Source organism: Tursiops truncatus, chromosome 13 (assembly GCF_011762595.2).
Source record: "Tursiops truncatus isolate mTurTru1 chromosome 13, mTurTru1.mat.Y, whole genome shotgun sequence".
NCBI classification, from domain to species: Eukaryota; Metazoa; Chordata; class Mammalia; order Artiodactyla; family Delphinidae; genus Tursiops; species Tursiops truncatus.
The window spans coordinates 23687918-23909406 of NC_047046.1; the positions used below are offsets into that span (position 1 = coordinate 23687918).

Genomic DNA, 221489 nt, shown 5'->3' on the forward strand with positions numbered 1-221489 from the left:
GCAAGGAAGAGTAGCCCCCGCTCACAGCAACTAGAGAAAGCCCACGCGCAGCAACAGAGACCCAATGCGGCCAAAAATAAATAATAAAATAAAATAAATAAATTTATTTTAAAAAAAGATGTAGGTTCAAGAATGTTCACTGGAGCACTGTTTCTAATCATGAAAACTGGAAATCATCAGTTGGTTGCATGAAAGGTGATGGTGCTTGGGTTGAGTTAAGCTTTTAGCTGGAGATTCCATGGTAACATGTGGCCCAACCACCAGCTCCTTTTGAGCACTCTGTGTCAGCACAACCAGACTATAAGGCAGGATGGTCCCTGGGTCACTCTCGTTCCCCAGCCCTTGGCACAGGACACAGATCCTGGCGCACCCTCGGTGCTCAAAACAAAACATGGTTGTTGAACTGAACTGACCTCAATGGAGAGACCACAGGGTGACTTCCCATGGATCTCCATGCTGGGTCTCTATCTCGGGCTCTTCCCACATCACTGACCTCCTCTGAGCCTCAGTTTCCTCACCAACAAGCTGGCTCAAAAAAGGTAACTCATTATTATGGCTCACCATGGTGGTGGTCAACCTGGCTTGGATGCAGCCAAATTCTACACAAACGGAATCTTGAACTAGTACTGATTCTTGGGTGAAGTAAGATGAAGAAAGAGAAAAGATGCAATCTATCATTTTTATTTTTATTGTTAATTTTTCCCAAAAAGGATTATTTGGAAAACGAAGAAAAGCAGAAAGAAAAACAAATTACCCACAGCCCCATCACCCAAACAAAGGTACTAAAATGTTGTTGTATTTTTGTCTAGCCTTTTTTCCCCCATTTTTTTCTTATCGTGGTAAAATACACATAACATGAAATTCGCCATCCTAACCATTTTTAAGTGTACGGTTCAGTGGTTTTAAATACATTCATAATGTTGTGCAAGCATCACTGCCATCCATCTCTGTAGCTCTTTTCATCTTGTAAAGCTGAAACTCTGTACTCATTAAACAATAACTCCCCATTCCCTCCTCTTCCCAGCCCCTGGCGACCACCAATCTACTGTCTGTCTCTATGATTTTGACTCCTCTAAGTGCCTCATATAAGTGGAATCATACTGTATTTGTCTTTTTGTGAGTGGCTTCTTTCACTTAGCATAGTGTCCTTAGGGTTCATCCATGTTGTAGCGTATGTCAGAATTTCCTTCCTTTTTGAGGCTGACTCATATTCCATTGTATGGATAGACCATATTTTACTTATCTATTTATCCACTGATGGACACATGGGTTACTTCCACATTTAGCTATTGTGAATAATGCTGCTATGAACATGGGTGTATAAATACGCTTTTTTTCTATTCCAGTGCATAGGTTTTTAAAAAAGTGATACTAATGAATATATACAATTTTATTCTGATTCTTAAAGTACCAGTATATCATGAATGCACTGCATGTTACCACTGGGGCTGGAGGTAGGTATGTTTGTGGGGCAGCTTCACCTCTTACCTTAAACGTTTCGGGAGTGTTTTATTTTATTTTTATAGTGAAAAGGGATTACTTTTGTAATTTGAAAAGCAATGAGGAATCCATAATATCATGAGTACTTTTCAAGTCATTACATAAACATTAAAAAATAAAATAAGTACATATTTTCACTCCCTGCAGAGTTTCCTACTGCGTGGATGTATAGTACCTTGACTCTTTAATCAGTTTCCATGTTGGAAATTTAGGTTGTGTTCTTTTTCTTTGCTGTTAAGAGTCAGCACTCAGATGAACATCTATGCACATCAAACATAGCAGAAGTTTTTAAATGATCAACTGATTTTATACGTTAGGCTGGAAATAGAGGGAGACAGTTTGTCGGGCTAATGTGCTTTCAAAAGGTGTTTTTTATTGGGGGGGAGGGGTGGGATATAAATAGAATTTGGGCAGGGGGCTTACAACAACAGAAATTTATTCAGAAATCCAAAACTTAGATTTTAAAATATTTATTTATTTTGACTGCACCAGGACTTAGTTGCAGCACGTGGGATCTTAGTTGCGGCATGTGAACTCTTAGTTGAAGCATGCATGCAGGATCTAGTTCCCTGACCAGGGATCGAACCCAGGCCTCCTGCATTGGGAGCATGGAGTCCTACCCACTGGACCACGAGGGCAGTCCCCTAGAACTTAGATTTTAAAATAAGAATTATCATGTAAATTACCAGAGTTTAGCTAAATGAGCCTTACCTCCACTCTGGCTCAGAAATTTGGGGTGTCAATCCAAACTGCTTAGTGGTGACTCACCTCAGTCCTGAGCTGGGGTGAGGGGTTGGGGGCGGGGGGGGGGCGGTGGACGGGACACATGCAGAAGCTTGCAGTCCGCCGTCCACATTTACAAAACCCCTGCCAAGCCCCTTGCGGTTCCCTCCTAGGGCGACTCCCAAGCTCCCCATCTGTGCAGCCTGACATTGTAAGATTCATGTGCAGAACCCGGAAAGTTGAGCTGATGGGGTAAACCCACAACCTCAGGGCTTCAGGTCTCCCTTGATTCTGAAAACCCCTTTCTAGCAACTGAGGTACAGAAAATAGGAAGAGCATCAGCTTCTTGTCAGGCAAGGAGGCCTGAATCCCCTTCCAGCTGTGAGGTTTGGGGTCAATTTACTTTACTTCCCGGAGCCTAGGGGGTTCTTACAGAGATGAGTGAGAGTATTGTTATGCACATTGTAAATGTCTAATCAAATGATATCTATTTTGTTGATGTCTTTGTTGTTGTTGTTGTTACCTGCAATTCAGTATTAAATGCCCTGATGAGGGAAGCACAAGAATTAAAACTCATATCAGGCATGATGGTACTCAGCCTTGGGGTGCTAGGGCAGGCTTCCTACAGGGAGCCATGGCCAAATGCTGAGCGGTAAAGAAGGAAGGGCCCAGGGTATTTCTCTTCTGACAGCTGGACCTTTCTGAGTGAGAATATAGCAGGGATTCCCAAACCTGTTGGGATGGAGGTGGGGGTGGGGGGTTACTTGAGACTCTGGGGACAGCAGCCCGGCGGGAACTGCCACTTCGTTCTGCGAGAGGCACCTGGCATACAGTACGCCCTCAACCTTCACGACAGGCACAGGGATTGCTGGTTTTCTCGTTCCTGGCTTGCGCTCTAAAAGAAACACAGGATTGGAAGTCGGACCTTGGAAACTAGCTGGAGTCTCCAGTCTCTGTGACCTTAGTTAAATCCCTTCCCCTCTCAAGGATTCAGTTTCTTCACCTATAAAACCAGAGAGTTGACCTAGATCAAGGGTCTCAAACTCACGTGCCTCCAGGGGCCAGGCTGACTTGGTGAGGTGTGTGAGGCGAGTGGGGACTCCAGGGTGAGGCAGGCGCCACCACACAGGGGCAGCCAGGGTCCAGCGGGTCGTGGGAATAAGGGCCCAGTGTTGTCAGGTCTTTCCATTTTTCATGAGAATCTAGAAATCTGGAAATCTCCCATTTCTAAATGTGTGTCAAGTAGTCCAAAGTTTTTAGTGAACATGGTGCTGCTGAAACAGGCCAGAGGGCCCGAGTGGGCCCTCAGTCCCCAGTTTATCATCCCTGGAGTGGGTCCTTTCAGAGGAATACTGTTACTCACAGTTTGCCATTGGATGTGCCTGGAAATGGCTCTTGGAATTCCCTGGTGGGCATTTCTCCCCCAATGGGATGTAATATATGATCTTGGGCCAGGAGGTCAAGTACTTTGAGCCTGCAGGCTGTACTCCCATCTCAAACGCGTTCTGAGATGGGGCCTGGGCCTCGAAACAAGTCCCTGGTTGCCTCTGAGAAACTTAGAGCTTTCTTAGAAATTCCTAGAAACCCTGCAGAATCTCCTATCCTTGAAAGGCTCATCTGATCCACCAGATCCAGGATGGCCGGCAAACAAAATGTGGTCAGTTGGAACTTAGATTCACAGGATGTAAGCCTAGACTGAGCCTTAGGTATCATCTACTTCAATCCTCCTTTAACAGACCCCCAGTGGGAAGCAATCTGCCCCAAATCCGAAGGGACCCAGATCCCTGCAAAAGGGGCAGTGGTCACTCATGAGCACGTAGGAGCCAGACAGGCCCGGGTTTAAATCTTGACTTTGTCACTTGCCAACTCCTTTTCTTTTTTTTTTATTTTAATTTTTTTTAAAGTAGGACTTTATTTGGATGACCAGTATACCTTAACATTTGGGACTGTTAGTCTAATGCAGATTCAAATTTAGAGATGCCAGCTCCTTTTTCTAGATAAAAAAGTCTGTTCCATAATCCACTTCTGTTTCTTGCCTCTACATCTTTGCTTTTGCTGTCCCTCTATTAGGAATTCCCCTTTCCCTACATTTTTCTCTTCTAGAAAAACATCCTGCTTGTTGTTCAACAGTCAACACAGATTTCAGCTCCGTTGTGAAGACTTTCATGCATCTATTCATTTGCATAGGTAATACATTCAAAGTTCATATGGAATGAAATCTTTTTTCCTTTCTTTTTTTTTTAAAAGATTTTCTTTTTTTTTTTTGATGTGGACCATTTTTAAGGTCTTTATTGAATTTGCTACAACATTGCTTCTGTTTTATATTTGGTGTTTTGGCTGCAAGGTATATGGGATCTTAGCTCCCCAACCAGGGATCGAACCCGTACCCCTTGAATTGGAAGGCGAAGTCTTAACCACTGGACCGCCAGGGAAGTCCCCATCTGTCTTTCTTTTTTAATTGAAGTGTAGTTAATTTACAATGTTGTGTTAGTTTCAAGTGTACAGCAAAGTGATTTAGTATATGTTCGGTATGCATATATTCTTTTTTCAGAGTTTTTTCCATTATAGATTATTACAAGATATTGAGTGTAGTTCACTGTGCTGTACAGTAAGTCCTTGTTATCTATTTTATACATAGTAGTGTGTATATGTTAAGAATGAAGTCTTTCTTGATCTCTAGCCTTTATTCCAGTATCTTTTTTTTTTTTTTTTTTTGTCCATGTTGGGTGTTTGTTGCTGCCTGCAGGCTTTCTCTAGTTGTGGAGAGCGGGGGCTACTCTTTGTTGCGGTGCGCAGGCTTCTCATTGCGGTGGCTTCTCTTGTTGCAGAGCACGGACGGGCTCTCGGCATGTGGCTCGCAGGGTCTAGAGCACAGGCTCAGTAGTTGTCGCGCAAGGATTTAGTTGCTCTGTGGCATGTGGGATCTTCGGGGACCAGGGCTCGAACCCATGTCCCCTGCCTTGGCAGGCAGATTCTTAACTACTGCGCCACCAGGGAAACCCTATTCTAGTATCTATGAATTCTACTATCATTAAACTACCACAGTTCCCAGTATGGGGTCTTGCAATGAAGGGGGAATGGTTGTGAAAATTAAGATTTCTCTCTGGGATGAAATACTATGCAGCATTTAAAATGAAGTGGAAGGGACTCTGGAAGTGGAAGCTCTTTTGGAAACAAACAGCAAAGACGTATTCAAACTAGCTTAAGTGACGAGAATATGAATTTACCAGAAGGGCACTGTCACATCTCACCGAATCCAAAAGTAATGGGTGCTTCAGGAGGCTTGGCACAAGGCATGGGAGTCCTGAGAATCAGTTAGAACTCTTTTGGTTGCAGGGGACAAAGTCAACTCAAGCTCCTTAAATAAAAAAGGACTTCACGGGGCTTCCCTCGTGGCTCATTGGTTAAAAATCCACCTGCCAGTGCAGGGGACGTGGGTTCAAGCCCTGGTCAGGGAAGATCCCACATGCCACGGAGCTACTAAGCCCGCGAGCCACAACTACTGAGCCCATGTGCCACAACTACTGAAACCCACGCACCACAACTACTGAAGCCCACAGGCCTAGAGCCCATGCTCCTCAACAAGAGAAGCCACCACAGTGAGAAGCCCGTGCAGTGCAACGAAGAGCAGCCTCCACTCGCTGCAACTAGAGAAAACCCATGTGCAGCAACGAAGACCCAATGCAGCCAAAAATAAAATAAATACATTTATTAAAAAAAAAAAAAGGAATTCACTTGAAAGACCCCACTGTGTCTCCTGGAACCCACAAGCAGGAATGCCAGCGGGCCCAGAAGGAGGGAGAAGAGCACTCTGAGGACCAACGAAAGCCTTTCTCGCCATCATTTGTCACAGACATGCTTTTCCCAGGCTGCATGCAGACCAGATTCTCTGTTTCTTTGGTCTAGAACATGTCTGCTCCCTAGTTTCCAAATGCCACATGTGTAGTTCCAGCCATGGAGAAATTCCTGGGGGAAGGTCTCACTGGCCAGACTTGGATCTGCTGCCACGTGGGTCCAGTCAGCTGTGGTCAAAGGCAAGATCACATGGTGCAAACATGGCTGCCTGGAGCCAGCCCTCATCTCTTCTTTCTCCCAAGCAATCTTGCCCTCTACAGATTGGTTTTCTCTATCTATACAGGCACATGGCACAAGAGGGCTACAGTATGGATCCCAAATTTTGTTATTTTCCTCATCCCAGTCACACTAGAAACCAAGCAGAACTGCTGAACCCCAATGCTTAGTCCCTTGGAAAGACAATTGGATGAGCCCAATTCAGGTGTCTTATTCACCCTGGTACCATGCCCTGTGGCCAGGAGAAAGGAAGGGGTCCTGTCCTAACAAATGGCTCCCCACTGTGGGGAGAGGGCAGTTCTCAGAAAATGTGGATTGTTATGAACTGGTCAGATACCTTACAAGATGAAGGGTCTTCCTGGTGCAATTACATCGTGTCATAGCTGCTAAGCTGCTAAGCTTGAAAGCATCTTCACAAATGAGGGACTAGCTTTGCTATGTTGCATTGAAACACCAGAAAAACTGGGGCATCTTTTCCTTTTAAGGACATAAGGATGAGAAACCTTTGTGCACACTGACTAATTCAGTCTGGCCAACATATTGAGTATTTACCTCGAGCTAGACACTCTACTGGGCCCTGACCATCCAAAGACGATCAGATATCATCTCCACTCAGTAGAGCCTGCCCTTGCCCCCAATACTGTGTTTATATTAGTCAAGTTCATTTAGAAATCTGTTATGTCCGACACAGCCTGCTTTGCAACTTCCATCTGACTGCATTAGGAGGCACTAAATTGCATGAATTCATCTGAGAGTTGAGATCACAGGAACTTATAATGTACTTGATCTTCTTACTTGGAATCATAATTTTTTAAAACAAAAATATTATGAAGGCCATTGACGGTGGTGAAATTAATATCCGGTTAGGATTTCCCAGGCAGCCGCGGAGGCCTGTCATTATAGAGCAGAATCTGGGCCAGACACACTCGTGATCCTCTCCAGTGTCTGCCTTGGCTCCTCGTATTACTAATGGTTCTGCTGAAGGCATGAGGGGAACACACTCAATGCAGGACGCAGACCCATGTGGATACCAGTCCAGATCCTTCCATTTATGAGCTGGGCACTGTGGGTGGCTCATCTCCCCTCTCTGAGCCTCAGAGAAAAGGGCGCAGAACAAGGGACTCACTGCCACAAGTTCTGGGTGGAGCCAGGGATTTCAGTGAGCAGCAAAAGGAAATTTGCACATATTGCTTTGTTAGATAGTTTCTGAATTAACTACGGAGAGCTTATGTATATCTTATGATTTTTAAAACAAATTTTAAAGATTCCGAGTAGAATGGACAAAGACAAATTAAAAAAAAAAATTGATGGGACTTTCCTGGCAGTCCAATGGTTGAGACTTCGCCTTCCAATGCAGGGGGTATGGGTTCGATCCCTGGTCGGGGAGCTAAGATCCCACATGGCTTGTGGCCAAAAAACCAAAACATAAAAAAACAAAACAAACAAACAAAAAAAACAGAAGCAATGTTGTAACAAATTCAATAAAGACTTTTTAAAAAATGGTCCACATCAAAAAAAAAAAAGTTGAGCATCAGCTTTTAACATATGTAGGTACATGTTGCTGCTAATATCATTTTGAATTAAAGCTAAATAAACTGTGCTGCTGTCTCAGCCAGGTTTTTTTCTCTTCTTTTATCTCATGTGCCTCACTCAGAAGCCGAGATCCCAGGGTTTTTCTCTAGGCTGCCCCCAGGGCCAGCTCTCTAATCTGCAGGAGCCCGTGCAAAATGAAAATTCAGGGCCCCTTGTACAAAAGACAGGAAGAAAAGTGCTGTTGAAAGTAATAGCATGTAAGGCTTTCTCCTTTCTTCTGTGGTCTCTCTATTATCTCAACTTGTCATGGTGTTTTTCATTTGCTATTTAATGTTGTTCTAAGGAAAGAAAAAATAAAATTGTAAATTATCAGCACGAATTTTACCATTTGTGTTCACATTGTGCAATGCCAGTTTTATTTTATTTTATTTTTTTATATAAATTTATTTATTTGTTTTTTTAGCTGCACTGGGTCTTCGTTGCTGCACGCGGGCTTTCTCTAGTTGCGGCGAGTGGGGATTACTCTTCATTGCAGTGCATGGGCTTCTCATTGCGGTGGCTTCTCTTGTTGCAGAGTTTTAGGTGCACAGGCTTCAGCAGTTGTAGCATGCGGGCTCAGCAGTAGTGACTCACGGGCTCTAGAGCGCAGGCTCAGTAGTTGCGGTGCACAGGCTTAGTTGCTCCGCGGCATGTGGGATCTTCCAGGACCAGAGCTCGAACCCATGTCCCCTGCTTTAGCAGGCAGATTCTTAACCACTGTGCCACCAGGGAAGTCCCTCAATGCCAGTTTTAAATGCAAACATCTATGAGAGTTTAACTCACGTGTGGAATCACTGAATTACACAGTTTGCATTTTGTAACTTGTCCACGCGTTTGTATTTTGTGCTTGCCACAGTAGTGGAAGTGCTGCACAGAATATACTCAACTGTTTTTATTTCACTTCTTGAGACATGCACGTTCCAGCCACAGCTTACTGATGAGTCAGGGAAGACTGGAAGGAAAAGGAACTCTGGGTTGCTCTGTCTTTTCTTTTCCTTCTGCTGTCATCTTCAGCATAAATAGTTGGCTAACACAAAGGCACATGAGTAAGAGAGAATATGATAGGGTTCTTTGGTCATTCATCTTTCTTAGAACATTGGCGCCTTCTTTCTGCATTCAAGCAAGTCCCAACTCAAATGGAAGGCATGGCCTCTCAGGGCTCTGTCCCCACTTATTCTCAGAGTAACCCTTTTACCTTGTGCTTGCCTTGAGTCTCGCTGAATTCCCATGCAGCGTGGGTCCACTGGAATCTGTGCTCACCGGGCATCGAGAATGCTGGGACAATTCTCAAAGTTATCAGTATACATCCTTATACATAAGCAAACCCATGCTGTACTTCTCTCCTCTGCTCACTGTCCATGGGCCTTCACTTACAAAACACCAGTTCAAAGATAAATTTTTAAGAATTTCAAGACAGTGACAGCAGAGCATTAAACTCCAAGGGCGAGGCCCTTATGGGGGAGGGCCCCTGGGGCTATATAGGTCGCACATCCGTGATGCCAGTGTGGCTGTTCCCCACCTCAGCACAGTGGAGCCCACACTAGCCACAGCAGTCAAGTGCAGAGAGCTTTGGATGGAGAGCTAGGAGTCGTGTTCTGGCTCCAGTGATGCTGCTAGTTTGGGCAGGACCTCACGAGTTTCCAGATACACCTATAAGATTATTTTCTGCCAGCACCAAAGCCCACCCCAGCTTCCTCTCGGTCTCAGGTCTCAGCTTAAACACCACCTCCTTACAGAGGCCTCCCCTGACCACCCCAACAAATCCCACCCTCAATATTGTTTCTATCACTATATCCTCTGTATTTCTATCATAACACTTCTTCAAATTGTGATTATATATTGATTCGTGTGTTTGGGTTTTTTCCTGCCTCCGCCACCAGAGTGTCAGCTCTTCCAGGCCAGGCAATATGTTGGTTGTAGCACAGAGCAGGTGCTCGGAAAACACCTGTTTGAAGGAGAGGTGAGCTCCAGGAGTATTTCCCCACAGGGATTCTGATGAACCACGATTGTTAATGAAGAGAAAAGGTGCTCATGATATATATTGAGTTCAAAGAAACAGGGGAAACAAAACTGGCTATAAAGAATGATTCCCGGGACTTCTCTGGTGGTACAGTGGTTAAGAATCTGCCTGCCAATGCAGGGAACACGGGTTCAAGCCCTGGTTCGGGAAGATCCCACATGCCGCGGAGCAACTAAGCCCATGAGCCACAACTACTGAGCCTGCGCTCTAAAGCCCTCGAGCCACAACTACTGAGCCTACGTGCCACAACTACTGAGCCCACGTGCCACAACTACTGAAGCCTGCCCACCTAGAGCCTGTGCTCCACAGCGAGAGAAGCCACCACAGTGAGAAGCCCGCGCACCACAACGAAGAATAGCCCCTGGTCACAGCAACTAGAGAAAGCCCACGCGCAGCAAGACCCAACGCAAAATAAATAAAACAATTTATATATTTTTAAAAATCATTATTTAATTATTAAAAAAAAAAGAAACAGACTCACAGACATAGAAAACAAACTTATGGTTACCAGAGGGGAAAGGGCGGGGAGGGATAACTTAGGAATTTGGGGTTAACAGATACACACTACTATAAATAAAATAGGTAAACAACATAGCACAGGGAACTATATTCAATATCTTATAATAACCTATAATGGAAAAAGATCTGGAAAAGAATATGTATATATATGTATAACTGAAACACATTGTTGTACCGTGAAACATTGTAAATCAACTATACTCCAATTAAAAGAAAAGAATGAGGGCTTCCCTGGTGGCGCAGTGGTTGAGCGTCCGCCTGCCGATGCAGGGGACACGGGTTCTTGCCCCGGCTTGGGAAGATCCCACATGCCGCGGAGTGGCTGGGCCCGTGAGCCATGGCCGCTGAGCCTGCGCGTCATGAGCCTGTGCTCCGCAACGGGAGAGGCCACAACAGTGAGAGGCCCGTGTACCGCAAAAAAAAAAAAAAAAAAAAAAGGAATGAGTCCCAATTTTGTCTAGAGAAAAGTAAATGCAGAGAAAAATGTCTGCAGGATACATGGATAAATGCTAAGTGGTGGGATTATATGTGATTTTCATTTTCTTCTTTTTGTATATCCGTGTTTTCTGTTTTGAAGATTTGTTTCTGTATTGAATATTTATTATTTTTGTAATGAGAAAAAAATCAAACTACTCCATGTGTGCATTGAAAGAAGCCCTAGAAGGAAATTTAAAAATAATCAAAAAATAATGATAGTGGATACTGGAGCTGTAGGTGTTTGATATTGTTTTCCTTATACATTTTTGTATATTCCAAACTGTCTACAAGAAGACTTTTTTTTTTTTGACCCTGCCGTACAGCTTGTGGGATCTTAGTTCCCTGACCAGTGATTGAACCCGGGGCCCGGCTGTGAAAGGGCCGAGTCCTAATCACTGGACAACCAGGGAATTCCCAAGAAGACATTTTTAAAAATCATAATTAAAAAAATTAAAATCAATCAATCAATTAATTAAAAAGCAAACAAAGAACTGAAGAATCCTACCTTTTCCAGGGATGCATTCCATTTCATTGGTCTAGGTTCAATGTAGTAGTGTGTTCCTATTGAGATAGATTTGGGAAAGAGAATGGTCAGGCGATGGTCATAGGATTTTACACTTTTGACACAGAAGGGCAACATGGGATCATCCATAGAGGCATAGAGTCAAAATCCCTCATTTCAACTGACTCCTTAAGATGTGTACAATTACACATCCATTGGTATTTCTGTTACTATTTTTAATATATAATTTTAAATTTCAGAAGCAATATTCTGTACATACTTGTTTTAACAGGTGAAACTATCTTTTTAAAAAAATATTTATTTATTTGGCTGTGCCAGGTCTTAGTTGCGGCACTCGGGATCTGCGGCATGCAGGATCTAGTTCCCCAACCAGGGATCGAATCTGGGCCCTCTGCATTGGGAGCAAGGAGCTTTAACCACTGGACCACCAGGGAAGTCCCCAGAGGTGAAATGATCTTAATCATCTCTTCCCACTGGCCTCTCTTTCCACCCCATGAATATAACCAGGTTTTGCAGCCCAGTGTGTGTCCTTCTACCTCTTTCTCCACATCCATACATATATCTGTGGATAAATATAACTACATGTATGTATAGGATTTTTGAAAAACAGACTTTAACTTTTAGGACCGTTTTAGATTTACAGAAAATCTCAGGAGAGAGTATGGAGAGTTCCCATATACCCCACACCCAGTTTCCCCTATTATGAATGTCTTATATTAGTAAGGTACATTTATTACAATGAATGAACATTATTGATACATTATCCTTAACTAACGTCCATGGTTTAAGATTTCCTTCATTTTTACCTAATGTCCTAGATCCCATCCAGGACACCACATTATATTGAATTGTCATGTCTCCTTAGGCTCCTCTTGGCTGTGACAGCTTCCCAGACTTTCCTTGTTTTTGATGACCTTGACAGTTTTGAGGAGTATCTGCCAGGTATTTTGTAGAATGTCCCTCTACTGGGATTTGTCTGATGTTTTTCTCATAATTAGACTGAGGTTATGGCTTTGGAGGAGGAAGACCACCATTCATCACATCATATCCAGGGTACATACCATCTACATGACTTATCACTGTTGAGGTTGACCTTGATCACCTGGTTGAGACAGTGTTTTCAGGGTTTTCCAGGGTCAAGTTACCACCTCCCTCCATATATGCTATACTCTTTAGAAAGAAGTCACTATGTAGAGCCCACACCTAAGTAGTGGGGACTTCTCATGGACAGAGTACCTACATAAATCATTTGGAATTCTGCACAGATTTGTCACTTCTCCCCATGTATTTATTAACCAATAATTTATACCAGTATGGACTCATGGATATTTATTATTTATACTTTGGCTGTATGCTTCTTTTCTTTTTTTTAATAAATAAATAAATTTATTTATTTTTGGCTGAGTTGGGTCTTTGTTGCTGCACACAGGCTTTCTCTAGTTGTGGCAAGTGGGGGCTACTACTCATTGCAGTGCGTGGGTTTCTCATTGCAGTGGCTTCTCTTGCTGTGGAGCATAGGCTCTAGGCATGCAGACTTCAGTAGTTGTGGCTCGTGGGCTCTAGAGCACAGGCTCAGTAGTTGTGGCGCACAGGCTTAGTTGCTCCGTGGCATGTGGTATCATCCTGGGCCAGGGCTCGAACCCGTGTCCCCTGCATTGGCAGGTGGATTCTTAACCACTGCACCATCAGGGAAGCCCTATGCTTCTTTATTTATCTTATTGCTCAAATTGTTCTAGCTTTGGCCATTGGGAGCTTGTATCTGCAGGACTTTATCTGAGGTTTTTTGTTTGTATTTTCATAAAAATTAGGTAAACTGTACCTATTACTCTATAAATTAATTTTCCACCTAAAAATAAAAGTATCATGTATATCCCACCTAGTTAAAAAAAATAAAGATCTTAAAAAAAATAAAGATTTTACTCATTCCTTTTTAGTATCTATGTATAATTCTATATTGTTCATATACAGAATGGATTCTACTGTTTTCTTACTGATGGACTTTGGATTGTTTCAGGTTTTTGTTGTTTTTTGAGGGGGGGAACTGCAAACAATACTGCCATAAACATTCTTGTACTTATTCAGGAATTATATGATAGATTCCCCAAAGTGGGAATACAGGGTCAAAGGACATGTATGTTTTAAATTTTAGTAAATACTGTCATCTTATTTCCCAAAAGGATTATAACAATTCACCTTTCTGGTAGCAAGGAATGAGAATGCTCCTTTTTTCCACATTCTCACTAGCACTGGATGTCATTTCTCTATTTTTATCAATATACTGGGGACAAAATGTTATCTCATTGTTTCTTTAATTGGAATTCCCCTAGTCAGTAGACAGGGTAAGCAGTTTTTCCTATATTTACTATTTGGGTTTTCTCTTCTTGGAATTGCATGTTCATATCCTTTGCTCTCTCCTCTGTTGGATTGTTCATCTTTTTTTCACAACAATTTGTAGAGGCTTTTTTTGTATAGTAAGAATGATAAACCTTTGTCTTTCATATGTGTTGTAAATATTTTTTACCAGTTGGTTATTTATATTTGATGTTGTTTTGAGTGTATCCTGCAGTCCAGGAGACATGCAAAAAAATATGTTGTTTTGTAGTTAAATTTGCCAGTCATTTCCTTTAAGGCCCCTGGGTTTGTCTTATTTTAGGAGGCTTCGCTCACCTAAGGTTTTATAAATGTTTTCCTAAAGTTTCTTCGAATACTTTTGATTATAGTCCTTTTAAAAAGATTTAATATTGTACCATTTCGTGTAAAACGTGACACTCTTACAATAATATAATGCCATTTACACCCCCAATATTGTCCTTTATGCTGAGAGTCTTATATTTCATGAGCATATACAAAACTCACAATACAATATTACTGTTTTTGCTTTAAATAGTTGTCTTTTTAAGAAAATGCAAAAGACAAAATTTTCCAGTTTTACTAAGACATAATTAATATGTAATTTAAGACAATTTAAAAAATATTGATCTACATATTTGTTATTTCCAGTGCTCTTCATTCCTTTTTGCTCATCTGAGTCCCATCTGGAGAATTTCCTTGAGCATTTCTTGTGGCTGGCAGTGAACTCTCTTCAACCTTCGTTTATCTGAGCACTTCTTTATTTCACCCTCATTTTCTTAGAATTTTTTTTTTTTTTGGCCTCACCACTTGGCTTGCGAGATCTTAGTTCCCTGACCAGGGATTGAACCCAGGCTCTTGGTAGTGTAAGTGTGGAGTCCTAACCACTGGACAGCCAGGGAATTCACTCCTAGAATATTTTTACTGGATAGAATTCTATTGTGTATTCTAGAGAACACTTTCTCTATTTCAGCACTTTGAAGACCTTGCTCTGGTGTCTTCTTGCATCTGTTTCTGATGAGAAGTGAGTTGTCATTTGTATTGTTTTCCCCCATATGTCTTTTTTCCTCTGGCTGCTGCTTAGACTTTCTCTTTATCCATGGTTTTCAGCCCTTTGGATATTATATTCCTAGGTGTGTGTTTGTATTTATTCTACTTGAGGTTTGCTGAGCTTCTTGGATCTGTAGGATGATGTTTTCTGCCAAATTTGGGAAATTTTGGCCCTTATTTCTTTGCATGGTTTTTCTACCGTATTATCTCCCCTTCCCTTCTGGGCTCCTGATACAGGTATGTTACAGTTTGATATTGTCCCATGGGACACTAAGACTATGTTCATTTTTTTCCCCCAATTTTTTTCTCTTTGTTTTTCAATTTAGATAATTTCTATTGATTCTTCAAGTTTAAAGTTTTCTCTGCACTTTTTAATCTTCTGTTGACTTTATAAGGTGAAATTTTCATTTCAGATATTGTACTTATCTGTTTTATAAATCCCATTTTTAAAATATTTTCCATGTCTCTGCTAAGATGTTCCCTCATTATGTCCACTTCTTCCTTTAAATCCTCAAACATGTTTATAATAGTTGTGTTAAATCCTTTTCTGCTCATTCCAACATCTAGGTCCTCTTGGGGTCTTTTTCTATTGATTTTTTTCTCTAGACTATGTATCTCACTTTCCTTCAACTTTGCACAGGTAATAATTTTTTATTGTATGGAAGACATGAATGATACATTGTAGGCAGTCTGGATTTTCCTGCATTCTTTTCAAGGGTTTTGAGTTTTGGTCTGGCAGGTAGTTAAGTTAGTGATGGAGCCTCTTGTTCCTTTCACGTTTGGTTTTAAGTTGTGTTTGGGAGAGTCTCTTTTGGTTTTGTCTTTGGTCCTTGGGCATGGCCTTTACTCTAGGACTTAGTTCTTACTCCTAAATCATGGCCTTTTGGGAGTCTCAACTGAATGCCCCAAATGTTCAGCACGTCCACTATGCCCGGGCTTGAACTCCATGTTCCAGTATTGAGCAAACTTTGGTATCTCTGTTCAGCTCTCAGCCCTGAGCAGTTGCTCTCTGCTGAGCCTCACAGAGTCTCACTCTGTACACACAGAGCCCACAGCCCAGCCTTCTTTGGCCAAAGAATCAAGAGGAATTCCCATGTAGACTTTTGCCTCCTCCCACCCACTGTTGTGCTGCTCCTGTACCCTGACCTGCAAATTCCTGCTGCTTCAGCAGCCCCAAATACTGATTTCTGCCTTTTCGGCTCAGGGAGACCACTCCTTTGCTTGGGATCCACTGCAGTTGGGAAATTGTCACCAGGCAGAAAGCCAGGACAAACATGGGGCTCATCTTGTCTATTTCCCTTTTCTCAAGGATCACAGTCTGTGTTGCCTGTTTTACAAAGCCTGAAAGCAATCACCTCTGATTTTGTCCAGTCTTACAGTTGTTTAGAATTAAAGGATTAGTTCCTCATCATTGGAAGTGGAAGTCCTACTTTCTCTGTCTTTTCGTAAACATATTTTTGGAGGTATAATTGACATACAGTACATATGTAAAGTGTACAGCTGATGAGTTTTGATTTATGAACATCCCTATGGAACCATCACCATAATAAAGACATGAAGATAATGAACATATCTATAACCCCCAAGTTTCCTCTTGCTTTTTAAAATTGAAGACGTCTCAGCTGTAAAACCATCTGAACCTGGTGCCTTCTAAAATGATTGATTACTTTTCCAAACTCTTTTAGAGTTACATACTAGTCTATTTAGGTCTTCTTTCTCTGCTGGGGGAATTGTAGTATTTTATTTTTTTGCCAGGAATGACAATATTTCCTTAGATTTTCTAATCCTTTGGTATAGAGTTATACAGAATAGCCTTTTGTAATCATTTTAATTGCTATTATTAGTGGTTATATGTCCTTTCTGACTCATGGTTACTGTTTATTATTTTTTTTCTATCCTTTACCCATGTTTCAGGCTTGCCAGGATATTTTTCCTTCCTATTTTATTGGGCCTTTCAAATCCTTTCAACTGTTTTGACAAACTGTTATTTTATTAATTTTCTATTTTAATTTTTTTTAGAATTTTCTTTCTACTTTACATGGTTCTTGTACTAATTTAAAATTTTGAATATGTAACTCATTTATCTTTTTTTTTTTTTTTTTTTCTTTTTTTTTTGTGGTACGCGGGCCTCTCACTGCTGTGGCCTCTCCCGTTGCGGAGCACAGGCTCCGGACGCGCAGGCTCAGCAGCCATGGCTCATGGGCCCAGCCGCTCCGCGGCATGTGGGATCTTCCCGGACCGGGGCACGAACCCGTGTCCCCTGCATCGGCAGGCGGACCCTCAACCACTGCGCCACCAGGGAAGCCCTATCTTATTAAAAATAATTAAAACCTTTAAGACTACACAATTTCCTCTGAATACAACTTTAGCAGTATTCCTATGGTTTTGTATGAAACGTTTTATTCATAAGATTATAGATAATTTGAAATTTCACTTTTTATTATTTATTTATTTATGTATAGTTGAGTTACAATATTATATTAGTTTCAGGTATACAACATAGTGATTCAATTTTTTAATAGAGTATACTCCATTTATTTATTTGTTTTATTTTTATTTTTTAATTTTTTGGCCACGCTGTGTGGCTTGCAGAATCTTAGTTCCCCGACCAGGGACTGAACCCAGGCCCCCAGCAGTGGAAGCATGAAGTCCTAACCACTGTACCACCACGGAATTCCCAATACCTATTTAAATTTATTACAAAATAATGGCTCTATTTCCCTGTGCTGTACAATATATTTTTGTTGCTTACTTATTTTATACATAGTAGTTTGTATCTCTTAATACTATACCTCTATCTTGCCCCTGAAATTTCACTTTTTAAAATTTATTTAGGAGAGTGTTTTTTAATTTCCAAGTGGTTACATTTTCCTCATATTTTTGTTGCTGATATTTAGTTTAATTGGATTCTGTTCAGAGAAAACAGCCTATATAATCTCTACTATTTGGACTATTTAGAAAATTTAAAAAATACAATTCAATGGTTTTTAGTATATTCACAATGTTGTGCAGCTATCTCCACAATCAAGTTTATAACGTTTTCATCGCCTCTAAAAGAACCCCCTTCCCTTTAGCAGTCATCAACTCACCATTCCCACCCTACCCCCAAGTCCTAGGCAGTCACTAATCTACTTTCTGTCTCCATAGATTTTCCTGTCCTGGACATTTCATATAAAATAAATCTTACAATATATGGTCTTTTGAGACTGGCTTCTTTCACTCAATATAATGTTTTTAAGGTTTTGTGTATTGTAGCATGCATCAGTACTTCATTCCTTTTTATTACTGAATAATATTCCATTTTATTGATATACCACATTTTATTTATCCATCATCAGTTGATAGATATGTGGATTATTTCCACTTTTTACCTATTATGAATAATGCTCTTTTTCTTCTTGTTTGCATTTATCTGGCACATCTTTAACCATCTATGTATCAGTCTATTTTCATTCTTTTATTTTTAACCTTTCTTTGTCAATTGTTTAGGTGTTTTTTTCATATTTAAGAACCAGCTAGATTTTTTAAAAATCCAAATTTCTGTTTTTTTTAATTAAGTAATTAAGTAATTAATTAATTTTTTGGCTGTGTTGGGTCTTCGTTTCTGTGCGAGGGCTTTCTCTAGTTGCAGCAAGTGGGGGCCAGTCTTCATCGCGGTGCGCGGGCCTCTCACTGTCGCGGCCTCTCTTGTGGAGCCACAGGCTCCAGACGCGCAGGCTCAGTAGTTGTGGCTCACGAGCCTAGTTGCTCTGCAGCATGTGGGATCTTCCCAGACCAGGGCTCGAACCTGTGTCCCCTGCATTGGCAGGCAGATTCTCAACCACTGCGCCACCAGGGAAGCCCCCAAATTTCTGTTTTTGAAAGGGGAATTCGGTCTCTTTATCATATGATAACAGATATATTGGATGTTATTCCTTTCATTCTATTTTATGCTTACTATTATTATTTTATTACTATTATTTATTACTATTACTATTTACTATTTACTATCTACCTTATTATTTTCTCTTTTCTTTTTCCTTACTTTTGCTGCCTTAATCATATTCCTTATCCCTCCCGTTATTTTAGAAGATCTCCTATACTTTTCAACTCTACCACTGTTACCTTCCCATCGCTTGCTAACATCAGAATTGAATGTCTATTTCTTTATTAACATACCACAATTAAATATGAGTAAGCCTTTGGAGGCACAGTTATTTCTCTATTCTACATCCATTTTGCTAAACTAGGTTGACATTTCTTAATAAGATTTCTCATTAGTTCATTTATTCGGTTCTGAGCATACTTAGAACAAACAATACACGTTTTGGGATATTTTTACAATTTTCTCAGAAGAAGGTTAAGGAAAGAAAGTGAATTATCTTTTAGCAAAGTACTGTTTGCTCTTTACCCAAAAAATGACTGCCCATGCTGACCGTATTCACAATCTCAGGTGAGCAGGCCGTCTGTTGATGTTTAGGAATGATTTCCTGTTTTGGGACACCCTTAGCACACACACTCGCTCCAGCCCAGTGGCACTTGTGAAGCACAGATGCTGTGCTTCCCTCTTCCCTGCCTTTGCTCATCTGCCTGGAATGTTCCCTTTTTTTCATCTCCATCTTCCCGGGCACATCTCGTGCGGAGCCATTTTCTGACCCAAACCAGATGTAAGCACTTCCTTCTTTGAACCCCACAAGGTACCTTGTTTATATCTCTTCTGACACTTGCCTCACTCACTGGGCTTTGTATTACTGAGTTTTGGGTATCTTCATACCTTTACTCCTCTCCTGGGGGTTAAAAGGCATCTTACCTTTGTATTCCCAGTGCCTAGCACAGTCCCTCGCACATAACATGTACTGAACTGAAATGACTAGACTATTATATGGGTCAAGGAATCACCCACTTGAATGGCAGAAGAGGCAGACTTTTACTTAGTGAAGACTTTTGTGTATTTTCATTTTTTTGCATCTAAGAGACAAAGTGTTTGTAGAGAATTGTCTTCATCGTGCCCTAGATGTGCACATTCTTGAGAATCCCCCATCTAAAAGCAAAACATACATCACTCACTACCGGTATTAATACCTATCCTTCACGGAGGGCTTCCTACCCTCTACTGTTAGGGTATCTGGGAATTTTGATCTGTTTAGAAGCTAAGCTTAAAAAAGTGGTAACATGGATTTTTCATGTATCATTATCCTGTTATTTCTCCTGCCACCAACCAGACACAGTTGTTTAGCTCTCAATTACTATGCCGTCTGTAATAAGGTATAAATGCTCATTTAGGAAAGAAAAAATCTTTCCTGCTTCTTAAAAATTCTTTTTTCCTGTCCCCTTGTTTTTGTTTCCATTTGTTTAATAAGTATGTTTCAAGGGCTTGCTGTAGCTGCCCCAATGCTGGTGTTGGAGATTTATGCTGCTCCTCCCTCGTGGGCTCAGGGGTTGGTGGGAAGTCAGAGGAGTAACCAAGCAGGGTGACTGTGCTCTGATGGGGTAAGAACCTGGGGCAGCCATCGGTGGGCCTCTACCCAAGCTTGAGTTCCAAGGAAAGCATCTGTGTGGATCAGAAAAGATGTGGGTGGTAGAAGGAAAGGGTGGGAGAAAAGCATACTGAGCAGAACACGCAAGTGCAGAGAACACCTGCCCATTTGAAGAACCAGTTATTTCAGAATGATTGGAGTGTCCTGGCAAGAGACAAAGCTTTTCTGTCTGTCCTTCCTCTGTTTCATTAATTTTTTTTTTTTTTTTTTAAGAAATACAATGCCAAGGCATTAGTGGTTTAGCCCTATGGCAAACAGGCCCTCTGTTGTGGTTAGTGCCCAGCAGACCTGGGCTGGCTCTGGCTCTTAGGAGCTGAGCTTAAAGGCCTGGCCTTGGCTTCCCAACCTAGATACTTCTTAAGTGCAGGGACAGTATCTGATTCACTCTCTGCTCTGTCCTCAGACCTGGTACGGTGCTAAACAGCAGAAGGAGCTCAGTTAATATATGTTGGATGAATAAGATGGCCACCCATGGGCCAGTGGTTGAGAGTCTGCCTGCCGATGCAGGGGACACGGGTTCGTGCCCCGGTCCGGGAAGATCCCACATGACGCGGAGCGGCTGGGCCCGTGAGCCATGGCCGCTGAGCCTGTGCGTCCGGAGCCTGTGCTCCGCAACAGGAGAGGCCACAACAGTGAGAAGCCCGCGTACCACAAAAAAAAAAAAAAAAAAAAAAAAAAAAAAAAGATGGCCACCCAGTACCCTGGGGGAGGTCAATATTACCCTTTGGCACAATCCTGACAGTTTGGGCCCCTAAGGTGGGTCCTGGGGTGTCTTTGAGCAATGAAGTGGTTAACTTAGCTGCAGGCTTCCTGTGACAGATTTGCTAAGTAGAACCTACTCACAGAGCATCATACCCTTGATATTGTCAGCCAATTAATTCCTTAAGTACTCTAAGTTAGTAAAGTCTTGCTGATTTGATTTTATCTGTCTTTTAAGACTGATCTTTGATCATATCCCATTCCAGCTGGACTTCCTCTCCTCTCCTTCCCTCCTCCATTACTGACAGTGTGGGATCTAATTACCTCATCACCCCTTAATTTATTTATGAAAAGGCTGAGGTTAAAGAAGAGAAAGAAACTCCTGAGCCCTTCGGGACCTTCTGTAAAAGCTTGCCTTTTCCCATTCCCTCCTTTGTGCCGGATATAACCTCCTTTTGCGTCTCTGGCAAGTTGGAATTGGTCTTACTTACAATTTTAGATAAATAAACTTCCCTCCCAGGGCTGAGTGGAGGCCAGCCCTGCAGGTTAAGCCTGGCCTGCGGACTCCCGATGGATCAATCTATCAACAAGAATTCATTGATCCCACAGGAAGCAGCTTTCAAAATCAGCACACAGCTCCTGGGCGTCCTGGCATCCTCTTCACAAGACACTTGGGGAAGAGGCGTCTTTTGAAATTTTAAATTCTATTATAATTATTACACAAATAATACATGGATATGTTAATCTTTTAAAAAAATTGAACGACACAGTAATATATGGAATAACAAGTGAAAGGCTTTCTCTGCCTTTCCTTGCATCCTATCCCACTGTTAACAGTTTGAGATTGTATCCTTTTATTCAGACCATTTAACAATGCGCTTTCCGACATGTACACCTATATAAATAAACATCTAATTTTAAACTAACATAAATGGGATCACAACCTAGTGAAGTTCTGCTACCATTTTTTTTTTTTAAACAATATGTCCTGGACATCCTTCCAGTTAGACCACACAGATCTATGTTTTAACGGCTGAAATAATATTTCACAGCACAGAGGTACCACTATTTATTTATCCTTCACATAGTTTCTAATTTTTCAGTATTTCAAGGACCGGTTCTCTGGGAATTATCCAGTCAATCATGCATTTATTGTGGGCTCACTATGTGCTGCGCACTCTACTCGGGGTTGGGGGTAAACAAAACAAACACCTAAAAATAGTTTTGAGTGATGGAAAGGGGGCATTTTCTTTTCCCAAGAAGACAGGCTGAAAATCGGTCTCTACATCGACCCTGGAGGCCGAGGAGTCCCCCGCCGTGTCTTCCCAGCAGTGAAAGGGGCCCCAGGACCCGTCGGTGCCGGCGAAGACGGGTGGACGCCGCGAGCGCGCTTTTCAGGAAGAGGGTCTGAGAGCTGCGGGCCTGCAGCGAAGAGTCACTCATCACACACTACGTGCCTGGGGCTGGGCGCGGAGCAGGACGCGGGGCGCAAGTCCGACGGGGCGTGGCCGAGCGGCGCGCGACCCTCGGCGCGCTCGGGGAGGTAAGGACCGGGGTGGCCTCTCTGGCCCCCATTCCCGCGGGCTCTATGACACCGCGCTGGCTCGCGGGACGGGGCGCGGTTGGCTGAGGAGGAGGAGACCACTTCACGCTGTACCTCTCTCAGTAAGTCTCGCGCGGAACTCTCGCGAGAAATAGGAACTACCGCGCTTGCGCACTGCTGTAGCGCCTGGTGGCTGTGGAAGGTCCGCTGGCGGGTGTCCGAAGGGAGACTGTCCGTGTGGAGGCCACTGCGCCCCCCGCGACTCACCAACATGAGCAGCACTTTAGCTAAGATCGCGGAGATCGAAGCCGAGGTAATGGGCGCTCGAACACTTCGTCCGAGCGTTCCTCTTCGGCGGCGTCTCTCCTGCCTGAACTTCCCTCAGCCTCCTCAGGACCGGGCCCGCGTTCCCCGACTCCCCTCATCCCGGGCCCGCGGTCTACACCTGTGCAACTTAGTCAGTGCCCCCTTCCAGCGTTCTGCTCCTGTCTGAACATTGTTTCCCTCAGTCTTCTCTTCTTTTTATGTGAGCAACACTGAATCCTATCCCCCCACTTCTGCCCTGACCTCGCGTACTTAAGTATCTTTCTTTATCGCCCCTCGAACCGCCCTCCCCTTCCCCAGTCTCTACTTTGATGACCCCCTTTCCCAGAGTATTGCTCCCGGGAATATGATCTGGATGTAAATTGTCATCTGCGGTGGCTGTTGATTCCACCTGGATTGTTGTGTGATTGTATGGTCTGAAGTGCTCAGAGCTCTTTAAAATCGGTTGGGGCACACCAGGTACAAGCAGTTGAAAAGGAATCAGCAGCTGAGTTTTAGTCTAATCTGTGAATGCTGATTGTAATGACCTTGGTCATGTTTCTTCTGTTTGGGCCTCAGCTGTTTGCTCTGTAATGCGGGGAATAGTCTGCGTGATGGAGAGAATGGATTTTTACTCTTTTAAGTCTGAGTTAAAATGGGTGTATTGAAGTTAGTGGGACCTAGATAAAAAACATCATTCTCTCAGAGCTGGGGGCGCATTCATTCTGGATGTTTTAACTTGTAGGAACTGCTTCTGATTTATGGCTGTGACTCCTCCCTTATAGATGGCTCGGACGCAAAAGAACAAGGCCACAGCACATCATCTAGGGCTGCTTAAGGCTCGCCTTGCTAAGCTTCGCAGGGAACTCATTACTCCAAAAGGTGGTGGTGGTGGTGGACCAGGAGAAGGTTTGTGTTTTGCTTCGACTTTCTTTTTCTTGGTATAATTTTTATTAAAGTAATAAAGGAATATGGTTTAAAAATAATTTTAAATTTTATATCAAAGTCGATTTGTGTTTCCTAAGCCTAAATTCTTGAATTGTGTTTATTTTATTCTACTGATTTCTTTCTTTTTCTTTTTTTTTTTTGGCCATGCCATGCGACTTGTGGGATCTTAGTTTCCTGAGCAGGGATCGAACCTGGGCCCTGGCAGCGAAAGCACCGAGTCCTAACCACTGGACTGCCAGGGAATTCCCAATTTTACTGATTTCAAAGGCAAACGAATATTCTCTAAGTGAACTAGGGTTTTATTTATGTATGTCCTGTACTGATCCAAAATAGTTTTACATTGGCTCACTGAAATATGTAAATAAATAGTCAACAAGATAAAGGAAATTAATACAAAGGGAAATGAAGGTAGAATAAGTTGAAGCCGAGAGATAAAGTTAGGATGAAAAGTAATGTCATAAAGTCTGTACACTTCTTAGAGAAGGGCCACAAATTTGGCTTTGAATTTGTTTGCAATGCACTGTAAGAAAAGAAAACTCTGTCAGTGACACGGTCCCCAGAGTTTATAAGAAAAAAAAAAGAAACCGATTTTTTAGATCAGTGGTTATATAATATTTGGGCCCTAAATACTGTGGGTACTAGAAAGGTATATAACATGTAGAGGTGTAAAGTTTTTACATCAAACACTCCATTTAATTTAAGAAAAAAAAAATGTCATGAAGAACCTAGGGGTAAAACAGGAATAAAGACACAGACTTACTAGAGAATGGACTTGAGGATATGGGGAGGGGAAGGGTAAGCTGTGACGAAGCGAGAGAGAGGCATGGACATATATACACTACCAAACGTAAGGTAGATAGCTACTGGGAAGCAGCCACATAGCACAGGGAGATCAGCTCAGTGCTTTGCGACTGCCTGGAGGGGTGGGATAGGGAGGGTGGGAGGGAGGGAGACGCAAGAGGGAAGAGATATGGGAATATGTGTGTATATATAACTGATTCATTTTGTTGTGAAGCAGAAACTAACACACCATTGTAAAGCAATTATACGCCAATAAAAAAATAAAAAATAAAATAAAATAAAATAAACAAAACCCATTCCATTAAATATTTTGAATTGCTATGGGGGAATTTTGTGTGCTTAAGCTCTACCCTAGAGATAAACTGTAAAAAGTTGGAGAAATAGGTTCTAGAGGGATAGGCAACCAGAATGTAAAAGGAATTACATTAGTCTCAACACTCCCAGGGATAACTTTCCTCCTCCTTTTTATATTTGTTGATGTTTTAGGATTTGACGTTGCCAAGACAGGTGATGCTCGAATTGGGTTTGTGGGTTTTCCATCTGTGGGGAAGTCAACACTGCTCAGTAACCTGGCAGGGGTATATTCCGAGGTGGCAGCCTATGAGTTCACTACTCTGACCACTGTACCTGGTGTCATCAGATACAAAGGTGCCAAGATCCAGGTGAGTCAGGCCTGCAGGCCAAGGAAGGGAAGCAATCAATTCTTTCATTTAAAAAACACTTACTTGGATCTCTGTATATGCCAGGCCTGATCTTTGATCTACCAGGCCCTCAGTGTCTAGTAGAGGAGATAGCGCAGTACATAAAAACAATAATACAGTGGGATATCGTTTGTGAAAACACAGAGAAAGGAAGGACTACTTTTTCCACCTGAGGATGGAGGTGGGGGAAGGTCTGGTAAGACAGAAAAAGCTGCATGTAGAAAGTGACAATGGGGTGGGTTTTGAAGTTCAAATAGAATTTCACCAACTGGAGAATGTAAAGGACAGTTTTAAGGAGCCATAACAGTGAACAGCCTGCTGTGGTGTGAGCTTAGCTGTGGGACAGTGAGTGGTAGAAACTGAATCTGGAAAGGTAGGTTGGAGCTGAATTATGAAGGATCTTATGTGCCTGCTTAGGAAGTTGAATTTTATCTTGTACATAGCTAGGAGCCGTCAGAAACTTTAATAAATACCATGATCGGACCCTTTTTATTTATTTATTTATTTTTAATTAATTTATTTATTTTTGCGGTACGCGGGCCTCTCACTGTTGTGGCCTCTCCCGTTGCGGAGCACAGGCTCCAGACGCGCAGGCTCAGCGGCCATGGCTCACGGGCCCAGCCGCTCCGCGGCATGTGGGATCTTCCCAGACCGGGGCACGAACCCGTGTCCCCTGCATCGGCAGGTGGACTCTCAACCACTGCGCCACCAGGGAAGCCCGATCAGACCCTTTTTAGAAAATAATTCTTATCTGTGAGACTTAATGAAGTTGTCATCTTCAGAAGTTCTCAGATAGATGATAGATTTAGGGCTCCCAAATGAGGAGTCCACTTGGGTATGAAAGAAGGAATGTGTAAAATGTAATGGAACACATTCTTTTTTGCTCCACAGCTAAGAAGGTAAGGTTCTGAATTTCATGGCATTTGAATCTAGACTAGAGGTTCCCAAACTTTCTAGTTCACAGCATCCTTAGTGTCTCAGCAATTATTTCCTGATAGTTTTCTGGTCCCAGTAATTTTTTATGGTGCTCCAGGCTAAAAGAAATAACCTAATGGTTCTGTTTGTTAAATAGTTAGATCCAAACAATTATTTATGTCCTTACAGCTACAGTTATTTACTAATGGGATATGGGCACTGTTGAGTACCATATAACTTCTCAAATTTTGGAATCAGATTGGATACTGCCACATTTGTTTCCTTTTCGACACCGATTTTTGTGTGGTGCTTATTTTTTACCATAGTAATCGCTGAAAAATCCAACTTCCCAAAGATTCGGATCTGATGTGGTTGAAAGCAGTGTACTAGGATCTAATGGTGAAATTGTGAGCTTCTTGGATTTAGTAGTTCCCTCAGTGCCTGACAGATATTAAGAACTGCTGTTTCTTTTGAAAATTTAGAACGCCCTGAGTGCCTTGGCACATCGTTTGGAAACTCTTGGTGTAGGTATTTGTTTTCCCTCTTGCTGAGCTACACAGTGAGTTGTGAAGTACATTCATGCTTCTTTATTATAGAATCTGAAGTAGTGAGGGACCAGTGTCCTGGTAGTATTTTCAGTGGCTTTTTTTCTTTCTGGTTAGGTATCCATGCAGATACTGTTAGGACATGTACCTTTCTAGGACTCCATGTCCAAATGTATATAGTAACAAGAATGAGGACACTTGGGCATATCTGGACCATTGCTTAATTTCATCTGGTTTCAGAGTCTTTGGCAGCTCAGAGAGTAACCTCTTTCCTGATGAGATGTTATGGCACCTCTCTCAGGGCTTCTGGGTATATCAGAATAAATAGCCACTTAACCCCTCTCTTTCCTTGTCTTTTCCTCAAAACCTTCATTTATTTCAGTCTCTTGATCTTTTCAGGTTTTTTTCTTCCTTTTTTCCATGGTACTTTCTTTTCCGTCTGTGCCCTCTGCCTCTGTTTTTCCTTCTGACTTTCTCCAGAAACCAAGTTAAGTAAGCATACTAGTAGGTGTGTTTAACTGCATTAAAAGGCCCTCAAATGTTCTTTTAAAAGGCTGTTTTGTGGCAGAGGACTCATTATCTGTGACTTGGTGGGGAATGGTGTACAAAATTAGAACCACCTAATAAGAATTATAAAGAGGTAGAGTTCTGTTTTTTTTGTTGTTGTTAGGAAAGAAGATCTTTTTAACAAGAAAGGTGCCTAAAGATGGAATGGTACCTCTTGAGGTAATTAATTACTATGTCTGGAGGTGTTCAAGTAATGGCTGAACCACCACTTAACCAGGGATGTACATATGTATACATATATATGTGTATACGTATATGTGTGTGTGTGTATATATATATATATATATGTATATATATAGACTTGTACCTGCTTTAATCTCTGAAGGCATTTGAGTTTGAAGTAGGTTAACATTCCAATTCTTAAAATCCTACAGTTACATGATTTGAAGAAATATTTTTTATTTTCTCATCTCTTAGTTGGTTGTAATCTGAAATTCAGAATTGTAAAGCATAGACTGTTTTTATTGGATGAAATATAGTTGCCACATTCAAATAGTTCAATGTAATTTTAAATATTTAAATAGTTTAATGTAATTTTAAATATTTCCCTCTCAAGAAAAGCTAAAGTTAACTTGCTTTTACATTTGTAGGGGCTTCAATAAATTTCTCCGCCATGTTCAGCTGCCATGGCTCTTGCTCTCTTGTCTCAGTATAAAGCCTTTTGCTGATGGAATACTTTTTTTTTTTTTTTTAAAGCAGGCAGGGATTTACAAAGTGGTGGAAGTAGATTACAGAATCTTTGGGAGGGCTGAAGAAATACACTTTAGACTTAACTTCTTAGGAACAACTGATGATAGACGTTTTGTTTTTTCAGACATCTTTATTGAAATGTAATTCACATACAGTTAACTGCACAGGAAGTATACAATTTGATAAGTTTTGACATATCTATAAACTGGTGAAAATATCACCACAATCAAGATTGTGAGCATATCATCCCCAAAGTTTCCTCATGCCCCTTTCATCCTGTAGTTTACATGTTAAGAGTTTTATATAAATAAGACCATGTGTAAATATAAATGAACTCTTTTTTTGGCTGGCTTCTTTCACTTAGCATAATTATTTTGAGGTTCTCTTATATCACCCTGCTTCCCCTAATATTAGCACCTTACATAAACATAGAATAATTATCAGTAATAGATTAACTCTGGTGCAGTACTAGTCACTAAACTATAGAACTTGTTCGAATTTTTACCAGTTTCCCGACCAGTGTTCTTTTTCAAGATTCTATTTGTGATCATCCCATGTTATGTTCGGTTCTTTCTCCTATTCTCCTGCCACCTGTAATAGTTCCTCAGTCCTGTCCTTCATGATCCTGACACTCTTGAAAGAGTGCTGATTAGTTATTTTGTAGACTGTTCCTCAATTTGGATTTCTCTGATGTTTTCTTACGATTAAACTGAGGTATTATATTTTTTTGGCAAGCATACTACAGAAATGGTGGTATGTCCTTCTCAGTGCATCTTAGGGATTCATGATGTTAGTATATATTATTGGTAATATTGACCCCCATCAGTTGGTTAAAGTGGTGTCTGTGGGGTTTCTCTACTGTAAAGCTATTATCTTTCTTTTTGTAGTTAATAAATATCTTGGGGGAGATACTTTGAGAAGATACAAATCCTGTTTCACAAACTTGCCCACTCATTTTAGCATTCATCTGGATCTCATATGCAACAGTTATTGCTGTGCTTCTTGCTTAATGGTGATTCTCTATTTGTCTCTTTCCTACTACATTTGTTAATTGGAATTCTATTATATGGAGGAGCTATTCCTTCTCTCCCATTTATTTATTGAATTTGTGTCATTGTGGGCTCATGGATATTTATCTTATTTTATGGATTATAATCCAGTACTACCATTATTTTATTACTCACATTGTTCCAGGTGTGACTATTAGGAACTTCTTCAGGTTGGCTCCTTTGTTCTTTCCAGAAGCCCCCATCTTTTTGTGTGTAATGCCTTATTTTTTGGTACCACATGATGTTCCAGGCTAATCTTATATTTTCCCTGCCCCAGCCCTGGAATCTGCCACTTCTGAAGGAGTGCGCGTTCCTTTTATTGGAGACAGATGTTTAGAAATCAAGATCTGGTGTGCTCATTAGCCCCCATGTAGCCTTTTAAATCAGTGTAACTAAAGTTTCCAAGTCAAGGCAGGTGTATTGAATATAAATTACGTTTTTTGAAAGAGAAAGGGTAGCTCAATTTAACTGGTGCCTAGCTCAATTTAACTGGTGCGTTGTATCAGTTTTAGAGGAGGTAATGTTATTTATTATGTAGTGAGGAATAGGAAGGACATTTTGAGCAGGTTCTTGAATGGAAAAGTTGAACTCTCTAAGCACCTCCTGAGTTTGTTCTTTTTCCTTGTGGTTTATTTAATGTGAAGTTTATTTCTATAATATCAGATATGCTTATAGCAAAGACTAGTTATTGTTGTTGTTGCTGTTTTTTGCCTTGCCGCGAGGCTTGTGGGATCTTAGTTCCCAGACCAGGGATCGAACCCGGGCCCTCGGCAGTGAAAGCGTGGAGTCTTAACCACTGCACCGCCAGGGAATTCCCCAGCAAAAGCTAGTTTTAAATGATGTTTTGATAAGCTGCAGCTATATACCTGTCTGTTCATATGGATAATTCAGTATTGGCCATACAGTAGTATGGCCCTTCATATTTTCAGATTTTACATGTGCTCTTAACAGACTCTCAAGGGCTTATAACTATAGTTTGTGAATTTGAATCATCGGTGCTATGGATTTGGTTTTGATGTTCTCATCATTAAGTACATACACTGTGACTTCTGTGAAGTTTTACTTTATTGCATTTCCTGGGCAATTGAGTGGTCATTTTCAACTGGGGACACCTATCAGAGTCACCCATGGAGCCTTCTGAAATACAGATCAATATCTGAATCCTACTTTGGCCCTTCCAAATCAGAATATACAGGGATGAAGCTCAGATATCTGCTTTTTTTTTTTTTTTTTTTGGCGATATGCGGGCCTCTCACTGTTGTAGCCTCTCCTGTTGCGGAGCACAGGCTCCGGACGCGCAGGCTCAGCGGCCATGGCTCATGGGCCCAGCCGCTCCGCGGCATGTGGAATCCTCCCGGACCGGGGCATGAACCTGTGTCCCCTGCATCGGCAGGTGGACTCTCAACCACTGCACCACCAGAGAAGCCCCTGCATTTTTAATTGTTTTATAGGTGATTTTTATGTGCTTGCCTGATTAAGAATGGCTGCAGAAATTTTTGTGAACTGGAGGATTCACAAAGGTCTCAGGATTTATTGCTTGTGAATGTTATGATCCACTTATTATCTATAGTAAGGAATTTGTATGGAGGATCAGCCTTCTGAAAAGTGGGGGAATATTGAAAAATATTAGTGTAGAATAATGGATTAAGGCCCCCAAAATGTGGATTATAATCTTGTTTATTAAGACTGTGACTTTGGGCAAACTACTTAACCTCTATGAATCTCAACCAATATCCTTATTCACAGACTTACTAGGCATTTTGAACTAGATAAAGTATGTAAGAATCTTGCAGCTGACATTTAGTAGATGCTTAGTAAAAGTAAGATTTACACATTCACTTATAAGGAAGATTGGATTTGGATCTCCTAAATTTTGACTACTTGAGAAATAAATCATTCTATTTGATCTGTTCAGATTTATAATCAGTTTTTCCTTTTCTCTCCGTAATCTTCCAGCTTCTGGATCTCCCAGGTATCATTGAGGGTGCCAAGGATGGGAAAGGTAGAGGCCGTCAAGTCATTGCAGGTGAGTGTTCCAGGGCCACCATCCCAGGATATCATCCCTTTACTGGGTACTGTTCCTTTAGATGGGACTGTTGGGCTTGGAGTTGGTACCACAATGAAGGGCATAGTTTTAACTGACTTCTCACTGGAGTAGAATGTCGGAACTTAAAGGGACCTCAGAGAGTATCAGTCCAGATCCCCATTTGCAGAGAAACACTAAGGACAGGAGAAGTGAAGTGCGTTGGTGCAGTGTTGCACTGTTGTGGCAGATTCAGAGCTAGAACTCAGGTTTCCTGACTCCCACCCATGCCTTTTCTTCTTCTTTCCTTTTTATTTGAGGTAAAATACTATAAAAGGATAATCATAGGGGAATTCCCTGGCAGTCCAGTGGTTAGGACTCTGCACTCTCACTGCCGAGGGCCCGGGTTCAATCCCTGGTCGGGGAACTAAAATCCCACAGGCTGCAAGGCACGGCCAAAAATAAATAAATAAATAAATAAATAAATAAAGGCTAATCATAAATGGCAATAATCTGCTACCCCAGATAGCAGATAATCTGACACCTTTAGTGTCATTCCCCATTGGCAGGTACTGACAAGTCTTCAACTGTTTCTTCTATTTCATATTTTAAAATGTTATGCTTATATTGCTATTTCATGACTAATTAATTTTAGATACCATCTGTTGGTTTCATGTTATGGTAGGAAATTAGCTCTCTCATACTCCATGTCTCTTTTCCTATTCTTTCAAAGAAGTTGTATCATAATTTTCAGTTAACTCACTAGTCGTGGTATATATTATTATGTAATGACTGTCTGACTTTTGTTGTGCTGAGATAAGTAGTGTGTTATGACTTGGTTTCTTTTCTGTTGAGATCTGTTTTTGAAGTTTGTTTTTCATGGAGTTAATAATTGGTTCTTGTTTTATTTTTTTATTTATTTATTTTTTTTTCTCTTGTTTTATTTTGTTTACTTTTCTGTTTGTTAATATTTTTCAAATGTTCCAATAGATCAAATGCCTATTAATCAGTAGTTTTCTAGATACTTGAATACAGTTCCAAATACAGTCTTACTGATTTCATTATCTCCCCTCAACCCTGACACTACCTTCCTTTACCCTTTGTCTTTATGCCTCAATCTGGATTGATTGCTTTCTGGACCAACACTGTCCAGTAATGGAAATGTTCTACAGTAATGGAAATGTTTTGAATTTGTGCTGTCCAATATGGTAGTTGTAGGTGTCTGTGGCTGTTGATCACTTAAAGTGTGCCTGGTGCAATTGAGTAACTGAATTTTAAATTTTATTGAATTTTAATTAATTTAAATTTGAATAGCCCCAGGTAGCTAGTGGATGCTGTATTGGATAATGCAGCTCTAGGCTTTTTGCATGGCTGTCATCCTGAGATTTTCTTTTGTGTTCTTGTGTGGGATCCCCTATTTCTTAGAGTCAGCGTCTTACCTTTTTTGGGTTATTTTCATGTTTTGCTGAAGCACATTCTTTAGAAACTTACTGAAAAAGAGTGAATGATAGGTACATTGTTCTGGTTTTTCTTTTCATGTTTGAAAGTATTTTTATTTTACCCTTAATTATTAATTTAGCTATTTATGGAATTATAGGTTTGAAGTCATTCATGGATGACTATCAGAAATATGCTAAATTAAAAGAGCCAGGCACAAAAGACTAGATTTTGTATAATTCTATTTATATGCAATTCTAAAACATGCAACTTAATCTATGGTGACAGAAAAGCAGATCAGTGGACTTCCCTGGTGGCACAGTGGTTCAGAATCTGCCTGCCAATGCAGGGGACACAGGTTCGAGCCCTGCTCTGGGAAGATCCCACATGCTGCAGAGCAACTAAGCCCGTGTGCCACAACTACTGAGCCTGTGCTCTAGAGCCCATGAGCCACAACTACTGAGCCCACGTGTTGCAACTACTGAAGCCTGTGCGCCTAGAGCTCGTGCTCTGCAACAAGAGAAGCCACTGCAATGAGAAGCCTGCATACTGCAACAAGAGAAAGCCTGTGCTCAGCAGCAATGAAGACCCAACGCAGCCAAAAATAAATAAATAAATAAAAAAAAGAAGAAAAGCAGATTAGTGGTTGACTGGGAATTGAGGGGAAGATTCATTGCAAAGGGGTATAAGGGAGCTTTTGGAGGTGATGGAAATCCTCTGAATCTCAGTTGCTGTGGTGGTTAGACAGGTATATACATTTGTCATCAAACCATGTGCTTAACACTATTTTTTATAAATTATATCTCAAAAAAGTCGACAAAAAATATGCTAACTGGATAATCTTATTCTTTTAGAATTCTTACTGTTTTAAATCTTTCTGAACTTTTTCAGGAATTCAGGTTATTGCCTGGTTTGTATCTTCATCCCAAATTATTTTTCTACTAGTGTATCTAGAAGTTGACACATCCTCTAGATACACTAATAGAAAACAAAGAATACATTGCAGATTGACTTCTGGCATAAATTTTTGGAAAGCTTAAGAACTTCATGTGTGTCTGTGTATTTATAAAAAAAAAAAAAAAAATTCCTTTGTCTCTTAAGTGTAGGAACTCTAGACCACCCCCTCCCCCTTTTGGAGTATTTGAATTATGTTACCACCCCCTCCCCCTTTTGGAGTATTTGAATTATGTTCTACCCCCTCCCCCTTTTGGAGTATTTGAATTATGTTAAGTCTTTAATGAGCTTTGAAAAAAATTTTATTTTCAATTCTTCAGTGGCCAGAACGTGTAACTTGATCTTGATTGTTCTGGATGTCCTGAAACCCTTGGGACATAAGAAGATAATAGAAAATGAGCTGGAAGGCTTTGGCATTCGCTTGAACAGCAAACCCCCCAACATTGGCTTTAAGAAGAAGGATAAAGGAGGCATTAATCTCACGGCCACTGTAAGTGGAAAAGGTGATATGGGGCAGGTTGCTGAAGGGACTGGGGTGGAGAGTGGATTGTGGTACATAGACATTGACATTTGGAAATTGCCTGGCTTCTCCCAGCACTAATTGAGGTAACACAATGATGTCGTAATGACTGAGAGAGTAGGACAAGAGTTGGTCTCAGACTTACTTAACCTTTGTGACTTTATTTCTTCCTTTGGGTTATTTGGGGTGATATGGGACTAAAGACCAATCTTATGTTTGCATGAAGTAGATGGCTGCTGATATCATCTATTTTCATTCATTCAACACAGATTTATAGAGCACCTACCATGGGCCACACATTGTTTTCGGCTTTCAGGGGGAATGGAAGAGGGAGCAAAATAGACAAAAATTCCGGCCCTTAGATTCTAATGGGGAAAGTAGCAAACAAAATTAATGAGTGATTATAGTATATTAGATAATGATAAACTAAGGACAAAAGTAAACTAGGGAAAGAGGATGGAGAGTGTTGGTGGGAGGGTTGCAGTTTTTTTTTTTTACATCTTTATTGGAGTATAATTGCTTTACAATTGTGTGTTAGTTTCTGCTTTATAACAAAGTGAATCAGTTATACATATGTTCCCATACCTCTTCCTTCTTGCGTCTCCTGGGTTGCAGTTTTAAGTAGGTTGATCAGAGAAATCTTCACTGGGGTGACATGAAGGAGTGAACCAAGTGAATATCTTGAGGAAGAGCGTTTCATGTTGAGGGAACATCCCAAGTGCAAGGCCCTGAGGTAGAGGGTTCCTTTGCACGTTTGAGGAACAGAAGAGTGAGCAGGCAGGAGAGTGGTAAGAAACAAAGTCATAGTATAGGGCCAAACATGCTTTTACTTTGCAGGAGATGGGTAACTTTTGGTTGGGTTCCAGTCTGTGGAGTAAAATTGATTCAGGTTTTAATGGAATCAATCTGGTTGTTGAGAACAGACTGAAATGGGTTAAGTACAGACGCACAGAACCCATTTAAGAGGTTATTGCAATAATCTAGTCAAGAAGTGATGGCTTCTTAGACCAGAGTTGTAACAGTGGAGGAGATGTGGAGTGGTTGATTGTGGAAAGATTTTGGAAATAGTTGGTAGGAATTACAGCTGGACTGGATATGGGTTGTGAGAGAAGGAGGTGATGGTGAGTTTTTGTTCTGAGCTAGAAAAATGGACTCTCATGACTAAAATAGTAGGACTTTGTGTAGAATAGGTTTGGAGAGGAGGGGAAGATCAGATGTTCAGTTTGAGATGCCAGTGACACTCAAATTAGACCTCCAAGTGTTACTGTCAAATAGGCATGTGAGGAATGATCTGGGTTGGAGCTATACATTTAGTGGTTATCAATTTTAAAGCCATGAGCTTAGCTGAGGAAGCAAATATAAATAGAAAAGAGGTTCAAGGATTGAGCTTTGTGACACCACCCTCCGTCCCCCACAACGATTAGACGCTGGGAGATGGGAAGAATCAGCAAATAAGACATCTCAGACAAAGAAGAAGGAAAACTGGAAGAGTTTGGAATCCTGGAAGCCAATTAAAGAAAGTGTTGCAGATTGGTAGAACGATCAATTCTGTCAAATGCTGCTTCTAAGTCATATAATTGAGGAATGAGAATTTCCTACAACATTTAACATTCTGGAGGTCCAGATTATTTGACTGTCATAGGTTTAAGCTGTCCTGCCCAAAAGATCTTTTCTATTATCCTGTCATAATGTTTGAACATTCTTTCTGTATTTTTGCTAAGGCTGCCATAATAAAGTACTATATAGACTGGGTGGCTTGAACAACAGAAATTTAATTCTCTTAATTTTGGAGACTGGATATCTGACATCAAGGTGTGAGCAGGACTGGTTTCTTCTGAGGCCTCTCTCCTTGGCTTGTAGATGGCTGTCTTCTCCTCTGTCTTCATATGACCTTCCCCTCTGTGTCTGTGTCCTAATCTCCTTTTCTTGTAAGGATGTGAGTCACATTGGATTAGGGCCCACCCATATGACCTCATTTTAATTTAATTACCTCTTTAAAGACCCTAGCTCCAGTCACATTCCGAGATACTGGGATTAGTTCTTCAACATATGAATTTGGGTGGGGATGGGGACACAATTCACGCCATAGCACATTCCTTTGAGTTTGGAAAGATTTTTAGTTTTTGAGTATTTCCTACTAAAAGTCAGGTACTCTGATCCAGGATAATGGTCTTTAGAAATAAGTTTGCACCTTATCTAGGATTATCCAGGTACATCGGTAGATACTCTTAGGAGGTTTTTTTTTGCTCTCTGACCAGTCATTGTCTTCTATGCCCATTCAGTGCCCTCAGAGTGAACTGGATGCTGAAACTGTGAAGAGCATTCTGGCTGAATACAAAATCCATAATGCTGATGTGACTCTGCGTAGTGATGCCACAGCAGATGACCTCATTGACGTGGTGGAAGGAAACAGGTACTGACTAAATGTGCCTGAGTTTGAATTTGAAGCCTTGTAATGGCAACAACATTGGATTATGAATCTGGCAGACATTGATTCTAACTCCAGTTGTGCTGTTATCTTAAATAATAGTGGGCCTTGCTTTCTTTAGCTGTAAAATGAAGGGTTGGTCTTGATTGCTGACATCCTTCTTTGCTCTGCAATTTGATCATGATAATCTAATTGCTTGTTTCAGTTACTTGCTGTGAACTAGGCTATCCCCTAAGCTCTGTGTCATATGATGGTTGAAGAGGGTAGGTTCTCAATCTGCTCTCACAGAATTAATCCATCTGAGAAATCCTGTAGGCTGTTCTGAAGAACTGAGAGCAGACTGGCTGTGTCTATTTTCTCTAAGGGAACAGAGCTGAAACCCTATTCCATGAGACATTACTATTACTAGTATTTGAAATTAAATTATAATTGAAACTACTGTTAAAATTATTTCTGGCATTTTAAAATAAACTATTTATTTATTTATTTATTTATAGCTGCATTGGGTCTTCGTTGCTGCACGCAGGCTTTCTCTAGTTGCGGCAAGCGGGGGCTACTCTTTGTTGCGGTGCGCGGGCTTCTCATTGCGGTGGCTTCTCTTGTTGTGGAGCATGTACTCTAGGCGCACAGGCTCAGTAGCTGTGGCTTGCAAGCTCTAGAGCACAGGCTCAGTAGTTGTGGCACCTGGGCTTAGTTGCTCCACGGCATGTGGGATCTTCCTGGACCAGGGTTCGAACCCATGTCCCCTGCATTGGCAGACAGATTCTTAACCACTGCGCCACCACGAAAGTCCATTTCTGGCATTTTGAAAACAAATAAAAGCTAGTGCTTTGAGTTACGTGTTTTGGAAGTGAGGTAATTGAAGCCTGAGAAGTTGTGGCTTGCCTAATTATTAGTAACTTAGCTGCCCTATTGATTGAACATTAGGATTATGACTTTGCTAGATGTATTAAAAATTTTTTTTTATTCTTTAAAAGTTATATTATTAGAAATATATTTACATTCTTACAGTTCATAAAAGAACTCTGGGAACTGGACTCTGAGACTTGCCCAGGGATACATGTATAGAAAGCGACAGAGCTGGGAATAAATTCATTCTTTGTGACTCCAAAGCTTGTGTTCTTTTCCACTGCAGGATGCTTTCTCAGTAATTAGTTGCATGACTAGGGACTACGGCTTGAGTTTTGTTACTTCTCAACCCATAGTTCACTTTTTGGATGTTCTACCTGATTTTGGTAGGAAGCTTTTTCTTTTTTTTGGCTGACTTTCTTATGACCCCATTTAAGAGTCTCTGATTTGGGGTCCTGGGTGAGAGGGTGCTGATAATCAGACTGACAGTCTTGTCCACAGCTCCAGACTCACGTACTGTTTTTGTTCTACAGAGTCTATATCCCCTGTATCTATGTGTTAAATAAGATTGATCAGATCTCCATTGAGGAATTGGATATCATCTATAAGGTGCCTCACTGTGTACCCATCTCTGCGCATCACCGCTGGAATTTTGATGACCTGTTGGAAAAGATCTGGGACTATCTGAAACTAGTGAGGATGTAAGTCTTAGTGGATAGGGTAATATTACTGTAGGATTTAAACCAGACTGTCCTAAAATGATACCCTCTAGAGCTCATTAACATAATCTATTTTTGGAGATATAAATAAGTTAATTCCTCTCATCTGCGAGGCTATATTGAGGGCACTTTCTTCCTCAAGATAGAGGTTATCTGGGTCTGATCTCCGGGGTGATGGAGGGTTGATTTGCATTCACACATGAAACATTCCAAGAAGTAGGCAACCTCTATTCCCTCTGTGTTCTAGTTACACCAAACCCAAAGGCCAGTTGCCAGATTACACATCACCAGTGGTGCTGCCTTACTCCAGGACCACGGTGGAGGATTTCTGCATGAAGATTCACAAAAATCTTATCAAAGAATTTAAATAGTAAGTATCGTGGGCCCATGGTGCCTTCTTTTCCCTGTGAGCTACTGGTTCTACTAATAATTCTTAGGATAGTATTATAGAAATTAGGCATCAGGAGATGCTTGCTTGGTTAGAACTTTGCAGTGTCTTCTTAAAACCATGCCAGCTTGGAGCAGGAAGAACCCTAAAAGCCTTTTCAGGTTGGGAGGGCTGACAGTACAAAGTGCTCTGACTTTCTCTTTTTAATTCGTCTTCCTCTTGGCAAACACAAAATGTTAATTCTTCCTGCCAGCATCACACTGGGCTTCACTGGGTACTGAGGGCCTCTCTAAACCTTTTGCATGAGTAAGTCCCCCTGATCTTTCTCATACTCCTCACTGCTGATACAGGTGGAATTTTTTTTTTTTTTTTTTTCCTCAATGTGTGGCACGTGGGATCTTAGTTCCCTGACCAGGGATTGAACCCATGCCCCCTGCATTGGAAGCGCGGAGTCTTAACCACTAGACCACCAGGGAAGTCCCGAAATATACTTCTTTTAACATCTTATTTTGAACTAATTTTAGACTTACAGAATAGTTGCAAAAATAGTAATAGAGTTTCCTTACATCCTTAACCCTACTTTCCCTAACATTATCAGCTCACATAAGCATAATACAATCATCAAGAACAGAGGTTAGTATTGGTACAATATTATTAACTAAACTATAGACCTGATTTGAATTTTAATACCTTTGCTACCAGCATCCTCTTTGTGTTTCAGGAATCTACATGGGATTTTAGCTGTTACTTCTCCCTAGTCTTCCAGTCTGCCAGTAATATTTCCTTAAGTCTTTTAGTGTCTTTGATCTTGGCCTTTTTGAAGAGTACTGATCAGTTATTTTGTAGAATGTCCCTCACTTTGGGTTTGTCTAATGTTCTCTCATGATTGAAGTGGGATTATGCATTTTTGGTAAGAATACCACAAAAATGATGATGTGTCCTCAGTTTGCATCATATCACCGGATTCGTGATGTTGATGTATCTTATTATTATTATTATTTATTTTATTTATTTTTTTTTGCGGTACGCGGGCCTCTCACTGTTGTGGCCTCTCCCGTCGCGGAGCACAGGCTCCGGACGTGCAGGCTCAGCAGCCATGGCTCACGGGCCTAGCCGCTCTGCGGCATGTGGGATCTTCCCGGACCGGGGCACGAACCCGTGGCCCCTGCATCAGCAGGCGGACTCTCAACCACTGCACCACCAGGGAAGCCCTGATTATTATTATTTTTAAATTTATTTTATTTATTTATTTTTGGCTGTGTTGGGTCTTAGTTGCTGCACGCAGCCTTTCTCTAGTTGCGGGGAGTGGGGGCTACTTTTCATTGCAGTGTGCGGGCTTCTCATTGTGGTGGCTTCTCGTTGTGGAGCACAGGCTCTAGGCATGCAGGCTTCCGTAGTTGTGGCTTGTGGACTCTAGAGCGCAGGCTCAGTAGTTGTGGTGCATGGGCTTAGTTGCTGCGCGGCATGTGGGATCTTTCTGGACCACGGCTCGAACCCATGTCGCCTGCATTGGCAGGCAGATTCTTAACCACTGCGCCACTAGGGAAGCCTGATGTTGATATATCTTATTGATGGTAATATTTACTTTGATAACTTGGTTATGTTGGTGTTGGCTGGGTTTCTCTACTGTAAAGATACTGTTCTCTCTTATTTGATAAATGTCTTGGGGAGGTACTTTGAGACTATGAAGATCTGTTTCTCTTCAGATGTTTACCTGCTGATTTTAACATCTATGGTGGAGCTTGTCTGCAACATTTATTGCTGTGTTGTTTGCTTAATGGTAATTCTTTATTTCCCTCTTTCATTTTACATTTATTTATTGGAATTCTATTGTGAGTTACAGCTAGCTCTTCTCCCCTGTTTATTAAGTTAATTCATAATTTATTTTTATTAGTATGAGCTCTTGGATATTTATTCAATGGTGTTATAATCCAATCCTGTCATTATTTTGTCACTCAAGTTGTTCCAGCTTTTGCCGTTAGGAGCTCCTTCAGGTTGGCTCCTATGTTCTTTTGATAGGCTGCCATCTTTTTTTTTTTTTTTTTTTTAAACATTTCCTTACCTTTTGGCACTACTAGATGTTCCTGATTCATAGTGATATTTCCTACACCAGCCCTGGAATCAGTCACTTATCCAAGAAGCCTGGGTTTACAAGATCTGTGTGCTAGGCATCCTCATTGTTAGTGGACTGTTGTTGCTTGTAAGGCCCTCTTAGCAGACAGAGTTAGGAAATGTATATAAGGATACTAACCTGTACTTACAAGTCCATCTGTATTTCTTTATCTCTCTTGTCTTATGTATGTATCTATTTAATTTACCCATCCATCCTTATCTATCTATATTAAGAACCATCAGTTTATTTATTGTTACCTCTGATTCCAGTTCAACAACACAGGGTTCATTTTAGCCTTCTCCTTTTTATTTTAACTTCTCTCTCCAGCAGTGAGAAACGTGGCTGTCATTATCTATAATCTACTTATTTAATTCTAGTATATATAAAAAGTAGTTCAGACCTGCAACCTATAATTCTGTGAGAAATATTTTAACTAACTGAATTACAGTATTTATAAATAATTCTTTTTATCTTTACAGGCTGAAATTTTAAAAATTGTTTTAAAAACAAGAGAAAAAACAAAAATAACAAAAAAATATAAAAACAAGAGAAAATAGAAAGTAATTGTAGAAAATTAGGAAAGCATAGAAATAGTTTTTATTTTATTTAATTAATTAATTTATTTATTTTTGGCTGCGTGGCATGAGGGATCTTAGTTCCCTGACAGAGATCGAACCCATGCCCCCTGTAGTGGAAGCGTGGAGTCTTAGCCACTGGACTGCAGGGGAAGTCCAGAAATAGTTTTTAAAATATTCATACTTGTTTCTGACCATAAGAATACTGAAAGAGTGAAGTCCTTTATTAAGCTTCACATTCCTTTTATCAAAAGTAACTATCCACACACAGGTGCTAATTTCTACTGCCCTCAAATCATTATATTTTGACACATACTTGAATCAGTGAAGGAGAATCTTGGGAGAAGTTAGACATTTTCTTTTTTCAAAATTTATAGATTTCTGGATAGTTCCTGCCTTCCATGGTAACAGAACACTGTTCAAAGCCTCTGAATTGTAGCTTAACCAAGGAATTAAATGAAAGGGGAGAAAAATATTTTGGAGAAGAGACATATGAAGGCAAATAGAATTTTATTTGGTCACTATTTTCCTGTTTTTGATTTTAAATTATTGCACAAATAGCATTTTAACTGTCTTAATAATAAAAAAAAATTCAGCTTTAGGCCTACTAATTATGACGTGTCCCTGTTGCATTCCCTTTGTGTCCTTGACCACATGCACACATCCTTTGATAATTTACTATATAAATGTTTTCTCTGTGTTATAAGATTTATATATATAATTTTTATAACCATAGTTTTCCTATCTTTTGCTACTTTATGTAAGTTTCTAGTCTTAATGCACAGACCTTTCCCTTTTTATTTCTTTAATCCAAAAGTAGGATTAATGATTATATGGCTTATGATATGTTTTGCTGCATTGCTTTCCAAAAGGGCTGAACCTGTTTACATTTTGCCATCAGCAAAATACAAGGCACTGACTCTATTGCAGGCATTGAATTTGACTGCTAAAAATTAGTTTTCTAACTTAAGATAGTAAAATGGTTACGCTGCATTTATCTTGCTTGTTAGTACATTTGAAAGATTTTATATGTATTTGTTTTACTAACGGTGATGTATCAGTTCTTGTTATTTGTTTATCTGTTTTTATTTAAAAAAGTGAAATCTTGCTTATGATTATTTTTTGGGGGGGAATAAAGATTTTTAAAGCAAAGACAATATAAAAATAATATGGCCAATGTTTTCTACCCCTTGGTACATAGTTCTTAGTCTCTGTGAGGCTGGTATCAGTGTCTTGTTCACTCATTTCCATCAGTAGCACATCATACTGTTAGTATTGGAAGCCCATGGATAAAAATTACCTTCCTATATTCTAAGAAATCAGGAGACCTATCAGTTATGGCTTCTTGATAGGGAAGGAGAGTTTTCCTAGTTTGACTGAGGAAGGAGGTCCTACATTTCTTATTAGTACCCACTGATGGTTTCAGTAGACCCCATAAAAACTGGTATTCTCTAACAGTCTGTAAATAACTGACATTGCATTTGTAGGAATCAATTTCCAATCAGTTATTTCAGGGTTTTTCTCTATTAAAAACCTATGCTTTCTCCTTTTAATTTTAAATTAGTCTTGTCATACTTCTCATTTGTATTTTTTCTCTTTGACTTTCATAAGTTGGCTTTGGAGCAAGAGGAACCACACAACTTCTGAAAATCTTTGCCACTTTTTATGTGAAGGTTTCAGTGTGCCACACTGCTTGGGAAGCTAAAGCCTTTGGGCTTTGACTGGGGACAGGGGACCTTGGATATTGCAGGCCTTTGGCTCTTAAGAGCTGGAATGCTAAATCTGAGCAGAAAGTGGCACCTAGGTAGATAGAAGCTAGGTGATTATTTACGCTAACTGTTCTTTTTTTCCTTCCATACAGCGCTCTGGTGTGGGGTCTCTCTGTGAAACACAATCCTCAAAAAGTGGGTAAAGACCATACGTTGGAGGACGAGGATGTCATTCAGATTGTGAAGAAGTGACACCATCCCCTTCACCATCTGCCAGGCCATGGCAGCTTTCTCCATGATCAAACACCTGACTCCAAGCCCCTCCTGGCTTTGGCAGCCACTGGACCAGGATACAGGGGAGGGAGATGGAGGCACCCAAATTGGAACTTCACTTGTCTTAACTTGGTGTCACCTTGTATGTTGAGCTGCATAAAGGACCTGGTAGGCCAGCGAACTATGTACAGTTCATGTGTCATTGTCAGAATTTGTTTTGAGGAGGACTGAATGAGGATGGGTATGTGTAGTGAGGCAGCTGCAGAAGGAGTACTTGGGAGCTTGGTCTTGTATGTGAAATGGGTAAAAATGTGACTGCAACATCTCACTTGATGGTTAGTTGTGAGAAACCCTTCCAACTCAGTGTGGGTTTTGGTCTTTTCAGGTGGTCTTTCCCAGATGATACTGGAGAAAGGAAGGACTTGATGTAAGTTAACTGATTATTCCCTGCAACGCTAGCCATTTTGGGAGATGGTGTAGTGTGGCGGTTGAGTAAAATACTCTGACCAGGCACATCAGGCTTTGAATGGCAGGCCCACCTCTAATTAACTGTGGAATCCTGCATAAATTACTCAATCTCTATAAGCTTCAGTTTTCTCATGTAACATGGAGATGGTAATAACACTTACCTTCTAGAGTGGAGATTCTTAGTATTAAGAGAGATGGTACTTGTAAAATGCTTACTAGCACAGTATCTGGCATATAAGTACTTGGTGAATGTTGGCTCTTGTTTTCACTGGTTCCTTTCCTTTAGTTAGAGCACAGCTGTGTATCAGTGTTGGGCTGAAAGTTGAGCTGAACCATGCTGCCAGCTGGGCGCCACTGAGTGTCTCCTTTCCCATAGCCCAGCCCTTCTCCTGAACTCCCATGGCAGCCCTGGCCCCAGCCACATAACCCGAGTGAAAGCATGGAGGCAGAACATTGCAAGTGAGGCAACCAGTGTGATCAGAGCAGGTTTGTGGGTACACATATGTATGGAGGTGGGAGGTTAGGTTATAAGGAGGGGTGGGGTCAAGACTACTTGAGAGGGTACTAAGGGCATAAGTAGAGGTTTTAGACTAGAAATAAGGGATTTCCTTGATAATGCAAAATTGGCAGAAATCTTTGTGTGCTGGACTGGACTAGTGAGAATATGGGGAGAGGGAGGGAGTGGACATATAGCTATAGAGGAGAAATCTAAACTCGGTAATTGACTGACTTGCTCTTTGGAAGAGAAGTCAAAGATTATTTCAGTATGGATTACAGGGATGATAGAGAAGGGGAGTCCCTGAGAAAATCGAGAAGGGAAACATTTACAGGAAGACAGAGTTTGATTTTAGGTGAAGTGAGCTAGAGCTTCTAGCAGGTTGTGAGGAATGAGGATATGGGATTTTCCACATACTCAGCCTTTTCCAGTACTTGTTACTCCTGTTACCTTAATGACAGTTATTTCCCTCTCATAGTCTTCCTAGAGCCTGGGTTTAGCACTGTCCCCACAGCCAGGAGATAAGCCTCTCAGGCCTGGTATCCTAGTCACTTTGCAGGGTGTAGACCTTGATATCACTGGTACATTCATGATAGAGGCCATAATTTAGAACCTACCCCAGCTCTTCAGAGAGACATTGGCTTCCTGAGCTATGGGATTTCCAGCAAGGTTTACTTTCCAGCCAGGGCATATGGGTTTTGGGGGAATCCTCAGACTCACTTTCATTGGGCAATGAAATGCCAGGATGTTGGGGAGAGGAGGATGCTGAAACCCAAGTTCATCCAAGGCCTCAGGATGTACTTTGAACAGGCCTTGCTTCCATCATTCAACACCCTCCCCTTCCCCCATCGGTGGCCCCTGGTGTTTGAGGAGAGCATTACCCTACCCCTCCTTTCTCTCCCTTTTGGGCTCAGACTTGGGAGTTCTGGGAGAGAGGTACAGTCTTGTATTAGGAATGCTGCCTGGGGTAGGGCCACCAACGAGGGTTATTCCTATAGCGCAAAGCTTTCTCTTCATGAACTCCCAAGACTAGAGTTGTTTGGCTGTCATAGCATGGCTTGAATTTCCTGTGAATTTCCATTTTTCTTTCCTAATCTTTTATAGCACAGCTAAGCAGACTCACTGTCCTGTGCCATTAACTAGTTAGAATGCTTTTAGCTGTGTTTCATAGCAGACGCTAACTTAACCAGCTGAAATGGAAGAAAACTTGGTCTCTCACATAAGTTTTCTGGAGCTCAGATGGGCTTATGGTAGCTGGTATGTCATTGAGGATCCAGATTCTTTCCATCAAGCTACTCTTGTCCACTGCAGTTTGTTGGCTTTGCTGGGCAGTTGGCTCCCCTCACTGTCAAAGAATGTCTGCTCAGTCCCAGGCTTTGTATCAGTATCCAGAGGATACTAAAGAGCGCTGAGTCTTTATCTTTTGGGGAAGCCATTTCCTAGAAGCTGCCCAGCCAATTTGTCTCTGCATCTCATTCCCATTCTTGAACCAGTTGTTGATAAAGGGAATAGAACTATTGAATCAGTTTACTCCAATAAGTTATCGTCATTCCTGGAGTTTGTCTCTTTCATTCAGGCCAGTGTACCTGACCTCCCTTCCATCTTAAGAGCCTGGCTTATAAGATACTTAACAGCTGTCTCCTGGAAGAAGGCCTGGCTGTACTTTCCCATTTTTCCCCCTACTTTTGATTACTACTAACTTTCCAAGTACTGGCTGCTCAACTGCTTCCTTGGGGGTGGGGGCACTATTCTTTCCTACCTGACCCCCCTCCTTAACTTCCACGAGGTTCTCTGTGGCCCTCTGCCTTTTTACTTTGAGGAGGCCTTGCACATCCTTCCAGTCTTGATTGCTTCTAAACTCATTTCATGCCTGCTAGACTTTCCAAAGTTGCTCCACGTAAGATACCTTGTTAGCTGAGACATCATGTCATCAAGTCCTCCTGCCCTTACTCTATATCTGGCTTTTAACTCTTGAAGACTGCATTAACTTCCTCTTTTGCCTCTACTCTTCCATTGCCCTTACTCTATATCTGGCTTTCAGCTCCTGAAGACTGCATTAACTTCCTCTTTTGCCTCTACTCTTCCATTCACCAAAATAGTTTTTGTGCCGTTTAGCTTCTGCTGTGCTATTCTTAGCAACACTCCTTTATTTCCTTCTGGCTCCATCTCACCAGTTATTGGCTAATGGCTTTGCCCTCTGCTTGGTGCCTGCATTTGTTCATTTCTGTCATACCAGCTTCTAAGTCTGAAAAGGAGGCACTCACAGGCAGCTTCAAACCAATCCTCCCCACTCTACACCTATTAACTATTGGTTCAACATGAAAGGGAAGGTGAAAGGACACACAGGAAAGATGGAATTAGATTCAGGTGTCTATGTTCTGCCACTGTTACTTGAGATTGTTTTCCAGCTTTTGTTTATAGAAACAAAGCATTTGTGAGAATTCTAAACAGGGCTTATTTCTGAAGTTGAAGAATCACTCAGCAAATCCTACTGCAGGGAGGGAGGGCTAATGAAGTTGAAGTACTAGGAAGAGACAGACCTCATGCTCAGTCCACAAAGCCAGGTTTGGTTGAAAAGCAACCTGCTTTCTTGTGTTCCTGGAAGAATATAGGGCAGGGTGGGCAGCTCCAGGTTTATAGGCTGCACCCTTAACACTGAGGCTGTTTTTCACCCTTGTACTCAAAATCCACCCATCTTGCTCATTTCACCTGTGAATCAGAGAATGGCTTCATTTTTTGACCCTCTAGTATGAAGTCAAAGTAGCTTTGATCCCTAAATAGACAAGTATCGAGATACTGGGTGAGTTATCGAGATACTGGGTGACAAATCAAGAAGATCTGTCACCTCAGATTGGTGGGACTAAAAAACCTTAAGTGAGGAAAGGGGACTTGAGGCCATAGTTAGAGTATTATAGTAGAATCCTTTTCTCCAATGTTGTGCATGTAGTTAAGATGAATAATTAAAATAATTGTGAGTTGAGGAATGAGGTAGAGCACACAAGAAATCAGTTAACACAGGCACCAGAGTCTTGAGGGAAGTTTTATATGGAAAAAATTTATGGATTGAATCAGAACTCTAAGGCCCCATTTTTCCCTATAGGGGACTTTGACCTGGAGAACAGGAAGGCAACAAACCGCTGACTTTTACCCCAATAAACAAATAGTTTTCACTAGGTGGGTTTAATTTTAGAAATTGCACACCATCATCTGGTATTAGCCACAATCAATACTACCTGTAAGGTCAGCCCAGCCTGAACTGGCCCATTGGGGTCTTTAAGGCTCAAGAAAGAGGGCCATAGTTTCCTTCTCCCAAATCAGAGTTCAATTCCATGAGTTCTAAAGAAAAAACTTAAGATAATTTCCCTCAAAGAACCTAGTGAAGAGGAAGGGATTCAGGAAGAAATAAACACAACAGTGCCATTCACTTCATTCATACACTTAGCATATGCAACTTTAATCAACCAAAAGAAAAAGTCCCAAATGTACAAGTGAAAAAAAATCCAAACTGTTGACACAGGCTTAACTAATATCAGCTACTTTTATGTACAGCTGTATAAGTTCAAAAAAGCTATCCTATATGTATGTACAAAAGTTGTTTATACACAGGTCTGTACATAAGGGTCTATACATTTATTTCCTCAGAACCCTTAAGGTGCCACCTTTTGGTGAAGACACCAACACTTCATTCACATATCTTACAAAAAAAGACTGTTTCCTGTATTCAGGACTGACAACACTGCATCCTGTATTCAGACCATGTAGGCTCCACTCGATTGGTTAGTAAGTTCCTTCCATCATAATGCAGACAACACCAGGTGCCTAGGTGCCCTTAAACAGCTTCGCACAGAGTGCTACAAAGTAAAAGCCCATAAACCAACATGAGATGAGGAAGCAGAGTCCTGACCAGGGTGCCACCAAAAGGTCCAGGCTTAGACAAGCCTGCTGCCCTGCTCATTGTCGGTACTCCAGTTCATCTACACTGATGACTTTGGCGGGCATGGAGGGCAGGGGCTGCTGTAGCACATCTGAGCCAAACCATTTGGCAAGGCCCACGGGGGAGCTGCTCCTCTGGCTGGGGCGGTGCTCTAGTTGGGAGTGCACATGAGGCAGGCCTGACCGGCTGGGCACATTCTGAGGCGTCGTCTGAACGCTGACAGCAGCTGCCTGGGAACCAGACCCTGGAGGATGAAGAACTGTGGCGATAAGAACGTTATCATTCAGAGCACAAGGAGGGGAGGTAGTTCTCTAGCAGGCCCTGCTTCACTCAAATCCTATCCATGAAACTCCAAACAGAATTCTTTACCACGTGATTGATTCTAGGCTTCTTTAGGAAATTCCTTTGCAAAATGCCAGAAGACAGTACCTTAGAAAGCTGAGCTATTCAGAAGCAATCGATATTGAGAGCCCATCCTAGATGACATGCCCACTACTTCCCAAGACAAGCAGAAGCAATGACATAAGCTGGCGAGAGAGCATCTACTCTCGGCAGTCCCTATGCTGAATCTGTCAGAAGGATTCTCAGCCTCCTCTCCTAAGAGGCAAAGGGACAAAAGAAAAAAAAAAAAGCCAGAGCACACCTCGCTCTCCCACTGTCTTCACAGGAATTCCAAATCCCACAGAGGTCGGTTTACTTCATCCTATTCTCTGATTACACCCTTCTCCCAGTCTTGCTAGGGTGAATGGTCAGTGTCATTTTATCCCCTTCACTGGAAACTGGTTCAAAAACTTTAAGCCTGAGCCCATCCTCAGCTCACCTGGCCCATTTCTGAACTTACCTGAGCGCTGTAGCTGCTGTTGCATCATTGCCAGATGCAGAGGTGTCCCAGGACGAGGGTTTAGGAGAGGGTGACTAGTGGCAGGTAAAGGGTAAAAGGGTTGACCCAGGATTGGGCCAGATAGTCCCTGTAAATGAGTCAGGTCCATCCCAGGAGGAAGCACACCTATTGGGCAGAAAGAAGAAACTGGTGAGAAATAATCTACCTGGAAATTTTCAAGCCTGACTATACAGTTTTGCTAATCAGAAAGTTTATTAAGAATGAAGAATCCTCAATGCTAGGTTCCTAATCTTTTAATCGACTAAGGGATAGATCAGATTGGACCCACTGGTTAAAATGGAAAAAACCTAGTAACATCTTTTTAGGGATGAAAACCATCAGTTCTAGCAACTGTCATCATGCCAGGTCAGAAACTCACCAGCTTGGAGCAAACTTGGAAGATGCTGTGGATGTACTCCCTGGGCCAGCATCCTTTGGACCAACCCTGGGTGAAGCTGGTGAGCAGGCCGAACGATGGGGACAAGGGGGACTTGGTGCACAGGGCGGAGAAAAGGTGTTCCTGGAACTGGGGATGCCAAGGTGGGTGTTTTTCTCCCAGTTGCTTTAGGTCGGTAATCTTGTTCTTTGGTGTAACGACTGGTCTGTGATAGTGGGGTGGAACATGAAAACCGCTGTAGGGTTGATAGTTTGGGATTTGTAGTGGGAGAAGAGTCTCGATCAGCAGTGGGCACAGAGCTGGATGACAGGAGGTTCTCTGTAAGGATCCAGAAAGAGAATATTTTGGTATTGGCAAACTTTTCTCAAACACATTGTCCTCCCAATGATCCAGTAACTCATTTCTTAGAAAGCTCACAATCCTTATTTGATCCCCTCAACAGATTTAGAGGATTGCATCGTAGGGACCATCGTTTGGCCTTATGAACAGGCCTAGTCAAGGTCATGGGTAGTTAAGGACAGACCTGGGAGTAGACCCGAAGTTTTCCAGTCTTCCAACACCTTGCCGCAAGAGTTTATTTTTGCTACACTCTAAAAAACCAAAGACTATGAAGTTGTAAATGAGATAACTTTTAAGAAGCCCACATCTTTGTTCTTATAACCTTCCCAATCCAGGAATAGCTATGGGCAAGCAAGCCTGGCATATCAGGTCTGGTGGTCTAACTCAGTTGGGCACCCTGGTCTGCCCATATGCCTGTGGTCTGCATCTGTGTGGGAGCTAGTCCTATCCTAGTCAGCTGCTTGGGATTAACATGCTTTTTAGTCTAAGGGGAAAATCAAGTGAGTAAAATTATGCAAATCCATCACAACAGAAAGCTTAAAGAGTAATTATAGTCTGGTGAAGGAATCTGAACTGCCTTTTAGTAGGACCAACAGGATTTCTTTTTTCTTTTTTTCTCAGAAGCTTTCTCACAGGCAAAAAGCTCTCAGACCAATACTCTAGACCTATGTAAACCTCACTCATTAGAATCTGTTTCACTATGTCCTTAAAATCCCAACTGTGCAACCCCTAAAAACCTCTTACATTTTCTACATATTTATAAAAGGCTCTCACACACCTCCTATATGCTTCACCCACTGCAGATTTTATTAGATGATTAGTCTCCACACACTGGAGAGAACCTTTCAGAAATAAACCTGGTTGAACTTTTATTAATTTGCCAAATAAATGTACTAATAATTCAAGCCAAAATAAGGATCCTAAACTAATGCTTGTTCTTCCTAATACCAGCACTCATGCCTGCCACGGTTAGATTGGTCAGAATTTCAAGTGGCTTAAGTAACTGTGAGCTGGTCCAACCCTTCTCACTGTTAAGACACAGAACTGTGGTCCAAAGCAACCAGGGGTCTTGCCCAGGGCTTTGCAGGCTGATGCTCTGTCACATACTTTATTGGGCAGTACATCCTCAACAGCTCTGCAGTACCTTCACTGGGCTTCTGAGTGTCCTCTTTACTGTCACCAAGAGCTGCTTTTCCAGATGCTGGCTCCTCCTTGCTTTTCTCTTTGCTCTCGTACATCTTACGAATCACTGAGGTAGGAGTGAAGGAAGGAGAAAGCTGCAGAGAAAAACAGTATTAACACATTCTTTAAATGCCTTTCCTAATCAACTGGCCAAACTACTGAAGCTGAAGAGTCCCCTTCTGGCTACATGTGGCAGAGGCCAACTCCAACGTTCTGGTCTCTAGCTGCTGGAAGAAAAGCAACAGGATGGGCCAAATAGGCGGTGGCCCAAGTGCACCATCCCATGCTCACAATTTCATCAAAACGTAGATTTAGCTCTAGCATAAAGGTAGTTGAAGCACAGAAGCTTCAATCTACCTGTCTGCGGTGATGGGGATCTGCCTATGGCAGCCTCTGCTTCAGGATTAGGCTGGGAAGGGGGAAAGAACATGGCCAGAAGTATACCCTGCAACAGCAGCCCTCCCAGCTAGGAAAGGACATTTCAGCGACAACCACAGAACCTAAATTTCTCTATACTCGTAGTGTTTCCCATCTTAACCTGGCTACCAGAAAATCCACAATTATGTTCTTAAAGGTCTCCTCAGCCACCAGTACTCACTATTTGGGGTCATTTGTTCCCACCTCTTTATTGCCTACTTTTACATTGATGATTTTATTATGCATGCAACTTTTCTCATTAAACAATCCCAAATCCTTGATGACAGGAGACAGGGCATGAATTATGAACAGAAAAGCTCTTAGATCCTGCCTTCAGGGTGCTTAGTGCAAAGACCCACTTGAGGTCCTGAAGTACAGAGCAATAGTCTTTTCCCCTTATCAGCTTTGACTAGGTGATAAAGGTCTGTGGGGGGATGAAACCTAAAAAAGGTAAATAATGCTGGTACACGAGTCGGCTGTAAAACTTGACTTGTCACCACAAGTAAGCAAACCTCTCTATCCCAGCCTTAACTTGTATTGAGACCTGAATCTGAATTCGTGAACTCCCACCATGTTTCTCTGGACTTCCCATGCTCCAAGCCCAGTCACCTCACCTCCTATCCTTACCCCTGTCCTCCCCTGCTCCCCACTCCAATTCATTTGTTTGAACATATCACACCACGCTGTATGCTCTGGCCCTTACTGGTCTATCTGCTGGAACACACTTTCCCCAAGGTAGGGGCTTCACTAGAACTTACAATCCTGAGTTAGACTGTATCCTGAGAGGGGAGGGCCTAATAAATAGGCAGGCATAAAAGTCTATTAAACCACTGACTCCTGTGGAAGGCACTCAAGGACATTTTGGGGTACACAGTGATCCAACATAGGCACAACCGAACAGGGAGAAGCCTAGGAGTCATTCACAAAGGCAAAGGTCACTGACCATGCTTGTGATGGAGGCGGCTGGGGCAGGGGAAGAGGAATTCCCTCCGTGCACAGGTGCTGGTGACTTGGTCACTCGCGGTTGCCTGTGAACAAACCAATTATCAGTGTGAGCCCCAAGCTGCTCAAACTCCAAGTTCTAAAACCACATAAAACTCAAGGCCAGCCTAGGAAGCATCCCATTTCCTTTCTTCAATTCAATTTCCCAAGCATTTAATAAGTGTCTAACATATGCAAAACCATGTGCTAAGTTCTGAGGAAAGACAAAAGCTTAATGATACATGGTCCCGGGCCTTGCAAGAACTCTCATCTAGGGGAGATACTTACTAACCTAGGGCAAACAAGGAATGTCAATATTAGGGTACCAACAAAGTACAATGGGAAAATGAGGGGTAGAAGGAATGAGAGGATACCCCTACGATGCAGGGACTTTGCAAAAGCTTCTCTTGGAAGGAGCTGCATTGAGTGTGCCAATGATAAACTACAGACGGAGAACAATGATTCAGGTAGAAGGAACAGGTACAGGGACTCGGGAAGGCCTTGGGAATGTAGGGTTATCCAGCGCTAGTGTGTAGTTTACTTGCTGACTATTCCAGTGAGGTAGGCTAGGGAGGGCCTTTATTCTGTAGGGCAGGCTGTGCTCCAGAAGGTAGGGAGCAACACTGAGTAGTACAGTGCCTGGCATAGAACTGAGGCTCTGTGAGACACTGATTCAAGTCAAATAGAGCACCAAGACTTTGAGCTATTTTAGGACCCAGTTACATGAAGCATTCCCCGCTACTCCTGGTCTACACACAGGGTTGGTCCCAGGCTTCCCTTATCAAGTTTAAAAGAGCAGACTTCCCTTCTCTCCCCAGACATCCTACTTATTCTCTCTTAACTTGGAAGAAAACAGGAAACAGTTGATGACATAAACAGGCTGAGAGAAGAATGAACTATGTGAGCTCACTGGCTAATCAAAGCTTCACTGCATTTCAGCCATGTCAGACCTTGTTCTGCAAAGGCCAAAGCTCCAAGTACAGTCAATGATTCTGGAAGTTCTCTGACTCATAAGCAGATGGGAATCCTAAACTCATGGCTTCTTTCCAGTCTGTACCAGGTAAGCCCCAGTGCTGCCACCCTGAGACTCTATGAGTATGATGACAAGGGGAGAGAGAGACAGTAGTACTCTGGGTGACTAAGAGGTAACCTCCAATCTGGTGGTTCTGCACGACCTATCATTTATTCCTTCTGATAAACATATTTAAGCACCTACTATGTGCTAGACACTGTTCTAGGTGCTGGGGATACAGCAGTAAACAAAACAAAAATCTCTGGCTTCATTACATTCTTGTGTTTGCAGGATAGAAGGGTTACTATGGGCAGGGAGACAGAAAAAAAAATATGCTAGAAGGTGATAGGTTCAATAAAAAAATAAAGCAAGGCAAGGAGAAACCATATCTGTTGGGGGACACAATTGTGTACACGGTATTCAGGGAAGGCCTGCCATTTGATCTAAAAATTGAAGGCTCCACTGACAGTGACTTGGATCTACCTGCTAGCTTCAAGTAAGTCACATTTTAAAAACCTAAGTTTCTGTATCTGTAAAATGCAGTTCTTTACCTCATCTACCTCACAGAGTTGTTGCCAAGAGCAAATTAAATTGTGGATATCAAAAGTGCTTTGAAGGTCAACAAATCGTTACATTGTAGACAGAAGTCCAGTGAAGGGGCTTGGCAGACCAGTCCTGAGCTCTCTGTTTAGGCTGAGGGCTATAGATCAGACCCATTTATGCAACGGAATGGGGTACTTACTGGTCCCAATGTTTTCTGAAAGTTTCAACATACAAAACCAGCTAAAGGAAGACACTGAGACAGCAATTTTAATAATCACATCAAAACAAATACGGCTTAAGTACCAAATACTATATGGGGCAGGAGTACAGTGTTCAAGGATGCATATTTTGGTGATAAAACTAAAAATACGAAGGTGGTGATTACTTTTAAAGACTGGACAATGGTCACTTCTGGAGAAAAGGGGTATTATCGGGATAAGGCAGAAGGAGGGCTTCTGGGTAGCTAACGAGAGTTTACCTTACAATAAGCCATACATTTGCTTCATGCAGTTTTCTGCTTATTTTATTTTACAATAAAAAAGAACAATATTGCTACCCTTTCCTCCCCAACTTATGGTTCATTTCATTTCACTACTTGTTGAAACTAGTGGAGAGAATGGGAGGAGAGTGAAGTCAGTAATCATTTGTTAACAGTTCTGACCAACAAACCTGAATCAAGGCACAGTTTGATACTCAACAAGGAATCTGAGGGGGAGGAAGCTAGGTGTAGTTTTACTTTTCATCATTTCATAAGCATAACTGCAAATAAGTAGCTATGCTAGCTACATGTGTAAAAACGAATCTGCTAAATGAAAAATATAAATAAAATTATATAGGATGAAAAGCCTATGCCCCTGCACTAGAATTCAATCATACGATTTCCTCTACTGAACATTCAGGAGATGGAACTGTCACCATATATTGTATAATATATCAGTGTGTAAAACAGAAGTTATACTATGGATAACTAATTTGCAAATCTCCACAAGGGTAGGATTAATAATTTACCTGTTTCTGAATCCATCTCTGGTTCTGTCCACCTGTGGTTTGCCAAAACCAGGCTGGTAGAAGTTTGCTGCCTGCACTGCAAGGTCGTGTGGCAGGGCCAGTCCCTCCAAAGCTGCCTGTTGCAATTCTAGCTGGCTCATCTGCTGAACAGAAGTGGCAGAGGGGGGTCAGCAGAAGAATGACAGTCAGTGCACTTTCTACAAAGGTCTCTCTTTGCTCTTTTGGGAAAGGTATGTTTAAGCAGCAGCTGAGGGAAATTAAATACTGCAAACCTGACTAAACTATGCTGCCATCCACTGAACAGAATTTCAGCTATTTAAGTATGACATAATTTCACCAATTTTCTAGCCTTCACTGAGCTTGAGTTATAATTCAAAACCACTTCCAAGCATTGCAGCAATTTAATTCTCTATCCCACAAGCAACAATAAGGGTAAAAAGCAAGCAACAGATTAAGTTTGAGAAAGAGCTCAGCCAGACCTGGGCTGTGACAGGGCTCATGGGCTTGCGCATGCCTTGGAATGGATCTCCGAGAAGCTGCTGTGGTCCTGGTGTGAAACCTGTTGGGAAGGTTAAAGATTCAGTGCATGTCAAGATAGCACCTGTCCCTCCAAGAGGCATTATCACCAATGCATGCTGCTCCTCGCTGAACACCATCTCTTTCAGGAAGTACTGATTTCCTGGGCTGATGATGTCTCTCTTCTTCTGTGGACCTCAATCAGAGCACTTAATGACTCAAACTGCTGGTATCTATCTTCCCAGCTAAGCTGTCAGTTTTGTTTCTTTCAGAGCCGAGACCTCTATCTGGGAGAGAATAGCTTTTCTAGCCAGTGATTTGGCCCATTGCAACCACACCAGCTGATACCAAAGCAGAGGCCAGTGCTCTGAGGTTCATACTCTTTCCATTATATCTCCCTAATTGTGGAAAGATTACAAAAACTTCCTCTCAAGGTATGACTGGCAGGGGCCAGAGCAGCCAGCAGCCTAAAGTGGTCGCAGGTGCAAGAACACTGAGATTGTGTACAACACTTTGCTAAGACAGCTTTCTGGAAGTGCTTCTTTCATTCATGTTCTGAATTAGCCACAAGACCTCCCAGTTGGTCGTGTACAACTTCACCAGGTTGGTAGAGAGCCACTACTCTGACTTCTCTATTAAGGAAAAACCTATGGAGCCAAATTAACTTTTCTAGATTGAATTCCCAAAATAAGGAAGATGACTAAAAAGCTGGATCCAATTTAGATCAACCTCAAGAGAAAAAGTACAAAACTTCACCATGAACCTATTTATCTAGAAGGGCAGCTGGATAATAAACTATCTTCCACATCTGTGTCCTTACCACCCCCTGAAAAAATCATAACAAATTAACACATTTCTTTTTAAACTCTTCAAGGATACCCATGAAAAAGACTTTGCCAGTTTTAAGGAAAAGGTATAACCTAGGGGAAGGGGAGGGGAAATGATAACAGATAGGCATCTACGCACAAAAGCATTTACCAATTGGTGATGGTATTCTGGGACGAAGGTAGTCTGCTGAGGCTGCTCTCGTCTGAAACACCTGTGACAAGGGAGGAGAGGGTGCTCTTTGGCCCAGTACAGATGTCGTAGGCTCCAAGCTCCCCATAAGGCCACTCAGAAGATTGGAAGAAGCAGGTCTCTGAACAGGTGGACCCAGAAGTTCCTAAAGGCAGAAAAGTCAAATCCTTGTGAACAAACCTAGTTCTTCCTCCTAGTCAGAGGTTGCCAATGATGAATCTCCCTCCTGTTGCACTAAAGGACTTGGCACATGTACATTCAACAAATTGCTCTGAATGTTCAGCTACCAACATTTCCTTTAAGTTAGTGCTACAAATATAAGTTAGATACTTTAAATTTCCATAGAAATTGCAAACCTGCAAACTGGAAACCAAGCGCTTACTTCATCATCTTTTTTAGCCACCTACCCACCCCACATTGAGATTAACAAGCGACACAGAACTATGTCAGGCAGCAACATCATATCCTTCGTTGCTGGGCAACATGGATCATTCTCTAAGGCCCAAAGGTGGACCACCACACAAAACCAGTTCGGAGGACTACTGTTCAGGACTCCAAGGCCTCAGTATAAGATTGTGAAGTACCTGCAAGATGTTCTTAGGGACAGGCTGGCTTGGAATCTCAGCAGGGGACATCAAATGGCTTTCAAGCGTTCGCTAAAAAAATCAAAGGAAAACTGGTTTTAACCTTCTTACTTACTAAACTTATTAATTGGGGACCACCACAAGAAAACATAAAAACTCCCCAGGGAGTTGGCACTTAACAGCAGAATGATGTCCATATCACAGAAAAGTCAGATCAACTTGTCCCACTCTCTCATCACACAGGTCCCAAAGATCTCGGAACAGAAAGAATTTTCACATGTACGTGCAAAGTCCACTCAGAGACCCTCAGACAAGGTCTTTTCTGTGGTAACCCTAAGTCCATTTTACTATTTCTAACACTGTGACCAAAAGAAGGGGAAAAGAAAATGGTGAAACAGGGGAACACTTATTTACTGAGAAGGCACAAGTAGGAAATTTTGATAATCTATAGATTTTAATTTGAGGCAACCTTTGCTACCCATTGTCTTTAACAAGATTTATAGACCATAGATGGTACGAAAAACCTAGTAACAACATGTGAGTTTGGCCAAAATTGTTATATTTCAGAGTTTCATATTTCAGGAAATTTACACTTTATTATTTTTTAACAAGCTACTCCAAATGGGTCTCATATACAGGGCAAAATTCATATCCTCCACTTTTAGCTCTTTTAATGCAGCAGCAGTTATATTTTGCATCGAACTTGTATTACCTCTGGTGCTTCAGGACATCCTTGTGTCCATTTAGCTCTGCCTGAAGTGCTTTCTCTGTCAGTTTCCCTTCCACAAGCTGGAACTGCCAAGGTCCACAGCAATGTCCTCGGGAGTGACAAATAGCCCAAAGATATCCAAGTGTTTCATTGCTGGTTTTGGAATTGGAACTGACCGTAAATGATTTTAATAAGATCTCCTCAAGAGTCATTTAATTCCGTTTAACAAAAACAAATAGGCGGGCTTTCTTGGTGGCGCAGTGGTTAAGAATCCGCCTGCCAAGGCAGGGGACACAGGTTCGAGCCCTGCTCTGGGAAGATCCCACATGCCGTGGAGCAGGCCTGTGTGCCACAACTACTGAGCCTGCGTGCCACAACTACTGAAGCCTGTGCGCCTACAGCCTGTGCTCCACAACAAGAGAAGCCACCGCAATGAGAAGCCCGTGCACCGCAACGGAAAGTAGCCCCCGCTCGCCGCAACTAGAGAAAGCCCGCACCCAGCAACGAAGACCCAACACAGCCAAAAGTAAATAAATAAAATAAATAAATTTATTTAAAAAAACCCAAAAAAAACAAATAGGCAACTTTATACTACATGGCTTACTATATTTGGAGGATAGTGTCTACAATTTAATTTGAAATAGAGTTTAGACTGAACCAACGTGTCCTATTTTGGGGATAAACAATATGATTGAACCAAAACAGAGGCAATCAGAAATAGTATACATAACACAGTCACAGTAACTAAAAGCTTGGAAGAACTCCATGACTTAAACAACAATATGCAAATCAAGTAATATTTTGGGATAATGCCCGGTACACTTATTACATTATTTTCTTGTTGCTTTCTTTTCTAGGTTGAGTTTGTGTTACTCTTTGCCTAGCACCTTAAATTATATCATCCATTCCTTTATGCGTGTGTTTGAGGCTCATTCCCTCAGCTGAAGCCAGATATATTTCAGAGCACTGAAACCCCAACATCATACCAGTTATCCTCACAACTCCGGGTCAACTGTGTTAATATCAAACCCTAGAATCATATCTGAAAGAAGATGTTCAAAAGCATCAGGTAAACTGTTGAATTCCCCTGCTCCCATTTCTTTACTTACAATAAAAGTGGCTATTTACAAGATTTGATCCCTACCACTGTAGTCAGCACGTAATCACCATGACATAAAGGTACTGGGTTGACCAAGAAGTTTGTTTGGGTTTTTCCGTTAAATCACAGAAAACCCCAAATGGACTTTTTGGCCAACCCAATAACAAGAAAGCAGAACAGGATAGTTTGCAGTCCTGTAATCTGGTCCTCATTTGAAAGCATTTATATCTAGTAATTCTTTGCATGGAAATTATCTAAAGCAGCTTACAAGGAACATTCCCCTATTACTGGCATGGTGTGGTCAGATACACAGAAATAAGTCTATCTTATACCTATCTGAGATGCCTCCTTTCAGAGGCAGAGAGTCAGGTAGGTAGGCCAGGAACAATGGCATCTGTTAGGATCTAGCACTAACAGCTGGTCAGAAAAGAAACATCAAAAATCAGCTGCCCTCCACTGGTACAAGGCACAGTGAAACAGCTACTTCTCCCATGGTTAACCTATAGTTCTCAGACAAGAAGGTGTCAGGAAAAACAAGAGGCAAAACTCAGTTTGGTAAATTTGCTATAACATAGCAACTAGAGTAAGTCTATGTTTTTATTTATTATTCAGATTTACCATTTCCCTTTCACTTTGTATCATCAAGGGTTAGCAACAGTAACACATAGACCATGGCTGAGAGGCGCCCTCTAAATGTGTTATGACAAAGACCAGTATGTGCTACACACCTGCATTTACTGACATGCAGTCACCTTGTAACCCAACTTCATGTCTAAAGGTGTTTTATAAGTTTGGAGTCACAGCTTTTTTTTATTAGTAAATTAACAGAATGCAACTGTCTTGAAAAATTCATCTTAGATACTTTACAAATGATATGTATACCTGTCAACTGCCTAATCAAGAAAGCAAGTAATCTCAGGTATCTGGGAGTAATTAGAAGTTGTGAAAAGATTTTACTCTAAAAATATGGTAAGTTACTTTAACTTAAGTAGCTGAATAAACTGAAAACCTTCTCTGGAGCTCATTCCAAAAGGTATGTTTACACCTTTTTTTTTTCAGCAGTGAGTTAAGATAAGCAAGTTATGTCTGAATCTTTCAATCGCTGTACTGTCATGCACAGTAACTACAGATTAACCACAAGCCTGCTTTTTCAAGTAACAAACAGTATAGCAATAATTAAAAAACACACAAAAGTAGCAAGGACCAACTGACTACTAAAGAATTTCCAACTTACTCGGAATACCTTTTTTAAAAGCCATTTATTGGGTGGGAAGTGGAATAGAAAGAGGGAAAAGGAGAAAAGGTTGGGGTTTGTGCCAAATACTTACGCTGACTTTGGGCTGAGAAGGCAAAGTCCCACTTGCCTTCATGGTGCTCACTAGCTTGTTGAATGCAGTCATATCTCCATCTTTTCTGAGCTGTCGATTGCTGGTCACAGTACTCAGGGTCTCCTCTAAATGCTCTGCCATAAAGGGAGTTGAATTCTTCACCTGCTGGTCCACCTTCAAGCCCTTGAGCCCTGCTTCTACCTCTTCCACTGAAAGCACAACCCCTGAATGTGCTGAAAGGTTGAAAAAAGTCCAGGTTAAGCGAAGCAAAGGAATATGTGGTAGGAATTCTCTTTGTATACCATGATGGTTAAGGTGAAAATAATTTATTTCACAGTTGAATTGAGGTGGTCAGAAAAGGCTGACACCAAAAACAGACAAACTGAAGGCACTGAGATCCTGCAGGAGGACTTCTTATAATGAGTCTTTTGGAGACTTATTACCAGGGACAGGAATCCCAGATGGCCCAACATGAGAAAGAGTGCTACCTGCACTATGATTAATATATCACGAAGGTTGTATGTTGAGGGCTTAATAACCTAAGCAAGAACATGGCAGACTGGGGCAGAGGTGTGAGGAGCTGCCAAGTTATGCTCGGGAGGACTACAACATTCACGGGAGTGTTATACTCAGGCTCCAGGTAAGGAGGACTTAGAAGAAAAGTTCTTACCATGGAGCTTGTGACCCAGTGACTACCAGATTCTCAAAGAGGTGGTACTGTTTGATAAAAAGTTTTTTTGAAGAACATTAAACAAAACCCACCATTATCTGACTTTTGATGAGATAGCAGTCTGTTAGAACCAATTCTGCCATTAAGACAGAGCATCCAAATGTTTCAAATATCTAAAGCAGACTCTAATAAAAACTTACAGCTCTCTTTAAGCTTTTCTTTATTTGCAGAAAGGCTGGAAAGGAGAGGTTTTAAATCCACTTTGGCTTTCTGTAGCATTTCTAGAATATCCACTTTATTTTCAGCATGGTCTTCTAATGGTATAGGAGCAAAATAATTCCCCGAGTTCTGTCCAGGAGAGAGGATGGCTTGTTCCAGACCTAGTATTGCAAGTAAATATATTCATAATTAATTGGTCCCAATAAAGCACAGAAACATATCTTCAACAGTATTAAAAGGACACCAATTGAAGGGTTTTTTCAGTATCCAGAAACCCTTTAATGGACCCCTGACTAATGAAGACAAAATGAACCATATCAGGGAAAGCTCAGTCTACATTAAGACCAGAACCTGAAGCAATTTTACCTGCAAGTCTCTCCAGCTCTTCATGTGGTGTTGACCCAAGACTGCTGGATCGGCTTCCTGATCGGCTCGGGTTAGAGAACCACCTACTAAATCGACTGGCAGAGACTGACCCTTCTCCCAAAACATCTTCTATCATCTAAAGGGAAAGATAAAAGAAGCTAAGATAATAGTTTCTAGGTGAAAAGGACAAGAAGGTTCAAATTTTAAGAAAGGGTCACTTACTTTGAAACTTCCTTTGATGCTGCTGACCTGAAGGCAAACACCCTCAGAACTTAGGATTCTGATCATCTTTAACTTTTCTTCCCCTCCTGGATCATTTCTGAGTAACCCAAACTTGGGCATAACCAACCATGTATTCTCTAAGCATATAAAGCAAAACATCTGTGCTACAGAAAGTGTTCTGGTTTTCTATTTTTGCCTCATTAGAAAATCCATCAATGTTCTAAGAGGGTATAGTTTTGAAATCAAAATCAGCACCAGAGTAAAGCATTCCATTGCCAAGCTGATGAGTGACCTTCAACTAAGCATCAGGTATGGAGAGCTGATGAAAGAAAACCCTTGCTTCAGACTTCAGCAACCTCAAGGTTGTAATAAACATCATGAAATCCAATGCTGACAATTTCAGAACCCAAAAGCTAAAAAGTAGAGCTCATAAAGATCATATTTCCAAGTCATATTTCCTAATCAAAGTCCAAGTCAGAATGTGAAAGATGAACTTTTAATTGATCTCTAATATCTGTTTGAACTTAATGGAAAGTTTTCAGGTGTTCGTTTTCTTTTAGATCTGACCTCCATAGTTTTTGGTTTAATAATAAGAGCAATTAAATGATGCACTATGATCAGAAGTAATTTCTTCAACGCTGTTTCATAACAGCAATTTCTATTACCAATCCTTCTTAAAAACTAAATTTAAGCATTGAAAATGAAATTTTCAGTTGTACCCTATTATAAATCTAATTAAATATCCAAAATGACCTTTATGCAGTTCTCTTATCAATATTTAGAAAAAACAAGATAAAGCAAATATCAATCCCAAAATGAGGCACATCCTTGACAATAAGGCATAAACAGAAAACAGGTTTTTCTCAAGACTGGTACACAGATGACAGAGTTAGGGACTTTGTTTTATCTGAAGTCTAAAACCCCCAGTTTCTAGTCAAAGTTCAGCAGTGGAAGGTTAGATTTATTCTTTTATTCTTATTTGGAAGAATTTTCTCATAACACATACCCAATCTAAGCCACAAATAATTCTCTTGAACACAAGACCGAGACATTGATTACTTGGGGTACTTCTATTTTCTTAGGTATTATTCAACAGTTTCAATCACATTCCACTTGTAGACTCTCATACCTTAAATAATGCTGACTTTTTCTTTTTTCTTTTTTTTAGGGCAAAGACCAATTTTTTTTATTGGATTTGGCTTTGACAAGTACTGGCAAACCCTGCAGACATGAATACAAAATGATTGTAAACAAACAGGCTGTGCCAGCAAATGCTGACTTTCAAGTCCACTAATTTGCAATCATTAAATTATAGGAGAAGCATTATAGTGATGTTTCACTGTGAAAAATTGGGAATTGTACCCAAAACCCAACCACCTGGGTGATAAACAGGAATTTTTAAAAGTAAAAGCTACAGCTGTTTAAAATATTTTAATTTTGAAAAGAGTTTGAAATTTTAAAAATAGTAAAAATAGCTTTGCACTTTGTTTTTATTTCTTCTGATCATATTGTATAGGAAAAAAGCCAGAAGATACACAGGAGGAACATGAAAAAGTAAAGGAAGTGAATATAAGGTATCTGGACATTTTCTAAAGATTTGACAGTAAGTGTTAAGAAAGTCATTTCCATATTTTGATCAGTGACCAACTTTGTTTGTTAGAGAAGCTAAGTTTTATTATAGCTAAAACATAAGTAGAGACAGTCGCTTTTACACACCACTTACTATAAATGCCAATTTCAAGAAGCTAGAGCATTTTGAACCCAAAAAGAATCTTGAGTTTATCTAGTCAGTCATTTTTTACCAGAGCCAGCAGGGATACTCTAATACCAGTCCCTCCCTCCCTCCCCTTATGCACATTGGTACTCAGCTGACTGCCGCTACATCCCACAGCCTAAGCAAGTCAAGAGGAGGAGACTGTGAACTGCAGTCTGGTATGTTTCAGCTGCTCTTTCTAGACTACATTTTTAATAGCATTTTTAAGGTAACCTATATGACTGTTAGTTTGGTCCGTTAAGGGTCATTTAGACTAGTCATATCCTAGGATTCATATTATTCTGATACAGATATTGTGAAATATTTTTGCTCTTTGACAATTACTAAGTTTTACTAATCAATGCTTTTCTTTCACTACTTTCCACTTTTATGGAAATTTCCATATTTTTGTATTTGTTTCACTCTAGCTTGATTTTTCTTTGGATTTATAATGAATGCATTTAAGGCTACACACTTTCACCTTAGCACACTTTTGATTATTTCACCAAGGTTTTTCTATGTCATGCTCCTGTTCATCACTCTACATAGTTTAGGATTTGTTTTGATTTCGTTTTTCTTCATTCAAAATACTTCTATGGGGCTTCCCTGGTGGCGCAGTGGTTGGGGGTCCACCTGCCAATGCACGGGATGTGGGTTCGTGCCCCGGTTCGGGAGGATCCCACATGCCGCGGAGCGGCTGAGCCTGTGCTCCGCAACGGGAGAGGCCACAGCGGTGAGAGGCCCGCGTACCGCAAAGAAAACAAAACAAAATACTTCTATGTACCTGTTATGTATCAGGTACTGTAGTAAGAGCTGCATATCTAAAATCAGCTTATTTTTAATTACATAACTGAAATTATTTGCACATGTGATCTAAATTTTCATTTTGTACAGATTTTCGTGGCTGTCAACTTCTGATGTATTGCAATGCCAGTAAATATAGCTTAAAAATATAGGTGTAATTCTGTTTATGCCAATTAATACCCAACATCTGTGGGTCCTGCTAAGTGCCAGGTACTATACCTCAAACAGTTTATATTATTTGTCAGTTGATATTCAAATCTTATATAGCCCTTCTTATTTTTCCCAATTGACTGGTCATTTTCTGAGCATTATAATAGAGTCCAGCTGGTTATACAGCACAACCAGAGCATCTCTTTTTACTGATCCCAGCTTTGCTTTTAAGTGAATCTATTATAGAATATACACCTTAATGAGTAGTACCCTCCATGAAAAGCATGGAGAGATTTCCTAGCCAGGTACCTTCTCAGAATTAACCAAGTTTTGATTGAGGGTGAGGGCCAAAGGATAAGATGGTGCTGAGTTCCTATTCCTCCCTTTTATGCTTTATAGGCAGTATAGTTGGGGGGAATTAGGAGTAAAGACTGTTAACTGAAACTACAAAAATTAGAATTCAGTTTCCACTACTAACTAGCTATGTGACTTTAGGCAAGTTATTTAAACTTCTCTGTGCCTGCCTTCCTCACCTGTAAAACAGAAACAGTAGTAATCTAACTTACAAGAGTTTTGTGGGGATTAAATGACTTATTGGATACAAAGCCTAAAACAATCAGCACTGTATGCATGTTACCTATTATTAAAAGTTTAGTTTTGAATTCTTCTTCTGCCTAGTTACACAGGTAAGTTTCACAGGTACTCACATTTGGAGCCAAGTACAGGCCTCTAAATTTTGACCTTTTGCTGTGAAAACTTTTTACAATAAGATTTCCATCTGTCTTCTAGGGGAATGCAAAAAAAAAATGTCACTAAACACAGCTGGTATAAAAATAAAAAATTACTGTCCCCTCAAAAGCTAAGAATTTGAGAGGATCACTCAGTTTTACATCAAGTAAATTAAACTCATATCTGGATGCAACCCTTCCGCTCATAGTGAGCCAAAGGACTACTGGCCAGCTCACTGTAAGTGACGTATCTGGCTAGAGGACTTACAGTTAAAACTGTGCTAGAACTTAAGGAGCAAAACCACGCAGCTGCCGGTTGATCTGCAGCCGCCCTCCGCATATTCCTGAACAGCGCTATAGAAAAGTGTGGTCTTGGGCCAAGCTGGTCCACAATGAGGTAAGCTGAGAGTCGGAGTAAATGCTTAGCAACTTTTATAGCAACTGGGCATTGCTGTGATATTTGTACTTTAATACTAAGGTACTGGTCCTCAATGGATTGGAAATAAAACCTGGCCTTCACCATAGAGAATTTGAGAAGTACTGCCCTAGAACTCACCTGTGGCCTTGTACCTATCAGTGCTATGCAGTGTCTGCTCACCTATTCCAGGTGGCCATCTTTTAGGCTTTTGGGGGCAGGCAAATGACAAAGGCATGCCTCTCTGTCATGCCCAGCTTTGTCCACTCATGCAATGATCAAACAAGAAGCAGTTACAGTTAAGGAGTAGAGTAAGTTAAGTTAGAACCACTAGTTCTAAAGGACTGGTCAAACTTACTTGCTGTATTTCATGTCCTGTAAAGAACATCTGGGACGTACATATGCTTTTGGTCAAATGGTTTTTAAAATTCTATTTCATCAGTCCTATGCACTCCTTCAGCAACCACAGAAAAATCTCAATTCTGGGGGCACAGGCCACAGTTTTATCTTTTCTCCAAAAATTTGATGAGGCATTACTAATCCCTAAATGGCCAAAGGGGACAGGAGCAAGGGCAGGTACCAAGTGAAGATTTGGGATGTCTTACTGTTTCTACTTTAAAAGTCGAGAAAGATTAGACCTCAACAGTTTAACAGCAACAGTGATAGTATCCCACATTCCTTTTCTTGAAAGGTTTTCGGAACCATCACATCACACAGGTACCACCTAACCAGCCTTACCCAAGGAATGCAGATCAGTATGATACTGATCATCAGTAATAAAAATCCACCTCCACAATAAGGCTCTATAACAAACACTTAACAACTTAAAAATAAAAGCAGACAATGTTCTTAAACATCTGAAGAATTCTTAATCCAATGCTAACAACCTGGAAAAAGTTAACTGGTATAGAATTCTCACTTAGCCTCTCAAAACGAAGCCAACAAAAATTCAAATAATATTTAAGAATAAAAGCCAAGAAACTCCCAATCACCTAGCAAAACAAAACTTTAAAAAGAGGTATCTTAAAGACTCAGGTCAAATTTAACCCTACAGTTGCTCCATCCATGTTGATAAGCATGCTGCTACACTCACCGAAGCCAAGCATGGCACCTTATCAAGGTTAAAGAACTCATTAAAGTCAAATTCTCCTGGGGACTGCTCGGGCAAGACGGCATCCCTTGGCACTTCCTGATCAGCAGCAGGCTCCTGTTCAAGGATGACCTCCACCTCATCCTCTTCGGCCACTCCTCCATTGCACTCGACCATGCCTGAAAGCAAAACCGGACAAAGACAGTCTGATCATGTAAACTGCTCCAGACATATTTTGTGGCCTCAGCATCATCACACATGCAGAAGAGCCACAGATGACTTTAAAAGCAGACTTCTTGTGCCAGTGCAGCACTTGCAATAGTAAAACAGTTCCCTTCCTATGGAAGCTAGAGGAGGAAAAAAGACTTAGTAACAAGTCAGAACACCAACATGATTTAGGAAGGATTATGATCCCTCCTCTGCCCATTCTTCAAGTTTTCTATAATGTAGTGGATTTTTTTTCTAATTTTTTTTTTTAAAGGACAATTTTTGAGCCTCTCTTACTGCTTAAAAATGGAATGAAATTAATTTGGCTCTGCTTTCACCCATGCATCTGCATCACCACTTTAAGTCAGGGTTCAGCAACCTAAGGTATTTATGTGAAACCTAGTCCAAGGGCAAGTTTCATTTGCCTACTGATTGTAGTTCATCCTTCAAGGCAAAGCTCAAATGGCACCTCCACTACAAAGTCTGCACTGCCTACCCATTTTTACCCTACCAAAAAATTAATCACCACCTTCTCTATAATGTTTGTGTTATCTCTCAGAGTACTTATCACACTATATTATAGGAACAGTCTGGTGAGACTGAGCTTTCTGAGGCAGGAAAGCTGCTCTCATCAGCTTTGTCTTACTCTGCAGTGCCCGGTTCATTTAAAACTGAGTTATGTCTGGTTGTTAGCATGGGAAGATAAGGTCTAAGAGAAGCTACCAAGTTTCCATTGACGGAAGCTAACATCTTAGTTTTAGCCAGAGGATGGGCAAAAGGCAAAATCCTTCAGATAAAAACAGACTTTTTCCTTTTAAAATAAGTGCACTGAGATACTGGAAAATCAACTTATTAATTTGAAGAACAGAACTCCTAAAGCCCCTCCCTGCAAAAGCACCAATGTAAAAGCTGCCTATAGTTTCAAGATCACAGCAGACATGAAGTCCTTCTAGGAAAAAAAAAGTGCCAAAGCCTGGACCCATCCCTTCTCAAAAGGCCCCAACAGGACTGTAGTCTCATTATTCATCCAGGATATTCTAGACCAAGAGAGGCTAAATGCTATCATCTGCTTTCATTCCAATAACACTTCAAAAAGCTAGACAACAAGGCAGGGGACAACAACTGAAAGGTTAAGTGGCTTGCTTACCCAAGGTCTCAATACTAGCAGGTGGCAGAAACTTCAACCCTAGGTGGGCCAGCAGTGCTCTTCCATGCTGTGCTGTGTGTGTAAGGCAGCACTGCCCCTCCACAGAGGTGCCTGCCGCCTCAGAACCCTGGGCCTTCTGAGGGCCTAAGGCAACTGGCGAGACGGACGTTTGTGAGCCATGGACAAGGCAACGGGCAGCCTCTCCAGTGGGCCAGCACACACTTACTGCCAACCAGCAGAGGTAAACGATGTTCCTTAAAGACTGACATTTAACTATAACGACTACTTTGGTGGAGGTATTTTCCTCATTTTACAGACAAAGAAACCAAGCCCTAGAAAAGGTAAACAACTTAACAGCCTAATCAATGCCAAGTTTGTGTCCTTTTCCACTAGAGCAGTGCTTCTCGCTTCTAGCTCATTTAACCCACCAGAACCTGTCTACCTACTTTAGGATGACAGCCAGAAGAGAGTCTGTACTTAGTTCATACTCTTACAAAAAAACTTTAGTATTTCTCCTATTCTTTTTTTTTTTTTCTCCTATTCTCTTTTATTTTGTGTTGAAATGAGAACATCTCTTAACAGAGATGCAAGCAGCAGAAGTGCCCCATGTGTAATTTTATGCCAGCTTGAGAGCAAATTGGACCTGACAACTGAGAGTGGGTAGGAACATGCATTAGCAGACAAACACAACTGGCCATTTATTATGATAGTCTCAAAAGCCAGGGACCCAGGAAAGATAACTAAGGGCAAGTGTTATTATCACATTTCAGAATGAACATATACTTTTCTTTTCTTTCTTTTTTTTTTTTTTTGGCTGCACTGCACGGCATGCAGGATCTTAGCTCCCCGACTAGTGATCGAACCCATGCCCCGTGGAGTCTTAACCACTGGACTGCCAGGAAGTCCAGAATGAACATATACTTTTCCTTAGAGAGAATACAAATTAAAATTTTCTATCAGTGGAGGGTTTTAACCATTTCCTCCTTCTACATAATTGTTTTTTGTTTATAAGTGAAATACATATTCAAATTGTTTCATTCATCACCATCTGTACAATACCTAGCACTGGGCCCTGTAGAGTAGGTGCTCAACACACACCTGTATTAAAATCATGCAGGCAAGGAACACATTTGTCTTGTCCATGGCTATACTCCCAGCACTATTACATGCCTGCAGAGAACTCTACATACCAAGTTCAATGGAAAGCTGGAACACAGACATAAATGGACTCAAAGGTGCTCATCATCCCTCCCAGTCCTTTCGTTCTTGCAGCCAAGATGCAACTAGAATACCTGTTTATCTTAAGCACAGTAGCTAGGGCAATTAACCAATGGGGTGAGAGAGCCCAGACCCCTGGATTCTATTGATACTTGAGGCACTGCCATTAAACCCACGGGACAGGGTCTTGGTTGTCACCTCTTTCCAGTCCTGTCTCTTTGCATCTGTAAGATGAGGAGGTGACACTACTGATATATTTTGCTACTTTTGGCTCCTCCCATGTTGATACAAGAATGGTTGAAATTCAGATTTCATCTCAGTTAAGAAAAAGATGGGCTTTTTCTCATCAGAAGCCTGATCTTTACCATGAGGTGAAAAGACCACACTTGCTGGTGCTGCTTTAGTCTGAGTGTGAGACAAAGGCATCTCTCAAAGGCAATTTAACAGCAAAGTCTCCCAGGTTACCCACCTGCCTCTTCCCTGCTTCCTCCCAAGACCACCAGCCTGGTCACTGCTCTGAACACGACTAGTGGGCCCCCACCCTTCACCAGGTACCCCTCGCACATTAGCTCTGGCTTCTTCAGTTTAGCAAGGAAGATACCTGAGAAAAGTGAGTTTGGGAGAAGCCAAGTGACAACACTATGAAGGCCTAACACCATAGTGAAGGAGGTGGGCTCTGAAGCACAGCATCTTATTCAACTCCGAACTTCCCTACTCACTTCTTCAGTGTCCACAGACAAGTCACATAAGCTGCCTGCATCTCCATTTGCTCATCTATAAGATGGGCGCAATAATATCTGCTTCACAGGGTTGTCAGAAGTAGGATTATATTGACAAAACGCTTACCACGTGTCCAGTACATACATGCTCAATAAATGAGACCCCTCATTATTTCTATCACATCCTCTTACCTCTGGGGAACCCTTTGGTGTACATAGTTCTCTTACTGGGTAATGGGAGACTTTTCTGTTTAGCACTGCAGGCAGGACAAATTGAGGAGACAGTAGTACAATCTACACACACTGAACTCACACTCAGGAAGAAGTTTCAAAATCAGACTTCAACATTAAAAACTTGCCACTTTTAACACTGGTGCCTATTCCTAAGTGTACAATTAAGCCAATTATAAGCACATCTCATTTCAGAACAGTGAGCTTTCCTCTGAAAGTTTCTGCTGACCTTCCTTCACAGAGGCTGTCCGTCGCCTTGTTCTTTTTCTCCCCTTATGGTCTTCTTCCAGTATCTTATCATCAAAGCCAGTCAGCTCAATGGTTTCAGACTGACTTGTGGGTCCAGCTGAGAACCATTCTGGTTCTTCTTCTGTGTAGGAATCATTTCTTCTACGCTCAAAGACACGCTTACTATCCACAAACTCCCTCTGGAAAAGTACATAATGCAAAATAAAAAATAGGATTCTAGTTACGGCATTTCTACCTCAATCAAGGACTGATGAATTAAATAACGCTCAGTAGTACAATGAAGATGCTATGCTATAGACCTGAAGCCCCTCCCCAACCCCCAGCTCTCTGTTCCTCCCTCCAGCTTAACAACGGGCTATGTTCACCCAGCATTTCAGGGTAACCCGGTATAAACGAAGTGAACACACGAGGTGCCAGAGGATCTAGAAGACAAACCCTGAAACGCTTGTCCTTGTAGTCCCTCTCTCGGTCTCTGTCTCTCAAGTCTCGCAGGTCCTTATCGCTAAGACGGTGATCCTTCTCAAAGGTCCGAGCAGAGATTATCCTCCCACTGCCAATCCTTCGTCCACCAAGCAGGCGGAGCCCATCACTGTCTTTCTCCAATGGGCTTCCTGAGCGCCGGGAGCTAACAGCAGCTGTCACGTGGCAGCCCCCTCCAAAGCTTCGTCTCTGTGGGCTGAGAACAACATCTAAGTCATCTTCTTTCACACGCTCTCGAGGATCTGGAAAGATGCCGGAAAGAGAAAGTTAAGCAAACCAGCAAGGGCATTCTTCCTCTCTAGGTGGTCTGTCCATGACTGGTGGCCATGGGGGTACTGGAAAAGAGTCACCACTAAAACAGCTAGAGAGCTCACATATTTAACGAAGATGAGCAAACCTTCATCTCTTTGGAGGAATAAATATACTTTATAATCAATAATTTTCCATGATTAATCTCCATAATCCCTTTGTTTTGACTAACCCCCCCCCCCCCGCCTTTTTTTTTAAATTTGCTGCGCAGTGCAGCATGCAGGATCTTAGTTCCCTGACCAGGGATCGAACCCTCGGCCCCTCCAGTGGAAATACGAAGTGTTAATCACTGGACCGCCAGGGAAGTCCCTTGACTAAATTCTTATCTATGTAATTATTAGCAAATGTTTTGTCAATTAATAAACTACAGTAGGTGTCAGTATTTGAAACAGTAACCACTTAAAAAGAAAGTATTGAAAGTATTGAACAGCTGAATATCCACATGCAAAAAGAAAAGACTTAAATTCATACCTACCACCATATACAAAAATTAACTCAAAATGGATCATAGATCTAAATGTAACCCCTAAAGCTATAAAACTTCTAGAAGAAAATATGGAGAAAATCTGTGACACTGGGTTAGCACAGTTTTCTTAGGCATGACACCAGGAGCACAATCTATCTTAAAAAATGATAAACTGGGGCTTCCCTGGTGGCGCAATGGTTGAGAGTCCGCCTGCCTATGCAGGGGACATGGGTTCGTGCCCTGGTCCGGGAAGATCCCACATGCCGCGGAGCGGCTGGGCCCGTGAGCCATGGCTGCTGAGCCTGCACGTCCAGAGCCTGTGCTCCGCAACGGGAAAGGCCACGAGAGGCCCGTGTACCGCAAAAAAAAAAAAAAAAAAAAAAAAAAAAAAAAGATAAACTGGACTTGATCAAAATCTAAAACTTTTGCATTTTGTAAGTTACTGTTCAGAGAATACAAAAACAAGCCACAGATTGGGAGAACATATTTCAAAGAATATATCTGAGGGAATTTCCGTGGTTAGGGCTCTGAGCTCTCACTGCCAAGGGTGCCGGTTTGAACCCTGGTTGGGGAACTAAGATCCTGCAAGCCACAAGGCGTGGCCAATAAAAGAAAAGAATATATCTCATAAAGGACCTGTATCCGATACATATAACAACTCTTAAAAACTAAAAAGGACAACTGGTTTGAAGAGCCACTTCACCAAAGATGATATATGGATGGCAAATAAGTATATGAAAAGATACTCAACATTAATCATTAGGGAAATGTAAATCAAACAGTAATGTGATACATGCCTATTAGACTGGCTAAAATCAAAAAGACTGACCGTTCCAAGTGCTGATGAGGATGTGAAGCAAGTAGAACTTTCACACACTGCTGGTGGAAATGTAAAATGGGATAACCACTTTGCAAAACAGCTTGGCAGTTTCTCAAAACATTAAAGATACATCTACTATAGAACCCAGCCATCCGACTCTTAGATATTCAGCCGAGAAAAGAAAGCATGTCTATAGAGAGACTTGTACGTGAATGTTCAGAGTAGTTTTGGTTAATAGTCAGAAACTTGAAACAACCCAAATGTCTATCAACAGATAAATTGATAAACTATGGCAAATTCACACAATGGAATACTACTAGGCAATAAAAAGGAACGAACTTTTATATACCCCAAAACATGAATGCATCTTAAAACAATTATTTTGAGTGGAAGAAGCTACCCAAAGAATACGTACTGTATAATTCCATTTATGTTAAACTTTAGGAAATGTAAACTAATCTATAGTGACAGAAAGCCGACCAGTGCTTGCCTGTGGGGCGGGGGTGGAGTGTAAGAAGGGACACATGGGGTGCTATTAAGGGACCTTTTAGCTGTCATGGAAATGCTTATTACTTTGATTGTGGTAATGGTTTCACATTGTATTCACATGTCAAAACATCAAATGGTACACTTTATGTGCCATTTATGTACCAGTCTATCGAATGCCAATTTTACCTCAATAAAGATGTAAGAAAAACATGTCACCACACACAAAAATTCTTCCTAGGAAAATCAGAAAACTAAAGATAAGTCCAAGTGAGGAAAACCTCCTTTAATCCTCTCACTAGAAACATTTCCTAAAATGTTTTGGTATGCACTTTTCCAGACTTTCCATGCACTGTCTGTTTTCGTCCAAAAATAAGACACAAAATAGACAGTTTTGCATAACTTGGTGAACATGTCTCCAACATGTTTTTACAGCTGAACACTCCTATATATGGATATACCAAAGTTTACTCAACTTCATTTCTACTGCTGGACATTTAGGTTGCTTCTAAGTTTTCATCTATGTAGAAGGGTCTTACAGCTCAAGCTACAGTCATCACCCCATCTTCTTTGTTCAGTTCCAAGTTGGTTTTATGATACGTGTTCCTCTCATCTCAAAAAGAGTTCCCTCTTGCAACTAGTTCCTTGACTAGCTTTTATATTGCCCGCTATCCATTTCACTTTTCTAGTTTAATGGGGGAAAGGTATGGAAGATCAAACTTTACTCCAGTCGCAAACCACATCGAAACCCAGTATTCAGATCATACTCTATTGTGAATTAAGAACTGCCAGAACTAACTTATACCTGAGGAAAAGTCTCACCTGAGACTGGGCATAACCAGCTCTCCAGCGCAGCTTTAGGGTCCCCACATCTAACTCAGCTATCCACTTCAATGAAAGACCTGGTACTTTTAATTCAAAAGCACATAGCCTAATACAGTCTACTCACCACTGCTACATAGGAAGGCTATGATTTTACTCTGCTAATCAGAAATGAACTTTAAAAAAATAAAATAAAATTCAAAAAAAAGAAATAAACTGTTAAGTCAGTTTCCTGATAATGATACTTTCTCCCAATGCATAAAACTCTCACAGCTAAGAATGAAGCCAGCAGCAAAGAGCACTGTCTCCAAAACTGCTGCCCCCACTTCTCAGAGACTGTGCTCACCTACTATCCTGCGCACCAGGGAAGGCCGATCTGTATCTAACTCTTTCTTCAGACTTTCCATTGGTGAACTCCGTCCTGAAGCTGGGTAGAGGGAGGCATGCCACTTCTCAGGATCCCAGACACCATCACTGCAAGTCAAAGGGCACCAACAGTTAGAACTTGCACCATGAATAACACACGTAGTCTAATTTCTACTACTTCAGGTGACAGGTTATGGAAACCCCTTTCCAATATAAAACTTTATGGTTGCCATCAGAATGGTTCTCTCTTTTAAGATGAAAATAAAAACAACTAATAAATTCAGCAATACATTGTTGTTGTTCACATAATAGCAATAGTCACTTGAAAAGCAGTAGTTTGTGCATAAATGAAACATCCAGACCACAAACCTTGGGGTGCATATGGATTATAGTATCTGTGCCTGTCCTATACAAAGAAATGCTCCATAAATATTGATTACTCAGTTTACTGAAGATTAGTAAAGGGAGGAAAAAGCCCCTTAATCCTCTTATTGGAAGCAGCTCCTGGAAGGCTTAGTGTATATTTTCCAGAATTTCTATGTACAGTCTCAGTTTTTCCCACAAGTAGGACAGACAGCTATTTAAGAGCCTAAAGTGTGTAGTCTGGGTTTGACTTCGTTACTCCCACACTAATGATGGGGTGGCAGGTGGTACAGTGTGCAGAGGAGAAGCTTTGGAGCCCAACGATCTGGTACCTAACTCTAGCTCTGCTAGGATGAGAAACTCTTTCCTCCATCTCTCTTATTTTCATTATTATTATTAGGCACAATGTCTCCACTTCAGAATCAAAGGGAATATGTGCCCATGATAACTATTTTACGCCAAGAAGAAACAGCTGTAACAAGAAAATTCAATTTGAGGCATAAAAAACCTTTACAGCTTTAATGAAGAAAAAACTAAACAAAAACAAAGAAAACCCCCAGCTAATCTGAGACTTAGCAAAAACTCCTAACCAATTAGAATAGCCATTATTCAAGTATCATCCTCACCAGGGGAAAGTGGTGAGGAGTCCAGATTTAGCAACCTTCTGAACTGTCCATGTACAAAATTAAAAAAAGCATGTGCGGGCTTCCCTGGTGGCGCAGTGGCTGGGGGTCCACCTGCCGATGCAGGGGATGCGGGTTCCTGCCCTGGTCCGGGAGGATCCTACATGCCACGGAGCAGCTGGGCCCATGGGCCGTGGCCGCTGGGCCTGCGTGCCCGGAGTCTGTGCTCCACGGCGGGAGGGGCCACGGCAGTGAGAGGTCCGCGTACCACAAAAAAAGAAAAAAAAAAAGCGTGTGCTAGTCTATCAAAAAATTAAACACTATATATATTTTTAAAAATGTGGGCCAATATGAACCATCTACCTTGATATTTAAGAAGTGACCTTAGGGCTTCCCTGGTGGCGCAGTGGTTGAGAGTCCGCCTGCCGATGCAGGGGACACGGGTTCATGCCCTGGTCCGGGAAGATCCCACATGCCGCGGAACGGCTGGGCCTGTGAGCCATGGCCGCTGGGCCTGCACGTCCAGAGCCTGTGCTCCGCGACGGGAGAGGCCATGACAGTGAGAGGCCCGCGTACCGGGAAAAAAAAAAAAAAAAAAAGTGACCTTAACGTCTTAAGATAACCATAAGAAGTGCAATGTAGGGTTATTCTAAGAGACTTTCAGACCATTTTTAGCTATAGCCTTCTCAAACCAAAGCTTTCTACCTTATGAAGGAGCCCAAGATGCAAAAGGGCTAATGTGGGGACTTCCTTGGCAGTCCAGTGGTTAAGACTCTGTGCTTCCACTGCAGGGGGCTCAGGTTCCATCCATGGTCAGGGAACTAAGATGCCGCATGCCGTACAGTGCAGCGAAAACAAAACAAAACAAACCACCCCAAAAAATCTGAATGGCTCTCTTGTTTGGGGGTGAGGGGTGGGGGACTGATAGAAGGCCCAGAGTCCTCCTGATCGTCCTGCCCCAGGCAGGCCCTGGAAGGACCCTCAAAGCACAGTGCAAAAAACCACTGGTAGAGAGAAAAGACTCTGGTCAGGACTCCTGTGTTCAAGTCTTAATTCTGCTTTTTGACAAGGTGCCTTTGACCAATGTGTCATTTTCTAGTTTTAGTTTCATCACCAGTTAGTTGAAAGAGAATTGGTTTAGTTGTCCTTAGAGTTCCTTGCAGCTTAAATCTCTGAATTTCAGCTAATTAATAACAAAGCCGATGAAGACAGTGCAGTGAGATGCTATTTAGTCATGTTCATAGCTTACGTGCAATTTATTTGTGTGGAAGCCCAATGTCATTACCCCTGAAATCTCCCCACTCGTAATTCCAGCAAAACAATACAACTCCATTTATCAAGTTTGGTGTAACAAGAAGTTGACCCCCACAGATACCTGTCATATTTCTCAGAGAGGCACGAAGGCCTTTGTTTGGAATGAGGGCGTTCTTTAATATCCAAGAGCTCCTCCTAGAAAGAGAAATCATATGGTGATTTTGAACAATATTTCTTGGGCCACATATTTTCAACTTATTTTTGTTATCAGTAACTGACTGTCTACCTTAAGCAGTTCATACAGTTCTTATTTATTTACACCCTGACTTATTCCAGAAAGAACCAGAGTCAGCTCAAGGTTCTCAGCAGAAGCTCAAGCAGAATTGGCAAATAACGTAAGTGATCAGTTTATTGCTAAAACACACTCTCTCATAAACTTCTGTCCAATAATACACCCCACAACACTGAACGCTGATCAAGGCATGGTAGCTTTAGGCTTACATAAAACCTTCAGCTATTCTGACTGGTCTTAAATGCATTAGATGCCAACTTACAAAGGGACAGATTTTTTTTTTTTTTTAATGTACATGGTCCTTTACCCCTAAATACTTCAGTGCCTGTTTCCTAAAAATGAGCATATTCTTTCACAGCCTTTTTTTGTGGCTCCATGAGAGAATTAAGCCCTATAGAAAATAATTTGAGTGACTATTTTTCCATTCTCCCAAGGATTATACTTGGCCAGTATCACTTTAGATGCACAGGAGAGAAGAGAATCTATTACATACAATGGATGCCTTAGGGCATAAGGGCTCACTTCTGCAGAACCTGGTTGAGAAGTGTTGTCAGTTTTATACAACCAGTTATCAATAACACTTTATCCCTCTGGATTCCAATTTTGTCAAATGACCCAATAATGCCCTTTATATTACCTTTTATTAGAATCTAACACAGGATCCAGTCTAGAACCAGATATTGGTTGTCATGTCTCTTTGGTCTCTAATCTGGAACATTTCTACAACTTCTTTTGTCTTTTATGACATCAGCATTTCTAAAGAATAAAGCCTACTTTTTTTTTTTTTTTAAAAAAGAACATTATTCATTTTAGGTTTGTCTAATGTTTCTTCATGATTAGATTGAGGGTAAGCATCTCTGGAGCAGAATACTAACCTAAGAGATGTCCACCTCAGATGTCCACCTCAGGCACCTCTGGATGCCTATGTCACCCATGTGCCCCTCATCAGTGATGTTAACTTGATGTTAACCACCTGGTCAAGGTATTCTCCAGTTTTACTCTTTAGTTACTACATTCCCATTTGCAATCAGTATGCAATCTGTGGGGAGACACTTTAAAATCATCCAAATATTCTAGCCTTCATCAAAATTTCCCCATAAATTTAGCACCTACTGGTGATTCTGAGCCAAACCAATATTGATTTTTCAACTGTAGGCCTCCCTCCATAATTACCAGTCAGGCACTTGGCATTCCACTGTAAATACAAACCCTCCCTTCTCCCCCTTTTATTTACCTATTTATTATTGACATGGGCTCACAGATTCCCAGCTTTTCCAATGGTCTATAATTCATTAATGTCCTTAATTATTTTGGTGCTCAAATTGAGAGTCTCTTCAAGCAGGCTCCTGCATCCTTTTGACATGCCCCATCATTTTTTAAAAGCACTTTCTTACTTTCTATCTTATGTTGTACTCATCCTGTCCTAACCCCAGAGTCAGCCATTTCTTGAGAAATCCAAGTTCCTTTAAGTGGGGAATAGTATAATAAATCAAGATTTGGGAACTGGGTATCCTCATTTGCTTCTAGGCCCTCTCAGCAGAACTAGGAAATATGTGCGGTTATATATGCACACGTGTGCACACACGCACACCTGCTCATACACATGCGTATACACAAAACCACTGCGTCCTTTTTATATAAACATTTTCATAGTAAAGTTAAAAACAGCAATTCCCAGGGCTTCCCTGGTGGTGCAGTGGTTGAGAGTCCACCTGCCGATGCAGGGGACACGGGTTCGTGCCCCGGTCCGGGAAGATCCCACACGCCGCGAGCGGCTGGGCCTGTGAGCCATGGCCGCTGGGCCTGCGCGTCCGGAGCCTGTGCTCCACAACGGGAGAGGCCGCAGCGGTGAGAGGCCCGCGTACCGCAAAAAAAAAACCCCAGCAATTCCCAAACTCTCAGTACCAGTAAAATGCTACAACTGCCTTGCAAAAAAGCATATACCATTGTGCTGTGGCCTCTCCAACACCCCCATCACAGGCCTCACAACAGAATGCTTGCTGCTTCTCTGATCACTGCTTCCCATATCTTGGGGTAAATACGGAGGGATAGAGTTACTCCCTCAGCCTACAGGAATCACAGCATATAAGCATGCCATGAAGTTACTCAGTATCTTCAGACACCTGAGGCACCTAAATGTTTTCTCCATTAGGTGAGAAATAGCAAAATGCCCTAGAACAAGATGACATTTTAGTTTTAAAACCAGAATATCAATTATTTACATTTATTTAGGATTCATTTATGAATTATGTCTTATTAATTGGGTAGATATACCTAGAAAAATTTGGAAGTCTGAGATAAACAGAATTCCAAATATAAGAAAATGTCTAAAGGCTACTCAAAATTCTGAAAAAACTGTCGAAGTACTGACATACCACCTGCAAATTGCCAGTAGAGACTGGAGTCCAGTGAAATCTGCATGGTGAACACAGCGTCAGAAGGGCAGGGGTGACACCAATTTGGTGGTGACGGGTGGGGAAGATGGACCAATAGTAGTTATGATGATTGCAGATGCAACAATACAGAAATCCTAAGAACAGTAGGGCTTAAAACATTTTCCAGTAAAAACAGGAAGGACCTTGCAATATAGGAAATACTTATACACTACAGGAAAAAACACTGCAAAGCAATCTTCTGCTATTAGAAGCAACCCAAAGATTATTACATATCCCCTTGCTCCACCACCCTCAAATCCAAATATTAAACTAAGAATCCTAGTATACTATTAAACCAAGGGCAATGTATTTCATACTTAAATATGTATATTCTCAATATACAAAAAGTTTCTAAACAATGAGGCTCTGTTTGAAACTTTTAACTCCAAATGATAATAGGGAGCCCAAGTGATAGGTGTTCTCTATTATTACTGCAGCTGTTTGCTGAAATGCTAATGATTTTATTTATTTAGGAGTCAACTTGCAAAGATTAAAATTTTAACACAGCCGCAAAACACGTAGATGGACCAAAATGTTCTATTTGCGGGGATCAAAAAATATTTGAACAAAGGTAAAAAAAAGCCTTACAAAAAAGGGAAATGAGGAGGCTAAGGAGAGATGACAACTAAATGTAATATGGTCTCCTGGATGGAATCCTGGAACAGAAAAAGGACACTGGTTTAAAACTAAGGAAATGTGAATAAAGTATGGACTTTAGTTAATCACAATGTATCAACATTGTTAATTGTAATAACTGTACCATACCAATATAAGATATGTTTCCAGCTTTTCTGTAAATCTGACTGTTCAAAAAAATAAAGTTTACCCCTGTCTCATACTATATACAAAAAGAAACTCAAAATGTATCAAAGACTTAAACATATGAGCTATGACTATAAAACTCTTAGAAGAAGACATAGGTATAAATCTTCATGACCTTGGATTAAGCAATGTTATTTAGCTATGACAACAAAAGCCTAAGCAACCAAAGAAAAAAGATAAATTTGACTTCAAATTTAGAAATTTTTTTGCTTCCTATGACACTGTCAAGAAAGTGAAATGACAACCCATGGGACAGAAAAAAATATTTACAAATCACGTATCTGATAAGAGTCTAGAACATAGAGAGAACGCGTACAACTCAACAACAAAAAGACAATAACCCAATTTAAAAAACAGGTAAAAGATCAATAGATTTTTCTCCAAAGATACACAAATGGCCAACAAACACATGAAAGATGTTCAACATCATTAGTCATCAGGCAAATGCAAGTCAAAACCACAGCGAGATACCATGTAATGGCTACTAGGATGGCTATTTTTTTTTTTTTTTTTTTTGCGGTATGCGGGCCTCTCACTGTTGTGTCCTCTCCCATTGCGGAGCACAGGCTCCAGACGCGCAGGCTCAGCGGCCATGGCTCACGGGCCCAGCCGCTCCGCGGCATGTGGGATCTTCCCGGACCGGGGCACGAACCCGCGTCCCCTGCGTCGACAGGTGGACTCCCAACCACTGCGCCACCAGGGAAGCCCTAGGATGGCTATTTTTAAAAAAAAGGGAAAATAAGTATTAACAAGGATGTAGAGAAACTAGAACCTTCTAACATTGCTGATGGGAATGGAAAATGGTGCGGCTGCTGTGGAAAATGGTGGCAGTTCTTCAAAAACTTAAACACAGTTACCACATGATCCAGCAATCCCACTCCTAGTTATAAACCAAAGAAAAATGAAAAATTATGTTCACACAAAAACCTTGTACACAAATGCTCACAGCATTATTCATAACAGCCAAAAAGTTTAAACAACCCATGTGTCCATCAAATGATAAATGGTTAAACAAAATGTGGTAAACCTATACAATTAATATTTAGCAACAAAACAGAATAAAGTACTCATACATGGTACAACATGAACCTTGAAAACACTATGTTAAGTGTAAGAATTCAGACACAAGAGGCCACATACCGTAGATTCTCTTTATATGCAACGTTCAAAATGGGTAAATCCATTGAGTCAGAAAGTAGGTTAATGGTTGCCAGGGCCTGGGGGAAGGGGATAAGGGGCAGGGGTGATTGTTAATGGGTAGTTTGTTTGCCAAGATGAAAATATTCTGGATTAGATAGTAGTGATGGTTGTACAACTCTGTGAATTTACTAAAAACCACTAAATGGTACACTTTAAAAGGGGTGAATTTTATGTATGTGAATTCTATCTCAAAAAAAATTTTTTTAAGTAAATTAAACTAAGAGGTTTAGTTACCAGAGGTTAATGTTTTGTTTAATTTCTCTTGTTACAGACTTACTGCTCTAATCACAGATTTATAAATGCCAACTACCCTTGGATACAAAAGAGTGGCTCAGGTTGGTAAAAATGTTTTAATTTTCCCTCCCATATTATTCCAGTTTTCTCTGTTGACTTTATACGCTTGGCGTATTCTAGGTGTGAATGCTCAATGTACAAACTTGACAGGCCTGTAAGAGCACAAAGTGGAACAGTGGGCGAGTTGCACACAGGCATCAACCACGCCAGCAGCACCGACTGTGCCACGGTATGCCTCTGACCAAATGCAATGTCCAAAACACAGCCCACCTGTCTACAGAGGATGAAGAGCAATTTTCTTTATTAACAGTCTGAGAACTGGGGAAACAAAACAATTCTTGGATTGAATAGCTCCTAGGAATAACTTTAAACATCTAGGTCAAACTACAGGTACTGTTCTTAAGAGCAGGGCTTCTTAAACCAGTTTCACAGCATCAAGGAAACCATACACAAAACGCATTTGTGCAATTTCTGCAATGAGTGTTCATCTCCAATGGTTATCCAAAGACCTCCAATGGACCCCACAGAGGTTAAAAAGTAGTGCTTTAAACCAATCACGTTTCTCAAAATGTGGCCCAAGGTCCACCCCAACATTTAGGGAAAAATGAGATCCTCCTCATTGGGTTTAGAGAACTAAACCTGTTACCTTCAGCAATGTCTTAAGTTGCTTAAGATGGTATCCCAGCTTGAGAGGATCCCCCAGTTAAGTGCGGAGGAGAGAAACCATACGCTAAGTCAACACAGAGTTTGCTCTTTCGTAACTGTCCACAGAACACTTCCTATGTGCCATGCTTAGTGGCTAGCACAGGCAGATGACTGTGGTCCCTGGCCCCACTGCTCTCCAATCTCTCAAAAGAAGTCTTCTTGAACTTGCCATCTCAAGAGTCCTTAACAGCAACTATTCCTGGAAAGGAATCCCTCTGGGATATTTTCAAAGAAAACCTTCAAGTTTGGCTAAAGGCAAAATACTTCGAAGTGCCCATTTTGAACTGGGAATGCTCCTTCCCTATGAGTATTTCAGGAGGGAATGTGAGATTACCCTTTTGTAGAGTCCTGACAATCCACAGAAACTTACATCGTGAACAAGTTCACTAAAATTATTATCTGGACAAGAGAAGAGTTATCAACAGAGACCTTAATTTTTGCATAGGTTACTAAAACCTGACCAGGCAAGAACAAGCTGCTAATTGGCTAAGAGTCCCACACCCAAGGAAGTATAAACACGTTTTCTTAGTTTTAGCAGCCTTCCTTAAAGAAAATGTGTCAAGTCTTCCCAAAGAGTCTATTTGGGAATTACTAATATGGACACCCACTTTCAGTGATCAGAATTAAAGTAGAAAGCAAATGATGTGAGTATAAGCCCAAAGCAACAGTGGTTAAAACCTTATACAGTTTCTTTCTGCAGAAATCCCCTGCAGAAGCAGTTATGCATTCTGATGACAATCTATTATAGAATTTCACACAAGTCACTTATAGAAGGAGATGAAAGGGGAAATGTTCTTTACCTCCGTGAGCTGAATTCAATTCACAAGAGTAAAAAGCCCAACTTTTTATGATTACCGTGGATATTGTTATTTTACTGTTAGTGGTCTGAGCGCCGTAGAAGTGCCCCAGTATCTCACCTATGTGTGCCTGGCTCTTCCTAAAGAAGGCACATGTCCCTGGAGCAGCGCTTGGGTTGGGTCCCCCTTTGACCTCCTCTTCTAGTCCCCACCCTCCACACACCCACTAACATTGGGCTTGGCCCATCAGGCTCTCAGATGGTTGCTGACTGACCTGATATTTCAATCTATGAGTCACATGACTTTTCTGAAAGGCTTAGAAAGCTTTTAAAAATAGATCACAATGGGGTAATGGCATTCATAGATGACAGCCAGGGCAATGGTGAACGAATGACACAGGGGGTGCCTGAGATACCTTCCACCATCCCCCATTCATGAGGTTTGTTGCTAAAGGGGCACCGTTTAGAACAGTTCTTACAGGCAGGTCAGGATGCAAACTGGATCCTGCAGAGCTGATAAGCAGGACTCAGCACCTGGATTCACCCAAGCCTCTAATGGTGGCTGATTTGATGCAAAGACTTTCTTCTATTGAAAGGATTTATGTGAAGCTAAGAAAATGGGAATGGGAAAAAAAAAAAAAAGGAAACCCTGCTTTTTCTGTTGATCTGGCCAACACAATAAAAATAAACCTTGGCTTTTAAATGCGTTTATACAACCGATAAAAGCAATGTAAAACATGAAGTAAGCAGGTAAATAAGTACCAGAAGGAAACTTATGAAAATCATTTTTAGGGTGGTAGCATTACATCTTCATAGTGCTTTCTGGTTTCATATTAAAATGGAGATGGTTACTGTGACATTTAGAAAATAAGCACCTTGATCTAAAGGTGGTATCTAAAGAAGCTATCTTTCAGTATCTCCCCCTACCTTTATTACATCATAAGCAGTTTTTTTTTTTGCGGTACACGGGCCTCTCACTGTTGTGGCCTCTCCCGTTGCGGAGCACAGGCTCTGGGACGCGCAGGCTCAGCGGCCATGGCTCACGGGCCCAGCCGCTCCGCGGCATGTAGGATCTTCCCGGACCGGGGCACGAACCCGTGTCCCCTGCATCGGCAGGCGGACTCTCAACCACTGCGCCACCAGGGAAGCCCCCATCATAAGCAGTTTTTAACACTTATTGTGTGCCAGCCACTTTTCTAAGCACTTAATATTCATTTTCTCATTTATTCCCCACAAAAATCCTATGGGTTAGATACTATTCTATCTGCATTTTACAGGGGAAAAAGATGAGAGTCAGAGAAGTTGAGAATATGACTGAAGGCAACACAGGTTAAGTAGGTGGAAGAGTGGGGGATCCCAAACCAGGCAGTGGGGCTCAGTGGCCCCTTATCCTCTCCTCTCCAGTGATTCTCTTGAGAGGACAGGGGAAGGTGCCCAACCCCTCTCAGCAGCTTTGTCACTCAGTGTTGGGTCTGTCCCAGTCCAGTGGGACTGCTGGGAACCCTGAACGAACTGCCAACTCCTCGGGCAGGCTCCCCCTAGGCCAGCTCCTCTTACAGCACCCCTTCCTGAACCAAAGATTTAGGAAGGGGTGCTAGAACCACAGATTTCTATGTCAGACGTTCCAATTGTGAAATTACTGGCTCATTATCTAGCTAGAAGTTCCCACCATGAGGAAGGAGGAGAGGATACCCAAGGGAGCAAGGGCCCTTAATCCCAACTTTTCAAGATGACTTAAAATCGGAACAGGTAGTAAAGAGCAGTCAGAAGACAGTATCTATGGTGTTGCCAGCCAGCCCCCTCTAAGAACTTCCAGTAAGGTTTCTGGACAGCTGCAACATTAACATGGTATCATGATTTTTGGTACCACAATTCTGCCTTCCCCCATACAAACAGGCACCCCTATTTTTATACTAGCTTAGAAGTTTATAGCTAAGTGCCTCACTGAAATGCCACCTGTTAGAGCCTACTATTCAACTCAGTTTATGAGATACCCATGAAGTTATCAAATGAGATCTTTGTATAGCAAAAACTGACCATCAGACTACTGATTTCAACCTAGAATTTAAATCAAAGAGTATTCTCAAAGGCTTGACTTCAAGTCTTGCAAATGATTCTCTCCAAGAAGGCTAGAAGGATTACTCAAATCAGTCCAATTCAGTTGCTTGTCTGTTTTCTTAATGATTTTAAAGCAAAGACAGGGAATTCTCTGGTGGTCCAGTGGCTAGGACTTGGTGCTTTCACTGCTGGGGCCCGGGTTCAATCCCTGGCCAGGGAACTAAGATCCTGCAAGCTGTGTGGCATGGCCAAAACAAACAAAACAAAACAAAGAAACAAAGCAAAGACACAAACATGGCTGTACCACTGTGACCAACTGCCCATCAGCCACAAATTAGGGTGGGCTCCTTTAAAGATCCCTACAATGACAAATAAAATGGTGCCAATTTATAACTGGTCAAGGCAATGAAGAGCACACAGGTATAGCTCAGATAATCCAACACCTATTTTTCAGCTGGTAGATTTAACATGCATGGTTAAAAATGGTCAGTATCAAGCTGAATATTCTGAGTGTCCTCCGCTTTTATTCCGTGTCCAACTGGCAGGTGACTGCATTCAACAAGGAGTCAGTGGCAAGCTACAGGAGCAAAGAAGAAAGCACAAAGTACATAATACTTTGTGATCTAAGAAGATCAGTCTGTTCGCTTGAAGAAAAAAACATGGATCTGAATAGTGGGACAGGCCAAAGCATTTCTATTTTGTACTTCAAGCAGAAGATGGTATCACTGATAGAAGAGCAGGTACTACATCTCAAGAACTGGTAAACAAGGACCACTGATGAAGGTAAGAAAAAGCTGAATGAGTCCCAAACTTTTTCCACTAATAAGCCTCACTACCTCCTGTTTTCTAAACTAATGGTTCTCAAACTTGAATCTGAGTCAGAATTCTCTGAATTACTTGTTATTCAGCCAGTGATGGCTGGCCCTAACCCTAGAGTTTGATTCAATACCTCTGAGATGGGGCCCGAGATTTTGTATTTCTAACAATTTACCAGATGATACTAAATGGTAGTTTTGAGGACCACACTTTGAGAACCACTGTCTAAACCATTTTTAATCCATGACTTTTGATGTGAGACCCCAGTCTATAACCTCCCAAAGTCCTTCAACATAATGCAATCACTTTAGAAAAATTGCACATTTGAATACTACCAAAACATAGCTTTTGATCGTAGGAATCTGGCCTGGCAAAATGGACCTGAGTGGGTTTATAAATTAAGGGCTCAAGACCCTCAGGATAGCAGGTGCATATAATAAAGCTACTCATAACCATCCAAATTAATAATCACTGAGGCTTAGTAGTAGGCCTGAAAATTCCCAATGTGACCCTAACCTGAGTTCCTGAGACATTCATAGAAACACAATGGACACCAACTGAACCCTGGGGAGTAACTATGCACCTGAGTTGCTTGACAACATCAACACCATATTTCAAGTTCTCCACAGAAGACTAAAGCCTTGCTACTCAAAGCATGGTCAGTGGACCAGCAGAATGGGCACCACCTGGGAGCTGGTTAAGAGGCCACATTTTCAAGTCCACCCCTGCCCTAACAATCAGAATTCACACTTTACCAAGGTTCACAGCTGATCCCCAGACACATTAAGGTTTGAGAAGCTAGCTGGACTAAAGGATGTCCTACCACACAGGAAACTCTGGTCTGTTACCTTGAAAAGCACTCGCCAAACATCTGAACTCCTCCACCTGCATAGGGAAAAAACCTCGAATTCTGAACAGACTATTCACGTTATCCCATAAAACAACTGAATACTACTAAGTGGAGAAGGGTCAAAGCTTAAGAAACCCTCTCATCTGGCCAGTGTTTTCTTGACCCTGTAGTTAATTACAAATCCCTCAATTACAAAAGTTTTCAGACAAGACATCACTTACAAAAATCACTGAGAACAGTTTCCTTCTACTGCTTCTAAACTTTCTAGCTTGTGAACCTGAAGTGGCAGAAACATTACTAAATGTTTTATTTATTCCAATAGTTTGATCCCAGTATGTATATAGGGAGTACGATGGCTCAAATATTATTCCAGTTGTGGAACCAAAAGACATTTATTATAGTGCTCAGAACATAGGACTGTTTCAAACTTCCTTCAAAAGGAAAAAGGCTTAGTTTGCCTCAAATCCCACATAAAATTACCAGAGTGTTGAGAAACATATATATGAAAGCACTACCCTAATACCCCAACACTGCCTAAACATGACCCTAAAATTGCCATTAACTAAGTACTCTTGAATGAAGTGGAAAGTAAAACTATTTCTAACTAAATTGGGGAGAGAAGACCATTGAATGTAAACTTAACTGTCAACCTAAAAATTTCTTTAAGGCACATTTATCTAAGCATGGCAGAATTCTGAGGTTGGATTGTCAAAAATGGGCAATATTGAGCTTCTCAGTCTTTACTGTAGACATATATAAGTTCCACACTAAGAAAGACTAATAATATCTTCCTAAAAATGACTTATGCATAAAGATGCATATACATTAAAGATGAAATATACATACTACCCTCTGATGAGTGTGTGACAGTGATTCAAAAGCCTCTATGCCTGGACTCTACACATAAAGTACCAGTCAGAACTTTTATTCAAAAACTGCTGGGAGACCTGAATTCACATGAGCTTATATCAATAAGAGCACTTTAAATCACTTTCCCTTCATTTAATAAGCTTTTCTCCATTCAGATTTCACCTGTCAACATTTTAGGTAATGAATTTAAGTTGTGAAATACTATACAAGCACTCTCAGGTTTGAGGGAAACTATATTTGGGAAGACCAAATCTGAATGAAGAAGTAAAGTGCTTTCTATCAACTCACATTCTGTCATGCCAAAACAGATTGTATTAATACAGCAATTAACCAAAACTCTTTTACACCTGAAAACACTCTTTTCCTCAAGTTTTTTTTTTTAATGCTAAAAATGAATATTACTCCAATAGCATCAGATAGTTTATCAAGTAGTTAAGAGTAGTAGCATCAGTACACAAACAAAGCCCGAGTTTAAAATACTAACCAATCAGTATTCTGGGAAGCCAGGGATGATAACCACATTAGAATCCTTGATGGGGTTCACACCAGGGAAATAACAGATATGGGCCCAACTAGGACACGACCCTTCCCGTCAACAGTCCCATGCACATTTTATGTACTCCAGCTCAACACAGTTCAGTGCACTAGGAGAATTCACTGCTCCAGTCAACCTCTTCAGAAATGTTCAATAGCCCACAGGACAGTGAAACAATAGCTTCAATAAATATACAACCCTCAGGTGATTCCTCCTCCCCCACCCCCCTGAAAGAGGAGATATCTGGAGGAGTTTTAAATCACCACAAGTTTTTAGCTTGAAGTCTTAACTTTTGTTGAGTCCATATGCATTTTACAACAGGAAGTAAAAAAAAAAAAAAAAAAAAAGAATTAAAAAATCTGGTTACCCTAGGCAAGCACACCAGAGTATTCCTGTGGGGAGTTCGCCTCTCAAGGAAACATCAATACAGAGGACACTGATTTCTGTGAGGCATCCCAGAGCTGAAATCCTTACTCTATGGAATGTAAGTCAATAACACATCAATTACACAGCTGTTACAGAATTTGTCTGCCAACATATACTGATCCACAAATTCACACAGGGAATATCGAGCCAATATTCCCTTCACCTGAAGGCTACTTAGGGGCAAATTCTAGTTTAAACTCTGGGTAGTCACACTGCAGAAAAAAGTTCAAAGCAATGCTTTACTAAATCTAGTTAATATTTAGTTCACATAGTGAGTCAGAATGAGACTACCACTTTAAATAATACTAACGAAATTCCTACACAATGTTACTAATCTCCTCACCTATAAAACACTATTTCATTAATAACAAAGCATATTTTTTTTTTTTTTTTTTTTGCGGTACGCGGGCCTCTCACTGCTGTGGCCTCTCCCGCTGCGGAGCACAGGCTCCAGACGCGCAGGCCCAGCGGCCATGGCCCACGGGCCCAGCCACTCCGCGGCACGTGGGATCCTCCCGGACCAGGGCACGAACCCACGCCCCCCGCATCGGCAGGCGGACTCCCAACCACTGCGCCACCAGGGAAGCCCACAAAGCCTACTTTTGTATAGCGATGCGGGGATTTGGAGGCCGGTTGCTTCTTCAGGTCAACGAAGGCATCTCCATTTTCTGTTTCACCCACACTTCTATCCATGGCTCCTTGGTCTACAGTTCTTTGCACCTGGAAGAAATCAGCACAAAACTGTCACTGAGAACAATAAATTTTCATAAGTCCTGACTGTTTAACAAACGGAAATTCATATCTCTTAGACTGACTACCTTTAAAAAACCCTCACCCAACAATTACGCTATAAACCAGAACCCACTTGGAAACAGAAACACTGGTACCTAGATACCTCTTCTATCAAAGAGCTAAGCATCACAGGATAAGGAAAGGAGAAGTGCAACATGCCCAAATCAGGGTCCACCCTTTAAGCAGTTTTAATACAAAAAGAAACCAACATTAGTCGCTGCCACCCGTGAGGGCCGTTCAGGCAGTAGTGGGGAAGTTTCTCGTAGTGGGGGCAGGTAGGAGACTGGCTGGAGCTGGGGATCCGGGAAGTCGGGCAGTGGTAAAGTGCCTGTCACTTGCCAATGGACGGCGCCAGCTGCCCCTTGTTACCGGAGGCCAGGGACTGGGGACGGGGCCAGAGCGCCCCTCACTAGGCCAGCCGCACCTGTGGACATGTCAGGGGAGCCCCTGGCAAGGAAGGGGCGAGCGCAGGCTTCAGCTCCAAGGCTCAGCTTCCCCTGGCCGAGACCCCAACCCCCGGCCTCTCGCGCAGGCCCCGACCCAGCGGCCTCCTTCGGAGAATGGGCGGGGACAGTACTCACGGAGGGGAGGTGGGCCGGAGGAAGCGGGGAGGCCGAATCCCCCGGCCTGGGCACTCCGAGCTGGAGCCGGTACAGGCCCGCCGCCATCCAGCCCGGCGGCTCGGGCCCCACCAGCCCGCCCGCTGCTAGCCGGCCGCCCCGCTGGCCTCGCGCCCCTGCCCGGCCCCCGCGCGCGCCCCGGCGCTCGCGCTCACGCCCGCGAACCTGGGCGCAGCGCACCCGCGCCCCTTCTCTTCCCGCGGGCCCAGGCGTGCGGCGCCCCGAATCCCGGCGCCCCACCGCCACCCAGCCCTTACTCGGTGCCTCGGCCGCCGCTCCCCTGCCCGCCGCCCGCGCCGGTCCGAGAGCTGCTCCGCGCGGCCTTCGCTCTCGCCCCCCCCAACCCGCTCGGATTGTCTCCCTTCAGCCGCCGTAACCGCCACCCAGCCCTCCGCCCCTCCTCCCCGGCCCCCTCCCCCTTAATATCTCCCTCCACGCACCCGGGCCCCAGCGCAGCCTTCGCCGACGCGCGCCCGGATGTGAGGTGTCCGCAGCGGTGCCGGCCGGAAAAAGGAAACATCGCGGCGCGCTCCCTGGGCGCGGGCCCCTGCGTACGCACGGTGGCGGGGAGGCGGAGGCCGGGAGGGGATGACGGCAGGGGGAGGAGGCCTGGCCGGGGGCCGCGGAAACCCTCCCAGGTGTGCTCAGGCGGTCGTCGTGGGCAGCCCTGGGGAGGACGCCCAGTTCCCACGTGCGCTTCGGGGCGGGGCGGAGCTTGAAGCCCGCGACCCCGCCCGGCTGCTCTCCAGGCAGGGTGACCGCGGTCGGGCAGTGGGTCGGCCGCTGCGTTTGCACGGTTCGCGTCGGCAGAGGACCCTGGGGCTTCGGCAGCGGGAATCTTGAGTTAGGCGAACTTGAGGGCTGTGCGCCTTCCGGTTGGGGTTCGAACCTTGGCTATTTTTTTTTACTGGTGGTGTAATCTTGGGCAAAGTTCTGACTTCTGAGTTTCGCTCTTATTAAAATGGCCTCTATGTGTATGAGGAATAAGCGAGATTACGCGTTGCTGCATTAATAAGCAAACTTGCCACGGTTGCTTTTGAATGAGCTACAGGCGACTGACAAATTCATTGAAATGTTCTTTCCCGCCCCATAGCCTGCACGGGAAGAAGTGCAAGTGCGTTTGGGTGAAAGATGAAACTGCGAATGTCAGGTGGTTAGTATGTAGTGCTGAGACCGGCTGACGGCCACACAGACGCACATATAATTTTCCTCCTCTGTGAACAAATGAGAGTAATTGCCATGCGGGGAGGAAAAGTTTGACGGAGATCACGTGTGAGCCGGTTTCTGCCCCGTGGGACAGTGGAATGATACATGGCTGTGGAGGGAAATGTAATTTTTCTCGCCAAAGTATAGTGAAGTCTACATTTCTTTGAAGGGGCCTACTTTCTTTGAGCTTCACTTGTGAAATCAGCCGATTGGGCAGTGATTGCGCACTAAGTTCCCGTCCTTGTATATTGGCAACGGACAAAACAATTATGAAAACTTTTTTTTTTCGTCTGTAATGATGAATAAAATGAGTTTCTCACAACTATCCTCTCTCTGCAAGCCACTGTGGAGAAGTGGAGAAGGCCTATTTTTTTGAAGCTCTTAAATTCTGGCTCTGCCACTCAGTGTGAAACCGGAGCCAGTCACTTCACTTTTTTGAACCTGTTTACTCATCTATGAAAGAGAGATAGCAGGGCTTCCCTGGTGGCGCAGTGGTTGAGAGTCTGCCTGTCGATGCTAGGGGATACGGGTTCGTGCCCCGGTCCGGGAAGATCCGACATGCCGCGGAGCGGCTGGGCCCGTGAGTCATGGCCGCTGAGCCTGCGCGTCCGGAGCCTGTGCTCCGCAATGGGAGAGGCCACAACAGTGAGGAGCCCGCGTACCGCAAAAAGAGATAGTAGTACCTAATTTTCAGGCTTTAAAGAGATAACATTAAAACCACTGTTCTGGTTATCTTTTGCTGTGTAACAAACTATCCCCAAACTCAATGGCTTAACCCAACATTTATTTTGCACCAAATCTGTAATTTGGGGTGGTCCTAACTGGGACAGCTGGTCTCTGCTCCCTTCAACATCAGCTGGAAAGCTGTGTGCTAGGAACATCTAATGGCTCACTCACATGTTTGGTGGTTGTTGGTGGCTGTCAGCTGGAACCAATGGAGCTACTGCTGGAACACTTACACCTGGTCTCTCCGTGGCGTGAGCTCCCTCATAACATGGTGGCTAGATTCCCAGGCAAGTGTCCAATTAGGAGAGGGCCAGACAGTTGTACAGCCTAGCCTCGAAGTCACTGTCTCTTATGCCACATGCTGTTCCTTAGATAGGCATCGCTAAGGCTGGCCTATATTCAAGGGAAGAGGACTTAGACTACACCTTTATACGGGAAGAGTGTCACAGAATTTGTGGGCATATTTTTAAATTACCACCAGCCATATATGAAATGTGCTCAAGGCATTGTAGGTATTATCATAAAGGTCTGGCCTGAAGCTCATTTCCTGGGTGTCTTCTAGTCTATCCTATGGAGGATGTACTCTTCCCCCAGGCTCTTCTTTAATGTCTTATAGAACCATGTTCTCAACTCACTTCTTACCTCTCAAAGCCTTAATCTATCCTTATTAAAGGAGAAGACAATTATTACCTAGGAATAAAGGTAATCATTTACTAAGGGAGGGCATCTGTGAACTTCTTTCACCTGTGTCATGTAAAAGCTAGATGCTTGCAAATCCTTGTTTCGTTGTTGCTTTTGAATGTTATTCTCTTTGGCAGGAATGATAATTTGTAATTCTAAATGCCCCCTTTTGCAATGATAATGAATTTTCAAATATCAGTATAGGAACCCCCTTTGAGAGAGTAAGAGAAAAAAGATTCTACTTCTTTACTAAATATTTGTAAGATCTTGGTTTAGGTTCAAATTCTTGTTTCAAAATTTGGCATAAGGGGACTCCCAACTTTCAGTCAGTTGGGGAAATTAACAGTCCAAGAACAGCAGAGAAGCAAATAGAAATCAGAAACCTAAAAATTTTGAGAGCAGCCTCAACTCAGACCTCCACTGCTCTCCACCTTTCTAAATGAGCTTTTTCCTACTCAGCTTTTCTTTCTCCAAGGGTAATCCCTACTTCCAAGAAAATAGGATTTGAACAGTTTCACAGTTGCGGCATCATGTATTCAACGACTACAAAGAAATTATTAAGAGACTTCTGTAAGACCATAGAGCAAATTATTTGCTGAGCCTAAACCCTTTCTGGCACTTTACATCTTTGATTTTATATATGCAAAGTAGTTAAAAGAGTCTGACATCACCAAGCGCTGCTGCACTAGCTATTGTTATTCTATATTGTTATCTAATCTTACCTAATGGGACTAATTATTTTCATTATAATTCAAATGCAAATGCCTTTAATTCCTTCCTAAATTAGTCAAAGCTGATGGTGGTAAATGTACATGACAAAGTATCAGCAAATCATTTAGAAAGCGTGCTTACTGATTTTTCATCCTGGATTGTCATAATTTGTATAAATGTAATTTAATAAAGTACTCATAAGAGTAACATTACAGTAAGTAAATATTAGTTACAGTGTTAATCAGGACTTTGAAAGTAACTAAATTATTTAAAAACTACTTTGTCACATAACTTCAGATTAAAGATTGGTTCCCGTGTCCCGCTAAAATGGAACTTCTTTTAAACACTTTTAATTACAAAAATTAATATAAGTAAAAAAAAGCAAAAATGCAAATTACCTGTGATTCTAATACCAAGGCACCCAACAAGTTTTTTTCCTTCATGTTTTTAATGTAAAATCTTTCAGGCATTTAAATGCATAATGCTAGCCTTTGTTTTGCGCTCTCCACCAGAAATATCAAGTGCTTTAAAATGATGCTTTACGAAGCACAGGAGAAAAGGATATAAAAATGCCCTACCTTAATAACCTATAATGAAAAATAATCTGAAAAAGAATAGTGTATATATATACATAAAACTGAATCACTTTGCTGTATACCTGAAACAGCATTGTAAACCAACTATTCGTTAATTTAAAAAAATGCCCTACCTACCCATCCCCACTTTTTAAAATTTGGGCCCACTCTGATCATCTTTTAAATTAATGACTATTTACTAACAATGCTTGTTAATTACATTTTAAAAGTAATGGTTAAGAGACGCCATCAACCTGGGATAATCTTAATTCGCCGGCGGCGCAACCCTCACCCGCGCGGTCAAGATTGACGACCTCCCAGTCTACGAATGCGCGCGCCCCAGGCCCCGGGGACCGGCTTGCGTTCCCCGGAAACCATCGAGAACCGAGAGCCAGAGAGGCTCACGCGGGAGCCGGGAGGTGGGGGAAGGAGGGCCTCGGTCCGCGCCGGCCTCTACACGGGAGCCTCGTCCCTGGTGCTTGCCACGCGAAGCGTAACTCGGGAATCCGCTTCAAGACAGCTCCCACTCCTCGTGTCTAAGAGTAGCAGTGGGAGGCTGAGCTGTGAAAGAAGCAAGTGGGCCACGGGGGCAGAGAGCCCTCCGCGGGGCCGCCCTGACAGCGCGTCTATCCACGCACCTCAAGGCCAACTCGCATTGCTGGGGCTCCAAGGCGGCCACGGGGAGGTGAGTCGCCTGCTGCTCTGAGGCTCGGCTGTCTCTCGGGTCTCGGGCTGGGCGTCCCTCACGCACGCCGCGTCGCCGTGGAGATGGGGGCGGGGCCGGCGCGAGATCTGCGTCTTAAGGGGCGGGAAAGCGCGGAGGCTGGCGTAGGCCGCGCGGGCTTGAGGAGGCTGCACCGCGTCTACCGGGATTTCTCTGAAGCGTGAGGCGGGAGTGCTCGGCCTCTCCGGCCGGAGCCCAGCGACGAGCGCACGTCCCTCCGAGCCTGGCCGGTGACTGCCCTGTGGGAGCGTCCGTTTCCTCCTCCTCTAGAAGTGCAGGTGAGGCTACCTCCCCATGGGGCTGAGGTCCGAGAATGGAGGAGAGGTGGAAAGGGCGCGCAGGATGGCTCCCGGGGCCCACGTTCCTCGCCCGACGTCCTCCTGCGCGTCTGGGGCGCCGCAGGCGGGTGCTGGTGCCGCGTCAGTGCAAGGCTCGTTAGCGTGCGCGTATCCGAATTCGGGGTTTCTGGATCCCTGCTGCGTGGCCGAGCGACGGGCGAGGGTTTTCAGACCGTAGGGGCCACACCTGAGCCCCGAGGGCTAATTGGGCAAACACCCGCAGCGGGAGATTAGTGCTCCGTTTTTATTTGATGGGAGGCCGTTCAGATTTATTGTTAATCTCTGGATTATAGTGAAGATTTGTTATTCGTTGACTGAATCGTGTTAGGGCCCTGAGTACCAGCCCCAGCTGTCCTACTTAGCTGGTGACCTGGGGCACTTCTTCTTTAAAATAAAGATGGTTACCACCTGTTGGGGTGGTTGTATTAAAGCAGGTAATTAATGAAAACTGTTTAGTACTGTGCCTGGCACAGAGTACCAGCTCCATGAATGCTATTTTGAATCTAATCTATACACTCTAGGTGGCATGGTACCCGCCTAAGTGCCATGGAAATATGAGACTTGGAGGTGTCATGGAAGGCTTCCTGGAAGAAGTAGTTGAAGCTTATTCTGCGACCTAGTATATAAATTTGGGTATTTTCTTGCTTTTCTTTAGTAAGATCATTCATTTCTCAGTTATTGTTAGGAGCTGCAGAATACTGTAGAAACTTCTTTAAGATACTTTTACATTTTTCGAATTCACATGTGTATTTAAAAATTAATACTAAAACCTTAAATTAGAAAATAGTCTCCAGGCTCTAATTCCAATTTCCATTCTGTTCCTCCTGATGTTATTTGTAAATTGGAAGTAAATAACCTTATAGGTGATATTTCTTGATTTGTTAGGTTTACACGTTAAGTGTTGACCATTCATGGGAAATGCACAGGTTTTCTTCCCTCATCTCACCAACGTGGTTATGTGGTAATTTGTTGTTAATAGTCAGTGTTTACATTATATAACAGATATTCACTGCTGAACCAAGTAGACTAACTGCAATTCTTCCTTTCTCTTACATCCCGTCATTTTTTCTGAGAATTAATAATTGTCTTATTTTCTTATTTTCCTAGTGTTCCATGCACAGATCACTAATGTTTTTTTCTGAATGCTTCAGTATTTCTCATAGACCTGTCAGTAATTTTTTGCATACTCTCAAAACCATCAGTTCCATTTCTTTCCTGGAGACTTTCCTCCTCTGCTCTAATCTGTTCTGGTGGCTCTGTGCCTGCTGTTCCCAGTTCTAATCCAGAGACTTACTTTCACATCTGTCCTGGAATTTGTTTCTTTTTACTGTTCTTTTGTTTTAGATTCACTGTTCCCAGATCCCTGTTTTTTTTTTCTTGATTTATTTCCTTGGTTTTTGGAGCACATTTTCCTGTACTACTACTACTTCTAGTACTTCCTCCTCTTCTTTTTTTAATAGCTTTATTGTGATATAATTCACATACCATACAGTTCACACATTTAAAGTGTTCAGTTGTTTTTAGTATATTCCCAGTTATCCAACCATCACCTTAATCAATTTTAGAACATTTTAATTACCCAAAAAAGAAACCCTTACCTATTAGTAAGTCACTTCACTGTTTCCCTTCAGTCCTCCCAGCTGTAGGCAACCACCATTTTACTTACAGACTCTATAGATTTTCCTGTTCTGAGCATTTCATATAAATGGAATCATACAATACGTGGTCCTTTGTTATTGGCGTCTTTCACTTAGCATAATGTTTTCCAGGCTCATCCATGTTTTAGCATGTAACAGTACTGCATTTCTTTCTATGGCTGAGTAATATTCCATTGTATGGATATATCATATTTTGTTTATCCATCCTTTAGTTAATGGGCATTTGGGCTTCTACTTTTTGGCTATTACGAATAATGCTGCTACGAATATTCATATACAAGTTTTTGTATAGACATACGGTTTCAGTTCTCTTAGATATATACCAAGAGTGGGATTGCTGGATCAAATGGTAACTCTGTATTTGTCTTTTTAGTAACTGCCAGGTTGTTTTCCAAAGTGGCTGCACCATTTTACATTACTACCAGCAGTGTAGGAGGGTTTCAGTTTCTCTACATCTTCACCAATACTTATTATTATCCTTCTGTCTTTTTGATTATGCCCATTCTGATGGGTACCTCATTGTGATTTGATTTTTATTTCCCTGATGGCTAATGGTGTTGAGCATCTCAGTGTTCTTATTGGCTGATTATATATCTTCTTTGAAGAAATATCTAGTCACATCCTTTATCCATTTTTAAATTTGGTTAATTGTCTTTATTATTGAGTTATAGGAATTTAAAAAATATAATCTAGATACAAGTTCCTTAGCAAGTATGCAAATATTTTTCCCATTCATTGAGTTATCTTTTCACTTTCTTTTTTTTTTCTTTTCACTTTCCTGATGATGTCCTTTGAAGCACGAATGTTCAATAAAAACATTTATTTATTTAATTTTGGCTGCTCTGGGTCTTAGTTGCGGCACACGGATCTTTAGTTGTGGCACGTGGACTTCTTAGTTGTGGCATGCATGCGGGATCTAGTTCCCTGACCAGGGATCGAAACCCGGGCCTCCTGCATTGGGAGTGCAGTCTTAACCACTGGACCACCAAGGAAGTCCCACCAATGTTTAATTTTGATAATGTCCAGTTTTCCTGTATCTTCTCAATAAATGCATATCTTAAGCCTTTTCTCCTTGCATGTTGGAAAAAGTGTTTGATCTACCGTGACATTTGGCCTTGGTTCAGGACCTCTCATCTGAGGATTTACATCTTTCAGTTTTGAGACAATTCTTATTTCTTTGATAATTTCTTCCTCTTTCGTTCTCTCATATCTCTCTGGAATTCCTGCTAGTTATATATCTGATCCCCTGGATTGAGCCTTTGATTTTCTAACTATTTCCTTTCGTCATTTTCCCCCCTCTTCCTATTTCTGGGACATATCTTCAACTTTATTAGCCACCTTCTAATGTTTTGATTCTCCTATATCTTTCTTGCTCTCTTTTTGTTTTAAATAATATCCTTATTTTATTCTATGTGTATATAATATGTTCTCTTATCTCACTGAGGATATTAATCATAGGGTTTTCTTTTTTGTTGTTGGTGGTTTTTTCTTTTCTTTCCCATATTGTCTTTGTTTACTCCAGAATTTTAAAAAATTTTATTATGAAGAATTTCAACCGTGTATAGTATGTACCCAACACCCATTTTCAAAAATTAACTCATGACCTATCTTCTTTCATTTATATCTCTGCCACTGTAGTATTTTTGCTTTGTTTTTTATTTTGAAATAATCTCAGTCTTCAGAGAAGTTGCAAAAATAATACAGAGAACCCCCATATACCTTTATTCACATTTATCACTTTTTAGCTTTTTTTTTTTTTAAATCATTTTCTCCATGATTGTCATAAGATGGGGGTTATCCAACTCTACAACTCCCTCCACATTTGTCTCTGGGCATTTTGTGTATGGATAAGCCCTCCTTTCTACCTCATTTATCTAACTATCTGTTCATCCCTTTATTGTCAGATTGGACTCATGGATTCCCATTTTGTTTAATGTGTTATAATTTATTACTGTCCTTAATTATTTTGGTGCTTAAATTTATCATATTTTATCTGTAAATTGTTCTCCATATTCGGTAAAAGACACAGTATCCTTTTAAAAGAACCAACACCACTATCACAGCAAAAAAAAATGATAATTCTTTAATAACTCATTAAAACATTAAGTTCAAAAAAGTTAAAGTTTAAATTTCCCTCATTGTTTCATATTTTTTTGTTTGACAGTTGTAGTTTGTTAAAATCAAGATCCAGAATCAAAGTCCATGCATTACATTTGGTTGATAAGCATCCTTTTTTTTTTTTTTTTGCGGTATGCGGGCCTCTCACTGTTGCGGAGCACAGTAAGCTCCGGACGTGCAGGCTCAGCGGCCATGGCTCACGGGCCCAGCCGCTCCGCGGCATGTGGGATCTTCCCGGACCGGGGCACGAACCCGCATCCCCTGCATTGGCAGGCGGACTCTCAACCACTGTGCCACCAGGGAAGCCCGATAAGCATCCTTTTAAAAATAATTTTTTAATTATGATTTTCTTAATTTTTATTTTTTATTTATTTTATTTTTTTTTTCGGTATGCGGGCCTCTCTCTGTTGTGGCCTCTCCCGTTGCGGAGCGCAGGCTCAGCGGCCATGGCTCACGGGCCCAGCCGCTCCGCGGCATGTGGGATCTTCCCGGACCGGGGCACGAACTCGTGTCCCCTGCATCGGCAGGCGGACTCTCAACCAGTGCGCCACCAGGGAAGCCCGATAAGCATCCTTCTAAAAATAATTTTTTAATTATGATTTTCTTAATTTTTATTTTTTTAAATTATTATTTTTTTGGCTGCATTGGGTCTTCGTTGCTGCACATGGGCTTTTCTGTTGTTGCAGCAAGAGGTGGCTTCTCTTGTTGTGGAGCATGGTCTTTAGGCACGCGGGCTCAGTAGTTGTGGCTCACGGGCTCTAGAGCGCAGGCTCAGTAGTTGTGGCTCGCAGGCTTAGTTGCTCCGCGGCATGTGGGATCTTCTTGGACCAGGGATTGAACCCGTGTCCCCTGCATTGGCAGGCAGATTCTTAACCACTGCGCCACCAGGGAAGTCCCAATAAGCATCTTAAGTCTCTTTTAATGTATAAGTTTTCCTATCTTTCCTTAGCAGTTTATTGAAAGAACTGAGTCGTTTGTCCTGTAAAGTTTCCTACATCATTGATTTTGCTGATTTTAAAGTCATTTTTATTTGTCCCTTGTATTTTTTGTAGGATGGTACTTAGTTCTAGATGACGCTTGATGATATTTAGTTTCAAGTTTTTGGCAGGAATACATCACAAGTAGTGGCGCTTCCTCAGGATTCCTTTGTTTTGGTTTCATTCTTTCTTTTTTTAAAAAAATTTTTGGCTGCACTGCGTGGCATGCGGGATCTTAGTTCCCCAACCAGGGATCAAACCCATTCCCCCTGCATTTGAAGCGGAGCGTCTTAACCAGTGAACCACCAGGGAAATCCCATATTTTGGTTTCATTCTTTTTTGTTGGAGGTCATTTCCAAATGTCTTGTGATTCTTGACTGTCCGTTCATACTTGAGTATCAGCAACTGAGAAATTAATCGGAAGCTTCCAGTGTCTGAGCCCGCTTGTCAGTTTGTGCGCTTTTCTCTAGGGGCAAGCCTGCCTTTTCATTGATGGAGGTGGGGCACAGATGTCTTTATTTCAAAGTCTGTTAAGTCTTATCTACTTTTTTTTTTTTTTTTTTTTTTTTGCGGTACGCGGGCCTCTCACTATTGTGGCCTTTCCCGTTGCGGAGCACAGGCTCCAGTCGCGCAGGCTCAGCGGCCATGGCTCATGGGCCCAGCCGCTCTGCGGCATGTGGGATCCGGGGCATGAACCCGTGTCCCCTGCATCGGCAGGCGGACTCTCAACCACTGCGCCACCAGGGAAGCCCAAGTCTTATCTACTTTTGAGAAGACTCTTCCAGTCTTCTGATTGGGAGCCAAGAAGTGTAGCTGCCAGAATTCTGAATGGAGGCTGGGGGGAGGGAGCTGGATACCCTACCTAGCAGGGTTGGGGAAGAGACTAGGGGCCCCAAATGCTCACCAAGTAGACTTACATTCAGTCCCCTCATTTGTGGCCTGTGGCTTCAGTTCTGAACGCCTTTCCTTGTTCCTTCTAGCTCTGAGCGCTTCGGGAATTCTATTGGCCTGCTTCTCTTTGGTATCCCACTCTGTAGGTTTTCGCTTCTTCAAATCTGTTAGGCCAGTTAATTTTCTTCCTAGTTGTTGCAAAAATTTGTGGAAATCTTTCATTTCCTGTGATCTCTTCTCCCATCTCTTGGACCTTATGGTTTATACCCTTTTATCCTTTACTGTCATCTTAGGAGGTCAGTCTGTAGGTTTACCTTGGAGTCCACACCTAATGATTTTTGTTTTTCTTGGGCTGTCTTTTATATTTGGTTATCATTATGTATATTCCAACTCAGACATAAGTTCATATTCATACAAATCCTTACTGAGATCAAACTTATGTCCTGATCTTTCCAGTATTTATGTATCTCACCTGTTAGTTTTCCAGACAGTGTTTTAGGTCCTGAAAATACAGTAATGAGGAGATCAGATACGGCTCCTGTTTTCATGGAATTTATATTCTTTATTAAAAATTTAAAAAAAAATTTTTTTTGCGTTGGGTCTTCGTTGCTGCGTGTGGGGTTTCTCTAGTTGCAGCGAGCAGGGACTATGTTGTGGTGCACGGGCTTCTCATTGCAGTGGCTTGTCGTGGGGCATGGCCTCTAGGCGCATGGGCTTCAGTAGTTGTGGCATGTGGGCTCAGTAGTTGTGGCTCGTGGGCTCTAGGGCACAGGCTCGGTAGTTGTGGCACATGGGCTTAGTTGCTCTGCAGCATGTGGTATCTTCCCGGACCAGGGCTCGAACCCGTGTCCCCTACATTGGCAGGCGGATTCTTAACCACTGTGCCAACAGGGAAGTCCCTGGAATTTATATCCTAATAGGGAAGGCAGATATGTAAAGTAATTAGAATGTTGGCACAGAGTGTCAAAGGAGTCTTTGACTGCAGAAAACATTCCATAGCATCATTATTAAACCTAAGGCAGTGACCCATTTATTATAGCAATATTTCACACCAAAAAAATCTCTATTTGAATCATCTTTCAGTTTAATTTATTTACAGAAATAGTCACTAATTGTGACTTTTGTTACTTGGAATGTAGTACCGGAAAGACTAGGACATAGGTTTGAGCTCAATAAGGACTATTCATTTTGTATGGATAAACTCTCTTTTCTGGCTGATTCCTTATCTGATTGTCATTGAAATATGTGACCTTGATTATAAAGGGTAATTTCATTCTTTTAGAATTAATGTCTCATGAATGTATCACAGTTACTCAACACGGGACATGTCCACCCTGTTTGTTAGCTTTCCTCCACCACATACTTAAATTTTCCTCCTTTGTTTTACTACTTAATGTTAGTTTCCAAAGGCTGCTGTAACAAAACCCACAACCTGGGAGGCTTAAAACAACAAACTTATTGTCTGATAGTTCTGGAGGCTGGAAATCTGGAATCAAGATGTAGGCAGGGCCATCCTCTTTCTGAATGCTCTGGGGAAGGATCTGTTCTGTGCCTTTCTCTAGCTTCTGGTGTTGCCAACAGTCCTTGGTGTTCCTTGGCTTGTAGACCCATTACTCCAGTTTCAGCTTTCATCATAATATGCTGTTCTCCTTGTGTGTCTGTGTCTTCACATGGCATTCTCCTCTCTGTGTGTATCTGTCCCTCTGTCTCTTCTCCTCTTTTTATAAAAACGCCAATCATTATTGGATTAAGGGTCCACCCTATTCCAGTAAGACCTCATCCTAACTTATATATAATTACATCTGCAAAGGCTGTTTCCAAACAAGGTCACATTCATAGGTACTAGGGGTTAGGACTTCAATATATCTTTCTGGGGGGCACAATTCAACCTACAACATTGCTATTCTTTGTACTAAGAAATAAATAAAAACTGTGTTATTTATTAAGTTCATAATGAATATTATTGGTAGACTTTATCACTAAATGAAAATGAAAACTGTACACTGATCAAAAACTGCCTGAAGATTCTTATAGATAACATTGACAACCATAAATATTAATCTTGGAGTGGGGGGGAATAGGAAATCTTGGCCTCTCCTGGTGTTCTTATGAAGGGAAGTTGAAGGTCTTGGAGCATCACCTGAACAGGATGGGCGAGTCAGTCATAACCTTTTTAGTATGGCTCACTCTCCTCTCAGTTTTGTTTCTTAGAAAATAACTTTTAAAAATGCAATGAAAAATTTTGTTTTTAAATCAGCGACTTCCCAGGAATTCCTTGGAGGTCCAGTGGATAGGACTCCCACGCTTCCACTGCTGAGGGCAAGGGTTCCATCTCTGGTCGGGGAACCAAGATCCTGCAAGCCACTCAGTGAGGCCCAGAAAAAAAAAAAATCAGTGACTTCCCATGTTCATCTATTGTTGAATTAAGAAGGAGGTGCAGGAGACTAGAAGCTGATGTGTAGCTGTTGAGGAATGTGGCTCCTTAGAGGCTTCAGGTAAATTACTCTCATTCTACTTTTTCTTATAGTTAGAAGAGGAAGATAAAAGACTTTTTGATTCATGAAGAATCTGCTCACTGAGAAGTGTGTATCAAGCCACTGGTTGAATTTTCATCAAAAAGGGATTAAGCGGAGAATGGAGAGGAAGGTTGATTCCAGGTGAGTGATGGGACTTGACAAAAAAGATAACTGAAACTATGGCCCATATAAAAGCCTGTAAATATTTTGTGTGTGAAAATAATAAATTTTTTAAAAGTAGTTTTTTCCTAAATCATGGGTAGTGAGATAGGAATTTTGGGTAACAGTTTTTTGTTGGTATTTTGGGTTTCTTATCTAGAGTATAGCGTATAATGCACATTTCATACTTTATGTTACAGTCAAAATCCATTTTGAGTGTGTGGAGATATCTGTCATTGAAATTTTGACTTTGAGCTGAAATAAGGATGATTTTCCCGAGAAGTTATAACATCGAGGCTAGCTAGTATATCTTTCTCCTACTTTTGATTATGATTGCTTTCAGCCTGCTTTGAGGTTCTTTTGATTCCAAATAGGAGACTCCCAACTATGGCTCGCCTAGGAAAAAGGAGGGAGTTTACAAGAAGGAGACTGCAGTTTACTAACAAACCTCAGACTCACAGTGGCGGGCCTGTGACTTGCAGCTGGCCCTTCATGAGTATCCCGCCCCCTAAGAGGGATTGGTTCAGGGATGTGCATGTGACTGCATGGGGCCAATCAGAAGTTCTCCTCTAAGGCCGAGACAGGCATTAGAGAGAGAGAGAGAGAGAGAGACCTACCTAATGGGTTGCTGTAGCAGCTGTTTCAGTCTCCACCCTGCATAGGCAATAGGGGACCCTATACTGTAGGAGTTACGCAGGTCAGCACACTGAGAGAAGCAGGAAGAGCTAACAATTTGAGACACCGGTTCTAGTCCTTGAGTCTCTGGTTCAGAATTCTTCTGAAGTACGTGAGCTAGGGAATTACCTCTTTGTGGTGGCTGTCTTCAATATAACCATCCAGATCTAATCTCCACTCGTGTATCCAGTGCTTCCCATTGGATTTGGCCAAAGAGGTGCTCTGTCAGGAGATAGTGAGGAGGGAGAGAGGAGAGTGAGGCCAGACTATTTATCCCCTTGGCTCCCTCCTTGCAAGATGCCTTGGGTTGGCTGTGTCCCTCTGCTGAAGCCCACAGTACCTCATAAGGTAGCAGACTTTGTATGACTCTCCTGGATTCTAGTGATTATTCTCTCTTTTATCCCTTTGGGCCTAGAGGTGGTACTGCCTTCGCTTTCACCAGCTTGAGGTTCCTGCACTTTCCCTAGTGGTTCGTCTACACCCATACCTTTGTTAATATGCCATCCTCAAATTATCCTGTGTTTAGTATGTCATCTGTTTTCTTTTGGGACCCTTGAGAGTTTTTATCATGACTGGTGTTGGGTTTTGTCAAATATTTATTTGGCATCTACTGAAATGATCATATGGTTTTTGTCCTTTTTTCTACTAGTAAGGTGTATTACAGTAATCGATTTTCAGATGTTAAACTAGCTTTGTATTCCTAAGATAAATCCAACTTGGTCATAGTATTTGTTACATGGTTTTTGTATGTTGGATTTGGTTTGCTAATATTTTTTGATCATTTCTGTGTTGATAGCCACAAGGGATATTGGTCTATATTTTGTGTGTGTGTCATATTTTTGTCTGCTTTTGGCATCCGGGTGTGATACTGGCCTAAAAGAATGATTCTAGAAGTGTTCTGACCACTTTTGTTTCTGGAAGAGTTTATAGAGTACTGGTATCATTTATTTGATTAATTAATTTTTTTTTAAACATCTTTATTGGGGTATAATTGCTTTACAATGGTGTGTTAGTTTCTGCTTTATAACAAAGTGAATCAGTTAGTTATACATATACATATGTTCCCATATCTCTTCCCTCTTGCGTCTCCCTCCCTCCCACAGATTCTTAACCACTGCGCCACCAGGGAAGTCCCCATCATTTATTTTTTAAATGTCTGATAGAACTCATCAATTAAGCTATCAAGATCTGGACTTTTGTTTTTAGGAAAATTTATAGTTACTAATTCAATTCTTGTTATAGATCTATTCAGAGTTTCTATTTATTCTCTAGTCAGTTTTTGTGATTTGTGTTTTTCTGGGAATGTGTTCATTTTCTCTAAGTTGTCTAATTTGTTGGCATAAAGTTCATAGTATTCCTTTATAATTCTTTTAATTTATGAAGGGTCAATGATAATGTCCTTTCTTTCATTCCTACTTTTGGTGATCTGTGTCTTTTCTCTCTTTTTTCTTGGTTTTAGCTAAAAGGTTATCAATTTTGCTGAAGGGCTCCTGTTGTTATACTAGCAGCAGCTAATTTGAGTTGGGTTCCTATTACTTGAAACCTAGGATCCTAACTAACATACAGAAGTTTTTTATAGAATCGACTAGGTCTTGGACAAGGTGGAAGCCAGGTAGCTGGAGAGACCTATTCAGCAGTGTTTGGACCCTTCCTCCTGAGCAGTGCAATCTTTGTGCTTCACCCCCCACCTCCTGTTCAGACTGTGTCTCAGCTCACAATTCAGTCCTGGGAGAATTAATCTGGTTCATCCAGCGTGAGTCAAATTTCTTCTGCTGCTCTAATCAAGTGGGACATGGAGCTCCCAGCACAGCTGCTGAGGTCCTACCCCTGCTGATCCCACAGAAGAGGGATCCATCCTTGAAAGCTGAATCAACACCCTGACAGTGTTTACCAACGATCCACAGAGTACTCGTCAGGCCTGCCTTACTTCATCTTCTGAAGCAAATTAACCATGGCCTTAAAATGAAGCTCTGTTTCCTCAGATACTCTGCGGCTTTAGGTTGGGGAGCCTTGAGAAGGGAATGAATTCCCTAAGTATTCTGCTGTAAAGCAATCTGAGATCCCCTGTTGTGAGTCCTATAGGACTCCTTGGAGTTCCTTGACTCTCTGTGAACTTTCCTTCTACACTGCATGTGCCGAGTATTCCCATCCAACTCTTTCCAGTTCCCTACTCCCACCTAATTTCTACTCATATTTCCAAACTCAACTCTAATATGATCTCCAGGAAGCCTCTTCTGACTGCCCTATTCCCACCCAGTGTGTACGTTCCCGTAACACCCTAAATTTACCTTTTTCTTAGCATTTAACGATTGGTATTCTCATTGTCATCTCAATACACCATAAGCTCTTGAGAAACTGTCTTTTATAGATATTGGGTGTGTGTCAGTGTCCTATGCTTGCTGTAAGCTATCAATGTCTTATTTTCTCATTGTAAGACATGAGAAACACATTGAATACATATTTGTCTTCGTAGCCCCTGGCCTTGCTATGTTGCTGGGCGTATAGTAGGTCCTTGATATTGATTGAATAAACAAACATTACAGGATACACCTGCCAAGTAAACAGTTAAATGAATTGGTCAGTGCATGCCTTCCCCTTGGCACTTCTTTGTTTTTCTAATTTTTCTTAATTTTTCAAAAATTGAAGTATAGTTGATTTACAATGTTGTGTTAGTTTCAGGTGTACAGCAAAGTGATTCAGTCATACATATATATATCTATTTCAGATTCTTTTCCATTGTAGGATATTACAAGACATTAAATGTAGTTCCCTGTGCTATACAGCAGGTCCTTGTTGTTTATTTTATATATAGTAGTGTGTATCTGTTAATCTCAAACTCCTAATTTATCCCTCCCCCCCTTTCACTTGGTAACTGTAAGTTTTCTATATCTGTGAGTCTGTCTCTGTTTTGTAAGTTCATTTGTATCATTTTTTAGGTTCCATATATGTGTATTACATGAAATTTGTCTTTGTCTGACTTACTTCACTTCATGTGATAATCTCTAGGTCCATCCATGTTGCTGCAGATGGCATTATTTCATTCTTTTTTATGGCTGAGTAATACTCCATTGTGTATATGGAATATACACATCTTGTCTATCCATTCGTCTGTCGATGCACATTTAGGTAGCTTCCATGTCTTCACTATTGTAAATAGTGCTGCTGTGAACATTGGGGTACATGTATCTTTTCGAATTAGTTTTTTTAATTTATTTATTTTGGCTGTGCTGGGACACGGCACGTGGGATCTTAGTTGCGGCATGCGAACTCTTAGTTGAAGTGTGCATGCAGGATCTAGTTTTCTGACCAGGGATCGAACCTGGGCCCCCTGCATCGGGAGCGTGGAGTCTTACCCACTGGACCACCAAGGGAAGTCCCTCAAATTAGAGTTATCGTCTTTCCCCCTTGTCACTTTTGGATGAACATTTTCAAATTCTGTCTTTCTCCTCACTTCCATTTTTCTGTATTTCTTGGCTAATCAGTCCTCCCATTGACATTTAAAAAAAAAATTGAATTCCTATGTTTTTATTCTCCTCCCCCATTCTTCATGATTTTTGGATTCTGATATTGTTTTTGAAGTGCCTTCTGTTTCATATTTCTTTCCATCATTCTGCCTTTCCTCTGTTCCATAATTTAACAATTTTTTAAATATTTATATATTTTTATTTTATTTTATTTTTGGCTGCATTGGGTCCTCATTGCTGCACACGGACTTTCTCTAGTTGCGGCGAGTGGGGGCTACTCTTTGTTGAGGTGTGCGGGCTTCTCGTTGTGGTGGCTTCTCTTGTTGTGGAGCACGGGCTCTAGGCATGCAGGCTTCAGTAGTTGTGGCACGCGGGCTTAGTAGTTATGGCTCACGGACTCTAGAGCGCAGGCTCAGTAGTTGTGGCGCACGGGCTTAGTTGCCCCGCGGCGTGTGGGATCTTCCCGAACCAGCGCTCTAACCTGTGTCCCCTGCATTGGCAGGCGGATTCTTAACCACTGTGCCACCAGGGAAGACCAATTTAACAAATTTTATATGCCTACCTACTATGAGTGCCTGGCAATATATTAGGGGCTCAGTATATATTAGCAGATAAAAATGGTCCCTATCATCATGAGGTTTTGCGATGGGGAACAGGCACATATGTACATAGACAAATCTGTGGTTTCAGTTTGTGATCTCTTCCTTTAGGTGTTAAAATAACTTAGATTTCTGGAGCCACCTGACTTACACCAATGTTGGTATCTTTATGGTCTTTAAATTTCCAGAGCTGTAAAGAGTTCATCTGCTGCCTGATTCAGTAGCTGGTGAGAAGGAGCTCAGAGTCTGATGAAAGGAGAGAGCAGTGGGCAGGGACTTTTAGGCATGGGCTTCCCAGTCTGACTACCTATTTGATTATGTAACAGGGCTTCAAGAGGGCACTGTCCCCGCACACCTTCCCTCAATTTGCTGTTTCATAGGCTCTTAACTTTTTAGAGCCTCTTTCATTTTTATTTTAAAATGAGTGGGATGAAAGTCTTATTTTTAAAATTTTTGTTAGTTTTATTTTGAAATAATTTCAAATTTAGAGAAAAGTTGCAAGAATAGGACAAAGAACCTTTCTTCTCCGAGATTCTCTTGTTGTTAACATTTTACCACATTCGTCTGCCTGCCTGTTTGTTTCTCTCTCTCTCTCTCTGTCTGTCTCAGCATTTTCATTTCATTTGTGGACATGTGCAGAGGGGCAAAACATTTTACTCACTGATGCACATGCTCCCAGCTGAGGTCAAACAAGGCAGTGTTCTGCCTTTTTGTTTCAGCTCATACTTTAAGCAAGGGTCCTTTTCCCAGTCTGTGTAGTCCCACGTTTTCACAGTTTTGTGCTTTTTGTTGACAGTTTTGCTGTTTAAAGTGGCCCCCAAACGTAGTGCTGAAGTTCTGTCTAGTGTTCTTAAGTGCAGGAACGCTGTGATGTACCTTAAGAAGAAAGTGTATGTTAGGTGAGCTTTGTTCAGGCATGAGTTATAGGGCTGTTGGCTGTGAGTTCAATTTAATGATTCACTATATGTATTAAATAAGGTGTCTTTAAACAGAAGTACACATAAAACAAGGTTTTGTTTGTTTGTTTTTTTTTCCAGTACGCGGGCCCCTCACTGTTGTGGCCTCTTCCATTGAGGAGCACAGGCTCCGGGTGCGCAGGCTCAGTGGCCAAGGCTCACGGGCCCAGCCTCTCCGCGGCATGTGGGACCTTCCCGGACCAGGGCATGAACCCGTGTCCCCTGCATCGGCAGGCGGACTCTCAACCACTGCGCCACCAAGGAAGCCCACAAGGTTCTGTATTGATTAGTTGATGAGAATGTTTTTGAAGGCTGGCAGGAACCTAACCATGTATTTTCCCTTAGGGACAATGGTTCAGTATATTCACTAACTCAGTGTTTATGGACTTTATAGAACTTATCGCAAATAACGAGAATCAAATATCTATATTTCCCCCCTCCCCTGGACCACTTGAGAGTAAGTTGAAGCCAGTTGTTCCAAAAATGTTATTTATAGCAAAAAGAAAACAAAATGTAAGAAAAACTTCCCTTTTTGTTCCTTTTGTACTTTTAGTCCCCTTTAATTTGGAAATATTTCTCAGTATTTCCTTATCTTCCATGACCTAAGCATTTTGAAGAGTTCAGATCACTTACCTTTTATGCATATTTCTCAGTTTGGGTTTGTTCAGTGTTTCTTCATGATTGAACTCAGGTTGTGCATTTTTGGCAGGAATTTCGCAGAAGTGATGCTGTGTTCTCAGTGCATCAATACCAGGATATTTGGTCCTATTACCATTGATGTTAACTTTTTTTTTTTTTAATTTATTTTTGGCTGCGTTGGGTCTTCGTCGCTGTGCGTGGGCTTTCTCTAGTTGTGGCGAGCAGGGGCTGCTCTTTTTTTTTATTATTTATTTTTGGCTGTGTTGGGTCTTCGTTGCTGTGTGCGGGCTTTCTCTAATTGCGGCGAGCGGGGCCTACCCTTTGTTGTGGTATGCCGGCTTCTCATTGCAGTGGCTTCTCTTGTTGCAGAGCATGTGCTTTAGGCACACGGGCTTCAGTAGTTGTGGCTCGCAGGCTCAGTAGTTGTGGCGCACAGGCTTAGTGGCTCAGCAGCATGTGGTATCTTCCCGGACCAGAGCTCGAACCCATGTCCCCTGCACTGGCAGGCGGATTCTTAACCACTGCGCCACCAGGGAAGCCTGATGTTCACTTTTATCACTTGGTTAAGATGATGTCTGCCAGGTTTCTCCACTATAAAGAAATGGATAAGTATCTTGTGGCAAGATATTTTGAAATTACATTAATAGCCTGTTTCTCATCAAACTAGCACCCACTTGTTTTTACATCCGTTGATGATTCTTGTCTGAATCAGTTGCTACTGTGATGGTTCCTAAAAGTTTATTAATTGCATTCTACTGCAAAGTAGAGCTTTCCATTCTCCCTAATGTATTTATTTACTTATATCAGTATTTTGTGGATTCGTATTTTATTTCGTATTTTATTTGGTGGGTTTTAATCTATTACTGCTGAAATTGTCCCAGATTTGGCCAGTGGGAGCCCTTTCAAGCTGGCTCCTGTGTCCTTTTCACACGCCCTTGTCATTCTTTGATCATTTCTTTACTTTTTGACCCATTAAGATATTCCAGGCTCATCTTGTATTTTCCTTGTCTCAGACCTAAAAGTCAGCTATATTTCCAAGGACTGCTGCTTCCTCTTAGTTGGCAATGGTATTTTATTTTATTTGGTTTTGTTTTATTTTATTTTTTTTAGAGACGGCTTTCCTAGGGCCCATTACTTGGAATACTAGTTGGCAATGGTATTTTAGAAACAATATTTGAGCTATCGGTTTGCTTATTGCTGATGGAATGTTGTTGCCTCTAGGTATTTCCTGCAGGCAGATCTCTGACATACATTTTTTAAAAATCTTGTGTTCATACCAATAAGATCTCTTAATGTTTCTGGAATGGAATTAAAAGTCATAAGTTTAGTGTTTAGTAAAAGTGTGTAGTTGTGTATTGTTACAGTTGTCACAATCTGAAAATCATTCCTAGTTTTTTATGTAAAGGAATCTGTTTCCAATTTGTAAATGATTCCCGTTAAATGACACATTAAAAAAGAGTGTGTTAGGACTCCAAGGTACCCTCCAGCTCTATAGCTCCTGCTTAGAGCTGAGCCAGCAGTACCCGCCTCCAGATAGGGTGGGTATTTCTGTCAGAGATTGGGCTGCTTATTGTCCTTGAAGGGGAGTTATTATCATTCCGTCTCAATGAGCTTATCTGTTTAATTTCACTTGTATGTTAAAAAGTATTTGCGTCACATGCAGAGATAATTTGATTCTCTCCTTTCTCCCTTACTCCTCAAATTTAAGGTCTTCAAGGGATGGTGCAGTTAAGAAACCTTATTCTCCAAAGATAATGTCCAAAAAGAAGTCTTCTGCCTCTTCTGGGATCTGGAGTGAGATACCTAGGGCCAGGCACCCTGTACAGTATCATCCCTCATATGCCTGGACCCGAAGGGGCCGGCTAAGAGAACTGCGCATCAGGTGAGCTTGCGAGGGTTCCCCTCCCCTGTCTCAGTGACTTTTCCATTGTCCTCCCTTGTTGGTTAAAATGAGGGGATGATTCTTATTCTCTTATCTCAGTTAATTGGAGACCTTGCTGACTGTTCTTCATGGCAGAATGTTCAAAATATTTAGGAATCTGCTGATGTAAGATCTGTCATTGAGTGTTTTCATTCATGGTCTCCAGTTGTGCCCCACAATGTATAAGCTATAAAGAGTCTTCCAGAAGAAGTCTAAGCATAGTCCAAGAAAATGATCATTTTCTGCTACTCTTGATTAGGTCTTTGAAAGGTATCCTTTTACTCATTCAACAAAAATTTATCAGGTGCCTACCCAGCCAGGTGTTATGCTAGATGCTGAGCGTACAAGGTGAATAAGACATTCCTGGTCCAAGACCTCATGAAAGCGTAAAATCAGGTAGGCTTGGCAGACTGTTAAACAAGCCACAACAGCGAAGTGTGGTAAGTGCTGTGAGAAGGGAGGATGTGGTGCCATAGGCCACCTGGCAAGAAGAGCCATGCCAGCGTAGCCAGCAGTGACTTCCTGGAGGAGGTGGAGTTTAGCCAAGTCCTGAAGGATAATGTAAGAAAGCCAGGTAAAGGGCAGGAGGAAGAGCATTCCAAGCTGAACCTGGAGATCAACTGGCCAAGACAAGCCAACTTTTTCTGTGTGTTCCAGGCACTGTGCTAGCTGGGGATACTGTGAGCCATGGTCCCTGCTCTCAGGGGCTCACAGTGCAGAGGGAGCAACAGGCACCCTGCGAGCCGCTTCCTGGGATTTGGTGTCATAATGTTACACTAGGGGTTGGAGCCGGGGTCTGAGAGTACCAAGCTACTTGCTCTGTTTGGTTGGGGAAGGTCCAGGAAGGCTTCATGTAGGAGTGAGCATTGAAGATGAGCCTTGGTGGGTAAGTGGGCATTTGCCAGGTGTTTTAGGCAGGAAGAATAATATGAGCAAAAGCACTAGCATGTACTTCCTTTCCCTCATCTCTGAAATCTTCATCAACAAAATACTTTATATTGAAAGTTTTGTTTTTTTTTTTTTCTTTTTTTGCCATACGCGGGCCTCTCACTGTTGTGGCCTCTCCCGTTGCGGAGCACAGGCTCTGGACGCGCAGGCCCAGCAGCCATGGCTCACGGGCGAGGCCGCTCCGCGGCATGTGGGATCTTCCCGGACCGGGGCACGAACCTGTGTCCCCTGCATCGGCAGGCAGACTCTCAACCACTGCGCCACCAGGGAAGCCCTGAAAGTATTTTTTAAAAATAATCTGCTTGATGTTAACTTTACAAATCTGTCCCATCCTGTGCTCTGTTTGATGCAATATTATCTATATATGATTCACCTTTTGACTCATACTAGTATCCCACTTCCTGGGACCTTAAAGTTTCCGTCTCCTTTCCAGAAAATTGATGATATAAACTAAATGCAGTTTTAAAATGTGTATGTCATTTCTTTCAGATGCATGGCCAGAAAGTTCTTGTATTTGTGGATTCGAATGACTTTTGGAAGAGTATTTCCCTCTAAAGCCAGGTAGTATTAGTTCAGAACACTGGACTTCTGTTGAGTTCATTCTAGGATTTTGTTTTGTATTAAGCCCATATATAACCTTTACTATGGCATGTGTTGCATTCCTTCCCTGCTCCTCCCCAGCCTCCAGGAGGTATATCATATAATGGTAACTTAACACATACTAGTTTGAATGAATGTTTGCCCAGGAGAAGTAAATGAGCTCTTTCAGGTCCCTGGCGAGACTGGCAGATTGACTTGGTCTAGGGCAGAACCTGGGGAAAAAGTTGGCATTGGCAAGAGGAGTGAAACTGAGTCAAGTGTAAGTCCCTCTGCCTGGTAGCTTCACTTTTTCTAGGCTACCACCTGCTGCTGTGGGTTTTGGTTAACATTGCTTTAGCTGCAGCGCCCTAAGTTGATCGCAAGGGGTCAGGGACACTGTGCAGGAAGCCAGAGGGATGGAGAGAAAGAAGGGGCAGTGTAGGGAATGTTTCAGAGAACTGACAGCCATTGAAAATGTAAGTGTTTTTTAAAAACTGAAATGTTATGGGTTCTCACCCTTCACTTCTCCATTTACTATACCCTTTCCTGTTTCATTTTTCTGACAGTATGGCTTTCCTGATCTGGAACATCAAGGTCTCTTGATTCAAGGTTTCTCAAGCAAATTTGGCCTGTGTGTGTTCTCTGAAATTTTTTCTTGGTATACCTTGTGGAGGGCCTTGCTCTTCCCATCTTTTTCGTGTGTCTTTATCAGTGAGGCTCCCAATGTGGCCACAGCCCATCGCAGCTGCAGGGGTGAGGCATAGTCTCCCTCTGCTTTTCCTTCTTTCCCTGGACCTTGGCCCTGCCCTTCTTTACTGCCTTGGTAGCTCTTCGTGCCTTCAATAATTTTTTTTTTGTCTTTTCTTGTTCTCAGTGGGAGAACTGATCGGAGTAACATAGTTTGCCATTATCGGAAGACTCTTGTTTTTCTTTTTTTTACTCAGTTGAGTATTTTATTTATCTTCCTCCCTGTTAGCTTAGAAATTATATACTCTTCTATCCTTCTTTTACTGACTGCCGTAACAAATATAATGTGTTTGTTTAACTTACTGGGGTCTAATGTTAATTGTTTCTTTTTGCCCTCTTCCCAAACAAGGCAGGGTTCTTCGAACACTTTAACTCTCCTGTCGCTCTCCCCACTTATATGCCCTTATTGTAAGGTATTTTAATTGTTTATTTTTTTAAATTAAATTAAAACTTTTTTTTTTTGGCTGGGCCATGCAGCTTACAGGATCTTAGTTCCCCAACCGGGGATCGAATCCAGGCCACAGCAGTGAAAGCGCCGAATCTTAACCACTGGACTGCCAGGGAATTCCCTTTATTCAGTTTATATTTTAAAATCTGCAGAACATTATTACTCTCATTTTACACAGCCAGTATTCATTTATATTTATTCATGTGTTTACACTTTTTGTTCTTTGTTTCTTCCTGTATCTCCAGGTTTCCATCTGTGATGATTTTCTTTCTATCATTTAAATGTTCCTGCACATTTCCTTTACAGTAGGTCTGCTTGTGATGAATCCTCTCAGATATTGTCTAAAATTGTTTTTATTTCGCTTTCAGTTTTGAAAGATATTTCACTGGGTATATTAGGCTACATTGCCAGTTTTTTCCCCCAGCATTTTGAAGATATTCCATTGTTCTATGACTTCCATTTGTAAGATGTTGATCTAATTGTTGCTCTTTTGAAGACTTATTATTCAAAGATTTAATATGGTATGCCTGGGTGTGGGTTTATTTTCTTAACGTCTTAGCTCATTTTGAGATAGGTTACAGGGTTTTCTTGGGTTTTGTTTTTGTTTTTATTTTCCTGTTTTGTGGGCACATCTTTCTGGCATAATTTTTTTGTCCATAGGCCTGTTATTCTGCTCCTTTTCTTTCTTTTTTTTTTTTTTTTTTTGTGGTACGCGGGCCTCTCACTGTTGTGGCCTCTCCCGCTGCGGAGCATAGGCTCCGGACGCGCAGGCTCAGCGGCCATGGCTCACGGGCCCAGCCGCTCCGCGGCATGTGGGATCCGGGGCATGAACCCGCGTCCCCTGCATCAGCAGGCAGACTCTCAACCACTGCGCCACCAGGGAAGCCCTACAGTAACTTTGTATAGGATTTTACTTCATTTACTTTTCTGTTGCTCACTTTTATATGATATTAATTTTTCTGAACTTTTAGAGTGAAGTGAGGTTTAGTTAAGCTTTCCTAATTTCACAGAGCTCCCTCTTCTGTCTCCGTCGTGGTGTTCACAGATGCGGCGGCTTGCTCTATGGGGTATCCTGGCTTGTTCCCCTACCACGCTTGGTCTGATCCTCCTTGTCCTTCTTGTCCTTGTCCTCCTTGTCCTCCTGTCTCCTTGTCCTTCTCCTGCTCAGTTTCTATTCTGCTCCCAGCAGTTCCTCCTCAGTATGAAGCCCTGTCTGTTTTTGAGGTCAGGTCGGTTTTGAGACTGTTGGGGCCAGACTGCTCCAGCAGCTTCAGCTCTTACATGAGCCCTGGTTTTGGAGAGAACAAAACTCTCAGTTTCAGCTTCTGGTCTCAAGTTGGGCCTCTGCACTTTCCAGTGACTACTTATTGACTGATTCAGGTTCTCCTGTTCTCAGGTTCCTCAGATACCACCTTCATCGCTCCTTCTTTCTTCTGTACAAATGTTAATACCATGGTGGTCTTTTGACTCTGGGTGATTTGTCCTCACCTGCTTGCATTTTGGGGTTGTAGGGATACCTAGTCACCTAGTTTTGTTGTAATAGATACATGAGTTTTTGGTTTTGCTACATGGTTTCTCTGTGTGTTTTGTAGGGATTCAGAGACTGAAAAACTATGTTGCCACCTTCACTCTCTTCCCCAAATCCTTTTCCTGCTTGATTTTGTTAAACTCATATTTGACTCATATTTAACTGGAAACCTCTTTTCAAATAATATCTATTTATATTCCAAGTACTTGGGAAACGCTGATTATGTTAGAAATGCATTTGACTCAAAGTAAGAGAAATTCTGACGATGGCTTAAACAAATCGGGATTTGCTTTTTCTCACAGTTTGGAGGTTGGTATTGGTTCAGCTGTTTAGTGATGTCATCAGAGACTCAGGCTTTTAGATCCTTTCCAGTTTACCATCCTTAGTATACTGGCCCTTTGTCGTTAGAGATGACACTGTATAGTTGCAAGATGACTGTTCTAGCTTTACACAGGAAGGGGGAGGAAGGGTGGTGTCAGCTGGACCTGTCTCTATCAGGAAGGCAAAACTTTCCTAGAAACCCTCAGCTGCTTCTGCCTCATTGGCCAGAGCTATGTCACTGGCCATCTTTAGCTTCTGAAGAGGCTGGGAGAGAAACCTTTCCAGCCTTCCTAGTGGATGCTGGTGAGGAAGCAGAGGCTTGGCGGTGGGTGTCGGGTATCTACGACTGATGTCTGCCTCACTGTTAGAGCATTCACATTGTACTCTTTTTCCTTTCTTTGCTCTTGAATGGTGGCAGGAAAGAATACTGGACTGGATTTTAGGAGACCTGAATTTTGGTTCTTACCTAGACCCTAGATAATGGTTTGATCTGGGGTTAAGTTACGGCTCTAGGCCTCAGTTTCTCACTTTGTAAAATGAGAGAGTGAGAATATTTTTTCTCTAAGTATCTACCAGAATTGTAATTCTGATACTATGTTTTCATTGACTTTGAAATTTGTGATGGGGTGGTCAGTTTCAACTTGTAATCCCTTTTTAAATCAAGTGGGTTATTTGTTACTTTGGGTAAAGTTGGGCATATTAATCTTTGCTTTTTTTTTTTTCTTTTTGGTCTTTTTCCATATTGAATTATTTATTTCTCACTTTTAGGAATGTTAGAGGGGAATGATATCATACCAGAAACTTCAGAATAATACCTTTATGTGCTTGGAGAATGTTTTAACTTCTATAAACTGGAGTTGTTTTATCATTAATAAATGGAACCAAAATGACCACTGAATTAATAGGGCAAAAATAATACATACAGTATGTGTCCATATGTAAGGCAGTCTTAAATAGGAAGTATCACCTCTTTTTCTGAAGAGAAGATCTGAACAAAATTACTTGGCTAATTTGGGAAGTAGATAAAACAGTCAACGTCCATTTATAGTATTTAATTTATCAGTATTTTTCGTCATTCTTGGTTAAGGCTTTGGTTCCTATTTTCTTGAGAAAATAGAAGTAACAGAAGAGACCATCACTCAGTCTACTGACCGCCAGCATCTATTGCCATATGACCTGCTTTCCCAACTGTGGCATCTGTGGCAAAATCCTTTTGCGTTGCATTCCCCTTGTGCCTACTCCAGGCCATCACACTAGCAGTTTTTTTTCTGTCTCTTCTGTATCAATTTTTCCCTCTTTACTGGATCATTTGTACCAGCATACAATGCTATTATTTTCCTATCCTGAAAGAAAAAAAGTCTCTTTGATGCTACTTCTTTCTGCAGCTAGCTCTCCATCTCTTTGCTTCCCTCTACATTTCCTGGCCATCCCCAACCTCTCCAGCACCTCTTTTTGTAGTCTCAAGTCCATCCTACGAGGCTTTTGATTCCATCATGCCACCAAAATTGTTTTTGCTTTTGTAAGGTCACTACATTTGCTAAAATCAGTGGTGAATTCTTAAATTTCCTCTCACTTGACTTACCAAGAAGCATTAGACAGCCCATCATTCCCTTCTTCAAGGAGCCCTTTCTTCTCCCAGCGTCAAGGTTACCATTCTCTCTGTTTCCCTTCCACCTCTTTGTCCCCTCTAACTCTCTTTGGTTGGTTCCTCCTCATCTAAATATCCCACCCCCAGTCCTTGCACTGCCTCTCTGTCTACCTCCCAACCATGTCAGCCTCATCCCATGATTCCCAAAGGTACACACCCAGCCCAGACCTCTTCCTGGACTGCTACACACGTGACATTCCACTCTGCGCCCAATAGACGTCACAACTCAGTATGTTCATAACCAAAGTCTAGACCTTCCCCACAGACCTCCCTGCTGAGTGTTACTCTCTCCAGTAAAGGAAGCTCCCATCCTTCCAGGGACCCGGGTCAGAAACCTAGGAGTCATCCTTGGTATCTTATTCCCTCACTCCCCGATTGCAATGCCAAATGCCAAAATTACGTTGATTCAACCTTCAAAATAGATTCAGACTCCAAGCTCTTCTCAGTACCTCCAGTTGCTACCACCCTGGTCCGGGCCATCATGTCTCCCCTGAATGACTCCAGGAGGCTCCTCACTGGTCTCCTGCTCCGAGCCTTGTCCTTAGTCAGTCTCTTCACACAGGCGGTCTGAGTAATCCAGTCACGTCACTCTTCGGCTCAGACCTTGGGCAGCTTCCCATCCTGCTTACAGTAAAAGCCAGAGTCCTTACTGTGGCCTATAGACTAGTCACCTTTTTGTTTTACCTATCTATGGATCTTTTCTTTTTCATTTCTGCCACCATAGTTTTAATTTCCAAGAGCTCTTTTTTGTTCTCTGAATAGTCCTTTTTTAAAAAAAATAACATCCTGGAGGCTCATAATTTTTTTGAGGTTAATGTAATGATTTATTTCTAAGGTTTTTGACTGCTCTGTTTCTTCCAAGCTCCTTTTTCCTGTGTGCTTTTGTTCACTGTCTCATGTTGTAGTCTTTCCTCAAATGTCAAGAGATCCTTTTATTGTCTGCTCATATTTAAGAGTTAATATTAGAAGCTTATATACCCATTCAATGTATGTATAGGGACTTGTAAGCTGAGGGTTTCCCTTTAGGCTTTTGAGGCAGAGACCAGATAGTTTCATTGGGGGAACTCCATCTGTCAGTATCTGAAGTCCTTTTCCCTTAGATTGATCAGTTTTCCCCAGAGGAGAGGAGTCCTTCAAACTCCTTCTGGGGTAGAGTGGGGTGGAGGCGGGGGGCAGTGGTTATAAGCTTGGCGGCAAGCAGAGGAGAGGGAATGTGGGTCTCACTGTTCAGTATGTAGACTCTCAGTTTAGGACTGTCTCCCGAGCTGTGCCTGGTGTTGGAGAGTCCAGTGCCCCTCAGGTTCAGCCTCTCCAGAGATAAGCCTGAGTCTGCCCAGGTGAATAATGGGATCCAAGGGCCTAACTGTTTCTTACTCACAGGCTTCCAAACAATCCTGTGTTTTCATTTCCACCCAGGGCTCCCTGCTTCCTGATACCTCTTGTTCCCATGCCTTTCTGGGGTTCATGCCACCAGCCCCTTGCCTCTCGACTCTCCTCCCACCAACATTTAGTTCTCCGCCTTCTTTCACCTGTTGATTCAGTTGCCACTCGCCTGCCTGCTTTCTGTCATCAAAAATTTGTTGGCATCTCTTGTTTGTTTGTTTTTTTGTTTTCTGCAGTATGCGGGCCTCTCACTGTTGTGGCCTCTCCCGTTGCGGAGCACAGGCTCCGGACGTGCAGGCTCAGCGACCATGGCTCACGGGCCCAGCCGCTCCGCGGCATGTGGGATCTTCCCGGACCGGGGCACGAACCCATGTCCCCTGCATCGGCAGGTGGACTCTCAACCACTGCACCACCAGGGAAGCCCTGGTTATCTATTTTAAATACAGCAGTCAATCCCAAATTCCCAGTTTGTTCTTCTCCCCCAGCCTTCCGCCCGGTAACCATAAGTTCATTCTCTAAGTCTGTTAGAGACTGTGAGTCTGTTTCTGTTTGTAGATAAGTTCATTTGTATCTTTTTTTTTTTTTTTTTTTTTTTAGATTCTGCATATGAGTGATATCATATGCTATTTGTCTTTCTCTGTCTGACTTACTTCACTTAGTATGGTAATCTCCAGGTCCATCCATGTTGCTACAAATGGCATTATTTCATTCTTTTTTATGGCTGAGTTATATTCCATTGTATATTTATGTACCACACCTTCTTAATCCATTCATCTGTCATTGGACATTTAGGTTACTTCCATGTCTTGGCTATTGTTTTTTTTGTTTTTAAAAATATTTATTGAGGCTGCAAAGGGTCTTAGTTGCGGCATGCTGGATCTTTGTTGCGGCATGCAGGCTTTTAGTTGCAGCATGTGGAATCTAATTCCCCAACCAGGGATCAAACCCAGGCCCCCTGCATTGGGAGCATAGAGCCCTACCCACTGGACCACCAGGAAGTCCCATGTCTTGGCTGTTGTAAATAGTGCTGCAATAAACATTGGGAGGTGAATTTCTCTATGTATATTTTTGCCAGCCAGTTTTTTAAAACCTGTGAGTGGGTGAGGATGAAGGACATGTTAGTAACCTACAGAACCATGAAAAGAAATTTGGAGTGACTGACAGGCCAGAGATCCTGAGTTACCAGTCTTCTTGACCATGCCTGTTAGCATCAGCACAGTCTCACTGCCCTGCTACTTTCTTTCTTAATAGCTTTTTCCCTTCTTATTCTCTCTTCTCTTTTGCTCTTGTTATAACTCCGCTAGTCAGATTTCAGTTAAACTAATATATTCTGTTAAGTCCTAGGAATATCATTAGGCATTTGCTTATTTTATAACTTTTAATCTCCTGGGTATGTAAATGAGAAGTGTAGCTACTATCTTTTACTAATCAAATATATTTTTTAGTCTGGTGAATGAAAAAAATTGAGAATGTTAATTCTCAACTCACTTATGGTATTTGAAAAGTCAGATTTTTTTACTTTCACCTCTTTAATTGGTGAGATCTAGAGTATAAAAGTTCTTAGCCTCATTTCTAGTTTAAGTAGTTCTAACGTTTTGATCTGAAAAAGTTGAATATGTCTATTTTTAATCTATTTTGGTGTTATCAAATAATGAACCACACTTTTCTATGAGAAAGCAATGGCCATATGAAATGGTGATTTGGGAATAGATATCAGCTCCAACATTGTCAGTTATGTCTCTCTGGTTTTTTTTTTCATTGCCCTAGGTTTTACTATGAGCAAAGAATTCTGCAGAAGGTCTTTGAAGAATGGAAAGAAGAGTGGTGGGTTTCCCATCGAGAGTGGAAACTCCGTGTTCGAGCTGACTGTCACTATAGGTAGGATTTCATGTTACATTACTTTAATTTTACTGATACACGTTATCAAATAATTACTTGTTGGCATGTTTCTGGTCAGAAGGATAGAAATTTTTTTTCTGGTTTTATTGAGATATAATTGACATATATGAATTACTGTATGAGTTTCAGGTGTACAGAATAAAGGTTTGACTTACGTATTATGAAATGATTACCACAATAAGTTTAGCTAATGTTTATCATCTCATATAGATACAATAAAAAGAAAAGGGGAGGGCTTCCCTGGTGGCGCAGTGGTTGGGAGTCCACCTGCCGATGCAGGGGACACGGGTTCATGCCCCGGTCCGGGAGGATCCCACATGCCGCGGAGCGGCTGGGCCCATGAGCCATGGCCGCTGAGCCTGCGCGTCCGGAGCCTGTGCTCCGCAGCGGGAGAGGCCGCAACGGTGAGGGGCCCGCATACCGCAAAAAAAAAAGAAAAGGGGAAAAAAAAGAAAAAAATTTTCTCCTTGTAATGAGAACTTCTAGGATTTACTGTCTTAACAACTTTCATATATATCATACAGCAGTGGTAACTGTAGTCATCATGTTGTACATTACATCCCTAGAACCTCTTTGTCTCATAACTGGAAGTTTGTACCTTTTGACTGCCTCCCCCAACCCACCCCGGCCTCTGGTAACCACAAATCTGATCTTTTCCTGAGTTTTTTTTTTTTTTTTTTTTAAGATTCCACATATAAGTGAGATCATATAGTATTTGTCTTTCTCTGTCTGATATATTTCACTTAGCCTAATGCCCTCAAGGCCCATCCATGTCGTCGCAAATGGCAGGGTTTCCTCTTCTTTTTTTTTTTTTTTTTTTTTTTTTTCGGTACGCGGGCCTCTCACTGTTGTGGCCTCTCCCGTTCCGGAGCACAGGCTTCGGACGCGCAGGCTCAGCGGCCATGGCTCACGGGCCCAGCCGCTCCGCGGCATGTGGGATCCTCCCGAACCTGGGCACGAACCTGTGTCCCCTGCATCGGCAGGTGGACTCTCAACCACTGCGCCACCAGGGAAGCCCCCTCTTTTTTTTTAATGTGTATGTTTTTATGGGGTTTCCTCATTTTTTAATGGCTGAGTATATTCCATTGTATACAGATACCACAACTTTACCCATTCATCCACCTTTGGACACTTAGGTTGTTTCCCTGTCATGGCTATTGTAAATAATGCTGATGTGAACATGGTGGTGCAGATATCTTTTCAAGTTAGTGTTTTTGTTTCCTTTGGATATATTTCCAGAAGTGGGATTGCTGGATTGTCTGGTAGTTCTATTTTTAATTTTTTAAAGATCCTGCATACTGTTTTCCTTGGTGGCTATACCAATTTACAATCCTACCAACAGTCCACAAGGTTCCCTTTTCTCCATATCGTCACCAGCGTTTGTTCTCTCTTGTCTTTTTTTTCTTTTTTATGTCTTATTTTTTGGAGACCTAATTTCCTACTTTTCCTTTTTTTAATTGAGGTAAAATTGGTTTATAACATTATATAAATTTAGGTGCACATTATAATTCTATTTTGTCTTTTTGACGACGGCCATTTTAACAGGTGTGTGGTGATTTTGATCTCATTGTGATTTTGATTTATATTTGATTTATATTGATTTATATTTTCCTAATGACTAGTGTTGAGCATCTTTTCATGTACCTGTTGGCCATTTGTATATCTCCTTTGGGAAAATGTCTGTTTAGGTCCTTTGCCCACTTTTAAATTGGATTATTTGTTTTTTTTCCTATTGGGTTATATGAGTTCTTCATATATTTTGGATATTCCTTATCAGCTATATGGGTTGCAAATATTTTTTTCCCATTTTGTAGGTTGTTGTTGTCACTTTGTTGGCTGTGTCTTTTGCTGTGCATAAGCCTTTTGGTTTGCTGTAGTCCCACTTGTTTATTTTTTATTTTGTTGCTTGTGCTTTAGGTGTCATATCCAAAAAATCATTGCTAAGACTTATGTGAAAGAGCTTTTTTCCTATATTTTCTTCTAGGAATTTCATGGTTTCAGGTCTTGCATTTAAGTCTTTAATCCATTTCTAGTTAATGAGTGGTGTTAGATATGAATCTAGTTTCATTGTTATACATGTGAATATCCAGTTTTCCCAGCACCATTTATTGAAGAGACTGTCTTTTTTCCATTGAATATTCTTGGCTCCCTTGTCAAATATTAGGTGACGGTATATACTTGGGTTAATTTTGGGGCTCTCAACTCTATTCCATTAGTCTCTTTGTCTGTTTTTATTCCAGTGCCATAATATACTATAGCTTGAAAACAGGAAGTGTGATGCCTCCTGCTTTGTTCTTTCTCTGGATTGCTTTGACTGTTTGGGGTCTTTTATGGTTCCACATAAATTTTAGGATTGTTTTTTCTACTTTTGTAAACATGCCATTGGAATCTTGATAGGGATTGCATTGAGTCTATAGATGGCTTTTGGTAGTACTAACATTTTAACAATATTTTTCCAGTTCATGAACATGGAATACCTTTCCATTTATTTGTCTTCTTTGATTTCTTTCATTAATGTCTTGTAGTTCTCAGAGTAGAGACCTTTCACCACCTTGGTTAAATTTATTCCTAAGCATTTTGTTATTTTTGATGCTATTGTAAATGAAATTGATTTATTTCTTTTTCAGATAATTTGTTGTTACTGTATAGAATTGCTACTTAGTTTCTTATGTTAATTTTATATCCTATGATTTTACTGAGTTCATTGATTAGATCTAACAATTTTTTGGTTGAGTCTCTAGGAGTTTCTGTATGTAAAATCATGGCATCTGCAAATAGAGACAGTTTTACTTCTTCCATTCCAATTCCGATGCCTTTTTTTTTTTTTTTTTTTTTTTTTTGCCCAGTTGCTCTGGCTAGGACTCCCAGTACTATGTTAAGTAGGAGTGGTGAGAGTGGGCACCTTTGTCCTGTTCCTGATCTTAGAGGAAAAGCTTTCAGCCTTTCTCCATTGAGCATGATGTTACCTGTGGGCTTATCATATGTGGCCTTTATTATATTGAGATACTGATGATCATATGATTCTTTTCTTTCCTTCTATTATGTGAGGTATCACATTGATTGAGTTTGTGAAGGTTGGACCATCCTTGCAACGAGAAGAGTTTTGGATTATTTTCTGTATTTCTTCAAATTCTTTTTAGAGCAAGCAAGATCAAAGTCCTAAATTAAGCCCAAGCACACAATACTGTGTGCATTGTGAGCACATATACACAGAGATACCCCTCTAATTCAAGTAATCATTATGTAATGATCTTGCTAATGATTTGAATATGTTTTTCTCACTGACTCTCACTTCTGTATAATTTCTGATTCTGTCTTTTAAAATAATAAAGTTTTAATTTGTATTGATTGGGAGAAAATATATGCCCAATATAGAACATTAAGAAAATAGAAAAAACTTTAAAAATTTATTTTTTTAGCAGTAGAGAGAAGAAACTCTTAATCTTTGACATTTGTATTCCCAAAGATAAGTGGAAGAAAAAGTAAAAATTGGGAATTACATCACATACGTATTTTTATACATCTTATTTTGCGGTACACGGGCCTCTCACTGTTGTGGCCTCTCCCGTTGCGGAGCACAGGCGCCGGACGCGCAGGCTCAGCGGCCATGACTCACGGGCCTAGCCGCTCCGCGGCATGTGGGATCTTCCCGGACTGGGGCATGAAACCGTGTCCCCTGCATCGGCAGGCGGACTCTCAACCACTGTGCCACCGGGGAAGCCCTATACCTTTTTTAAAGTAAAAACTTAGTATGTCTTATACATTGTGTCTTTTTCAAATGGTATTCACTCATTATAATCATGTCTTTAAGCTCTTCGGGGCAGGGTTTCTGATTTATGGATATTTCAGATATCCATAAATACAGACATCGCTGAATTGTTCTAAGAAGCTGACAGAGTATGAAATCAAGTTTTAGGAAATGGGATAGTGAAGATATGGAGGGACTGACAGTCTTTTTTTTTTTTTTTTTTTGGGTGCTTTTTGGTTTTTTGCTGTGCGCGGCTTTCTCTAGTTGCAACGAGGAGGAGCTACTCTTCCTTGCGGTGCAGGCTTCTCATTGCAGTGGATTCTCTTGTTGCAGAGCGTGGGCTTCAGTAGTTGTGGCTTGCGGGCTCTGGAGCACAGGCTCAGTAATTGTGGCATACAGGCTTAGTTGCTCTGCGGCATGTGGGATCTTCCCAGACCAGGGCTCGAACCTGTGTCCCCTGTATTGGCAGGTGGATTCTTAACCACTGCGCCACCAGGGAAGCCCTGGGACTGACCGACTTAATGTGTATAATGTATGTATTGAGACAGAAAAGACGAAGGAGAACATTGACTGTCTTTTAGTGCAAAGGAGAGGTTATGTTTTACATGGTGTGGATGATTGAGATATGACTGTCATTCCAAATGCCACAGCTTTGTGGGTGCTGAAGGTGAAGTTATTCTAGGATAATTCACACCTTTCTTCCTTGGTAATAATATAAGGTGTGGAGAACGACACTCCAATTTTAGCTTAGGATATAGATTGGCTTTTTTGTGTCAGAAGTGTTCCGGTTAATTTCTCCTAAGTACAGAACGGACTGGGTATGTCGGATTAGGAGTTGTTTTGTTTTAAAGAAACGCTATTTGCTTTTTTGGCTCCTCAGATATTACTTGTATAACCTGATGTTCCAAACCTGGAAGACCTACGTGCATCAGCAGCGGGAGATGAGGAACAGGTACCTGAGAGCCGAGGATCATGGTGAGAAAAGGAAGTACACGTCTAAAGAAAATGTCTCCATTTGTCTTTTTTTTTCCTTTATTAAGATTTTATTTTTAAGAGCAGTTTTAGTCTCACAGCAAAGTTGAGGGGAAGGTAGTAATTGCCCATACACCCACTCCCCAACACATACATAGCCTCTCCCATTATCAGCATCCCCCATCAGTGTGGTACATTTGTTAACAGCTGGTGAACTTATACTGACACATCATAATCACTCAAAGTCCATAGTTTACATTAGGGTGTATTTTCTTTGGTGAGGTGTCGATTAAGTTCTTTTGCCCATTTTTAATTGGATCGTTTGTTTTCTTGTTGAGTTTTAAGAGTTCTTTGTATATTTTGGATAATAATCCTTTGTCAGATATGTCTTTTGCAAATATTTTCTTCCACTCTGTGGCTTGTCTTCTCATTCTCTTGACATTGTCTTCTGCAGAGCAGAAGTTTTTAATTTTAATGAAGTCCAGCTTATCAATCTTTTCTTTCATGGATGGTGCCTTTGGTGTTGTATCTAAAAAGTCATCACCATACCCAGGGTCATCTAGGTTTTCTCTTACATTATCATCTAGAAGTTTTATAGTTTTGTGTTTTACATTTAGGTCTGTGATCCATTTTGAGTTAATTTTTATGAAGGGTGTAAGGTCTGTGTCTTTTTTGCATGTGGATGTCCAGTTGTTCCTATACCATTTGTTAAAAAGACTATCTTTGCTCCATTGTATTCCTTTGCTCCTTTGTCAAAGATAAGTTGACTATAAGAGCCTGTTGCCAGGCTCTCTGCTGTGTTACACTGATCTGTCACTTCTTTTGTCAATATCACACTGTTTTGGTTACTGTAGCTTTATAGTAATTCTTCAACTCAGGTCGTGTCAGTCCTGCAGCCTCCTTCTTTAATATTGTGTTGGGTATTCCAGGTCTTTTGCCTCCATATAAATGTTATAATCATTTTGTGATATCCACAGGATAACTTGCTGGGATTTTGGTTGGGGTTGCATTGACTATGAATCAGGTTGGGAAGAACTGACATCTTGACAATATTGAGTCTTCCTATCCTGAACATGGACTCTCTCCCCGTTTATTTAGTTCTTCTTTTATGTCTTTCATCACAGTTTTGTAGTTTCCTCACACAGATTTCATATATGTTTTGTTAGATTTATACCTAAATATTTCATTTTTTTGAGTGCTACTGTGAATGGTGGTGTATTTTTAATTTCAAATTCCACTTGTTCATTGCTGTTATATAGGAAATCAGTTGACTTTTGTATATTAACCTTGCATCCTGCAGCCTTGCTATGAATTGCTTATTAGTTCCAGGAGTTTTTTTGTCAATTCTTTTTGGCTTCTGTACATAGACAGTCATGTCATTTGCAAACAAAGACAGTTTTATTTCTTCCTTCCCAATCTGTATACCTTTTATTGCTTTTGTCTAGTTGCACTAGCTAGAACTTCTAATATGATGTTGAAAGGGAGTGAGAGGGGTCATCCTTGCCTTATACTTGATTAGTGGAAAAGCTTTTGAGTTTCTCACCATTAAGTATGCTATAGGCTTTCTGTAGATATTCTTTATCAAGTTGAGGAAAATCCCCACTTTTCCTAGTTTACTGAGAGCCCAGATTTACTTTTGCCTTCACAAAAGCTCAGAAGCTTTTGTGAAGGATGAGTACATTGTCTCTGAGAGAGAATAACTCCAAGTCAAAGGGAAGACTTGTTCGATTCCCTTTCCTGTTTTCCAGGATGTGTGATCTCTGAGCGGGAACTCCTGTGTGATCATATCCCTATGGTTTTCTCTATATGGCATGGTTTTGGCACCTACCACTCACTTAAGCATGATTTGTGTGAACTGGCTGTTCCTGCCCTGCTGGTGCAGTGTTCTGGCTGTGTTTCTCTCGTAGCACTTGGGACTGTTGTCTGTCTTGCTGCCATGTGTCACATTGCAGTGCTTACTTCTGATCTTCTTTGTCCAGGTTGTCCCTTAGTGATCTTGTGGACAGTTTAGCTCTGGTCAGTGTCTGATTCCTCGAGTTGAACCCAGAAACCCATGTGGGGAGCCTAAGGGGAAAAAGGCACTAACTTTCAAAATGATGATGCAGCCTGCTGTTTCTCATAGCCATTTCACATGAATGCCCTATAGGCACCTCAAACTCAGCAAGTCCCCAGTACAGCTTGTCCACTGCTCCCCGTTTAGACCTGCTCTTCCTACTTTTCCTAGCTAAGCAAGAAACCTTACTTACGAACGGCTTCGTCGTAACAGCATTTAGTTATCTTCTCTTTAAACATGCCTCCCTGAGGTGTCCCTTGCACTCATCTTTTCTTTGCCAATGCCTGAGATTAAGCCTCATCTCTTTCCCCAGAATATTATAAGTACCTCTTCTTTTATCTCCTTGGATTTATTTTCTTCTTTTTATAGATAATCTTGTTTACTCTTTGCAAACATACCTTGAAGGGAAGCACCATTTTGCAGATGAGGAACTGGTGTGAGGTTACTTAGCTCAGTGACAAGGTCAGTACTCAGGCCCAGCTTATCTTACTCAGGAGCTTAAACTCTAAGCTACAGCACCATACTAGTCCTTGTTGCCTGAGATGTGCTGATTCATGAGGTCTGAGGTGGGCCCAAAGAAGCTGCATGTTAAATTCTTTTTCATATTTTGACTTGACTTGTCAACAACTATGAAATATAAAGTATAGCTCTAGTCATCCTGACCACATTTTGGAGAATGTCCTCAAAATGTTTTACATAATTTTATTTTCTCCTTTGTGTTCTAAAAAGAAAAGAAACTTATGTCATCAGTGATGACTTTCATAATGAAAATGGAATTTACCACAAAGGGAGACTTATGGACTTTTGTGCCTCCCATATTTAGTAAATTCTCTTTCCTCCAGGATCATTACTGGTCCTTCTTATTCTGTTTCTCAAACAAATACATATAGTATCCTTTCCTTTTGTCTTGCTTATTCTACTTTACAATTATTGTTTCAAACAGCAAATTTTATAACATGACTTCTTTAACTTTATATTATGGAAATTTAAAAATATCTACAAAATGGAAAGGTAGAATAATGAACTTCCATGTACCCATCATCCAGCTTCCAATAATTATCGACTCACATATATCCATATCCACATTCACTTCTCTGCTTCCTCTGTTATTTCATGTGTAAATATTGCAGAATATAACTCTAAAAAAAATAAGGACTTTTATAATAAAAGATTTCTGAACAGTGCAGTACACTGATTTTCCTTTAAAAGTTTTGTAAATGTTATCACTTATATAACCATTCTTCACATCCTGCATCCTTATTAATTTTGTAGAGCTTCACAAGTTTTCCAGCAGAGGGCACTAGAAGACTGGAGGAATTTAGATATTCAAAGGAGGGATGTCAGAGCATTTGAACTTTTGTCTTAACCCAGAGTGATCCACCTCCCCCAGCCCCATTTTGAAAATCTCTTTGGTGCCATCTAGATGCAAAACAAAAGATGCGACAGGCCTGGAAGTCCTGGTTGATCTACGTGGTTTTTCGTAGGACCAAACTTCGGATGCAGACCACTGCCCTGGAGTTTAGACAGCGGAGTACTTTGTGGTGAGTGTGCTCCATTGCCCTACAGATCAGCAGCGTTCACTTTACCTCAGCTTTGCTTTATGCTACTGGAAAACCAGCATAAAAACCCACCTTAAAACAATGTTTTGGGGATTTCCCTGGTAGTCCAGTGGTTAAGAATCTGCCTTCCAATGCAGGGGACGTGGGTTTGATCCCTGGTTGGGGAACTAAAATTCCACATTCCACGGGGCAACTAAAACCACACGCTCTGGAGCCCGCGCGCCACAACTAGACAGAAGTTCGCGCGCCGCAACTAAGACCCAATCAGCCAAATAAATATTTTAAAAAAAACCCCAAAACAATGTTTTGAACATAATTGATACCTAATAAATATTTATTGGTAACTTGTTCAACATTGAGATCAGGTTTTCACTAAATCATAAGTAACACTAATTGAGTACTTACTAGAAAACCCTGTGTTAAGTTTCTGTGTGTGTTAATTTTTTAATGTAAAGTGTCTCATTTAATCCTTACCATAAACTATGAAATACTGTTATTGCACAGATTAAGATATATGAGCTCAGGCAAGTTACTCAACCTTTCTGAGACTTACTGTATAAGTTGTAATTAGCAGAACTAGGGCTCACCCACCCATCTCTCTGATGCCAAAGCTCATGCTCTTAACTGCTGCCTTGCACTGCATCTCAGCAGCATTGTCCACACATTGGAGGGTGAGTTAGTCCACTCTGAAAGCCAGGTGTGTGTAGCAATGAGCTGCTATATAATGGGACTGATTCCACTGTGCATTGTTCCCAGTGGTCCTCTGGTGTCCCAAATGGCAGTGTCTTAAAAGCTCAGTTCCAGAGCATGTCTGTAGTGTCTAAGGCTGGATCTGACCTTAGGAACCATCCGTTTCCAACCCTTAACTGGCAGCTCTAGAACTGTTTCTTGGCTGTTTAGGGAGAGGGACTTGAGCTCAGGGTCTGAGGCCCAGCCCTCACTGCCCTTCTCTTTTCTGGCTGGCCTTGCTCTGACTGGTCCCATCTTTGATTTGCTCTCTGACAGGGTGTGGTGGAGCACGTGGAGATGGCAACTGGGACAGGTTCACCTGGGCCGTGCCCTCCATGCCTCGGCTGTGAAGCACAGGGCCCGGAGCCTCCAGCTGCAGGTGAGTCCAGCAGACTCGGGCTTTGGTGTCCTCTGTCCACGTCGTCAGGCACCATACCCACAGTGGGAGCTTGGGCAGGTGGGGTCGGACTCCCAAGCAGAAAGCTGACCGTCATGCTGCTGCCTCTCTGCTGGGCCCCCCCTGCAGCTCAAGGGATGGAAGTGGGGTGCGAGGCAACTTGGAAGGCTGGACTCTTCAACAGACAGAGGCCGCTGGAAGGAATATGCTAGATGTGATTTCCAGTAATCTTTAGAGAGCTCCTGTTAATTGTGGAGCCGGAAGGGGATTTATGAATTAATTATAAATATGTTTAAAGAAACAGCAGTATATTCTTTATTTCCTCATTACTCTTTTCCTACAGCAAATTAGAAAACGAGGGCAGAAAAGAAACTAAGACTGAAAAGAAAACCTGGCTTTTTCATATAATTTTGCTTATTTCTTAGAGTTCCTTTTGGGAAAGCCACTAGCTTTTGGTCAGTTATAAAGGCTTAACATCTGTACCAAACGTATGCTCTGGTGAAGCTTTTTTATGGCCTTTGATAAGCTTTCTGAACTTCAGTCACTTTTTAGTGTCTCCTGGGTACTTATAGGGCTGCCAAGTCAGTCATAGAGAATAGAACAGGGAGGAGGAGAAAAAGAAGTGCGTGTTACTATATTGTAGGAGTAATAACTTCTTTTTTCCATTTATTTATTGATTTATTTTTGGCTGCGTTGGGTCTTTGTTTTTGTGCATAGGCTTTCTCCAGTTGCAGCGAGCAGGGGCTACTCTTCGTTGCAGTGAGCGGGCTTCTCATTGTGGTGGCTTCTCTTGTTGCAGAGCACAGGCTCTAGGCACGCAGGCTTCAGTAGTTGTGGCACATGGGCTCAGTAGTTGTGGCTCGTGGGCTCTAGAGCTCAGGCTCGGTAGCCGTGGCACATGTGCTTAGTTGCTCCGGGGCATGTGGGATCTTCCCGGACCAGGGCTCGAACCTGTGTCCCCTACACTGGCAGGCGGATTCTTAACCACTGCACCACCAGGGAAGTCCCTGTAGGAGTAATAGCTTTCTAATCTGACAACATTTTGTATCATCCATGGAAGAATATGCAGTATATAGAGATCATATGCAGACAGCATAGATTGGGGTCAGCAAACTTGCCCATGGATCAGATTTGGCCAGCTGATTGTTGTTGTAAATAAAGTTTTATTGGGACGCAGTTACACCTGTTCATTTATGTATTGTCTAAGCTGCTTTCAGGCTACAACGGTAGAGTAGTTGCAACAGAGACCATGTGGCCTGCAAAGCCTAAAAAAAGTATTATCTGACCCTTTAAGAAAAAAATTTGCTGACCTCTGAACTCATAAGTTCTTCTGAAGCAGTAGCAAGGAAATAGACATAGTTCTTGCCAGTGATAATAACGGTAACAAGAACAGCAGGAGCAGTAATAGTATTTATTGTGGTCTTACTGTCCTAGGTGCTGGACTAAGTGCTTTATATGTGTTATCTCAATTTTCAAAATTACTTTTTAAATCCTGTATTATTATAGGTTAAATAACTCAAATGAGGGTCATGCACCTAGCAAAGGTCAGAGCCAGTATTTGAACTGAGGCAGCCTGAAAAGTGCAAAGCTGTTCTTTTAACTATCATGCTGCCTTGTCCTCAGTAGACTTGTGCTCTCAGGAGGGAGAGGGAGCTATGAATGTGAAAATGCCAGAAGCATAGGAACATAATGAGGCTGGTTTTCTGTCACTGATGGACTTCAGCTATCGTCCCTTTCAGATAGTCACTTTGAGAACCTATAAACTCGTTCTCCTGGTGCTGCTATTGCTCAGAACACTTTTAGAATTCCTTTTTTACTGTTGCCTTCAAAGCTTGCAACAACAGATTTGAATGAATATTTTTAGTGATAGCAGGTTTTCATTGTTTGAGGTTAGATTTAACTTAGAAGACAGCCGAGAGTCATTCAGAATCAAATCCAATGAAAAACGTGAGCAATCAAGATAACACTGATACGGACCACACTATATGAGACTCTAAGGCAAATTTTATAGTGCAGATTGTAAATAAAATCCTTGTGCCTGATAAGTACCATATGATTTACCAAGAACTTAAATTTAAGTCATTCTCTTAATCCTCACAGCATCTCTGAACTAAGCAGGGCAGACGTCATGAGATATGTGAAATTTTAAAAAATTAAATTATGTACTTCAAAAATAAAAACATTAAATATAAAACATTTGTTAAAAATATTAAAAGATATCCAAGTACCCAACATACAGGTTTAAAAGGTGTTAGCATTTTCCATACTTGCCCCAGAATTTAATGTAATTAAATTCACAGTTTAAGCCCCCCACTTCCTTCCTTCCACCACCTTTCCTCCTTAGCGATAACCTGTACCCTGATACTGAAGTCCCCATTTTCTTGTGTTCTTTTGCACTTGTAAAAATGTGTGCATACATATACGTAAAGAATAAGTGTTCTGGACTTCCCTGGTGGCGCAGTGGTTGGGAGTCTGCCTGCCAATGCAGGGGACACAGGTTCGAGCCCTGGTCTGGGAGGATCCCACATGCCGCGGAGCAGCTAGGCCCGTGAGCCACAACTGCTGAGCCTGCGTGTCTGGAGCCTGTGCTCCGCAGCAGGAGAGGCCGCGATGGTGAGAGGCCCACACACCGCGATGAAGAGTGGCCCCCGCTTGCCACAACTGGAGAAAGCCCTCGCACAGAAACGAAGACCCAACACAGCCATAAATAAATAAATAATTAAAAAAAAAAAAAGAATAAGTGTTCTGACTTCGTGTTGTTAGGAAACTTATGAATGGTGTCATACTGTACATTTACTTTGCAGCTTGCTTTTTTTTAATGCAACAGTGTATTTTTGAGGTTTATCCATGTTGATACATAGAGATCTGTTAACTACCTATAATATGCCTTTGTACTGAATAAGGCTCAATTTACCTGCTCAGTGCTGCTGACCTGTTGATTCCTTCTGATTATGTTTTTTACAATTACAAACAATGTGGCAGACAGCACTCTTAAACACAGATCCCTGTGCAAGAGTCTGAGTTTCTCTTGTTCCTGGAAGTGAAACTTCTTTGGGTATCATCTCGTCATCCTTATCAAGCATCACCTATTTGCTCCAGTGCTGTGCCAGTTTATGTGCTAACATTTCAGTTCCCATTTCTTTTGGCCTCATCAGCGCTTTGCATTGTCAGACTTGGTCATTTTCACCAGTTTGATAGGTCTGAAGTGGTAATTCCTTGTTGCTTTAATTTACATTTCGCTGATTCCTAATGAAGCCCAGCATCTTTTCAGACGCTTGTTTGCCATTTGAGTTTCTGTTTTTCAGCTTGTTACTATCCCTCACTCCTTTTTTTCTGTTGGGTTATTTGCCTTTTTCTGCTCTGTGGACATTGTCATACATTCTGCTTACTAATCTTTTGACTATTAGGTACATTGCAAGTATTTTCTTCTAGTCCATAGCTTGTTTTTTTGCTTTGTTTATGGTGGGTTTTTTTTCATACAAGTGTTATTATTTTCAGTGTACCTAATTCTTGTATCTTATGGTTTGGTCTTTAATCCATCTTGGGTTTAATTTTATAAATTGTGTGTAACAGGGTCTTAGTTTGTCATTTTCCTTATGGATAATTTCTGCAGCACTGTTTACTGGTTAGTTCATCCTTTATCTTTTTTAAACTATTAGTCCACCTCCATTATAGAGCAACGTCCCATTTGTTCATGGGTCTATTCTGGGCTCTGTATTCCATTGGTCTATTTGTCTATCTCTGAGCCAGTACACACTGTTTTGATTATGATTTAATGAAGCAGGTAGGAAAGAACAGAGGTTCTCTAGTCAGACTGCCCAGGTGGAAATTCTGCTGCCGTTACCTATTAGCTTTGTGCCTTTTTTAATGAGTTACCTAATCTCCCTGTACCTTGACTTCTTTTTTTTTTAATATTGCATTTTGGTTTTTATTGCATTTTATTTTTTAATTTCATTTTTTTTATACAGCAGGTTATACATATTAGTATATATATGTCAATCCCAGTCTCCCAATTCATCCCACCACCACCCCACCTTATATTTCTTATCTGTAAGTAAATAATAATGGTACCTACCTCATAGGATTGTTGAGGATTAAGTGTAGTGATACATGTAATATGCTTAGAGCAATGCTTTGAATATGGAAATCCTCAGTAAATGCTAACTCTTCATTACTACTCCTGATCTTACTGTATAGCTCTTAAGTTTTCATACGTGGAAAGAGATCTTCTTTATTCTTGTTCTTTTTAAAAATTGTCTTGGCAGTTGTTCTTTACTCTTATTAATTTTAGGATCAACTCGTCAAGTTCCACAACAAAGGCTACTAGGATTTTTTATTATAGTACACTGACTTTTTACATTAGATTGGAGAAAATTGTCATGTTTGTGATATTGAGTCACCCCACCCGTGAGCTTGATGTAGCTTGTGATCTATTGATGGGCGTGAGAGGGAGAGTAGGAAAGATTAGGCCATGAGGTGACAAGGAGGCAGATGTAATAGTAAGGCTCTGCAGGCTGTGCCCATAAAGGCTTTGGCTCTTTTTCCAGGGGAGGGGGAAGCTACTGGCTTTGAGAGGAGGAGTGATGTGACCACACCCCACCTCTTAACAGGCTCCCTCTGGTTCATCGTGTTGTGCCTTTTGAGGAAGGAAGGGAGAGAGAGAGAGATATGAGAGAAAGGGAGTGTGTGTGTGTGTGTGTGTGTGTGTGTGTGTGTGTGTGTGTGTGTGTGTTCTGTTTTCAAGAAGAAACAATGGAAAAATAAACCAAAAACTAAGGAAAAGTGGTTACCTATGGGGGAAGGGAGGGAACAAAGTACTTCTGTGAATTTACTTTGTTACATAGGTTTAACTTTGGAACCATGTAAATATTTGATATAATTAAAAACAAAAAATCAAAAAGGAAAAGAACCAATCCCTAGGATTTTAGAACACGCTGAAACAAACATACCAAGTTTGTAGCAATGACTACAAAGAGAAAAGAATTACTTTAAAATACAATATTTTGGCTGTTCATCCCGAGTGGGATGTGTTCTAAGGACACAAAGAACTACTAAGAGATCTAAAATTGCATTCAGTGGTCTTATTGTAAGTAGCAGGTTTGGATTGTTGGGTTGAATCTGTTACAGTAAGATAAAGCAAATAACTATGGCTGTGTCATTAGGAAGCATGATTTTCAGTGTAAAAGGAAAGATTACAGGTACAAAATCAGAAATTAAACAAAAGCCCTGTTATCTGAAATTGGAAATGTCAGTATCAGTATGGACTCATGGTTTTTTTCCTCTAAAATAGTGAATTTCTAACTCTATTTACTGAAAAGACTTAAATGCTTTGTTACTGGCACTGCTTCTAGCATCCCCAGTGCCCAAGTTGTGGTCTCTTCTGTTTCCCACTAAAGGGAACTGAGGCTTTTTGGAGAAATGGCTGATTCCAGGTATAGAGCAGGAAATAGACGTCATAAGCCTAGGAGATAGTGTGCAGGAGTATGAGGAAATTAACAGAGGTTAATGGGGTTGTGTCAGAAGGACTCCCACAGGCTTAAGATAGAACAATTTGAGCATCAAAAAGAATAATGACTGCCGTGGATTGAAAACATATCAAATATGTAAAAATTCATGATTCATAATGAGAAAAAAAAGCTCATTGGTCACAATTTTGGGTTGTTAGAGCATTAATTCAACTCTTTGGAAATTAATGAAGGCCAAAGTCAAGCATTTATCCTGCCTTTCCTATACAAACTAATCTTTGAAAAACGAGAGGGTTAATGAGAGAGTAAGGCTTCTTTATAGAATTTCAGTTAATAAACGCAGGAGTATTAGAATTATAAAATTGCCACCCCAGTGAGAAAATGGATCTAGGCAGCAATCACCCAGAGGAAAGACAACAGGGAAATATAAGGGAGGAATCAGATTAATGCCATCTGAAGCCACTGGAACAGTCTTGGCATTGCTAAAACTATGGCAGCCAACCACAATGTGATGTAACAGGAAGTACCCAGCAGCACTTGAGACATGTTCTTGCCTAAAATTTGAACATGACTCCCACCAAGCCAAACATGAATCTGACTATCAGTTCATGGGAAATACAGGGATCAGAGGGACAAGTTAGAGACATCTGGAGGAGACAATCGGACAAATCTAAAACGTGGGACAGTTTATAGCGTACATGACCTGGTTTCTCTAACAAATTGGTAGCGTGAAGAGAAAAAAGGCAGGGAGGGAAATTGTCATATAAGATGGAGAGATTTAAGTGACATAACCACAACAAATGAGAAAGTACAATTCTGGCTGTTGTGTTAAGAACAGACCTCAGAAAATCAAGGATAAAAGCAGGGAGGACAGTTAGGAAGCGATTACAAAGTTCCACGAGAGATTCTGGACAAGGATGATAGGAAGATGGTTTTGGATTCTGGGTATGTTTTGAAGGTATTGCCGACAGGATTTGCTAGTGGATAGTTAAGATGTGAAGTGTTCGAGAAAAAGTCTAAGAGGACTCCCAGGTTTTTGGCCTAAGTAATTGGAACAATGGAGTTGCTATTTACTGAAATGGGGGTGTTGGAGGGAGAGGCAGATTTGTAGGGAAAGATTAGGAGGAGCTCCATTCTGAGCTCCGTATCTTCAGCCTGATGGGCCTTCCAAATGTCCACGAGGGGGTGTCAGGGAGGCAGCTGGATATATGTGTGGAGTCTTGAGGATGAGTCCAAACCTGAGATGTAAAGTTGGGAGTCCTCAGCATGCAGATGACATTTAGAGCCATGAGACTAGGTGAAAGCACAAAGGGAATGGGTGTAGCCAGTGGAACTGAGCCTGTCTGGTGAAGTGATGGGAATCAGCGGCAGGAACAGAGGAGAGGCCAAGGTATACTGGAAGCCGGGTGGAGGCGGGTGTGATGAGCTGTGTCACGTGCTTCTGGCAGGCCAGGGCAGATGAGGACTGAGATTTGGCCTTCGGATTGAGCCACGTGGAGGTCATTGATGCCCTTGATAAGAGCAGTTTCAGTGAACCCAATGGGGAGAGAATTCAAGAAAACCAGCTTAGACGAGAAATGAGAAAGGTAGAGAGCCCTTTTGAAGAGTTTGGAAAGGAAAGCACTTGGGTGTTAGCTGGGTGGCATAGTGGTCTAGAGAGGGGTGTTCGGTGGTTGGTTTGAGGATCACTGATTTATTCCCTTCAGGAAGTATTTGTGTGACAATAATCTTTCATCCCCAACTTTTTAATTTTGACAAATAACAAATCACAGAAAAGGTGGATTCTGGGTTCTCTTCACTAGTTTAACCCATCCTTAACATCTTTCCACATTTGCTTTCTCTCAAGTGTATCAGTATATTTTTTACATTTTCTGAGTTGCTTTAAAGTTGCAGACATAAAGTTTACCCTAAATACTTAAGCTCATATCTCCTAAAAATAAGGATGTTCTTCTATATAACCACAATATCAGTCATATCTAAGAAATGTAATGTTGATATAGTAATATCTAGAATACAGTTCGTATTGCAGCTGTATATTGTTGCTCTTTTAGTGTCAGGTGCAGGGTACAATCAAAGGTCACCCATTGCTTTTGGTTGTCACATCCCCTAAGGGAGAAATAACAACACACTCGAATGCTGATTTTAAAAATCTAGTAGAGAGTGGAAACTGATGATGCAGAAGGGAGTGGGGGGAATTGCCAGAGTGATAAACTTGAGAAGATGGGCTGTATGCATGGCAGGGGTAACTGTGATGGGAGAGTGGACAATTTATCCAGAGCAACAGGAGAGAAGGCAGAGCCTGTTGGCAGGTGGGGGACGTGTGGGAGCTTGAGAAAATTGTCTTTTGATTGCTTTTATTTTCTTGGTGAAATAGGAAAAATGGTATTCAGCTGAGAGGAAGGAAAGGGGAAGAGGTGTTATAGGTTTAAAAAGGTATAAGCGGGGCGGGGGGGCTTCCCTGGTGGTGCAGTGGTTGAGAGTCTGCCTGCCGATGCAGGGGACACGGGTTCATGCCCCAGTCTGGGAAGATCCCACATGCCACGGAGCGGCTGGGCCCGTGAGCCATGGCTGCTGAGCCTGCGCATCCGGAGCCTGTGCTCCGCAACGGGAGAGGCCACAACAGTGAGAGGCCCGTGTACCGCAAAAAAAAAAAAAACACAAAACCAAAAAAAAAGGTATAAGGTATAAGAGAAGGTATCAAGTCATCTATGACAGTCACCTTCAAAGTAGGGCATGCGTTTTGTTGAGTGTGCACGAAGACTTTCCCAAGGGTGTGCATTTATGGATAATCTTAACGGAATCCTTCTGTAGACCCTCAGTTTCTGTAGGTCCACGTCTTGGAGACTACTGTCCCTGAGAAAGGGCCTCTTGACCGTAGGCTTCCTCCCACTTTGAAAGAAAAGGCAGACCCTCCTCTCCTATCCCCAATCTGAATTAATTATATCACCCCTTGGATTGTCCCTGCTTCTTGTATATGCATTGATTTTATTAGTCCTTTTTTTTTCCCCCTTCTTAATCCAAAAAAAATTACTTTTTGGAAGCAGAGAATGCCCTTCTTAAAGATCTTTTCACCCCAGACTCCCATCACTTACGATTCTCCTTGGGAATTTCCCCTCCTTTTTAGCCTTTCCTGTGTGGGTATCTAATTTTAGCCTTTCCAGTGTGTGTGTTTCTCTTTTCCCTCACCAGTACTTCACCTCTGTTTTCCTGCCTCCATTGACTGTTGTCTTTTCTCTGGTTTTCAGGCTTGGTCACGGTGGCAGGAACAGCTTCTGCATGTCTGGAGGGAGAGGCAGAAGATGGTCTCCGCAGTGAAACACCATCAGCACGGGCAACAGTGGAGAGCCCTGAGGGCCTGGCTGGAATACCTGCAGGTGCGCAGAGAGAAGAGGCAGCGGAAAGGTGAGCAGGAAGTCCTGGGCTCCAGGGACAGAGGGTTGGTCAGAGTGCCCACTCTCCTGTTGCCTGTTACTGCCAATAGGGTGGTAACTTATTAAGGGGAGATATAACCGTGTTACACCACAGATTTTCAAAAAGGAGATTGAGGAGGAAGATAAATCATCCTCAATTCACAGTTAAGATATTTCCTTCTGTTTTTTAATCAATATTTAATTCAATAGGATTTTAATTATGCTATAAATACTGTGATTATTATGATTAGTATGATACACACAATTTTGTATCTTTTTTCTAACTTTTTATTTTATATTGGAGTATATCCGATTAATAATGTTGTGATAGTTTCAGGTGCACAGCAAAGAGACTCAGCCATACATATACATGTATGTATCCATTCTCCCCTAGACTCCTCTCCCATCTAGGCTGTATCTTGCTTTTTTTTTTTTCACACAACTAATCAATACTTTCCTGTGTCTTTAAGTGTTCTTAATAAATGTTAGTTTTTAAATGATTGTATTTTACAGGAGAGGGGCTTACCTTATTATTTTTTTTTTTGGCCTCGCTGTGCATCTTGCAGGATCTTAGTTCCCCGACCAGGGATCGAACCCATGCCCCATGCAGTGGAAGCGCAGAATCCTAACCACTGGATCGCCAGGGAAGTCCCTAGCCATTCTTGTATTAATAGATATTTGGGTTGTTTGTCCTCAGTTATGCAGATGCATGTGATTTATGATGTTGAGCTTTTGAACACTATTCTGATGGTTTTATTTCCCCGAGAGAGGTCAGAAGTAATGATAAATAGGTCATGATCGTAGGTACTTTTTGTACTTCAGTTTCTTGAGCCCACAGAGCAGTGAGTTGAACACTGTGCTGGCCGCAGGGTTAGGCTCTCCTGCTTACCCTAGGCCTCCCTGTGGGACCTCCTAGGCTGCCTACACTGTCTCTTGGGAGAGGGAATGTGTCTGTGTGAAAATAGTGACGGGGGACCACCTGTCTGGTTGCCCAAGCCTGGAAGTTGAAGGCATGAAGCTATTTAATGATGAGCTGCCGACTAACATGCCTCCAGTTATGGCATTCTCATTCCAGGACCAGTTCCCTTCCACTTGCTGGACTTAAGCTCATCAGGCCAGTTGCTAATTAGTCTTAAAAGGAGATGGAGCTGGCAGCCTGTAGCAGCCTGGCTGAAAGCTCACAAAAGCCTTTGACAGCATGTTGACCAAGTTGTGTGTCATTGACTCAGACCCTGAAATCCCATCCGGGAAACACTGATAAAGAGGCAAAAGTGAAATGGAGTCTTCTTTGAAAGCAGCAGTCGCCATTACTGCTCCTCAGTAGCTAACTAGGAGCCTCAGCCCTTTGATAGAACCCTTTTCTCTTTGCTGGGAGAGAAGAGATACACTGACAGCTAAGGGATTCCTCCCGTGTTTAAAAACCTTTTATTCTGGGACTTCCCTGGCAGTCCAGTGGTTAAGACTCGCACTTCCAGTGCAGGGGGCATGGGTTTGATCCCTGGTGGGGGAACTAAGATCCCACATGCTGCATGGCACGGCCGAAAAAAAAAAAAAAAAAAAACCAAGAAAACACCTTTTATTCTAACGTTCTTCAAGCAGCCTTGAAGCCCTGATGCCTGCCAGTAGTGGGTTTCATCCTGTCTTAAAGGTGCTTCCAGCTCATCGCCCAACCTTGAGGGGGCAGCACTTAAGCTATTTTCTCTGTTGCAGAGATGGCTGAGGGATTCCACTGCGTCATTGTGCTCCAGACACACTTCTGTGATTGGCGGTGGGCCTGGAAGCGGAGGGAGAGCTTGTACATCCACCACGAGCGGGTAGAGGGGCTGGCCAGGAGGATGGTGCTGCGGAGGGCCTTTATTCACTGGAAACACTGTATCCTTTGCACCACCCAGCCCTGTCTGTACAGCAAGAACAGCAAGAGCTCACCAGCCTATAAGACAAGAGTCAGGAGATACATAGGAAGTAATTACCCAGCAGTTTAAGACAATTCGGATCTCTGTTGACTTCTTTTTAAAATATTTTGTTTCATTTTGGGAATATTCATACAAAAGAGTGCATATAACAAACATTTATAGTCTAAAGAATAATGGTAAAATGAGCACAACTCAAAAAATTAGAACATTGCTCTCACCCCAGTCTGCTCCTCCCTGACTACATTCCCTTTCCTCCCCCTCAGAGGCATTGCCACTGCCCTGATTTTGTTATCATTTCATTGCTTTTTTCTACCCATTAGATGGTAGAAATAGCCACAGCCATTTCTGCTTCGTTTCATTTCTGTTTCAGATTTGTTTCATTTCATTGCTTTTTCAGAAAGCCATCTGTCCTTGATGGCCCTGTCATTATGATCCTAGCTTCCATTCACTGAGCTGTTTACTGTGTGCAGACATTTTGCATTATCTCATTAATCCTCATAGCAACCCTGTGGAGTAGGTCTCACCGTCTCCATTTTACAGATGAGGGAACAGGTTGGGGGGTGCTAAGTGATTTTCAAACTCATTGGCAGAGCCAGGCTTTTGACTCCAGTGCACCTTCTTAATCACTGCCCCTGCTGCAATACGTGCCCAGGTGTGGGATTTGGACCGCCTTGGGTGTTCACCCACACTTTTATTTGTTCACTGAACTCTTGCTTTGTTTTAAACTCCTGCCTAAATTCTGGAATACAGGGAAACTTAGAGACTAACAGTAGCTCATTGTCTAGTGGGGAAAGTAGACATGAAAACCAGTCTTTGTAATGTGGCGTGATAAGTGCTATCATAAAAGTTTGTATCAAGTCCTGCTAGGGCTACTGTGGAGATCTAGCCGAGGAGGTGATGTTTGAGCTGAATTTAAGCCTTGGGGGATGACACGTTCTCCCAACAGGGAGGTCGGGAAGGGTGGTTCAGGTGTAAGGAGTGGCATTTACGCAGGTGTAGGTGAGGAAGAGCAGCCAGGGGTGATGACCGGGGTCTGCAGTGAGTTGTGGGGTATGGAGGGCAGGTAGATGCAGGCTGGGGACCGGCTTGTAGGGCCCTTGTGTGCAGTGGTCAGGAATTTGGGCTTAATCCCAGTGGCGCTGGGGATCCTCTGCAGGTTTTTGAGAAGAGAAGTGATGCAGCAGATCTGTACTTTAGAAAGGCTAAAGCTCGATGGTAGCAGCAAAGCTGGCACAGGGGGACCAAGTCAAGTGTACTGCACGGTGCTGGGGGTGGGGACAGAACCGGGGAGACCTAGCGGGGCAGCAGATGGACTTGGCAGTTGAGAAGATGGAAGGGGTGGGAGGAGAAAAGGTTTGAAAATAACTCCAAGGTTTTTAGCACAAACTTCTGACTGGATTGTGATGCCAAAACAGAATGCAGGAGAACTTGGAGCAGGTTCTGCTTAGATTTTGAAATGTTTACTCAAACTGGTGGCAGTTTATCTCAACTATTTTTGCCTCTCATGAAATGGGCATGAGAGGGGAGAAAGGCAGATAAGTAACTCACATGGTTCCCCTTAGTTCTTTCTTCCCTGGGTTGTCGGGGAGACAGAGGCGGACACCAGCCCACCTGGCATGCCCATCATCTCCTGCAGCCGGGACCCTTCAGATGGGTCACTAGGATCACTCTGGGCTGGGGTGGGACCTTGTTGAGACAAGAAGCCTTAACTCTGGTAGACGTGCTGCTGTGCGCAGAGACAGCTGTGCGGCGGAAGGTGGCAGAAGAGCACCACAGGCGAGGCTTGCTGGTAAGGGCGCTACAGCCTTGCTCAGGCAGCCATTCCTGGGGGACCTGGCCCACGTCATGCTCCTTAAGTGCATCTGGTTGTGTGCATGGCTTCCATCATGAAGCCTCCCTTCATTGTCATGTCCCTATTTTCATTTTGGATCAGAGATGGTGATGGTGTGGGATCAGAGGGTTTGGGGGCTGCAAAGGAGCCTTAGAAGTGATCTAGTCCTGGAGTGTTCTACATGGCAGACCCCCTTTTTAAGTGGTGGAAACCTAGTCTTCGAAATCAATCAAAGTAGAGATGCTGTGGACAAAGCTAGGTCTGGGGAGTAGTGTCTGTTCTACCGGCTGCTCTTCTCCACCCTCACCACATGAGGTGGCATCCGAACACTTTCAGGAGCCTCTGGGGGTCCACAGAGCACGATATGAAAAGCCCTAGTTGCTTCACTTCTGTCTCAGAAAACTGAAGCCAGGCTGTGGGGGAATGTGCTTTGCTTAGTCACACATGTGGCTTTTTTTTTTTTTTTTTTTTACATGAGGCATTTTTGACAGAGCTGGAGCCAGGCCAGCATGTCCTGCCTCTATCCCACCCCCACCGCCAGTCACCTTCTCTCAAAATTCCTTCTCTCCCTTCTATTTTACTCTTACAAAACTGCATTTATAATTGTGTAAGCATACACATTGACCCCACATGGCAAAAAAAAAAAAAACCCACCATAGGCTGGAAGTCTGTCTCTTTTCTGAGAGACAGAGTTGATGTTTTGACCTTTGTCTGGTGTTTCCATCTGGGTCACAGGGACCTCTCCTGGTCAGAGGTGCGGGTGTGTTTGTTCCTGTGCAGTATCTGTGGACCGCAGGGAGTGGTCCCACAGCTATTTATTAAGTGTCTACTGTGCAGGCTGGCTTGTATCAGGCTCTCAGTTGAATCTCAAAACAGAGAAACACTCTCTGGGACATGGGAGCAGCTGTGAACAGCTACTACTGAGCTTCTTGCCACCCTCTTGGGCATTGCTGTTATTGTTACAGACACACCACTGATTTGTGTCCATTCTTCTTTTCACAGCATTTTTGCTTTAGAGCCCTAAAAGACAATGTGGCCCGTGCCCATCTCCAACGAATAAGAAAGAATCTTGCTCACCAGCAACATGATGTCACGGTGAGAGTCCTCTTCTGTATCAAGGCACCTCTTCTGATGGCCATTCTCTTTTTCTTTTAACCTTTGTGCTTAGAGGTTTGTTCAGACCTTTAGACGCCAAATCCTTAGTGTCCATTTTCTTTAGTAATCTATGCCAGAGGCTAGAGAAACTCTTATTCTTCTCTTGTTTAATCCCATTTTTTTATCTGTTTGCTAAAAAATTGATAGTTGAATCAGAGGTCAGGGACTGTGGATTCCAACCTTGACCTAGGGAATACACTTTAAGTTTTGCATTCCAGGAGGCTTTGGTTATGTTTGCACTGTGAGTCTGTTGTCTTTAGTGGTTAAACTTACCTGAGGGCAACAAACATTCTATCTCCCCCTGTAGATTGTGTTTCTGAGTGTAGGAGAAAGGGGCATTCTAATTGTGAAAATGTTCAAGCATACAGAAAAATATAAAGAATAGTGTAATAAACCTCTATTTTACCATCTAAATTCAACAATTGTTAATATTTGCTCTTTTTTCCCAAATCATTTCAATGTAAGTAAATTACAGACATTATGACACTTTTACACCTAAACATTTCAGTATGCATTGCCCAAAAGTAAGAACATTTTCCTGCATAACCACAGTATCATTATCATCCCTAACAAAATGAACAGTAATGCTCTAATATTAACCAATACCCAACCCATATTCAAATTTCCCCAGTTGCCCCCAAAATGTCTTTATAGCTGTTTTATTAAAACCAGGATTCAATTAAGGATTGATGGCTCACTCTACATTTGGTTATGTCTCTTAAGACTCTTAGTCAATAACAGTCCCCCCACCCCCACTTCTTTTGTTTAACATGTTTATTTTTTAATTGTAAAATACACAGAATTTATCATCTTAACCGTTTTTAAGTGTACAGTTCAGTGGCATTAAGTACATTCACATTATTGTGCAACCGTCACCATTACCCACGTCCAGAACCTTTTTCATCTTGCAAAACTGAAACTCTGTGAATTAAACAATAACTCCCATTCTCCTTCTCCTCCCCCAGCCCCTGGCAACCACCGTTCTCCTTTCTGTCTCTTTGAATTTGACTGTTCTAGGTACCTCATATTTACAGTATTTGCCCTTTTGTGATTGGCTTATTTCACTTAGCATAACGTACACTATCTTTCTTAATAACATTAACCTTTTGAAAAGGAATGCCAATTATTTTGTACAGACTTCCATATTCTCCAATTTTCTGTTTCATTCTGACGTCATTTGATTTTCCTTTTTCCTGTGTAGCTCTTATAAACTAGAAGTTAGATCTAAGGGCTTGATTGGATTGAAGTTAAACACTTTTTGGCAAGACTACTTTATAGGCAGTAGTAGGTGATAAGATCAGTTTTAACTTCTAAAATGGCTTTGTCTTCCATGAGGCCCAGATTAGGAATACCTTCTTCATTCTGATTTACATAGATTTGGTAGATCCAGCTTTTTGCCTTTTATGTTGGCCCAGAATAATTCCATATTGCTTGGCCATAATTATTTTGCAAATCTTTTATATGTTGGGTGCTCCAAATTGAGGTAATTACTGCTTTGGGGGAGCTTACAGTCTTCTGGAGTTACAGATTTGCTAACTAATGGGTCAAGAGAGATCATTTTACCTTTTGCCTTAATCAACTTCTGTTTCCTTCCTGTTTTGCTGCAGCTACTGCACAGGTTCTGGAACCTCTGGCAGTCTCAGATTGAACAGAGGGAGGAAAGTGAGCAGCTCCCCTTCCTGTGTGCTGCCTGGGACCACTACAGGTAGGGACTGTGGCCTTCAGGCTCCCCAGGGGCCCGTTGTGACTGACTGGCTGGTCTCCAGGAGTCATCATCACCCTCAGTGTTACTGCGGCAGATTGAGAAAGGCCCTGCTGTAAACCAGTGTTCCTGAGCTTGCCTTTTCCTTTTGGTTGATGGGATGGGAGGTAGAATGAGGATGTTTGTGCTGGTGCTCGGCTACCACTGCCTCAGTTTTCAGATGTTAGTGATGTTCCATCGTGGAAGGTAGGCATTGATAGTGTTACAGAGACGGCCCAGGCAAGTGGGTGTTTGTGGCTTGGTCTTGGAGGGTGTAGAGTGTGTCCTCAATTTTTTAGAGTTAATCATTCAGTTAAATAAAAGCACCACATGTCCACAAGAAAAACTCAGAATGTATAGGAAAGAAGTAGAAAGTTAAAAATAAAGTATGCCTGGACCCCTTCCTTCGACCCCTTAGTCTTTCTATTCAGAGGGAACCACTGTTCACTTTCTTGCTGCAAGAAATGTTTGATAGTGCTTCCCTGGTGGCGCAGTGGTTGGGAATCTGCCTGCCAATGCAGGGGTCACGGGTTCAGGCCCTGGTCCGGGAAGATCCCACATGCCTCAGAGCATGGGCCCGTGAGCCACAACTGCTGAGCCTGCGGTCTAGAGCCCGCGAGCCACAGCTACTGATCCCGTGGGCCACAGCTACTGAAGCCCATGCGCCTAGAGCCTGAGCTCCGCAACAAGAGAAGCCACCGCAATGAGAAGCCAGAGCACCACAATGAAGAGAGGCCCCTGCTCGCAGCAACTAGAGAAAGCCCGCACATAGCAATGTGGACACAATGCAGCCAAAAATAAAATTAAAAAAAAAAAAAGAAAGAAAGAAAAGAAATGTTCGATAAACCCTCTCCCAAGAGTATAATTAACTTATTTTGCATAGTTGTAGGTATAATTTTGGGGCACTTTTTAATGAGTCAGTGAGAATCACAATATTTAGCTGAGTCAATTTGGAGTTGTCAGGATGTATCATTATTCTAAATCCTGGTTTATAAAGCTGAATGTGGTTCTCACTCTCAGTATCACTGTGTGAAAGCATGTCACAGACCCAGGTGGTCCTAAACAGGCCCCAGAGTTTGGCCGTAAAATCAGAAAATTCAGGATATTTGGGGGATTTCATACATATTACCTGAGTTCCAGAGACACTGTGCTTGGTGGTCTAATTACCTTTACAAGAAAGTTGTCAAATTTTGGGGGCAAGCCACAGTCCAAAGTCGGGGTGGGGGTTTGGCAGATTTCATGACAGAAAACAGGTTTTTATTTCCCTTAGAATGAAACCCCTGGGGTGCCTTTACCACTCAAGATGTACCTATGCCCAGATTTACCTTCCTTAAAATCAAAACAAAATTCTGAAAACCTGAAAGTGGGAGGGCAGTTACCTTGGTGTTATGTGTTTCATTTCAGAATAACATTGCTACGCAAGTGTTTCAAATTGTGGTTACAGTATACTCAGAAGAGGCGATCCCAGCAGGTATGGAGTTCCTCAGAGCAGGGAGCTCTGTTGGCTTACATTCTTGGATGCGTTTGCTTTGGAAAGATTCTCGGGAAAGGCCTGTACCAAGAGGTCTGGTGTTCTGATTTGGAAGAGAGGGTACTGTGAAAAGCTCAAAGGTATCTGCCCCAGACCCCCCCAGGGATGTCAGAAAGTCTGCATAACTCCTGTCCCTTCATCTGCTTTGAAAATGCAGCTGCTCTCTGAAGGTGTGAGCGTATCAGCCATTCCATTCACATCTTGACCCAAATTGTTGATTATATTACTCAGCCAGCCCCTCCTGAGACCTTCAGGAGATGTTGGGGAAGGTGCAGAGCCTGAGTGCCATATCCCAGAGCTAAATGATGTGAGACACAGGTGCCCACAGTGGTGGGAGGAGGTGGGGGTCAGGCTGAGTGATTAATGAAGGCAGGTAGAAAAAAATGGATTCAGTTCCATTTAAGAAAGACTTACTGAGCGGCTGCTATGCCTTAGATGCCAGGCCAAGAACTGAGGATACAGCTGTGATGCAAAGCAGGCAAAGTTCCTGCTCTCGGGGGGCTTGTAGTTTAGCCCCAGGGTGGCTCTAATGATGGTAGGTAGCCGTCTGGAGCGCTGAACCGAGAAGGATTTTCCAGGCCACGTTCAGGCTCAGGGGAGTGTGTGTTCCAACTGATGATGTCTGCACAGGCCTTGCAGTGGGAGGTAGACTACGCAGGCCTCTGTTTGGCCATCCCTGCGGTGAAACGGGGAGGACACAAACAAAGCTCCTCCTGGTTATTTTTGTGCTGTCCTCTCCACCCCCTCCTCTATCTGCTGCTCGAGTCTAACAGTGAATCTAAAGAGTTTGGCTGGCTCCTCAGTTTGGGGAGGCATACAGACTCCTTTGGGAGCTGGTTCTATCTACTTCTCTCCCTATTCCTGTTACCGCTCTGCCCCTTCACAGCTGCACTCAGTCAAGCTGCCGGTCCTTCCCTGAATATTCTCTGCTAGCTCCTGCTTCCCAATCTGCCTGCTGCCCTTTCAGCTCAGGTGTCACCTCTTCCCCCTGCTCCACCCCTCGTGCAGCTTTCTCATAGCATGTTGTTGGCTGGCCTCCCTCCCTGCCAGGCTGGGGGCTCCTTGAGGGTACAGCCTGTCCTGCCTCATTCTTCTCCTGAACTGTTGACAAAGGGTAGCTGCTGACTAGTATTTGGATGAGTGAATGAACACACGAGTGAACAAACAGATGAGCTGCCGGTGATTGCTTCAGAGTTTTCCCCAAGGATCACCTCAGTTCTTGGTGTTTGGATGGGGCTAACCCAGGGTATGGCTTGTTTTTGTGTCACCTTTGCCTTCCACACCTAGAAAATGTTTAGAATTGGTACATTCTTTCACGTCCCTTTGGATTATGTGGCTGTTTCAGAAAGGACATTGCCACTGGGTCTCTTAAGCTCATTGAATGCAAGCACAACAGAATGTGAAGAAAGAGCCCTTTTAGAAAAAGAACATGAGCCCCAGAGTTGAAAGGTTATGTTTATTCAAGGTGGAAAAGAAGCAAAGGGTCTCATTTAGTTTCTCCCTGAAAAAAGGGATCTCCTCGACCCTGGCGCCCAGCACTGGTAGAAGGTCGAGGGGCAGAGTCCTTATCTCTTACAGGGCTCCAGCACGGCCTGCACAGTGAAGGTCTGAAAAATAGTAAGAGCCCTGCTCAGCCGTTGTTTTGGTTTTTGTCAGCTGTTGTTTTTTAAAAAATCTTTAGCTAACAATCTGAATGTTATCTCTTGGTTTAGATATCCAAGGAGCTCATCAGTTCCTTCTATTTTAGGAAAAGATAAAAATATTATTTATTATGGGTTTCTTTCTATTTAAAAAGTAATATATAAAGAATGGCAAGAATGTTAATTGTTGAAGCTGGGCAATAAGTTTGAGGGGATTCATTATACTATTGCTTCTACTCTTGTTTACATTTGAAAATGCCCATATGCAATATGTAGACATCACAGAAAATTTGGGAAGTATAAGAAGACATAAAGAAGAAAAAATTAAAACACCCATAATCCTGCCTCTTAAGATGACATTTGATGAGTAAACCTGGTATTTTTTTCCCTCTGTGTGGGTAGGAATGTGTGTACCCATGTATTCACAAACACACACATAGGAATGCTGTTTAGTTTTCTGTTGCGCTGTAAAAACTCACCCCAAGCTCAGTGGCTTAAAACAACTACCATTTTATTATGCTTAAGGATTTTGTGGGTCAAAAATTGTGACAGGACATAGCAAGGATGGCTGGTCTCTGCTCTGTGATTACTGGGACCTCCACTGGGAAGACCTAGCGGTAGGGGGTTAGAGTCGTCTAGAAGTTTCTTCACTTACAAGTCTGGTTCCTGGGCTGGAATTACTTGAAGATGGGGCTCTACTGGGACTATTAACCAGAGTGCCTGCATATGACTTCTCCAAGAGGCTTGGGCTTCCTTACAGCATGGTGGCCCCTGGGTAGCCAGACTTCCTGTGTCGCAGCTCAGGGCAACAAAAGTGAGTGTTCCAGTGAACAAGACAAAAGCTGTGTGGCCCTTTAAGACCTAGCCTAGGAAGTCACTTAGTGTCACTTTCGCTATACTCTACTGGTCAAAGTAGTCACTGTCCACCCAGATTCAAGGGAAGGAGGATGAAAGAATTTGCAGTCCTGTTTTAAAAGCCACCACACGTGTATATGCTTTTCCTCCCAAATTTTGGATCATGGAGGCATATATAGTCTTATGTCAGTTGTCTGTCTTCTTACTAATGTATCAGTGAAATTTATAATTACATACAAATTAAAAGAATCTGTACTACAAATAAACATTATAAACAAAATCAAAAGATATTTTACAGGGTAGGAACAAAATTGATAACACATGAGACAAAGGACTAATAAATTTAAGGTTGAAAAAGCCCATATATATCAGAGTTAAAATGCTGACAATCAGTAAAATGGGCAATGAGGATGAACACTTAGGCCATAGGAAAGAAGTTTAGATAAATATATATCTATACACACACATACATAGACAAATGTATAAAGAGATGCTTAACTCACTTTTAATTAAAGGGAAGCATTTTCACCTATCATATTTCATTTTTCACCTGTCATGTTGGCAAAGATTAGAAATAATGATTTTCATTTTAAAAAATGTTTGTGTAGGAAGCATCCCTTCCTCGAGAGTGTGACCCTGAAAGGTCTTTTTCTTTTTAATGTAAAGTACAAATAAAGGTCATTCATTGTTTTACTTTAGCTGTTGCAGGCCAGAGCAGACAGTCACTTTCAGCGGCGAGCCCTCCCTGGGGCCTTCCAGGCATGGAGAAGGCTCTGGCAGTGGCACCAGCAGGAGAGAGTCCTCTATGCCAGAGCAGCACGCTTTCACAGGTACACCATGTGGCTCCTGTCTGCCCTGGGCCAGGTGTCTCAGGTTCAGTTCTGCCACCCACATAGCCATTTGCTTTGTTTCTTAGCCTGCCAGTCCCCTACACCCTGGTTCTTCCTTGATTTTCAATAATGTGGGCTCTTTGAGCTCATCTAGCAGAAAAAGACAGTATTTCTCCTGGGAAAACTTGTGTCTATCTGTGTAGCAAGTGCTTTCAGAACAGCCCTGGTTTTATGCCCGTTCCCTCGTTACAAGCCGCAGTGAGCCGCATTAAAGCTGCCCATTAGCTTTCTGGATCAGAGTGTGGTTGGACCTCGCATCGCCTTGGCAGGCTTTCTTGAGCGTGATTTCCCTGAAACGCTTGGTTCCTGTTCGGCTAGACCTGGCTTTTTGAAGTCTTGAAATTATCGTTGTCAACAAAATTAGAACAGGCAAGGAGCAGAGCTCCATCCTTTTAGCTCTCACAGGGGCAAACTTGCCCAGAGCCAGGTCCGTGCTACCTATTGGTGGAATCTCATGAAGAGATTATTAATGACTAACTGTTGGCCACTGTGGTGGGTGCGGTGTGATGGGAAAAAGGAAAATATAGAAGCTCATTTGCCTGTGACATCATCATCTTCACTAATAATTTCCTTGTCACAGCAGTCCTGAGAGAACAGGTTCAAAGTGATAAATGACTCACCCTTGTAACAACCATTAAGTGGCAGAGCTAGGGTTTACATTCAGTCTCCCTGATTCCAAAGTCCAAGTACTTGCTACTGGATCAAGAGGAATATCTTTTTGATGACTGGGTAGGAACTTTAAATCTTGGTGAGGAGGAGAGACTGATATACAAGGGACAATTGAAGAACAATTCAAGAGAATAGACCCATGTGTCCTCAATGGTGTCAGCACAAGTTCTTCCAGAGCTCAGAGCTGGTGCTGAGGGAAGTGCCCTGGGGGGGCTCTCTGTGAGCTGGGGGTGAGGATGGCTGGCGGGATGAGGAGGGCCAGACTGAGGGGCTGCCTGCTCCTACAGGTAGGTGATGGACAGGTGTTTGAGCAGGTGCATGGAACTAGTACATTGACAGTTTGGGAGTTTGCCCTGAGGACAGTGTGCATCAACTTAGGACAGTGAAACAAGGGGGAGGGACATTCATTGGGAGAAGTTGCAGTGAACTTGACTTTGGAGGACTCTGAATGCTGGTTTGAGAGGATCAGCCAGAACCCCGGGCTCCTTACACGAAGTTCAAGATGTTTCTAGGGGGTAGCCACAAGGAAAAGTGGCTGACGTGGGCTAGCACTTACCTCTGCCCCCTGCCCTGCAGAGAGCAGCTGCGCCTTTCCTTAGTTCCTGTGTTGAGGTCTAGTGTAAGATTCATTCAAAAAATGGCTTCACTACGAAAACACACACATACACACCCCTTCGTTTTCTTTACAAATGAGTCATGTTTGGTTCTATTGCTTTTTCGTATTTTGGCATGTTGTGGGGACCAGAAATTGAGGGTACCTTCAAAGCAGCCAAGAGGAGCTCCTAAAACGGCTTTTGCTGGGGGGCAGGCATGGGTGAGTTTAGAACCATCACTTGAGACAAGAGGGTGGAAGGTGAATCAGAGGCAGGAAGTAGCACAGAGGCTTGAAGGATGGCGAAGAGGATCTAGGCGTTATTTTTTTCGGGTTTAGTGAGATCTTTTTAGAAAAGTTAGTTTTTCAGGTTCCCACCGTCCTGGTTCACAAGAAGGCAGAGTAATTGAGAACCTGGCCTAGAAGCCGACAGGCCTGCCCGAATTCCGACCCTTGCTCCATGCTTGCCAGCTCTGTGACCCTGAACAAGTCACTCAGTCTCTCTGGGCCCCAGTTTCCTCAAGTTTAAAATGGAGATGATTTGATAATAGTCCTTATCTCACAGAGTTGTCATGAAAACTAAGTGGGATAATCCATGTAAAATACAAGCAGAGTGCCCAGCATAAAATATTAACTGTCCCCTGACCCCTAGAATTGATTTGTGACTCTTAGGGTAAGTTAATATCCATAGGTTTGGTTTGGAGTTTAGCAAATCAAAGTTCTAAATAAATGTGTATGTTCTATCTTTCCATAATTCTTAGGGTAGTTAAAAAAATATTTTAGGAATACGGATGGAATTTATGGTGGAATCTCGAATTATGAATAAAAATGGTAGTTTATTAACCTGCCAGTGAAATATTATACTGAGAATGAGACAAGACTGGTTTGCCTTTTTTTTTTTTAGTTGAGCTAAAATTTACATACAGTGAAAGGTACAGATTGATGAGTTTTTACAAATTACATCTCTGGATAATCAGCACCCCAGTCAAGATACGGAACATTTCCATCACCCCAGGAAGCTCCTTCAAGCCCTTTTCCAGCCAGTTCCTATCCTGCATAAATAACCACTGTTCTGATTTCTGGCATTCTAGGTTAATGTTGCATGTTTTTGAACTTTGTACAGTGGGATCATGCAGTACGTACTCTATTGTGCCTGCAAGTCTTTTAAAGTTCAGCGTAATGTTTTTGAGATTGTGCCAGGTTGTAGCATGTATCTGTAGCTGTTTTTTATTTGCCGAGTAGTATTCTATTGTATGAATCTAAGACAGTATTTTGATCCATTTTAACAGAGGAGTTGTTTCCAGTTTGAGGCCATTATGCGTAAGGCTGCCGTGAACATTTGTTTTAGTGGAATATGTTTTCATTTCTCTTGGGTAGATACCAAGAAGTAGACTTCTGGATCAGGGGTGGGTTTATGCTTAATCTTACAGGTGGTTGCATCATTTTATGCTCCCACCAGCAAATCTGAGAATTCTGGTTGCTCCACATCCTCACCAACTTTGTTTTTGACAGTCTTTTTAACTTAGCCGTTACGGTGGGTGTGGAGTGCTGTCTCATTTTCCTGATGACTAATGATTGTCCAGCATTTCTTTAAAGCCTAATGAGCCAGGAACAGAAGCCTCTGTAATTTGACCAAGTCAGATTGATTGCCAGGAAGGAGGGAATTCCAGAGGAACTCTGGATTGCTGCTGTACCTGAGGGAAGGGAATTTGTAATATTTGGGCTCCCACTGAAGGAACTGAGGAGACTCTAAGAGAAACAGGGATCTGTTTTGGATTGATTGCTGTTTCTGAGGCAAGTTGAGGAGGGACTCACTAGGGAGAGCTGTCATGAGTATCCTCAGGAGTGAATGGACATAGCAAAGCTTGTCTGGGGCATCACTGGTGAGGAAGCAATAACAACCCAAAGAGGGAGTCCTTGTGGCATCTTGCATGATGTTGAGAGAAACAGTGTTTCTTTGCAGTTGGCTTTCTGTGTGACTGATGAATGGTAGACTTGTTCTTTCTTTTCAATCTGAACTGATTTTCATTCTTTGAATACCAGACAGGTTTTGACTCTTTCAGCCTTTATCATGTGCTCATTGACCATTTTATATCTTTTGTGAAGTGTCTGTTCAAGTCTTTTTCCTCGCTTTTTAAAAAATTGGGTCATATGTCTTTTTAAAATTCTTATTGATTTGTAGAAGTTTTTTAAAAATATATTCTGGTCCGTATTATTTCTTTTATTGGACTAGGTATTAAAAATATTTTCTTCCAGTGTGTGGCTTGCTTTTCCATTTTTTAACAGTATTTTTTTTAATTGAGAGCAAAGTAGGTGGTTATATATGTACTGAAATGAATTAATATATATATATATATTTTTTTCTTGATGAGTTGAAGTGTTTAATTTCGATACAGTCCAGGGGAACTTTCCTGGTGGTCCAGTGGTTAAGACTCTGTGCTTCCAGTGCAGGGGGCCCGGGTTCAATCCCTGGTCAGGGAACTAAGATCCCACATGCTGCACAGTGCAGCCAAAAAAAAGAAATTAAAAATAATAATAAAAATTAAAAGTAGAAAAATTATATTGTGGTGGTTTAAAAAATTTTTTAATACAGTCCATTTCCTCAGTTTTTTTCTTTTATAATTAGCGATTTGGGGGTTCTCTCTGAAATAATTTGCCTACTCCAAGATCTCAAAAGATATCTTCCTACATTTTCTCCAGAAGCTTTCTAGTTTTAGCATTTACATTTAGGTCTGTGATCATCTTGAATTTTTTTCTGTATATGGTATGAGGTAGGAGTCAAGGATTTTTTTTTTCTGTTCTTCAGTTTTTTCCAGCACCATTTCTTTTTTTTTTTAATATTTATTTATTTATTCATTCATGCATGCATGCTGTGCCAGGTCTTAGTTGTGGCACACAGGATCTTTGTTGTGGCATGCGTACTTCTTAGTTGCAGCATGTGGACTTCTTAGTTGCAGCATGCGGACTTCTTAGTTGCGGCATGAGGACTTCTTAGTTGCGGCTTGTGGACTCTTAGTTGCAACATGCAGTCCAGCACCATTTCTTGAGATTTGCATTCCCCCATTGAATTGCCTTGGCACCATTGTTGAAAATCAATTGGCCATTTTTTTTTTTTTTTTTTTTTTTGCGGTATGTGGGCCTCTCACTGTTGTGGCCTCTCCCGTTGCGGAGCACAGGCTCCGGACACGCAGGCTCAACGGCCATGGCTCACGGGCCCAGCCGCTCCACGGCACGTGGGATCTTCCCGGACCGGGGCACGAACCCGTGTTCTCTGCATCGGCAGGCGGACTCTCAACCACTGCGCCGCCGGGGAAACCCGGCCATATATGTTTGTATCTATTTCTGGACTTTCTTTTCTGTTTCATTTATCTATGTGTTTAATGTGTTTATTCTTATGCCATTAAGATACTATCTTGATTACTGTATCTTTATAGCAGGTTTTGAAATCAGTTTATTCTTCCTGGGATTTTGTTTGGAATAACACTGAATCTGTATAGATCAATTTAGGGGAGATTCGATATCTTAACCATATTGAGACTTCCCATAAAAAGAACTTGGTACATCCTCCATTTATATAGGTTTTCTTTAATTTTTCTCAGCAGTGTTTTGTAACTTTGTATTGAAGTTATGTATATATTTTGTTAAATTTATTCCGAAATATCTAATTTTTTTGATGCTGTTGTAAATGGAATTACTTTTAAAATTCATTTTCTAATTGTTTGTCCTAATATATAGAAGTACAGTCGATGCCTTGAGTTCCATGACCATTCTAAATTTCTAAATTCACTTACTAGTTTTAGTTCATCCTTCCTTCCTTTTAAAATTGCATAGGGTTTCTGCATAAATAACCATGTCATGTGTAAACAAAGGTAACTTAATTATACTTCTCAGTCTGTATGCTTTTTTTCCCCTCTTATTGCACTGGCTAAGATCTCCAATAAGGTATTGAATAGAAGTGATAAGAGGGTACATACTTGTCTTTTTCCCAATCTTAGGGGGAAAACAAAAGTAGTTAGTATTTCACTGTTGAGGCATTAGCTTTTTATAGATGCCCTTTATTAGACTGAGAATGTTCCCTTCTATTCTTAGTTTTCTGACTGTTTTTATTATGAATGGTGGATAAATTTTGCCAAATGCTCTTTCCACATTTACTGAGATGATCATATAGTTTTCCTGGTTTTCAAATGTTAAATCAACCTTGTATTCCTGAGACAAACCCAACTTGGTCGTGATGTATTATCCGTTTTACATATTGATTTTGGTCTGTTAATGTTTTGTTAAAATTTTTTACATATACTTTCACAAGGGATACTGGTCTATAGTTCTCTTGTAATGTTTTGCCTCTATTTTCTGAAAGGCTTTTTAAGGTTGGTATTATTTCTTTAAATTTTTGATGGAATTTCCTAGTGAAATTATCTGGGCCTAGAGTTTCTGTTTTTTCTTTTTTTTCTTTTTTTAATTTAAAAAGGTGCCCTTTATTGTCTGTAGAATCTGGAATGATACCACCACTTTCATTCCTGATTTTGGTAATTTGTGTGTTTTCTCTTTTTTTCTTGGTCAGTCTTGCTAAGAATTTGTTTTTTTAAAAAGCCAACTTTTGCTAATTTTCTTGTTTATCTTTCTTTAATTGATATAAGCTCTTTATTTTGTTCTTTCTACCTAGATTTTTAGTTTGACGTAGTCCATTTGTTTATTTTTGCTTTTGTTTCTTTTGCCTGAATGAGGTGTATCCAGAAAGATATTGCTAAGACCAATGTCAGAGGTTGTACTGCCTGTATTTTCTTCTAGGATTTTTATGGTTTCAGGTCATACATTCAAGTGTTTAATACATTTTGAGTTAATTTTTGTGTGTGCTGTAAAATAGTGGTCTAGTTCTATTCTTTTACATGTGGTTGTCCAGTTTTCTCAACACTATTTTGTTTTTGGTTTTTTTTTGCGGTATGTGGGCCTTTCATTGTTGTGGCTTCTCCCGTTGAGGAGCACAGGCTCAGCGGCTATGGTTCACGGGCCCAGCCACTCCGCAGCATGTGGGATCTTCCCGGACCCGGGCATGAACCCGTGTCCCCTGCATCGGCAGGCGGACTCTTAACCAGTGCGCCACCAGGGAAGCCCTCAACACTATTTTTTGAAGAGACTATCCTTTCTGCATTGTATGTTCTTTGCTTCTTTATCATAAATCAGTTGTCCATATATGTGTGGATTTATTTCTGAGCTCTCAATTCTGTTCCATTAATCTGTGTGTCTTTTTTTTTTTTCCTGCTAGTGCCATGTTGTTTTGATTAATATAGCTTTGTAGTATAATTTGAAGTCAGGGAGTATGATACCTCTAGCTTTGTTCTTTTTTTCTCAGGATTGCTTTGACTTTTCGGGGTCTACCTTTTGTATTTTTTAAAGTAGTTCTAGGAATTACAGTATGCATCATTAACTTATTACAGCTCTATTTAGAATACTTTTTTTTTTTGGCTGTGTTGGGTCTTCGTTGCTGCACATGGGCTTTCTCTAGTTGTGGCAAGCGGGGGCTACTCTTCGTTGCAGTATGCAGGCTTCTCATTGGGGTGGCTTCTCCTAGGTGTGCGGGCTTCAGTAGTTGTGCCACGTGGGCTCCGTAATTGTGGCTCACAGGCTCTAGAGCACAGGCTCAGTAGTTGTGGCACACGGGCTTAGTTGCTCCGCGGCATATGGGATCTTCCTGGACCAGGGCTCGAACATGTGTCCCCTGCATTGGCAGGCGGATTCTTAACCACTGTGCCACCAGGGAAGCCCTATTTAGAACACTACTGTACTACTTCATGTTAAATGTAAGAACATAAAGATAGTAAAATTCCTTTCCTCTTTATCTTGATGGTATTTGTTGTCATATATTTTGTGTCTGCAATACTTTTTACCCAATACAATGTTACTATTTTTGCTTTAAACAATCAGAATTATTTTTTTAAAATAAGGAGAAGAAAAAATATAGTCTTTTATATTTACCCACATATTTTACATATCTGGTGTACTTTGTTTCTTTTTGTAGATTTGTGGGTTTTATTTGTATCATTTCCTTTCATCCTGAAGAAGATCCTTTGGCTTTTTTTTTTTTTTTTTTTTTTTGCGGTACATGGGCCTCTCACTGTTGTGGCCTCTCCTGTTGCGGAGCACAGGCTCCAGACGCACAGGCTCAGCGGCCATGGCTCACGGGCCCAGCCGCTCTGCAGCATGTGGAATCTTCCCGGACCGGGGCATGAACCCGTGTCCCCTGCATTGGCAGGCAGACTCTGAATGACTGCGCCACCAGGGAAGCCCTCCTTTGGCATTTTTATAGAGTACAGGTTAGCTGGAGATGAACCATCTCAGCTTTTGTTTTATGCTCATTTCACTGTCTCATATTTAAAGGACTTTTCCCTGGCTACGGAACAATGAGTTGTTTTCTCCATCCCCTCACTTCCAAGTGTTTTTTTGTTTTGTTTTTTTTTAACATCTTTATTGGAGTATAATTGCTTTACAATGGTGTGTTAGTTTCTGCTTTATAACAAAGTGAATCAGTCCAAGTGTTTTTAAGACAGTGTTCTGTTGTCTTCTCACCTCCATTATTTCTGATGAAAAGTCACGTGTCATTTGTATTGTATCCCTGAATGTAATCTGTCTCTCTTCCTTTCCTTTTAAGATGTTCTTACCAATCTTTGGTTTTCAGCATTTAGGGTGTGATGTATTTAGGTGTAGTTTTCTTATGTTTGTCCTGCTTGGGGTTCACTGAGCTGCTTGGATCAGAGGTGTCACCCCACCCCCACTCCAACCAAATTTGGGAAGTCTTTTATTTCTTCATGTAATTTATCTACCCTATATCTGCTCTTCTCTCCTTCTGAGACTCAAATTATACTATGTTAGACCACTTAATATTGTCCCACAGGTCACCGAGGCTCTGTTCAATATTTTTCTTCCCTTTTTCTCTCTGGTGTTTGGATTGGATACTTTTCTCTTGATCTGTCTTCAAGTTCAGTGGTCTTTCTTATGCAGTTTCTAATTTGTAGCCCATCCAGTGACTTTTCTACTTCAGATACGGTACTTATCAGTTCTGGGATTTTCATTTGCTTCCTTTTATTTTTAAAATTGTGGTAAAACATGTAACATAAAACTTACCATTTCATATTTTAAAAGGTGAAGTTTGCTCAGTATTTTATGTATTTATTACAATCACAAAAGAAACAACCAAAGAGGAATTGTAATTATTAATTTTTTAAAAATATAAAATTAGTTTCATTTTGGTGTGAAGAACATGATTTTAAATATTTCAGTATAAAGTGGCAAGATTTCTGTAAAGGTAATTAATTGTCTTGTCAATTGGTGTTTTTGTCTACTGTATCGTTTGATAGTTGGAAGTATTTCAGTCAAAAATGAGTTGTGGGGGACTTCCTTGGTGGCGCAGTGGTTAAGAATCTGCCTGCCAATGCAGGGGACACGGGTTTGAGCCCTGGTCTGGGAAGATCCCACATGCCGCGGAGCAACTAAGCCCGTGTGCCACAACTACTGAGCCTGCGCTCTAGAGCCCGCAAGTTCGCCGCAACTAGAGAAAGCCTGTGTGCACAACAGAGACCCAATGCAGCGAAAAATAAATAAATTCTTTTTTAAAAAATGAGTTAGCCACATAGCATCACAGCAGACAGTAAAATAAAAGCTGAGAAAATGGAAGGAAAATGTGGAGAAGAGAGGAATGGGAAAGAATTTATCTTTTAATCTTAATCCGTGAATGTCTCTTGGACCTAAAATAAATAAGTTATATGTCTTAGTAGCTATTATTATACTGAAAGGAAAGACTTGCCAAAAGGATATAATATTTCTTAGTTCAAAGAGAAGTTACATTTTCAAGATGCTTAGTTGATTAGTCTCCTCAAATCTTTCCTCTTCAATTTGTTTGGCTTTATTTTCCATTTACTTTTAAATTAAAACATGTATATATACATATGCATCTATTTTCAGTTCTAATAGTCCACTGAAATAAACTCTGAATCATTAAGATAATTTTTTTTAAAACTTACCATTTTAACCATTTTCAAGTACACAATTCAGTGGCGTTAAGTACATTCACAATATTATACAGTCATCACCACTATCCACTTTTAGAACTTTTTCATCATCCTAAACAGAAACTCTGTACCCATTAAATAGTAACTTTTCACTCTCATCTACTCCCAGCCCAGGTAACCTCTAACCTACTTTCTGTCTCTGCAATGCCTATTCTATGTACCTCACGTAAGTGGAACCATAAAATATTTGTCATTTTGTGCCTGACTTAGTCCACTTAGCATGACATTTTCAAGGTTTATCTGTATTGTAGCACATGTAAGAATTTCATTCCTTTTTATGGCTTAATAATATTCCATTGTATGGACATACCACAATTTGTTTTTCCATCCATGTGTTGATAGATAGGTCAGGTTGATAGATAGGTTGTTTCCACCTTTTGGCTATTGTGAATAATGCTGCTGTGAGCACCTGTTTGAGTCCCTGCTTTTAATCCTTTGGCTATATACCTAGGAGTGGAATTACTGGATCAATATGGTAATTCTGTGTTTAACTTTTTGAGGAACCATCAAACCATTTAGTTCTTTTTTTGTAGTTTGTTTCTCTTATGAGAGTCCCTGTCTGGTAACTAAGTTTGTTCATCTTTTCATTAAAATACAAAACTTACATATAATAGCTCTTTTTAAGTGTTTGCCAATTCCAACATTTGGGTCATTATTTTCAGCTTCTTTTCAATGTGTTGCATTTTGTTCTGGCAGGTGATGGTTCATGTTTATTCTGGTGGTTCCTGTTGATCCTGTCCAGTGTGGTTTTATTCTTTCTTTGTGTGGGTCTTTTTTGATTTTGTATTCAGGGTTAGGGCATGACTTTTATTCTTAGGGCCTAGGCTTTCTGAGTCTGAGGTTCCCAGGGAGGTCTCTTAACTCTGACTAGGCCAGAACTCCCTCTCCCAGCCCTGTCCAACCTCTGGTATCTCCATTCATCTCGTAGCTCTGCAGCAGCTGCTCTGCTAGGGCTCATGGAGTCTGCTTGTGCAGCCTCATCTGTGGAGGGCACAAGGTGTCCATGAGCGTGCCTGGGGGTGGGGTAGGGTCACTACCGCCCAGGCCTGGGAAGGCCACACATGTCCACCCAGTTCCTCCTCTCTGGTCTCGAACTCCAGTCTCTGCCTCAGCTCAGTGAGACTGTCGTGCTCTCCTTGGACTCCCTCCCCTGCCCCCAGTGCCCAGAAACTGCCCCCAGTAGAGGGCCTGGGCAGCCAAGGGGCTAACCTTGCATGTTTCCCATCTCTTAAGTATCACGTGTGCATTGCCTATTGCCCAGTGCCTGGAAGCAGGTGCTTCATATAGCTTGTCCCATTTTGTAATACACATGGCTGGAGGGCAGGCCTAGGACCAGTTGCTGTGTCGTGGTTGGAAGTGTTTTGAGTGGTGTGTCTGATGGGTTAAATGCCAGGGGAGCCGTCTTCTTCTGTCCCACAGTGTCAGTCCTGATGGCTTTGCCGAGACACATCCCCTGCAGGCTGTTGACCAGTCATCCCAGTGCTGCTTTTGCAGGTTTTGATGTCATTATGGTGTGCAAGTAGGCAAAGGTGACAAACCTGTCTCTCTCTTCACCTCACCTGGAATACTTGTTTAAAATTCCATTTCCTAGGGCCCAGCTCAGCTTTGGGGGTCTGGCATCTGTTTTTTTTGTTTTGTTTTGTTTGCGGTACGCGGGCCCCTCACCGTTGTGGCCTCTCCTGTTGCGAAGCACAGGCTCCGGACGCGCAGGCCCAGTGGCCATGGCTCATGGGCCCAGCCGCTCCACGGCATGTGGGATCCTCCCGGACCAGGGCACGAACCCGTGTCCCCTGCATCGGCAGGCGGACTCTCAACCACTGCGCCACCAGGAAAGCCCTGGCATCTGTTTTTTTTAACTACTTCCCCCAAGAATTTGTATAGCAGCAGCCTGGCTGCTCAGCATGGACTGGAAAGACTTTCACTGTGAGCGTTGAGCACCATTGGTGATTCAACGTGGGGTGGATGAAGAAATAGGGTCTCAAAGTCTGAGTCTTTTTTGTACCATCTGGGTGAGGCCAGAAATAATGTGGAATGTGTTGGATCATTTGTGGGGTTTTTGTCTATTGTATGCTTTCCTTCCTCCCCACCTAGGCTTATTTCGCTCTTAATGGAAGCGTATAAAAGAAAAAATCCAATTATTTGGAACTTCTCATTCTTTTGGAGTTGTTTACTCTTATTCATTTGGGTTCTTTTAGGGTGATGTTAGAGAAGCGGTTGTTTGCACTTTGGTGTCAGAAGGTATCTCAGCATCGAGAACACCGCTTGGCAGAGAGAATGGTAAGTGGTTCTCCCCTAGGAGGTACTGGGACCAGGAGGACCTGCTTCAAGCCTTTGCACTCACTGCCTCCCCTCCTAGGACGCTATCCAGACCCAGACCCACCCTGAAGGGCGACCTGCCTGTGACCAGGACTCATGAGGCAGGAGCAGGGTCTGGGCATCTGTTTCCTTTGTCAGTGGAGTTTACAGATGGCTTCTGGGCCAGAGCAGCTCCTGCACATCCAGTTCTTCTGCCTTGGTCATCCTTTGTGGCCTGCAGACTCCCTGGCTTCTGTGTCGCCTCCTACTTGACCCATTCTGATCTCTCCCTGCCGCAGGCCATACTCCACGCAGAGCGGCAGTTTCTGCGGAGGTCCTGGTCCATGTGGTGCCAGCAAGCAGTAGCACATCGCCTGGAGCGGCAGCGACAAGCAGTGGCCTGTGCCCACCACCGCCTCAGGTGGCTCAGGAAGGCTTTCTGTGTCTGGAGAGAGAGTGCCCGAGGGCTCAGAACAGAGTGAGTGGCTGCTTCTGCCTTTGAAGCCCTTTCCAGGTCAGGGCAGCTTTGACTGTAGTAGCAGCACTGAGCATCAGTCTGAGGGGTCGTGTTAGCGTAGACTCTGGTCTTAAGTTCTGGAAATTCAACTTGAAACAGTCTAAGCAAGACCAGGGCTGTAGGGAGAGGCTCCTGGGGCACCACATGAATCTCTGGACTCAGGAACTCGGCTGGTCAGATGTGCCTGTGGATCTTAGGTCCTGTCCATCAGCTACATCCTGCTCACTGATTGGGGCCCATTCGAAGCAACCGTGCCCAGGGGCAGGTCGTGGCAGTTTTTACCTCGCCATGTGGTTAGGGGCCAGGGCAGGTGCCCCTGTGTTCCCTGCAGGCATCATCCTGCCTTGGTTCCTCTCTAGATCTACTTCATGCTCTGAGGGTCTCTCACCTCTCAAACTCTGGCCACATTTAACCTCCTCTTCAGTTACCTATTACCACACGAATACAGAGCCCTGTGAAGTTGTCCACAAAAATTTGATTTTATGTGTGCTTTTCTGGGTGGAGAACCTAAATCCTTTGGCAGCTCTTCTGAAAGGGTCTTGGTTCCCGTCCATGTTGAAGAACCACTGAGCAGGGGCCAGGGGCTGCGAAGGAGTACCCCTCGAGAGGGCCTTTGGAGGACCTGGGTTGAGCACTGACTGTCTCCCCACAGGAGGACGGGCAGGGCACGGGCTGCACGGTTCCACGCGGCACAGCTCCTGTGTTGGGCCTGGAGCAGGTGGAGGGAGGTGAGGCTTTGGCACAAGTGCGGCCCGCGTGGGGTTATGGGCAGGTGGAGCCATGTGTCAGGCTCAGGGCGAACATACGGTCTCCTCCACGGTCCCTCGGAAACCACCTGCTTCTGAGTGTGGGGAGGAGGCCAGGGTGCAGGTGCAGTGCTAACCTGGTTTCATGAGATGATTGGCTCACAGTTCCATGTTCTGTTAGCTGCCAGGCTGTTCTTCCGTAACGCTCTGAATTTAAAGTTCCTGATCTAACTGGTCACAGGCATCCTCTTCAGGATGAAAAATGTTAAAGCTGAAATTGGTCAGCGTTTACCCGCAGCCAGGCACTTGCTCCCTGTGAGCCTCACAAACCCCTAAGAGGAGCACGTTTATAGAGGCAGATGCTGGGGCTCGGAGGTTAATAAGCACCTTACCCAAGCTCCCCCAAACGAAGTGTGAAACGGAGGCACGTCCGAGCCCTCCTTGGCCCTGGGCCCACAGCAGCCAGCTGTCTCCTGTGTCCGCAGCGCCTGGCCCTGCACAGTGCCGAGCAGCAGAAGCTGATGCGAGCCGACCTGCATCGCCAGCACACCTTGCTGTACAGGGCGCTGCAGACCTGGGGGGTAGGAGATGCTGCTTTCCTCCAAATCTCCTTGCCTGGTAGGGAGGGGGATTCTGGAGGCTTTGTTTCCCTTCCTTGTTCTTCCTGCCCCTCCCAAAACAGAGTAATAATTCCACAAGACTCAGGGCAAGTGCCCTGGCCAGTGGGTCTTAAACTGCAGAGCTAAGTTCTCCCATCCTTGCCCGGGGTACCAGCCTTACCACCAGGGGGACTCCTTGTCAGGGGTCCAGTGGTTGGACTCACCAGGTGAGAGCTTAGCAAGTCATCTCCCTGTTGTTGGGTGGGCTCCTGCCCGCTCCCCGCCCTCTGTGGTAAGCGCTCTGGGCATCACAGCCCCTGTACCTCTGCGGCTGCCTGAGAGTGGGGAATGGTGTGGGCCTGGGGTAGCCTCCAGTCCTCCTGGTCGTCTGCAGGTTTACCAGAGCCGGGTGCGGAGCGTCCTTCAGGAGGTGGCAGCCAGGGAGAGCCGGCACGAGAGGCGGCTGCTGCGGTGAGTCAACATGGCCCCAGCCCAACCTGAGGAACAGGGAACAGACTGCAGACCCGGGTGGGTTGGGGGCCCTGACGAGGGCCAGGCGATGGGGCCTGGCTGCCTCGTGCTGCTCAGAGCGTGGCTTTGGCTTTTCCACAGCAAGCACTGTTTCCTGGGCCCCTCATGTCTTGCACCCACACTGTGTGCAGAGCAGGGCCTCTGGGAAGCAGCTGAGCCATCTCCTGCGTGTCTTGCTCGTCTGAGCGCCTCTCCCTGCCCAGTTCAGACCTGCAGGATTCGCCTTTTCACCTCCTCTCAGCTCCCAGTCAGTCCCCCCACCCCCGGCTCTCCAGGCCTTTGTCCCAGCCTCTGGGACCATCTGTGTCTCTCACACCCGTGGACTCACTTATACCCCTCGGCTCCACGGCCTCCGAAGCCTGTCCCGCAGCTCCTGCTGAACCAATCTCTAAACTACTCCCTCCCTCATTTCCGCTCTTTCTTTTCCTGCCTCTGTGTTTGTTCAGCACATGCTGTTCCAGGCTGCCCGTGCCCTTCCTCCATTTTCCCCGTCTCCACCTCTCTTATCATGGATGCATCACCTGTGTCATCGTCATCTGGAAACGGCTTAGCGTTCCCTGTGGTGCGTGAATGCACGAGACTGCAGTGCCTGTGGTGCTCCCATGGCACCTGCACAGAGCAGCTCAGCCGTGTGCAGGGTGTGGAGTCAACGTAAACGTGGCTGTCAGCGCGACAGATACACTTGGGCACAGGGAGACCTCAATTCAGGACCAGGCTGAAGAGCCTCGCACTGTTCACATCCATATCACCCTGTCCCCCCATGTACCACAGGGGTGCATTACGTCGCTGGAGAGAGAATGCCGTGGCCCAAGCGGACGAAGCAAAGAAAGCCTCTCGAGCAGCAGCTCACTACAGAAGGACCCTGTGCTCCAAGGTGAGCCCTGGCAAGCCAGCTGGTCGCCAGGGGGTGGGGGCCGTGTTCCTGTGAGGGGTGGCGTGGGGGGTGGCTGTGGAGGTTTGAGCTGAATGAGGAGCCTAGAAAACGAGATGGCTCCCTTCTCCACCACACACAGCTGTGCCCGCAGGTGGGTTTCTTCATTCGTTTATTGTACTGAAGTATGGACCAATATCCGTTAAAACAAAAGCATGGCATGTAGTGAGTATGAACCAGCTCTTACCAGAACCAGTATTTCCCACACACATGGAATTTTCCGCTGGGACAAATCGTGTAAGTCACCACACCTCTGTCCCTTTGTGTGGGCATAGGATGCTTGGGTGCCCCCTTTCCCCCATCCTGCTCATCGGCCTTGCGGGATTCGTGACTGTGCGGGCTTTCTGTAGAGCATCCAGGAATGTGAGATCATTGGTCATTGTTGCTGGGAAGTGGCCCCCAAAATGCCACTTGGTGTGGCCTGGGCCCACGTGCTGGGGGAGGGACATGGCTATGAGAAGAAGACGTGTCACTAGACGGGAGACTCAAATGACATGACAGAGGTGGTCCCTGGACTCTGGGGTGTTTTAGAAGAAAGCACTTCGCTGGGAGCCCCGCACTGGCAGGCCGGGACTGGTGCTGACAGCTTTGGAGCCTCCACAGATGAGTGTTAATTACACATGGTCAGGGTGCAGTCTGCTCTCAGGAATGCTCCGAGGCCAGCATGTGTGTCCCCTCCCCCTGGAAGGAGGGTCAGGACTCTGCTTGGCTTCAGGGCTCAGAAGGGAGGAGGCCTTTGTGGGGGGATTCAGTTCGTGACTGTTTGGGGAGCAGGCGTGTGATTTGTGTTCTGCTACTGTGTTCTGGTTCTGCTACTGTGTTCTGCTACTGTGATTTCGTATGTACCTTATATGTGAAAGTGCCTGAAACGTAAGGCTTCCATTTAACAAATAGTAGAATGAAAGCCCACGTGAGGACTTGACTTCTTCGTGACATGGTATGAAGTTTAGCTCCTCTGGTCCCGTCGCCTGAGATACAGGGCTTCCAGCGAGGGTGCTGGGCATGGTTGCCCGCCATCTGCGCGGACGGCGGGCGCTTTCTGGAACGTGTGTGAGTGCCGTACACCTGGCCTCATTCCACGAGGAGCTGCCTGCAGAGCTGGGGTGACCCCGGGGAGTCGGGACATGCCGTGATCACCCCTCTATTCTTCTTCTGCCCATAGGTCCTGATCGCGTGGCGGGAGGCAGTGTCAGTGCAGATATACTACCGACAGCAGGAGGGCCAGGCTGTCAGGGACGCCCAGGTGGCGCTGAATAGGGGTAAGTGGGCCCGGAAGCTGAGGAGAGGCCTGTGAAGGACACAGCTTTCTTTATTCTCCCAAGGTGCTTCCCCTCAGTCTCTTGTCTCTTTCTCATGTGTATTAGCTTCCTGTTGCTGAGGTAACCAAGGACCACAGACTTTAAAACAACAGAAAATTGTTCTCTGAGTCCAAACTCGGGTGTCGGCAGGGCTGTGCTCCCTCCGAAGGCTCTAGGGGAGGCCCCTTTTCCTGCCTTGTCCAACTTCTGGTGGCTCCCGGCAATCCTTGCTGTTCCTCAGGTTGTAGACAGGTCACTCCAGCCTCGGCCCTGTTGTCACATGGCTGTCTTCCCTGTGTATCTGTGTCTCTCCTTAGAAGGACACCAGTCGTACGGGATTAAGGGCCCAGCCCCAGCCCACTTTAGCTGTCAGTTACTGCACTGCACCGACCCTCTGCCCAAATAACATCAGCTCTGAGGTTCCAGGATGGACGTGAACTTGGTAGGGAGTAACTATTCAGTCCAGTACATCTTCACTTTCTCTTCCCAACTGATTGCCAACCAGTTTATATTAAAATGAAAGGCCAAGGCTTGAGACCTACAGAGAAATGCAGACACGGAGCTGGAACGGGGGACTTAGGGGTTGCCGGGGTGGGGCGCTTTGATGGGAAGGCGGCGGCTGCTTGTCAAGTGAGCCCCGTCGTGTCAGAGTCCGCTTCCTTGCCCGTTTAGGGAGCAGGGACTTGCCTGGTTGGCACCAGGTAGTCCCGTGACCTGCCGTACAAACAGCCTGGGAAACGGTCCAGATGGAGCCTCTGTTCAAGAGACGTGTGGAAACAGAGGCCCTTGGCTCTGCTGCGGAGAGTCTGATGCTCTAAAGAGGCAGCTCCTATTAGAATAAATGAGAAAACAAATGGAAATGGTTTAAATCAGACCAGAGAGAAAACGGACCACGTTGTTAAATTGGCTTAATAGCATTTGTTCCAGGACAATCCACTTAGGTTTGGTTCTGACTATTTTCTTGTGTTGATGAACACAGATCCTGCTTCCCCCTGAATGGAATCCTGGGGTCCAGAATCCCGCACCTGGTCCGCCCTCAGCATGCTTCTCTGTGTCCTCAGGCTGCCCCTTGCCCCGGAAACCAGGGCTGTGTTTCTAGTCATTCCCAGGAAAGATGCCGAGGGGCTCAGCCCGTCCCTGGCCTCTGCTTGGACCAGAGTTTTGGCACCAGCGCTGCATGGGCCTTCCAGTTTGGGTCAGGCGGCCACGGTGGGGAGGTGATAGGCACAGGACACAGCTAAAGCTTCTTCCCTCTGCTGGCCTGCAGGCGGCAGCTTTCCTTAGACGGGGTGGCAGCACGTGGCTGGCCCTGGGCTCACTGTGTCCATTAGGGCTGGTACAGAGGACCGGGGAGACCATGTGAGAAGACACTGTGTTGTCAGCACACAGCAGATGTGCAGTCAGTACCTGTGGGACCATGTCTTGGCTTAATTAAGGCCTCTGAGTCTCAGGCACACCTTAGCGGTCCAGGGCTGGGCTAGGTGGTGCAGGAGGACAGAGTCGTGGACACTCACGCTGATCGGTGCTTGAGAGGTGCAGGCAGGGCCGCCTGCTGGCTATACGACCTCGGGCACGGCCTCCTCTCAGCCTTGGTGTCTCCGTCTGTGGATGGGGATGATAGTACCTGCCTCTGGAGTTGATCACGAGGGTCCAGTGAGGCTAAGATATCCCCGCATAAAGCAGGACCTGGGAAATTTCAGCACTTAGTGCTAACCCCTCCAAGCTTGTGACCGTGGCTTTCCCTGCCCACCTCCGGCAGGTCCTGGAGGACAACCCCATCTTGGCCTCTGTGCCTTGGGGTCAGCTCTCTTCTGTTTTCTCTAAAAGAAACTTCTCTTGGGGCTGAAGAAGAGGAAAAAAATCAGAAGAGAGTGCTCGCTCCCTCAAGAGAGAATCTGGTGACACAGATGCAGTGCAGGGTGTGGCCCCTGCCTGCCTGTGGAGCCCGGGCAGGACACGACCAGCAGACACCTTGCTTCTCCCCAGCCTGTCTCAGGCTGCCTGGGCCTCTGAGCCTCGTTTTCCTCTCTGGAAAATGGGGCCACTGCCTCCCACTCCCTCAGACCCAGGGTCTTCTCGTTGATGTGCCCAGCAGCATCTTGTGGGCAGTTCCGCTGGGGCCCTGGCACACCTGTGGTCGCTGTGCACAGGATTATGGCTGGGGGCGGGGGGTCCTTGGAGGGCCCAGTGGTAAGCAGCATATCTGGTTCCAGTCAGGGAGTGCATAGTCACTGAAGGTGGGTGGCCGGAGCTCTCCTCCCAGGGTGGCTACCGTCCACACGTGGTGTCTCACCGAGTGTGGGCTGACACCCTAGTTCTGTCCCCACACAGCCTTCTCCACCCTCTAAACTTTCACCATTGCATAGTCGTCCATATATTGATACTTCCTCCAAAAGAGCAAACTGACTCCGACCCGCCTTAGGCTGTCTCAGGATATGGTTTCGGCGCTGGAGGGACCGCAGCTGGAGCGCAGCCCAGCAGAGGGTCCAGATGGAGAGGGTCGCGCAGCATTACCGCCGGCAGCTGCTGCTGCAGGCCGTGGCCCGGTGGAAGGTGCACCATCTGAGCTGCATCAGGAAGAGGGTGAGGCAGACGGCAACCCCCCGAGTTCCCCTGTGCGGCGGGGCTGTCTGGGCCAGGAGACCGCATCGCGAGGAGGAAAGGTCTTTCCAGAAGCACTTACTGCTTCTGTTGTGGATGCTTGGAGTCCTGCGGGCACAAGGCTGCCCTTCTGGGTGTTCAGTGAAGGCTGGGGAAGCCGGCCTTCCGGGTGGAAGATGGCTCAGCAAAGAACTTGGTTCAGTGTGAACCATGCCTGTCAGAGCTGGGTGACCTACTGAGGCATCTGGGCACCCCTGTCTGGGGCAGGAGGCCCTTGGCTTCAACCAGGATGACTCCTGGTGGTGGGAGGATAGTTCACTTGGGCCTGGAGCCTGCACCGCCCACAGGGGCTCCAGGTGTGGGCACCTGGCTGCACTGGGCACACAGCCCCCTGTGCGCACGCTCTCCCCAGCTTCTGCAGAGACAGGCTGCCCGACTCCTGGCCCAGACACTCAGTCGGACCTGCTTCCACCAGTGGAGACAGCAGGTGGGAGCCGTGGAGAAGCCCCTTCTCGCTCCCCCTCCTCCCGCTGCCTCCTGAGCCTGCCTCTAGCTCATCATTTCTCATACCACCCTCTTCCCAGGGTTCCCTCACCCCCAGCCACCTCCTGGCACCACCAGCTTCCTTCACTTGGAATCTGTTTAAAGCCAAGTCACTTCAGGGCCATGTTTCTACAGTGTCATGTTGAAAACTTGTCAGGGTAATATCCAGAAATGAATAGGAAATGCATTTTAGGTCTTTGCCAAGGCCTTGATAAAACACCCAGTGGGGCTGCGTCCTGCTTATTGGCCCTTCGTGGGCCAGGTCCCTCACCCTCGGGCCCGCAGTGCAAGCAGTCCTAGCTTTTCTCACTGGAGCCTGGTGCACTGCCTCACTGCTCCCGACCCCAGAGCTCCTGGCCTTTGTTCTTCCCAAAAGAGCTTCCTTGACCACCCCCCCCCCCCCCCACCTCAGGGCAGGCCTGACTAGAGAGGGTCAGAGAGTGACCGGGGCCATGGGGTCAGGGTGGCCTCCCTAAGGAGACATTTCCTTTCTGGCCCGTAGCTGGCGGACAGGAGGCGGGAGCAGCAGGACACAGCCCGGGCCCTGTGGTTCTGGGCCTTCTCACTACAGGCGAAGGTAATGGGCTCCCTGTCCCAGGAGCGGACCGTGTCCCGGTGGAGGGAGCCTGAGCAGGAGGGCTGGGCCTCACCTCCTCCTCTCCCTGTAGGTGTGGGCTGCGTGGCTGGGCTTCGTGTTGGAGATGAGGAGAAAGAAGGCGCGGCAGGAGCGGGCAGTGCAGGCCTACCACCAGCAGCTCCTCCGGGAGGGCGTCACGCGCCTCCTGTGCTTTGCAGCGGGCATGAAGGCATTCCGGCAGCAGCTGCATGCCCAGCAGCAGGTGCAGGTGGGCCGGGGTCCCCCACCCTTCTGTGGGGAGCGGGTAGGCACAGCACGACCTGACCAGAGGCTGGTTGCAGGCGGCCCACAGTCTCCACCGCGTGGTCCGTCGCTGTGCCACGCTCTGGAAGAAGAAGGCGCTGGGCCTGGGCAGGGAGCCTCAGCCCCCTACGTCCACTGTGTGCAGCAGGAGAGTGACGTTTGAGGGTCCCCTTCCCAGCCACCTTGCTGCTGGGGCTGGCGATGCCTCCCTGGAGACCAAGAGGACAACAGCTCCTCGTGGGCTTTGGGGAGCTCTGGACAGCCTACCATCCGCCGCTGGGGACACCCAACTCCTGGAGCTGTGAGTAGCCCTTCCCTCACCTCTTCCTCCTCGCTTCCACCTGCGGCAAAGCTTGGATGGTACAGGAATGACACTGGGCCCTGAGGGTCATGGCCGAGCCACTCGGAACCCTCTGTACAGGATCCTGTGCCCCCATTCTTCGGCCCTAACCAAAGGGACCACAGCCTCTGTTCCTCCCGAGCGTGGGAGAGAATGTACGGTTCCTTAGCAAAGGAATGGGCCGTTGGGCAGCCCCCCTCCCCCGCAAGACCTGGTAGTCTCCCCACGTCTCCCATGACAGCCAGGAAACAGGTACCCTCTTGGAAACCCCACTTTTTTGTGACCTGGCCCCACCCCATCCCCACATGCTGTGCTGCTGTAGCTGACAAGGGCCCCATCTCTGAGCCTGCTCCAGCCTGGTTGCCTGGGTCAAGTGAGACAGCATGGGTGGAGCACCCGTCGCCAGCAGGCTCACTGGAATTACTAGAAGTTCAGTAGGATGCCTGGGGCGGAGCCTTTCCTTCTCTCTTCAGTCTCCCTGTAAGATGGAAGGGGTCGGACTGGATTACCCCGCCCCACAGAGGTCTCAGGCTCCAAGCAGCCCCTGGGCAGCCTGGAGGAACAGCCTGTGTTTCTTCCCAGGAATGCTGCCCGCTGGGCAAGAAAGCAACCTCGACGCCCAAGCTTCCTGCTGGAGCCCATTGAGAGCCAGACGCCCCTGGGGTGTGGCACCCTCGGGGCGCAGGGGTAGGTGGTGTGATTCTGGGGACTTTAGGGCCAGTGGCCCCCCTTCTGTCCTCCTCGGGAGGGTACCGCGCCTGACCAGCTCCTGTCTTCCCTCTGCTCAGGCCTGAGGCACTGTGGGAGCATGGCCTAGGCGAGGTCCAGCCAATAGGCCTTGCGCTGACAACACCCTTCCTGGCAAAGGCCCAGACAGCACTGGACCCAAGCAGCCCCCTGCCAAGCGCCCCTGGCCTGAAGCTGCCGCCCACAGCGAGTACAGGCCTGGAGCTGTTGCCCCCTTCTTCCTTCATGCTGCGTGGGGCGGAAGCACACACCTGGGTAAGTCCCCCTGGTTACCTGGGGTCCTGTTCTTTGGTCTGGTCTTCGTGCCAGTGCTCTCCTTTGTGCGCTTGGTGCTGTAGCCACAGCAGTACTCATTGCTTCAGGAAGATGCAGGGAGGCCTGTGCAGGGGCCAGCATCCTAGGGGCACAGCAGGGAACAGCCCCCGAGGCCCATCCCTGCTCGTGACACTTACATGGTGGTGGAGACAAAAGAAACCCCAGCATGCAGACGAATGAAGAGACTGTGGATCATGAAGGGTCATACAGGCCCTGGTGCTAAGTCTGGACTTTAAGAACAGGAAGTTGTGGAGGATGGTTGGCGGCTGTGCTCGGGTCCAGCAAAGGGTGCTGGTGGCTGGGACTGGGGGGCGGTGGCTGTGGATGTCGTGGGAGGCAGACTATGTAGGGCTTGCTCTGATGAGTCTGATAAGAGGGAAAGAAGGAATTGCGGATGGCTCCTGGGTTTCCGGCCTGAAAAGCTCAGGGAGTGATGCATTCTTTACTGTGAGAGGGAAGACGGAGGGTGGGAACCCAGCAGCTGAAGCATCACAAGTGTGTCTTGAACCTGTCAGATTTGAGGTAACGCAACAGATTCAGCCTGGCCTTCAGGAACAAAGTCAGGGCTGGAGATCAAAGTTAACAATTCGCAGCACAGGTTGAAGGTAAAGAACTGATGGGGTCATGGGGAGGAGTGAGGCCGAGACTCTGGGGCCTGTGACGTAGGAGTCAAGGAGTTCGGGCAAGGAGGTGAGGAAGCAGGAGTGTGCATTGGGCTTGGGCCCCCCAAGGCGCTGGTGCCTGAAGAGCTGCGACCTAAGTAGGGGTGGGGAGAGGGTGGGGGATGGGAGAGTGTCCATTCCCACCAGAGGACATTGTCACCAGGAGGGAAGGGAGGAGGGTTGTAGCTGTGGTTGGACAAGAACAGTTGCCACTGAAATGCACGGTCATTGCAGGAGTGGGTGTGAAAGGTCAGTAAGGCTGGAAACAGCTGCTTGGGTGGTCGTGGGACTATCTATTGGTGTCAGGTGCTGAATGAAGGGGCAGGACCAGGTGAGCTGGCCGCAGCAGGTGCAGGTGTGGGGAGCCCCAGCTCCCCACCTTTCTCCCACTTCCCTGCTCAGTGTTCATCCTTCTTTTACAGGCATCAGCCCAGCCGACGATACCTGGGCTTAAGTCCCAGGCCCCTTCATCCCTGGCCAGTGTCCCCAACCCCCGTCTGCTCCTTCCTGGGGACTTCACAGGCACCAGGCCTGGGCCTGGCTCTGACACTGCAGGTGTGTACCTGGGGCCTGTCAGTGCCTCAAGTGCTCAGGTCACTCCCGGCACCTGGAATCCCTGGGTTCAGCCCGGGCCCAGACAGGAGGATGGTCAAGATCAAGCTTATTCTCCTATTGCCACTGGCCACATGGACCTGGAGGCCGAGCTTGAGGGCATCCAGCAGCAACTGCAGGACTACCAGACCACGAAGCAGAATCTCAGGTGAGACCCAGAAACCCGCGTGGCACCCATCCATGGGGAACAGGGGAGTTGTCTGCCCAGTGATGGCCCCTGCATGCAGGCGGCACCTCTCCCCTTCCGTCCTGCTCAGGAAGGCCCAGGTTGGCCTTACCTTCAGGAAAAGCTGAGCAAAACTTTACACCTGTGTCTTGTGGAAGCCGGTGGTCTACCGGGCGAGTGTGACTGACACGGGATGATGCAGTGAGCCGCCCTGCTTTGTCTGGGTCCACAGCCCACGTACCCCACGGCCAGGCCTGGGACCCTCAGTGTGAGCAGCAACCTTAATCAGAGGGAAGCGGGCAGGTCCCACACGGCCAGCTCTGCACAGGGAAGAGGACAGAGGGCGTTTCTGCGTGATGGTGGAACAGGAGCCCTTCTCCCTCCACCCACACCAGAAGTGTGCTGGGCCTCTGCCTGGGGCCAAGCCAGGCAGCAGGTGCGTTACTCCCTCAGGTCCTGCCAACGGCAAGCGAGCAGCCTGCGGCAGTGGCTGGAGCTGAGCCAGGAGGAGCCCAGGCCCGAGGACCAGGAAGCAGAGCAGCAGGTTCAGGAAGAACTGCAGGAGGTGAGACCTTGGGCAGCCCCCGGAAGGCTCCCAGGCGGGGCTTCCTCTTAGCCTGCCCCCTCAACCTCCCCAGGTGGAAGCGCAGATCCAGCAGCTGGCCTCCAAGTTGCAGGCCCAGCGCCAGCCCATCCGCACCTGTATCGCCCGCATCCATGCCCTGCGGCAGGCTCTGTGCTAGTCACCACCCCACGTCCAGGAACAGAATGCAAAACTGCAGCGAGTTTTTTTATTTCAAAATGTTGCAATTAAATGAATTACTGTTCAGAAGTCTCCCACTTTTCATACAAAAATACTGTGCTACTGATACAGTTGAAAAAGTTCAAATGGCTTCTCCTGCAGGAGAAATTCACAGCATCCCCAGGAAACATGAAATCTGGCCCTGTCCCCACAATCAGTGGCTCCCCAAGGACTGCGTACCTGTTGCCTGGGGACGGGTTTTCTAGGCACTGACATTCTCCCCTCCCCCACACATCAAATACACCACCAAGGTTCCTTTGCCTCCAACATAAGCCCCTGATCAATAGCAGCAACTTTTCTGTAGGTCTGGATTACAGGGAGGGGACCCAAGCTCTCCCCTGGCCCCAGCTGGGCCACCACCAGCTAGCTGCCTGCCCCTTTTGCTTTGGACACCACTGAGGGGGTTTGGTGATGGGTCCTGCCTACTGGAAAGAGGACCTGCCAGCTCCAGAAGGTCACTCAGCGGGGCCTGCAACGCCCTGAACCATTAGTGAGCACCCTCGGAAGTTGATGGCAGAGTCGGAGGTGATGCATTCAGCCATAAGTGCAAAGAGAGAAGACAGCTTTTCCCAACAAGCAGGTTGGGAGCAGTTGCATTAAAGGCCCTGGTCTGGGACCCACAGTCAGTGCCAGGAGGCACCTCGCCCCATGCAAGGGAGGCCAAAAAGCAGTGATAGGAGGAGCAGCAAGAAGGTACTTTAACTACCACTTATCTTAAAACGGAAATCAGAACAACTGAATGCTCAGCCAGGACATGTAGAATCTCCAGTTTATACAACACGTTAGAAAATCTCCAAGAGGGAATCAATCGTCCTGGCCTGCACTTTCTCTTCAGGTGGGTAGGGGGAAGATGTAGGTCTAGGACATGAGAGGGGCTCTGACAACCTTGTCTGCACCCTGGAACAGAAGTCACCCAGGTCCTGCCTGGTCAGACCCGATGGTCCCCTCCCTAGATAGCCTCAGAGGTTCCCCTTGAAAAGACCCTCACATTTCTGTGGAAAAGACCCCTCAGCAGCTGTGGCCATGAAAGAGGCTCTAGAGAGAGCCCAGAGCCTCCCCGAATCGGATTTTCTGTCCCGCTTTCAGCTTGAAGTTGAAGTCCTTGGGGGCCTCGAAGATGAGCACAATGGTGGAGCCCAGGTTGAACTCGCCCAGGTGCTCGCCCTTGCGCATGGGGATGCCCTCCTTGTTCATGTGCGTCACGAAGCTGAAGTCATTGTAGGAGCCCTTGCTGTACCGTGGGCTGTTTGTGTGCAGGTCCTGTGGGAGGCGGAGGCAGAGCACGTGGACCTTGAACACACCTCTGCTGCCGTCCCGAACCTGTCCCCCACCCTGCTCAGAAAGGGAGGTCCGGACAGCAGCTCAGGCCATGGACTAGGCCTAACCTGATAGCCCCTGACCAGCTCTGAACTGGAGGGAAATGGAGGATTCAGACCCCCAACTGTTCACTAGTACGAACGGTGCCACAACACCAGCACCCGGGGGGCTGAGGGGCAAACTGACACCAAGAGGGGAAGCCCCGCGGGCATGGGTACTGGCACCCCTCACACACTTGGCCTCCATCAGCATGCCCCACCCAAGTTCCCCTTGGGTTTCTGCAGAAGCAAAGTGCCAGGAAGGGAAGTTAATTCCCTCTCTCACCAGCCACCTCGAGACAGGGGTGGGTGGGGGATAAGCAGAGCAGGAGCTCAGGGCCCAGCCCCTCCTCAGGGCAGCTGCTCTGCACAGCCAGGCCTGGTGGGGGATGTGCCCTCCTAGAACTTACAGTCCAGATGGATCTGGCTGCACAGGAGACGGTGCAAGTGGCCTAGCCCTTGGGCTTCGGCAGGGTCTGGGCTCTGCTTACCTGGTCAAAGTAGATGCGGATGGAGCCCACGTTGGTGGCCCCAACAGCCGTCAGTGAGAAGAAGCCGTGTTTCCAGTCCCCAGTCAGGACTACCCGCTCATTGTGGCAGAAGAGCTCTTTGATCCAGCGGGCCATGCCGGGGTTCACGGACATCAGGGAGCCTGTGGGGACAGACACTGCCACTCCCTGTCCATCGGGAGGACAAGCCTCCCAGAGCCCAGTGTGTCTACTCTGGGAGGGCCCAAGACCCACTGTACCCCCATGTCATTCCAAATGCAGAGCAGGCTGGCTCCCAGCCTGCCCCTGCCACCCATGCCCAGCAGTCACCTCACAGCTTTGGAGCCTGCGTCTCCTGATACCAAGAAGCTGAGGACCTCTCTGAGTCCCCCAGGGGCAGGTCCCACCCATGTGCTGGCCCAGGCCTACCTGGGAAGTGGCGCCGGTGGGAGACAGTCCAGTCAGTGGGGGAATGGAAGCAGTGGTAGTCCCCGGGGGCCAGGTAGATGACACAGTGGTAGAGCTCATTCCCTTCTCGGGTGACCAGCTGGCTCCTGAAGGAGCCACAGGAGGTGGCTGTGGGGCAGACACGAACCAGGCGCTCAGACAAGCACTTGATGCTACCCAACACGGAGCCTGCGTGCAGCCTGGACACTGGCTCCAGGAAGGCCTGAAGCTGCAGGCAGAGTAACTACTGGTCCACAGGCCTCCCTCCCGGACCCACTCCCATCCCTACCCTCTACCCTCTGACATCCAGCGCAGCCACGCCACAGCACAGCTGCCTGGCCGCCACCAGGCCAGGACCCACCTGGTGGGAAGGGCAGGTCCTCAGCGGGGATGCGAGGGCCCAGGAACGACTCCAGTGAGTAGGTGACCCCCTTCACCTGCTCCACCTCGCAGTTCTTCACCTGCCCGAAGTTGAGGATCTTCCCATCCGATGGACTGATCTGGAAGGGCCAGGAGAGGCTCGCTGTGGGGGAGGGCAGGGGGCAGAGGGCAGGGCCACCTCCTTCTTGGGGTTTGGCCTGGGAGGAGTGCCCACCAGGCCACCTCTTCCTAAAGGCACAGCCAAGAGCTGCCTGTACGGAGGCAGGAGTAGAAGGTGGGGTTGGGGCCTCACCACGCTGTGGAGGTCGCACACTGGCCGGGCCTGTGGCTTCAGCTTGCGCCGGAAGAACTCGCTGAGGTTGCGGTAGTGGTGCAGGTCCTCCACGGCGGCCTCCTTCATGTTAACCCCGAAAGTCCAGATGTACAGGCTGTAGACGGGCCTGCGCAACCAGTGCGGCAGCTCCACTTGGTTGAGGCGGCCCCAAGCCCGCGATAGCAAGCGCGTCGGCACCGACTTGTACAGGGCCACCTGCAGGCCGCGGGCAGGCGGGTGAGTCAGCCACACCGGGTGAGTCAGCCACACCGGGTGAGTCAGCCACACGGTGTGCTCACCCCCCAACCCCCCTCCTCCCCATCAGCCGGTACCCTCTCCCCTCCCCATGGGGGCCACCTCCCGAGGCCTGAGCAGCTTGTCCCCACGAGGGCTTTGTGACATGGTCGTCTCTCACCAGGAACCAGACTGAGCTTCCAAATCTCTCATCTCTCACACACAGTACTGGCCAGGCCTGTGACACAGTGACTTACAGCTCAGCTGTCAGCCATTTCCTGCAGACTTCCCACAGCAGCTACCCCACTCCCTCCCCAGTCCCCGGGGAGACTGGCCAACACAGCCTCACTTCTTGAGGTGGGGAGGGGCAAACAGATCTGACACAGTCACACAGGCCGTGGCGCGGGCACTACTGCCCGAGTCCCAGACCAGCACAGAAAGGAGAGGCCTCTGGTGTGTGGGCAAGTCCACAGCCCAAAGCGCATGTGCTCGTCGCCCCCCACCCTGAGGTTGGGGACTCATGCAGACGGGTTGACCCCTGACACCTGCGCTCCGAGGACCTGGACACGCCCGCCGAGCCCACCTGTCCACACAGCTGTCCCCACCTGGTGCTCCTCCAGGAGGCAGAGGGGACTCGGCCTCTCAGTCGGACCCTCCAGCCAAACTCAGGGCCAGACGACCCAGAAGGGGCAGCCTCTTAAACCTCAAGTGCCTCTGCCATAGTGGGACGTGCTTCTAATTGGTGGCTGCTGCTTGCTGAACACAACCAAGACACCAAGTCCCCAAAGCATAAAAGCAATTCCACTCCAACTTTAAACACCTTTAAAGAGGCAATAAGTTAGCGGCTCCCAGCACTCCCAGCTGACGCCCATCCGCGGGGGCAGCCCAGGGCTGCCCTATGACCCCAGGCCTAATGCCCAGAGGTGCCCCTGAGCTTTCAAGCCCTGGCAACGCCCACCTGGGCTGTCCAAGGGCCTGGGAGCAGGGTTTCTTCCTTGGGGCCAGCTTGCCTGAGAGCCGGGCGCAGCCAGGCCGTTCCCTCACGCAGCCTTGCCTGGGGCTCCTGGGTCCTCAAAGGCATCCTCACTCAAAGGGGCCCACACAGGCTCCAGCCTCCCTGAACCACCCTCTGGCGTCCAGAAATTAATTTGGATTCTTCTCAAAATCACCCCTAAGCTCTTTTCAGGCACCATTTTCTGAATGCCCAATGTGGGTTCTTTCCAGAAGCAGAGGCCCCACATGGCAGAAATGCAGGCAGAGACAGCAGGCAGTGGACGGTGGGCCGTTACAGTCACCTGTCTGCAGCCCACCCTCTCCACAGGCTCGCCTTCCAATGTGACCCTGCTGGAGCGCTCAGGCCCCACAGCACCACCTCTGATCTGACAAATGTCTTCTCCTCCTCGGTCTCCTGGGCCCCAACCTCAGGCCTGCCTGGGGGGAGGCCAGGCCAGCAGCCCCTGCACACTTACCCTGCTCACGGGTCTCCATCCCACCCGGCTGAGCGGCCTGAGGGCGCCAAGGGGCAGGAGGTAGTAGAGGACCGTCAGGGGCCAGGAGCGCAGTTTCAGGGCGGGTTTGGACATGCAGCTCAGCTGTCCCAGCCTTCGCCTCAGGGCCAGCTGGGGGAAGTACAACCTGCAGGGCACATGTCCGCACACAGCCAGGGTCAGTGGAGGACTGGGGGCCCCACCTCACCCTCAGCAGGCTCGCCTCTCGATGGAGTCGGGCAGCACCGGCCAAACTCCTTCATCCCAACCCCACTCTGAGGTGGGGGCTTGGCTGCCTCTGGTCAGCAGACTCACTTCCCAGTCTCCCCACCTGCCTGTCAGCTGAGACACACAGGGTGAGGCACCTCTCAGATGGAGTAGCTTCTGAACCTGGCAGGGACCCCGGAGAGGACCTTGGGGCTGAGTGCACCAGGAAGATGGTGCAGAACCTGCCTTGCGGCTCCCTACCGGCCTGGGGCCAGCTCTGCCCACACAGGCTCCAAGGAGAGCTAGTCTGATCCCCCTTAGCCCCTGGCAGCGCAGGATCTGGGAAAATCTCTTCATGGCTCCAAGCATCTTATTTCCTCATTTGAGGGGCCTGACAAGATCACAAAGGAACACACAAACATGCACAAGCACTAGTGCGCGTGTACACACACACACACACACACACACACACACACACACGCACGCACGCTACTGCTCCATCCATCCCCGTGCTCTTTCTGCATCAGGTCAGGTTCTCCAAAACGATCCAGAGGTTGGTGGGGATAAGCTCCCCGCCAACCCTCAGGCCACCTTCCAGGTCTGCTGGGGCCACATACACCTGACCCAGGCCCCTCCTTCCAATAAAGGTAGGTGGGCCTTCCCCAGACCCCACCAGCTCAAATTCAGCGCATTAAGCCAGGCTCAGCCTCGAGGGAGCCAGACTCTGGGATGAGCCTTTCCACCGGAACCCTGGCCCTCCTGAGGCATGACACTGAGGCCCAAGTTACCCTGCCACATGCCTAGGACCTAGAAAGTGCTCCTGAGGCCCCAGTGTGGCCATCACAAGATCACACTGCTACCCACTCTGAGAATGTCCCGGGGCTTCGGTTTCCTCATCTACAGAAACACTGCGTTCAACTGGAGAATAAGGCTCCATCTGTGCCTATGTGCTCTCAGAGAAGCTCTGTCCTCTGCCCCCAATTGCTCAACAAACCAAGGAACAAAGAGGCACCTCAGCTGATATGAAAAGCAGAAAAAAATGGAGAACTGAGCCGAAGGCCAGGCCCTGCAGCTCAATGGTGGCCCTGGGAGGCGCTGCTTCTCCACTGCTCACCAGACCCCCTGTGTCCACTGTCTCTCCCATCCCACCCCCTCCAGCTTTAAAAAGGTCTGGCAAGTGGGTAGGGGCCAAGCAAAGCCTGACACATCACTGCTCTCCCCTGGGCTCCCCCCATCCACCTCGCTCTCTGCAGAAGTACAGGGACCAATCTCGGAGGAGCTGCGCTGCAGCGGGGTGGGGGCGCAGCGCAGACACTGGCCCACCAGCCTGCTGGCCCCCCAGTACCTGAAATGGGCTCTCTGACTCAGGTCCCCCGGGCCGGGCCCCTCCAGCCGCAGGGGCTGGTACCCTGGCCCCCTGCTGCCGCCACCACCTCCACCACGGGGCCGCTGGACGTGAACTCTGACCTTTCGGAGGTCAAGGCGGGGCGAGGCCAGGTTAGGACGCAGGCGTGGCCCGCAGCATCTCACCATTTTGCCGCGCGGAGCTCCGGTCCTCGCCGCGCCTCTGACTGACACATGGTGGGCGGCGCAGGGAGGCAGTGCCAGGCTCGCTCCCTTTGTCTCTCCTCCTTCCTCCCTTCCCCCCCGGAGCTCCTGCGCTGTCACCGCTCCTCGCCCCGGCGGCTGCGGCTGGGGGACCGCTCCCTGGCTAGGTCCAGTCCAACGGATCAGGGCTGTTGCAGAGACAGGCACCCATCACACACCTGCTCGGCCTGTGCACCGGCCCCGCCCTCGGCCCGTTCTGTCCCTGGCCTGGCTGCCTGCCTGCTTCCAGCAGGGAGGGGACCCGGCGCCTCTGAACCCAGGAGCACAAGCGGGAATCTGAGCCCCGCGCTCCAGGCGGGCGCCCAGCGTCGGCCTGTCTGCGGCCCCGGCGGCCCCTCCCTCGCTGGGACCTGACCCATTTTCCTTTCAGATGACAAAGTAGCATCTGAGGGATGAGGGCGCAGGAAGGCGGGAGAGGCACGGCAGTGAGACCCCAGCATCTGGCCTGCTCCGGCTCTCTCCTCGTCGTCGTCCCCAGCCCCCGCCTCAGGGTCCCCCATACCTGCCTCCTCTGAAGAGGGGCACCAGGGCGACCTCAGGGAAAACGGCCACCCCGCCTTCCCATCTCTCTCGGGAGGAACAGCACTTTGGTCCGCGGCCGCCCAGCTCCCTGAGAGGACGCCCAGCCTCTGCAGATCACAGGCAGGGGGAGAGCAAACATTCTGCAGCCTGGGAGTCACAGCCCCGCCCAGCGCAGCCCCCAACCCACGTGCCCCACGTCGTCTTTAGATGAAGACATGCGGGGTCCCAGGGCTGCTCCGAAGGCAGAGAACTGACCCGGCCCAGGCCCCCACGCCAAGACCGAACAGGAGGCCCCAACTCGGACATAGCTCGACCCTCACAGGCTGAACTTCTGAGGTCCTGGGCAAACCCACCTCAGCCAAGGAGGTGAAAACCGCCAGCCTGACACCTGCCAGATCTCTAGGTGTGAGTGGCCATGGGGCTGGATGAGGCTGACTAAGGTTTGGACGTTAGCATGGATTTCCACCCCTGCCAAGGCCCACCCCACCTCAGACCAGGACCCCTCGGCAAGCTCATCTCCCCAGGCTACCCGCCTCGCTGAATGGCCGTTGAATGGCAGGAGGGTGCCCGCACAGGCCTCCTCCTGCCCAAGGCCCCATGGACACTCTGGCTTTTGCCTGGCCAGGCTCGAGCTGAGGTCCCGCTAAGTCCCTTCCTACAGCCCACCTGCCGAGCACAGCCCCACCCACCTGCGGAGCACAGCCCTGCCCCGCCCTCCCAGCCTCGGAGCCCCAAACTCGCCTCCCGGTGGCTCCCCAGGAAACAGGCCCAGCGGGGTGATGGGCAGTCAGGTTTGCGCCTGAAGCTAGGCTCCAGGACAAGGCTCTCTCCCCGACTCTAGAAACTCTAGAAAGCTTGGGCTGCTCGCACACCCGGGATTCACAGTGGGGGCTGGCGACGCCTTGTGGGCGGGGATGGGAGCCAGGCCTCCTCCTCCCAGTTTTCCACAGTGGGACCTTGACCGCTGCAGGATGTTGTCAGAAAGGCACATTCAGGAAGCCACAGACAAACCCAGCTTGGCCCAAGACCTCAGGACCTCAAAGCAGATCCCCCGTGTGTGCCTTTGCATTGCATTCTCCCCCAAGGCCTCCAGTCCAGGGGCCTGACCGGGCCACACAGCCCACCAGGGCAGTGGAGGGGACTCTGGGGGACCAGCCCAAGGAGCTGCTATCCTGGAGAGACTCCAGGAACTGCTCTGAGAAGCTGGGCAGGAGGTCTTCACGCCTCAGTCCTGTCTCTGTCACTACTCTACTTCCTCTTCTAAAATGAGACACTGAGACCAGGGTCAGGTTTCTTTTAAATCACCAGTGTTCCCCAAAAGGCCCCCAGCAAGCTGACATGAATTCAGCTGTCCACCAGGAAACGGGCCAACTCCCTCTGACTAGCTCAGAGCCGCAGGACGGAGGGAAGGGGGTCCCTAGAGGTCACCCCTTTTCACTTCCCAGGAGCAGAGCCACTTCCTCAACCAACAGTGCTCCCAGCATCCCCATCTCAGAGCCCCACTTGCCCTCTGCGCCTACAGTGGTCTTTGGAGGCCAAGCTAGAGCTTTCTCCCTTTCTGGTTCCCTGAGTGCAACTTGGGGAGTTCAGGCCTGAAGGAGGAGCCTGCAAGGAGAGCGCCCTGAAGCAGAGAAGTACAGACCCCTTCCCTCTCTCCTGAGAGTCTCAAGGACACTCTGTGGAGGTGAGTTTGGGGCTATGACCAGTAGGACTTTAAAGTCATTACATGGCCATATGGAACATGAGAACACAGAGGCTTTGGTGGGGGGCAAGGACAATCTGGTTACTGTGATCCTGGACGCCCTCCCCCCACCCTCGCCCTGAGAGCTAGGAAAGGCCTTGCAAGTCACACGTGCTCTCTGAGTCTCAGTTTCCTCATCTGGAAATGCGAAGGGTCCTTCCTCCTGCTCACCCGCCCTGAGTCTCACATCAAAGCTGTGACCAAGGCCAAGAACAACTCTGCTTAGAAACCCCATGCCTCTCTTCTATCCAAGAGCTTAGTGCAGCCTCACCCCCCAGACCTGGCTCCCAGTGCCTCCCCTCCCTTTCCAAACCCACGCTCTGGGAGGACAGAAGTTTGCTACCGCTGGGAAGATGGAAGGAACAGGGCAGAGGAGGCAGTTCTGACAGAGGAGCCCAAACCACAGGGGCAGCGATGATGTGAGTAGGAAGGGATGGCTCAACAGGACCATGCTGGGGGGAGCTCACCTTTGTCAGGACATGCTGTTCTGGGGGTTCACACCCCAGAGGTGCTGCAACATCCCCACCCACCCCTCACCGCCCTAGAATGAAGGCCTTGCAACCCTGCACGTGTCCAGCCCGAGAGCCCAAGGATGTGCTCCTGCTCCCTGAGTGGAAAGCTCACCGGGTGCCAGTTACCTGGCCTGAAGCCTCAGCAGAAACCCCCAGTGCCCCCCAAAACATGTGTCCCCAGCCTGACTTGCTGTGCACACTCCCGGCTCTGGAGGGCAGGGCTGCTAGGTAGCTGTGTCCAGGTGGGGCCACCAACCATTCCTCCCCTGAGTTCCAAGGCTAGAAGCTGACAAAATGTCAGAAGTAGGGAACCAGGAAAATGGATTCTCCCAGGTGAAACGGGTGAGCCATCTTGGGGAAGCCTTGGGCGAGAGAAGAGGAAGCAGAGAGAAGGATCCAGAGGCACCTCTTTCAAGGGCGGTAGAGATGGGGACAGGACTCGGCAAGACTCTTTCTTAAATCCCCTGAAGGAAAGCAACCTTCTCTGGGGCAATCCTTGGCACTAGCGGGGAACGGGGTCCTGGGAAGGGCAGAGTGTCACCCCCTCCTGCCCCTTGGCTGGTACATGGTGACAACTGCAGCATGTCCGGGTCCCACCGAGGAACACTGCTGCTTCCCTCCCCCTCTGGCGCCCGTCCCAGACCCTTCGGGCAGAACTGAGGAAATGGGCGCAGGAGGACATCGAGCCGCCCGCAACGCCCACATTTCCCTTTTCCGGGCCGGGAGGCAAGGAGATGCTACACGACGCGAAGGAAGTGAGCTCATCCTGCCCGGCCCCGTGACCCACCGTGTGGGGCCAGGGAAGCCACACTCGATCGGGTTGGGGGGTGGGCTCCTCAGGCCCCAAGCGGTGAGGGGCGACCGGCCTCCTGGCTACGCGAGCAGGCCTTCCGCTTGCGCGGGACGGCTCGGCCGCGGCCACTCACTCACCAGCAGGTGGTCCGCTCCGCTGGCTTCCGCGGCGCCGCGCACCGGCTGAACTCGCAGGGAGGCGCCGCTCCTCGCTCCTCGGAAGCCTGACTGCGTGCGGGGGCTCGGCTCCACCCAGTCAGGGGCAGCGGCAGGAGACCGGACACCAGGCTCGCTAGTCAGCCGCGCCCCGCCCCCCAGCCTGGGGTTCCTTTAAGGGAAGGGGCGGGGCCAGGGGAGCGGGAACAGGCGACCGGCAGGCGGCCACAGGACTTCGCGGGTGCCTCCTGAGGGCGGGGCTGGGCTCCCTGGGCCGTGAGCGCCTCCCACACACCCCTCCGGGCCGCCAGGGCCTCCACGTGCTGCGGACCTCACCCGAGGGCCGGCTTCTCTAGACTGAACACAAAGCCACCTCCAGACACCTTTTCTAGCCCTCAAAGCCCTCGCTCCTTCATACACCCGACCCTGAAGACAAAGGCTGCTCCTCACCCCACCCCCTCTCCTCCAGGCAGACACACCCTGACACACAAAAGCCCCTGGTGCAGACCAGCAAACAAGACCCAGTGGGCAAGGTCCACCCCCGCCCAGCACGTAGGCTTCCTAGCGGGGATCAAGACCTGTGGGGTGATTCTCACCTTATCTTTCTACCCCACTAGATGGTACCCCACTGCAGGGTCAGCACCCTACCCCCATGCCCACTGAAAGCAGGCAACGTGGGATGGAATGAACCAGCTTAACACTTTTTAGGGGAGGGGGAGGGTCCAGCGGGGAACACCACCACTACTCAACCACAAAAAGCATGTGGAATTCAGGAGCCTGATTAGCTGAACAACCCCAGCTTCTTTTGACCACTGGGAATTTAGTTTCTAAAGCAACATTTAGACCAGGAAGAGAGCTGACAGGGCTTGTGAAGAGATGGGCAGCTCAGCCAAAGCAGCCTGGAAGAGGACACAGCAACATGCAGACACAGCCCCACACACCTGCCCCCTCATCTGGATCCAGCCCAACCAAGTGCTCCATAACAAGCTGGAGGGATCCTTGGGACGCCAGTAGGAACTGGGAGGCAGGGAGGAGGTGCAGAGCCCACTCAGCCTCCTAGCCTGGGCTCACAGCATTCTCGGAGCCCCAGCGAGACTTTAGACCCCTGCTCACCTCAGAGCTCCAACCAACCACCACTCGAGATGGAATAAAAAGGAGTTAAAAGCACAGGAAGATGCTGACACACAATCTTAGCAACACTAAATTCCAGAACCAGAAATCCAGGAAGACCGTCCTGACTTCCCCAAAGCCTGCAGTGCATCCAGCAGGACCGAAGTTAGACCTAAGGGGGAAAAACAAGTCTGAATCAAAAGCCCAGATTCTTATTCGCTGAGCGGCCTGTGGAGCGCTGATGCTCTCCACTGTAAAATGACCAACTAGGCCGCTCCACGTGGACCAGAACTCCTCTGTAATCATTCAAAGCCTCTCAGGCTGACTGGTGTCTAGGAAACTCATAAACCAGCCCACAGGTCTGCCCTGAGATTAGCCCGCCCAGCCTTCTAACCTGCCCTCCACCACGTACATCTCAGGAGGGAAATGCCTTCTGGACAATATTCCAGACAATACTCAACATAATTTCTGGGAGTAAGAAAAACCCCCTTGGAAAGTTTACTCTCCCAGCCCAAATGAGGTCCCTTCCGGCCACCCACACTTGGTCCTTAATTTCTAGTCCTCCCACCTTCTTTGGACTCCCCTGGGCGGGAGTGCCACCTAGTGCCACTGCGAGGCTCTGCAGGCCCCAGGCCACTTGGCCGCAGCACCCGTGGACAGGCCAACCTCCTCAGGCAACCCACTGCCACTCCCCCGCTCCTTGCAGACTGAACTCTGTGCCCTGCTGTGCCAGAGGACAGAAGGGAGTGGCGGGGCAGGGGTGGCAGGTGCTCTCTGTTAATTCTCATTCCCTGGGGGCCGATGGAGGCCCCCTCGAAGAAGAGAGGTGATGGCCGGTGTCCCAAGGCTGGCATGAGGAGCCAGGGGCAGGTTATCAGCCTCACAGAAGCCTGGGCAGGAGCCCAGACAAGCACGGACTACCCTCAGGTGATTCCTTCATCTGAAGGCTTCTCACAGCCCTGCCAAATTCTCCCTTCGTGTTCTCGAATGTTTCCTAGCAATCCCACCAGCCCAGATGACTTCTCTGCCACCCAGGCAGCGAGGAGGGTGCAGCAGGGTAAGGAAGCCCAGCAGAAAGCTCCCTCCAGGCAGGAGCCCAGCCTTGTCCATTCCCTTTCCCCTTAGTGGTGCAGGCACAGAGCACCCCCTTGGGCTGGAGGAGGCAAGGGAGAGGAAAGGCTGGAGTGGCTGCCACAGCTCCTGGCACATACCACGAAGGAGGTCCCTGAGGCCTTGAGATGTCCTCCTGCCCTGGAATGAGGCCAGGATTCTCTGAGGTCAGAGCTGGGCAGGCAGCAGGGGCTACTTCCCACCAACTTGACTGTCTGCCCATTTTAACATCCAGAACTGTCTTCTCAACACCTATTAGGTAAGAGGTAAAATAGTACTTACTGAATCTCCACCCCCTGCCAGCATAGGACCAGGTATTTATTTACACCTATGTCATTCTCATTTAACAGCAGCCTGTTCACAGAGGGGAACAATAAAGCTATAAAAATTACAGAAGTTTAAAAACATGCAAAACATGTTCTACACTGTCCAAGGTCATGGACTCGTGGAGCGAAGGAAATGCCAAGTGCAGATCGACAGGGTAGCGGTGAGCGACGTGGGAGACCTGACAGGCTGATCTGGCTTTATTCCTTTTCAGAACTGTAAAGTCACACCTCACATTTAAAAAATACTAAACTGAGGACAGAAACAAGGAAGCAGTGCTAACGCACCCCATGGCCAGACGAGATGACAACAAACCAGATGTGCTCAGATGTGGACTGAAGTGTTTAGGGGTGAAGTTTCATAATGTCTGCTATGTACTTTCAGTGGCTCAGAGGAGAGTCTGTACATATGCACAGAGACAAAGCAGATACGAGGAAACATTAATAACTGGTCACTCAAGCAGTGTGTGTGGGTAACAATTCTCTCAACTTTTCTACTCTGTTCAAAAGTGTTCACAATAAAATACTGGAAGACTTTGCTTTAAGCCACAGAAAAACCTCTAAATTCTACTAGGGAGAAAAACTCAAGACCACACTCAGCACACAGCGCCTCTCTGGCCCTGAGGCAGCATCATGCCCACCACTCCTGCTTCATGAGGCGGGTGGGGCAGTTCCGAGCCGAACCCCTCCCTCCTGTCCAGGCAGCAGCCCTCCGATGACCACAGCCCACTCTGCAGCCTAGGGCCCCATCTCTGCAGAGTCAGCTCCTTGGTTTGCAGGAGGAGGGACACATGGACGGCTTCTTCCCCAAAGGGCCCCCCTTTCTACCAGGCCAGCTTCCCCACCGCCTGCACCTCTGTCCTCAAGACCCGTGAAGGCAAAAAGGACTCCTCAGAAGCACCAGAGACCAAGGGAAATCTGCCACCAGATGCCACCCTTCATGGAACAGGAAACCCCGGCAGGAGGGGGGCGGCACACCTGGGCACTCCCCCCATACACACCTGCCATCCAGGTCACCTGGTGACCTGGGCTTACAGACGCTACACACCTTCCACCCCTCTTGGTAAGAAGCACTTATGAAGGTCTGTTCCCCCCTTTGACTTATAGGGACAAAAAGGACAGCATATCTGAAATCATAGCTGCCACACAAACGCAGACTGCGATGCTCGGGCACAGGCGGTGGCCTTCCAGCTCCGGTCAGTGTTGCTCCCTTGAAGCCAGTTCTCCAGAGAGGCCTGGTGGCGACCACCCTCCCCACTGAGGCCAAACGCCAGGCCCAGGTAGCCCAAATAAGGTAGCCGGGCTCTTTGACCCCAAACCCTGACCTTTTTCAGGAAGGACACCATGAGTTCCTGAAAAGAAACTCATGGAAGCGTCCCCTCCTTCATGCGCGGCACTCGGCCTGCTCGAGGCTCCAGTTCTAAGGGCAGGGCGTACTCCTGGTCTGACCAGAGCCAGAGGAATGTGGTGGATTCCTTGTTCCGTGCTATTCAGACTAAACGTTAAACTTACAAATACTCTGAGCCAGTATAGACAGAGAATAAACACATGAAAATGTTGAAGTGGACTCACATTTAAAGAAAAGCAAATTACAAACTGTATTAAGGTATGATTCTTGATATTTCCTCCACTGCTCTCAGTAAAGAGCTACTCCACCCCTCGCATCCATTCAAGTCAAAACTCACGAGTCATTTTCAATTTCTCTCTCCCCTCATATGCAATCCATCAGTGCATCCTGTCCACTCTCCCCTCAAAACATACCCAGAATCGAATGTGGAATCTAAAAAATACAGCAAACTAGTGAATATAACAAAAAAGAAGCAAACTCACAGATATAGAGAACTAGTGGTTACCAGTGGCAAGGGGGTGTGGGTGGGGAGGAATATTGGGATAGGAGAGTAAGAGCTACAAACTATTAGGTATAAAATAAGTTACAAGGACTTCCCTGGTGACGCAATGGTTATGAATCTGCCTGCCCAATGCAGGAGACACGGGTTCGAGCCCCGGTCCGGGAAGATCCCACATGCCACGGAGCAACTAAGCCTGTGTGCCACAACTACTGAACCTGCACTCTAGAGCCCGAGAGCCACAACTACTGAGCCCGCGTGCCACAACTACTGAGCCCGCGTGCCACAACTACTGAAGCCCACATGCCTAGAGACCACGCTCCGCCACAAGAGAAGCCACCGCAATGAGAAGAATGAGAAGCCCGCGCAGTGCAATGAAGAGTAGTCCCCGCTAGCCACAACTAGAGAAAGCCCGCACACGGCAACGAAGACCGAACACAGCCAAAAATAAATAAGTTAATGAATTAAATAAGTTGCAAGAATATACTGTACAACATAGGGAATATAGCCAATAGTTTATAATAACCTTAAAAGGAGTTTAACCTTTAAAAATTATGAATCACTATATTGCACACCTGTAACTTATACTGTACATCAACTATACTTCAATAAAAAAAATACCAGAATCGAGTGTCTCCCCCCTGCCCCAACTCCACTGCTCCCCACTCTGATCCAGGCCACCACCTTCTCTTGCTGGGATCCTGTCAGAGCCTCCCAACAGGTCCCCTAATCTGTCTCCATAGCAGCCAGCACAACTGGATCAGAACCCAGATCACTCAGCACTCACTCAGAGGACAGGCTGAGCTGGCGCCACGGGTCCTCCTGCCCTCCTACCTTCCTGCCTTCTGTGCCTCCAGCCACAGGGGCTCTTTGTTCTCCCTAAACAGAGACAAGTGTTCTCTATCCATCTCAAGCCTCTACTTGGACCACTCTCCCGGCCCCTCAGATGCCCTCTCAGCCCACACGGCACTAAGCGGGGCCTTCCTTCCTTCCCTGACTGCCTTGGTCCCAGCCCAGCTCTGCCCCAGCCTGAGACACTGTGCCCTTTACCTATGTTCTCTCCACGGCCTTTCAACCACTAGACATGTCCATGTGTCCATCTGTTTCTCAGCTATCTCAGCCCCTAATAAGGGAAGCTCTCTGAGGATGGGAGCTCTAGCTCTACCAGTGGATCCCCAGCATCTCAACAGGGCCTGGCATATGGAAGGAGCTCAAAGATCTGTTGAATGAAGCAGCAAATGCAAGAAGAGAGGAATGGTGTTCATCTATGACAACTGTTTCAGTAACACCCAGTGTGGTTCATATACCCAACAATGCTTATTACAAACAGGTACAATAGTTTTAGATGGCAAACATGTAGCAAAAATTGTGCAGGTGCCCAGACCCCTTCAGACAGCAATTCTACACTGAGGCATTCAGCCTGAGGAAAAGGCCTACGTGCAAAGATGTGCTCTACAACGTTAATCATGATGGTAAAAACCACCAGGGCACCAGAATCCACTATGGTAGCAGAGCCACTTAACGTATGTAGTTACATGAAGTCTTGCAAAATCATCATATGTAGCAATATGTATAAGGTAAAAAAGGCAAGATACAAAACAGGAGTAGCTGACCCCTGAACAACACAGGTTTGAATGCGTAGGTCCACTTATAAGCAGACTTTTTTCAATAAATACGTACTACAGTACTACGTAATTGGAGGATGTGAAGCCACGCATACCGAGAGCGGCCTGTAAAGTTATACGCATATTTTCAGTCGCTGGGGGAAGGGGAGTCAGTGCCGCTAACACCCGCATTGTTCAAGGGTCAACTGTATATCCATTTAAAAAAACAGACAGACATCAAGTGAAAAATAAAGCCCGTGATTATGCAACAAGTCGTCAGGTGAGAAGGGATGGGAATCATGACTGTCCTCCCAGTTCTCCAACATTCTGTCAGAGCGTTACATCACCTCTGTCATTTACAAGAGAATGAGACTGACTTCCAGAAGGGAGCCAAGACCATTCAATGGGAATGTGCTGGGAAAATTGCACATCCCCATGAATGAAGTCAGATACTTAACCTTACACGATATAAAAAAACAACTCAAAATGGATCAAAGACCTAAACATAAGACTTAAAACTATAAAATTCTTAGAGGAAAACAGGAGAAAATCATGACACTGGATTCAGAAATGATTTCTTAGATATGACACCAGAAACACAGGAAATAAAAGTATAAATAGATAAATTGGACTTCATCAAAAGATATGATCAAGAGAGTAAAAAGATAAGCCATAGAATAGGAGAAAAATATTTGCAAATACATATACCAGATAAGGGTCTAGTATCCAGAAAAATAAAGAACTCCTGCAACTCAGCAACGAAAAACCACACAATTCAAAAATGGACAAAGGGGGACTTCCCTGGTGGTGCAGTGGTTAAGAATCGACCTGCCAGGACTTCCCTGGTGGTACAGTGGTTAGGACTCCATGCTCCCAATGCAGGGGGCCTGGGTTCGATCCCTGGCCGGGGAACTGGATCCCACATGCGTGCCGCAACTAAAACCCGGTGCAACCAAATAAATAAAAAAAAAAAAAAAAAAAAGAATCCACCCGCCAATACAGGGGACATGGGTTCAAGCCCTGGTCTGGGAAGATCTCACGCACCACAGAGCAACAAAGCCCATGCACCACAACTACTGAACCTGTGCTCTTGAGCCCGTGCTCTGCAGCAAGAGAAGCCACCGTAATGAGAAGCTCGCGCACCACAACAAAGAGTAGCCCCCGCTCGCCACAACTAGAGAAAGCCCGCGTGCAGCAACGAAGACCCAACGCAGCCATAAATAAATAAATATTTTTAAAAATGGACTAAGGGCTTGAATAGACGTTTCTCCAAAGATATATAAATAGCCAATAAGCATGTGAAAGGATGCTCAACATTACTAGTCATTAGAAAATGAAAATCCAAACCTCAATGAGATACAATTTCACACCCATTAGGATGGCTATTATAAAAAAATTAAAAGGTGGATTAGAGACCTAAATGTAAGACCAGACACTATAAAACTCCTAGAGGAAAACATAGGAAGAACACTCTTTGACATAAATCACAGCAAGATCTTTTTTGATCCACCTCCTAGAGTAATGGAAATAAAAACAAAAATAAACAAATGGGACCTAATGAAACTTAAAAGCTTTTGCACAGCAAAGGAAACTATAAACAAGACGAAAAGACAACCCTCAGAATGGGAGAAAATATTTGCAAATGAATCAACGGACAAAGGATTAATCTCCAAAATATATAAACAGCTCATGCAGCTCAATATTAAAAAAAAAACAACCCAATCCAAAAATGGGCAGAAGACCTAAATAGACATTTCTCCAAAGAAGACATACAGATGGCCAAGAAGCACATGAAAACCTGCTCAACATCACTAATTATCAGAGAAATGAAAATCAAAAATTACAATGAGGGGCTTCCCTGGTGGCGTAGTGGTTGGGAGTCCACCTGCCAGTGCAGGGGACACGGGTTCGTGCCCTGGTCCAGGAGGATCCCACATGCCGCGGAGCGGCTGGTCCCGTGAGCCATGGCCACTGAGCCTGTGCGTCCGGAGCCTGTGCTTCGCAACGAGAGAGGCCACAACAGTGAGAGGCCCGCATACCGCAAAAAAAAAAAAAAATTACAATGAGGTATCACTTCACACAAGTTAGAATGGGCATCATCAGAAAATCTACAAACAACAAATGCTGGAGAGGGTGTGGAGAAAAGGGAACCCTCTTGCACTGTTGGTGGGAATGTAAATTGATACAGCCACTATGGAGAACAGTATGGAGGTTCCTTAAAAAACTAAAAATAGAATTACCATATGATCCAGCAATCCCATTCTCGGGCATATACCCAGAGAAAACCATAATTCAAAAAGACACATGCACCCCAATGTTCATTGCAGCACTATTTACAACAGCTAGGTCATGAAAGCAACCTAAATGCCCATTGACAGACGAATGGATAAAGAAGATGTGGTACATACATACAATGGAATATTACTCAGCCATAAAAAGGAATGAAATTGGGTCATTTGTTGAGACGTGGATGGATCTAGAGACTGTCGTACAGAGTGAAGTAAGTCAGAAAGAGAAAAACAAATATCGTATATTAATGCATGTATGTGGAACCTAGAAAAATGGTACAGATGAACCGGTTTGCAGAGCAAAAGTTGAGACACAGACGTAGAGAACAAACATATGGACACCAAGGGGGGAAAGCGGTGGGCAGGGTGGGGATGGTGGTGTGATGAATTGGGCGATTGGGACTGACATGTATACACTGATGTGTATAAAATTCATGACTAATAAGAACCTGCTGTATAAAAAAATAAATAAAATTCAAAAATTTTTTTAAAAAAAGGTGTTGGTGAGGATGTGGAGAAAGTGGAATCCTCATACAATGCGAATTGGAATATAAAATGGTACAGCCACTGTGGAAAAGTTGGGCAGTTCCTCAAAAGTTAAACATAGATTGACCGTATGATCCAGAAACTCCACTCCTAGTTATACACCCAAAAGAACTGAAAGCAAAGACTCAAGCAGATACTTGTACACCAACGCTCACTGAAGCACTATTCCAACAGCCAAAGTGGAAACAACCCACTATCTATCAATAGATGATAAACAAAACATGGTCCATCCATAAAATGGAATACTATTCAGCCTTAAAAAGGAAAGAAACTCTGAAACATGCTTTAAACATGGATGAATCTTGAAAATCTGGTAAGTGAAATAATAAGCCAGACACCAAAAGACAAATGTATGATTCCACTAATATGAAGAACCTAGAACAGTCTTCACAGAGACAGAGTAGAACAGTGCTTAAGGGGGTTGGGTGGGAGGTAGACTAGGGAATATTATTTAAAAGGTACAAAGCTTCTGTTTGAGATGATGAAAAAGTTCTAGGAACGGATAGTGGTAATGGTTGCAAAACAATATGATGGGGCTTCACTGGTGGCGTAGTGGTTAAGAATCTGCCTGCCAATGCAGGCGACACGGGTTCGAGCCCTGGTCCGGGAAGATCCCACATGCCGCAGAGCAACTAAGACCGTATGCCACAACTACTGAGCCTGTGTTCTAGAGCTCATGAGCCACAACTACTGAAGCCCGTGCACCTAGAGCCCATGCTCTGCAACAAGAGAAGCCACCTCAACAAGAAGCCTGCGCACCACAACAAAAGAGTACCCCTGCTGCCGCAACTAGAGAAAGCCCGCGTGCAGCAATAAAGACAAAAATACAATGCAGGGAACATGGGTTCCATCGCTGGTCCAGGAAGATCCCACATGCCGTGGAGCAACTAAGCCCGTATGCCACAACTACTGAGCCTGAGCTCTAGAGCACACAAGCCACAACTACTGAGCCCGTGCACCACAACTACTGAGCCCGTGCACCACAACTACTGAAGCCTGAACACCTAGAGCCTGTGCTCCGCAACAAAAGAAGCCACCGCAATGAGAAGCCCACGCACTGCAACGAAGAGTAGCCCCCACTCACCGCAACTAGAGAAAGCCCGCGCACAGCAAGACCCAATGCAGCCAAAAATAAATAAATAAATTTATTTTTTGAAAAAAAGAAAAAGAAATAGACCCCAAAATGACAGAAGATGATGAAAAGGAGAAAAGGACTTTGAGACAGCTAAATAAACAAGCACAATACGCTCAAAGATTTACGGGAAAATATGATCATAATGAGAGAAATGGAAGACATAAAAAAGAACAACTTGAAACTTCCAAAATGAAAACCAGAATGTCTTCAATGAAAATTTCTACAAAAAGCTACTAGAATAAGTGAATCTAATAAGATTACAGAAATTTTCATATATGGCTAATGGGAATACAAAATGGTAAAACAACTATTAATACTTTCAAAACAGTTTGGTGGTTTCTTATAAATACACAGTTACCTATGAATAGTAATTGTACTTTTAGGTATTTACACAAAAGAAATGAAAACAAATGTCTACACAAAGACTTAAACATTCATATAGACTTTATACATAATAGTCAAAAGATGCAAACAACCCAAATGTCCACCAACAGATGAAGGGTTAAAAATAATATGTGGGGCTTCCTTGGTGGCACAGTGGTTAAAAATCCTCCTGCCAATGCAGGGGACACGAGTTCGAGCCCTGGTCCGGGAAGATCCCACATGCTGCAGAACAACTAAGCCCGTGCACCACAACTACTGAGCCTGCACTCTAGAGCCCGAGAGCCACAACTACTGAGCCCTCGTGCCATAACTACTGAAGCCCACGTGCCTAGAGCCCGTGCTCCACAAGAAGAGAAAACACTGCAACGAGAAGCCCGCGCACCACAATGAAGAGAAGCCCCCGCTCATGCAACTAGAGAAAGCCCGTGCACAGCAACGAAGACCCAACACAACCAAAAATAAATAAGTAAAATTAAAAAAAAAAACTGTGGCATATCCACCCAATGAAATACTATTCAGCAATAAAGAGGAATGAATTTCAACATTATGGTCAGCGAAATAAACCACACAGAACAGAGTACATTCCATTTAAATAAAATTTCTTAAAAGAAAAATCTCATCTATAGTGATAGGAAGCAGATCAGTGATTGCCTGGAACCATGGGTGGATACTGACTGCAAAGGGATACATATTTTATATCTCCAGTGTGGTTGTGATTACACAAGTCTATATATTTATTAAAACCAATGAATTATATGCTTAAAAAGGGTTTTATTGCATGTAAACAATACCTCAGTAAAGTCGACTTAGAAATTGAATCAGGGCTTCCCTGGTGGCACAACGGTTAAGAATCCACCTGCCAATGCAGGGGACATGGGTTTGAGCCCTGGTCAGGGAAGATCCCACATGCCGCAGAGCAACTAATCCTGTGCGCCACAGCTACTGAGTCTGTGCTCTAGACCCCGCGAGCCACAAGTACTGAAGCCCGTGCCTAAAGCTTGTGTTCTGCAACAAGAGAAGTCACCACAATGAGAAGCCAGCACACCAGAACGAAGAGTAGTCCCTGCTCTCTGCAACTAGAGAAAGCCCACGCTCAGCAACGAAGACTCAATGCAGCAAAGAATAAATAAATTTTTTTAAAAAAAAGAAATTAAATCACCACAGTAGCATTATTTACAGTAGCCAAGACGTGGAAACAACTTAAGTGTCCATCAAGTGATGAATGAATAAAGAAGTTATGGTGTATATATTTACAATGGAGTATTAATCAGCCATAAAAAATAAGGAAATTCTACCATTTGCGACAACATGGATGGACCTTAAAGGCATTATGCTAAGTGGAATGACTCAGACAGAAAAAGACAAATACCATATGATCTCACTTATATGTGGAATCTTACAAAAAACAAAACAAAAAATCCCACCAAACTCAGAAAAACAGATCAGACTGAGGAGGAGGGGGAGCGGGGAATTAGAGGAAGGTGGCCAAAAGGTACAAACTTCCAGATATAAGAGAAATAAGTACTAGGGATGTAATGTACAATATGATGACTATAGTTACCACTGCTGTATTAACATACAGGAAAATTAAGAGAGTTAATCCTAAGAGTTCTCATCACAAGGAGAAACTTTTTTTTTTCCTTTTTTCTTTTCTTCTTTATTTTCTTTTTATTGTATCTATATGAGATGATGGATATTAGCTGAACCTACTGTGGTAATCATTTCACAATGTATCAAGCTATCATGCTGTACACCTTAAACATATACAGTGATATATATCAATTGTTTCTCAATGAAATTGGAAAAAAATTAAATCAACTTTCAATAAATATGTAAGTATGGAGGGACTTTCTGGAAGATACACAAGAAATGTTAAAAATTCTTGCTTGGGGCTTCCCTGGTGGCGCAGTGGTTAAGAATCCGCCTGCCAATGCAAGGGACACACGTTCGAGCCCTGGTCTGGGAAGATCCCACATGCTGCGGAGCAACTAAGCCCATGCGCCACAACTACTGAGCCTGCGCTCTAGAGCCCGTGAACCACAACTACCGAGCCTGCGTGCTGCAACTACTGAAGCCCACATGCCTAGAGCCCATGCTCCGCAACAAGAGAAGCCACTGCAATGAGAAGTCTGCACACCACAACGAAGAGTAGCCCCCGCTTGCTGCAACTAGAGAAAGACCGCCCACAGCAATGAAAACACAACACAGCCAAAAATAAAATAAACAAATAAATTTTAAAAAAAACATGAAAAACTCTTGCTTGCTTCTGGAGAGCAGGAATGGGATTAGCAGACGGGGTGGAGAGTGGAAGGCTCATTTTTATGTAATCCCTTCTTTACTATTTGAATTTTCACATGATCATATTTTATTTAAAATTTTTAAACTATCTTACTAAAAATAAAAATTAATTTAACAATACATACTCCTAAACAGAGCCAAAAGCTTAGAAGGGTGATGTTCACCAAAATGTTAACTGGTTTCCTGTGGGTTGTAGGATTACAGGTCATCAACTCTTTTCATCTTCATATTTTGCAACACTTCCTTATTTTTTGTAGATGAACACATCTTTATAAGTAGATAAAGGACAAAGCTATTTCCACATTGGGGAAAGTGATGCCATATATATAGAGAGAGAAAGAGTGGAGCTACTGGAACCTGGATGCTCCTGAAAGCTTCCAGAGACTCCACTCTCCTTAACAGGTTACTTTGTTGCTAGTTACAGAATTCCCTTTAATCCCACAGCAGCAAACACATAGGTTTCATTTCTACTCAGCAGATTGCATGAACTTTTTTTTTTTAATTTTATAAATTTATTGATTGATTGATTGCTGCATTGGGTCTTCTTTGCTGCGCGCAGGCTCTCTCTAGTTGTGGCGAGCAGGGGCTACTCTTCGTCGCAGCGCGCAGGCTTCTCATTGCAGTGGCTTCTCTTGCTGCGAACACAGGCTTTTCATTGCAGTGGCTTCTCTTGTTGTAGAGCACAGGCTCTAGGCGCACAGGCTTCAGTAGTTGTGGCACGCGGGCTCAGTAGTTGTGGCTTGCAGGCTCTAGAGCGCAGGCTCAGTAGCTGTGGCGCACGGGCTTAGTTGCTCCGCGGCATGTGGGATTTTCCCGGACCAGGGCTCAAACCCATGTCCCCTGCATTGGCAGGCGGATTCTTAACCACTTTGCCACCAGGGAAGTCCCTGCATGAACTTTTTTTTTCTTCTTTTCTACCATAAAAACAACATGAATCTTAGATCAGGCAAAAATCTTAGAAACATTTTCTTAAATGTGTAAAAACAGAAGCCCCAAGGTGACACAACTCACCCAAGGCCTCGCAGTTGCTGGTGCCCAGATCTCAAGTCTCCTGACACCCTGTCCCTCCCTCCTTACTGCTCCTACGTGAGCGCTGCACCCACCCCAGCCCAGAGGACAGCCTGCAGGGAGTGAGGCAGCATAGATTTTGGAGTTATGGTTTCCTCTAAACTGTTACCAAAAAGAGGAAATTCAAAAAAAAAAAGAGGAAATTCTATTTACATGAAGGAAAGATGTGAGCATGAATTCTTCAGGAGTGCTGTGCTGGGGGCTGGGCGGGGGGGCGGTGGATAATGTGAATGCTCGTCACATTATCGCAGACAACAACTGTTCAAGTCAGGCCACTCAAATTCACCTCCCATTTTAAACAGTCAGCCCCAGAGAATGGAGGTACCTCAAATACACAGCAAGCCCTCCCTCCATCTCTCACTGCCACCGTCGAGCTCCTATACTAAGAGCACCTTCTATGAGCAACATGGTATTTATTGTTCCAAGAGTACGGCATTTGGCATCGATAGACCTCTGTTCTGGAACCTATTCTGCCACCAACTAGTCTTTCCATTTGTAAAATAGCTCTAACACCTGCCCTTCCTACCTCAGTGAACTGTTGTAACTAAAAGGGTTCAGAAAAACTGCGAGGTGCTGTTCAACATAAGGTACTACAACCATGCTCTTGAGAGTTTTGATACAGAGGGAAGACCAGAGGGTTCTCTGCAACAAGAGAAATTCACAAGCTAGGGAAGGACAAAGGCTTCCTGCTGGCACTCTGACCAAGAGGGGCTAATAGGAAGGCTTCATGTGTGGGGATGGCTATACAGCCCACGTCTGTCTCCTGGAAACCCAGAAAACACTATTTGGTAAGACAAAATCACCCAGTCACCTCAACTGTGCCACTGACCCCAGAGGCCATCTCAGCAGTAACTTCCAACCTGTCTTCTTTCTTAGCTCTGGAGATGCCAGACTTGACTTCAGGGATAGGAAGGGATTATATTCCAGCAAAATCGCCACCAGAAATTTTCACCTGCCACATACTAATGGAGCCCTGAAGGGACCCTTACAGCTCATCTGCCCATGATTCCTAAATCTGACTTATGAGAATCACCCGCAGGGCCTTGTAAGAACAAAGATCTTGAGCCTTGCCCAAAGTTTCTAAATCTCTAGAGTGAGCTGAGACCAAACAGTCCGTATCATTAAAGCTCCCCAAACAATTCTGAGGATCAGCCAGACTGGGGTACTCTCTCATTTTTCATATGAGGTGTCAGTGATTAGGTAGAGCCGGGGGTGGGACTAAGATCCAGCCCCCATCTGCCCATTCAAGAACTGCCCCCCAAACCTGCCCCTCCCCCCCAAACCTGCTGCCTCTCCTGAAATCTTACAGCATCTACTCTGAGCCCAGACCATTTCCCCTTCATAAATGAAATGTTGCCCAACTTGCAAACCCAGGAGGCATCTTATTCCACCGAAAGAACAGGACCTAACTTAAGCCCAGTTCTTTACCAACAGGGGCTTCAGACTTCTCACTGTACTAGGCCACTCTGCTCCTGTGTCCTGTCACTGTCCAGAGCCTAGAACTTAGAAGCTAATCAACCCTGTCCTCTTTACAAATAATCGTTTTTCAGGTATTGACTCATATATGGCAGTAATCCCAATTATACAAACAGTGGATGCTATGAAAAACTACTGACATTAGTCTTTTATGAATGAGGAAGTAGCAAATTTCTTCCAAATGTAGATTCTCTTGGGATACCTTTGAAATGAGTGGGAATTTCCTGAAAGCAGGTGGGCATGTCACCAGGTGGGTCAGCCTGACAGATGCCTGGGGTCAGAGCGAAGCCAGCTTGGGTTTAACACTGGAGTGGGGTCATGAATCACAGTCTTAACAAGTACTTTACTAGTTTGAAGGAGAAGGATATGTTTACAGAGGAAACAACCAATGTTATGGGAAACAGTGTTCAGCATACTTAAAAAGTATGACTCACATACTATACAATTCTGTGAAAAAGGACTCTGTAATATACAACCAAAAAACAGAAAACTTGGCAAGTGACGTGTCCAAGTCCACACAGCTACTAGGAGCATGGTTAGAACCTGCCTTCAGGACTGGGACCCTGGCTGCTGGGTGCAGCTGAGCTGGATTACTGATATGGCGCAGCTCATGGGGAAATCCAAACGCATCATCCCAAATACCATCGTCTCTGCTTTCACCCCCTCTGTTGCCCAAGCTATCAGGGTCTATTGATATTTCACTTGTTAAATTATGGGTAAAAAGAAAGCAATTTTTAAACTTACACCTTTATATTCAATTTCAGTATTTACTGAATGTCTGCTCTGAGTCAGATATCCTGGGCCTCAGGAAGCACAGATGAGTAAGACAGTTCATTACGTATCACACAAGGTACAACGACACCGAAGGCCGCCCCAACTGCACGGCCCAATTGCGGGGAGAGCATTTTGAGCAGTAACGATAAAGGAATTTGACGATTTCAGTCTGGTCTCTGGTGAGAACTTATCCACATCACAAAAGTCCAACCCTTCCAGCTCATCCTCAGACTTGAGAAGGCATGAACTGTCAGGACGCCAGCCTGAGTATAAGGCACGAGCTCTGAATATTTCAACAGCAGGAAATTTCCACTCGGAGGCCTCGGGGAGACCAGGGGTGGATCTGGAGACAGAGGGAAGCCGGACATGATGCCCAAGGTATAACTTCTGTAATAGCCCCAAAACCACTGGAGATGTGAGCTCCAAGAAAGCACATTTCACTTTTTCAAACAGTTTAACTTTGGAGCAATTTACAAAGTGACAGGCAGTTGTGCTCCATGAGAACCCAAGGTGGTTCCATCCTGTTACCTCCCAGTGACCAGCAAGTTTGGGCGGGATCTCCAAGCCCAGCTTCTCCCATTCTCGCTCCTGGTACTTCTCATACTGCCGGTAACCTGCGTACCCGCCACCCGTCGCGACCAAAAAGAGCAGGGGGCGCAGCAGGGACAAGGTTCGGGCAGGGGCAGTGTGGACTTTTCTGGCATCTGTAACAAAAAGCAGGAAAATTTTGAGCCTGAGAAAAGGGACGGGTATGAGTCACGCAAACACAGCACCAACAGGAGGGCTGGGAAAAGCCCTCAGCAAAGCTGACTGGACCCGGAAGGGATCTGACAGGGAGGTGCAGCCCTGAGTCACTGCAAAGACCCTGCTGCCTCCAAATTCTATCTAGTAAGGTACAAGCTTCTTTCCTGTGACACTACAGTGCATCCCAAATGCCACCATAATTACAGAATTTAAGATGAAAACATTGAATTGCAAAGAGGTCAAGAAACGAATCCAGGTTGCCCCGCTGGATACCAACAGGGCCAGGACTGGGACAGGTACCATTTCTCACGCAGGCTCTCCGATTTTACTTTTACGATCCAGGCCCAGTTCTGACTGGACAGTAGTATTCTCCCAAATGCAAAATCTCGTAAGCTCTAACAATTCAACGATAAAAGATAAATAGTCCGATTTTAAAACGTACTAAGAATTTGAATAGATATTTCTCCAAAGAAGATATATGAGTGGCCAGTAAGCACATGTAAAGATGCTCAACATCTGTTATGGTTGAATTATGTCCCCCTAAAATTCATATGCTTAAGTCCTAACCCTTAGCACCTCAGAATGTGACCTTACTTGGATAAAAGGTCTCTACAGAGGTAATCAAGTTAAAATAAGGTCAGCACAGTGGGCCCTAATCCAATATGACTAGTGTGCTTATAAAAAGAGAAAATTTGGGGGCTTCCCTGGTAGTCCAGTGGATAAGAATCTGTCTTACAATACAGGGGACACCAGTTCGATCCCTGGTTGGGGAACTAAAATCCCACATGCCACAGGGCAACTAAGCCCACGCACCACAACTACTGAGCCCACGCGCCACAACTAGAGAGGAGCCTGTGCACGCACAGCAACAAAGCGAAGAGCCCATGCGCCGCAATGAAGGATCCTGCATGCTGCAACTAAGACCCGACGCAGCCAGAAAACAAATAAGTAAATAAATTTTTAAAAAATAAATTAAAAAATAAAAAGAGAAAATTTGGAGACAGACACGCACACAGGGAGAATGCTATCTGAAGACGAAGGCAGGGATCGGGGTGATGCTTCTATAATACAAGCCAAAAAAGCCAAATATTGCCAGCAATCCATCAGAAGCTAGACAAGAGGCTCTCCCTCACACCCCTCAGAAGGAAGCAGCCCTATGACACCTTGACCTTGGACCTCTCGTCTCCAGAACTATGGGAGAATAAATTTCTACCGTTTAAGCCACTCAGTTTGTGGTACTCTGTTCCAGTAGCCCTAGCAAACCAATACATCATTAGTAATCAGGGAAATGCAAATCAAAACCATGATGAGATACAACTTCACACCCACTAGGATGGTTTTATCAAAAAGACAGATAATTGTTGGTAAGGATGTGGAGAAACTGGAACACGCATACACTGCTGATGGGATTGTAAAATGGGGCTTCAGTTCTTCAAAATGTTAAACATAAAATTACCACATGACCTAGCAATTCAGCTCTTAGGGAAGTGAAACATACATCTATCTACACAAAAATTTGTCATGCATGCTCCACAGCAGCATTATTCATAATAGCCAAAAAGTGAAAATAACCCAAATGTCCATCAACTGACAAATGAATAAAAAAGTAGTATACCAATACAATGGAATATTGATAATAAAAAAGGAAAAAAGGAATGAAGTAATGACACATGCTACACATGAACCTTGAATACATTATGTAAAAGAAGTCAGCCACAAAAGGCTGCATATTGTATGATTCCACTTATATGAAGTGTCTGGTATAGGAAACATACTAGAGAGACATAAAGTAGGTTAGTGGGTGCCAGGGACTAGGGGTAGGGAGAAATGGGGAGTGACAGTTTAATGGATCAAGTGCTACTATTGTGGGGGGGGGCGAGGAGGGAATGAAAATATTCTAAAATTAGGTAGTGCTAATGGTTGTACAACTCTGTAAGTATAAAAAAAAACACTGAATTGCGTACTTAAAAGGGTGAACTTTATGGTATGAAAATTGTATCTCAAAGTTATTGTTAAAACAAAATCTCAAGAGCTGACTTCTCAGTAGCCTGCACAAAACCTTCATCCTGTCCTTGGCTTCCAATGGAAGGAAATCATCCTGCCCATTTGTCCCTGTCCCTCCACCACCTTTTGGTTGTTGCTGTTTCTTTTTCTTTCTTTCTTTCTTTTTTTTGGCCGTGCCGAGAGGCTTGTGGGATTTTAGTTCCCCAACCAGGGATTGAACCTGGGTCCTCAGCAGTGAGAGCGTGGAGTCCTGACCACTGGACCGTCAGGGAATTTCCTGCTGTTTCTTTTTTTATTTTTTTATTTTTTATTTATTTATTTATTTTTGCGGTACACAGGCCTCTCACTGTTGTGGCCTCTCCCATTGCGGAGCACAGGCTCCGGACGCACAGGCTCAGCAGCCATGGCTCACGGGCCCAGCCGCTCCGCGGCATGTGGGATCTTCCCGGACCAGGGCACGAACCCGTGTCCCCTGCATCGGCAGGCGGACTCTCAACCACTGCGCCACCAGGGAAGCCCTGTTTCTTTTTTTTAAATGAACAAGTATAGATGTCATTAATCTCCTCCATTTTCTGATTACTCCTAATGAACCCTTACTACTTAACAACTAAATATTCTACCTCTGACCAGGAAATCTTGTCAAAAAGCAAGAAACATTTTTTTTCCCTCTTTCTGAAATATTTGATGATGAGAGAACTGTTGTACACTCCCTACCTGCACTGAACCAGCACCCTAGGCTGACTGGTCACACTCTCCTGCATGCTTCTGCTACACTGGACCTTTCTTCAACTATAGGTCTTTCTCTTACCTTCCACAGGCTTACTTTACTCCTCCAACAGGAAGTAGTAAGCAGAGGGTGCCCTCCACTCCTGACCGCCTCTCTGCTGCATTTGTCACTTTAAAAAAGCACAGCTTTTCTGCAGATCCAAGATTCTGGCTTGATTTCTGAGGCTCCCCCTGAACCCTTCAAGTGATTCCTGTGTTCCAGCCTGCAAGTCCTAATTAAATAAGTAACACCCAGATGTGCCCCTATTAACTACCTTAATAAGCCTTTTGTTTTTATTCTCATTAACCATCTCATTTTATTCCCAAGGTATGATTACTGGACAGTCAAAAATAGCCTCCAGTATGATAGAATAAAAAGGATTTTTAGTTAATAAAGACAATATACATTTTTGTACAGGTTCAAATAGCTGCTTACAAGATCCAAAAAGTTCATAATCCAGTGCTGATGAGGGTGTGGGGAACTGATGTACTCATGAGCACATCCTGCTCAGAGGAGTGTAAACTGGGACAACCTTCTCTGAAGAGTAATTTGGCTTAAATACCAAATTATATATACATAAACCTTTTGATCCAGTAATTCTAAGTCTACAAATTTATCCTGAGGATGCACAAAAATATGTTAGTACAGAACTGTCTGTAATAGGAAAAGACTAGGAGCAACTTAAATGTCCAACACCAAACAGTACAGTCATGCGACGGAATACTACACAGCCAGTAAGAACAATCAGGTAACAGCAGATAATGCTTCAGTGGTACCTACACGCCAGGTACTCTAAGCACTTTGCAAGCACAATTCCATCTGATTCTAACAACAACCCTATGAAATATGTGCTGTGTTTATCCCAATTTACTGACAAACTGAAGCAGAGAGGCCAGCATTGCCTCTAATTGCTACTTACTTGTGGAAAAGGTTCTGAGAGGCAGCTTCCTTAAGGACTGAAGGAAATGGCTCAGGGCAATGTCTTCACAGTGACGGCGCCTACAATCAAGCAAAAATGAAGCATTAAATATTTTTTTAATTAAAAAGAAATTAGTGGATCAACTTCTAAAATTTGAATATAGTCTATAGATTCAATAATAGTATTGTGTCTGTGTTAATTTCCTGGCTTTGACCATTGTACTGTGGTTTTCATAAGAAAATGTCCTTATACAAAAAGGGCTCAAATATTTAAAGGTAAAGGGGCATCAAGTGTTTCAGAAAAAAATATATACAAACACACACTCACAAAGAGAAAAAAAGGGAGAGAGAATGATAAAGCAAATATAGTTGATATTTGGGGAATCAGAGGACAGGGTATTTGGGAATACTCTGTACTATTTTTATAACTTCTCTGTAAGTCTAAAATTTTTTCACACACAAAGCTGCTCTTTTCTTAATTAAGTATAAGAGCATAATAAGAAGTAAACCCGGCACTTACACAAAGCCATACGTTTCCTCACCACAAACAAAGAGCTATACACAGCCTTGTAGCCTCTAACCCCTACTCATTAAAGAACCTAATAAAGTGGTTGAAATTTTAAACTTTTTTTTTTTGGCTGCGCCGCAGCTTGCAGGATCGAACCCTGCAGCAGGAAGTGTGGAGTCCTACTAATCACTGGACCACCAGTGAATTCCCTAAAATTTTAAACTTTAAATGTTTGCCCTGGAAAAGAAATGACACAAACCAGGCTGAACTATTCTAATCTACTTTGAGTTTGGAAGGCTCAACTGGTTTGGAATTTTTAAATTAATATTTGTGGCTACTTTGCCACAAAAGCTACTTTCAAAGAGTGAAGAGGGTTTTCAGGCATTCTGAGAAAAAAATGACTACTTTCATGGCTTCAAGCTCTAAGAAAATATTATTTCCGATTCTTTGTTTCTCTTCTTTGTTTCCTCTTCACCCAGGGAAACTGGACATATACCCAGTGGCAATAAGTGACTTGGCCAGCAAGGAAAGCATGAATGAATTTTTAGTGAACTGGCTCTCTCCTTAATCAAAAAGCGAACACCCCACCTTCAATTCAGATAGCACTTAAGTTCCCCCAAATATTGGCCTGAAATCTAAAGTAAAGAAACTATGTCCTTGTCAGTGTTTTTTTTCCCTTGAAGCCCTTTATGAGAGAAGCAGAAATTTACTCTATAAATGTCTAACTGCTATTTCTGTGGAGAACAGAACTGCATTTATGACTTTCATACAATGATATTGACATTCATGGATAGTCAGTAGTTATGTCTCACACAGACATCCTGTAGATTTTATCAGATTTAAACACCTTCGTTTTTTCACATGAAATTTCCTTGACTTAACAACACTCTCACAGCATGGTGGTAACATGACGACTCTGATTCTCCTACAGGCAAGCAAGGTCTGTATGGAGAACAAGCCTGGGACCATGACAATCACCACCCCCTCAGAGGCCAGGTGGATGGACAGTTATTAACACAAAGGAGGGTGTGTTGCAGTATCTGAATGTTCTTTCAGCAGTGAACAATGCTCATCTCTTAGACTGGGCACTCCCACTGCAAAAGCTAAGCGCCTAAAACCCTGCTTTCCAAATGGAATAAGAACAAGAAGTGTAAAATCTGACTAAAGGCTGTATTGTTGTGTTGTGCACACTGCTACATTGTGTGTTCCAGAATTGCTGCTGAACCCCCTAACTGAAAGAACGTTTGCAGACTGTTGAAAAAGGCTTTTTTTGTGGGGAAGGGGGTGTGGGCTGGGGGAGGTACAAGTGGGAGATAATCATTTATCCACTGTAACCCAATGCACGGCACTCAGGTGGCTGGTTTGCATACGGATCTTCCTGAGAGCAGAGTCTTGGTCTCTTGTCCACTGCTGTAGCCCCAGCTCCTGGAACAAGTGCCTGGCAAACGCCCCAGTTGCATCAGCTTGTCTTTCATTCCTGGATCATTCCTATCCTCATATAAATGTTGTACTTTCTCCAATCTTACAGAAACACTGTCCACCCCACTGCAGGCTCTTTAAAAGAGCAATGTTCCCTGTCATCACTTCCTCCCCTCCCCCCCCCTTCATCCCACTCAACCAGGCTTTTGTTCCCACCACCTCATCTCTTGTCAAGGTCACCAACTTCCACATTGTCAACTCCAACACATATTTCTTGGACCTCGTGTTATGTGACTTCTCAGCAGCATCTGCCACTGGTGAGCCCTTCCTTTTTTTTTCCCCACTGAGGTATAATTGACATGTAACATTATATTAGTTTCAGATGTACAACATTATTCCCTATTTGCATATATTGTGAAAGGATCACCACAATAAGTCTAGTTAACATCCCTCACCATACATATTTACAAAAAATTTTTTCTTGTGATGAAAAAGATCTACTCTCTTAGCAACTTTTAAATATACAATACAGTATTGTTAACTGTAGTCACCATGCTGCACATTACATCCGCAGGACTTAGGTATTTTATAAGTTGTATCTTTTGACTTCATTCACTTTCTCCTTCTTGAAACACATTTAGCCTTTGGGACCCTGATCTTCCTACCTCTCCAGCCTCTCCCTAACTTCAAACAGCTGCCGTGCCCAGGGTTCAGACCTCTTCTCTGTCTGTGCTCTCCCAGACATGTTCACCCAGTCCTGCAGCTTTAAATAGCCAGATACTGAGGACTCCCTCGCTGCTCCTTCAAAGACCTCTGGACCATATTTCCACCTGGCTACCCAACATCCCCACTCTGAATCACCTCAAACTGAGTTTGTCCAGAACAGAATTCCTGACACTCCCTCACTCCCGTTCAACCTGCTCCACCCCCAGAGTTGTCCATCTGTGGCAGAGACTAGCCAGATGGTTATTAAATCCACTTCCTCTACCCAACAGACTACATTTCCCAGCCTCCCTTGCAATAGGGTGTGGCCACATAACTGAGTTCTAACCACTGTAAGAACCATTCAGGCTTCCCAGGCTGTCCCCTTTCAGCCTGTTTGATGCAAACATGCAGACCTTTGGAAGCCATGTGTTAAAGATGTCAGGAGATGGGTCCTCAAATCACTGCTGTCCTGCAGATCTGGAGCACCCACTGGGACTTTACATGATTGAGACCAACACTTTTACTGTGTTAAATCACTGAGATGCTGGAGTTTACCTGTTACCACAGCAACACTGCTATAATTAATATACCATCTCAGAAAAAAGGCACCACCATTCACCCAACTGCACAAGTTGAAACCCTAGGGACTCCTTTTGTAAGTCCTTTCTTTCTCACTATCCACATTCAATCCAGTGACAAGGCATGAAGTCTCTACCTTCAAAATATACCCGTATCTGCCTACTTCTCTGCCACCACTCTCACTCTGGCCTGAGCCACCAGATCTATCACTGCACTGAAGGACTGCACTAGCCTGTTCTCCCTGCTTGGCTTCTGTGTCCCATTCACCACAGAACAGCCAGAGTGACCTTTTCAAAACAGAAAATAAGACGAGACCCTATGTAAGTGGTCCTCGCTGAACCCTCAGACCTCCTGCTGCTTCCCTTCTCACTCACCTGCCCCCATTCCTTGCACACTCATGCCTCTGCATTTGCTGTTTGCTCTGCTGGGCATACCCCTCCAGCTGGCTCAGTCCCTCCTCATTCAGTTCTCTGCTCAAATGCTTCCTCCTGGTTGGTTTCTCCTCACCACAAGCCCAAAAGTTGTCCCTCTGGAGCGTTCTCTAACCCCTTAATTACCTGCCTTTATTTTTCTTCGTAACACTTCTCACTACCCGAAATGAACAGATTTTATATATATTCACTCATTTGTTTACTGTCTGTACCCCTCAAATGCAGGGGTTTGTCTGTCTTCCCCCTGGACCTCAATCTCAGCAGTGAGATTAAGCTTCAGAGAAATGAACGGCTGGCTAGGTTCAATCACATGTACCGTCTACATGGTGAACTCACGTGGGCCTCCTGCAAGAGGGCAATTAAAGCCCAGGATTAAGCACTCAAGTCTGATTGTGGGGCTCAAATCTCCATCCTGCCACTTATTAATTAGCTGTGTGACCTTAAGGCATTTCTTAACTAATCTTAAGCCTCAGTTTCTCCACCTGTAAAAACAGGACCTACCTCATTAGGAATAAATGAGACAATCACATAAAACCTTAAGCCCAGGCCCTGGCACCTAGTTACATATTACTATTATTAAAAGTAACAGAGTTGATATTCAGCTGGCACACACTGGGATGGCCATATTAACTGTCTGTGACCACTCTGAATGGTTTGTGTCCACACTGTCATAGTTTTAAATTATTTTTAACATCACCCCTGGTGGTAACACTAACTATAGTCCTTGTGTCTCTCCTGCTTTTTAGAACTGTGAAAGTTCTGAAAATGAACGGGCAGGCCTCTTGAAGGCCTCATTCCACGTTCTATCTCATATTATTTAGTAATGTTTCCTTGCTCTGCTACTAAACTGTAAAGTTCTTTAAACATGAGGCCTATATCTTTTAATTCCTCTCTCTTCCCCTGCTCTCCCTCCCCCTCCCGATCCCTGGCACTGCAGTTGGCAGTGGTAGGAATGTCATAAGTATTCCTGAAGGAAAGTCTTGCACAAGCAACCACTCCTTGGGCACTATGTCCATACTTGCCTGAACCTAAGAATCATCCAGGACACGTGTAAAGAACACAGCTGCCGGGGCCCCAACCTACATCTACTGAACCTGAATTTGGCAGTATTGGGGGATATACCTGGGACTCTCTTTTTCTGATAAACACCCACCCCATTTTTTCATCAAACAAATTTGGGAAACATGGCCCTAAATTATCACCCATAATTGCCTTCTTTTCGTTCTCTCACCTGTCACCTATCACCCAGGTACTGAAAAACTTCCCTGCAATATGAGGTTTTCAAACATATGTCTCACAGACACTGCTTTACTTAAAAATCATGGAAATGTTCTCTTTTGGGGTTTTTTTGCATCTAAATATAGTTCCCACCTGGATATGTAATACCTTTGAAAACTGAGTTCTTATTGTACCCAAATCCTCACCCTCCTTAAATTGCACCTAAATCCAGTCTTATCTACCTACACTGGTACTAAAGTTATGACTCTTTTTCCCTTTCCCTTTTTAAATGATAATGAGTGAAGTACATCCTCCTCACCATCGTTAAACAAAAACAAAAAAAAGAAAAAATTTTAGGAGGGTCATTTTTTAGTCTTTCCAACTTATGACACAACTTATGACACATTTTAGATGATTTCACTACTGACTCATAAACAGCACACCTGGTAACAATATTAAAACCACAGAGACTCTCCTGTCCAAGTCCTAACAGTTACCATCACATTGCAGAGCCCCCTCCTGAGAAAGTTACACCATTTCTGAGTAGTTAATAATAGAGTGAAGCTTCCTGTTCAGGGCAATGACAGTTTCTGTTCCCTTTCAGTCTGAAACCAGTGTCCTTACTTCCCAAAATTACAGCGCAAGCTTTGGTCAACGCTGACAAAATGAAGGTTGCCTGAAACACAAAAGTACTGTGTGTCTCTCAAACCTTAGCTCTTTGAAATGACACGGAACAGCAGACTCTGAGTCATAGCTACCAACATTTTAATCCATTTTCTGAGAGTCCAAATGTTCCCAAGCTGGTTCTTACATAAGCTATTTCGAATAATGAATGTCCTCACGGTGGGCAGCCTGAGGGAAAGGTCCTTGCCTGAGAGAGACAGAGGTATCCGGGTAGGGGTCCCGGCTCTGCTACTAACTGGCCGGGTGAAACTGAGCAAGTCCCTTCCTCTCTCATGGCCTCAATTTTGCTAACTCCAAAAAGAGGTTGATTTAGATGACCCCTCTAACAACCTAAGAGTTGGGAGTCACCAGGGTAACTAAGACCCCATTTCCATCATGGACGATTTTGAGATAACCGAGTCCAACCCTCTCGCTTCAAAGACCAAGAATCCGAAGTGAAAGCCGCCCGACTCCCAGTCCAGTGCTCTTCCCACATCACGCCGCCCCTCCCAGCAACACGAATCCCTGAGAAAGAGGCGTCCAGCCCTGCCTCGGCTATAAGTGGCAGGCACACAGCCTATTTCACTGGTTGGGTCTTTTTGTTTATATCTTTGTTTTTTGTCCCTTGTGAAAAGGGCAAGGAGGGAGCGCTTAGGATAGACGCGGAACGCCCTACCCGGCGGCAGTCGCACCTGCTCGAGAGCTCCAGGTTAAGGTGAGTGCCTACGTCTCCACTCGAGCTCTGCTCAGGGCGAGCCCGCGACAGAGAAACGATTCCTCTCTCCACACCCCAGTTTGGCTCGGGCCACCCCCCGGCAGGTCCCCAAGCAGCTGTACCTGCTCCGCCACGGCGCGACCCCGCGCAGCAACCTCAAACAACCCTGCCCCACGGACGCCGCCATCTTGTCCCCAGCTTCTCGGCGGGACACGCCCCCTTTTACACGCTGGTCGCACGCCCGTGACGTCACGAGCTCGAACTCACAGCGCCAATGAAGAACGCGGAGCGTGTGTGGGCGGAGCTGTCTAAGCTCCTCCCCCGGCTGCTCCGGGTACCCTCTGCCTGACACTTCCGGCAGCTAATGGGCTAGGTCGGATAGGTGCAGCCGGTGGCGGTGCTTACAGTGCTAAACCTGGACCTGGGCACAGCGTTGCCAGTTCTCCTATTTCCTTCTGACGTGCGTTTCCGCATCTGCCTGGAAAATCTGATTTACTCAAGGTCCGAGAATGGATCAACTGAGCTAAATCGTTCATTTTACGGATGGAGAAACTGAGAGCGTCCACAACTCAGCTACCATTGACTTAGCGCTTCCTAAGTGCCAGGCTCTGTGCTGATGACTTAGCATGCATGGTGTCTCATTCTTACCTCCCATCGCTGTACTATCTGGGAGTCCAGAGACCAGAGGTCTTGGATCACCTAGAAGTGCAATTAGTCGTCGAACAAGGTGCCGGGTGTGATAGCGCGTGCTCCTGCAAAGATTCCTGATCTTCAGATTTAAGGAAAAATAGACTTTTCAGTAGTATAAGCTTTTTTTTTTTTTTTTTTTTTTTAGTGGGCAGAGACTAGAGACCGCCAGCCAGCCCTGAGAATTATTCTCATTTTAAAGATAGAGAAAACAGAGCTCAGGAAAGTTAACCATTAGAACGCTCAAGGGCACACAGCTATAAAGGAGAAAAGCTAGAATTTGAACATACATCTCTGATTCCAAAACCCATGATCTAACATCCTTCCTTTTAAGCCCTTTGCCTACAATCTGGCTGAGTATGGGTCCCCAAACTGAAGGAATACAGCTCCTCTTTTTTCTCCCCTAAGCTGCTAATAGCACTTGTCTTCACCAAGCGTTTGACACAGGAGGAGGGGTATGTTGCCTGGTAACTGCAATTATTTCTACATGGTTATTTAAGCTCAACTAGGGCATAACGGGGCCCTACAGGGAGCCTAACAGGGAGCAGATTTCCTATTGGAGAGGAGACACTTCCCTCTATGGTTTTCAAAAGTCTGAAGAGGAGGAAAAAAAAAAGTATAGAATTGGTTTTACTATTCAATTGAGAGTAGTAACTCAAAACCAGGGGGAAGAAAAAAATGGGAGGGGGAGATTATTTCAAAATGAAACGCATTTGGGGAAACTGGATATTCACATGCAAAAGAATGAAGTGGACCCTTACTTTACACCATATACAAATATTAACTCAAAATGGATCAAAGACCTAAAGCTAAGAACTACAACTATAAAACTCTTAAAATATAAGGGAAATTTTCATGACATTGAATTCAGCAATGATTTCTTGGATATTACGCCGAAAGCACAGGCAACAACAAAATAAGATAAATTGTATTTCATCAAAGTTAAAAAGTTTTGTGCATCAAAGGACACTGTCAACAAAGTGAAAAGACAACCCTGAGAATGGGAGAAAATAGTCACAATATATCTGATAAGGGTCTGGTATCCAGAATATATAAATAATTCCTAATATTCAACAAAAAAAAAATAATCGAATTCAAAAATAGGCAAAGGACTTGAACAGACATTTCTCAAAAAATAATATACAAATGACCAATAAAAGATGCTTAACATCACTAATCATTAGGGAAATGCACATCAAAAGCACAATGAGATATCAACTTCACACCCATTAGGATGGCTATTATCGAAAAAGGAAAATAACAAGTGACAAGTGTTGGCAAAGATGTGGAAAAATTGGAACACTTTTGCATTGCTGTAACAATGTAAAATGGCTGTGCAAAACAATTTGGTCATTCCTCAAAAAGTTAAACAGAATTATCATATGATCCAGCACCTAGGTATAATCTAAAAGAATGAAAGCGGGGACTCAAATAGAGACTTATACACCAATGTTCATAGCAACATTATTCACAATAGCCAGAAAGTGGTTCAATAGATGAATAAATAAAATGTGATATATCCATATAATAGAATATTATTCAGCTATAAAAGCATGTATGAAGTACTGTTACATGCTACAACAGGAATAAACTTTGAAAACATTATGGTAAGTAAAATTAGCCAGACACAAAAGGACACATATTGTTTAATTCCACTTATATGAAGTGCTTAGAATAGGCATATTGATAAACACAAAAATTAGAATAAAGGTTACCAGAGGCTGAGAGGACAGGGAAGAGGGATGGGTTCAGAGTCTCTGTTTGAGATGATGATTAAGTTCTGGAAATGGATAGTGTGATGGTTGTTTAACATGTGAATGTACTGAATGACACTGAATTATACATTAAGTTAAAAATGAATTAAAAGGTTAAAATGGTAAATTTTATTATATTTCAACACACACACACACACAAAGCAGTTAATAACAAGTGTTGATGAGGATGTGGAGAAATCAGAATGATCTTTCTGTCCCTATTCTGCATTTTCATATGAATGGAATCATATAATATGTGGACTTTTGTAACTGGCTTCTTTCATTTAGCATAATATTTTCAGGGTCTGTCCATGTTGTAACATGTATCAGTACTTCATTCCTTTTCATGATTGAATAGTATTCCATTATATGGATAGACCACATTCCTTTATCCAGTCATAGCTATGGACATTTGAGTCATTTCCGCCTTTTAGCAATTATGAAAAATGCTGCTATAAACATTCATATACAGTTTATTGTATAGACATATAATTTCATTTCTCTTCTGTGTATACCTAGGAGTGGAATTGCTGGGTTGTATAGCTTAATTATTTGAGGAACTGACAGATGGTCTTCCAAAGTGGCTGCCCCATTTTACATTCCCACCAGTAGTGTATGAAGGTTCCAATTTCTCCACATCCTCACCAACACTTGTTATTTTCTCTTTTCAAAATGACTATCATTATATCCAATCTAATGGGTATGAAGTGGTGTTTCATTGTGGTTTTGATTTGTATTTCTCTGATAACTAATGCTGTTGAGAAATTTTTCATGTGCTTATTGGTCATTTGCATATCTTCCTTGTAGAAATATCTATTCAGATTCATTGCCTATTATTAAATTGGGTTATTTATCTTTTTATTATTGAGTTGTGTTCTTTATATATGCTAGATACAATTCCCTTATCATATATATGATTTGCAAGTATTTTCTCCCATCCTTTAGGTTGTCTTTTCATTTCTTGATGGTGTCCTTTGAAGCAAAAAGTTTTTAATTTTGATGAAATCTCATTTATTTTTTCCTTTGTTAATTGTGCTTTTGGTGTCATATCTAAGAATCCTTTGCCAAATCCAAGGTCATGAAGATTATACCACGTTTTCATCTAAGAGTTTTAAAGTTTAAAAAAGTTTTGTATATGGTGTGAGGTAAAGATCCAACTTCATCCTTTGCCTGTGGCTATCCAGTTGTCCATTGATTGATTTTCGTTTGTTAAATCAACCTGACATTGCTGGTTATTGTGTATTATCCTTTTTATCTATCACTGGATTCAATTTGCTAATATTCTGTTTAGGATTTTTGTATCTACTTTATGAGAGAGAATTGGACTATTACTTTCATCTCAACTGATTCAGGTGTATGAAGTTAGGTTCATTTCACCATACACTTATCCAGTTATTCCACTACTATTGCTGAAAAGACTTTCCTTTCCCCATTGAATTGCATGGTGTCTTTGTCAAAATCAACTGAACATCCATGCATGGGTCTATTTCTGGGTTCCAAAGATTTCCATTTGTTCCATTGATCTATCTTAATTATGGCTGCTTTACTTATAAGTCTTGAAATCAGGTAGCATGGATTCTTCAACTTTGTTCTTCACTTTCAAGATTATTTTGGCTTTTATAAGTCCTTTGCATTTCCATAAAAAATTTAGAATCAGTTGGTCAATTTTAGCAAAATGCCTGGTGGGATTTTGATTGGGACTGTGTTGAAACGAGAGATCAATTTGAGGAGAACTGACATTTTAACAATATTGAGCCTCCCAATCCATGGACCTGATAAATCTCTCCATCTTTGACTGTTTACAACCAAAAATATGGTATGTAAATTAGTACTGGCATACTCATTTTATTGCACTTTGCTTTATTGTGCTTCACAGATATTGTGGTTTTTCACAAATTGAAGGTTTGTGGCAACCCTCTGTCTAGCAAATCTACTGGCACCATCTTCCCAAAAGCATTTGCTCACTTTGTGCCTCTGTGTCATATTTTGGTAATTCTCACACTGTTTCTAACTTTTTCATTATTATTATATTTGTTATGGTGATCTGTGATCAGTGTCCTGTGACGTTACTATTGCAAAAAGATTATGACTCGCTGAGGACTCAGATGATGGTTAGCACTTTTTAAAAATAAAATTTTAATTAAGGTGTGTATATTTTTAGATGTAATGATATTGCACACTTAATAGACTAACGTATAGCATAAACATAACTTTATATGCACTGGGAAACAAAAAAACATGTGCAACTCACTTTATTGCAATATTAGCTTTATTGCGGTGGTCTGGAACCCAATGCCCAATATCTCTGAGGTTTGCCTATACTTTTATTCATTCCTGGCCAATGCAAGCACCTTAGAACATTTAAATTCTATTTATTCTCTTCCAGCCTTTTGTGATGACATTGTTATACTTCATTCTATTAGATTTTGTTTTCATGAGGATGTACATAGCAGCTGTATTCGTAAGATGCCCAAACTGGAAACAACACAAGTGTCCATCAGCGGGCGAGACTATGGATGAACAAATCATGGTGTGTTCATACAATGGAATGTGACTGTGCAACAAAATGAACAAACTCACATCCTCCTTGCAACAAACAAACTCACATCCTCCTTGCAACAAGGAGGATGAATCTCAAAAACATTACATTGAGCAAAATAAGTCAGACATCCATAGAGTAACATTGTCTGGTTGCAGTGCTATGAAATTTAAGAGCGGGCAAAACTATAATATTAGAGGGATAGAATTATGAATAGTTGCCTTCCTCAAGGCAGGAGTGATTAACTGGAAGGTGCCTGAGGGAACTTTCTGGGGCAATGGAAATATCTGGGTGGTGGTTACGTGGGTACACATTTGTCAGACCTCATCAAATAATAAATGTTAGTTCTGTGCATTCTCCAGTGGGTAAATTATACATCAAGAAAAAGAAAATATCTGGGAAAACCAAAACCAAAAACTACTGATTTACTTTTTTTTTCTTTTTCTTTTTTTTATTAGTTTGTTCCATGAAAACTTTTCCATTTTCTCTCTGACTTGTACTGCAGCCAAGCACGTTTTGAAAAAACAGTTTTCTACTTTTGTTTTCCAGAGACCATTTCTGGAATGATCCTTTTAAAGCCCAGGCTCGATGTACAGTGAGGGACATGACCCTTTTCTTTCCAGCCCACCTACTGTCACACCAGGTCCTAGTTGTATTAAAAGGAGGAGGAAACAGTGCAGCTGCTTGAGATAGATTCCAGGGAATTTGCCATGGTCAGATGGAACCCTCTGCTCCAGACTCCCCTGGCTACCTCCCAGCAGCCCTTTGACATGCACTGGACTAGAGGCTTCCAGCTACTTCTGTGTTGACAATGGTCTTCTTTGGTCAGGGTAAGTATATGGATTTCATGTGCTGACAGATTTTGTTTCATCTCATTTTTCCTTTAAGTCATCTCATTTAGAAACACATTAGATTGGTGAGTCCCCTGGTAAAATCCTAGGGGGAGGAGTTTCCTGAGTACAAGTAGAGATGCTTATCCTCCAGAGTGAAGGTTGGCAAACTAGGTGTCACTGCCTGTTTTGTAAATAAAGTTTTATTGGAACACTGCCACACTCATTTGTTCATATATCACCTACAACTGATTTCCTGCTACAACCACAGAGATGAGTAGCTGCAAGAAAGATCATATGGCTTGCAAAGCCTGAAATATTTACTATCTGACCCTTCATAGAGAAAGCTGGCTCAACTGTGGTCTAGAGCACCCTCCCTGGGGGGCCTCTGTCCTGGCATCAGAGATAGGGGCCGGCCACAGCCTCACAAAAAACATAAAGGACAGGGTTTGGATATAGTTTACCAAAAGGGAAAAGTATCTCCATAGGATGATTTATGTTCTTTGACCTTCAGTTACTACCAAGAATTCAGATTTGAATCAGAGGAACCTGGATCAGGTTAACTGTCCTGGTGGAGAAAGACACAGAGGGCTTTGGAGAACTGGAAATCTTTGTGGAAAAGGCCAGGGAAGGCTTGCTGACGAGTTCAGAGGTGGTAAAGGGACAAGCAAGTACCCAGCCAGTCCAGAGGAGTGGTGGTCATGGCTTTCAGCACCTCATCTCATATCTGAGGCTCCACATAGGTTGTGGGCACAGAAACTTCCTATAGAAATCCCTAGCACAATTGTGCAGGGGAAGGTCATCAACACTTTTCAACAGTGAACAACAACAAAACAAATTAAAAGACATCAAGATACAACCCCTTACATTTTAAGTATATATATAAGCGTGGACGTGTGTATATATATATGCATATATATGTATACACATGGACGTGTTCCAACCCTCTTAAATTTTAAGAATATATACATATATGTGTCTGTGTGTATGTAAATTATTTATATATCAAAGCTTTAAGGCCTCTTTCCAGCTATAAAGTTCTACGATTTTAAGGCAATATGTGCCTGATTTGGGATTCTGTTCTATAAATTTTTAAAACAATAAATCAGTTCTTGATTGTGTCTAATGAGGAGAAGGGAGAGGTATTGGACAAAGAGAGGGGGAGGGAGAGAAGTTGGGAGAAAAGGAAGAAGCAGCGATGGAAACAAACACACCCATAAGGAGCTGCAGATAGAAAAAGGAGACTGTAAGGAAGGCGGTGGGTTCACGGGGGGGGTGGGGGGCCTCACCTCCAGCGCCCGGCCTCTTAGAGAACATTGTGAAAGTTGTTCCAAAGCTGTGTTGCAGACCTAACTGTGGTGCGTGACCTGTACGCAGATAAATGTAGCCCGTGGGGCTTCTCCGGAAGCTCACAGGGTGGTGTGGGGTGCAGAAGTTACAGCAGGCAGTTCAGAGGGTGGGGGGGTGTGGGCTGAGGGAGCAGCTAAGAAGCCTGCCTGACAGGGAGGGGAGCGGGAGAAGGAACAGGTGGGGGAAACCTCCAGAGATCTGAAGACATGGAGGCAGTCAAGTGAAGGGGTGGGAGAAAGAATATTTGCAGCTGATGGTACAGCTTTTGTGCAAAAGCTTCGAGGCAAGAGACAGCATGGAGGATTTGAGGAACTAGAGGAAATTCAGAGTGTGGAGCGCCTGTGGGAAGCCGAGCTGGAGAGGCAGGTGTCGGGGGAGGTGTCTGGTTTGCTAGAGCAGATCCTGGGGGCAGGAATAGACCTGGGCTCTAACACTTACCACACAGGCGCCGCCTAATGTCTTTAAGCCTCAGTTTCCTCATCTACAAAGTGGGGATTAAAAAGATCTACCTCATCAAGTTGTTGTGAGGATTCAAGAAGGTAATAAACACAGAATGCTTGGCACTTGGTCAGAGCTCAACAAACGCCGAGTTACTATCCTTATGTGGGGGCGAGGGGAACCCGCAGAAGGATTTTAGGGCAGTGGTTCTGACAAGTGCGAAGTTGTATTTTACAAAGATCACTTAGGCTGGCAGCAGTAGGGGAAAAACTCATCGGCTGCTGCAGCACCTGGGTTATTTGCCGCCGCGTTTGTATTCTTCCAGACCATTTTACCCTCTCCCAAAATCTGAAATGAAAATGCAAAAGGGAGAAAGATTCTCAAGCCGATTCTTATCCACATGAGCCTCCACCCTCAGCATCCCAGCATGCCCGTGCCCAGAGGCAGGGATGCAGGCTCCGGGTTGGGCCGCGTGAACCTACCTTCCAGGTAGATCTCACAGGAGGTGGTAACTCCTCGACTGGCCCCGCCCAGCCTGTGAGCTACAGCCAATCAGACGGCGCGAGGTCAGCAGTGGGTGTGGCTGCACCAGAAAAGCTCCCTGTTCACCTGCGACTGGTCCTTTGAAGAGTAATTGAAGGGAGGGGAATTACGAGGTCTTCAAATACTCAGAATCGGCAGAAGGAAGAGGACCTCGGCCGTTCTGTCAAGCAACAGGGTCTGTTAATGAAGGCGGCCATTCATTCACCCATCAAGTGTTTACTGAGCCCCTACGATTTATACCAGGCACTGTTTTAGGTGCCTGAGGGGTCACAGGAGGGACCAGAGAGGAGCCTCAAAAATAAAGCGTCGGGGAGTTCCCTGATGGTCCATTGGTTAAGACTCCATGCTCCCAATGCAGGGCGCACGGGTTTGACCCCTGGTCGGGGAACTAAGATCCCGCAGGCTGCAGGGGCGGCCTGAAAAAAAAGGAAAAAGAAAAAGAAAGCATCAGAAGGAGGATGTGGGGTGGGGGGAGACACACTTTTAGGAAGAGTGATCTGGGAAGGCAGAGATCTGAACAGTGCCTGCAGGAACCATGTGGCCGTGTGGGAGAAGAGCCCTCCGGGCACAGAGAGCGCTGGGTGAACATATCAGGGAGGACCATGCCGGCGCTGGCCAAGGAACTGCAAAAAGGGTCCGCATGGAAGTCCTATACAAACGGCTTCCACCTCAGGAAAACGCGGAAGCAGAAGCACCAGCTGACGGCAAGGAGGGAGAAGACGCTGTAAGTTTGAGAAGGATGTTAGAAAGACTCACCGGTGACCCTGAAAGTTGTTTGAAGTATTGGGAGTTTTCTAGAACACTTCTCAAGAGAAGTCACAGAAGGAACTGAAGAAATGAGGTCTCCACCATGTGAAGAGGGCAGGACACGGTGGAGGATTCTCCCATCGGTTTGGAGCTCTTACTCTCAGGAGGCCCTACCAAGGCTAAGATTCTGTGATGGGGGTGCTAAAGGAATGACAGGGCCGTAGGTGATCACTGGCCTCTTCCTTCTAAAGCAAGAAAAATTGCAGAGAGGATTCTTCTCCAGGTAATTGTGAAACCTAAGCAGCAGAAACACAACTGCCAGGCAGGAGGACAGAGAGAGGTCTTGACTGTAGAAATCCAAGAATTGGAAGAAGGACAGGAAGGCACATTGGGCACTGCTTTCCCTCTGGACAGAGGAAGAACACCCTCAGGAATCTCGCTTCTTTCTGGAACACGTAGGCGTGGTGTTAAACAGCCTTATTTTCAGTCATTCTTTCACCAGTTTCCACTGGTTAAACAAAGAGTTGAGAATCAGAGGACTCGCAACCTAACCTCATGTACAGCTGGGAAGGATATGAGCTAAAAGGCAAGACCTTTTTATTTTTTTTAAGACCTTTTAAAAAGTAAATGAATGGGGCTTCCCTGGTGGCGCAGTGGTTGAGAGTCCGCCTGCCGATGCAGGGGACACGGGTTCGTGCCCTGGTCCGGGAAGATCCCACATGCCGCGGAGTGGCTGGGCCCGTGAGCCATGGCCGCTGAGCCTGTGCGTCCGGAGCCTGTGCTCCGCAACGGAAGAGGCCACAACAGTAAGAGGCCCGCGTACCGCCAAAAAAAAAAAAAAAAAAGTAAATGAATGTGCTCCACCATATTTATACTCTCCCAAGTAGCCTCCTTAGCAAGCTAAGCTCTTATTCCAGATATGTTGCTAATATTTGACATTTTGACCTGAATTTTTCTTATTTATTTTTGGCTGCGTTGGGTCTGTTGCTGAACACAGGCTTTCTCTAGTTGCGGTGAGCAGGGGCTACTCTGTTTCAGTGCGTGGGCTTCTCACTGCGGTGGCTTCTCTTGTTGTGGAGCACAGCCTCTAGGAATGTGGGCTTCAGTAGCTGTGGCTCACGGGCTCTAGAGCGCAGGTTCAGTAGTGTGGCACACGGGCCCAGTTGCTCCACGGCATGTGTGATCTTCCCGGACCAGGGCTCGAACCCGTGTCCCCTGCATTGGC

At 44.1% G+C, this 221489-nt stretch overlaps 4 protein-coding genes and 1 long non-coding RNA gene across 34 annotated transcripts; 3 read left to right on the forward strand and 2 right to left on the reverse strand.

Annotated features, from left to right (window-relative positions):
* The first annotated feature begins 22715 nt into the window (after positions 1 to 22715).
* On the forward strand, positions 22716 to 43259 carry DRG1 (developmentally regulated GTP binding protein 1). Its single transcript, XM_004314341.3, has 9 exons — positions 22716 to 22875; positions 23651 to 23774; positions 25101 to 25276; positions 31038 to 31107; positions 33816 to 33985; positions 36298 to 36428; positions 37826 to 37993; positions 38259 to 38381; positions 42949 to 43259. Exons 1-9 carry the CDS (start codon positions 22834 to 22836, stop codon positions 43046 to 43048), a joined length of 1104 nt encoding a protein of 367 aa, XP_004314389.1. The 5' UTR covers positions 22716 to 22833; the 3' UTR covers positions 43049 to 43259.
* Positions 43260 to 47458: 4199 nt separating this feature from the next.
* EIF4ENIF1 (eukaryotic translation initiation factor 4E nuclear import factor 1) lies at positions 47459 to 90126 on the reverse strand. 9 transcript variants are annotated; one of them, XM_019950082.3, is made up of 19 exons: positions 90108 to 90126; positions 88856 to 88975; positions 76278 to 76351; positions 73897 to 74024; positions 70603 to 70889; positions 70148 to 70346; positions 66400 to 66575; positions 61235 to 61370; positions 60850 to 61029; positions 59980 to 60212; positions 56844 to 56915; positions 56221 to 56404; positions 55206 to 55285; positions 54727 to 54869; positions 52126 to 52210; positions 50728 to 50860; positions 49227 to 49562; positions 48809 to 48973; positions 47459 to 48226 (listed from the first exon to the last, which is right to left on the reverse strand). In XM_019950082.3, exons 2-19 carry the CDS (start codon positions 88946 to 88948, stop codon positions 47985 to 47987), a joined length of 2946 nt encoding a protein of 981 aa, XP_019805641.2. In that variant the 5' UTR covers positions 88949 to 88975; positions 90108 to 90126; the 3' UTR covers positions 47459 to 47984. The 9 variants fall into 9 exon arrangements, with proteins under 9 accessions (XP_019805641.2, XP_019805640.2, XP_019805638.2 ...); XM_019950081.3 differs by lacking the exon at positions 90108 to 90126 and adding an exon at positions 89925 to 90059; XM_019950079.3 differs by lacking the exon at positions 90108 to 90126 and adding an exon at positions 89629 to 89904 and having other exon boundaries at positions 54727 to 54866.
* Positions 76379 to 85559, forward strand: LOC141276161 (uncharacterized). The gene is made up of 3 exons (XR_012325264.1): positions 76379 to 76551; positions 81177 to 81240; positions 85304 to 85559. It is a non-coding gene; the product is annotated as an uncharacterized lncRNA (long non-coding RNA).
* Positions 90127 to 90198: 72 nt separating the features above from the next.
* SFI1 (SFI1 centrin binding protein) lies at positions 90199 to 174533 on the forward strand. 16 transcript variants are annotated; one of them, XM_033837234.2, is made up of 32 exons: positions 90199 to 90218; positions 102800 to 102929; positions 110989 to 111162; positions 112639 to 112710; positions 120571 to 120681; positions 125331 to 125425; positions 128899 to 129016; positions 130040 to 130142; positions 138871 to 139027; positions 140746 to 140907; positions 142667 to 142737; positions 143782 to 143874; positions 145542 to 145639; positions 147080 to 147146; positions 150401 to 150531; positions 162111 to 162192; positions 162510 to 162688; positions 163380 to 163455; positions 163959 to 164054; positions 164467 to 164543; positions 165375 to 165477; positions 166697 to 166793; positions 169255 to 169415; positions 169846 to 169920; positions 170479 to 170553; positions 170645 to 170821; positions 170895 to 171157; positions 171779 to 171883; positions 171985 to 172198; positions 173343 to 173680; positions 174152 to 174263; positions 174337 to 174533. In XM_033837234.2, exons 2-32 carry the CDS (start codon positions 102832 to 102834, stop codon positions 174439 to 174441), a joined length of 3885 nt encoding a protein of 1294 aa, XP_033693125.1. In that variant the 5' UTR covers positions 90199 to 90218; positions 102800 to 102831; the 3' UTR covers positions 174442 to 174533. The 16 variants fall into 16 exon arrangements, with proteins under 16 accessions (XP_033693125.1, XP_033693124.1, XP_033693130.1 ...); XM_033837233.2 differs by lacking the exon at positions 90199 to 90218 and adding an exon at positions 93981 to 94251; XM_033837235.2 differs by lacking the exon at positions 90199 to 90218 and adding an exon at positions 94364 to 94568 and having other exon boundaries at positions 170645 to 170815.
* A 68-nt stretch (positions 174534 to 174601) lies between these two features.
* PISD (phosphatidylserine decarboxylase) lies at positions 174602 to 211611 on the reverse strand. Of its 7 annotated transcripts, none has more exons than XM_019950089.3 (9): positions 211499 to 211556; positions 205140 to 205219; positions 201235 to 201410; positions 179188 to 179353; positions 177464 to 177700; positions 177152 to 177290; positions 176773 to 176919; positions 176347 to 176507; positions 174602 to 175760 (listed from the first exon to the last, which is right to left on the reverse strand). In XM_019950089.3, the coding sequence occupies exons 3-9, from the start codon at positions 201408 to 201410 to the stop codon at positions 175536 to 175538; spliced, it is 1251 nt and encodes a 416-aa protein (XP_019805648.1). In that variant the 5' UTR covers positions 205140 to 205219; positions 211499 to 211556; the 3' UTR covers positions 174602 to 175535. The 7 variants fall into 7 exon arrangements, with proteins under 7 accessions (XP_019805648.1, XP_033693141.1, XP_019805649.1 ...); XM_033837250.2 differs by lacking the exons at positions 201235 to 201410; positions 211499 to 211556 and adding exons at positions 180943 to 181148; positions 184726 to 186025 and having other exon boundaries at positions 205140 to 205156; XM_019950090.3 differs by lacking the exon at positions 179188 to 179353 and having other exon boundaries at positions 211499 to 211611.
* Between the last annotated feature and the right edge of the window lie 9878 nt (positions 211612 to 221489).

Bases quoted from the DNA above. Each gene is read 5' to 3' on its own strand.
- EIF4ENIF1 (XM_019950078.3), bottom strand. From the start codon at position 89,715: ATGGCGGCGGGCCTGTACCGGCTCCAGCTCGGAGTGCCCAGGCCGGGG. The intron at 61,371-66,399 runs GTGAGTGTAGCA...CTTTCCCTTTAG, and splicing joins AGGTGCCATGCTTGGCTTCG to ATGATAGAAGATGTTTTGGG. The intron at 49,563-50,727 runs GTACTGCAGAGC...GGATCCTTACAG, and splicing joins CACTCAGAAGCCCAGTGAAG to AGAACCTCCTGTCATCCAGC.
- PISD (XM_019950089.3), bottom strand. From the start codon at position 201,410: ATGCCAGAAAAGTCCACACTGCCCCTGCCCGAACCTTGTCCCTGCTGC. The intron at 177,701-179,187 runs GTAAGTGTGCAG...CGCGGCCTGCAG, and splicing joins GATGGAGACCCGTGAGCAGG to GTGGCCCTGTACAAGTCGGT. The intron at 175,761-176,346 runs GTAAGCAGAGCC...CGCCTCCCACAG, and splicing joins TCCGCATCTACTTTGACCAG to GACCTGCACACAAACAGCCC.
- SFI1 (XM_033837234.2), top strand. From the start codon at position 102,832: ATGAAGAATCTGCTCACTGAGAAGTGTGTATCAAGCCACTGGTTGAAT. The intron at 143,875-145,541 runs GTGAGAGTCCTC...GTTTTGCTGCAG, and splicing joins ACCAGCAACATGATGTCACG to CTACTGCACAGGTTCTGGAA. The intron at 164,544-165,374 runs GTGAGTCAACAT...CATGTACCACAG, and splicing joins CACGAGAGGCGGCTGCTGCG to GGGTGCATTACGTCGCTGGA.
- DRG1 (XM_004314341.3), top strand. From the start codon at position 22,834: ATGAGCAGCACTTTAGCTAAGATCGCGGAGATCGAAGCCGAG. The intron at 22,876-23,650 runs GTAATGGGCGCT...CCTCCCTTATAG, and splicing joins TCGCGGAGATCGAAGCCGAG to ATGGCTCGGACGCAAAAGAA. The intron at 25,277-31,037 runs GTGAGTCAGGCC...GTAATCTTCCAG, and splicing joins ACAAAGGTGCCAAGATCCAG to CTTCTGGATCTCCCAGGTAT.